The 288,358-nt window shown below is 34.4% G+C and overlaps 2 long non-coding RNA genes across 3 annotated transcripts, besides 7 other annotated features; both read right to left on the bottom strand.

Moving 5' to 3' along the window:
* Positions 6,561–7,062: an enhancer, noted in NCBI's record as "NANOG hESC enhancer chr4:135615182-135615683 (GRCh37/hg19 assembly coordinates)". NCBI's record gives its function as "activates a minimal SCP1, AML or CMV promoter by ChIP-STARR-seq in naive H9 embryonic stem cells {active_cell/tissue: H9 hESC(naive)}" and the evidence as "EXISTENCE:reporter gene assay evidence [ECO:0000049][PMID:30033119]".
* Positions 17,358–17,941: an enhancer, noted in NCBI's record as "OCT4-NANOG hESC enhancer chr4:135604303-135604886 (GRCh37/hg19 assembly coordinates)". NCBI's record gives its function as "activates a minimal SCP1, AML or CMV promoter by ChIP-STARR-seq in primed H9 embryonic stem cells {active_cell/tissue: H9 hESC(primed)}" and the evidence as "EXISTENCE:reporter gene assay evidence [ECO:0000049][PMID:30033119]".
* LOC105377436 (uncharacterized) lies at positions 60,515–121,100 on the bottom strand. 2 transcript variants are annotated; one of them, XR_939214.2, is made up of 4 exons: positions 120,803–121,100; positions 113,730–113,823; positions 61,355–61,509; positions 60,515–60,956 (listed from the first exon to the last, which is right to left on the bottom strand). It is a non-coding gene; the product is annotated as an uncharacterized LOC105377436 (long non-coding RNA). The 2 variants fall into 2 exon arrangements; XR_939211.3 differs by lacking the exons at positions 113,730–113,823; positions 120,803–121,100 and adding an exon at positions 73,427–73,474.
* Positions 73,403–73,903: an enhancer, noted in NCBI's record as "H3K4me1 hESC enhancer chr4:135548341-135548841 (GRCh37/hg19 assembly coordinates)". NCBI's record gives its function as "activates a minimal SCP1, AML or CMV promoter by ChIP-STARR-seq in naive H9 embryonic stem cells {active_cell/tissue: H9 hESC(naive)}" and the evidence as "EXISTENCE:reporter gene assay evidence [ECO:0000049][PMID:30033119]".
* Positions 73,904–74,404: an enhancer, noted in NCBI's record as "H3K4me1 hESC enhancer chr4:135547840-135548340 (GRCh37/hg19 assembly coordinates)". NCBI's record gives its function as "activates a minimal SCP1, AML or CMV promoter by ChIP-STARR-seq in naive H9 embryonic stem cells {active_cell/tissue: H9 hESC(naive)}" and the evidence as "EXISTENCE:reporter gene assay evidence [ECO:0000049][PMID:30033119]".
* Positions 76,269–77,007: an enhancer, noted in NCBI's record as "OCT4-NANOG-H3K27ac hESC enhancer chr4:135545237-135545975 (GRCh37/hg19 assembly coordinates)". NCBI's record gives its function as "activates a minimal SCP1, AML or CMV promoter by ChIP-STARR-seq in naive and primed H9 embryonic stem cells {active_cell/tissue: H9 hESC(naive and primed)}" and the evidence as "EXISTENCE:reporter gene assay evidence [ECO:0000049][PMID:30033119]".
* Positions 114,801–115,095: an enhancer, noted in NCBI's record as "tiled region #6313; HepG2 Activating non-DNase unmatched - State 24:Quies". NCBI's record gives its function as "activates a minimal TATA promoter and a strong SV40 promoter by Sharpr-MPRA in HepG2 cells {active_cell/tissue: HepG2}" and the evidence as "EXISTENCE:reporter gene assay evidence [ECO:0000049][PMID:27701403]".
* Positions 121,101–155,584: 34,484 nt separating the features above from the next.
* Positions 155,585–277,221, bottom strand: LINC02462 (long intergenic non-protein coding RNA 2462). The gene is made up of 4 exons (NR_147155.1): positions 277,133–277,221; positions 245,565–245,795; positions 243,237–243,345; positions 155,585–155,803 (listed from the first exon to the last, which is right to left on the bottom strand). It is a non-coding gene; the product is annotated as a long intergenic non-protein coding RNA 2462 (long non-coding RNA).
* Positions 171,241–171,535: a silencer, noted in NCBI's record as "tiled region #8780; HepG2 Repressive non-DNase unmatched - State 24:Quies". NCBI's record gives its function as "represses a minimal TATA promoter and a strong SV40 promoter by Sharpr-MPRA in HepG2 cells {active_cell/tissue: HepG2}" and the evidence as "EXISTENCE:reporter gene assay evidence [ECO:0000049][PMID:27701403]".
* Positions 277,222–288,358: the final 11,137 nt, after the last annotated feature.

Genomic DNA, 288,358 nt, shown 5'->3' with positions numbered 1-288,358 from the left:
ATCTGAATCTGAATCTAAATTTCTCTATATTGATATATTGATAATCTTATTTCAGTCTCCCAACTTCATTATGTCTTTTAATCGAAACTATATACAGTTTCTAAATACAATTTTACACAAACTTGCAGCATATAAATTTTAAAACATTAAAGTTTTAGAACCTTTATTTGTGAAACTGCATTGTATTTGTTCATACTTTTAAAAATTGTCTCAAAAGAGAGCCATTCAGTACATAATAAGGCCATATTTTTATAATTATGAGTTAGGCATTAAAGTTTAGAGTTGAATATTCAAATATTTTTACATAGTATTTATTTTAATTAAATACACATTAAGTTTTAAATGCCTATATATTGTAAACAAACTGCTTTTAATATATACTTAGTAACACAACTGGATGATGTGGTGATTATAGTTTCATAGGATGGAATACTTCAAATTATAAAGGGAAAATTCATATGCAATGTGTGAATATTTTACTTTTTTCATCATACAAACTTGATATGTTTGCATTAGAAATTGATTATCATCTAAAAATACGCATGTTTTCAATATTATTATAAAGGAAAATAAATCAGCTGAGCAGAACCGTGCAGAATTTGACAGATGAGAAATCTGTCTATATCTAGAAGTTGTGCAATAGTACATATTCTTGAGAGACGATGCAATCCATGTCATTAAATTTCAAGAAACACATGTTAAAATATGATAATTAATTGAAACATATTATTTGTATATTATCTTCAGTACACAACTACCTTTGTGAAAAGGACCAAAATAGTCCAATTAGGTTAATGCCGAAGATTTTTTTTATTATACAGTTTTTAGTTCATATATAAATTTCAAAAGTAAAAAAACACAATACAATGAGCGTAATATTCCTTTATGTGTTTTGGCATATTTGTTTAATTAAGCCTTATAAGTAGACATTTTGGTTATTTCCAATTTTTTGCCATTACCTATAATCCTATAGTGAAAATATACTTTTGGCATATGTATGTCCTTCTTGAATCAAAAAATAAGTCCATTTAAAATTGAGATAGATATTGCCAAGTTGCATTCCAGGAAGATTGTATTAATTTATATTTCTATCCACAGCATAAGATAGATAATCCCTAAAATACTACACTTGAAAACTGTAAGACAAATGATATTTCATTGCTGTTTTAATTTGTAGTTAAGTATAATTTCTATGTTTAATGTTAATTTTTATTTTTTCTGAAATTTACTTCATTTCTTTTGTATAATTTTAATTATTTCTGAAGTTTTTATGATTTTTTTAATCATAAGACTAGCAATTTATGGACACAGTTTGTTGATGCTCTTCTTTTTGGTCTCTACCTTTGTGTCACACTTGGAAGTCTTTTTTAAGCTTATAAAAATAGTGCCAATATTTCTGGTTCTGTGTTTTATAAGAACTTGATTTACAAGAAATTTATTTTGAATGCAGAAGATTCTTAAGGTAACAATAAGTCATAAGGAGGGAAAAAGTTTCTGAATCTTGACTTAAACTTATTTTTTCATGTTGAAATGAAAAATTATTTTTAATGCAAAACAAGCCTTTTTTCTTCCCTTCCTCTTTTCCTCCCTTCTTCTCTGGATTCCTTCCTTCCTTCCTTCCTTCTTCCCTTCCTTCCTTCCTTATTTCCTTCCTTCCTTATTTCCTTCCTTCCTTCTTCCTTCCTTCCTTATTTCCTTCCTTCCTTCTATCGGGGGAAACAGCCCCCAATATTTCAACGTGGGTTCTTTTCTATTTTCCGTAAGTGTTGGCCAGTCTCAGAAATAAAGGGAAAGAGTACAAAAGAGAGACATTTTAAAGCTGGGTGTCTGGGGGAGACATCATATGTCAGCAAGTTCCATGATGCCCCCTGAGCCATAAAACCAGCAAGTTTTTATTAGCAATTTTCAAAGAGGAGGGAGTGTACGAAAAGGGTGTGGGTCGCAGAGATCACATGCTTCAAAGGCAACAGAAGATCACAAGGCAGAAGGTCAGGGCAAGATCACAAGGTCAGGGTGAAACTAGAATTACTAATGAAGTTCCATGTCCCGCTGTGCAAGCATTGTCATTGATAAACATCTTAACAGGATTCAAGAGCAGAGAACCAGTCTGACTAGAATTCGCCAGGCTGGAATTTCCTAATCCTAGCAAGCCTGGGGGTGCTGCAGGAGGCCAGGGCATGTTACATCCCTTATCTACAACTGCATAAGGCAGACATCCCCAGAGTGGCCATTTTAGAGGCCCCTCTGGGAAAGCATTCTTTTCCCATGACTGTTAATTATTAATATTCCTCACTGGGGAAAGAATTCAGTGATATTTCTCTTACCCATTTTCGGCAATGAGAGAAATATGGCTCTGTCCTGCCTGGCTCCCAGGCAGTCAGACCTAATGGTTATCTCCCTTGTTCCCTGAACATTGCTGTTATCCTGTTCTTTTTTCAAGGTGCCCAGATTTCATATTGTTCAAACACACATGCTCTAGGAACAATTTGTGCAGTTAATGCAATCATCACAGGGACCTGAGGCGACATACATCCTCAGCTTATGAAGATGACAAGATTAAGAGATTAAAGTAAAGACAAGCATAGGAAATTATAAGAGTATTGATTGGGGAAGTGATAATGTCCATGAAATCTTCACAATTTATGTTCTTCTGTCACCCCTTCAGCAGGTCCCTCCGTTCAGGGTCCCTGACTTCCTACAACACCTTCCTTCCTTCATTTCCTTCCTTCCTTATTTCCATCCTTCCTTCTTTCTTCCAACAGATACATATTAATTGATTATCATATGCCAGAGCATATGTTAGCATAGTTTTTGTGTCTACTGCTTGAACAATATTTCAACAATTATACTTTCCTCCTAAACCCCACCACAAGTTTTGCTTTCTAAGTAACTAGAGAAAATGTTAGCAATTGTTAGGGATGTTGCTAAACAAGGGAGACTCCTGGAGGCATGTGATATATAGTGAGACCTGTCCCTACAACCTTGTCTTTCAATATCCCTCATTTCAAAAACTGAGCTTGTAACTTTTTTCAATAATAAATAGAAATATTACAAAGACATGAAAAATCTGTTTCTAAATTACAACATACAGTAAAAACTTTTTATTTCAGAATTAGTATTATAAAATTTGAAGGATAAAAGCATCAAATCCAAATTCAACATACTAATTAAGAAAATTTTCTCCTGACTTAGATTTGGTTCTGTTTTATAAGTACATGTTCAGCTGGGAAGCAAAAAAAAAAAAAAAGAAAATTCCTTTATTTTCATTTTAAATTTTAATAGCAGCCTAAATCTTATCGAAGTCAATTATTTAAGGTTGGTTTTAAAAGTCAAAAATTTCACAGTGTTTTTTCCTCCAATAGCTCATACAGTAGATTGATTAATTTTATACCCGTTATTAAAAATGATACTCCTAAATACAGAGGGAGTTGAAAATCAATAATGTCATGTCTCTTTGTACTCATTTTGTGTACTGGGTGCAGCCTAATTTTTGATGAATGCATGTAAATGAGCATGATCTTTAAAAAAAATTTCTAAAGTTTTAGAAGTAATATTAAAATAGAGCTCCTCTATGTCAAGTAAGAAAGCAAGGCTTTTTCTACTATTCCTAAATATTTGCAATCCTTATTTTTAACAGCTTTGAAAGTTTTCTAATTACAAACTCAGATGTAGGTCCAAATGTCATTCAAATATTTCAATGAAATCGTAAATCTTTATATTCTGAAACTTTGTATGGGAAATTGTGGACAGTATGCTATTTGCCTGATATTATTTTGTCTGCCTCTGTGCCTTATAACTGATCTGTGATTCCCAGCGACCTAGATATACTCAACAAGCTCATCACATGACTCTTAATGACTCAAATGTTTATCTGTTTTTAAGTCACTTAATCATTTTCACCTAGAGAAATGCATAAGTAAGACATATCTAATTTGGGAACTATTTTTACTCAGTGGAAGGAAAGAAAGAACAGAGAAAAGAAACATGTTTAGTGAAATTCTTTATGTATCATTCTTCAAGTGCATGCATTCTTTATGTATTATTAATTCTATTACACAAATAATGAGAATTTGGTGTCAGAAAGGTCAAATAATTTTCTCAAATTATAATGACTTCAAAAATTACTCATCATCAGAATTTTTTATAGTATTTGTAATTAGTAGCATGATGTAACTCTTTTGAAAATGATTTGGAATTTGCTTATAGAGTTATAAACATGTACACATCTAATACACCAATTCCACTTTTTTGTACTTTCCCAAAAGAATTGAAAACATAGGTACACATACAATTGAATAACAATATTTTTAACAACTTTACTCATAACGTTAACAACTTCAAAATTATTCTAACCACCAACAAGAGAATGGCTTAAAAACAGAGAATGTTTATACAAATATAATTCTACTCAGCAATAGAAAGAAACAAACTAATGATATATGCAATAATGTGGATTAATCTCAAGAATATTATGCTGAGTATAAGAAGTCGTACTGTATGAGTCCATTTGTACAAATTTCTAAATCATAGTTTATCTATATAGATAAAGTCTATAGAGTGAAATAAATTAAAACCGTGAGTGCCTCAGCAGCACAGGAAAAGGGAGAAGCCATGGCCTGGGAAGCAGCATAAACTTCAGAGGTGAGACAAATGATCTATATCTTAATCTAAGTAGTGGTTTTATGGTTGTGTACATAGGCTAATATTCATCACGCTGTCACACTTAATAGATGTGCATTTCACTCCATGTATACTATCCTGTGACTTTTAATATGCCTTGCTTAAAAAATGCTCTTTCAAAGCACAGCATATCAAACATGATTTTGCATCTAACACAGGCTAATATACTTTTGTTTGTGTACTTATTTGCACTTTACAAAATTTTTTATTTTACCTTTTCATTGTTTTTTGGAAAAGGTAGAGTATTCAAACCATGTAAAAGGTATCAGAGTACCATCATGTTTCTAGACTTGTCTCTGTCATCCAATCCACTTCCCAAAGACATCAATTGTTATTAACTTCTCCTGTACAGTTCAGGAGATAATTTTTGCATTTAGAGATATATGCATACATATGTTCCCTCCTTAAATATAAGGGGTGTTCTCCTACATCTATTATTTGTACTTCACTCTTTTAATATAGGTAGGAGAGACTTTCATTTCATTACATACAGCACATAACAATTAAAAATATCCCTTAAGCCTCGGCTGAGTTTGGTAGCTCAGTTGCAATACTTTCTGAAGTTAGTTCAGAAAAGGTCATTTATCTTTCAGCTGGATTACTTTTGGGAAAGCCAGGTGTCATAATCAGATGTCCCACTATGTTGAGAATACCATGCTAGAGAAGCACCTAATATTAGGACCTCCTGTCAACAGCCCAAATGAGCTCCACCTGATATCCAGCATCAATATGCCACTGTCCTTCTCAGGTGTCTAGCCCAGTGGAGCTTTCAGATGACTGCAGCCCTGCTGGCCACTAACTGCATTTGCATGAGGGACCTCAAGTAAGACTAGCCCCAACAAATCCCTTCCTGAATTCCTAAGCCTGAAAAACTGTGAGCAAAATATATTTGTTGTTTACAATATGCAGATTTGTGGTAGTCTATTAAACACCATATTGATGTCTGTTTAATATATGTACGCTGTATAGAGTCACCCCTCTGTACCTGTAAGGGACTGGTTTCAGGACTCCTGTGGTTATCAAAATCAGCAGATGCTCAAGTCCCTTACAGTCACCCTTCATATCTATCTGCAGTTGCAGAACCTCTGGACATGGAGGGTGTACTGTATATGTATAATGTATTGATAATATTTACACTGGCTTTTTGTGTGAAATAGAAAACACAAAAACACTGAGAAAGTATTTATCTATTCCTACTTTATTGAGGGTGTGTGTGTGTGTGTGTATGTGCTTGTGTGTGTGAGAGAGAGAGCCAGAGAGAGCATGCATGCATTCGTGTTGACTTAGGAATCTTCCCACCAGACCAAGAATTTTTTTAATTATATATTTCAAATGGTACCTTCATAGGCTCCCCATCTGTTCCAATCCTAAGGACCCTGTAATCAATTAGCTTCCTCCACAATTCTCTGCTGGTCTAATCACTCTGATTATTGATCTGTCCCTGTGGACTGGCTATGTTGATTTCATCCACCATTTATTCTACTGGGCTCTTAGAAGGTTAAGTGCTAACAACTGGCTTCTACTGCTCAAAATGCTTATTATTTCCATTGAAAGCAGGGATCCCAATTCCACTGAAACATCTTCCATAATCATTTCTTATTAGAAAGAATGAAAACCCAGAGATTCTCAGAAGTGCTGGTGTTCTTTCCTTTTCCCCATTACTTAACACATTTCTTAGTTTCTTCAGCATTTCTTAATGCTGAGGGGTATGGATTCCAGACCCTTCTGTGGAGTATGATCGAGTAAAGAATGCCTGACCACAAATTGGGCCTTCATTATTGAGTCAAACATCAATTATCTAGCATAGAGACTATTAATGTCACTCACAATTTTTTATCCAATGCATTAAATCAAATATCATTAAGACAAGGCTTTACTTCCTCTTTGTTAGTCTAATATCCCTAAAATCTACTATTCCACATGGAACCCCATCTCCTGCCAACAAAAATTGGTAAGAGTCTGCAACTCTTTCAATATATAGACACCTTCTGGGCCAGGTTGGTAGTTCTCTATCTGGGCTTTGAGAAACATTAATTTAAATAGTGGCTGGGAGACAATGAGTAGGTACTACAGAGAACTGTCATCCCTTTGTGAGACAACTGCTCTAGTCAAAGTCATTAGAATGCATTTATGCAAGGAAAAACTCAGATGTGAGACAGGCACTGCTCTTCTCCACAAGTAGTATTCAGGGATAATTGGGGATTCTCAGCCTTATCTGGGTCCACTCAAGTGTCTCATTTTTATTTTTCAAAGACCCATTACTTTTCAAATATGTAAGTATTCCAGTTACTAAATGACATTTTTAGGATCTATGTCCAAAATTACATCTGGCATAAAATATAGAATCATTGGATATTGAATAGGAAAACAAAGATGGAATACTCAAATAGACACGGATGAAATATTTACAAGGGTATGGGCAGGGTTTAGCAGAATTGACAAGAATAACTGAAGCAACCCAGGACTAGCAAGAGCACTTCTATGCCTGAAGAAAGAGGGGGCCTTGGAGGTATGGACTTCGTGGCAGAAGCTGCAGCTTTAACATATTGAAATTGCCACGCAATCTGTTAGGGAGCAGGGTGGGATAATAAATACTATAATGTCTTCCCATTCCTTCTATTAGATGCCCTACTATTCCCTGTCATTGGCCAAAACTTATCATAGAAGGCCCAGGTGTCCTGTTGATGCAGACCCAAAGTATCAGCCTCCCAAGAAACAAAGTTGGTGAGAAAGAGGGGAGGGGCCAAATGGAGAATATGTAGCATCGCTATAGGCTGTCTCCTTTGCCTCTCTGACAATGGGTCCAGGCAAGTCTTTGCCATTGATTGACACAACCACATTATTTTTTGGCTGCAAATGAGGAATTTACGATTTTTAGATCATAGTGTGCTGCTCATCCCTAATTAAAGTTATAATGGGTCTTCCATTATGAATTATTTTTGTGGATAATTTTTCTGTCTTTGCTTTCCTCTTTTCTGTATGCTTCATGATCTATCTCTGCCGCTTTTGGCAGCCATAACCCTCTTTGGGGGCTGCAATTTAGCTGGTTCCTAAATTTGTTTCTTATCTTTCTTGTTGCTATGAAGTAAAGAGAAAAACGCTAACTTTTTACCACTATATTCAGGCTGGATGTGCTCCCATTAAATGCTTTTGTAAACTTGAAAAACAATTGTAATCATGTAGGCTTTTGATCTACATTCTGTATATGAAGAAACTAAGAACCAGAGAGATTGAATAGGACTCAAGTTCATAAAATGGTCAGTTTAAGTCCAGTGTTTTTATTATGTGATCTCTTAACACATATTATTGTCACCTTCTTGCTGTAAATGCCCTACAGTACAAAACAGTTAGTTAATTTACCTAAGGTCACACCTAGTAAGTGACAGAGTAAAAATCAGAAAAAATAGCATTATATTTCTATAAATTAACCTAGTGCTAGTACTATTCATAGTACTTGTTTTCTAGATTTTTCTTTGTTGGATACTCTTTGGTCAAAATCATATATAGCAGTAATTTTCATTGTGATATAAATGAGATTTTGATGATTAAAAATTCTCATAATTTTCATTTTTGACTGCAAGTAAGAAAATTATGTTCCATCTATGCAAATTTTTTTATAATCAATAGTTTGAAAATATATACAAAATTAATGAAAAGGCCCACACAAAAGCAGTTCAAATATATGTTTAAATTGTCAAAATATTTAATAAAGCTACACAAACATGTAATCATATTTATATGTTGCATATTGCTGTGTTTATACATATGTTACAATTATATCATATTTAGACCCCTGTTGTGATGACAGTGGCAATTGTTTATGATATTTCATTTGGAACCACCAGACTTTGTCAAGATAAATTGTGCCAGGTACACCAATAAATAATCACTATATTAAGAGGAATAAATCTTGTATATTTCACATACAGGCATACTCACGGTTTTTAGTTCTGTCGTAAATATAAAGGAATTCTAATTAATTCCATTTGATTCCTATATAAAAGCATCACTGTATAGTGCACATATAGATGCATACACATATACAATGTTGCATTATCAAATATATTTCCAGACAACTTCACTGTTGATCATATGTCTTTGAGAACTTAATCCTGATGTTTAGAAGAATGTTTTTAACACACTAGTTTCCAGGACGGTACACTTTAATCAACCATTTCCATCTACTTCCAGTACCAAGTGACCACAATTCTTCCTAATGACTTCTTTCTCTGCCCTACTCTGTCATGACTTTACATGAGTCAGCGCAGTGGGTTTGCAGGAAGATCTCTGGAAGGCATTTCTAAATCAGGACAGTGAGCAATGACTATATACTTAAGTGACTATAAATTCTAGCTAAACATATCCACAACTCAACTTCTCCTTAGCTCAATCTAAAAATATATTTGCAGGCATTCCAATGCCACCCAACATGACAGGAAGCATGATAAAAAGGAAACTGTAGTAGAAAGAGACTATAGTTTTAATAGTATCTTACTACCCCCTAAAAATACGTGTCCATTTGAAAGTCTTGCTAGGGCAGTTCCTGGACCTATGAAGGGGCCCATACAATAAACATTTTAGAATTATAGACTTCATTAACTTCAAGGTAAACTATTTCTGGCACTTCGATCAATTAATACCCCTATAGAGTGATAGTCTAATGGAGGCCAGAGGTATTCATTCAAAACAGTTTTATATGACTTGGCTGCCAACCTTACCAGCAAAAATGATATTACCATACCTAAGTATATAACATATAATAATATAAAATGCATATCAATATGTATATACATATTTACCTGTTATTTTTCTTGAATTTTAGTTTGTATTAAACACAATTTATTAATTGCATTTAGTTTAAATCAAATATGGTGCATGTGAATATCCAGTCATGATATCACAATTATCTTTCTAGAAATTCATTTATTTTAATAGAAATACTGTATATAAAATTCATATTTGACTCTATCTTCTGAATGCTAGGGAAAAGTAGTGGTAAATTGTCTTCTAAGTAAATGTAAAGCCCGGCCATAAATACTACTTGTTCTTCATGCAGAAAGTATCTTGCATATTATTTTCCTCTCTAAATTACTTTCAGACTCCCATTTTACAATTCGTGGACCACATTACTCTGCTAACTAAAACTAAAAATATTTTGAGATATAGTCAAAATAAGATAAGAAAACAGTAATATATTGCATCAGATTTTTCAATATTCCTTCTGTTAACTATGTACCACATTAAAATGTCAGTAAATAAAACAGCCCAATGCAAGAATTCATATAAACTGGCAACAAAAAATACTTTCAAATCTGATAAATTTGTATTTAATTATTTATTTATAAGCTAGTTTCCTACATCAAAGTGTACACTCTTCAACAACCCAAATACCCCCAATGCATCAGTTAGTACTGTGCCCACTCTTGTCAAACTTTTCATTCTTTGCCATCCTTTTTTTCCTTTTCCTTCTAGTGTGCCTTAATTCATTCAAGCTATATTTAGTGGGTTACAACTATATGCTGAGCACACTTCTGGATTTCAATTGATGCTATGTACTGCCTACCATAGAGTAGCCCTTTATTTGTCAAGTCAATAAAAATTAAGATGTATAGTTTCTTTTTGCATAAGAACACACTGACCCAGTGTCCTCCTGATGGATAGTTTGCATGATGCTATCAGAATTATCCTCCTATTTATTGAATTATTTTTGTTTTGATGGGGAACCTGTGAATAATGTGAAACAATCCGCAGTCTGGCTTGTTTCCTGATTAAAAGCAATGGTTAAAAAAGCTTGGAAAAATAAAAAGAAAGTATTTCTCCAGGTCAGAACACACAAAAATGTGGAAAATGCCTGGCTGAGCCATGAATGCAGTGCTTAATCAAATCTCACCTTCATTCCACCTCACTTTTGAGATGGCCTAGTTTACCCTCATGTACATAATCATCAATGTACTATTTTTTTTATTTTACTATTAAGAAGATATTAGGAAAAATAAAAATCACTAATATTTGGAAGAAAATATGTCTCAGGACAAAAAAACAGATGCATTAATGAGTAAATAAGTAGAAGAAGAAAAATATTTAGGGCATTAGGAAGCCATTAAGACAGTACACATCCCAGAATTGGCAGATGAAAATAATCCTAGATATGTTACTCATTTCAAGATAAGGACATTTGTATTTCTATCTGCAAGCTTTTTAAATAGATAATTTTGCTAGAATTTTCTAATTCTTTCAGGGTCTAAGCAGCTAGAGTTATTCGTCTTTTCAATGACAGTGACCAAGAAAACCAATCTTTATTACTGAAATATTCATCATCATAAACATGGCATACTTTCTTTAGTGTGATAACGAGTCACAAAGCATACCAATAGGCAACTGATTTAATAGGAATGATTAATGTAGCATCTGGTTAAAGGATCTAAGAACATATTTCTAGCATACTGGAAAACAACCTTTAAAAATACGTGTATTCACTTCATTGGAATAAAGTTTACTCTGTATATGTCAGATTTCCCACTGTGAAACATGATTTAAAGTTAATTCAGATTATATAATCTTGTGAAAGTAAACTAAAATGTCATTAGTAATCTGGGAATTAATGATCAGACTTGATAAATGATCCATATGTCTCAGATTGAAGAAATGTTAACTAAAAAGAATAAACAAACTTTACATGTATGTAAGACATTTTTGTTGTATACAAATTCCTTTTCTACATAAGACCTCATGTCAAATCAGACTTAAGTATAACTTGATATTCCAGGTGATGAAACAGTTTTATCAAGACATTTTGCCTGCCTAAATTCCCACTGAGTGACAGAACTAGAATTCAAGCTTTTTTGATTTCCTATTAGGGTGTCGTTTCTTTGTTATTATGAAGGATATCATAAACTAATAAAATGAATGCCAGTGTTCTAGGATTGAACACAAGAAAAACAAAAACAAAATGAGTAAGTACAGTAATTTAAATGACTTTGGAAATTGTGATCCTGTAGTCGTAAAATCTTAAACAACAATAATAATTAGTTTTCATCTTAGCATCTAATATGACAGAATATATTTATACATATTGAGTAAAAAATGTAAAAATATATTCAAGTTTTTTAATAACTTGATTAAGAAATCGTAAATATCTTTGAGTATAATATAGAGACAAGGGTTATGCAACCATTTTTTTGTGTGTTCTTTTTATTTATTTATTTTTTGATGTTGTTTTAAAGAGTCATTGACATAAAATCTATAAGAAAGCCTTTCTGTGCCCGTCATGGTAACAGACAAGAAACCAATCACAGTTCTGAATAAAACGTAGGCTGGTCTTGAAAACCTGGCTGGTATAAATAGGAACCCTGATGATTTTGAAACCCATTGCTCTCTTAGTGAATAATCCATATCGAATACAGGTATATAAAAAGTAAATTTAGCAAAGTTTACATAAATCATACTCATAATATTGAAATTTTTGCAGTTATCGATATGTATGTATGTATGTATGTATGTATGTATGTATGTATTTGAGATGGAGTCTGGCTATGTCACTGCAGCTGGAGTGCAGTAGCATGACGTCGGCTCACTGCAACTTCCACCTCCCAGGTTGAAGCAATTCTCATGCCTCAGCCTCCTGTGCAGTAATTGATATTTAAAGTATTTGTAAAGTTTAAGAAAATTTAGAGATTCAAGATGGCTGACTACAGGCAGCCAGGAGGAACATCTGCCATCAAGAGACCAAGAAATCGGGAAGACTGGCACACTCTGAGCAGATCTTTGGAGGGAAGGCACTGAGGGTAGACAGAAGGAGGACACAGACCCAGGGCAAAGGGGGGAAGCTGGGGATCCTGCACTGGGCTATCACACACTGGTACTCTTTCCTGGCCTTCAGTATCTCCTGGGGAAGGGGTGAGCTGAACTGGTAAGGAGCAGCCTGCTCTTGCCACAGACCTCTGAGATTCTGGCAGCAGGAAACCACATGATCTCCATGGACACTTGAGCTGGCAAGGAGAGCTGTTTAGAGAGCTAGTAGGAGCAATACTTGAGCCTGTGCAAAGCCCAGAGGATTTGGTGCAAGAACATCTGCAGTGGAGAATGGCCAGGGAGGCTGTTTCCCAAAGGGTCATCCCCCAAGGCTAACCACGCTCCTCTAGGAGACTGTAGCTTTAGGGAGACTGTTGGACGTAGACAGAGTAAGGCAGTCTTGGGAAGGGGCCAATCCAATCTGAGCACTCCCACATCTGCTAGCTTCTCCTGGGGCCCCAGCCTGGCCTTGCCCACTTGTAGTGCAACCTCAGATACCCAAGTAGGGTCTTCCTGGGGCCCTTATCACGGCTCCTTTGCCAGCAGACTGCACCTGACCACCAAAGAGCTCCAGCAGAGCAGCCTGTGCTGATACACACCAGCCCACTTACACCTGACACCACAGCCCCCCCAACGCTGCTTTGCTGGCACACACTTCCTCATGACCACTCCTCCACTGCTTTACCAACATGTGCAGGCAGGTGAACCTCAGCCCCATCCCCCACTAGCAGGTATGTATGTGCACGCACACAGCCATACCACTGCAGGCAGTGTGAGTGCACTCCACACCCCACCCTATGCTGTCCTTGCCAGTGCAAACATGTGCTTGGTAGCCAGCAGTCCTTTGTCTACCAGTGCCCTGCCCCTGCCACCACCACCACCAGTGTAAGCACATGCAGGAGTGCAACACCACCACTCCCACTGTGACCCCACCTTAGCCAAGGAACATGCACCTTGCTATACCACCACTGCTTCTAGCACAAATAAACAAGCACAGATCCCACTGCCACCACTCCAAAGAAGTGCTTTGCCTGGCACCACCCATCAGTGTGCTGTGTCCAGCAGTCTAGAAAGACCTTCGACCCTCCAGTGCATCAGGTTCCTAACCTCAAGGGTCCAGAGAACAAAGCTAGTGGCCCGATACCAACTCCCCACAATGGAAGTACGAATCCCAGTGGTGTTGAGCTGAGACTTGGTCTCCTAAAATGTTTCATAAATGAAGCCAGTTGACTGAACCCATCTTATAAAACAATCAACCTCCTAAAGGTATCAAAGAAGATAAGAGAAAAAAAAAATCCAAAGACAGCAACTTAAAAGACTGAAAGAACATATACCCACACAGATGAAAAAGAACAAGCACAAGAACTCTGGCAACTCAAAAAGCCAGAGTATCTCCTTACTTCCAAATGGCCACCCTAGTTTCCCAGTGATGGTTCTCAACTAGGCTGAAATGACAGAAATAGAATCCAGAATATGAACAGAAACAAAGATCATTGAGATTCCAGAGAATGCCAAAACCCAATCCAAAGTCTCTAAGGAATACAATAAAATGATGCAGGACAAGAAAGGTGAAATGGCCATTTTAAGAAAGAATTGAACCGATCTTATAGAGAGGAAAAAAAAAATCACTTCATGAATTTCAGAATACAAGATCAAGCTGAGGAAAGAATCTTAGAGATCTAAGACTGGTTCTCTGAAATAACTTACACAAAAATAAAGAAAAAAAGACTAAAAAAGAATGACCAAAACCTCTGAGAAATATAGGATTAGGTAAAAAGACCAACTCTATCACTCATTGACATCCCTGAAAGAGACAGAGAGAAAGCAAGCTACTTGGAAAACATATTTCAGGATATTGTTCATGAAAATTTCCCCAACCTCACTAGACAGGCCAACTTTTAAATTCAGGAAATGCAAAGAACTCCTGCAAGATACTATACAAAATTATCATACTGAAGACTCGTAGTCATCAGGTTCTCCAAGCTCAAAAGGAAAGAGAAAACGTTAAAGACAGCTAGAGAGAAGGGGCAGGTCATCTACAAAGGAAACTCCACCAGGTTAACAGTGGACCTTTCACCAGAAACCCTGTAAGTCAGAAGAAACTGGGGGTCTATATTCAGCATTCATAAATGAATTAAATTTCAACCAAGAATTTCATGTCCAGACAAGCTAAGCTTCATAAATAAAGGAGAAATCAGATCTTTTTCAGATGAGAAAATGCTAAAGGAATTCTTTAGCACAAGACCTGCCTTATGAGAGGTTTTCAGGGAATGTAAAATATGGAAGGGGAAAAACTGTTACCAGCCACCACAAAAAACACATTTATGTACATAGACCATTGACACTATAAAGCAACCACAGTCTGCATAATAACCACCTAAAAAGCTGAAGACAGAATCAAATCCATATATATTAATATTATCTTGAATGTATTCAAGATAATAATACACCTTTTTAAATGCCCCAGTTAAAAGGCACAGAGTGGCAGGTTGGATAAAGAAGCAAAACACGACTTTATGCTGTGTTCAAGAGAACTATTCATGTGCGAGGACACACATAGGCACAAAGTAAAGCGATGGAGAAAAATCTACCAAGCAAATGGTAACAGAAAAAAGCAGGGTTGCCATTCTAATTTCAGACAAAACAAACTTTAAGCCAACAATTATCTAAAAGACAGAGAAATGCATTACATGATGGTAAAGTATTCAATTCAAGAAGAGGACATAATTATCCTAAATATATATACACCCAACACAGGACCACCCAGATTCCTAAAACAAGTTCATAGAGATCTACAAATAAACTCAGATGACTGCACAATAATAGTGGGAGATTTTAACAATCCACTGACAGTATTAGATAGATCATCTAGGGAGAAAACTAACAAAGATATTCAGGGAGAAAACTAACAAAGATATTCAGGGAGAAAACTGAACAAAGATTCAGGATCTGACCTCAACACTCGACCATATAGACCTAATAGACATCTACAGAACTCTCCACCTGAAACAACAGAATATACACTCTTCTTATTGCCCCATGGTATGTGCTCTACAATCGACCACACAATCAGCTATAAAACAATCCTCAGCAAATTGAAAGAAACCAAAATCATACCAACCACACTCTCAGATCACAGTGGAAAAAAAAATAGAAACCAATACTAACAAAATTTCTCAAAACCACACAATTACATGAAAATTAAGCTCCCTGCTCCTGAATGACTTTTGGGTAAACACAGAAATTAAGGCAGAAATCAAGAGAAAGTAATGACAAGAAAGATACGACAGAACCAGAATCTCTAGGACACAGCTGAAGCAGTATGGAGAGGGACATGTAAAACACTACATGCCCAAATAGAAAAGGAAGAAAGATCTCAAATTAACAACCTTAACATCACAATTAGTGGAACTAGAGAAGCAAGAACAAACCAACCCCAAAGCTAGTGGAAGACAAGAAACAACCAAAATCAGAGCTGAACTGAAGGACGTTGGGACACACAAAAACCATATAAAAGATCAAGTCCATGAGTTTGTTTTTTGAAAGAGTAAGTTAGATAAATAGGCTGCTAGCTAGACAAATATATAAAAGAAGAGAAGACCCAAATAAACACAATCAGAAATGACAAGAAGGAGGTTACCACAGACAGTGCAGAATTACAAAAACCCTCAGAGACAACTACAAACAACTTTATGAACATAAGCTAGAAAATCTAGAATAAATGGATAAATTCCTGGAAACATACAACCTGCCAAGATTGAACCAGGAAGAAACTGAATCCCTGAACAGACCAATAATGGCTTCCAAAATTGAATCAGGAATAAAAAGCCTACCAACCAGAAAAAGCTCAGGACCGGATGGATTAACTGAAACATTCTACCAGATATATATGAAGAAGAGCTGGTACCATTCCTTCTGAAATTTTCCCAAAATATTGAGAAGAGACTCCTCCCTATCCTTTCTAACTCATTCTTTGAAGCCAGCATCATCGTGGTACCAAAATCTGTCAGAGACCTACATAATAAAGAAAACTTCAGGCCAATATCCTTGATGAGCATAGATGCAAAAATTCTCAACAAAATATTAGCAAACCAAATACAGCAACACATCAAAAAGCTAATCTATCACGATCAAGTAGGCTTTATTTCTTGGCATCAAGTTTGGTTTAACCTACACAAACCAATAACGTAACTCATCACATAAACACAACTAAAAACAAGAACCACATGATCATTTCAATAAATGTCTAAAAAGCTTTAGATAAAATTCAACATTTCTTCAAGTTCAAAACCCTCAAAAACTGGCATTGAAGAAACATACTTCAAAATATTAACAGCCATTTATGACAAACTCACAGCCAACATAATACTGAATAGTCAAAAGCTGGAAGCATTCTCCTTGAGAACCAGAATATGACAAGAATGCTCACTGTCACCACTCCTATTCAACATAGTCCTGGAAGTCCTAGACAGAGCAATTAGGCAAGAGAAAGAAACAAAAAGTATTCAAGTAGGAGGAGAGAAATTCAAACTATTTCTATTTTCAGATAATATGATTTTATACCTAGAAAACCCCACAGTATCAGCCCAAAAGTTCTTTGATCTGATAAGCCACTCCAGCAAAGTTTTAAGATAAAATATTAATGTGCAAAAGTCAGTTGCATTTCTATACACCAACAACACCCAGGCTGAAAGCCAAATCAAGAACACAATGCTATTCCCAGTAGCCACAAAAGAAATAAAATACCTAGGAACACAGTGAATCATGAAGGGGAAAGATCTCTACAATGAGAATTACAAAACGTAAAACATTTCATGCTTATGGATAGGAAAAATCAATATTGTTAAAATAGCCATATGGCCCAAAGCAGTTTACCGATTCTATGCTATTCTTACCAAACTACCAAAGACATTCTTCACAGAATTAGAAAAGGCTATTTTAAAGTCCATATGGAACCAAAACAAACAAACAAACAAAAAGCCTGAATATTCAAGGCAATTCTAAGCAAAAAGAACTAGGCTGAAGGCATTATATTACCCTACATCAAACTATACCACACAGTTACTGTCAGGCCTCTGAGCCCAAGCTAAGCCATCATATCCCCTGTGACCTGCATGTACACATCCAGATGGCCGGTTCCTGCCTTAACTGATGACATTCCACCACAAAAGAAGTGCAAATGGCCTGTTCCTGCCTTAACTGATGACATTGTCTTGTGAAATTCCTTCTCCTGGCTCATCCTGGCTCAAAAGCTCCCCTACTGAGCATCTTGTGACCCCCGACTCTGCCCGCCAGAGAACAACCCCCCTTTGTAATTTTCCTTTACCTACCCAAATCCTATAAAACGGCCCCACCCCATCTCCCTTCCCTGACTCTCTTTTCGGACTCAGCCCGCCTGCACCCAGGTGAAATAAACAGCCATGTTGCTCACACAAAGCCTGTTTGGTGGTCTCTTCACACAGACGTGTATGAAATTTGGTGCCGTGACTTGGATTGGGGGACCTCCCTTGGGAGATCAATCCCCCGTCCTCCTGCTCTTTGCTCTGTGAGAAAGATCCACCTATGCCTCAGGTCCTCAGACTGACCAGCCCAAGAAACATCTCACCAATTTCAAATCGGGTAAGCCCCCTCTTCTTACTCTCTTCTGCAACCTCTCTCACTGTTTCTCAGCCTCTTTCTCCTTTCCACTCTTCAATCTCTCCCTTCTTTTAATTTCAATTCCTTTCATTTTCTGGTAGAGACAAAGGAGACACATTTTATTGGTGGACCCAGAACTCCGGCGCTGGTCATTGACTGGGAAGGCAGCCTTCCCTTGGTGTTTAATTATTGCAGGGATGCCTCTTTGATTATTCACCCAGGTTTCAGAGGTGTCAGACCACGCAGGGACGCCTGCCTTGGTCCTTCACCCTTAGTGGCAAGTCCCACTTTTCTGGGGAAGGGGCAAGTACCCCAACCCCTTCTCTCCGTGTCTCTACCCCTTCTCCACCTTTCTGGGGGGCAAGAAACCCCCAACCCCTTCTCCTTCACCCTTAGTGACAAGTCCCGCTTTTCTGGGGGAGGAGCAAATACCCCAACCTTGTATCTCTGCACCCCAATCCCTTATTTCCATGCCCCGACCTCTTATCTCGGTGCCCCAACCCCTTATTTCCACACCCCAACCCCTTTCCCGCTTTTGTGGAGGGCAAGAACCCCCCACCCCTTCTCCGTGTCTCTATTCTTTTCTCTGGGCTTGCCTCCCTCACTATGGGCAAGCTTCCACCTTCCATTCCTCCTTCTTCTCCCTTAGCCTGTGTTCTTAAGAACTTAAAACCTCTTCAACTATCACCTGACCTAAAATCTTAAGTGTCTTATTTTCTTCTGCAATGCCACTTGACCCCAATACAAACTCGATAGTAGTTCCAAATAGCCAGAAAATGGCACTTTCAATTTTTCCATCCTACAAGATCTAAATAATTCTTGTCATAAAATGGGCAAATGGTCTGAGGTGCCTGACGTCCAGGCATTCTTTTACACATCGGTCCCTTCCTAGTCTCTGTGCCCAATGCAACTCGTCCCAAATCTTCCTTCTTTCCCTCCCACCTGTCCCCTCAGTCCCAATCCCAAGCGTCACTGAGTCTTTCTAATCTTCCTTTTCTACAGACCTATCTGACCTCTCCCCTCCTGGCCAGGCCGAGCTAGGTCCCAATTCTTCCTCAGCCTCAGCTCCTCCACCCTATAATCCTTTTATCACCTCCCCTCCTCACACCCAGTCAGGCTTACAGTTTCCTTCCATGACTAGCCCTCCCCCACCTGCCCAGCAATTTACTCTTAAAAAGGTGGCTGGAGCTAAAGGCATAGTCAAGGTTAATGCTCCTTTTTCTTTATCCCAAATCAGATAGCATTTAGGCTCTTTTTCATCAAATATAAAAATCCAGCCCAGTTCATGACTTGTTTGGCAGCAACCCTGAGACACTTTACAGCTCTAGACCCTAAAATGTCAAAAGGCCGTCTTATTCTCAAAATACATTTTATTACCCAATCTGCTCCCGACATTAAATAAAACTCCAAAAATTAAATTCCGGCCCTCAAACCCCACAACAGGATTTAATTAGCCTCACCTTCAAGGTGTACAATAATAGAAAACAGTTGCAATTCCTTGCCTCCACTGTGAGACAAACCCCAGCCACATCTCCAGCACACAAGAACTTCCAAACACCTGAACCGCAGCAGCCAGGCATTCCTCCAGAACCTCCTCCCCCAGTAGCTTGCTACAAGTGCCAGAAATCTGGCCACCAGGCCAAGGAATACCTGCAGCCCAGGATTCCTCCTAAGCCACGTCCCATCTGTGCGGGACCCCACTGGAAATCGGACTGTCCAACTCACCTGGCAGCCACTCCCAGAGCCCCTGGAACTCTGGCCCAAGGCTCTGACTCCTTCCTGGGTCTTCTTGGCTTAGCAGCTGAAGACTGATGGTGGCTGATGGCCTCGGAAGCCCCCTAGACCATCACGGATGCCAAGCTTCCAGTAACTCTCACAGTGGAGGGTAAGTCTGTCCCCTTCTTAATCAATACGGAGGCTACCCACTCCACATTACCTTCTTTTCAAGGGCCTGTTTCCCTTGCCTCCATAACTGTTGTGGTTACTGACGGCCAGGCTTCTAAACCTCTTAAAACTCCCCAACTCTGGTGCCAACTTGGACAACACTCTTTTATGCACTCTTTTTTAGTTATCCCCACCTGCCCAGTTCCCTTATTAGGCCGAGACACTTTAACCAAATTATCTGCTTCCCTGACTATTCCTGGACTACAGCTGCATCTCATTGCCACCCTTCTCCCCAACCCAAAGCCTCCTTCGCGTCTTCCTCTCGTATCCCCCCACCTTAACACACAAGTATGGGACATCTCTACTCCTTCCCTGGCAAGGATCACATGCCCATTACCATCCCATTAAAACCTAATCACCCTTACCCCGCTCAATGCCAATATCCCATCCCACAGCACGCTTTAAAAGGATTAAAGCCCGTTATCACTCGCCTGCTACAGCATGGGCTTCTAAAACCTATAAACTCTCCTTACAATTCCCCCATTTTACCTGTCCAAAAACTGGACAAGTCTTACAGATTAGTTCAGGATCTGCGCCTTATCAACCAAATTGTTTTGCCTATCCATCCTGTGGTGCCCAACCCGTACACTCTTTTGTCCTCAATACCTTCCTCCACAACTCACTATTCCGTTCTCGATCTTAAAGATGCTTTTTTCACTATTCCCCTGCACCCCTCATCCCAGCCTCTCTTTGCTTTCACTTAGACTGACCCTGACACCCATCAGGCTCAGCAAATTACCTGGGCTGTACTGCCGCAAGGCTTCACAGACAGCCCCCATTACTTCAGTCAAGCCGAAATTTCATCCTCATCTGTTACCTATCTCGGCATAATTCTCATAAAAACACACGTGCTTTCCCTGCTGATCATGTCCGATTAATCTCCCAAACCTCAATCCCTTACAAAACAACAACTCCTTTCCTTCCTAGGCATGGTTAGTGCAGTCAGAATTCTTACACAAGAGCCAAGACTGCACCCTGTAGCCTTTCTGTCCAAACAACTTGACCTTACTGTTTTAGCCTAGCCTTCGTGTCTCCGTGCAGCAGCTGCTGCCACTCTAATACTTTCAGAGGCCCTCAAAATCACAAACTATGCTCAACTCACTCTCTACATTTCTCATAACTTCCAAAATCTATTTTCTTCCTCATACCTGACACATATACTTTCTGTTCCCTGGCTCCTTCAGCTGTACTCACTCTTTGTTAAGTCCCACAATTACCATTGTTCCTGGCCCAGACTTCAGTCCGGCCTCCCACATTATTCTGGATACCACACCTGACCCTCATGACTGTATCTCTCTGATCCACCTGACATTCACCCCATTTCCGCATATTTCCTTCTTTCCTGCTCCTCACCCTGATCACGCTTGATTTATTAATGGCAGTTCCACCAGGCCTAATCGCCACACACCAGCAAAGGCAGGCTATGCTATAGTACAAGTCACTAGCCCGCCTCTTAAAACCTCTCATTTCCTTTCCATCGTGGAAATCTATCCTCAAGGAAATAACTTCTCAGTGTTCCATCTGCTATTCTACTACTCCTCAAGGATTATTCAGGCCCCCCTCCCTTCCCTACACATCAAGCTCGAGGATTTGCCCCCACCCAGGACTTGCAAATTAGCTTTACTCAACATGCCCCGAGTCAGATAACTAAAATACCTCTTAGTCTAGGTAGACACTTTCACTGGATAGGTAGAGTCCTTTCCTACAGGGTCTGAGAAGGCCACTGCAGTCATTTCTTCCCTTCTGTCAGACATAATTCCTCAGTTTAGCCTTCCCACCTCTATACAGTCTGATAGCAGACCAGCCTTTATTAGTCAAATCAGCCAAGCATTTTTTCAGGCTCTTAGTATTCAGTGAAACCTTTATATCCCTTACAGTCCTCAGTCTTCAGGAAAAGTAGAACAGACTAATGGTCTTTTAAAAACACACCTCACCAAGCTCAGCCACCAACTTAAAAAGGACTAGACAATACTTTTACCACTTTCCCTTCTCAGAAGTCAGACCTGTCCTCAGAATGCTACAGTGTACAGCCCATTTGAGGTCCTGTATAGATGCTCCTTTTTATTAGGCCCCAGTCTCATTCCAGACACCAGACTAACTTAGACTGTGCCCCAAAAAAACTTGTCATCTCTACTATCTTCTGTCTAGTCATACTCCTATTCACCGTTCTGAACTACTCATACATGCTCTGCTCTTGTTTACACTGCCAGTTTACACTGTTTCTCCAAGCCATCACAGCTGATGTCTCCTGGTGCTATCCCCAAACTGCCACTCTTAACTCTTGAAGTAAATAAATAATCTTTGCTGGCAGGACTATGCTGAATTTCCTTAGGCACTCTCTAATTAGATGTCCTACGTCCTCCCAATTCTTAGACCTTTAATAGCTGTTTTTCTCCTTCTCTTATTCCGTTTAGTTTTTCAATTCATACAAAACTGTATCCAGGCCATTACCAATAATTCTAAATGACAAATATTTCTTCTAACAGTCCCACAATATCACCCCTTACCACAAAATCTTCCTTCAGCTTAATCTCTCCCACTCTAGGTTCCCATGCTGCCCCTAATCCCACTCAAAGCACCCTGAGAAACATCGCCCATTGTCTCTCCATACCACCCCCAAAAATTTTCACCGCCCCAACACTTTACCACTATTTCATTTTATTTTTCTTATTAATATAAGAAGACAGGAATGTCAGGCCTCGGAGCCCAAGCTAAGCCATCATATCCCCTGTGACCTGCATGTACACATCCAGATGGCCGGTTCCTGCCTTAACTGATGACATTCCACCACAAAAGAAGTGAAAATGGCCTGTTCCTGCCTTAACTGATGACATTGTCTTGTGAAATTCCTTCTCCTGGCTCATCCTGGCTCAAAAGCTCCCCTACTGAGCACCTTGTGACCCCCACTCTGCCCGCCAGAGAACAACCCCCCTTTGACTGTAATTTTCCTTTACCTACCCAAATCCTATAAAACGGCCCCACCCCATCTCCCTTCACTGACTCTCTTTTCGGACTCAGCCCGCCTGCACCCAGGTGAAATAAACAGCCATGTTGCTCACACAAAGCCTGTTTGGTGGTCTCTTCACACGGACGCGCATGAAAGTTACTGTAACCAAAACACCATGGTACTGATACAAAAACAGACACACAGAACAACAGGACAGAATAGAGAGCCCAGAAATAATGTTGCACACCTACAACTATCTGATGTTCAAAAAGCTAACAAAAAAAAAGCAAGGGGGAAAGGACTCCCCATTTAATAACTGGTTCTGAGATAACTGGATAGCAATATTGCAGAAAATTGAAACCAGATTGCTTCCTTATGAGATGCACAAAAATCAACACAAGATGAACTAAAGATTTAAATGTAAAACCTGAAACTATAAAAACCCTGGAAGATAACCTAGGAAATACCATTCTGGACATAGGTGCTGGCAAAACTTTGATGATGAAGATGCCAAAAGCAATTGCAACAAAAACAAATATTGATAAATGGGACCTAATTAAATTAAACTAAAAAGCTTCTGCACAGCAAAAGAAACTATCAACAGAATAAATAGACGACCCACAGATTGTGAGAAAATATTTACAAAGTGTGTATCCTGTAAAGGTTTCATACCAAGAACCTGTAAGGAACTTAAATTAACAAGCAAAATCAAGCAAACCAATTCAAAAGTGGGTAAAGGACATCAACAGTCACTTTTCAAAAGGAGACCATATATGTGTGGCCAATAAGCAAATAAAAAAGTTCTCAATACCACTAACCATTGAAGAAATGCAAATCAAAACCACAATGAGATACCATTGGAATAATCTATATTCCAAACCCCAGTGATGCACAATTACCTATATTACAAACCTGCATATATACTCCTGAAACTAAAATATAAGTTAAAAAAAAAGAGGAAGAGAATTTAGCCTATTGGAGAAAAATAAAATAAAATTAGTAATTCCAATTCAAAATACTTAGTTACATTTCAATTCAAAATGAATCACTTGATTTAAACTTTCAGTTGTTTCTTACTAAATATTTATACAATATTGAAATATTTCTAAAGATTACAGAGCATATATGTACAATTTTTTAAATGAGTATTTAAATATTTAGGAATATGTTAAAGTAGGCAATTGTAATACTTTAGGTGATAACCTGAAGGTATAAATTTACATATATAGTCTGAAAGGGCTTAATTAGCTAAGTGCATAATAAATTTGAAATTTAACTAAAGTCCCTAATGTTAAAACTGCTAAAATGTACTAGGCATAAATAAAATAATGTTTCTGAGAAAATCCTGCTATTGGAATTAACTATTTTTAAGATAAGTTAAATAGTAAATTATAAAACCATAGTGAACTTGGGTATGAAAGCCATTATCTGTAATCTTTAAATGAAGCTTTATGCAGAATAATGTTTGGGAAGTTAGAAGTCTCAAGATACCATTTTTTGGGGAAAAAAAAAGCAAATAATTAAATCGAGCCACTTATTTTTCTTTGTAAAATTACCCTTTTGATCCTTCTAATTTCAGCCTACGACATTATATTCCAGTGATTTTTATGTGTTTTCATGTTGAGACACAAAAAATTTTTATTTTTTACTTTAAAAATGTTAATTCTCTATAGAAGATAAAATTTTTGATGTACTTCTTTGTTCTTACACCTGAATTTAGACTCAGTAGAAGTAAAATGAGAACTTCTACACTTCCCTGCCAAAATATTTGAAATTCTAATCTACTGATGAATTATATTGCAAAAGTAAAAAAATAAATAAAAGGAAATACTTAGTATTAAAAGGAAAAATAATCAGAAAATACCAGGTAAATATTCACAGGAGGCTCCTTATAATCACTAGGCACAATCAAAATCTGTAAATGTTACCTCATTTTTTTTTTTCAGATATATAGACAAAATGTGTTAATGTTAACTCCGTGAAAGGAAAATAAAATCTTGGGACACCAAACTCACTATGCCAATGGGAACAGTTAAGCTTTGAAACTGAGTAACTCAAAAAAGCTAAAAACTGCCTTTCATTTTGTTTCTAAACAGATAGCTGCAAGATAGAAGGCACACATCCCCTCAGGTGGCCTCCCTCACATTGGCAATGTAAATTAACACCTTATCTTCACAGCAATGGTAGAAAGACAGATTAGAAATCATTTTTTCACCCACCCTAAGATGACAAAGCCATGCTTGACTTTTTCCTCTACTCTATGTTCATCTTATGTAAAATGCAGATTTGGTGAGCTCATGAGATGAAAGCATAATTGACTGCCACCTCCTTTCTCACGTAACATGTGGATTCAGGGAGTGCAAATCAAAGGCTCACAAGAATGTCACTGCTTATATCATTACGCACCATCTCTTTTTTTATTTTCTACTTCTCTTCCTGCCTCCTTTTTCCCCTTTTAATACTGAATTTCTCAAAAACCTCTTTGGAAAAGGAATGGATCACAGACACTACTGTAATTTGTGTTTTTTTCTCCCATGGGCACGTCCTCAAGCTTTGCAAAATAAACCTCTAATTCATTGAGACTTGCTTTAGTCATTTCCTTTAGTTTGCAACTCTTTTAATTGCATCATTACATCATTTTAAAAATCTTCATATTAACTTATTATTAGCACTCTTAACTTCTCTTTTGTTAAAGTAAACATTATTTTTAGGAGATTAATAAAGAATTTCCATATTAGTTATAGTGACTTCTCAAAATGTATGTAAGTGCTAATTTTAACTCTTCCTCAAGTTACACAATGATATATATATAGGCCTAATGTAAATCACACTCATCTTAAAAAATAATATTTTTGCTTTTATATTAAATTTTTATAAATTATTAAAAATACATTAGTAATTTATGAAAATATACATTTCTCTAAAAAAATACATTTTATTAAGTAAAATTGTCTGCAATTAGCTATGATTAAAGTGACTACTGTTAAAATAATATAACAGCATTTACATAAGTTACAGATTATTATATTATTCACATCATTATTGTTTTATTTAATATTTTACTTTGTATTAAAGTCTTTATAGTGCTCCTCTGATTAGCTAGATAACAAGAATAGTAGTCAAAGTAAACACTTTCAGTAATTATTTATTAATAGCTAATCCCATTAAGTTATTTTCAAAGACAGAACATTTGTAGTTTGTATGATTATAATTTCATAAATTCATCAGACATTGCTGAGGGTTGCAGAATATGTCACTTATATGGCATAAGGATTATACCGAGCTGAAAGTAAATGAGAAGAAGCAGATACAAGAAAAACTCCTTCTATTTGACTAAATGAACAACACAAATTTGTAAAGGTGTCCTTCATCCCTTCTCTACAAGAAAAAACAGCTTTAATCACAGAGAAAACCCTAGACTCTTAATAGCCCAAAGAGAGGACCAGAAGAATTTACATAGTAAACTTCACTAGCTAGCCTTATCTTCCATAAGTTTCTCCCATATATTTAACTTCCTGCAATTTGTAACCTTAGAAACTCCAAAGTCCTTCTCTCTAAGAATTTATTTTTCTTTCATTAAGATGCTGTATATGCCCAAGTTGTCATCAGCCCTTTGAGTTAGTCCTGAGTGCTTCCATATGAATGAGTAATGCAATGTTAATAAACTTGTTTGCTCCTCTCTTGTTACTCTGTCTTTCTGCACTGTAATTTGCATGACCCCAGCAGAAGAACCCAGGAGGGATAGAGGAAAATAACTTTTTTCTCTCCTATATAGCGTAATATTTTTTTTATCTATATACACATTTTCTTGTTTAAAAATATTAATTAGTTCAATTTATCATTTTATCTATTATTTATCTTTCCATTTACTTAATAAGTTAATTGAGTGTTTTTCAAAGTAAAAAATATCAACAGTAATTATTATAAAGTATTATATACGGCCATTTTCCAGTTTAGCAAATTAAGTTATAGGAGTCCTAAAAATTTGCATTTCAGATAAAAAAAGAACATTATTTTATTTAGTATAAGTGTGCCTCATGCAATATTTGGGTATACTTAATACTAAAAAACAATCTGAAACTCAGATTCAATTGTGCTTTTCTTGCTTATAAAACTTATATTTTCTATCTAGCCATTTTATTTTTGAGTGCATAGAAATATTCCTATACCTGAATAACGTGCTTTACAAATTCTCATATAAGACATTCTTACCTCATGACCTCCGTGTATTATACATAGATTTAAAGTATTAATCAAGACAAAGCTTTTTTTTAAGTACTCAAAGTATACTAGTACTACTGACTGCAGTAATAATCCTATTCTTCAAATAGCCAAATTATTTCCTGACACAATCTTTTCACTCAGCTCTCTTTTTTGATATCCAGGGGCCTAAGAACATCTACAATAATTTAAACAGCATGTCTGTGAGGTGTGCATAACTTCAAGAGATTTAATTTATACTTCTTTTACTATTGAAGAAAGGGTGAACATTCCCTCATTAAGCAAGCTGATGTTTTCAAACACTAAGTATCTAATCTAAGTCATAGAGCTATGCAGCCGATAGATTCTACAAGGATTGAGTGAAATACAAATAAATACATGAATAAACTATAAAAAGTAAATATAAACATTATTTGATTATAAATAAACATAAATAAAATCTGTTTACCAATTATCTTTACATTGAAAATAGCATTTTATACCTTATAAATGTTATTTGACAATGATGAAACAAAGATATCATGCTACAAAGGAACATAGCCTTAATTTTCAGTATTGAAAATGAAGTTATCCAAAAATAGTTTGAATGTCTTAATTTCAAGTAACTATTTCCACATTTTAAGACGTTATGTTTAAAGTTAACATATTTAACATGTAAATTATGTATTTTCCATTCAAACACATTTTTTATTATGTATAATATAAAAATAATCCTAGAATCTTCTGGAACAAGTACCTTGTAATTTATTATTGATTAAGTATCTATTATAGATCTATGCTATTCTAAGTTAAGATACTATTGCTTCTGGATTCTTATATTAACATTGATTTCATAGGCATTCTTCTTTTGAACTTCAGACATTCAAATACAAATTCTCAGCACAAACAGAGTGATGTAACCATTAACAAATTTTAAACAAGATGGATTTTTTCAAATTTAGAAAATCCATAAACATACGGCTTGTTCTGTTGTTATCACAAAGCACAAATTTTAGAGACATTTCACATTCTTGGGACAACTGTACGAGAGCAACTGCAAAAGCTTTTATTTTTTATATAGCTAATAGAGAAAAATACGAAATATTCTTAAAAAGTTTACCTGTTCTAATAAAAAATACATATATTTTATATTTTTGATAAGATCTTTACCTTAAGGAGTTAAAATTGTAAAAGCTCCAGTCCGGGCGCAGTGGCTCACGCTTGTAATCCCAACACTTTGGGAGGCCGAGGCGGGCGGATCATGAGGTCAGGAGATGGAGAGCATCCTGGCTCACATGGTGAAACCCCGTCTCTACCAAAAATACAAAAAAATTAGCCGGGCGTGGCGTCACGAGCCCGTGGTCCCAGCAACTCGGGAGAATCGCTTGAACCCGGGAGGCAGAGGTTGCAGTGAGCCGAGATCACACTACTGCACTCCAGCCTGGGCGACAGAACAAGACTCCAACTCAAAAAAAAAAAAAAAAAAATTATGCAAGCTCCATAAAAATATCTTTAGTTTTTTTTTTATGGATTGAAATTATACTATTTTAAAAATTATAATATAATATTAATTTAAGAAGACATATAGCTATAGAACCAATTTCGTGCAAAAATTCTATGCAAGATGTCATTACTATATCACAATGTCTGCTCCGCTATCTTAAAAATGTCAATAAATGAGCCACTTTTTGAAACTTATAACTCACTAGGAATACATCCATAATATATAAGAAGTGAATAATCTATTCTCCCACTAAGGCTCCATACAAACAAATTATGCCAGTCTAAACTGTGGAATATAGCGTAATAGATACCGAAATAGATTAAGCTAAACATCATTAAAAGAGACACACAACTTTCTTTTAAACTCACAGTAAATAAAAAACTAGAAAATGCCAGGAACACTTATATCAGGAAAATTGTCAATATTAAAATGGGCAATTAGGATATCAACATTCTATTGCATAAAATTACATGTACTTGAAACTATTTTTATAAATATCAAACAAGGTAGCATTTCTATTAAGAAATATGCTTTTATCTGCAGGCATATTTGAAACAGAAAATGTATGTTATCATCTGCTATATAAAGTGTTGATAACAGCCACAACTTATTACATGGTCACTTGATGCCAGGCAGTATGAAATGCTTACAAAATATGTAATTAGTCAGGGTATGCTAACTGCCATAACAACTATTTTAAAATATCGCTGGCTTAACATCACACATTTTATGGTTCACTCATATTATAGTGTAATGGGGTTGACAGGGGAGACAGCAAGGAATAAGCTTCTACCTCATATATTCATTCAGAGACCCATTTGCCTTCCACCTTATGATATGTAACCATTTTTTAACATGTTACCTCTAAGGTTTACATTTGTGGGAAGAGAAGAAAATGGAGAAAGCCTATCCTCTCCTAAATACCTGAGCCCAAAACTTCTGTACCTCATTTTTGCATTTTCCATGACAAGAACTAACCACATGACTCTACCTACATGTAAAGAATCAAATAATCATATTGTAAAAGTTTGTCCAAGAAGAGACTGTGTGTTCGGTGAGGACCTAGACAATCTCTGCCACATGCCTATTATCTCAAGTAATACCTTATAATATTCTTACGAACAATATTATAAATAGGAAGTAGATATTTTCCCCAAAAGCTGAAAAACATAACCAAAGATTGCCATGTTTGTAGATCTATGACAGAATTACATTTTGCAAGAATAACTTGGCCATAGGAAAAAATACCTAATAACAGAATAGCTGACTAGTTAGTTCAAAATGATTGAAAATATGAATGTTAACAAATGTTTGACTTGGTCTGAGGGTTTGTTTTAAAGAAAAATGTTTATGAGGTTTCATAAGAAGTTATCACTTTGGGGTTCTTGACCTAGCAAATTGAAAAAGACTATCTGGATGAATATTAAAGTTTTTTCAGTCCATTATAACAATATCTCAATGGTTCCTCATTCTCACAGACTCAATGCCCTTTTTGTATAATAGATATTTTGTACTGTGCCAACAGTTAATTAACAAATAATCTATACTATATATATACATGTATGCGTATTTTTTTAAAAGCCAATACAGTAACATAGTGAAAAAGAAAAATTAATGTATAATAAAATAATATGTAATTCAGTGTGTAAACTCTTGAACACAACTATAATAAAACAGCAAGTTGCTTGCACACACATATGGGAAAATGTTTGTATTTTTAAAATACACAAATCAACCTGCCAATACTTTCCCTTTCTATTTGGCATTTTCTGATAAATAAGAACTTTTTATAGTAACAAGAGTAGTGCTGCCATTTGTGATGGCTAATTTTATGTGTCACATGAATCGGTCACAGAGTGTTCAGATATTTCATCAAACATTATCTCTGTCTTTCTGTGAGGATGTTTTTGGATGACATTAATATCTAAATTGATGGACATTTTTTAGTAAAGCAAATTGCCCTCCTTATTGTGGGTGGGCCTCATCCGATCAGCTGAAGCTCTGAATAGAACAGAAAGCCAGCCACCTCTGAGCAGAAGGGAACTCTTCAGCAGATTGGCTTCAGGCTTCACGTGTAACATTGGTTCTTCCTGGGTCTACAGCAGACAACCTTCAGATTCAAACGTGAAAATTGGCTCTTCTGGATCTCCAGTCTGCTGGACTACTCTTGCCAGCTTCCATGGTCATTAGAGTCAATTCCATGTAATAGATCTCTCTCTCTCGCTCTCTCTCTCTCTATACACACACACACACACACACACACACACACATAATTAGTCTGTTCTTTGGAGGACCCTAATAAACTATTGGAGATCTAATTTTTCATAATGGTGAACTATTCTTTATGACACCTAAATAAAAAAAAATTAAATTATTTGCTCAATTTATATAAGAGTATTTCTGGCAAATTTGGAGTACTTTGAAAGTATGAAACAATACTGTGTCTGTAAAATGGAAATATATGATTGTTTCAGATAATTATAACACGTTTTTAACTATAGAAATTTTGGATGACATAGAAATTAGCATAGACCATGCGTTAATCATTTATTTTTGTTACACTGTCCTACACATTGAAATACCTCTAGCTTCCATGGCCCCATTCTTTTGAATGCCAGTGGTGCTAACCAATCAACCAAAACCAGCTCCCTAAATTTTAAAAATTCCCCTTACAAGACAGTAACTCATTGTTTGGGAATCACTGAAGAAGAAAAAAGGTGATCAACTTCTTTCAAGCAAATGAGAGGAGGCTATTTTCTGGTGGTTATGTTTAATAGATAAGAAAATATATGAGAAGTAACTGAATTAATGTTTAAATTATAGCAAAACTGGCTTGTAAATGGAAAATTGAGAGACCTTCTCTATTCCCAGTGACTTCAGCCTGAATTTTTTCCTATTTTACTGAGCAGGGAGGCCTCTTATACCTGTAGGAATTCATGTAATTACTAGAACACTATCATTGCTTCCTTAGGTTTTGCCCATGTCATTCTAGGTGCCTAGCTGAGCCTCTTCACAGGTTAACACACATACACATAACACACACACACACACACACACACACACATCCTGCAATGGGAAGGTACCGTAAGATGGCTGAAATCTTTACACAACTGTCTGTCTTCAGCCTCCCCAAACTTTCCTTAATTCATGCCCTATTTTCCTACTGTCATCACTCTTTGATGAAACAGAACAATTCCTTTCTTATACAGACTATTATCCACATTCAGTCCCCCTTGAGAGATATACCTGCTTCTCAACTACTTTCCCTAACCAAATTTTGCTTTTGCAAGAGCTACTTTTAAAATCCTAGCTCTGTGACTCAAAAACAATAATAATATTCAAATGTTTATGCTACTGATAACTTTAGGTAAGTAATCCAATCTCTCTGAACTTTAGGTAAGAAACATCACCTCTGTGAATCTTTCTCTTACATTTCATATGGGAGTGTTATAATCAGTGAAAACTGGACCACAAAAGGGAAACATCACCTCTGTGAATCTTTCTCTTACATTTCATATGGGAGTGTTATAATCAGTGAAAACTGGACCACAAAAGGGAATAGATAACCTGATGATAAAGTGAAATTTACAGTCCGATTTTTCTGTTTATATATCCTTTTCATAAACATTGTTACCCTTGTGAGGTTGTTTTGAGTAAAATCTCTATCTCAGCAGCTGAGAGGCTTAGACCTCGGGCAAAAGAGCACCAGCCAGGATGCCCTTGAATGAGTCTTCTCCGGGGTATCTCACTGCCAGGGGTGAGATTCCAGGAGGCCACACTGTGAGTGAGAGGTGGCCACTTTTAAGTTCATAGGCAAATGTCTGAATGGTCACTTTAAATACAGCTGCTGTGAGAAAGTGGGGAGTACAGCTTGCTAGGTGGGAGAGAAACCATTATGTTTTCTCTCTGGCCACAGTTAAAGCCATTCTGGCGGGTATAGCATTGGAAACTGTGCCAAGGGTGGCTGAGTCCTGAGTCTGGTATGAGGAAGTGAAACATATTTAAAAATGGATGCCGAGGCAACATAAAATTATAAGCATTCACTACAGGTTGATATAGTATTACATCTCATATTTGAATAAATCCTATACTAACCATTTTGGAAACTATGAATCTACCAAGATATGATTTTCTATTGGGTACATCAGAAGCTCAGAAATGCCCTATATATAAAGCTACTGAGCTAATGGAGGTAATATCCTCTAACACCTTTTTGATTACAGTTTATTATAAAAGCTTGGAAATATTTATACTCCATATACAGAAAACACTACTGAAGAAATGTAAAAAAGAAAACATATTTATTAAAAGTGTTGCCCAAAATCTGTGTGCAATTTTTAGTTAAATTTGACTTGTTACTTAAGAATATAATATTTATGGACTGTAATTTTCTAACCTCAATATTACACAATGACAGTTTTTAATGCATTTGGTTTTTGAAATTCTAACAGAATTTCTTAGTTATCACTTCAACTTTTGTTTTAGAAAGTATTAACAACTTTTGGAATGTTTAGGACAAGTAAAAATCAATTTTTTCATCATACCTAAGAGTAAAAGGTATTCACACTATGATATTCAGTACTTCCCATCATTCTTAAATGCGTACGGAAGAAAAGCACTTTCCGAAATTGATCAACTGATGAAAAGAGCTAAAAATGGGAGAAATATTGCTGATTTCATATAAAATAAAACTCAAGAATAGGTTTTACTCCATTTTCCTTTCAGTTACATTTAACACATAGCAAAGTAATACATATTTGTTAATATATATAGAAAACATTTTAAGGATATTTATAATACAATATTTTAGAGAGTGGTATGAGTAAAGCAAAAATTTCAAATAGCTTCAAATAATAAATATTAAATATTTTAAAGATAAACTCCAGATAAGAACCTGTTTCTCAGCAGCATGATGATTATACAAATTTTGTTTCTTGGCATCACTTTTTTTTACAATCCATACAGTAGTGTGGTCTAAGATGAAAATTTAAAAACGCAACACACATAATGGTGATTTTCTTTTGCAATCTTAAAATGCTACTTACCACTCTCATACAATAAAGTAATAGTAAAACTACTATTTGACATGGTCAAATAATTTTGTCAGACAACTTTATCAATTCATTGGTTGATATAAAGGCCAACACGTAATAATATACTTTGATTCCTGTTTTAAGCTAGTTAAGAAATGGTGATTTCGGTGTCAAAAAAAAATCATCCCCTAGGATTTTCCATTATTCAAAACATAATGTTACTATTTGTAAAACATATGCTAGCTTCACAATGAAAACTTGTTATATGTTCTTGCTGATAGTTTGATCATAAAAAAAAGAAAGGAAGGAGAGGCATTTTTTTCTGTATTTCCACATATCCATGTTGTTAATATTTATGGCAGTGGCAGCCCATTTGGAGCACTCACTGCTATGATACCAGCTGCAGTTTGGGAGGCATGGCCAGGGCTGCATGCTCCAAGAAGCCTACAGGAGCCAGAAACAGTCACATTCACTTCCAAGTTGGAAAGATGGGAGCCCCGCCCTCCTGGGCCCAGCTGCGGCTGCCCAGTTGCAGTGGCAGATTGGGCATCTCTGCACTCTTGGGGCCCTGGAAAACCCCCTGTACCAGCAGGCTCAGAAGTGCCTGTTCCCACTGCCTGGCCTCTCCTGGCTCCCAGTGCCTGCTCCAATTTCAGAGCAAAGTTGTCGTAGAGCCCAGGCACTGTCACAACCTAGCTGGGTGTGCACACGTTCGGGGCAGCACTGACACACCAGCCCCCTGCTGCCTTGGCCTCCTGCAGACTTTGGGAGCCAATGAGCATGGGTTGGAGGCTGAAGGGGGGCAAGTGCAGCTCGGTGCAGGGCTGCAGGCGCTCCTCAGCATGAACGGCCTGGGTGCCCAAGGCACCGTGAATGCAGGTGGATGGCAGGTTGTTTGTGGCAGAAGGCAGACAGGCTCCTGAGCAGAAAGGAGTGTGTCCCCATTGAAGCTCCACCTTCAGGCCAGAGAGGGCCTGAGTTCTGAAGGCTGAGCTGCTATTTCTTCTGACTGGAGTGAGAACTTAATGATGCCTTTTCTTGGCACCCCCATGGCCACCCATGGACCAATCAGCACACGCTTCCTCCCCTCTGAAGCCCATAAAAATCCCACACTCAGATAGATGATGGGACAACCTGCCTGCAGAGAGGAGACACGTACTGTGGATCTCCTCTCAGCTGAAAGCTGAGCAGACAGTGGGATGATCTGCCTGCAGAGAGGAGCTACTCACTGTGGGTCTCCTCTCTGCTGAGAGCTGAACACTCATGGGGACAACCTTCCTTTGGAGAGGAGCTACACACTGTGTGTCTCCTCTGAGCTTTTCTGTCACTTAATAAAGCACCTCTTCACCGTGCTGACCCTCCACTTGTCTGCATACCTCATTCTTCCTGGATAGGGGACAAGAAATTGGAAACCACCGAATGGCAGGGCTGAAAGAACAATAACACAAACTAAGCTGAAACATACCGCTTGCTTGCCATGTTGTGGGCAACAAGAAGGAGAAAGGAGAGAAGAAGAGAAAAGCTGTGGCTCTCCTAGCCAGACCTAGAAGCACCCCAAGCCAGGGCTGTTACATCCTTTTGGGGGCTCTGCAGTTCCTGGCATCTGAAAGCTTCTGGCTGCCACCATGTTCCCTGGTGCCTGCCATGGAAGCTGCTTGTGGCACACCTGGTCCAGCTACAGTCTCACAGGGAGCTGGCACCTGTGCTGGCACCTGGAGCTGCTCACCCTGCCATAATTGGCATGCCTGGCTATGCACAGTGGCCAGATCCCACACTTGAGATCCAAGCCAGTAGTGTGAGCCAAGTGCAGCCTGCCAGGCGGAGTGGGTGAAACGAGCTCAGCAGACCCAAGCAAAATGCAGGCAAAGGTGCCACTGGCCACAGATGTTTCCATCTGGAATAGCAACACCCCAAGGATCTTGTGACAACATTACTTATGAAAATACACAATTTAATTACATTTTTAGATTTCATGTAATCTTGATGTCATGTAGAAATGTCAAATGAGTGGAAGCCAGTGCCATTTATATAATAATACTGGATACAAAGTAATATTATGGTACCACCATTACCATAGTTCTGAGCTATTCTTTGCAAGGAAACTTATTCTTGTTAAATCATTAGATTGAAAAAAGATTAATAATGGTAAATCCATTTCTAGTTTGTATTTAAGGCAGAAAGTATCCTTTTTTTTAACTAAACAGGCTTATAATATTACTACTGAAGCCCATGAGAGTAAATATTCCAGAGAGTTTTTGAAATCAAGGCAAAATCAAATGTTAAGGCTACAATATCGTGGAGAGGAAGATTGTAGCATGAACCAAAATTCATGAAACTCAGCCATAATGTTATCAGCCAACATTGTGCAGACAGGAGGAAGAAAGTTAAATAGATACAAGTCCCTCAAGTAAAAAGGTAGCAATCTAATACAAGCAGTGCTAGACAAGATAGATTTGACATTTATAGAAGAGAATCTAGATCTGATTCAGTAAAGAGAAGCCCCTGAAACATCTCCTAATAAAGTTTATCAACATTCCTTAATGCAGAGGTACTACTCACTCATGACAGAACAGTCTGAGCTTTCTTTTAATTTTAACATTTAACATTTTAATATTCACTTAGACATTTCAGTATTTATGTATGCTTTATGGCGTGAGGTACGGTAATTTCCAAACTTTCCTTAAAAAATCCATTCCAAGAAAATGGCTTTTCGACTTTTGTTAGATATAGATTGTTGAAGTCTAAGGACCATCCTGACAAGTATAATCAAGATGCCATACCCTTCTGGTGAAACTACAAATGCCTTGGAGAGTTTAATAACAGATTTATTTAAATATTTATCAAAGATGTAGAATTATTATATTACTCAATGTTTATTCCTTTCAGACAAAAATCATGTAGACTAATCTGCATATACTCCAATACATCAATGACTTTTTTCAAAACGCAGGCAGTTGTGCACACTAAAATTTCTCTACATTATCTTTTAACGGATTCAAGTACATTTTTAAAATAATCTTTAGAACAACAGTTTTCTTGAGGAAACATGATAACTATGTCCTCCAAGAGACAAAAGGTAAAGCAATTTTCATTTTGCCATATATCTTAATTTTTGGTGGCATGAACCTGTAGTCTTAGTTACAGATGAGGCTGAGGTGGGAGGTTTGCTTGAGCCCAGATGATTGAGGCTGCTGTGAGCCATGGTCATGCCATCATGCCACTGCACTCTAACCTGGGTGACAAAGTGAGACCTTGACCCCAACAACAACAACAGCAACAATAACAAAAACAAAATCTTAAGTTTTTCCAAAAATTGTTTTTCATTCTTCGTGATATTTCTTTTACTTACCAAAGTTAGTTAGCATCTGTTGTATGTTAAGCACTGTGTTAAATTCTAAAAAAAATAGTAAAGTCATCACTTTCTTTTTGTCACACAATATTAGACACCAAAAATATGCCATATTGTCAGGGAAAAGTAGCCTGGCAAGATGGTTGAAAGGAAGCACTCTGGTCTTTTTTGATAAAAAGCACACAGAAGTAGTGATTCCTAAATGAAATTCAACAGCTAGAGAACAAGTCTAAATGAGAACAAACTAACTTAATCCCATATCTAGTGTACGCAGAGGTTCCAGAGCTCCTCTTTGGTGCCATGTCCCAGGGATAGAAATACTATGAGCAAAAACTTAGGCAGAAGGTGGAATGGGTATGTGATCTAGGTTTCCTATGAGGATATTCAAGGGGATTCCCCTAAGGATACCCCAGAAGTTTGTAAAGCTCTGTCTCAGCATTCTACTGCCTACAATAAAAAATATGTAATCTGTTCTTTCTGAAGAACTGCTCGGAATTCCATTCTCTATAAGAACTAGTTAATTAATTTTCTACCTCTACAATTATATAACACCTTCACTTGAATACAGGATCAAGAATATTGGAATAACCTCATGAAGAGTATGAATTAACAGTGCATGCACATAAGGAAGATGATTACTCCCAAATCTGATCGCACTCCCTAACATCCAGACTCCTAGCCCAACCTTTCAATTTACAGTTTTTCTGAGATACAAAAAAAAAAAAAAAAAAAAAGGAAAAGGTAAGCAGATGGAAGAAACATAAAGTACTGAAAGAATATGGAGGTAAATAGTACAAGCTAAACCTCTTGCCTTATTGAAATTGAAGGGAAAAATTAGAGAAAAAAGTCCTAAAGCAATAAAAAAATACTATTATGTCTAGCTACATATCTTAATATTTAAACCTTTGACACAAAGTACAATATTTACATTTAAAACATGCATATGAATAGTGTAAAAATGTAGTTTATAACTTGTAGCACTATGCAGCCTCAGCAGCAGGGCAGTGGTTGAGATTAGGGTCTTTGAACAAGGCTGTTTGGAGTTAAATTCTGGTTCTGAAGCAAGGTTTTAAATCTCTCTCTCTGTTGGTTTTCTTAATTCTAACTTGAGAATAGTAAGAGAACCTACATCATACAGTGGTTATGAAAATTTATACATGCAGATTTGTATAAATTGGTAAGTGGAAAGCATGATAAATAATAAGCATTGGGCCAGGCGTGGTGAATCACTCCTATAGTCCCAGCACTTTGAGAGGCCAAGATAGGCAGATCACGAGGTCAAGGGGTCGAGACCAAGCCGGGCCGGTGGCTCACGCCTGTAATCCCAGCACTTTGGGAGGCCGACGCGGGTGGATCATGAGGTCAGGAGATCGAGACCATCCTAGCTAACACGGTGAAACCCCATCTCCACTAAAAATACAAAAAATCATCCGGGCGTGGTGGCGGATTCTTGTAGTCCCAGCTACTCGGGAGGCTGAGGCAGGAGAATGGCGTGAACCCGGGAGGTGGAGCTTGCAGTGATCAGAGATTGAGCCACGGCACTCCAGCCTGGGTGAGAGACCGAGACTTCGTCTAAAAAAAAAAAAAAAAAAAAAAAAAAAAAAAAGAGGTCGAGACCACCCTGGCCAACATGGTGAAGCCCAGTCTCTACTAAAAATACAAAAATTAGCTGGGCGTGGTGGCGCATGCCTGTAGTCCCAGCTACTCAGGAAGCTGAGTCAGGACAATCACTTGAACCTGGGAGGTGGAGGTTGCAGTGAGCTGAGATCGCGCCACTGCACTGCAGTCTGGCAATGGAGCGAGACTCTGTCTCAATAATAATAATAATAATAATAATAATAATAATAATAAGCATCGAAGAAACACTACGTGTATTATATAGAAAACCTCATTAGGCATTATACTAGATAATACCTTTAATAAGTGGTGCGAAAATCTTAAAGATCATTCATGACATACGTTGGCTTACCATAAGAATAAAAAAAGAAAATAATTCATTGGAAAGTGATAGAATACTTCTCATATTTTAAAGAGCAAAATTCTAATTTTATTTAAAATATTTTAAAATTGATATATATAGTAGTTTAAAAATGGCAGTTGTTTATACACAAATCTCTTACACAGAATTTATGATTAATGCTCATTAATTCACTTACTTCTGAAGAAATAAATAAAAAAGAAGAGAGAAATTTTGAACCTCTTACTCTTGAGTAAGAAACTGTGCTCCTGAATGTTTCAATAAAATAGAAAAGTGAAAACAAAGTTTCAAGGAGAGATTTTTAAAATTTCAACTTTGTAGCTAATGTAAGGTCAAAAAGTTTCCTATTATTGGGTTCTGAGAGTGAATATAAACAAGATTATTACTGGAATTTTAAGAATCAAAAAAGGCGTATGTATAAGAAGTCATTTGTTTTTTCCTTCTGAGTTTCCTTCTACCAGATTTTTTTTTTTAATCCATTTCCAAACATTCTCCCCAGCATTTCTAAAATTTCCCAGGGGAAATAATATGAACTTAAATTAAAGGCATACAACAGTTATCATATCTAGTAAGTTTTTGGAGATCTCAGCAGAGAGGGTGATATGATATCACTGTAAAACGCCTTGGGAAAAGAAAATAGAAAAAATAAACCCAGGTTTCCTTTTTAACCATTAACATTCTAAGTAAAATCACACAATCTGTTGAAAGTTGCAATTGCGCACCAAGAATTTATCTACATTTATCCTTTCTTAACACCATTACCCCTTAGGCCCCAACAAAACACATCAGCACGTTTGCTGTTGCTTTAGAAGAAAGAAATATGCCTTCACATATTTCCATCTGAACAGAGTCTATGCTCTGTTTCAATAAAGAATTGCCCATCCATGTTAACAAACATTTGGGACCTTATGCAATTACTTATGTTCTAAACAGTATTCTGGAAAGATAAAAGAAGCACCATTTTAAAGTATCAATATATCTGCCCATCTTGTGTTTCTTTAGGAGATAGAGATGACATCACAGGAATATCTGAGCTCTACATCTGCAGATTTAAAATTCATTTGCCGAGAATCCAGAAGATGAAGAATCAATGTTATTATCTTTTTAATTCTCAAGTACATTCTAAACAATAATTCCCTGACCTTACAAATATTGTTGCAAACAAAGTTGTTCGATCAAGCTGCACAACGAAATTTATTTGCTCTCCCCTTCATTTATCAATGCCGGCATTAATTTATTCCCTTCATTTCTACTTCTTGGATCTCTAATTTGTCTAGACCTATTGCTACTCTTGGGCTAAAAAAATGAATAGAGAATTCTAAGTTAGTGCATATTTATGCAAGTTTTTTAAAAAGCATATTTTGATTTGTAACTAAAGCCACAGAAAGCATCTTTTAAAATCAAAAGATAAAGCAGCCTTTTCAATACATAGTCTATTTGAACGAATAGCTATATTGAACTTGTGGCTAAAATTGTTTCCTATAATACCTGATAAAAATGGACCAGAAACTGCTGCTGTCCCTAATTCACAAGTTTGTTGTGAGGATCCAAAATTGTAATATATATAAAAAGCACTTTAAAAATCATAAAACATTCTGCCTAGGGATGGCATAGCCATTACTATAAATAAACCTATGATCCACTTCTCTTGACTATCCAGTGAAAACAGGAGAAAAGCAAGGCTAAAATTAAATATAGCAAATATACATCTACCCTCCAGAATGGGCAATAATGTACTCTGCAGCCGGGCTCTATAAAAGGAAGAAAATTTTCCTTTCTCTGCTGATGGCACTTTCCTCTGCATGTCTTGCCATCAGTTCAGTTAGCATCATTTATGCATGCAATCATTTCCTCCCCATTTGGCTTATTCTACAAGACATTATTTTAGATAAATTAATGAATATAAAGACATCTGAGATACAGCTGAGGCTATCAAGGTGCTAAAATATATTAAGAACCAATAGGCCATAAGCACAAATAACACATTATAGAAAATATTTTATGTTAGTTTGTTTAGTTCATTTTCTTAGAGAAGATGGAGCATGAGCTAATCCTGAAAAGAAGGGAAACATTTTTTAAGGAGGAGGTGAAAGTAAAGAGCACTTAGGTGAAAGAAATGGTATAGAGGTAGGAAGAAGCAGGACCTATTTAAGAAGCAGTGAAATCTGTTCTTCCTGGGGCAAAGGTGTTATAAAGGGAATAATACTGGAAAAGCTTGCATGCACAGAGTAGTTTTAAGACATGAAGTTTGAATATCAAGCTGTGGACTATGTCACATGTACATGGACAAATTTTAGGTAACATGACCAATGTTAGCAATGTCACATCTCTAAAAGCATTTAAAGGGTATAGTGGCAGGCTTCTGTACTCTCAGTTGCTAGGGAGGCTGAGGTGGGAGCATCCCTTGAGCTTAGGAGTTCAAGGCTGCAGTGAGTCATGATTGCGCTACTGCACTCCAGCCTGGGTGACAGAACTAAACCTGGTCTCAAAACAAAACAAAACAAAACAAAAAAACCCAAAAGAATGAACCTAACTGTGTTGGTGTACTCCTGAGGACCTGAGGATGTTTCTCAGAGAATATTTATTCTTCCGTTACTAAAAGTAACAGCCTCATAAAATGAGTTAGGGAGAAGTCCCTCCTCCTCAATTTTTTGGAATAATTTTAGCAGGAATGGTACCAGTTCTTCTTGGTACATCTGGTAGAATTTAGCTGTGAATCCATCTGGTCCTGGGCTTTTTTTTTGTTTGTTTGTTTGGTAGGCTATTTATTACTAACTCAGGTTTAGAGTGTGTTATTGGTCTGTTCAGAGATTGAATTTCCTCCTGGTTCTGTCTTGGGAGGGTGCATTTATTGTATGTGTCCAGGAATTTAACTATTTCTTTTAGATTTTCTAGTTTATGTACATAGGTGTTCATAATATTCTCTGATGGTTGTTTGTATTTCTGTGGTGTCAGTGGTAATATCCCCAATGTCGTTTTTGATTGTGTTTATTTGAATCTTCTCTCTTTTCTTCTTTATTATTCTAACTAGTGGTCTATATATTTTATTAATTTTTACAAAAATAAACAGTTCATGGATGTGTTGATCTTTTGAATGGCTTTTTGTGCTCAGTCTCATTCAGTTCAGCTGGGCTTTTGGTTATTTCCTGTCTCCTAACTAGCTCTGGGATTTGTTTGCTCTTGGTTCTCTTCTTTTTTTTCTGTGATGTTAGGTTGTTAACTATCATCCTGATACTAAAGCCTGGCAGAGACACAACAAAAAAAGAAAACTTCAGGCCAATATCCTTGATGAACATCAATGCAAAAAATCCTCAACAAAATACTGGCAAACTGAATCCAGCAGCACATCTAAAAGATTATCCACCATGATCAAGTAGGCTTTATCCTGGGATGCCATGTTTGTTCAACATACCAAAATCAATAAATATGATTCATCATGTAAACAAAACCAAAGCCCCAAACTATATGATCATCTCAATAGATGCAAAAAGGGCTTTTGATAAAATTCAGCACTCCTTCACGTTAGAAACATTCAATAAACTAGGTATTTAAGGAATATACATCAAAACAATACAAGCAAACTATGACAAACACCCAGCCAAAATTATACTGAATAGGCAAAAGCTGGAGGCATTCCCCTTGAAAATTAGGACAAGACAAGGATGCCATCTCTCACTACTCCTATTCAACACAGTATTGGAAATTCTGGCCAGGGCAATTGGGCAAAATAAAGAAATAAAGGGCATCCAAATAGGATGAGAGAAAGTCAAACTATTCCTTTTGCAGATGACAGAATTCTATATATAGAAAACCCCACAGTCTCAGCCCAAAAGCTCCTTTAGCAGATAAACAACTTGAGCAAAATTTCAGGATACAAAAGTCAATGTTCAAAAATCACTAACATTCCTATACACAAACCACAGTCAAGCCAAGAGCAACAACATGCTCTAAAACTGACTTAATAATAAATAGCCTACCAACCAAATCAGGAACGCTATCTCATTCACAATTGCCACAAGGACGAATACAATAACTAGGAATACAGCTAACGAGGGAGGTGAAGGATCTCTACAGGAGAATGACAAAACACTGCTCAAATGAGTCATAAATGTCACAAACAAATGGAAAAACATTCCATGCTCATGGATAGGAAGAATCAATATTGTTAAAATGGCCATACTGCCAAAAGCATTTTATAGATTTGATGCTATTCCTATTAAACTACCATTGACATTCTTCACAGAATGAGAAAAAAAATTAAATTCATTTGTAACCAAAAAGAGCATGAATAGCCAGGGCAATCCTAAGCAAAAAGAATGAAGCTGGAGGCAGCATGCTACCTGACTTCAAACTATGCTACAGGGCTACAGTAACCAAAACAGCACAGTACTGGTACAAAAACAGACACATAGACCAATGGAATAGAGTAGAGAACCCAGAATAAGGTCACCAAACAAGCAATGGAAAAGAGATTTTCTACTCAATAAATGGTGCTGACATAACTAGCTCACCACATGCAGAAGATTGAAGCTGGACCCCTTCCTTACACCATATACACAAATCAACTCAAGATGGATTAAAGACTTAAATGTAAAATCCAAAACTATACACATCCTAGAAGAGAGCCTAGACAATACCATTCTGGATATAGGAATGGGCAAAGATTTATGACAAACATGCCAAAAGCAATTGCAACAAAAGCAGAAATTGAAAAATGGGATTTAATTAAGCTAAAGAGCTTCTACACTGCAAAGGAAGCTATCAGCAGAGTGAACAGACAACATATAATGGGAAAAAATTTTTCGAAACTATGCATTTGACAAAGGTCTAATATCCAGCATTTATAAGGAACTTAAACAAATTTATGAGAAAAAAAAACCCATATAAAAGCATTCAAAGGACATGAACAGACATTTCTCAAAAGAAGACATTCATGCAACCAAGAAACATATGAAAAAAAGCTCCACATCACTGATTATTAGAGAAATTCAAATAAAACCACAATGAGATATCATCTCATACCAGTCAGAATGGCGATTATTAAAAAGTCAAGAAACAACAGATGCTGGTGAGGTTGTGAAGAGAAAGGAACACTTATACACCGTAGGTGAGAGTGCAAATTAGCTTCAACCATTGTGGAAGACAGTGTGGCAATTCCTCAAAGACCTTAAAAATCGAAATACCATTTGACCCAGCAATCCCATGATTTGGTATTTGTAGATACCCAAAGGAATATGAATAGTTCTGTTATAAAGACATGCACACACATATGTTCATTGCAGTACTATTCACAATAGCGAAGACATGGAATCAACCTAAGTGCCCATCAGTGGTAGACTGAACAAGGAAAATGTGGTACATATGCACCATGGAATACTATGCAGCCGTAAAATTTAATGGAATCATGTCTTTTGCAGGGACATGGATGGAGCTGGAGGCCATTACCCTTAGAAAACTAGCAGAACAGAAAATCACATCTTCTCACTTCTAAACTAAAGGAACAGGAAATCACATCTTCTCACCTCTAAGTGGGAGCTAAATGATGGGAACACATGGACACAGAGAAGAACAACACACACTGGGGCCTATTCGAGGGTGCAGGGTGGGAGGAAGAGAGGAGCAGTATAAATAACTAATAGGTACTAAGCTTAATACATGGCTGATGAAATAATATGTTCAACAAGCCTCCACAACACGAATTTACCTATATAACAAACTTGCATATGTACCCCTGAACTTAGAATAAAAGTCAAATTTTAAAACTTGCTGCTAAATTTAATTTGTTGTAAATTTTCCTTTTAACACCATATTCTCTGTCTCTCTCTAGATAGACAGGTGATAGTTGGATGGCTAGATAGATATATAAATATTATATATACATACTTACCTATATATATTATATTGTTAAAGTGATAAATCTTTTGAAAAGTAACTACCAACTTCTAAAAGCAGCTTACAAAATGTAGCATAACTGGTAATGTGCTTACTTTTCTAAATGTGTTTTCCCCAACAGGAGAGAGATTCATAATAATATATGACCTATCACTTGGAAGGTTTTAAGATAATGTGATTCTGTTTATAACTAGGGATCTCCACCATTTTCATCTTGATGAAGGCTTAACTTCTAGAAAAGCAAAACATCGTAATTAGAATTATATCAATTTTCATTAATAAATGAAAAAATTGACTGTAAAGAACACACATATTAATTCTAAGTAAAAGTTCCCAGATAATGTCCTTGCTTTTCACATTTTTCTATTTAATTTTGTGACTTATTGTTATGAGGATCAGTTGTTATCACCATAAATGTATCAACTACGGTATTCATCTCAATACAAGTTTTGTTAGTGATAAAAACTAATATTATTAGTGATAAGTAAAAATGCCATTGAGGCTATTATTGATTCTTTTAAATTGATTCTATTACATATATGCTTTCCTTGGCTAATTTTTGCATCTACTATTTTTAGAGAAACACTTTAGCAATATTTTTGCCAGTAACTGTATATACTTATATGTTCCACTGGCTTCAGTTTTATTTTTACTATTTCAGTAAGTAATACTCACCATTCCTATAATACTTTAGAAATATAAAAAGAAGAGTCAAAATTTTAATGTTACAATGCTTTTGTTTGGGGAGCAGTAATCAGCTTTCTATTGTTAATGTTACATCACATTTTTGGTGGAAAAATAACAGTACATTTCTAGTATTATTTTACAAAGATTTCTGGAAATAGCAAAATGAGGGAAAAGCAATAAAACTTCTATGAATATATAAAAATAACTTAACATCACAAATCTCCAAAGATTTAAAACAGTGACTTAACCAACCTATAGCATCACTTGTGGATCATCAAAATGGAAGGACATAAAGGCTATGATTATGTGACAAATTCAATTTGTTTTTTTTTGAAAAAAAACAGTATTAATTTATATTTACGTTTTGTAAAGTGTAATGCTGTTAATTCATGCTTTTAAAATCAGGAAAGAAAGCAGGGAAAGCCTCTGTCACTATTATCTTTCAATTTTTTAATAAGAAGACATGAATATTCTTATAAACTTTGAAATAAAATAGCAAAACTTATTCATACTGTATACTATATGATCGAATACCTAGACAAGGCATGGTATTAGATGTATATATATTTGTATTTGAAATATTTATGTATTTATTTTTAAATATATGTTTATATTTATTTATATGTAACATATTTTACATAAACAATGCTATAATATACAATAGAATTTGGTACGACTACTTGAAACAAGAAAAAGTCCACAAAATCAGTAACTTATAGCTACCAAAATTATAAATGATATGGATAGCAGTGGAAATTAAAACATATATCTTGTACTTTAGCAATAGTCCTATATAGAGTAGTTTGTAGAGTACTAGCACAGAAATACATACACACATAAATACAGACATCAGACATTTATGTAAGTCTATAAGGAGTTTGAAAAATTACATAGATATCAAATATATACTGTAACTTAATCAAGGAAACATGGCATTTAAATTTATTGATAAAATAATAGCTGGTAAAAAAATCACAAGTGTAGAGCAATAAAACTATAAAACATAATTTGTTTTTTTAATATAGGATGAACATTCAAGGCAAAATCAGAAACAAAGAATCTATGCAATAAAACATAGTTATATTTCATGACATGTCTTAATTGGATAAAAGATATACTGCATAATGTATGCTTTAATTTCTTTTTTAATTAAACGTTAAGACAATAAAAACCAGGGAAAATATTTGTAGCATATATGACAGACAATAGGTCATATGTCTTATACCAGTAATTCTTACAAGTGTCCAATAAAATATTAAAGATTGGTAGGAAATTGAACCCAATTTATGAATGGTACACACATAAACCAAGCAATAAATCATTACTGAAAGAAAATGCAAATTAATTGATAAGTGATATGCTCTTTTCATATTAGACTAAGTAAAATTAAAAAGAATGAAAATACTTCATCAGGATTCCCATAGAAATGAAGGGGGAATGCACTCTATGTTTCTGTAGGAATTATGAATTCCTACAGTCTTTTGAGAATGCAATCTGTTAATACCTATATAAACGTAAACAATTCCCGAATTGAATATTTCCTCTTTCAGGAATCAAGCCAATGAAATTCAAAGCACTATTATCTAGGCTATATGCAAAACTATGTTTATTATCATAATTTTGTATTTGGGAAATATTGGAAACCACTTGAACATTTAAGACTACTAGAATATTTAAATAGGTTTTAGAATGTTGTGCAAATACTGCATAAAATGGGTTACATTTGTAGTTACTATCTACTAAAACATTGGTATTCACAATGTAATGTTATTTGGAGATGTTGAAGCAAAATCCTGAACATACATATATATTTAAATAAATATATTATGATATTTTCTTTTCTTTTTGGTAATGCACAAAGAAATCTATATAATTGGATGTGTTGTTTAACTGCATAAACATGGAAAAAGTTGTGAAGAAATACACAGTAACTGTTATTAATATAACTGGGGAATTATAGCAAGAGGAAATAGGTAGTTGACTAACACAAAACAAATCTGAAGAAAAGGTATAAATTATTATTTTGATTAATTGAAAAAAGAGAACCTAAAATCCCTATACAAAAAGTACATAATATATATGAAATTTAAATATGAACGTATATAAGAATTAACATATAGTATGGCCAACTGAAAATACAGATTCAATTACATTCAATTACATGATGAGAAATTGAATATTAAGGATTTTAGATTTTTGTCATTACTAAAAATACACACATAGGCAACTACCAATTTATAGTGTTTTATGACTTTTATTTTAAAGTAACACTGGATAGGACATTTCTACTCCCAATATCAATTTTCTTTTGTGATTGAAAGCATACAAATAACTATTTTTTACTCTATTTTATGTTTTGAAACACTTTTTTTTTTTTTTTTTTTTTGAGATAGAGTCTTGCTGTCACCCAGGCTAGAGTGCAGTGGTGTGATCTTGGCTCACTGCAACCTCCGCCTCCCAAATTCAAGCAATTCTCCTGCTTCAGCCCCCCGAGTAGCCAGGATTACAGGCACCCACCACCGCATCTGACTAATTTTTGTACTTTTAGTAGAGACGGGGTTTCACCATCTTGGCCAGGCTGGTCTTGAACTCCCGACCTCGTGATCCACCTGCCTCGGCCTCCCAAAGTGCTGGGATTACAGGCATAAGCCACCACGCCCAGGTTTTAAAATCCTTTCTAAACCACGTGTAAGAACTTGATATATTTTCCAAAAATAATTCTATATTCAAATATACAAAATACTTCAATAAGGAATATTTATAACGCTGTTTAAATGACACAAATATTGACTAATACATATTTTTTCAGAATACTTCTTTGAAGATTGTTTTCTCAGCGTAGCTAAAATTTACATGCAACGTTGGCATGCAGAAAGTTTAATGGCTAAAATAATTTAGTCATCACTTAGAATACATCTTAGCATGTATTTCTGGTAAGAATTACATATATTTTTGTGGATACTGTAGCTTTATGAGGGTATTCAAATTTATTGGGAAGTTCCCATTTTGAATTGGTGGAGGCTGAATTTATACAGAACAAAGCAAGTAAAATATGTAACTATCTAGTTTATAGATAGAAACAAATTGATAATATACAAGTCAGAATACTCATTCACGTCTCTGATGACCAAACTGCCGATATCATCACTAATCATCACTAATTCTCCTTTTCATTTTGTGGTGTTTATTTATTAATAGGAACACTTCCATTTTGAAACTTCCTTGAAGGAATTGATTCTCTTTAAAAGAAAAAAAAAAGAAAGAAAAGAAAACCTTAGAACTAGTATTTCCCTGGAGTATCCCATATCACTTTTCCTCTCACAGAGGAAACTCAACTCACAGAGTTTCTGATTAGAAAAAATTCTGTGAGATTTCCCTGTAGAGAAAGACCCTGCCTTGGGGAAAAGTCCCAAGTCAATGTGAGAAGCCACAAGGAAGAGAGCGTTCTCTCTAGAAATTTAAATCAGTCTTCAGGGGGAAAAAATGGAAAGGCTCACTCTATTTGACACAGAAATTTATAACAAAAGGGAAAGCTAATTCTTAAGAGACTTTGCATTTATATGTTCATTTCTAGCATTATTAAGGACATTTTTTTAAAAGAAGAAAGAACAATTATGAAATTTTAATTGCTGTTTTAAGAGATTGTGGCTAAAGATATAAAGAAAATATATTATGAGTTTATTCTTTCATTTTAAATAATTGAATTGAAAAACAATCAAATTATATAATAAAATCAGGGAATTCAGTTTTGTTAAATGAAAACATTATGGAATATATATTTTAAACAGAATATTCACTTTTATTTTAATATTTACTGCTATAATCCATGAACATAATTAATAATTTTGTTACTCTTAGGGTCTAGTGCCTTGATCTGGATAATGAATCATTTATAAAGAAGTAAACCCCAGGGAAGTATGTGTAAATCATTTCTCTACTCCATGCCTAAAGTGGTTTAGACATTTTACATTAGAATATATTCCTGGTGGGTTACATAAATTCCTGTGGGTATATTAGCCTCCAGGTAGACTTGACTGACCCTATGCCCTTTTTAATTGGAATGAGAAAATAAATTACAATAATTTTTAAATTCTAAAAATCAGGTCAGGTGCGGTGGCTCATGCCTGTAATCCCAGCGCTTCAGGAGGCCGAGGCAGGTGGATCACGTGAGGTCAGGAGTTCGAAACCAGCCTGACCCACATGGTAAAACGTCGTCTTTACTAAAAATACAAAAGTTAGCTGAGCATGGTGGCGGGCGCCTGTAATCCCAGCTATAGGGAGGCCGAGGCAGGAGAATCACTTGAACCAGGGAGGCAGAGGTTGCAGTGAGCTGAGACCACACCACTGCACTCCAGCCTGGGCAACAAGAGCAAAACTCCATCTCAGAATAAATGAATGAATGAAATTTTTAAAATCAAAAGACTAATGGGTACTTCAAAAGCATCCAGAAATCACATAATACTTATTTGTATAACCTTGATTTTCTCTTAATTTGACAAGAAAATAGAAAAATGAATCAGACTTTCCTCCAGCTTGTTTTTTTTTTTTTTTCCAGGAGGGTAAGAGGACAGTTCTATCATGGCTGGGATAGCCAAAATTTGCAAAGGCATTCTATGATTCCATTGTGCAAAAGCCAATACTAGAGCCAAAGTGTGTGGGCAATGGAATGATACCGTAAGTGACCATGTGAACCATGTAAATATCTCCCAAGTTCTCCGTACCAGAAATTTATCAAACTTTCCTTAATTTATAGCTGAAAATATTGGTAATCAATACAAGGCCATAAACACTAGGGAGTGCTGTTGGGATGGAAAGTTACAGTGGAAATAGATGAAAATCTTATGCATTTGGTATTAAAATCATCTTACTTTTGTAACTCTTACTGATAAAAAAAAAGGTAGCCATATAAGCATATTGCAAGGAAAGAACATTGAACCTTAATTTTTGTTAGCTTCAAAGTAATCTAGCTTATTACTGTAGCTATATTGATTAGAACATTTTGGAAAAATTCCTAAACACAGGCTGTCCTATAAACTGAATGATAGTTACAGAAAACAACTATCCTGGAAAATCTGGGATTGCCTTGGTTGACAAATAATTCTCCATATATCTCTCCGTGTACCTCTATATGCTTTACTATTTGTTATAACCTTAAATTTTTGTTTTGAAAAGTTTTGATTTGAAAATAAGTTCAGTACATGATAATTTCTATAATAAGCTATCAAATAAACAAAAAGAGTTGCTTTCAAATTTGGGTATCTTTTCAATTATTTCTCATACATATACAAGCTTATATAAAGATTAATGCATTATCAATATCAATAAATGTAAAGATACAGGAATTATGATAGATCCAAACTACATACAGCCATATTGGTAGCAATACAAATAGGGAATAAGTAAATTACAGTCATAATGTTTTAGAATCTTTCCTTTGTACTAAGTATCCTTATTTTAGACAGCAGTTTCTTTTCTGCCATTTTGGTTTTGTTGATGTAATCTTTTAGGTCACATTCTAAACATACCAAGAATACTGCCAGGTAATAATGGCAATTACAATGCCTAGAAATTTTACCCTACCAGTAGGTAGTGTTAAAAATCCTAATATATTTTTGAATAAGTGAATATATTTGATGGATTTTGTAGATTTAAGATCATTTTTAAGAGTCATCAAATTGATTTTATTAAAATTTCAATTCTCAGCATGGCTGGAGGTAATGGATTACTCAGAAATTTATCCTGCAATTACCTCAAGTTCAGGATAATGATATCCTTGCCAGATGCAAGACTCTTCCAAATTTTTTTTTTGATATGTTAACTTCTAATAATTTCCAATGATCTTTACCATATTATTTTAAAATTTAAGTATCAACAGTTTTCCCTAAATTGATTATACTACAAATATATCAAAACTATTTCAATAGTTCACAAATGCAATAAACTATAAAATAAAAAATACCCTTGTCATGACCATTTTAACTACCTAGAAGTAAATATTGTTATTTGTGTCCTGTTTATTCTGCTAGTTGTATTTCTCACACTTTGAAATTTAAAATAAATGAAACTATGTAAACTTTTTGACACTTTGATTTGTTTCACTTATATTAGAGATATTTTTATCTCAGTAATTTTGGTGATTTTTATAAGAACATGTATCCTGGCCGGGCATGATGTCTCATGCCTGTAATCCCAGCACTTTGGGAGGCAGAGGCAGGCGGATCAACTGAGGTCAGGAGTTCGAGACCAGTCTGACCAATATGATGAAATCCCATCTCTACTAAAAATACAAAAATTAGGCAGGCATGGTGGCATGAGCCTGTAATCCCAGCTACTCAGGAGGCTGAACCAGAAGAATCGCTTGTACTGAAGAGGTGGAGGTTGCAGTGAGTTAAGATCGCACCATTGCACTCCAGCCTGGGCAACAAGAGTGAAAATTCGTCTCAAATAATTAAAAAAGAAAATGTATCCCATTGTACAATGTAAAACAAGAAAAATGTATCCCATTGTACAATGTAAAACAAGAAAAATGTATCCCATTGTACAATGTAACATAGGAAAAAGTGTTTTCAATATTACACAGTATATTGCATCTTTCAAACCTACTCATTCATAAATAAGAATTTACTTTGCTGATTGCTATTTCCCATATTTGAGTATAATATCTGAAAGCACATTTGCTCTCTGCTTTTTAGTTTTCCTTCACTTTCTGCCATAAAATTTCCCCAGTCCAGTAATCTAGTAGTCTTCATAGAAAAACACAATAGCATTTCTTTATTTATAGATTTTCTTTAATTTATAAATGACCTTTTTAATTGAGGCACCTCTTTAGATCCCTTATATTTTGACATTGGAAGCTAGAGTCTCTCACAAAACTAGTAAATTGGCAATTTATGTTGTACTATTTAAAGGAAATAATTCACCAGTTCAGAAAAGTCAATATAAAAAGTTATTTTACATGGTATAAAATATTGATACCCTTGATGTGGTGTTGCTGTGTGACCCCCAGCCAAATCTCATCTCAAATTGTAATCCCCATGTGTTGAGGGAGAGACTTGGTGGGAGGTGATTGGATAATGATGGCAGTTTTCTCCATACTGTTCTCATGATTGTGAGTTTATTCTCAAGAGATCTGATGGATTAAAAGTCTGTGGCAGTTTCCCCCTCATTCTCTCTCTCTCATCTCCATGTAAGAAGTTGCTTGCTTCTCCATCACTTTGTGCCATAATTGTAAGTTTCCTGAGGCCTCCCCAGCCATACAGAACTGTAAGTCAATGAAACCTCTTTTGTTTATAAATTATCCAGTCTCAGATAGTTATTTATAGCAGTGTGAAATGAACTAATACAATCCCCATAATCAAAATGTGTCCAAGAATTTTCAGGTCGCACTTACACACATGAACATTAATTGAAAATTAAAAGTTTCATTACCTTTTTGAATATTTATCCCACATAAAACATGCAGTGATATGAGATTCAATTTCTCAAAGTCACAAATTTTGACTTAATTTGATCTAAGAATGAAGAAATAAATTTATAACTACTTCAAATTCCATTCTTAAACATAAATACTAATGTTTAAGTATTAGTACCAATATAGAATATATATAAAATATACCATACCAGACTTCATTATTATTTAGCTTCATGTTCTAGTTACATTTTCCATAAAGGAAGGAAACCTCCTATAGGATGGTATGATACAGTGGTTACCAATATGAATTTCATATCACACAAATTTATGTTTAAATTGCCAATTCAATACTTAAGTGTTTGCATCTATAAATAATACAATAATTTCAACTTATTATGGCCGCTAAGATTAAAAGAGATAATATATTATATAAAAGAAAGCACTCAATCCATGACAAATATTTTTAAATGGCTCAGGTTTATCTATAGATTTATTAAAAACTTTGTCATATTGTATAATCATGTAAATATTTGCCAATACAAATATTTAATTCTATCCCATTTGTATTCTTGCCTTGTTCTATACAGGTGTTAAAGGGCTTAATATTCAGAATACATGTACAGATGTGTAAATTAATGATTTGCTATTCAGAGAAAATACCTCTAGAACATTACAGTTTTTTATTTATTTTAATGCATTACAAATGAAATAACATCTATTATTTGAGAATCAATTATATATCATAGTATACTCCTTGGCAGGCTACCATCAGATTATTATTTAGGCCATAGAAGGTTACCAATCAATTCAACTGGTCCTCCAAAACCAAAATGTCTTTCCGTAAATTTTATCTTTTTTTTTTTTTTGGAAAAACAAATTTCCGCCTGTGCATGACTCAGTGTCTCATTACACCTAGCAGGATGATGAGTCCAAACTTTTCACAGATGCAGGAGGACATGCTGTGTTTTAGAAGAAATCCTACATTCTTTGTAACAATCTTGTATTATGTTTTAATTCTGTAAACTAAAAAAAAATGGTCTACAGTCAAAGCTCACTGTTAGGCATAAATTGTAATCCTTGGTACAGTGTTGGTTTAGGATGTTTGATTCTTCAAGTCACAAAACTTCAGTTGTATACACTCCAATGTGTAACTTATTAATATGTGCACACATAATATGCTATTATTCATTCATAAATATATTATTGGTTCACTTTTCTTAGAACATCCACTTTATTTTCCACTAGGAACAAGGCTGTCATACATTTTCCCCAAAACTATAACCAATAGCACATATCTGAAATATTACTTCAGATAAGCCATATGCTTAGGAGTTCATCATAAGCCCTTTTCATTTGCAAATTATTTTGACATATAAGGATATTACATGTTTAAATGAGGATTCCTACAGGCTATGTTCTAATAAACTTAAATTGTCATTTCAATTAGTTGAAATATTTCATTATAGCAGGCTCATTTTTCCCATGGTTGTATCATTGATATACTGTAGGGTCTCTTTCATTGAATATTCCTGGAAAAAAAAAGGTTAGTCTTGTTGAAATGACAGTTGGGATCATATAATAATAGAGTATTGTAGAAACATTCACATTTTGTGAAAGAAAAGCACTTAGGTTTTTAAGATTCAGCTACAGCTTGTAATGAAGATGCTGCAGTTGTAGTTGCATGTCCATTGCTCCTACTCATCATGACTAGCTGGTGTCATCAATAGCAGGAAGTACACCAGTAGCTTGAACAGAATAAGCACTAGAGTAAGGCACTAATTGTGGGCCCTTCAGAGGATAGGGACAGATACTGTCAATGGTCATAAGAAACCATTATACATATCCTACAAATATTCAATGGTCTCTATACAGGACAAAAGATGGCACTTTGATATCAATAGCAGTAAAATGTTATAAATTTAGGTCTTTGACTTTGAATGCTTCCTAATCTATTGGAGAGAGAAACAGTGCAAAGATCATGGACTATCTTTAGAAAATTTCATGCCAATGAAATTGTCCATTATTCATCAGTGACATACGCCAGAATCCGATAACTTTCCTCAGGAGCATAGCTTGAATGCAAAAGGATTTTCACCTTTTCATCTTTCCATATCTACATTTATCTATCATTTTCCAAGAAAACAAAATTACATCCAGAAAAATGTGCTTAGTTCAATTAAAAAGCACCTATTTGATGCCTAAAACATGACTTAAAGTGTTATAAATTTAGGTCTTTGACTTTGAATGCTTCCTAATCTATTGAAGAGAGAAACAGTACAGTGATCATTTTACTGTATTGTTGTAAGAGCAGGAGAACAGGCCTGGAGAGTGCTTAGATCAGCTTACAGAATCATGGAAGAGATCCCAAAGGGGATCCGAGAGCTCTTTGAAGTGAGGCTTGAATGATGCGTGAGAGTTAATAAGGCAAAGATGGGAATATGTGGGGTTTCTGATTTGTTTTAGTACAAATTTTATGTTTGATATGAATTTGATTAGAACTATTCTTATAAGTCCATCTACCAAGCAAAATCTATTGTGTTCATCATCTATATATTTATATATGTATATATACATATATATACACATTTATGTATATATACACACATATAAATACGTGTATATGTGCATATTTATATTTATAGTGTGTATATACATATATGTATGTGTATATACATATATGTGTATATACATATGTGTGTATATACATATATGTATATATGTGTATATACATATGTGTGTATATACATATATGTATATGTGTGTATATACATATATGTATATGTGTGTATATACATATGTGTGTGTATATACATGTATGTGTGTATATACATACATGTATGTGTGTGTATATACATACATGTATGTGTGTGTATATACATACATGTATGTGTGTGTATATACATACATGTATGTGTGTGTATATACATACATGTATGTGTGTGTATATACATACATGTATGTGTGTGTATATACATACATGTATGTGTGTGTATATACATACATGTATGTGTGTGTATATACATACATGTATGTGTGTGTATATACATACATGTATGTGTGTGTATATACATACATGTATAGATGTGTATGTATATATGTGTATATGTGTATAGACGTATATGTATATATGTGTATATGTGTATAGACGTATATGTATATATGTGTATATGTGTATAGACGTATATGTATATATGTGTATATGTGTATAGACGTATATGTATATATATGTGTATAGACGTATATGTATATGTGTATAGACGTATATGTATATATGTGTATATGTGTATAGACGTACATGTATATATGTGTATATGTGTATAGATGTATATGTATATATGTATATGTGTATAGATGTATGTGTATATATGTGTATATGTGTATAGACGTACGTGTATATATGTGTATATGTGTATAGACGTATATGTATATATGTATATGTGTATAGATGTATGTGTATATATGTGTATATGTGTATAGACGTACGTGTATATATGTGTGTATGTGTATATATACGTATATGTATATATGTGTATATGTGTATATATACATATATTTCAAAATTACGTAACTTTAAAATATATAACTAAATTATCTAGTATTTAGAAATTAAAGAGCCAGATAAGTATTATTTGCTGCATACTTATATATTTTAATCAGATTTTTAGCTAATATTCATGGGTTGGTATTTCTCAGAAAAGAAACATATTTGATACTGTCTTATTCCTAATTTTTAATCTTCATCAATGTTGCTTTTTATAGTTAATTAGATTATTGATATACTTAAATTACTTATCTGTAAAATATTTTCACATATACTGGTTTAATGTTGTCATTGAGAATAATGAATCTCTAGAAATCTTTTGCAAGACAAAATGTGTAAATATTTGGCCAAGTTTTCATTGTGCTTAATTTTTTCCTTTGCAATTTCGTGTTCCACTTCAATATAGAATATATGTATTTATGCAGTTAAAATAGAAATTCCATTTGAGGATTCATCCCATCATTTGACATTTCAAATTATAATTACATGATTTAAAATTAAAACTTCTAACCATATTTCAGTAGTCATCATCTAATTTTTCAGTGCCTGTCATGTGGTATATAAACCAAGCATGGAGGATGTCATGGATCAAAATGATGATTGCTGAGTTTAGGTTGTGGGAAACATGGAAGAGGTCTTTCTTTGGAAAATTTTATGTTAAAAACTTGAAATTAACTGAAGTCTTCAAAAGGCTAAGTTTTTAAAAACTTGGCCATTCTATTTATAAAATAATTTAATGAAAGATTTCCATTATTTTCTGAACAAATGCAAATACAATTTAATACATTCTTTATTTAAAATATGATGGGACACACCGAGTGATTTAATAAGTTTTTCAAAGACTCAAATGGAAACACATGTCATGTTCATGGATGGGTAGAATCAATATTGCAAAAATGCCAAATTCAATGCAATTCCCATTAAAATACCACCATCATTTTTCACAGAACTAGAAAAAGCAATCCTAAAATTCATATGGAACCAAAAAAAGAGTCCACATAGCTAAAGCAAGTCCAATCAAAAAAGAACAAATCTGAATGTGTCACATTACCTGACTTCAAACTATGCTATAAGGAAATAGTCACCGAAACAGCATGGTACTGGTATAAAAACAGGCACACAGATGAATGAAACAGAATAGAGAACCCAGAAATAAACCCAATACTTACAGCCAACTGTTGTTCAACAAAGCAAACAAAAACTTACAGCCAACTGATGTTCAACAAAGCAAACAAAAACATAAAGTGGCGAAAGGACATCCTATTCAACAAATGGTGCTGGGATAATTGGAAAGCCACATGTAGAAGAATGAAACTGTATCCTCACCTCTCACCTTATACAAAAATCAATTGAAGATGAATCAAGGGCTTAAATCTAAGACCTGAAACTATAAAAATTCCAGAAGATAACATCAGAAAAACCTTTCTAGACATTGGCATAGGCAAAGACATCATGACCAAGAACTCAAAAGCAAATGCAACAATAACAAAGATAAATGGGCGGGACTTAAACTAAAGAGCTTCTGCCCAGCAAGAGGAACAGTCAGCACAATAAACAGACAACCAACAGAGTGAGAGAAAATCTTTGCAATCTATACATCCAATAAAAGACTAATATCCAGAATCTACAAACAACTCAAACAAATTAAGAAGAAAAAAACAAATATCCCCATCAAAAAGTGGGCTAATGACATGAATAGACAATTATGAAAAGCAGATATATAAATGGCCAACAAACATATTTAAAAAGGCTCAGCATCACTAATCATCAGGGAAATGAAAATCAAAACCACAATGCGATACCAAACTACTCCTGCAACAATGGCCATAATCAAAAAATCCAAATAACGGATGTTGGCATGGATGTGGTAAAAAGGGAACACTTCTACACTACTGATGGTAATGTAAACTAGTACAACCACTATGGAAAACAGTGTGGAGATTCCTTAAAGAACTAAAAGTAGAACTACCATTTGATCCAGCAATCTCACTACTAGGTATCTACCCGGAGGAAAAGAAGTCATTAAACAAAAAAAGATACTTGCATACACACGTTAATAGCAGCACAATTTGCAATTGCAAAATATGGAACCAACACTAATGGCCATCAATCAGTGAGTGGATAAAGCATTTGTGAGATATATATATGTGTGTATATATATATGTATATGTATATATATGTATATGTATATATGTGTGTGTGTGTGTGTGTGTGTATATATACACACATATACACAATGGAACACTACTCAGCACTAAAAAGGAACAAATTAATGGCATTCACAGCAACCTGGATGGAACTGGAGATTATTATTCTAAGTGAAGTCACTCAGGAATGGAAAACCAAACATCATATGTTATTACTTATAAGGGGGAGGTAAACTATGAGGATACAAAGGCATAAGAATGTAGAACAGACTTTGGGGACTCAGGAAAAAGAGTGGGAGGGGGTGAGGAATAAAAAACTACAAATTGGGTTTGGGAGCTTGGGTGATGGGTGCACCAAAATCTCACATATCACCACTAAAAAACTTACTCATGTTACCAAACACTATTTGTTCCACAAAAACCTATGGAAATAATTTTTTTAAAGAAAAGTGGAAATTATGCAATCAACATTTTCAAATAAATAATTTTAAAAACTTAAAAAAATAATATTTATAATCATAAGCAAAGAGAAAAACCTTGTACTCCATAGTGAAGAATGAGGTTTTTTTTTAACTGTTTCACAAGTTTTATCATTCCATTACTATAATTATAATATGTACACACATACAAACATATTTAGATATGTTTACACAATTTATATATATGCCAATTAGTAGCATAACACAGGCTTTGGGGAGAACAATTATAAGTTATGTATGCACTACAAACAATGCCAATTATATTTCCACTCTCTGATAACTAAATTTATGTGTGAAATAATTTGGAGGGTGTACCGGGATGATATTAATACTTAAATAAGTGAACTCTGGGTAAAGCAGATTGACCTCTATAATGTGATTCAGCCTCATCCAATTAGATGAAGGCTTGAATAGAAAAAAAAAAAAAAAGACTGGCCTCTCCCAACAAGAGGAAATTCTTCAGCAGATTGCCTTTCAATTTAATCTGTACCATTGACACTTTGTGAGCATCAGCTTGCCAGTCTTCAGACTGTAACTGCACCATTGGCTTTCCTGGGTTTTGAGCCTGCTAGCCCACTGGATAGATTTGAACTTGCCAGACTCCATAATCATATAAGCCAATTACTTGCAATAAATCTCTCTCTCTCTCTCTCTCTCTCTCTATATATATATATATATATACACACACACACACATATGTATGTATATATATGCATATATACACATTACATATATATACATTTTATATATGTGTATATGAGATTCACTCTGTTTCTCTATAAAATCTGAAATCCTTAGCTTTCTAATTTAGTAGATCATTGTTTTATATCAAAAAAATTCTTCAAAAACTTTTTCTTTGTATTATTAATATAAATAAATTTCTATCTCAATATTATTATTTTAATTTAAAATAGCATTCAAAATATTTCCTTTTGGCAGGCTGAACTCAAAATTTGGTTTGTGTGGTAAGGCAGATAACACACATGCCAAAAGGATATGAAAAGATTTATTGCACATATAAGACTTTCTGGAGAGAATAGGAAAGGCTCCAAGCAGGTGTAAAAATGGTCTCAGCAAAGAGAGGGGTAGAGTGGCTCTGATTTTTACTGTGGTCAGAAAGGGGAGCTGAGATGTGTGAGGGGCAGTGCACTGACAGAGATCTGCATGCTTTGAACTTCCTCCTACTGTCAAAGGATGGAGGGAATGGGCTTTTTATCCCTTTGCCTACATGTGGAGCAAGAGAGGAAATGGGAGGGCTGAAACTTAAAAGCCAGCAGTAATCAGACATCAAAAATGGAGACAGAGTCTTTATTACATAGGTTGAATGAAATAATATCAACTGATATTGAAATTAACTTATTTTTTGCTTGCAAGATCTGATGGCATCAACAGAAAGCTGGCATCACTTAACTGTTTATAAAAATGTTTCTTCTGTGAATGAAGCCAACACATTAGAGCTACCCCTTACCTCTTCTCCCCTGTACAAGAAAACTTGGAATTAAAACAGGAAAAATTAATTTTGAAGAACAGCATTTTAATTTAAATGTCAAGTTATACTTCATAGACTGATGTGAAAATGCACATCCTTCTTCTAAATGTGTTTTACCATAATTTTCAAGCACAGTCTTCTTAAAAAGGTAACAACTAACTGTGAAGCATCTTTGGCAGATTTGTTCCTTCTCAGTATCACTGATGTGGAAGGTGATATCACGACTCTCACAATAGATGACAAATATCTGCAAACATGTTATGGAAATTATACGTTCACTATAAACTTCCTTAAGAGAGAAGCCCCATAATTTATGACGATCTTTCTTTTTTCTTTGTTTTTAGAGCTAATTCCTCTGAAATGATCTATTGAACAACAACCCCCCACCCACCCCCTGCCAAAAAAAGGTATCACTTATCAGGTAGTTAAAGGAAAAAAATATTATTAGATTTACACCATACAATGAATGACCAAATATTTGTGTTAAGAGTGTTCAAGCTATGCTTCCATTGATGGCAGACTGCTTAGCCTCTATATTCCACATATATTCTATGAATTTTCATCTTACAATGCCTCACATTTTCCTCTGACACCACAGTTTGGTGGTCTGGCACATGGCATATCACATACACTGAGAAAGGATACATAGTAACAACTGACTGGGACCCCAAGTGAATAGCAGGGGCAGCAGTATGGAATACTCAAGAAGAGATTCACTTCTAGTGGTTCCTGGATAAGCAGTTTGATGTTGGTCAACACCCAGCAAACTGTTCTTGAAAGACATGTGTAGTTGTCTGTATCTGGAAAGAGACATAGTTTATCACCTCACATTCTTCAGATAAAAATACTAGTTAACACGGTTCTCATATCCTAATAGAAAAGACTATATTGGAAACTGGAAGAAGTAAAGTTTGCCACATCCACCCTGGTTATTTTAATGCAACTATTAAGGTAAAAATTCATAAAAATTGTGAAGTGTCGTGTTCACACTAAGCTGAATGTCATGCTAAGACAACAGTGTAAACAGGGACTGTACCAAGAAATCCAAATGAAGGTCACTGGACTTATGAACCAGTTGATATTAGGTTGGTGCAAAAGTAATTGTGCTTTTGCCATTACTTTTGCACCAAACTAATACTATTATCATAGTATCCAGCAATGACTCTTTCATACGTAATTCAAACAGTAAATGCCAGAGCCTGTATTTTTACTCAGACATTTTGACATCAAAGCTTGAGCTCCTTGCCACTACATTATGACGCAGCTTGAAGATAGCTAGAGGAAAGCTAAGCAAATGCACTGAGGTGATTTAGAGAGAACTGAATAACAGATGGGAAGATGTACCAAAACAGGAGCCTGAAGATGTAGGTACCTAGTAATGGGTAACTTCTTTAAAGGATTGGAAAATACTGCAACATTTTTTGCCATCACTCATCAGATTTAGTGACCCAATATTAAGCAGTCTATGTCCACGTTCATTTATTCAAACATTTAATTAAGTAAGTAATTGAAATGAATACTGGTCGCTTGTCAAATTTTTCTAGCCTCTGTGGGTAAAGTTAATTGATGAAGCAGCCGTGGCCTCATGAAATGTATGAAACAGTGAAGTAGACAAGTGTTCAGTAAACACTACCATGGTCTCAAAAATTTTTGCATAAAATTTCCTTGTCAGTAAAAATGTTTAAGCATGCTTGAGAGAGGTTTTCACACATTTGGGGAAATGAGAAGGGAAATGAGAATCGCCAGAGAGAATGAGGGCAACGTGCTGAGAGATGATGCTGGAGAGGTAGGTAACAGAGTTCATTTCAAAATTGTCTTCTGAAGCCCACATTTCTGGATTCTAACCTTGAGGTAGTGAGCGTTTAGTGAAAGACTGTAATCAGGAACATGACTTAATAATGGCTGATTTTTAAAAGGTCAATTTGAATACCTTATTAATTTGTAAAAGTGCAAGACTAGATGTAAGAAACCAAATGGGAGGTCAAAGTATTAGTGAAAAATGTAAGAACTTGTTTTAGGGTAGTGGGAGAGCTAAGACAGAATAGTTTAAATGGCTAGACTGCCGAACAGTTCAAACTATTCAAAATTTATGTCAGAGCTACGATGGGCATTACATCTATACTAGTTTGCTAGAGCTGCAGTAACAAAGTCACAAACTGTATGGCATAAGCAAGATAAATTTATTGGCACACAGTTCTGGAGACTATAATTTTAAAATTGAGGTGTCGGCAGGTTCAGTTCCTTTTTCTTCCTTTTTTTCTTAATTTTATATTAAAATATTCCTTAGAAAAAAATTGGTTCCTTCCAAGGGCTGAGAGGAAGGAACCTGTTCCAGGCCATTCTCCTTGGCTTGCAGAAGGCCATCTTTTTGGATGTTTGTGTCTCTTCATATTGTCACCTCTCTATGGCTGTCTCTTTATCTTTGTATTTCTTTTTATAAGGACACCAGTCATATTGGATTGGGGGCTCATCCTACTCCACTATAACCTCATTCAAACTTAACTAATTATGTCTGCAATGACCAAATATTTTCAAGTAAGTTCAGATCCTAAGGTACTAGGGGTTAGGATTCCGACATAGGATTTTGGGGGAAAGCAATTCAACCCATAAGAATACCTATCCAGGGCCGGGCGCGGTGGCTCATGCCTGTAATCCCAGCACTTTGGGAGGCCGATGCAGGTAGATCACGAGGTCAGGAGTTCGAGGCCAACCTGGCCAAGATGGTGAAATCCCGTCTCTACTAAAAATACAAAAATTAGCCAGGCGCAGCGGCAGGCACCTGTAATCCCAGCTACTCAGGAAGCTGAGGCAGGAGAATCGCTTGAACCCAGGAAGCGGAGGTTGCAGTGAGCCGATATCGTGCTGCTGCACTCCAGCCTGGGTGACAGAGCAAGACTCCGTCTCAAAACACAAACAAAAACAAAAACCAAACCAAAACAAAAAAACAGAATACCTATCCAGAAAAATACGACTATTGTGTAATTAATTGTAGACATTGAGTATTCTGAGCCACAAGGTTATGAAAATCAGTTCAAAGGAAAGTGTGAGCTTGAAATTGGCCCAGGAGACTTTGCGTTTCTGTAATAAACAACAGTGGATGTGAGTGTGAATATGTGTGTAAGGACCAATATCATCACCATCAGTTAGTTTTCTAATTAAAAAAAGAAAAAATACTGAAACCCGTATTATTGGATTTCCTGATTTTCAGAAATATAAACTTCACCACAGGAAGTGTGTCACTCAGTTTCTCCCAACCAAGCTGAGAAAAAAAGTAAAATAAATAAATAAATAATAAATAAAAATGCCTTTTGGTGGCATCTATTTTCTCTTTGTGGTAGAAAGCAAATCATGGGCAGTAGATAAATGGGAAGTTAGCAAAAAGGGAAGTTTGAAGAGAGCGGAGACAATTTTAAGTGGTTATTGGAAAGGGTAGTTGCTTCTATATGCTGCTGTAAGATTCCTTCACTATCAACAGCTGCCTCCCCTACCCATGAAAAGATTTCTTTGTTCTTTCAGAACTTGATACTTGGCAGAAAAGAACTGCCCCTCCCTCTGCCCCATAGAGTTTTGTCATTCAGAACAGTACTTATAACAGCTATATTCTTGTCCACAAGGTTGCCCTGACTTGGACTTTTTTTCAGAGTTCGTACAAAATACAATTTATCTAGTTACAAAGGAAGGAAGCTTTGACATACGTTTATCATCACAACTTCAATTAAACATGCTCTTATTTTTTTTTCTGTCCTGCACAAACAAAATTTGACATTTCTATGCGGAGAGAAAAAAATTCCAGCAGCAGTAGCTCCCACGGTAACCAAACTTCTTGTCCATAAAATATCAGCTGATAGGCTCAGTGCCTATTCAAGGGCTGCTGGTTAACCAGTAATTCATCGCAATTTGCTATTGCAAGGTAGTATCAATGAACGTTATCATTTAAATTGGTGGATCCATAAAGAGTAGAAAAGCAAGAGTTAAAATCAGCAGTAGAGAGTTATGTAATGAATCAATCATATTAGCATGAGCTTAAAATAACTACCTTTTATACGTTTTGTTCCATCAAACAAAAGCAGCTGTTTAGCTATCTAAAATGAGTTAGATCTATTTGCATTTATCTCCTTTATAATAAATTAAAATTTACTACGCTAAGAATAAGGCTTTTTAAAAATATGTAGATCACAGGTGTTCAAGATATTGAGCTAGTTCCCTAAACTGCTTTGGTTCAAGTTTCTCTAGATTTAAAATACTGAAGATGATGCCAGCAGCTTTACCTAACTCTTAGACATAAACTAAATGCAACTACATCATCTCAGGAGGTAAGAAATCCTTATGATTTTAATATCTACCATTTTGTTTTTATATTTGTTTCTTATCTAATAAAATGCCATAATTAATGAAAAATCTCCAGCTGTTTAGGCAGTTTGGAAAACTGTATTTACTTCATTATTGCCTAAACAAATGAATTTGTGTGTATATTTGCTGGATGCTTCATTTTTTGAAACTAAATGCATTATATAGTTAACTGAGTACTTCCATGAATATAAAACTTGTTCCAAAGTTGATTGCATTCTTCTAGGACAAAGTAAAAGTACAAGTTTAGACATGTAGAAGATATGCAATAAACACTGCTTTTTCTAATGGTAGATATTTTAAAAATAATTTTTATAGTTAAGTCCCACAATTTAGTAAAGCAAGGAATGGAATGGGCAATACTATAATGTTTTCTACATAATATTTTCAACCAATTTAGATTGAAGAAATATATCTACAGTTATCTGATTCAATTCTTGTTAAAGTACCTGTGCATAAATATACAATCATTATTCATACATCCCATAAAAGCAAAATGCATTCACTAGCTAGACACAAAATGAAGTTTATAGGTGTATACAAGTTGATTTCAGCATAGTAAATTTATTTTCTTTTTATCTTATGTCACCAATGAAATGATCAACATAATTGAATTAAATTTGTTACCTGGTAACAAACAGAAGATGCATCTGTTTTATAACCAAATACAATCTCTGAAACCTTATATTTCTCTGCTATATCACCCTGACAATTAACATGCTATAAAATAAGATCTATACCCTGAATACCATATGGTACACCTTTCTGTTAGACCACAGTGTTAACTTTTTGATAATAAAATATGGATTTTTTTGTAACAGAATTTTCCTGCTTTGAAAAGATACGAATGATACTAAATCAAAGAGGAAGTAAGTTGAAATACTCAGCTATATGCTTCCTGCTGTGGATTGTTATTTCTAATATATGTGTATGCAATTATATATCACTAATAACAAATACATATTGAGTTGTTAGTACATGACAGACATTTTACAGAAAAAGTTTACATGTATAATCTCATTTATACTTACACTGACTCAGTGACATTAATGCAATCATTATTCCTATTTTGCAAGTGAGAGAAGTAAACCAGAGAGAGATTAAGAAAGAAGAAAAATATTGGCAGTCAGAAATGCAGAATTTGAGAGAAAGAGAGAATAATGACAAAACTTTTCCTCAAAGAAGATTCAGAAGTAAATATTTCTACCTCTTCTACTTTTAGGGGAGAAAAATAACAAAGCAATAGTGCAGCAGCATTTTCAAGAAGCTCAGGAAAGAATTCAGGAACCAAAAACATTATATCCAGCTAAGGTTTCTTTCAAGTCTCAAAGCCATAGATAATGTTGAAGAATGTTGAGGCTGGGTACGGTGGCCAATGCCTGTAATCCCAGCACTTTGGGAGGCCTAGATGGGTGGATCAGTGGAGGTCAGGAGTTCAAGATCAGCCTGGCCAAAATGGTGAAACCCCTTCTCTACTAAAAATACAAAACTAGCCGGGTGTGGTGGCACACGCCTGTAATCCAATTACTCAGGAGGCTGAGGCAGGAAAATCGCTTGAACCGGGGAGGCAGAGGTGGCAGTGAGCCAAGATTCCCGTCTGGGCAATAGAGCGAGACTCTGTCTCCAAAAAGAAAAAAAAAGAAAAAAAACCAGAAAACTTTTTTTTTTTTTTGTCTGAGAAATATATTAGAGGATGAATTTTATCCAACCAAAATATGACTAGGAAAATTTCAGCCAAAAATTGATATTGGCCATTTTATGTATTTAATTATTGAGCTAAGACTACCACAAGAGTGGGGTTTTGAGGTTGAAGAATTATATGTAAACATATGCACTCTGACAAAATAGAAAGGATGCAACGAAAAACTGGGAGAGAAAGAGTAGAATGATTGTTGCCTGTTTGATACGTAGTAGGTGCCAGACAAAAAATGCTGTATAAAATGAACACAAATGATAATAAAGTGTTAAATAAGAAAAATATTTTTAAAAATATTAAAACAAAGGTAATTACTAAAATGAAAATACAGACTTTCCTAAGTACTAAAATAACCTTTTAAAATGGTGCAAAGACACAGAAAATGATTTTTTTAAAACATAGTAAATATAACACTCAAAATAATAACAAGATAATATGACAGATTTGAGACCAAACAAAACAGTTATGTCAATAAATGTGATTAGGGCTTAACTCAGCTACAAACAAACAACATAAAGCAAACTCAACTTTATGCTCTAATCAAGACAACATTTTAAAACAGTCATTAAAAAAGGCAAAAACAAAGGAATGGGCAAGTCCTCACAATCCAACAAGAAACAGTGAGACAATAAGGGGTTGCAATCTTGATTCCAAAGTAGAATTTGAGGCATAAACCTTTTAACTGAGATTAAAAAAAAAAGTGAATGATCAAAGCTATAAAAATGAAACTATCATTTAAATATATATGTACCAAATAACACAGAAACTATAAAAAGCAAAAATACCGAGGATATCATAAGAAATTATAAAAACACAGTATTAATAAGAGATTTTAAGATATTCTCAGTTTGAAAGTAGTAAGGCAGACAAAATTTAAATTAAATTACATAAGTCTATAAAATATAAAATTGATAAGGTCAGTTTCTTAGATATTCATTCAACAATATACTCCAGTAATAGAACATAATTTATTTTCACTTGCATATGAAAAGACCAAAAATATTTACATTAAAACACAAAAAAATCAGTAAATTTTATAATGTATAAATAAGACAAAACAATCTGAAAAATAAAATTAAACTTCTCTTGCACATGGATATTAAGACTTCTTACATAATTACCTTTGAGGAAAAAAGGAAAATACACAGAAATTTTAGGATTTCTGAAAAAATGTGATAATGAAAAGCATTACCTATCAAAATCTATGGCATATACTTAAAGTAGTGATAAAAAGAAATTCTCCAGTCGAAGAGATGCTCATTAGTAAAAATGTAAGACTAACAATTTAAATGAATTTAATTCTCCCCTTCAAAATTTAAAGAAAAGTAACAACAAAATAATCCAAAGAAAATATAACGAAAAAATAATAAATATAAAAGCAAATTCTGTTAGAGAGAAAACATAATAACATCAACTTAATAAATCAAATTCCTGTTATTTTGAAAAAATTTACAAAATAGGTTAAGCACTGGTTATGGGAATAGAAGAAGAAAAGTGCTACAAAGGACATTGTTAAATTAACTGACAAAATTATAATATAAATGGTAGATTAGATATAAATATTGTATATATCCTAAATAGTGACTGATATACAGTTATAACTCAAAATGTCTATATTCTTAGAAAATATGCATTAAAGTTTTGGGGATAAAAGTTATGCTAGGTAAATGGCTCAAAATATTATTTTTCTCCCTCACCTTCTCCCTCTCTCTCAAGAGAAAAAGACAGAAAGCAAATGAGAGAAAAGTTTAACTATTAGTGAATCTGGGAAAAGGGTATATAGATGCACTGTACTTTTTATTTTTGGAATTTCCCTATTAGTTTTAATTTATTTCCAAGTGTAAAGTTAAACATTGTGAAAGCTTTCTATGCTCACGGTAATTTGTATTAGATAGTTTTTGAACCTGACATCCCTTCTAATTGCTCCCTCAGACTACATGCAGCCTAAAGTCTCTACTTCAAGAGCATAGCTCTCATATTTCTTCCTTGTGGCTTTTACAGAAGTCAGAAGTTAAGGAATTACACCTGGGCCTAGCAATGGGGAATGAGCCAATGGATAATTACCTCAGCCACATCTCTTTATATGGACAATTCTGGAAAATACTCCATGCTTCTTGGAAGGCCTGTAGGAGTCAAGTTTTGTGGTCAACAGAAAGGACCTTACTAATGCATGCTTTATTTTATTTTCTTGCCCCACCACCCCCGGTCTTACTTTCTTCACACATTTATTTGTGCTACTTGGAAACACTCCCAAATAAATTACCTCCATACAAGTCCTTGTCACAGGCTTTGCTTTCAATGAAGTTCTTACTAAAATACATTGCACGAACCAGTCCAACAGTGTTTGGGCTGGTTAAAGAAGAGAGTTAATCTGCCCTCTTGCCTTTTAGGAAAGGCACTGATAATAGCCTGATTTTCTCTGTCCTCAGAGATTCCTATACTACATATATAAACATATATACCATTTCCTTGGCCAAGCACAGTGGCTCACACCTGTAATCCCAGCACTTTGGGAGGCCAAGGTGGGAGAATCCTGCCCCCTTTTGAATAACTGGATTGAATTCGAAACAATTAAAAGGGAAAAGAAAAGAGGAGGTAGAAGAGGGAAAAGTGAAGGAGGAGAAGAAAAAAAAATCAAAAACTCCTCAATTACTCTTCAGTTCTTCATATTACATCCCTTAGGGCTTCTGCATTCACATATACCTGGAACTAAACTGGCATAAATACAACATCACCCATACCATCAGTACAACTGCCGAAAGTCTATTAAATAGCAGAGATCAGTTTTTCCAATTAAGTGACTGTGCACTACTCGTATTATCCAATATAGCTATTAAAAAACGAAAAAAGCATCTTGGACTTCACTGTAAAAGAGTTGGGATGCAATATAAACTTTTAAAACTAAAGTATGATCTGTTCATTATTATTTTTAAAGTCTAGTATTTAAAAAGTAGACACAAATAAATATAGTAATATTTTAGATACGGGGGCAGTGAAATAAAGGATAAAACCCCACTCATATTTCTGGTTTGAATAACTGGATTGAGATTTGATTTACTGAGAAGGGAAAATAAAAGAGGCAGAGGAAGAAAAATAAAAGGAGGAGAAGGAAAAAAATTACAACAGTTAACATCGTCAGGCACCATGATACCTATATTGATTTTCATTTTGCCATCATAGCTCAAGAGGTAGGTATAATTATGACTTCCATTCTGGACATATAAAAACTGAATTCAAGCCAGGCACAGTGGTTCCCTGTAATCCCAGCACTTTCAGAGGCTGAGGCGGGAGGATCACTTGAGGGCAAGAATTTGAGACCAGCCTGGCCAACATGGTGAAACCCCATCTCTACTAAAAATACAAAAAAAAAAAAAAAAAAAAAATTAGCCAGGCGTGGTGGTGCATGCCTGTAATCTCAGCTACTCGGGAGGCTGAGGCAGGAGAATAACTTGAAGCTGGGAGGCGGAGGTTGCAGTGAGCTGAGATCGCGCCACTGCACTCCAGCCTGGATGACGGATCAAGACTCCATCTCCAAAAAAAAAAAAAAAAAGAACTTGTACAAAGGCACATAGTTAGTAGATGATTTGTCAGTACTTCGGACAAGCTAGTAGGTAGTCTAAAACTAGAACCCATAACCACAACAAAACAATTTATAGAGGTGATGGTGCCACAGTCACCAACAAGTCAGATTTCCACTGGCTGATTAACACTGAGCTTTCCATTATCAATTTAAAACAAAATTTGTAAATAATGCAAAATTATTTCTCATTAAAAACATGAATGAATCTGTAATCCCAGCACTTCGGGAGGCTGAGGCGGGCGGATCACGAGGTCAGGAGATTGAGACCATCCTGGCCAACACGGTGAAACCCCGTCTCTACTAAAAATACAAAAATTAGCTGTGTGTAGTGGCGTGCGCCTGTAGTCCCAGCTACTCAGGAGGCTGAGGCAGGAGAATCCCTTGAACCCGGGAGGCGGAGGTTGCAGTGAGCTGAGATCGCACCACTGCACTCCATCCTGGCGACAGAGCAAGACTGTCTCCAAAAAATAAAATAAATAAAAATAAGGCAAAACATGAATGAAGAATACATGGTATATGTCAAAAACAGGAAATTCTGGATCTACTCATTATATCTGTTTTTCATATTATTTTTGAACTGTGAAGCATTATCCCACAAACTATATTTTAAAAATTAATTTAGCTGAAAAAATATATGTATTTCTTGAGAGAATAAAATCTCTCATTATGTTTAGCAAAAAAGAAAAAAAAAATTTTTCAGGCAGCACTGGGCTTGCATTCCCATCCAGCAAAAAGAGGAAGGAGCTGGGTACTCTCTGTCTCTCTCTAAAAGGAGCATGCACTCTGCTGTTTTTCCCTCTTCCCATTCCAGGTTTTTGTAATAGAACCAAGAAAAAAAAAAAAGAAACCATAAAACTTGAAGAAATTAATTTAATCCAAGAAACAAAAGTGTTTCAGGAATAAGAGAGTAAGTAGTTAATTGTGTACTAAATGATACTTTAAAGACAAGGTTAAATAAACCATGAACCAGATTTCTTGTAGAGACAATGGTCAAGTGAATAAGAGACATAGGAAAATAAACATTTATATAATTTGTGGCAAATAAAAAAATAAAGTTGTATAACATGCAGTGGAAATAACCCACAGTAACATGTACAAGGCTTACAGGAGCCACCGTTCTTAGAATAGTGGTGATTTTATTAATTTTTAAGATTTTTCTTTATTTTCTTAATTTCTATATTATTATATTCTTATTTCTATTATTGTATAATGATCAAATATGTTACTTCTAAAAAGTAATCTATTGAATTTAAAGTATCTCATAAATAGAATTTTCCAAGACTCTCAAATCTTTTGAAAAAAATTGTGTCCCTGGTATGCTGACTTTATCTGCAAAAAAAGAAAGCATCAAAGTCCCTAGACGTCCACCCAGCTGTTTCTAGCTTCTGTTATATTTACTCTGATTTATCTAGCATGGCATATAATTAGTTGTTTGGGTTATTGAATAAAGCCTGACTGTACTTGATTATGATTCACAACACATTATTTATATTGTCATTATAAAGGCAATTTTGGGCCAAGGTACATTTCAACTTCTTTTTATTGGGAAAAGCATGTCGAAAAGCTGGTACATAGCCTTCCTCCAAACACTATAAATTATTTTCTGTATGTGTTTAATGACAACATTATGTGTTTTTAATTAAAAATGAATGTGCCTAGAGAGTTCTCCAAAAATACCCATATCCTTGGCACAATATCTGTCTATAGAAATTTTTCACAGCAGTTGTCTAGCTCAAAGTCTATATTTATGAAAATTTTCCTCAGTTTAGTTAACAGAAATTAAATTAATTGATGTTTACACTCCCCATGGAACATTTTTCATGGTTACATCTCATGAAATAGTGGACACAACAAATATTTCCATAAGGGCAAAGGAAAGAATAATTCAATTGAGAATTGTATTCCTCCATTGAATATAAGCTTCTGAAGGCATAAAGTATAGCTGACACGGATTCGCTCCCCTTCCAGACTGGTATTTTTACATACGCCATCCCTTAAGACAGTGAGTAGTGTCACAAGAAATCTGAGATGATAGTTTGTTGATTGTTCTCTGCCTGTTTTCTAGACTCTTGTTAGAGGTCTGAAATGGCTGCTCTTTTTTTGTTTCTTTGTATTAATCTCTATTAACCCCACTCCATTCCAAAGTAAATAAAGTTAGTATTTTTTTTCTTTTTAAACTAGCAGTGGTACATACGAAAACCTACCTGGCACATAAATATATAAGAAATATTTTCATTTACAGTTACCACAAAAACCCAGGTTCAGTTTAATAATTTATGAAAGTTATAAACATGAGATCAAACTTTGCTTATACTTTTCCTTCCAGGTTTTCACTAAAAAGCCATAATATTGTTTAGGAGTCATAAAAGTCTTTAATTTATATATCACAGCCTGCTTTTATTTGGTCTAGGGATCTACATAACACACATGTTATGCATTCCCCAATTGCTGATGCCAACATGATGACAAGAATGCTGAGATTAATTACTTTAATGCTGGCCTAACTCAGCTATTCTAAAGGTCAGATGAAGGCTTGCTAAAAAGAAACCAAAACTCTATGGATCAGCTTAACTACTGCAAACTACTGTGATAAATTAGGATTTGTGCATAATTTATTCTTTTTTTAAAAAAAAGTCTACACTGTTAAAGAGTTTCAATTTATTAGACTAATTTGTGTACTTTGGAAGGAGACCAGCTCCCATCATCCTATTGGACATTTGATTTAGGATTTTTACCATCAGCACTATTCCTGCTATATGAAGAGGGTGTTACAGTAGGTAGCTAGTCAGGCATGAGCAGGGAAGGAGAGCACCTTGCCACCACACCGCTCACTGCTCTCCCACCAGGAATGTCAGGAAACCATCAGGTGATAGTTAGGCAGTTGTCACACTGCCTCTCTGAAATAATAATTGTGTTGCAGGACTTCTCCCTTAGTTGAGCTAAAGACAGGGTTCTTTGTCTCACTGCCACAAAAATTCAGGCAAGCAGACAATTTAAATGGTGAGTAAGATAGGTTTTTACTGGGTGAAAATGAAGAAAAGGGGAAAACAGGGACTCTCGCTAGGCCAGAGTGCCCTGCTAGAGTCCTTCCTACCTGCAGTTCAAATTCCAGGTTCCAATTCTAGGTTCCACATAGAAAGAGGCCGGGCCAGGCTCCTCCCTGCTTCAAAGGGCAGGAACTTCCTGAGACTCCACCTCAGTGTGCAGGCTGGTTGAAGTTTCTCCAGGGTCTCCCCTCCCACCTGGCTGTCTCAACTGGTTACAGCTGGTGTCAGGGAAAGGCAGTTTCCCGATAGATAGAAACACCTGAAACTGGTGTAGCTTCCCAGTAAGTAGCTTCCCAATAAGATCTCAGGAGTTGGGTAAGTAAGCTCAAGCATGTGCATTAAGAGGAAAAATGGTGGAATTTAGCTGGTATGTGACCTTCCAGGGACATTCCACCGCTAAGGGAAGAATGCCTCAAGTGAGCATGCATACAACATACAAAACCCCAAGTCGGCTGGGCGCGGTGGCTCATGCCTGTGATCCCAGAACTTTGGGAGGCTGAGGCGGGCGGATCACGAGGTCAGGAGATCGAGACCACCCTGGCTAACACAGTGAAACCCCGTCTCAACTAAAAATACAAAAAAAATTAGCTGGGCATGGTGGCACACGCCTGTGGTCCCAGCTACTCGGGAGGCTGAGGCAGGAGAGTGGTGTGAACCCAGGAGGCAGAGCTTGCAGTGAGCCGAGATCACGCCACTGCACTCCAGACTGGGCAACAGAGCAAGACTCCGTCTCAAAAACAAAACAAAACAAAACAAAAGAAAACAAAACAAAACAAAAACTAGTCAGAAGGTCAAACCAGGCACTTGACTCACTAAAATTGCCTGCTTTGCCCTCTTCCAAGTGTACTTTCCTTCCTTTTATTCCTGCTGTAATGGTTTTTAATAAACTTTCACTCCAACTCTTAAAACCTGCCTCAGTCTCTCCTTCTGCTTTATGCCCTTCAGTGGAATTCTTTCTTCTGAGGAGGCAAGAAGTGATGTTGCTGCAGACCGATACGGATTCACCATTGTAAACAAGGGCAGATATGGGTTTTCACTTATAAGAGTCTGATGCTGAAATCTCTAATATAATACTCTTGAGAGATTTAGCTGAAATAATTTTGGTATGACAAAAAGATTGGTCTATAAAGAAGGGCATTTTCTAAGTCCAAGATTAGCTATAAACTATTAACTATAAACTGAAGTTTATAGGTAAAAAAATAAGTTTATAGCTTAAGAACACAAAAATCACGAGTGACTAATTCTCCTACTCATAGAATGGGGTCATCAGCCATGTGTTACCTTTCTCTACCGAAATAACATGAGGGTCCTCTCCTCTCTTAGGATTTCTAAATTTACTGTAACAATGCTAGCATTTTTGTTGAAAGCAAATGAACTCATAACTTAACGTATAGTATAAGATAAACTTAATAGCTTGGGCATGATGCATATTAAGGTGGTATATGCTTCACTTCTATATTCCTACATTTCTGCCTAGTATTCCTAGCTAATATCTATTTTCTCAAAAGGTATCCCTGTAGTGAACAACCTAAGAGGTAAGCTCTGCGTTGGATTTTGCTTTTCCACATACCTGAATCTGTTCCTAAATTGAATGTTTTCTGTAAGAGATGTGTCAAGGTTTTAGTCTGTAAACTGATACTTAAGGCAATTACTTCCATCAATTAGGATGCATCCAAAATTAATTATTATATTAAACTCTCATGTGATACACAATATCTGCTGCCACAGATGCAGTGTCCCTTTGCCTGTCTGGGATTAGGCAAAGATAAAAAAAAAAAATCTGAAAATGGTGTTCAGACTCAGGAACACTGTTATGAATAGATTTCACCTCCACGATTAATTATTTAAAAATAAAACGACTGGAGATGGTAGAGCTGGATAAGAAAGCAAGGAAAAAAATGAGTGCATCTTTTATTCAGTAAGAATTATTAACAAACATCCAGAAAAGCTGAGATCCCAAGAAAAGTAAAATTATGCTCAGGAGAGTTCCTCAGATTCATTATTCTATATTCAAAAAACAGACTCCTCTGATGTAACTTTATGTTACTTTCATACAAATTGATTTCTTTGGTAAACCAAAAATAAAATTCTCAGCCCTTCAGCCAACTGAATGGATCCCTCCTCTTCACCAATGGCATTCTAAGTAAACCTGAAACACTAGTTCAGGCCATGATGGAAATGGGTGGTCAGACACGTCTCATCATATCTTCCTTCTTTTGGAATTCAGGCATGGCTGGCCTGCATTAACATTAAAACAGAGACGTTAAATCTTTAAGTCTGATTTATTTATTTTCTCTGAAGCCTGCTACCTGGAGGCTTCATCTGCATAATAAGAGCCTTGGTCTCCACAATCCCTTATTTATTTATTTATTTATTTATTTATTTATTTATTTATTTATTTATTATTTTTATTTTTATTTTTTTTGAGACAGAGTCTCGCTCTGTCGCCCAGGCTGGAGTGCAGTGGTGCGATCTCAGCTCACTGCAACCTCTGCCTCCCGCACAACCCCTTATTTTAACCCAGATACTTCTTTCTATTGATTACAGTTTGTTAGATAAACATTTTCAACCAATTGCCAATCAGAAAATCTTTGAATCCACCTATGCCCTGAAATCCATCCTGAACATTCCCCCACTTTTAGTCGACCTTCCTTTCCAGACTGAACCAATATACATCTTACATGTGTTAATTCATGTCTTATGCCTCTCTAAAATGTAAGAAATCAGGCCCTAGCCTGACCACCTTAGGCACATATCAGGACCTCCTGAGACTATGTCACAGGCATGTCCTTAACTTTTAGTCAAAATAAGCTTCCAACTTGATTGAGACTTAGATACTTTTTGGTTTACACTTTGAGCACACACACAAACACACACAAATTATATTTGTAGTGCAAATAAAGAAGTGATCCTCAAGACCTAAAGTTTCTTTTTCATTTTCCTTTTCTTCCCCCCAAAGCAAAGTTTCTATAGCCTCTTGCCCACGGAAAACAGCAAGACAAAGCATCTGCTGTCAAGACTGAGTGACAATTTGTAATAATTAGCATCAGGAACAATAGACCACTTTTTAAACTCCTACTCAGAGTGCTTAGCAAAGTATTCAAAGTCATTTAAAGTGTTTGAGAGCTAATAAGGACTAAAGAACTTGCAAGTGTTATGCACAGAGGCAATGAGCACTGCAGTCATTATACCACTGTAATTCCAACCAAAACAATCTCCCAAACAGTTGCACAGGAATTTAATGGTAACTCACTTTGAGGAGGAAGGTTCTTAAGTGTAGCCTTGAGCAGTAAACCTTTGGAAGGAAGATTAGTAGACAATTTTTGGCCTCATAGTCATAACCTTTATGGGTGATTCTACCTGAAATTTGGCTTCTGCCTAGCTGTATCTCAGATCCCTTGGAACACCTGTGTGCCTGAGATTTGCTGCAAGGGTGCTATTGCCATTTTCAGGAGAAGACTTATGCCAGCTGCTTTGCAATTGGTAAGGGATCTATTTGAGACAGAAAGAAGTCTAGGAAATAACTGAGAAGGAGAAAGCATATAAAGTAACTTAGGAGTCATGCTTTTCATGTCACATAGATGGGATTTTCTTTCCCTGGGTTGTCTTTTTGAATTCCTCCTTGAAATAGCAGCAATGCAGAATTCTGAGGAAACAACACCTGTTCCGACCCCAGGGCAGGCTTTTGGGCAGTAATCCTTTTGGATACCAATTTATTCAAGTCTGCTAAATAATTAGTGAGTCAACTTTCCTAGTTGATTTCCATTCCTATGGGCAATACTGAGTCTTTTCTAATTTGAATCATTTTATAAGATAATTCTAGAATATAGTTTCCAACAAATGAGATTCCACTTTACCTTAACTGAATAATGAAATTCTCTGTGTTAAAGTTTTAATAAATATTTTTAAAATTATTCTTTAATTAGAGAAAAATCCCCAAAATGTATGTATTTGTATTATGTGAGGCAAATTATTATTTTAAACATGGAAAACAAAAAAATATAATTTAAGTCCCTTCTGAAATCTAGCAGCATATTCTTTTTAGGACAATACTTACAATATTATTATTTATTTCACACGTTTTATTATTTTAATGTAAACATCTAGAAAGTAAAAATGACTCATAAATGACAGGTATTTGTAGATTTCCTGTGCATTAGTTCATCGAAAACAACCTTGGCACAAATGGTACAGTTAATAAACATGTTTCAGAGCTGTGTATAATTTAATTCTAGAATTAAGCAATTAGGTAACTTGCATGTATGAATATATAAAGATTAATATATACATATGTTATTTACAACTATGTGTGACTATTAAGTGTCATGTAAACTGAGTCCTTTTGAGGGGAGGTGCCAGCTGGGCTTCCTGGGTGGAGTAGGGGCTCAGAAACTCAGTCATTTCCTGCATCAGGACTTCCTTCTGTCCTGGATGAATAATATTGAAGATATATGCTTAAAATATTCCTAACACCAGGATTTGTGCATGTGTTTTCTTCCCCAAGAAAGCTATAAACAGCGAAAATTTTGCTGTAAGTTTCCCTGTTTCCTGTCTCCCTCTCTTCCCCCTCCCTGAAACTAAAGTAAAAGGAATGTTAACTGCCGGTTTTCTGTGACCAGCAGACCTTATCTATACCCCCAATTCCAATTCCTTGTAAACATACTTTGTAAAGTCCTGTAAGATCCTGTCTCCTTTGCCATGCCACTGCAAGGTCATAAAGTAGATAAAACCTAAGTTGCAATTCCGGTTTTCCTCAAAATCTAAGACATGTCACAAAATAATTTACTGCCTTCATTTCTTGCTCTGGTAACATCTTTCTGCCGCACGTATTTCCCGCCTTAAAGAGTTTAAAAGGCGATCACCCAAGTCCAGCAGTGGCTACCCCGTTCAGGACCCCTTTCACGCTGTGGAAGCTTTGTACTTTCACTCTGCTCAATAAAGCCTACAGCTTTTTCTCGCTCTTTGTTCGTGTCTCTATCACAGCCACCACACCAATTCTTTGGCGTGGCTAGGCAAGAACCTTAGGCATTACACTTTGGAAGTATCTGACATATAAACATTACATTGTTCCATATATTAGACACATACAAATAATTTAAAACTTTATTTCTTCTGTATTATATCTAAAAAAAATAATTATTAAATAAATGAGATCCCACAAAATAGGGCCTTGAGACAGGGCCTTGCCCTGTCACCCAAACTGGATGGCAGTAGTGCAATCACAGCTCATTGCAGCCTTGATTCCCATGCCCAAGAGATCCTCCCACCTGAGCCCCACAAGTAGCTGGGACCACATGCTCATATGACCATGCCTGGTTAATTTTTAGAAAAAAATTTTTGTAGAGATACTGTCTCCCTATGTTGCTCAGGCTGGTCTCAAATGCTTGAGCTGAAGTGATCCTTCCATCTCAGCCTCCCAAAATGCTGGGATTACAAATGTGGGCCATATCGCCCTGTAGCAGGACAAGCCGCAGACAAAACCTCTCAGATACCCAGTTGTAGAAGGAAGGGCTTTATTCAGCTGGGAGCATCGGCAAGCTACTGCCTTAAAATCCGAGCTCCCCGAGTGCACAATTTCTGTCCCTTTTAAGAGCTCGCAACACTAAAGATTTCACATGAAAGGGTCGTCATTGATTTGAGCAAGCAGGGGGTATGTGACAGGGGCTGCATGCACTGGTGGTCAGACCGAAACAGAACAGGGCAGGGAGTTTCACAGTGTTCTTCTATACAATGTCTGGAATCTATGAATAACATTGGTTTCTAAGTTATGAGTTGATTTTTAACTACTGGATTTAGTCCAGGCAGGCCCAGGCCTGGTTTCGGGCCTGGCGTCAGGCTGCCTGTCTTTGGTTTTACTTCCTTGTTGTTTTTTCTTAAAACAAGTACTGAGTATAAAACAATATAAAATAATATGAGAGGGTCTTTCTCTTCCTTCAGCCCAGCCTATATTTTATATTTTTACAGTGCTAAAATGCTGATATTTAATAATAATAATAAATGGTATTGCTATGTAGAAAGAAAATTAGATTTGGATGAGAATTAAACATTTTAAACATTTCACCTGAAATTATAATCTATTATTGGATGCCTTTTTTAACATACATAGTCTCAAATATACCTAATACTATTACATTGCAAAAATTAAAGTTCATGGAAATTGTTTTAATGTACATTTTAGTATAACCCTCATTGTATTATTATTATTATTTTTAAAGTGAGCATTCCTTTTAAAATAAAAAATATACATATACAAAATTAGCAATTAAACTTTTCTGACTGTTCAGACCATACATAACCAGTGAGTTTTCTCAGTCATGATCATATGTGAAAACAGCATTAACATAATAAACCAAAATACTATTCTGAAATGTACTTGCAAAAAACCATAATATTTTTTACTATAGTTAATGTTGAAGCTAGTCTGCTGTTTAATTTATTTTTAAACTAAGTTGTTTTGAGAATGACCTGGAGAGATATCTGGATAATTTAGTAATTTCTTGTATTATACAAAATAGTCATATTACGTATAACTTAACAATATGTCATCTAGTTGTAGAGATGATATTTCTGGAGTTCACACCTTGTATATTTTGTCTGACAATATACAGTAACTTGGCATTTGTTACAGTTTGAGTATGTCCCCTAAAAATTATGTGTTAAAAACACAATCCCAATGCAAGAGGGATGGGAGATAAGCCTAATGAGAGGCCTTTAGGTCATGAGCAATCCACCCTCATGAATGGATTACTGCTGATTATAAAAGGGCTTGAGGTTGCAATTTCAATCTCTTGTTCACTCTGTTCCTCTCTTGTCCTTTTGTCTTATGACACGGGATGACACACCACAAAGGCCTTCCCTGGTAGTACTTCATGAAGATGTGGACACCATGCTTTTGGACATCCCAGCCTCCAGAACAATGAGCCAAATAAATTTCTCTTCATTATAAATTACCCAGTCTGTAGTGTTCTGTTACAGCTTCACAAAACAAACTAAAACAGCATTGTTTTTTTTTTTTTTGAGTAATCTTAGCTAATTCTTACTAGGATAAAAGAAACAATGTTGTCCTAATTTCAAACATGGATATCATTGTTTGAGATAAAAAGCTTTTTTTATGAATTTAATTCCATCATAATCTTAGTAGTAGCTAAAAATTAGTAAAGTATGTGTATTTTGTCTGCATAATGCAACCTAAATGTATATTTAATATAACGTAAATGTTTAATGTAATGTAATGTAAAATAATATATTTTCTTCTAATTCACTACATAATGAAAAAATGGATAAATTTACAAACTATAATTGCCATACAATTTGATTTACAAGAATTTCTTTTATATCAAGACCTTATAATGGTAATGCCACTTACCTTTTGATCAACTCTCCATCATTATTTTTCATTCACTTAAGTGACTACATCCTTCAGTGATTTGGAGGCCTGCAGCCACTTGAAGTGTATTCTCAGAGGGTTCAAAATATAACATTAGATTTCTGTTTCACTTTGATATTTTATTTCATGGCAGCTATAACAAATAACCTAAGATGTTTCTTCTGTGATAAGGTAATATTAATTCCCAGCAACAGATGTGGATTTCTCAGTTTTTCTGCCAGGTACAATTTGGAAAATACAGTTGCTATATTTATTCACAATTTTACTTTTGCTCTTTTGACTCAACCTGGCTATATAACTAGAGATAGTATACACCGTTGACTAAAATTATTTTTGAATAAGACTGTTTAGAAGGCACTTTTAAATATTTGTTTTGTTTATTTGCTATTGTGTTTCACTTCCTAACATTCCTTTCATCAACAATATGATACGTTAGAAATATTTACATAAACACCTTTGAGAGTTGTGGTCAATTGCAAAGTTTAGAATAAACAGTCAACAAAAGACTGCCATTATGTCAGATATCAATTGAAAATTCACGGGACAAGGTACACAACACTACCCCTGTATTTGATTTCACTAGAAAGACTCACGGAACTCATTTAAAGCTGTTATACTTTTACTTGTGGTTACAGCTCATTACAGAAAAAGAATACGGATTAAAATCTGCCAGGAGATGAAGTATGATACCTAGGTCAGAATCCAGCAAAGGTACCAAACGTGAAGCTCCTATTGCCCTCAACCTGGGGGAGTGGCAAATTTATTAGCTTCTGGGCATTAATATGTAACCATATGCATGAAGTATTCTTAACTAGAAAAGCTTTCAAGTCTTTGATGTCCAGAATTTTCAATAGGGTTCAATCACTTACCACTGCTGTGGCTCACATTTAGTCTTCAGCCCTTTCTGGAGGTTGGACTGACATTTTTACTTTCCAGGCACTTTTGGAGGCAGAACTGAAAACTTGTGGCCCAAAGATTCCATCATAGAACACTTTTAGACTTGATAGTGGCCAAAGCTCCCAAGCAAAGACATTCCCATCAGGAAGGATATTCCAGTGGCCTAGAGATCACTAACCAAGAAACTAAAGATGAAGGCCAGACCTATCTATCATTTGGTAAAGTTAATTCTTCACTATGCAAAAGTTAAAATTACTAAACCTGAAACAGGCACATTGAATTCAGCAAATGTATGAAGCATTGAGTTTTTTTCATCTGTTTTTGAGACGGAATTTCATTCTTGTTGGCCATGGTGGAGTGCAATGGCACAATCTTGGCTCACTGCAACCTCTGCCTCCCAGGTTCAAGCAATCCTCCTGCCTCAGCCTCCCAAGTAGCTGGGATTACAGGCATGCACCACCACTCCTGGCTAATTTTTTGTATTTTTAGTAGAGATGGGTTTTCTCCATGTTGGTCAGGCTGGTCTCGAACTCCCAAACTCATGTGATCCACCCACCTTGGCCTCACAAAGTGCCGGGATTACAGGTGTGAGCCACTGCCCCCAGCCACCATTTTTTTTTTATTTTGCATTTCTAAAAATTTCTGTGGCTTAACACAGAACTATAGTAAAATCATGATATAATTCAGGGATGCTACCTTGCATATTATTCAAAACTTTCAGTATGAATTTAGAAAGTCCTGGTTTTGCATTTCAATTCAGTTATTAAGCATGAAACACAAGAAAATACAGAACAGAAAGTGTTTTCCATCCCTGTTTCCAAATCAGCCCCTTATATTAAAGTGAAATTCTCATGGGTGCATTGCTTCAGTATCACTTCATGAGGATACATATCTATGTATGTTAGACATAGGTAAGTGGTGTGTGTGTGTGTGTGTGTGTGTGTGTGTGTGTGTGTGTGTATTTCGCCCTCAACCAGATGCACAAGGAAGAGTAAAGCAAAAGCAGACTTTCTTCTCCAACTCTCTTCTCTCTATTTTCCCATTTGCCCTTTCTCTAAACAGAACCTCTTTCTTTTATATTTACTAGAGTAAATTGACTGGCAAATGAGAGCCTTATTCCCATTATCCACACAAAACTCATAATCAATAAATGAATAGCAAACAAATTTGAGTACATGATGATAAAAGTATATCATCTCAAACAAAAAGAACTCCTAAAATATAAGACAGAAATATTCTATAAAAATTTGGTAGACCGTTAATATAAAATTTACAAAAGAAGAAATACAAAAATGATAAAACAACATTTTCAGCTACACTAATAGGTAGAGAAATACAAATTGCAGTGACAATAATTTTATATTTTTGCAAAATAGATTTACAGGAACATCACTTTTTCTTTTTTTTTTTTTTTTTTTTGAGACACAGTCTCGCTCTGTCGCTGCAGTGGCACAATTGCTGCCACTGCAACCCCCGCCTCCTGGGTTCAAGAGATTCTCCGTCACAGCCTCCCGGGTGGCTGGGACTACAGATGCCCGCCACCATGCCCAGCTAATTTTTTTTGTATTTTACTAGAGATGGGGTTTCACCATGTTGGCCAGGCTGGTGTCGAACTCCTGACCTCAGGTGATCCACCTGCCTCTGCCTTCCAAAGTGCTGGGATTACAGGCATGAGCCACTGCTCACTGCCTCCAGGAACATTCTTAAGCACATTTATTGGGATGAGATCAGGGACCATATTTAAATCCCTTTTTGGTATATGCTCAATGGCTACCATGTTAGCTTGCAGGTAATAGACACTCAATGCATATTTATTCAATAGATTTTAGAGTATAATTCTAGATTGAATGTATTTTGCTTATAATTAAAACAAGTTCATAAGCTTTGATCATTGACTGAATGGAATGTAGTCTTGACAGTTTTTATTAAATTTGAAAAGCTCACTCTGGACATATTTCTGAATGTAAGTCCAGTTTATTTCTATGTTGTAGATTGTACTAAATTATCAAATAGGAGGAATGTAATTTGGACACCACAGCAGTAAAGCTGCTTTCAAAATCTTTCTATAGTAACTAATTCCTGACGTATATAAAATCATGTATGCACATGTGTGTATATAAGTATGTGTGTATGTATTTACTACCTATTTGTGATTCTCATAATTACATGGCAAAATTCTTAGAGTTGATTATGAATATATTATGAAAAAATTAAGAAAGCCTACTCTAAAACATTAAGTAATATAGTCAAGACTAGAAACATTTATTAAATATGGAGATGAAAATAAAATTCAGTCTTCTGACTCTCAGCCCATTACTCTCCTTCTACAGTACTAGACATCTTCTCTTTCTAATTGGACTCTTGGAAACCCTAAATTTATCTTCCTATGTACAAAGTAACATGGAGAAATATTATAATACTACAAACAAAGCAGAAAAAAACTATTTTTGCATATATAAATTTCTAACTCTTTTAAATCTAGTACTTGTAAACACTAATTTCATACCTAATGTAGAAGATGAAAAAGGGAAAAAACAACTCTTAAAAATGGTTTTCCTCTTTTTCTGGCTAGGTTGTTGCTTCTGTAGTTTAGTTCCCTTTCAGCACTATCAGTCTCTTTTAAAGTAGCAGCACATCTGTGTCTAATACATCCCTTTCAAGGACTGTTATTCTCTTTTGGATAATTGTTTTTCTAACATTATTAGGGCTTTCTAGGCTTTAAGTTTTCACAATATATACTACAAGATAATTTGAACTAAAAAGAGAATAGCATGTAGAAAATTGTTGTCTTCCCTCAGTTTTAAAACAGAATTAACCTTAAAACTGAAAGTTATTTATTTAAGCGTTAATTAAATAGCTAAATCAACTTAGCTTATACAAGGCTCAAAAATTTCTGTTGTCTGGAGAACGTTCATCTTTTCCAAAGTTTCACTCACTGTTCCACTAATGATTTAAATTTTAGATTCAAACGTATTAGAAACTATAGTTCTAATAAGTATGAAGGTCATCTCTGTTTCTCCTAAAAATAAAGGCTTACTAAGACCAAATAGCCTAGATTTATAAGTAGGCAAATGTGGGTACTTTTGTCTCTGTTTGTTACTTATCTATTAATAAGTTACCAAATAATTTATCATTATAAATATTACAATCTTATAATTATCATAATCATCACCATTATTCTATTACTTTCCCCAGTTTATTACATATATTAGATAGCGTATATGGTTTTATACTTTTAAAATTAGAATAATAAAATTCAATCTCCCCAAATCATATTTTAGAAGAATAAAAGTTTTGTATATTTTTTATTAATAACAGGTACACCTTTTCAAATTTTTGACACAGAATGACACATTTTGGCAAATACGTTCTGCTGCTTATTCCTAAGAACAAATAATATTTTTCTTGGTAAAATTTCACTGAGAATGCATGATCTCATAATATTCATTATTAAAAAGAACTATGAAGAATATTAAAAACTGAGACTATTTTTCTGACCTATATGTTTAATTTCATTTGCAGGTATTATGAAATAAAATATATTAATTCAATATTTGAGTTGCATTGTTTGATAACTTTAAGTCAACAAAATATTTTATAGTGAAATATTTTATAATTATACAATCACCAAAGTAAAATAATTATTTAAAAAATGTTAAGAAATTATCAAAGCACCTTGTTAAACATGTATTCTAATTTCAATTCACTTGAATTTATGTCCTACTATCTAAATTCCCTGTTGAACTCAGTCAATAGGGCTAGCAAAATGCAAAATTTTTACATCTTCATGCAAAATATGCACTGATTCTCAGCTTTTTCCTCAAGGCTAAGCATTCACAGACAGTCATTGACTACATTTCTCTCTACAGTGTAGTTATGTTGACAGTGATATAGATCAACAAATTATTTTTTATAATTCAAGATGTTCAGGGTAAATTCAATCTCTGTTGATTTCATAGAACTTGAACAACTTCCTCTCTCTCTCTCTCTCTCTCTCCTCTCCCTAAGACTGCATCTGTGTACTCAGATATGTGTGTGTTATCAACCCATGCTATTGATTTTCTCTTCTCTTCTTGATGTAGTTACTGTATCCTGATGACCTAATAAAAATTTGTTTAAGAAAACTATGTAAAATTAGTTCATTAAGACATTATATGAGGTCATAACATACATTATCCAGAATAAAAAGAGAGAGGAAGTCTACGCTGTAATCAGCTAGAGAGGATGTACACAGACACACAAACACACACACATGCATGTGCACGAGCCTAACAAGAATCTAAAATGCTATTGAAATAATCTATAATGACATTTAAATTTGAAGTAGGATACCAAATGACTTTTGTATTAAAGTAAAATATTGTTGTATCTCCCAATTTGACATTTATGTCTAAGCTATATCCCCTTAGACAAGTAGAAAAGATCTAATAAATAAAGTAATAAAGAAAATAGGAAAAGTAGTCTATATTCCTAACATCTTAAAGAGACATCACTCATTTTTTAAATTAATGGTAGCTAAAAAATAGTGATTATAAATCTCTTTCAAGGCTTGTTACAAGAATAGCAGTAAATATACTGTTAAAATCTACATTATTCTCTTTTTAAAAATAATCTGTTTCGAGATTATGTCAATTTTTTTAATATCATAAACAAACATTGTGTTATGAAAGTAATGAAACAATGTAATAATGGTTTTGTTTGATAGTGCACTTGAGGAAAGAGGCCGTTATCTATTGGAAACAAAATTAGTTTGTAAATTCATTCTGAGAATGAATTTGTGTTAACAGTTTATTGGTGACAGTTATTTGAAAGTAATGATTCAAACACAATGCAGATAAATTTTTTATCTTATAAAATTTTAATAAGAATACTTTTGTTGGAAGTTTAATAAAACTTTCATCAAAGATAAAAATATTCCCCTGAAAGCATTTCAGTCATTTTATACAAATTACAATTTGGTTAATCAAAATGAACAGCGAAAGAAATACTGTGTGTTATAATTTTTAGGATATAATGACTTTATTAGTATAAGCATGCCAAGTAATTCTATGAGTATATTAAAACTTTGTTAAATTTCCTAAATGATCTTAATTAGGTTTATTATCATTCTAAAACATAAAAAAGATATAGTGATAACTAAAAGTGTCAATAAATAAAGAAAAAGTTTGGAACGGTTACTGATTAATATTATGTTTGTGTTTTATTTTACAAAATTATAATTAGTGTGTAAACTAGATTTATGGATGTTTTGAAATAGATCAAAATGAGATGAGCAAAATTCTAAAAGAATTTAAAAACATTAAGGCAGTGTTTACATGTGTGATATTATTTGATGATTATGAGTAGAGAATTCTGTTAAGTTAAAAAAATAGAAGTTTCATTTAGATATTCAACCTTTGAGATAATAACCATAAGTAGTATATTAATAAATGTATTAAAATACTCAAACTTATTGTCATTTAATAATTAGTCAAATGTAAGGTAACTTTTAGTAGTTATAAAAATATACATTTTTCTTTTATTTATTTGTACTGTAGGATATTTTAAAATATTCATTTAAAAATGCTTATTCTTTAAAATAAAAATAGAAATTTAGCCATTCTGAATTTAAATGTTTAAGAAATAAAATATTATAAACATATCAAATGATTTAAGGATTAGAAATAAGCAAACATTATCTATACAAAAAAGGAACATTTAAAGAGCTTATAATTTACTAGCTCTATATTCAATAGATTATAAGATTCCAGTGTATGCAGTTACTTACACAATTACAGACATAAAATAAAGCATTGAAATATTTTCCTTAAAAAAGTAATAAATTATGCTGGTTTTAGTCTGTATAATTTATAAAACAACCTTTGCTAACCAGTGGTCAAGTATGTTCCAAATATTATAGCTATTGACATTACTATCTATTGTTATTATCATTGTTAATTAGAAAACAGCAATCAATGTCTATTATACTAGAAAGTAGTTATTCTATTTACTTGATAAATAAGAATGTTAATATAGTTCATCAAATAAGTGCTTTTTCTTTAATTATCTTTATATATAATTTTTAACTTATGTAAATCTCATTTGAAGCCATGATATAATATGTTGAAATGTTCTAAAATGAAAAGTAACACAATTTCAAAATATAAGTAAAAAGATAGTTTACAGTTACATAAAATTTCTAAGAATTACATTATATATTTATTAATAAATGTATATATAAATAACATTGCAAATAATCCATCTAAATGTGAATAAGAATTTCTCTACTGTAGAAATATAATTTTAAAAATCATACATATATCTATTTTCAACAACTAACAGAGTAAGTTACTTACTAACCTCTTCTAGATTTTTTTTGTAAAAATAGAGAATAGGTAGAATCAGGCATTCTGTGATTTTTTCATCTCGTGTGGCTCATCAATGTATAACCGCAATGGTCTTGTTTTGTTTGGTGCTTTATAAGCATCTGGATGGATCTGAGGAAAATACTACAACTTTCACAGGCACATACTTAAGTTGAGCCAATAGTGCTACTGACCTTTTAAAGCTGTGAGTAACTTCACAGCCAAAATAATAATCATAAAAGTATTAGATGCTTTCCATTAAGCATGGTCCTAATGAAGAATTGTGCTTTCAAAAATTAGTTTATACATAATCTAACATAGTACTTAGTTCCCAAAAGCAAACATAAAAGCTAAAACATAAAATGTAAGCCTTTTTATCAATGTGAGGCTAATGCTAAGTAACCTCCTATTCATTCTTCTAATGGGATGTAGCGTACTCGAAGAAAAAACTGGTTTTTTATAAACTTATATTCTTTCAGTAGTACACCTTGGAAAATACATCAACAACTTTACTCTGCAAATAAAGTTCAGTGCATAATTGTTTTAATTTATGTATATTTCATATTTTAAAAATTAATTTAGTTAATTCCTATTGGCTTTTTTAAAAAGAGTAAGAACATACAATATCTCTCTCTTTTTTTTTTTTCCTCTATCAACAGTTTGTCTCTATAGCTAGGACACAAAATATAAAAACTTTCATTATTGCTGGCTGAAATGTCAAACAGATCCATTTTTAAATCATATGTGATATATGCTTCTAAGGCTTTCTTAAGCAAGATAATGGTTCATCCACACATCAAAAGGAAAAAATTCACTAATTAGAAGAGTATCTGTTTGGCTTTTGCTTTTTTAAATATAACTTTTAACCATTTTAAAAACTGTCTGTTTTTAGAGAGAGATTCTTATACTGGCATGCACTTAGAATGATTAAGTACATGAATCCAGGTAGAGTAAGATAGCTTTATTTCTTCTATCTTCTCTTATTATGTTAGAATGAATAGTTTATATCCAAGTGAATTACCCTTGGTATTCATCTCTGTCACTTGCCCCTTTTCTTTGTGTCAGTCTTTATCTATTTCTATCACTCACTGTGCAATGTGAGTCTTAGATTGGGTATTCACTACAACTGTTGATTACCAGTGCCTGATCTGAAAATCAAATATGAGAGAGAATTCAAGAGGAGAGAAATTCTAAATATCCATTCAGAGAATCTCTTCTATGCTTAAGACTTTATTCTAACTGTATTGAATATTTAAATATTAAATCGGTCTGCAGGATTATAAATTTATTATGACCCATAACTGGCAGCCTGTGTAAACCTTTCTTATATTCCAATAAAAGAAATATAATTCAAATAAAAATATGAAATTTTCATATGATGTCTTTGAAAAGAACTAGTAAACAATTAATTTCCAGTGTCTGGAAAAGATTTTCCATAATTAGACTGAAAAATAAACAACTAAAATCCTGTATTCTATGCCAATGAAAAGTAAGAAGAGCAGCCTGTTTTAGTCTGTTTGGACTACTAAAAACAACGATACCATTAACAGTGGGTTAAACTGCAAACAGTTATTTCTTACAGTTCTGGATGCAAGGAAGTTCACAATGAGGGCTACAGAAGATTCGGTGTCTGGGGAGGGACTGCTTCCCTGTCTTTAGATGATCATCTTCTTTCTCTGTCCTCACTTGGCAGAAAGAGAATAAGGAGCTCTCTGGGGTCCCCTGAGTAAGAGCACTAGTCTTATTTATGAAGGCTCTGTCCTTATCACTTAGTCACCTCTCAAAGGCTCCAACTTCTAATGCCATCACATTGGGGAATACAACTTCAACATGTACATTTTTTCTTTTGTTTTGAGACAGGGTCTTGCTCTGTCACCCAGGATAGAGTGCAGTGGCACCATCCCAGCTCACTGAAGCCTCACACACTTCTGGGCTCAAGCCATCGTTCCACTCAGCCTCCAGAGTAGATGTGACCCCAGGCATAAGCCACCACACCCAGCTACATTTTTAACTTTTTGTGGATACAAGGTCTCACTATGGTAACCAGACAGGTCTGTAACCCCTGGGTTCAAGCTATCCTCCCACCTGGGCCTCCCAAAGTGCAAGGATCACATGTATGAGTCATTGCATCTGGCCACATCTAAATCTTGTAGGGACGCAAACATTCATTTCTTCACACTGTGCCATAGAGATTAGGTAAAATGATCCTCTCTTATTTTTATTACCTCAAATGCCATACCTTTATTCTATCTGTCATCTGAGTAGAAGACTGTGAACTCTTAACTTTAAACTCTAAAAAAAAAATTGTCCCCAAAACTTTCAAGATGTAATAACTAAATTCCTAGGGTAAAACAAGTCAAATGAGGACACAGGAAAGGCTACATTACAAATTGGATTTATTGTGATTTTCAAAAATTTAAAGTAATTCAAGAAAACCAAAATGATTTATATATACTTTTTATGTGTATGATGTGTTTTTCATTGAGACAGAGAGAGCAACTAGGATTAAACTTTGTCTCACAATGAAGAAGCTACATAAACGAGATGTTTGCTAGATGTTAAGAAAGAAAAGTTATACACATCAGCCTGCTTTTGTGTGAGCATCTCAAATGATTATTAATCTAGCACAAATGTGGATAAGAGATAAGACCTTGGCAACACAGACATCCTATATGATGATAAGCAATTTCTCAAGGTTGAAATGTCCTTGTTTTATGATGACTAAGGGTGAAAATAAACCACTCACAAATAATATTGAGAAAGTAAAACAACAAGCAAATGAAAAGATTTCCTTGAAGGGTCAGAGTAAAAAATAGGTCTATGCACTACAGTAAATTCAATATGTTTTATAATAGTATGACATGCTTCTATACAAAAGTTAAAAAGTTATAAATAGAAAAATTGAGATTAAAAGCACAAATATAAACCAATAAGAGAATGACATTTAACAGAAATAGATCTACTATGTTACCTGACACATTCGAGCTGACCAAATAGTATTTATGTAATGGAGCAAAGATTGCATTAAAAGTGATTGTAAACACCTTCCAGCCCCCCAAAAAGTAATACCAAAATTAAAAAGCACATTGGAGGTAATTGGTTGTCATTGCTATAATGGCACATTATTAATTGTTACTATACATCGGTATTCAGCAATTTTGTTAAAGTGATTTACAAATTATGTTGAAGTTTCTATATATTTGCATTACCTAGAAACAACCACAATTTTGAATCTCCTTTTAAATCTATACGACACTTAAGTCTGTCTGTTGCCTAACTTCAGTGACTAAGACATTCAATATAATATTGAATAGCATAAATAGCAATGTACATACTCATATTGTTTCTGATGTTAGTTGAGAGGCTTGTGAATTTCAGTATAAAGTATAATGTCTAGTAAAAGACATTTTGTAGGTTCCTAAGAATAAATATAATCCAATTTGTGCAAGACCATTATATAAAACTTAACAAAGTATTATTAAAAACAAAAGAACATCTATCATTAGGGGAAATAAAAAATGTAAAGATGGCCATTTTCTTATAGTTAATATATGACTCCAGTGCCAATCTCATTAACAAATGAACAATAGCTTTTTTAGAAATTGAAAAAGGATTCAATTTTTTAATTTCTAAAAAGAGTTAGGCAATTTTAAAAAAAGCAAAAATAGAACATATCTAACCAGGGAGAGAAACTTATTATAGAACTGAGAATATATTTTTGACAAAGGGATACTCTATAAATCAGTGAGAGAAAGAAGAGGCCAGATATAGATACATAAATACATACAGTAATTTGCCATATGTCACATATTATATACATATATATGATAGAAAATGAATTACAAATCAGTAAATTGTGATGTATGGTGAATATCTATTCATCTATCACATATAAATACATATGTATACACACCCATAGATAGCATATATAAATACATATATACACAATTAGATTCCTACACCATATCATATCATAAAAAATTTCAGATGTATTTACACATAAATAAGAAAAATTTTAAATTTTTGTATGAAAATACAGGAAAAATATCTCAGTGATTCATCATGGGGAAAAAATCAGAAAATAACACATCAACAACAGAAAGTCTAAAGAAAACTATTCATTTATGAATTTATTCAACAATTATTGATGCAAGTTTCATATGCCAGGAATTTTTCCAGATTCTAAGACTATAACAGTTAATAATACAAAGTTCCCTGCATACATGAAATTTAAAATGTAGTTAATAATAATTTGGCTCCATTCAAAATGAGATAACAATGCAGAATGAGAGGAGACATTTGAAATATATCACACAAGATGTTTCTATGCTTTTTTTTTTTTTGAGACAAGATATTACTCTGTCACCCAGGCTGAATGGCAGTGGCGTGATCTTGACTCACTGCAACCTCTGCCTACTGGGCTCAAGTGATCCTGTCACTTCAGCCCCTGGAGTAGCTGGGACTACAGGCACGTGCCACCAGGCCATGCTATTTTTGTATTTTTTGTAGAGATGGGGTTTCTTCATGTGGCCCGGGCTGGTCTTGAGCTCCTGGGCTCAAGCAATCTGCCCACCTCAGCCTCCTAAAATGCTGGGATTACAGACATGAGCCACCCATGCCTGGCCAATTATTTTTTAATTAAGAAAAAGAAAGACCAAACAAAAAAAAGATAAAAACCAAGAGATGACAGAATATTTTTCATTTGCTTTTTTCTGTCCATTTTCCGTACTTTTCTAGCATTCTCCATAACCTGGAAGACTGTACTTTGTAGACTGCATCAAGGTCCCCCTTGCCTTCTACATTCATGTTTGGGCTTGGCCATTGAGAGCAAATCAGTAGGTGATCAGAAGATGTGAAAAGAGGAAGGCAAGGCATTTATTTTCCTGGCTACCTACCTCTTTCCACACCCTGTATTAACTGCATTCCTATACAAAAGTTACAGTTTCTGTAAGGTAGCTATCTACAATGGCTCTGTATTTCATGTCCTAGGCATTACTTTCTTCTTCAGGTCTGCTGGTATTAATAGCTCCTTGAGGATTTTAGTCCCAGGGTGCTTCAACACTTGGTTTGCCTTAACATGGCCCATATCTGTATAAAGTGTCCCTTTTGTAAGTTCTTCTTAGTTACCTCATTTAAGTTTACTGTCTGTTTCCTGTTGGAGCCCTGAGTAATATAATAGCCAATAAAAATAAAAAGGAAATTACAGAAAAGTAAACCTGAATTGTCAATATACTTCTACAATATCAAATTAAGATAGATAGGAATTAGAAATACAGCACAAAACCATCAAGATTTGACATTTTCAACCCACTGAAAGAGGGAACAATTTGAAAGGTCTAACAATATCAAGTGCTGGCAAAGATATGGGGATGCTTATTGATAAAAGTGTAAGTTATTTAATTGCTTTTAGAAGGCAATTTGGGCATATAAAACAAAGTGATGCATATATGTAAATATTTATATATGAGAAAAGAAGCAATTTTATATATGTATGTGTGTATACACACACAAGTATATGGCAAGAGTGAGAGAGGATATATATATATATATATATATATATATATATATATATCTAGAACTAGAAAAATGTTGCTTATATATAGAACATTTATCTCAACTTCATTTTTTACAGGAAACTTTGCTTAAAAAAATAATTGCTCAGGCTGGGCACAGTAGCTCACGCCTGTAATCCTAGCAATTTGGAAGGCTGAGCTGGCCAAATTGCTTGAGCCCAGGAGTTTGAGAACAAACTGGGCAACATAGTGAACCCCCACTCTACAAGAAATATAAAAATTAGCCTGGCATGGTGGCACATCCCTGTGGTCCTAGCTACTTGGGAGGCTGAGGTGAGAAGATCACCTGAGCCTGGGGAGGTCAAGGCTGCAGTGAGCCGATATCATGCCACTGTGCTGCAGCCTGGGCAAGAGAGTGAGACCTTGCCTCAAAAAAAAAAAAATTGTTCATCAGATGGGAAATGAAAATATAAATCTTATAATGCTTATGAAATAGAATATGCAGTTCAAGTATTTCAGATTTCTAAGAAAAAACTAACACCCCATTAAAAAGGGACAAATACTAAAATTAGGATGATTAAAAATGTCATAAGTGATCTGTATTTTAAAATATTCTATATACATAACCAAGGATTTTGTAAACAATGAGTTTTTCATCTACTTCATGTGTATATTTTTCTTGCTGTACTTGCCTAAGATATTTAGAATCATGTTATAAATACAATAGCATGCATTCATTCAAAATCACACATTAAGTGTGATGATGGCTGAGCTGATTTAATGAAGCTGGCTTCTATTCTTGGACTGTCTTTTTCTTATTCTTTGTTTTTCTTTTTCATTTTAGTCTTTGAATTTTATTACTTTTTTTACATTAGTTGACATAAACATATTATTGTTCTCATTATTCTGTTGGTCTCATTGGTATTTAATATTGCTTGCTAATTCTTCATTTTGAATTATTTGAATCTATGTTTAAAAAATGAGGTTGGGGCCAGGTGCAGTGGCCCACGCCTGTAATCCCAGCACTTTGAGAGGCCAAGGCGGGCAAATCAGGTGTGATCAGTAGTTTGAGACCAGCATGGCCAACATAGTGAAACCCCATCTCTACTAAAAATACAAAAATTAGCTGGTTATGGTGGCACATACTTGTAATCCCAGCTACTCGGGAGGCTGAGGCAGGAGAATTGCTTGAACTCAGGAGGCAGAGGTTGCAGTGAGCCAAGATTGTGCCACTGCACTCCAGCCTGGGCGACAGAGTGAGACTCTATCTAAAAAAAAAAAAAAAAGAGATTGGGTAAGTTTAAAATTTCCCAGTGTTCTCAATAGATTTTGTTTTCAAGGTAGCGCAGGTCTTAAACATAAAGCTGAAAAGTGTTCAATATTTTTCTGTTATTTGGAAACATTTTGTAGAATATTGCTGTTGTTTTTTCCTTAAGTATTGATGAAATTCATAAATGGGCCTTCTAGGTTTCTATGAGTTTTTCCTGTGCAAAGTCTATTAATATGAAAGTCAATTTATTTACTGTAACAAAAATTATTCAGCTTATAGTTTTTGTGCTAATGTTAAACGTTTAGCTATTTTTGGAATAGGTCTATTTTATTTACATTTTCGTACTTGCTAGGAAAAACATGCAAAATATATTTAGTAGTTTTTAATAATATTTGGATTGTTTTAATATCATTTTGTATTTCTATTAAATCTCATGAGGGATTTAATTAATAGTTTTAGTCTTTTCAAATAATCATTGCTATGCTTTATTGAATATGTTTACTGTCTTTTTTACTTCTGTATTATTATTTTTTTTCTGCCCAGTTACTCTTTCCTTTACTTTATTGGAGTGGTTTGTGTTTTTTTCATAACTTTTTGGAACAGATGCTTAAATGATGGAATTTCTACTATTCTCTAATACATGCAATTAATGTTATAAATACTTTCTAAGTACAGTGTTGTCATCGTTTAAAATGTTTACTTTGTACTATTTTTATTAAGTTCAAATATTTTCTCATTTGCTTTATTTCTCTTTTGACTCAAAGGTTATTGAGAAATGCATTATGTCATTTCAAAGTATAGAGGAATATTTTTAGCTTTCTTGTTTTTAAATATTAGCCCATAAAATATGCAATAAATGATTTAAATTAATTTTAATGTTTAATACTTCCTTTGGGTCCCAGAAATTGATTATTATAGAAAATACTCTGTGTGCCCTTGAAAATAAACATACAAGAATTTAATTTATTTTTCCCTAATGTTTGTCATATAATTACTAAACTTTATTGTATGCTTTTTATATTATTTACTGAAAGAGGTGATCATTTCTGGCAAATTTCTGGATTTTTCTATTTCTCCTTTAAGTTCATTAAATTTTGCTTTTTATAGTTAGAAGCTATGTTATTAGTTGCATACAGATTTCAAATTATTTTCTCTCCTATTTAACTCACATTTTTATCAGACCATAACCCTATTAATCCAAAATAATTTGTATGGCTTCAACAGTATATTAACAATATAAAATGCAAGTTTTCTTTTTATTAGTGTTTCTAATCCAATCTCTTCATTTTAAATTCTGCGTATCCACCTATTTAATTTGTTCATTGAAATATATAGTTATTTTAAATTAATCCTTGATTTTTATATTTCTATTACACTATTTAGTCTATATAAATATATCTCTATATACCCCATACCTATGCATATATAATGTATTTTGTGCATATGCACACATCACATATTTAATATATACAGATATATTCTCTATTTTTTCTTTTCTCCAGCTTTCTTGTATTATTTTTAAATGTTATTTTATATTCCTCACCATTAACTTGTTAATTAAATATTATTTTACTCTTATATGTGTTTACCTGAGAGATTTCAATAGGCTTTGCTGATTTATTAAAATATTATATAAAATGGCACTTCACTTTATGAACAATGCATAGATTAATTAACATATTGCCAGTATATGTTGCTATTTTATGTATTAATTTCATATATAATTTGGCCTCTCAATATGGCATCTTTGTATACAGTCAGTTATCAGTAAGATATTCTACCATGTTTACCACTCTCCTCATTTTACCTTTTCTTATAATTTCTTCCCGGATCATAAGCCTTCTAAATGGAATCATTTCTTTAGTTTGAAGAATTGCTTATAACTACTGTTGAATACATTCTCACTGTTTAATTTTTTTCTAGAAAGGTCTCCTTTTTTGAAATACATTGTAACTGGATATTGATTCTATATTTGCAGTTACTTCCTTAGAAGATTTTCATATGATATGGCATTTTTTGTTGGCTTCCATTTCTCCCATTGACAAGTTAGCTGCTATTTTAATTTTTATTTCTTTGCACATAATGACTCCTTTTTGCTGTGGCTGCTTTAAAAATTCCTATCTTTATTTGAGTTTAAAAAGTATGATATAACTTTGTGTGTGTGTGTGTGTGTGTGTGTGTGTGTTTTAATGCTCCTAAATTTTATAGTGGTTCTTTAAATACTTGTCTATATATTTTATTCATTTTAAAATGTTCTTATTTGTTATTTTTTCAAATTTACTCCTGCCTACATTCCGTCTTCTCCTTTGGGAACTCTAATTGCATTAATATTAGACATTTTAAACATTTTATATTTCTTAGTTCTTTATCCAAATATTTCATCATTTCTTCTTTCCAAACTTCAGTGGAGATATTTTCCTTTGACTTCTCATACAGTTTACTAACTTTCTCCCTAGTTGGGTTTAATCTACTATTAAAACCACTCATAAAGCTCTTAATTTTAGATTTTTCAGTTTTGTAATTTATATTGGAATTATTTTAAGTGGCCATTTATTTACCCCAATTTTCTTTAAGAGAAATATAATTTCTGAAATATTTAAATTGCATTGAAATTAGATTTTTTTTACAATTAAAGTTATATTTATTTCCTGTGAGTATCTTTCTTTGCATTGTCTATTTTGGTTATTGCTTTTTGGAAACATTGTTTTTCTTTGTGCCTTGTTATTTTTTATTATGTTCAAGATATTGTGTTCTCTTTGTGAATGTAGTTTTCTGAAGAATTTACATGTATTATTTTTTACATATTTGTTATTATTTTCTGGCTGTTCTTAACAGGATGTTTAAATATATAAAGCAGGATATCTCTCAGATATATAGGTTTTTAAATATTTAAATAACTATGTAATTATCATTGCTTTGAGATACTTTAGCTTTCTCAGCATTTGAAGCAGTATAATATAAAATTCAGAATGTCATTATGCAAATAATGTTCTGTATTAGTAAGTATTAATTAGTGAGTTGCAGTGAAAGAGAAGGTTATAGAAGAGAACATTTGAAAATATTGGGGCAGGCAAACTGAAACGAACTTACTTTGTTATTTATTTTCTGTGAGCTATTAACATAGAAATGACTTTTTGAATCTCCAAGAAAGGTATAAGTTATCAGACATTGTTAACTTATTTGCTAACAAAACTTTATACTAATAGAAAACCTTACAAGATGAAATTCTATGCCATACACTTTGAGTATTAGACTTAGATGAACTTGAGATAACTTCCATCACTTCCATTATGTGAATTGAAATAATTAAATTTAAGATCAAATAAAGGGTCTTGTTAGCAACTGTCTTCTAGTGTATGAACAGTGTTTCAAAGGAAGATACTGACCATCTGTTCTCTTGTTCCACTGAGAATAAAACAAAAGCACGTGAAACTTATGTTTGAGAAAGGGAGATTCAGGCTAGATGTAAGAAACAACTTATTGACATTAAGGGTTGTTCAAACACAAAAAATTCACTACCAAGGGAATGTATATATATTTTTTCTCTGAACATCAGTAAGAATAAGGCAGACAACCATCTGTCGTAGTGGCTGAGTTCGTAGTCCTACCTGAAAGCACAGCACTGAATTATAAAGCCTCTGGAGATAACTTCCATTTTATAAAGATGTACACAACTTGGAAATGACAGAGATTAAAAACTATAATTTAAAAGGATATACTCTAAGAAGAGCCCTGGCACCAAAAAGAAATAAAAATAAATGTTTAATGAAGTTTTAATTAAGATTTATGTTAATAGATTTAAAATTAAAATGGTAAATTTCTCTCTTGTGTTCTGTAGACTTACTGTGTTTTAATCCCTTTGTATTGTCTATTTTTAGCTTTTTTATATTCAGTCTCCTTTGTTTTACTGCTTTATTTATTTTATTCTAAATAAGCTTTATTAACATATAATTCTCATGCAGAAAAGGCATATATTTTAAGCCTATCATTCAAAGATTTTCAGAAACTAGTAACACATGTAACTAGTATCTAAAACATAGCAAGCATTTTATGAAGAAACCCTGGGAAGTTTTTTTCTCACAGTCTTATTAACCACTAACCTCCAGGCAGCTAACAATCTGATTTAGATCACTATATCTTTATTTGACTATCCATTAATCTATTGATGGGAATGTGGGTTATTTTCTGTTCTTGTCTATCACAGGTAAATCAACTCTAAATATATTTATTGTAGAAATAATTTTGCACATATTTTGTCTTGACTTAATCTGATGTCTAGGAGTGGAACTGCCATTGAATTCAGTTTGCTAGTGTTTTTTGGGAATTTTTGCACCTGTGTTTATCAGGGATATTGATTTGTAGTTTTTTGTGTTTTTTTTAGTTATGTCCTCATCTGGTTTTGGCATCTGGGTAATTCTGGCCTCATATAATAAGTTAGTAAGAATTCTCTCACTTCCAATATTTTGGAATAGTCTTCTTTAAAGTCTGGTAGAATTCAGCACTAACGCCATTCAGTCCTGGGTTTTTATGATGTTGTTCTTTTTATTACTAATTAAATCTTGTTACTGGTTATTGGTCTGTTTGGGTTTTTTAAATTTTTTCTTGGTTTAATTTTGGTAGGTTGTATGTGTCCAGTAATTTGTCCATTTCTTTTGTTTTCCAATTTTGGGGCATACAGTTGTCTATAGCTACTCTCCTGTAGCAAGAATGGTAGGCTTCTGTGGTAGGAATGTGAACTGCTGAAGATCTCCAGCCTACCTGTTTCCCACAATGTGGAGTCCCTCTTAATTCAGAGCCGATCTTAGCCAGGTCCTTTGTTTCCCTCTCTATGCTGTAATCCAGAGTCTGTGTGCCTCAGAGGGTCTCCATCAATTCTTTGCTGAATTTGAGTGTTCTCCCCTAGATATTTTATGTGATGTGTGGCTATCTATTTGTGGTTTTGGTCTTCCTTTGTGGTGGAGTCAATAGTTGGGTAAGTTCACAGTCCTTAACATTCTTTAACTGTAGCAATTTCCATGAGAGATTGAGGGTGAAGGTGAATAGGAGTGAAGGTGGATAATAGATTTATATCAATAATAGATTCAGTAGAAGAGGCCATACCAATGAAGGTTTGTAGAAGCCTGAAGGGAAACACTCATTGCCAGGCATGGGTAAGGGTATTGGTTGTGGCACCCTCAGACCCAAAACTAGAGCAATTTTTGTTTCCTCTTTATCCTGGTGTCAAGGATTGTGAGGATAATTCATTGTGAAGATAAAATAACCAAGTCTCTAGGGTATCTCCTGACTCTTGGGCAAAGCAATTTCAAAAGGTGCCATATTCATCTCATTAAAGACACAAGTCTCAGTGACTTTCTGTGTCACAGGCTGCCATTAGTATGAGGGACCTGCAAAAAGCCAACAGTAGTCATTGGGGGCAACTCAACTTACAAGGTCTTTAACAATTTTGGGTTTTGTTGCTGGAACCATAACCAGTAGGTATAATGTTGCTTCCCTAGCTTTCTTAGGACTTGTTTGATGTCTAATTTGACACAATAGATAAGCTCAGCTGAGGAGTCATGGGCTAAAGAGAAGGATCAATGGTCCTCATAAAAACTGAGCAGCTATGTAAACTGTCTCTTAACATTCTCCAAGTGTGCCCCATTATGTTCACTAGCACTTCTCAAGGCCCATTAGCAGGGTTAATGAAGTGCATTGTGGGGCCCTCAGCCTCTTGAAAATGATTCTCTAACACCTCTCAGAGAATGCTCCTTGAATTCAGGTAGCACCTCTCAAAAGTGTCCTGTGGCATCTTCAGGTTTTTTGCTTCTCCAGAAAATTATTGTGCTGAATTTACCCACCCTGCTCACTCTGCAAATCTGTTAGATTGCTGCCATGTGTGAAGGTCATTTATTAGGTCAAGTCAACTGAAAGTAACTGTGAAGTCTTTATTCACTTGCTGTAATAGTGTAAACAAGGGACCAAAAAAAAAAAAAAAGTGGTGACAACTCTTCCAATGTTCCATTTTCCCCATGCAATGGCACAGATCAAGGGTAAGATAGGTCCAAGAAGCTCGTGCAGGGAGTAGGAATTTTCTCACTGTTGAGGGAGCCCAACAGTTTCTGCTATGTTATGGTGAGAGCTCAATAGTTTCTGCCATTTTATGGAGGCAGTGATGGGAAAATGTGGGGGAAGGGTACAACTAAGAAGATAAAAGTACTGAATCAGGTAAAGAAAGTGTCTTCAAGGCTCATGAAGAGAAGGCCTTGGAATGAAAGGTGCCTAGCTTAGAAATACAGGTGGGCACATAAGCATGGCTGGGTCAGAAAGGAGTGTTGGGGCTGAGTTCTTGTGTGCAAATCCTTCCAGAAACTGCATTGCACTGCCTGTTGGAATCATACAATGTAGATTTTTCACAAGATTTTTGGTTGATTCATTGGGATTTTTTACATAGACAATCATGTAATATATTAAATAAAATTTTATTTCTTCCTTTTCAATGTGTATACCTTTTAAAAACGTGTATACCATTTATTACACTTTCTCATTGCATTAGCTAAGACTTCCAGTATGATGTTAAACGGGAGTGGTGAGAAGAGACATCTTTGCCTTGAACTTAAAAAGAAAGCATCAAATTTTTCACCATTAAGTTTGGCATCTGTAATTACTTTTGGGAAATTCTCATCCATTATTGCTTCAAATATTTCTTCTGCTCTTTTCACACTATTCTTTTTCTGATATTCTGATTATACGTATGTTATGCTGTATTTAATTGGCCTATATTTATTGGATATTAAGTGGTTTTTTAATTCTGTTTTACTTTGCATTTCTGTGTGTAAAGTTTTTCTTGCTATACTTTCAATCTCACTGATTCTTTCCTTAGCTGTAAGGAAAGATGAGCTTACAGTAAACTGATGAGCTCATCAAAGGCATTCTTCAATTCTGATAACACTGTTTTAGATTTCCTTTTGATTCTTTCTCAGAATTTCTTTCTCTTTGCCTTCATTACCAATCTGTTCTTGTATGTTATCTATTTCTTCCTTAAGAATCTTTAATACATTATTCATAGTTATTTTACATTTTCTATTTGATAATTTTAAAATCTATATCTTATCCGAGTATAGTTCTAATGCTTACTTTATCTTTAAAAAAGTCATTTTTCTTACTTGTTGGCATGCTTTGCAATATTTTAAAGAAACTTTTGATACATAATGGTTGTACATATTTATGAAGTATATGTAATATTTTGATACATGCATACAATGTGTAATGATTGATGGGATAATTGGTATATCTTTAACCTCAGACATTTATCATTTGTTTGTGATAGGAACATGAAAACTGGATATGTAATTTGGTAAAGGAATTGAAGTAAGCAAGTCTTTTCTTTGAATTCTTATTAATGTTTGTTGAAAAGTAGGCTGTGTTTCAGAGGCTTTATCTTCCTCTATGTATTCTTTTTAAATTTTTTAAATTTTTTTATTTTAATAGGTTTATGGGGAACAGGTGGTGTTTGGTTACATGAATAAGTTTTTCAGTGGTGATTTCTGAGATTTTGGTGCAACCATTACCCAAGCAGCTTACACTGTATTCAAAGTGAACTCTTTTGTCCCTCACCATCCCCACCCTTTTCCCTGAGTCCCCAAAGTCCAATGTACCATTGTTATGCCTATGTGTCCTCACAGCTTACCTCCCACATATGAGTGAGAACAAACCATGTTTGCTTTCCATTCCTGAGTTACTTTATTTAGAATAATTTTCATCCAGGTTGCTGCAAATGCCATTATTTTGTTCCTTTTTATGCCTGAGTAGTATTCCTTTGTGTATATATATATATATATACCACATTTTCATTATCCACTTGTTGATTGATGGGCATTTGGGCTGGTTCCATATTTTTGCAATTGCAAATTGTGTTACTATAAACATGCTTGTGCAAGTATGTTTTTTATATAATGACTTCTTTTCCTATGGGTAGATGCCTAGTAGCAGGATTGCTGGATCAAATGGTAGATCTGCTTTCAGTTCTTTAAGGAATTTCCACACTATTTGTCATAGTGGTTGTACTAGATAACATTTCCACCAGCAGTGTAGAATTGTTTCCTTTTCACTGCATTCATGGCAGCATCTATTATTTTTTGATTTTTCAATTATAGCCATTGCATTAGTCCATTTTCACACTGCTGATAAAGTCATACCTGAGACTGGGCAACTTACAAAGGAAAGAGGATAGAACTCACAGTTAATGGAGAACTCACAGTTCTGCGTGGCTGGGGAAGCCTCATAATAGTAGTGGAAGGCAAGGAGGAGCAAGTCACATCTTAGGTGGATGGCAGCAGGCAAAAAGAGAGCTTGTGCAGAAAAACTCCCAATTTTAAAACCATCAGATTTGGTGAGACTTATTCACTATCATGAGAGCAGCAAGGGCAAGACTTGCCCCCATGATTCAATTACCCACCACCGGGTCCCTACCACAGCTCATGCAAATTCAAGATGAGATTGGGGTGGGGACACAGCCAAACCATATTAGCCATTGTTGCAGGAATTAAGTGGTATCAAATTGTGGTTTTAATTTGCATTTCCTGAAAATTCATGATGTTCAGCATTTTTCCACGTGCTTGTCCATTTGTATATCTTCCATTGAGAGTTTGTCTATTCATGTCCTTAGCCCACTTTTTGATGGGATTGCTTGTTTTTTTTCTTGTTGATTTGTTTGAGTTCTTTGTAGATTCTGGATATTAGTTCTTTGTCAGATTACAGATTGTGAAGATTTTCTCCATCTCTGTGGATGGTCTGTTAACTCTACCGATTATTTATGTTGCCAGGCAGAAGCTTTTTAGTTTAACCAAGTCCCATCTATTTATCTTTGTTTGTGTTGCATTTGCTTTGGGTTTTTGATCATGAAGCCTTTGCTTAGCCAATGTCTAGAAGGATTTTTTTCTAATTTTATCTTCTAGAATCTTTATGGTTTCAGATATTAGATTTAAGTCTTTGATCTATCTCGAGTTGATTTTTTATATAGGGTAAGAGATGAGGATCCAGTTTCATTCTTCTACATGTGGCTTGCCAATTATCCCAGCCCAATTTGCTGAATAGGGTATATTTCCCCTACTTTATGTTTTTGTTTACTTTGTCAAAAATTAATTGGCTGTTAAGTGTTTGGCTTCATTTCTAGGTTCCCTATTCTGTTCCATTGGTCTATGGGCCTATTTTGATACCAGTACCATGCTGTTTTGGTGACTATGGACTTTTAGTATAGTTTGAAGTCAGGTAATTGGGTAATGTGATGCCTTCAGATTTGCTGCATTTTGCTTATTCTTGCTTTGGCTATGTGGATTCTTTCTCGGTTCCATATGAATTTTATGATTTTTTTTCTAGTGCTGTAAATAATGATGTTGGTATTTTGATGGGAATTGCATTCAATTTATAGATTGTTTTGGCTATATGGTCATTTTCACAATATTGATTCTACCCATCCGTGAGCATGGCATGCGTTTCCATTTATTTGTGTTGTCTATGATTTCTTTCAGCAGTGTATTGTAGTTTTTCTTACAGAGGTCTATCACATTCTTGGTTAGGTATAATTCTAAGTATTTAATTTTTTGGCTGCTATTGTGCAAGAGGTTGAGTTCTTGATTTGATTCTCAGCTTGGTCACTGTTGTTATATAGGAGAGCTACTAGTTTGTGTACATTAATTTTGTATCCTGGAACTTTGCTGAATTCATTTAACAGTTTTAGGAGCTTTTTGGGTGAGTTTGTAGGGTTTTCTAGATATAAAATCATATCATCAGCAAACAGCAATGGCATGGCTTCCTCTTTACTGATTTAGATACTCTTTATTTCTTTCTCTTGTCTGATTACTCTGGCTAGGACTTCCAGTAGTATGTTGAATAAAAGTGGTGAAAGTGGGCATCCTTGTCTTGTTCCAGATCTCAGGGGGAATGTTTTCAACTTTTCCCTGTTCAGTATGATTTCATCTGTGAGTTTGTCATAGATGGATTTTATTACTTTAAGTTATGTTCCTTCTATGCCAATTTTGCTGAGGGTTTTAATCATAAAGGGATGATGGATTTTGTCAAATGTTTTTTCTGCATCTATTGAGATGATCTGTGATTTCTGTTTTTCATTTTGTTTATGCATTTTATCACATTTATTGACTTACATATGTTAAACCATCCCTATATCCCTGGTATGCAACCCATTTGATCCTGGTTGACTATGTTTTTGATATGCTGTTGGATTTGGTTCACTATTATTTTATTGAGGATTTTTGCATTTTGTTCATAAGGGATATCAGTCTGTAGTTTTCTTTTTTTGTTATGTTTTTTCCTGATTTTGGTATTGGGGTGATACTAGCTTCAGAGAGTGATTTAAGGAGGATTCCCTCTTTTTCTATAATGTGAAATAGTGTCAATAGTATTAGTACCAATTTCGCTTTGAATGTTTAATAGGATTCAGTGTTTTCTGCTGGTTTACATTTCTATATAACTGGGCCTCACACAGAAAAGAAGCAGTAAACACTTCCATAAATAATGTGAACCTAAAATCACTTCTTCACAATATTCAATTCTATATTTGAATTTACAACTAGCTATTTACCTATATATGAATTCTTGAAATCATTTAGCCAAATATCTAGATCCTTTACTAAGCTTACTGGATATTTTTATCAAGATAGATATAATTACTTGTTTAAGAAAAACACCTATACCCTATGAGGAAGGTAAGGAAAAGTATAATCTTCCTCTATAAATATAGATTATTATTGTCCCTAGGGTTAATAAGAGAATCAATTCTACTCATAAGCATCTGTTCTTATAATGTATTCATGAAAAAAATTGTAATGTCTAAGGATATTTAAATTATGAAATCTCATATGTAATTCAACCAATACAACATTACATATCTTTGGTTTGGCTATTTTAATTATGAAATCTCATATGTAATTCAACCAATACAACATTACATATCTTTGGTTTGGCTATTTTTTTTCTTGTTCTGGATGTTTAAAAAGGGCCATGATTTAAAACATCCAGATATTTATTTTGTATTTCTTAAGAATGAATTCTCTGTAAACTTTAAGAGTAAAAAGTGAATATAATAAAATATAGAACACATTTATATTTTACAGTATTCAAGGTAGGGAGATTTAGTAGCTCATACCATTTTCTCTCACAAAATGCACATTTGCAGTATATCAAGTTTTTAATTGTTTAGGGAGACTAAATAAGGGATAAGCTAACAGTTTTAAATGGGTATAAAATGCTATGTAGATACCAACTTTAAAAATGAAGCTTTGATGTGTGTCTTCTTTTCATTTTTGCAATTAATTTTAGCTTTTGAAGCTATTTGGAATTCAATTTAAGCCCACAGAGTATAAAATTATGCATTAACTTGAAGATAGACCCATATTTAGCAAAAACAAGGTTGGAAGATCAACAGGATTCAAGACAAATGTTAATTTCAAATGTATAAACTCAACTTTACCAGGGCTTTTAAACCAACTAGCACATTTGTCCCTAATCAAAGGCTTTAATTTAATCATCAGAGACTGTAAGACACCTTTTAATTCTGCCTCTCATATAGGGCCGACTAGCATTTATTGTTATACCGTTTTAGCAAATACCCACAGATGAATCTAAAATTGAAATACAAAGACACTAAAGAGGTTTTATGTAAAATTTCCCTCTTTGAAGTTAATTGCGTTAGGAGTTGGGAAAAAGAAGTTAAAACAAAAGTTTTATACTTAGCATTTTTCTGCAATAAGAGGGAAGGGAGTTTCCAATGTGAAAATCCTCTATGTGCACCCAGTGTTAATATGATGTTCTAGATGCATATTCAAAATGAGCAATACCTTGCACAGATTAGTGACAAAGTGAAGTAAAACTGGATCCCTTATCCTTAGGTTTGTTTCCAATAGTGATCTTCCCTGCTACATTCTAACACATAAATTCTCATAGGCTGTGAAGTAGCAAAAAGACATCTTTGCATTGTCAATCTATTTGGTTAGTTTCATTATTGAATTAGATTGCCATATCTTTTATCTATCTATCCAAATATTAGATAATTAGTTATTTATTAGGCTATCCAATTATTAGACAATTAATTAAATTTGCAGTTGTAATCTGTGGAACCAATTTTACTCTCATCATATTGATTAGAATAAAGTCTTCAGTTTTATCAAAATATTGGAGAGTAAAATGCTAGTCAAAATTGTTTTACAAACATTCTTATTAATCATCAAATCATTAATATGAATATGTATTATATTTCCTATTATAAGGAAGGATATTTGTTCAACATGAGGCAGCTTCAAATGGTTGGCAATCAATGTTCTTGATTGCTGATGCACTGAATTTCTATAAGTGCAATCATTAGTGCTCCCATGAACTCTTACTAGTTTCCTCATCTTCTAACTCTACTGACATTTCCCTTGCTTTCCTATAAATTTTAGAATTGTTGAAGGTACCTTCAGAAACACCTTGAATCCAGTAGTGTTTTCAAGTGGGACAATGCTTTTATTGTATAAATCTATTTTAGAATTCTCCTTAAGGAACAAAGATTATTACCACACACACAAAAATAATGTTTTACATGAAGTATAATATCTAATGTATTTCAACAGGACTTGTATCTTGATTGATATAAAGATACTTTAGAATAGCATTACAAAAAGAAACCTCCAAGAACATGCTTCACTTAGCAGCTACAGTTTCAATTTCCTTTTCAACTATTTACATTTATGAATCTTGTAGAAAACAATAATTCTGCTCACATTTGCAGTGAGCTCTTTTATTCTTTAGTTACATTGGGTGAACAATGTTTTATGATTTCATCAGCCACTTGCATTTCCCGAATAAATGGAAAAGAGTACAAATGAGCAAACAGATAAAGAAAACGTAAACAGCACCAGAGGAAGTCATATGTTAAAGAATAAGCATGGATAAATAACATGAAAAATTCTTCAGGCTGCTCAATGCATTTACCTGAGGATGTTAGTAAATAGTTAACATATAATTCAATCACTTTTATGTTCGTGATGATAAAAACACATTTTGAAAAGTAAGATTATGCTTTGATTTTTTTGCCTTTAGTTTTATATAATTATGCTTTGGGGGACTTTTATTATTTGTGATATAAAAATATATATCTTTTTAATCTTAGTGTTTTATTTTACCATTTTATTTACTTGATGCTTATAAAATTTTTCCACTTATTAATCAAAAATTACTGTTTATTATATTGATTCTTTTTTAGACAATATTCTTCAGAGAAATACTTGATTATTCTTAGATTTATTCTAAATTATAAATGACTAATTTTTTACATTGTTTTAGAAGATAAATATGTATCATATTTAATATAAGCTACTGAAACTAATTATGTATATTTATAGCAAAATATTAACTCTAGAATTCAATTTTTAAAGTCAAAAGCATTAATTGAGAACATATTGTCTCACTGAAATAAGCAGTAAGGCCTAGACCATGAATGACAAATAAGAGAAATTCAATAAAATAATACATAGAAGTGTATTACATGAACTGCAAGAATGAAATATTAAGTAAAATTCCATTGTCATTTTATGTATTATTTGGTAAGTTTGCTTCCCAATGTATCTGAATAAATATTACCTATAGTATTTCCATTCTCTGTTTAACTAAGGTTGAAGTATAAATGTGACTTATTGGGTTCTGGTTAGGGAGCCCAGAAGCACTGCGCCCAGATTCTTAACAGATCTACTTTAGTTAGGACCCTTTTGGAAAACAGGACTATAAATAAAATTTTCTATATAATACATTGTTTTTGAATTTCTGGTTTACAAGTTGAGTTGCCTAATTTTGTTTATCTAGTCATGTTTCTTATTTTCAAGCCACAGACTTCCTTTTAACACACACTGCAATAAAACTGACTAAAGAATTCCAAAGAGTTAATGTTGTTCAAAAAATATTCTGAAGGCTTTCTTGGTATATTTATATCCTCAATATATAAATATACGAGAATTAACATAAAATAGTCTCTAACTTGCAATACAAACTGCTAAAAATAAAAATGGAATGTACAATGTATAATGATATAAGTTCCAGCATGTATTATTAGTTTGATTTACTACTAAACCTCATCCTTTCTGCTCTTATTAATATTGTGTATAATATCCACTACATCTATTTAATACAAGATGAAACTTTAAATTCATGAATTTCAAATTAGAACTCATTTAAATCTCGTAGAATTACAAAAGAATGAGCCATAAGCCCAAGTCTTTCTAACTGGCCCACGAATAGCATTATCGTCGTTAATGGTCAGTCCACATAAGGTATGGAAATTTAATTATTCCCTTGAGTTCTTTATAGTTCAGGCATCCAGATGATAGGCTATAAAATAGACCATATTTGCTCTTTGCTGCAGATCTTTCTTCATTGTGATAGAGTTGGCCAAGAGTACCTATAGATATACTATTTTTCAAATCCAGATATTGTACAGTAAGTTTGCATACAAAAATATATATAATGTATCCTATCATAATTTTGAAAGACTTAAAATCCAGCACACCCTGATAAAAATAGAAATAGGTGAAATGCAAAAGGTGCTTTAGGAAGATAATAATTTATTCTAGTTGAGAATTACCCAAAGAATTTGCATAGCAAGCACAGAATGTTGTGAAAATTAAGTCAGTTTTATAGGCTACATAATTATTATTAGCATGCTATTATAGAGAACATTTCAGTACTTACTCAGTTGATTCTGTTTATTGTCTATTCCCACTGATACTGCAGCCATCTATGAAAGAGACTAAATCATTCAATATGGCTCTGGTCCTGCCACAGAAAATAGTTGCTGCCCAACAACACCCTTTTACAGAGGAGCTGGAAGAATTCTAAATGAGAAAGGTTTTTTTTTTGTTTTGTTTTGTTTTGGCAGCCTTTGCATTTGGCATAAAATAGGTGAATACCTTACAGTGGCTGATGCCTTGACGACCAGTCTTACAAATATCACACAGAACAATCTCTCTGGACAGAAAAAGGGCATGTAAATTAGCACCTCTATGGAAAACTGTATGGAGATTTCTTGATTTCTCAAAGAACTAAAAATAGAACTACCATTTAATCTAGCAATTCAACTATTGGGTATCCACCCAAAGGAAAAGAAATCAATATACAAAAAAGCCACCTGCACTTGTTTGTTTATCTCAGCACTATTCATAATAGCAAAGTCATGAAATCAACCTAAATATCTATCGATGGATAACTGGATACAGAAAATGGGATATGTATATACACACACATATATATACACACACATATACATATATATGTGTATATATAATATAGATACACACATATACATATGTATGTGTATATATAATATAGATACACACATATACATATGTATGTGTATATATAATATAGATACACACATATACATATGTATGTGTATATATAATATAGATACACACATATACATATGTATGTGTATATATAATATAGATACACACATATACATATGTATGTGTATATATAATATAGATACACACATATACATATGTATGTGTATATATAATATAGATACACACATATACATATGTATGTGTATATATAATATAGATACACACATATACATATGTATGTGTATATATAATATAGATACACACATATACATATGTATGTGTATATATAATATAGATACACACATATACATATGTATGTGTATATATAATATAGATACACACATATACATATGTATGTGTATATATAATATAGATACACACATATACATATGTATGTGTATATATAATATAGATACACACATATACATATGTATGTGTATATATAATATAGATACACACATATACATATGTATGTGTATATATAATATAGATACACACATATACATATGTATGTGTATATATAATATAGATACACACATATACATATGTATGTGTATATATAATATAGATACACACATATACATATGTATGTGTATATATAATATAGATACACACATATACATATGTATGTGTATATATAATATAGATACACACACATATACATATGTATGTGTATATATAATATAGATACACACACATATACATATGTATGTGTATATATAATATAGATACACACACATATACATATGTATGTGTATATATTATATAGATACACACACATATACATATGTATGTGTATATATTATATAGATACACACATATACATATGTATGTGTATATATAATATAGATACACACATATACATATGTATGTGTATATATAATATAGATACACACATATACATATGTATGTGTATATATAATATAGATACACACATATACATATGTATGTGTATATATAATATAGATACACACATATACATATGTATGTGTATATATAATATAGATACACACATATACATATGTATGTGTATATATAATATAGATACACACACATATACATATGTATGTGTATATATAATATAGATACACACACATATACATATGTATGTGTATATATAATATAGATACACACACATATACATATGTATGTGTATATATTATATAGATACACACACATATACATATGTATGTGTATATATTATATAGATACACACATATACATATGTATGTGTATATATAATATATACACACACATATACATATGTATGTGTATATATAATATATACACACACATATACATATGTATGTGTATATATAATATATACACACACATATACATATGTATGTGTATATATAATATATACACACATATACATATATATGTGTGTATATATTATATATACACACATATACATATATATGTGTATATATAATATATATACACACACATATACACATATACATATATTCTTAGATATATATGTATATGTGTGCATATATATGTATATATGTGTATATATACACATATATACATATATAGTTAGATATATATGTATATTCTTATATATGTATATATATCTTAGATATATGTGTATATATATATACATATATGTATATGTATATATGTATATATGTGTGTGTGTATGTATATATATATATATGGAGAGAATACTATGAAGCAATAAAAAATAATAAAATCGTAGCTTTTGCAGCACTATGGATGGAGCTCGAGGCCACTATTCTAGTGAAATAATTCAGAAACAAAAAGTCAAATGCTACATGTTCTCTCTCATAAGTAGAACATAAACAATGAGTCCAGATGGACATACAGAGTGGAATAACATACATGAGAGGCTCCAAAACCTGTGAGGGTGGGAGGAGAAAAGTTTGAAAAATTACCTTTTGGGTACAATGTTTATTATTCCCATGATGGATACACTGGAAACCCAGACTTCACTACTAGGCAATATTGCCATGTAACAAAACTCCATTTACTCCCCTTAAACTTTTTTTTATTTTTTTAAGTGTAGAGAAATGCTGTCAATACAAACTCACCCCAGGGGAGACAAGGCCCCAAACTTTAATTGTCATGTGGAAATATTGTTGTTCAGATAGCTGGGTATAACAATACACAAATATTGCTTCCACTTAAATTTTGTTTAACTGACAGAATATTTTAGTTGAAGTTGAATTAAATCGCATTAAAGAAAACATTATATACAAACTAAACATCTTTACCAATAATATAACCAGAAAACTGCCAATAATATTTGCTGCAATTCTGTTTTTAATACCCAAATTTTCATTACCACAGAAGTGGATAAAATTTTGCCAAGTATAATTTCACGAACTGCTTCTTTTTGGGTCCTTTAGAGTATCCCCCCCCCTCTCTCTTTTACATTCCCTTGATCCTTAATCATCTTCTTTTCCTTTTACTAAAATAAAACAAACAAACAAACAAAAATATCCATTAAACCAAAAAAAAAATCTTTTTTTACAAAATAATTTATACTTATTTTTGTGAAATCAGAAAGTTTGTAAAACAATGAAGAAAAACTAAAGAAAAAAGGATATATATATATATATGCACACACACACATACGCACACACACACATATATATGTGATCCTTGAACAACATGAGTTTCAACTGTGTGAGTTCACTTATAAGTGTTTTTTTTTTCCCAACAAATACAGGCCACTCTCTGTATCTGGGGTTCCTCCTCCACAAGCAAAGGCAGATAGAAAATACAGTACTCGTCGGCTTTTCATTCTGCAAATATAGAGGGTTGACTTTTCCATAAGTGGGTTCTGCAAGGCTGACTTCAGAGTGGGCTTGATTATGTACAGATTTTGGTAATCTGGTGGAGTCCTGGAACCAATACCTCTCAAATACAGAGGCACCACTCTGTGTGTGTGTGTGTGTGTGTGTGTGTGTGTGTGTGTGTGTGTGTGTATCAGTATGCAGAGATAAGAATTATCAAGTTGTGAATACCTTATAAACTTAAAATTATGCCTATTTGCAAATCTGTTATGTGACTCTCATTAGTGCACATATTTTGTTCCTTGCATTTGCAGAGATGCTTTGTTCTATACTTTTGCAGAGATAGTATTTTGGAAATACTATGATGTTTAGTCGCTTTCATTATCTATTATAGATAGCAATATAGTTATTGCCATCTATAACAGAAAATAATCAAACTTGGACAATCTATCTATTGGGTGCAATGTAAAATATTTGGGTGATGGGTACACTAAAAGCCCAGACTTCACCACTACATGATATATCCATGTTACAAAACTGCATTTGTACTCTTTAATCTATGAAAATGGCTTTAAAAAAGAAAGCACAAGAAAATGTTCTGGGTGATAACTTTATCCTATTACTGTTTTATGTGGGTTACGGGGCCATAATATTTTCCAAAACATGTTCTCTTCTACATTTGATATTATTACATGTTTCTGTTGTTAAATAAAACCTCATTAAAGTTTTTTAAAAAATTATAGCGCGTAAGACAGCGAACTGTCTTTTAGTTACACTTTAAAAAATACCCACTGCCATTGCTTTTCTACCTTGATATTCTCCATCTGTGTAATCAGTCCTTTACACTGGTTCCCGTCTCTGTACTGAAATGGCACGGTTCAATGAGTTTATAGTCAACTTCACCTGTTGGCAGGAAAATAATAAATTTAGACTGAGTGTAGCCTGAAAAAAAGCTCCCAGCCATGCTGAAGCCATTGATTTAGTGATACTTCATATGTCACATTACACATAATCAAACATCCCTGCTGGCTATAGCAGCCCATGACTCTGCCACTCAAGAATTCCTTATGTGTTGTGTAAAAACATCATGAATTATTTGCAGTAATTTTGTCCTATCTATGCTTCTGCCATTGCTATCCCAAAATGATTAATGTTGCTTCTATTGAGGGTATGGTCTGAAACTTCAGTCTAGGATTGCCATTTGAGTCTGAGGAAAAAAAAAAGTGTTTTTTTTTTTATGTTTTAAATATTATGTTATCCAATTGCTTAGGTAATGTTTAACTAAGTTAATTAGATTTTGGAGAATATTAGAATAAATTGGACATTGGTGGTTCATAGACAATAGACACCATGAATACAAAATCACCAGTGTTAAAAATGTAAATTGTGGGAGAGGTGTATATTTTTCTACTTTTGAGTATCACCTAAGTTGCAAAGTTGACAATACTTGAATGATACTGTGTTTTTATGATGATATAAATTCCACCAGATACTTTTTACTATTAACCTTAGAGCACAACTGGAGTCTTCAAGTTGAAAAAGTAACTCACTGAGCCATAGGGCTCTGGGAACTGGTTGGTCATAAGAAAGAGCATGGATAGTGTATGGATGAATTCAAAAGAGAGGAGTCATACATACTCTGTGCAACACTCTGGACCACTTTGTTTATTCACCAAAAAGGCTATTCAAGTCTGTGATTTCTGTCATGGGTAGCAACTATCTGGGGCCAGTGTCATAGGCAGTAATGGAATTTACCAAGACAGTTGTAGGTAAAGAAAGACATATTTATTAAAGAAGGTATGAAAATGCATTGCAGGACTGCAATGGGGAGCACAGCAGAGAAGGGGATGTCTACAAAAAGAGAACGGCTGGAAGGAAGTTTACAGGGTTGTGTGGGTGGCAGCTACGTGCAGAATGAGGTCTTGCTGCTGGGGCCATGCATGGAAGGATGTCATTTTGCCCACGGGTTGTTTGTGATTAGTCATCTTTCAGAACAATTGTTCATTGTTCTTCTCACTTGGGGTCACCCCCAACCTGGGACCCTTCCTTGTTGTTGCCTACTTATCTTAATTGCCAGGACTCCAAAACTTCCTTTTCATTTCCGCCACTACTGTGCTGTGTACGCTCTTATGCTCTCAGTTCTGGTCTTCTGGAATATGTTATTAAGGTATGTTCTTGCCCTCAAAGTCTCTATTACTTACTTATTCTAACTAAAGCCATTCTACATACAATAACAAAAATTATCTTCTAAAGCAGACTTCAATCTATTTTCTAGTTCAGAACAGTCCCCAGAAGTTTACAAGAGCTTGGATTCCTCATGAAAATGATGACATTTTAAAATCTGTTAATTTCCTATCTGTGAAGCATTATCTCAACTATTCCTTTCATCAAACCTCCCTCACACTGGGAAGTCTGTCTTTCCCTGCACAATATATGCAGTTTCACGACACTTTTAGGAAACTCTGTTTTTTTTTTTTATTTCATTTTTCCCATTCATCAAGTGCTCAACAACAAATGTGTCCTATTCTTCATAACTTTATTTTCTCAACCTGAAGTAATCTCATTCTCATTTTAATTTTCTCATAGCATTTCTCTTTGAACAAATCTGAATCTATTACATTAAATTTTTTGGATTTGCTTTGGTTTAGTTCACGTATTTTAACAACTCACTGAGAGCAAGCACCACGCATGTTCATCTTTGAATCTTTGAAGTCTGTTGTTATACCCTGAACCTCTTTGCTCAATTAATTTTTGTTGACTTGGAAATGAATGGTATTTTACCATATTAATAATTTGATTAATCCTAAAGATTTCCAGATATAAAGATACGTTTCATAAGATTCTGTAGTAAAACTTATATTTTTATTGCCATTTTGTAATGTAGTTTATTTGCAAGCTAAAAATAAGTATTTCGAAAGAAAAAAGATGGCCAATTCTGAGTGTACGGTATAATGAAATATATGAAGTGATATAAAGCTTTTAAGTGTATAAAATTTAATACTTTAATAAAACATTATTATAGACTTCATTTTAAGTAATGCAATTTAAAATATATTTTCTAAGTTTTTTTTCATTGTTTTAAAAATAAATGCCAAATATCTGTTAGCTTTTTTTATAGCTCACTGTTTTATTCTCTACTTTTTCTGGGTGTCAGGATGTCTATCAGCTTGCTTGTTAAAATTCACCACATGACTAACTTTCCTTATCTAATACACAGTCTGCATATGGTGATGATATTTGTGGGAAATGCCTGAAACATATTCCACCTCGCCCTCCCACCCTTATGTTACTGAGTCCTTCAAATAACATGATAGCCAGAGCTGAAGAACAATGCAACAGATGCTCCCCCTCAGAAACTAACTAAAAGGAAAAGATTCTAAAATACCGTCAGTGATACAATCTCAATTTATATTCAAATTAATCACAATTTATGTCCAAAATAATCATCATACTAATTAATAATTACATCATATGAAAATGGTGCAAATAGAGAAACAACAAGCAATTTCTCATTTTAGATGGAGATCCATGCATTTTGCAGTCCCAGGACTTAAGTCGGAATTGTGATAGCTGGCAGTTTAGTGCAAAATTCCGGGCAGAGAGAATAGGAGCAAAATTTAGAGAACTGCCTCAAAAGATTGTGCTAAAAACTAATATACTTGGAAGAAAGTGAAATGGAAATACTATGATCAAAAGCACACATTTTAAGCAGAAACATGGAATAAGTTATTTAAGGTAAGTAATATATATTAGAATATTATTTTATTCATTCCATCTTTAGTTTATTCACTTAACAAACGTTTACTGATTATCATATTCTAAGCACCATGCCAGTTGCCAGCATAACTAATGCGAAAGAGATGTGTCAGTACCTCTTTGAATCTCATAGTTGAATGTAAAATATAAATATAATAAAAATACAGGAAATTTTGGTACAAAATGTTTAGAATGAAATATAAACACACAGAGTGAAGAAGGGGAGAGAGAGAGACAGAGAGAGGAAGGAGAATGATGAAGAGGGGAGGGAAGGAAAGAGGAGGGCTGGAGAGTACAAGAGAGAAGAGGAGAGGAGAGAATAATTAGAATATTATCTTGAGGGTGGCCAAAGGTATAAAATCTACAGAACTTTAAAGAATTGAAATATTGAAAATATTTGCCTACAGATGAGGAAGAGAGGAATCAGTGGACAGATTCAAGAAATATGCAGCACTTACTTGTCTCTTGAATGATAGATATGAGCTTGCCAATTGGATAAGGGAAGATGAACATTTCAGACAAAACATACTGCACATTCTTGACATTATCACAGAGTTCGAATGTAGAAAAGTGCATATATAATTTGTTCATATGTGCAAAAATGTGCTACATTTGTATCACCATCTTATGCTTATTAAAATATTTAATTTCTATTGAACAATTTATTTATCTAGCATCTCTCAGTTACCTGCTCTTGTTTCTGTGTACTGATTTTACTATGCTAGGCAGGGCTAGCAAGTTGCAAATTGCATTTCTCAGGCTTCTTTGCCAAATGGCTTCTATTTAAAAGAAGTACACTATTGAAAACAAAGAAACTAATGATGCAAGCAAAAGGACATGTAATCTCAAAGCATTATCTTAAATGAAAAACATCAGACTCAAAGTTTACATACTACATGATTCTAGTCATGACATTCTGGAAAAGGCAAAAAGTGGTGGTGGGATGGGGATGGAATGAAGAGAAGATTAGTGATTGCCAGAGACTTGGTGTAAGGTTAGGCTTGAACTAAAACAAGGAGCAGCGTAAAGAGATTTTGGATCCAAGAGAATTGTCCTCTAAGATGAATTTGTTGGTGGTAGCACTATTTTAGGCATGTGTCAAAATTTACAATATTGGGCAACAAAAGAGTAAATTTTCTTTCATCTAAATTTTTTAAAAAGCTAAATAAAATTAAAACGATCAGTGTATACTTGTTCATTGTAAAGGCTGGTTCAACTTGGAATATGTTTAAATTTGTGTAATCATGTAATGAAATGTTTAGAATGAAATATACTCAGAGTCTAGAAGGGGAGAGAGAGATGGAGAGAGGAAGGAGAATGAGGAGGAGTGGAGGGAAGAAACTGGAGGCCTGGAAAGTACAAGAGAGAAGAGGAGAGGAGAGGAGAGAATGATTAGAATATTATCTTGAGGGTGGCCAAAGGTATAAAATCTACAGAATTTTAAAGAATTGGGTGATGCTATAGTTGCAGAACAGCTTGCTTATTCTGTTTCCATTTTTTTCTATATTTACTGCATTTGAGAAGTTATATCTGTGGCTCATGATGAGATATTCTACCCAGATTTCCCATTAAGTCCTCAGTGAAATTGATGTTACTTAACAGGAATTGCTTCTCCCAGGGCCCCTTCTCTTTACCAAGTTCAACTCATCCAATGGCTTCTTAACATAATATGAATGTCTAGTCTCCTCATCCCAACTTGAGATAATTCTGAATGGCCATCCTAGTTTCAGAGGAAGAAGCTGAGGTCTTCATTGAGATTACAGCATCATCCAGTTTCTTGCTCTGTCTAGTGCTGACTCCTTCCTTTTCTATTCCTTCTAAAGAAGGGAAGTACAGTAGCACTCCTTAATAAACTTCACACATACTAATCTAATCTCCATCTCAGATTCTACTTTCCTGCTAATCCAGTCTATGATAATTCCCAATCAAGAAAAATAAAGCTACTTCCCTTATAGTGAACTGAATAATTAAAAATATAGAGTTACTCTAAAAACAGTAAGAAGCAGAAGTTGGAGAATATCCCAAACTATATTTAAACAGCCACCCTTTTTAATAAATATTGTAAAAAAAAAAGTTAGCTTAATTTCATCCTCAAAAATTATCTTAGTTAATTCTCAAAATTTATTTCAATTATAAAATTATTCTTTTATTTATTTGTTTATTTATTTACATTTTGAGACAGAGTCTTGCTCTGTCACCCAGGCTAGAATACAGTGGCTCGATCTCAGCTCACTTTAACCTCTGCCTCCCCAGTTTAAGCAATTTTCCTGCCTCAGCCTCCCAAGTAGCTGGGATTACAGGCATGTGCTACCACACCCAGCTAATTTTTGTATTTTTAGTAGAGACAGGGTTTCACCATGTTGGCCAGGCTGGCCTTGAACTCCTGACCTCAAGTCATGTGCCCCTCTCGGCCTCCTAAAGTGCTGGGATTACAGGTGTGAGCCACGGTGCCTGGCCTGAAAAAAAAAATTATTCTTAATTGCAATTATGACTTTATTATAATTTTTTCCATAAGACTTTTTTTAAACAACAAAATATTATAGAATCAATTTCAGTGGATTGCAGCCTTAAATTTATTTCCTAAGAATACTCACAAAACATTGAATTTTTGCTCTAAGATATTACTATTGAAAACTTGTTTAAATTGCAATTTAAAATTTATTATTACTGCATAAAAATATTATGAAAAAATGTGAATAAATAATGTAAGTTACCTCAGCAAAATTTACAAGTATTAATTTTTTCTGTTAAGAAGAAAAAGTTAATGCCCTTAATATTTGGAGATTGGTTTATTGTAGTTGCAATATGAATGTTTATAAGCAAAGATTCTCAGTCTTAAAGAATGTATTATTTGAAGAGTTAAGACAGAAGAAAATGTCTGATTGTTCTGAATATTCACGATAAATAATTGAAATGTTAAAAAATGTTTACATAAAAATATCAATATATTGGATTATGAGTGGGGTAGGGCAGGGATAAGGAAAGAGACTAAAATAAATTACCCGGGCAAAGAAGAAACAAATTCATAAAGAGAGGTGGTAACACATTGTCAGGAGATAGCTTGAGGCAAAATAGGTGAAAATCACAAAGAGGCAAGAAGCACAGAAAGGGAAACAAAATTGCAGAGGAATAACAAAAGCAAAGACTTAATAGTTATTCTGCGTGGGACATGTTGACAGCATGCCAAAAGAATTAGGATCTCATCAGTCTGGAGGCCTAAAGACTGTAGAGTAGGAAAAAACAGATAAATGGAGTCTATAAAGAAAGTCAAGAGAACAAACTGATTTTGAAGGGAATATTATGTTCCTGCCAAAATCCCTTGACTCAAAAAAGAAAAGACAGATGATCCCTCCTGTTACATGACAGTTGGGTCATAATCTCTGTTTTATTCAGAGATAAGAATGAAAGTATTTTTAAGTCAATCCATAGAAGATCTAGGACACCATCTATCCATCAAGAGAAAGGTTGACCCTTTACTGAAAAAGAAGTCTTGAAACAGTAATCATGGACTATTTCTTTAGAATTAAAAAAAGTGAGAATAATGAAATAGTCCTGATAAATATTTATTTTATTTATGATTTAAGCAGTGCGTCTAAGCATTTGAATTATTGACTTGACCTCTTACATTTTCAAACGCAATAAAAGCTCTCTTAGCCGACTTTTATTTAACTGACTTACCTGATGAACTGACACTTTCCCTTAATACAGCTGACACCCATAACTCACCTATTCTCAAATAAATACATACATTTCTGCTCCCACCATTTTATGTTTACCAACTTTAGTTGTGTTTGTTCTCCAATTTATTTATCACACTAGTACCTAAAATTGTAACCACACAATATTGTATAATTGTGGTACTGTAAATATATACTAAGCTGAATAGAAAGAAAAGGATGTAAAGAATTGTTTTATGATTAAGTACATCAGTCCTAGACTGCAGTACCTTATGAGGATCATTCGCACTAAAGTCCATTAAAATGATGTGAAAACAGTATTATTATTATTACTCTCAAAATTTATATGAAAAGTAAAATAAACTTTCTTAAAAACTCACTTGTATCTAGTAAAAACATATTCAGTTCTCCTAGTTGCTAAGCTTTGTTACTTGGGCAGGTTACTTTACCTCTCTGAGTCTCTGTTCCCACAATATTTAATGAGAAGTGTTTTGCTCCAGTATGACTACAACTTTCATCTCCCTTCCTACATGCTCTTCTTACATTATTACTTAATCTTGCCCCTATGAAGCAGTGATTAAATATCCTGTTTCCTGGATCCTGAGTATGTCTTTGTGATTGCCACAGATACATAGAATGGTGAATGTGACCACTTGTGACTTCTAGGCTAGATCATAAAAGCCTCCAGCTGGTTCTTTTGGGAATCTTTCCTCCTGAAATCCAAAACATGTTGTGTGGAAGCCAACGCTAGCCCTGGCAAAAAAAAAAAAAAAAAAAAAGGAAAAAGAAAAAAAACAGTTAGGTCCATGTAAAGGGGAAATAAGCCCCTTGCTTTCAGCAGTGGCTGAACACTTAGCCAACAGTGAGCACCAATTGAGACAGCCATGTGTATGAGGTATCTGGGAATTAAATTCTTCAGTCCCCAGGCAAACTGTCCCAGTTGATGTTATATGAAGCAGAAATTAGCCTTCCATACCTATCTCTATTCAAACTGCAATTTCATGGAGCTTATAAATTATTGTTTTTATAGGTCACTATATTTCCAGATTTGTAATGCAAGAAAACTAAACTGAAGCCAAGAAAATAATCTTACATGCTCTTTAAGGTTGTTAATAATATTGATTATAATAATAAATGTTAAATTCACAGCACAGTGCCAATTACATTGTAAATACAGCACAGAGTGTTTCTTTACCCTTTTTATAGCTCTTGTTATGATAAACTCTAAACTTTATTCAATGGTGAGTATATTCATCTAGAACTTGGTTACTTTGCTAAATGGTTGTACAGATATTTGACTGACAGCTAACAGGATTTTAAAAAATTATCTCAAGGATCAGCATTATTCTGATAGCAAAATCTGAAAAAGATGATAAGAAAACTCATGGTCTCTTTACATGCAACGGCGGGTTATTTTGGCCAGAAAGGTTCACCTAGAAATAGACAATTTGCAACAATGACAATATGGGAGAAAGTTATTGCTCATTTAGTTATCAAATTTGCTAGCAAATAACAAATAAATTTAATTTTGGCTAATATACAAAATTCCAAAAAATTAATCATACATTTTTCTATTTAAAAAACTCATTAATAGTGTTATAAAAATCAAAAGAACACAATTAAATATGTGAGATATTATTGCATCAATTTAAATTACGTATTTTGAACCTACCTGTAAAGCTATGTTTTGTTGTATTTGAAGTTAGCTTTTGGGGCACAAAACCTTTTCACTTTCTTTTGTTTTAAAGATTAATATTTCATTTACTGAAATAAATTTTAAACAATGTTTTTAATTTTTAAATTAAATTTAAGTAACCTTATTATTCCCTATAAAACTCATAAATCTTTATATAACTTTGAGGAGTTTGCACTTGGGTAAATAAGTTTCCTTAAAAAATTTAAATTTAATTAAAATTATACATCATATATTCAATTTTCTTCTTCAATCTAGCAAATGTATAATTTAAATACTAGCACAGAATGTTTCTAAGACCCAACACAAGAACAGTGATGCTTTGTGTTTGAATCAAATTATTCATCATCATCATCATCATCTTCAATTCTTTTTTTTTTTTTTTTGAGACAGAGTTTCACTCTTTTTCCCCAGGCTGGAGTACAATGGCGTGATCTCGGCTCACTGCAACCTCTGCCTCCCGGGTTCAATAATTCTCCTGCCTCAGCCTCCCAAGTAGCTGGGATTACAGGCATGCACCACGACTCCTGGCCAATTTTTTTTTTGTATTTTTAGTAGAGATGGAATTTCACCATGTTGACCAGGCTGGTTTCGAACTCCTGACCTCAGGAGATCCACCTGCCTTAGCCTCCCAAAGTGCTGTGATTACAGGTGTGAGCCACTGCGCCCAGCCTGAACTTCAATTCTAAGCACCCAAATTTAAAGATGTCCACTAAGAAAATGGAAGTCACCATCCCAAAATTTTGTGGGATGATTTCTCTGTGGGCTGAAGTTGTTATTAGCCAAGATGGCATATCTAGAGAGAAACATTCAGCACAATTTTTATCTTTTTGTTTAAGTAGTATGCTGAAGAGACAAGAGTAGATAATTAAGATCTGCTAACCTCCACATAGGTTATTTTATCATTTCAATAGATTCAATTAATCTTCTTAATAGAGGACTATTTTGAATTCTATGTATATCTTTCCTGTAATGTTAGATCTTAACTTTTACAGACTTTAAAAATACACATAATTTAGGAATCTTTCACATTTTTGTCTGGTTTTACACTAAATATTTCTAATGCAACTTCATAGTACTCATTCAAACATCCTTGAAGCATTTAAAAAGGGAATACCTCAACTTACTTAAGAAAACTATTACAGCTATTAGGACTTAATAACTCTAATAGCTGTAAAAGCCTGTACACACAGAAACACACACACACACTCATGCACACACACACAGAGGAATGATCATGGTAGAAATATTCTCGACTCTTTTTGTATCATTTATGTGCGTGAGGCTGCTAGAAATAAAACAATAAATTGTCTAGGTATCCTACTTAAAGTTGTTGAATTGTTCAATATTTGAACTATGAATTGGGAAAAAAATCTCATAATTTATAAATTTTTAAATTAAATGAAACTCTCTTACTATGCTATAATATTGCTTCATTAAATGTATTCCCACTTACTGTTGGGATTTCTGCAAAGTCTTGTTGTTATAATATTTCAGTAAAGCATAAACAAATCTAATTTGGCAAATCATTTCTGTGCTATGGTAAGGCCTATCAGAGGAACTGCTAATTTATATTACCTACTGTACTAGCCAGGGTTTCCTACAGAGTCAGAACCAGTAGGATGGATATATGTATCCCATAGACAGATAGATAAATAGATGAGATGGAATTTATTAGTGGAACTGGCTCACATGATTACAGAGGCTGAGAAGTCTCACAATAGCCCATCTACATGCTGGAGAACCAGGGAAGCCGATAGCCTGTTTCAAAGTCCCCAAACCTCAAACCAGATGGCATAACTCTCAATCTAAGGCTAAGGGCCCAATAGCCCAGGGGGCTACAGGTGCAAATCCTACAGTCCAAAAGCCAGAGCATCTGGAGTTCCGACATCCAAAGGCAAGAAACAATGAGTGGCCGAGCTCCAGAAGACAGCAAAAATTTGCCCTTCCCCTGCCTTTTTGTGCTAGTCAGGCCCCCAGTCGATTGCCTAGTGCCTAGCCATATGGAGGGCAGATCTTCCCTACTCAGTCTACCAACTCAAATGCCAACATCCTCTGGAAGCACCCCTCACAGACACACTCAGAAATAATGCTTTCCAGTTATTGAATTATCCCTTAATCCAGTCAAGTTGACATGTAAAAATTAACTAGCACAGCTACCTAACATCCAGGGACTACACAAAATCTCTTTCTTAATAAGTAAGAAAGTTATTCTCTGTTTTGCTTAAATCATTCTTCTCTATTAGTATACTTTAAAATAGAAACTAGCAGTTTTATCAAAAGATTAATTAAAAAGTGCTGATAAGCGTGTATAAGTAATTCCTCAACAAAATTTACATATGAAAATTTCTTGATAAACAAATAATGATTACTCTTTCCTTGGAAAATAACATTATGCCAGCGAAAATCTATTTTACAGTGCATTTAGTTTTTACATTTAATTGTAAATTATTTAATTAAGTTCCTTATTATGAACACTTGAATATTTGGAGAATTTAATATTTTCTTTTGAAAATTCAACAAAATGTATTTTGGGAGTAAATAATCATATAAATATTTAAAATTTAAAGTATATAGCAGTATGATTATAATCATCATAGAAAACATAATTCTTTTATAATTTATTTTATGAGAAATGTATTGCCTTGAACATGACAGTCATTCTCTGAGGCAAAAATCCTTTGTCACATGTGAAATACTTAAAGCAAATAACCTGAATTATCTTCAACAAATGTCTTAAAAAGTGTTGTCTGCCCTTGGAGGTTAAATAAAACAGACAAAAACTGAATAAATGAGAGTTCATGCTGTTTCTTTACAATGTTACACATACTTCAAAATGATACATGATTTTGAAAAATAAAAACGTTAATGAACAGTTTTTGTTTTTACCTATATGTGTGTATGTCATTTATATAAAATAGCTGGTAGTATCATGTTATATGCAATATTCTATTTTTTCTCACTTAATGATACACAATGGTTCAAATTCTTAATTCACAACATCAAATATATTACCAAATAACTCACAAAAGGAAAAATAACTTAAGATATATGTTTAAATATATTCATACTTCTTACTTAACATCTTCTGTTCATTTGTTTATTCATTCAATTAACAAAATCTTTTTCCTTGTTAAATATCAAGGACATAATGGTGACAATATATGAATTTTAATAATGACTTTTGGGACGAATATATTTTTGAGCAAGCTTCCTTGCATTTCTATCCCAGCTCTACAATACTATATGTCATTGAAAAAACTATAGATCTTTGCTAAGCATATTATTTATCCTATATAATATGACATAAGTAATAGCATAGTCAGTTCTCCTATAATGCAATCTATGCATTTGGAAGAATTATAACAAAATGCAAAATCATGTGGTAATAACCATAAATGTTTGGAGAAAATTGGAACTAAGACATAACAGTTAAACACTTTTTTAGTGACACACAGAAATAAAAATAAAGAAAGCTACTAAAATATTAGCACAGTTTTACTCTTCTTAAGTTACTAAGATGCTACAGTAAATGTAGGACAGTATCTTGGGGGAAAAACAAGTTTGCTTGTGAAAGTGGAAGTTGGAATCATTACAGCTTAAGGTTGTACTTATCAGCAACTGAGAATTGGTAGAAGGAGGATTATCTGAAGGAGAGTTATTGATGTATTTCAAATGTAGAGAAGAACATTAGAAAATCTGTAGACATCAACCATACCTAGATATTCAAGAAATTCAATACAATATTTCAAAATTGGAGTTGAACAAGAGAAAATGGAAAGCCACTAAACAGTGAAATCACAAGGTTTCATTTTAACTTTAGAAAGACTACTAGATGTACAGTGAGAAAATTATATTGGTGTTAGAAATCATTATGATAGGAAGTCATATAAGAGAGATTATACAGGACTAAGCGAGATCATAAAACATTTAAATAAAGACAGCAACTGGGTGATAGATATCAGTGGAGGTATTTAAATAATGTTTAGAAAATATAAGAGTAGTTTTGATGGATGCTTTGATATAGCCTTGGGATAAAAAGATAGGATCAACAAAGAGGCAGAGTTTTTTTTGGCAACTGGGCATATAGTGGCCTCAAAGCAGACACAATAACTGATTTATTGAGAGTGGGATGGCATCATTTTTAAGTTCCCTGTGGGTCATCCATATAGAGTCTTCAAGGATACAATTGAATTAAAAAATACTAATCAGGAGAGTGGTGTGACAACAGTCAAGGTATGAAAAGCTGAGAAAGAATAACTAAGTTGCTTCTAATAGAGCAATTAGAAAAATGACTGAGGAGTTCACACTTAACTAGTAATACTGAAATCATTTTCAATTCTTGCAAAAATAATTTAAATTTGGGCGGCAGCACAGATCATAGAATATACGGAGTTGTGTAATAAGGTGAGGCAACAAGAAATGTAAAAGCTTTTTGAGTAATTATGATTGTTAGTATGAAGAGACATTATAGTTGGAGATAATTTGTTTTGTTGTCATTGCTGTTTTTGTTTATTTGTGTAATGGATTGATGTGTATCTCTTTATGTGTTAAAGGGAAGATGCCCCTAATGAGAAATAATTGATTATATATGAGAAAGTTTTGTCAGTGGTGTTCCAGAGTGGGGAAAAACAGTCCCAAAACACAAATAAAAAAATTACCTTTGACCTAAAAAGATATATGTCTTTTATTATAATTGGAGAAAGAGTGGAGAAAAGACACAATTATTTCACTGTTACAGTAGTATGAGATTGAAAGTAGTCTTTTCTGATTGCCTCACTTAAGAAAGGAGACTATATTAGCCCTTTGTCAGATGGATAGACTGCAAAAATTTTCTCCCATTCTGTAGGTTGCCTGTTAACTCTGATGATACTTTCTTTTGCTGTGAAGAAGTTCTTTAGTTTAATTAGATCCCATTTTTCAATTTTGGCTTTTGTTACCATTGCTTTTGCTGTTTCCGTCATGAAGTCTTTGCCCATGCCTATGTCCTGAATGGTATTGCCTAGGTTTTCTTCTAGGGTTTTTATGGTCTTATGTTTAAGTCTTTAATTGATCTTGAGTTAATTTTTGTAGAAGGTGTAAGGAAGGGATCCAGCTTCAGATTTCTGCATATGGCTAGCTAGTTTTCCCAACACCATTTATTAAATAGGGAATTCTTTCCCCATTGCTTGTTTTTGTTAGGTTTGTCAAAGATCAGATGGTTGTAGACGTGTGGTGTTATTTCTGAGGCCTCTGTTCTGTTCCATTGGTCTATATATCTGTTTTGGTACCAGTACCATGCTGTTTTGTTACTGTAGCCCTGTAGTATAGTTTGAAGTCAGGTAGCGTGATGCCTCCAGCTTTGTGCTTTTTACTTAGCATTGTCTTGGCTATGCGGGCTCTTTTTTGGTTCCAAGTGAAATTTAAAGTAGTTTTTTCCAATTCTGTGAATAAAGCCAATGATAGCTTGATGGGGATATCATTGAATCTATAAAATTACTTTGGGCAGTATGGCCATTTTTACGATATTGATTCTTTCTATCCATGAGCATGGAATGTTTTTCCATTTGTTTGTGTCCTCTCTTATTGCCTTGAGCAGTGGTTTGTAGTTCTCCTTGAAGAGGTCCTTCACTTCCCTTGTAAGTTGGATTCCTAGGCATTTTATTCTCTTTGTAGCAATTGTGAATGGGAGTTCACTTATGATTTGGCTCTCTGTTTGTCTGGTTTTGGTGTATAGGAATGTTTCTGATTTTTGCACATTGATTTGTATCCTGAGACTTTGCTGAAGTTTCTTATCAGTTTAAGGAGATTGTGGGTTGAGATGATGGGGTTTTCTAAATATACAATCATGTCATCTGGAAACAGAGACAATTTGACTTACCCTTTCCTAATCAAATACACTTTATTTCTTTCTCTTGTCTGTTTCTCCTGGCCAGAACTTCCAATACTATATTGAATAGGAGTGGTGAGAGAGAGCATCCTTGTCTTGTGCTGGTTTTCAAAGGGAATGCTTCCAGTTTTCGCCCATTCAGTATGATATTGGCTGTGGGTTTGTCATAAATAGCTCTTATTATTTTGAGATACGTTCCATCGATACTTAGTTTACTGACAGTTTTCAGCAGGAAGGGCTGTTGAATTTTGTCGAAGGCCTTTTCTGCATCTGTTGACATAATCATGGGATTTTTGTCATTGGTTCTATTTATGTGATGGATTACGCTTATTGATTTCCATATGTTGAACCAGCCTTGCATCCCAGGGATGAAACTGACTTGATCCTGGTGGATAAGCTTTTTGTTGTGCTGCTGGATTCGGTTTGCCAGTATTTTATTGAGGATTTTCACATTGATGTTCGTCAGGGATATTGGCCTAAAATTTCCTTTTTTGTTGTTGTGCCTCTGCCAGGTTTTGGTATCAGGATGATGCTTGCCTCATAAAATGAGTTAGGGAGGATTCCCTCTTTTTCTATTGATTGGAATAGTTTCAGAAAGAATGGTACCGGTTCCTCTTTGTACCTCTGGTACAATTTGGCTGAGAATTCCTCTGGTCCTGGGATTTTTTCAGTTGGTAGGCTATTAATTACTGCCTCAATTTAAGAACTTGTTATTGGTCTATTCAAGGATTCGACTTCTTCATGGTTTAGTCTTGGAAGGGTGTATGTGTCCAGGAATTTATTCATTTCTTCTAGATTTTCTAGTTTATTTGCACAGTGGTGTTAATAGTATTCTCTGATAGTAGTTTGTATTGCTGTGGGATCTGTGGTGCTATCCACTTTATCATTTTTTACTGTGTCTATTTGATTTTTATCTCTTTTCTTCTTTATTAGTCTGGCTAGCTGTCTATCTATTTGCTGATCTTTTCAATAATCTAATTCCTGGATTCATTGATTTTTTGAAGGTTTTTCATGTCTATCGCCTTCAGTTCTGCTCTGATCTTAGTTATTTCTTGTCTTCTGCTAGCTTTTGAATTTGTTTGCTCTTGCTTCTCTAGTTCTTTTAATTGTGATTTTAGAGTGTTGATTTTAGAACTTTCCTGCTTTCTCTTGTGGGCATTTAGTGCTATAAATTTCCCTCTACACACTGCTTTAAATGTGTCCCAGAGATTCTGGTACATTGTGTGTTTGTTCTCATTCGTTTCAAAGAACATATTTATTTCTGCCTTCATTTCATTATTTACCTAGTAGTCTTTCAGGAGCAGGTTGCTCAGTTTCCATGCAGTCGTGTAGTATTGAGTGAGTTTCTTAATCCTGAATTCTGATTTGATTACACTGTGTTCTGAGAGACTTCGTTATGATTTCCATTATTTTGCATTTGCTGAAGAGTGTTTTACTTCAAAGAACTTAAACAAATTTACAAGAAAAAAAACAACTCCATCAAAAAATGGGCAAAGAATATGAACAGACACTTTTTAAAAGAAGACATTTAGGCAGCCAACAAACATGAAAAAAGTGCTCATCATCACTGGTCATTAGAGAAATGGAAATCAAAACCACAATGAGATACCATCTCACAGTAGTTAGAATGGTGATCACTGAAAGGTCAGGAAACAACAGATGCTGGAGAGGATGTGGAGAAATAGAAATGGTTTTACACAGTTGGTGAGAATGTAAATTACTTCAATCATTGTGGAAGACAATGTGGTGATTCCTCAAGGATTTAGAACTAGGAATATCATCTGACCCAGCAATCCCATTACAGGGTATACACCCAAAGGATCATAAATTATTCTACTATAAAGACACATGCACACGTATGTTTATTGTGTCACCATTCACAACAGCAAAGACTTGGAACCAACCCAGATGCCCATCAATGATAGATTGGATAAAGAAAATGTGGCACATATACCCCATGGAATAGTATGCAGCCATAAAAAGGACAAGTTCATGTCCTTTGCAGGGACATGGATGAAGCTGGAAACCATAATTCTCAACAAACTAACACAAGAACAGAAAACCAAACACCACATGTTCACACTCATAAGTGGGAGTTGAACAATGAGTATACGTGGACATAGGGAGGGGAACATCACACACCGGGGCCTGTCGGCAGTTGGGGGGCTAGGGGAGAGATAGTATTAGGAGAAATACCCAATGTAGATGATGGATTGATGGGTGCTGCAAACCACCATGGCACATGTATACCTATGTAACAAACATTCACATTCTGCACATGTACCCCAGAACTTTAAGCATAGTAAAAAAAATGCACTTCCATTTTCTCATCAATCAAATTACCAAAAATTTAGAGAGAGGAATCAGTCCAGGAAAACATGGGGAAACAAGCCCTCTCCTAGATTGGTCCTATGTGTCTAATGATCTTTTTGAAAAAGTGTATGTACACACACGCACACGCACACATACCTTTTGAATCAGCATTTTACTATGTGGAATATATTATAAGAAAATAACTGAATAGCTATGTAAAGTATATGTAAAGGAATGTTTATCACTGCTTATTTGAAAACAATTAATAACCTAAATGTTCAGCAATAGCAGATGGCTAACTGAATTATTTTATTTATATGATAGAATAACATTCATTAAAATGACCTATGTCTATTTTGACATGGAAGTACATTTATGAGATATTGTCAAGTAAGTTATAATATGGTCCAAATTTATAAAAAAAGTATATTCATAAATTATCGTAAGAGAAATTTTACATATATCCATAAGAATATAAAGTATTCATTTCTACTTGTGAATATTGTCCAACTTTTCTGAAAAGAACACTTATTAAATGTGGGAGCAAAATGGGAGAAACTTGCCCTCACCCCTGATAGCTGCCGTGCTTGCTTGCTTCTGTCCCTGCCCTCAGTAAACATTGAGCACGCTGAAGACCATTTGGAAAAAAAAAAAAAAAAAGAGAATATATTGTTTGACAGTATATGGGGAACAGATTTTAAACAGATTGGGACACTCATATACAATACTCACAATGTCATGCATTTTTTGGATTGCGTTCTAAATTACCTTATGTGTTTTCTAAGAGTGTGCAGAATATTTTATTTCCACCTCTTTGTAATAGATAGAGTTTAGAACAGATGTAAATTCTTAAATAGCCCATCTTTTCTTTAGAGTGGTTAAGGAGCATTAAACATATTCTGAAAAAAAGCAGTACATTAACTTAAAACTCTATAATGATAAAGAGACAAAAATCATAAATCAATATTAAAATAATAAATATGTGTAAAAATATCAGTGGCTTAAGAAAATGTTGCTTTATCTTCTAATTAATGCAAAGATTTTTTATTTCTGTAAATATTTTCATTCAATTTGAAACCAATCAAAAGGATATTATAATGTCTAAAAAATATTTAATAAGTGAATAGAACCCAGTTGATAGTAGTGCAACAAAAAAAAAGTAAAAAATGGAATCTGAAGCTGCTGTTAGCAATTTGTAAATGTGTCAAAAATATGTGACAGAGGAGAAACAATTTCTTCTGCCTAAATTGTCATCCTTGGCCTATTATGCCAGGTACATGTATTTAGACACTTTCAATGAGTTATCAAGGGATCATATTCCAAAGTCATGTGTTGTTTGGGAATTCAAGCTGAGTGGCCTGATGTACTAAATATTCTGGTATGGCTAATGAGCGAAATCTCAGGAAGAAAATCTAACCTGTCAGCTTCTTGATTTTGAGTACTGTGACCTAAACTCACATATGCCAAGGTCTCTGCAATGCCAGGAGGCAGTTTGGGGGATTTAATGCCATAGATACAGTTATAATTAATTTGATTTAATCTCATTAAATCTTTTCAGTGATCTGTGGCACATTTACCTTTGTTAGAACAAACTAGTTTAGATATTTTGTCTCCATGTGGGTGAATGTATACACACACAGAAGTACACATACATATTTTCAAAAGCTTTTAGCTTTAATCTTTGCTAATGTTGTAAGCATAAATAAAAACCAAGAAAATTCTACAGCAAAACAAATAATAGTATAATTGTTCTGTATAATTTGGCTCATTTTTGAGATTTGATATTCAATTTCGAGTGTGCCGTAAGTCCTTAGATACTTTACAGATAGTACATAACTGATGCCTTAGTCAATCTTGATAGGTATTACCTGCAGGCTTTACATGTGTTCATATTTGTGTAGTAACAGTAATACTACTACAGATGTTCCTCAACTTACAATGCAGTTACACCCAGATAAACCCACCTTGAGTTGAAAATATTGTAAGTGGAGAATATGTTTAATACAACTAACATACCCAGCATCATAGCTACGCCTAGGCTACCTTAAATGTTCCCAAGACACTTATGTTAGCTTAAAATTGGGCAAATTTTCTAACACAAAGCCTATTTTATAATAAAGTATCAGATATCATATGGTTGTTTATCTTTGTGATCACCTGCTGACTGGGAGCTGTGGCCTACTGCTACTGCCCATTATCCTGAGAGAGAATCATACCACATATTGCTAGCCTGGAAAAAGAGCAAAATTCAAAATTTGAAGTAGAATTTCTACCAAATGCATGTTGCTTTTGCATCACCATAAGGCTGAAAAATTGTCAGGTAAACCATTGTAAGTTGGGACTGTCTGTATTCCTACTCCTCTTTCTGGATACTCTGCTATAAAGCTTTAATATATTACCTGATTTCCATTGTACAGAGAATTTAAAATACAGAATATAATTTAACATTTCAAAGTTTAATCTTTACCACTAAGTAAATAATAGAAAATTAATCTTACAGTGACATCAACTGATACAATTCTATTGTTTTTCTATTATTAAATATATATAAACAGGCCAGGAGCAGTGGCTCACACCTGTAATCCCAGCATTTTGGGAGGCTGAGGTGGGCCGATTGCCTGAGCTCAGGAGTTCGCTACCAGCCTGGCCAACATGGTGAAACCCTGTCTCTACTAAAAATACAAAAAAGTAGCAAGGCGTGGCAGCATGCACCTGTAGTCCCAGCTACTTGGAAGACAGAAGCAGGAGAATTGCTTGAACCCCAGACATGGAGGTTTCAGTGAGCCAAAATCACGCCACTGCACTCCAGTCTGGATGACAGAGCAAGACTCCGTCTCAAAAAAATTATATATATATATATATAAATATATAATATATAATATATATAATATATAATATATAATATATATAATATATAATATATAATATATATAATATATATAACATATATTATATATTATATATAATATATTATATAATATATAATATATGTTATATATATTATATATATAAAATTTTATATATATAAAATATATACTATATATACATATATATAGTACTCGTTTTATAAAATTAAGCATTCAATGTCATTATTGTATTTGTTCTACTATCCTATTTTATTTATTTTGCCATAGAAACACCTCACCCTTTGCTTGTAAGTCTTAGTTATGCAACATGGCTTTTCAGCCAAACAGCATATTTCCCAGCCTGACTTGCAACTACATATGGCCATGTGGCTAAGTTCTTATGGGTGGAATGTGAGTAGAAGAAAAGCAAGCAACTCTGAGATAATTTTCCCTTGGCCCTCACTGTCTTTCTTCTTTCTTGGAGGCTGAAATATTTTTGTGATAGTGACAACAGCTTTGACTATGTAGATAAGGGCACCACTCTGAGGAAGGTGGAGTGACAGGCTTCAAAGTTGGAAACACTTAATGAGCTCATGAAGCTACAGCTTCACTTTTTCTGGACTGCTAAGTATTAATAATTAAAAAGATAAGTCTTTTCTTATTTGAGCCATGTATATTTTGAGATTCTTTGTCAAGACAAGTTAAGCTGTACTGTAAACAATATGTTTGGTTTCAACAAAAATATGGAAATACAGGTTACCTCAAATAATTTCCAGGGTTCTCCAAGAAATCTGAAAAGAGAAGTTATTCATAGTGTTGCATACTGATAGTTTAACTACTTTTCATGTGTTAACAATGTTTCTAATTTTCTTTATATATCAGAGAAGCATATCTGAAAAGCATGCAGGTATCATATTGCTTTTACTTGGATGTTTTTACAAGTGATGAGTCAGGGTAATTAAAGTTTATTCTTTGAAGGTGGAAAGAATGTCACTTTTTATATGATAAGTTTTCTATAATATTTAATCTTTTAATAAATTATAATTTTTATTATATTACTAAAATGTTTTTAATACCTAAAAATTACTTCTATTCAAAAAGAAGTATAGATAATAAGTCTATTGAAATGATAAAATGGAATCATACAAAAATGCTCAATTTATACAAAAGGCAGAAAAAGAGAAAAACAAGAACCTAGAGATAAAGTCATAATTATTGATAAGAAACTTGATGCTATTCCAAGAAGATCAATAGCAAAGCAAAAATGTCCCCTCTCACCACTACTGTTTAGCATCATTCTACAAATCCTAGCTAATGCAAAAGGATAAGAAAAGGAAACAAAAGGAATGCAGATAAGGGAGGAAGAAATAAAATTGTCTTTGTTCACACATGACAGATATATTTGCTGACAGATGACAGATTTTCTGGATTTGTCTAACTAGAAAATCTCAAATAATATACAAATTTGAGAAGTGTCTAGAACTAATAAAAGATTACAGCAAGATTGTGGGATAAAAGGTTAATGTATTTGGCAGTTAAAAACACAACAACACTTACATATGCACCAAAGTAAAGAAAATACTTAGTTATAAATCTAACAAAATATGTACAAAGAAATACATACAAAATCAATGATCTAAATAGATATTCCATGTTCATGGATAGGAAGAGTCAATATTTTTATATTGTCAGTTTTTCCTAATTGATTAACAGATTTAATGCAGACCCAATAAAAACACCAAAAAGTTACTTTGTAAGTTTTAAAGTTTATATGAAATAGTAAAATAAATAGATTGGCAACACAATACCAAATACATAAATGTCAGAGGACTGGCACTACTACCTGACTTAAGGACTTACTATAAAGTTACTTACTAGCAAACAAAATAGTATTTGTGAAAGTATAGACAAATAGATGAATGGAATAAAATAGAGAGGCCAGAAATAGTTCCACAAATATATTGTCAACTAGTCTTTGACAATGAAGCAAAATTAATTCAACAGATAAAGGACAGCTCTTTCAACAAATGTTTCTGGAACAACTAGAAATCCATGTGCAAAAAAAAAATAAATCTAGGCTCAGAACTTACACCTTTTATACAAAATAACAAAGTAAATCATAGATCTAAATGTAAAATACCAAACTCTAGCAGGTCTAGAAGATAGTTTAGGAGTACATATGGATCACTTTGGATTTACCAATTACTTTTTGGATATAACACCAAAAACACAATACCTGGAAGAAAGAATGAAATGTTAGAGTTGACTAAAATTAAAAACTTCTGCTTTGTGAAGATGCTGTTAAGATAATGAAGAGACAAGCAACAGATAGGGACATCTTTGTGAAACATATCCAATAAAAAACTACTATCCAAAATATACAAATAACTCTTAAAACTCAACAATAAGACAATAAACAACTGAATTTTAAAATGAGTAAAAATCAGGACACTTCATCAAAGAAAACATACAGATAACAAATAAATATATATAAAAGATATTCAATATAATTTATCATTCAGGAATTGCAAATTGAAACAATGAGTTACCACCACACATATGTTAGAATGGCTAAAATCCAAAACATTGACAGTACCAAGTGCTGACAAGTATGTGAAGCAGTGAAGGGGAACTCTCATTCATTGCTGGTGGGAGTGGAAAATAAAACAGCCATTTTGAAAGACAGTTTTGTGGTTTCTTACAAAGCTAACCATAGTCTTACCATATGATCCAGCCAGAGAAACCAGATATTTACTCAATTTGATTAAAATTTATGTTTATACAAAAAGCCTACACACAAATGTAGTTTTACTCATAATTGCCAAAAATTAAAAGTAACCAAAGTGTTCTTTAATAGGTAAATAGAAAAACAAACTATGGTACATTCATTCAATAGAAAAAGAAGCATTGACATAAAGAAATGGCCTAATAAACTATTAAAAGACTTGGAGGAATCTTAAATGCATATTGCTAAGTGAAAGAAGACAGTCTGAAAATACTACATATTGCATAATTCCAATTATATGACAACTTGGGAAGAAAAATCTGTAGAGAGAGTAAAAAGATAAGTGATGTCCAGGGCTTTGGGGTTGGGGGAAGGGATAAATAGGAGAAGCATAGAGGATTTTAGGGTGGTAAAACTATTCTGTGTGACACTGTAATGTTGGATTCATAATGATGCTTTTGTAAAGCTCATGGAGGTATACAAGACAAAGATTGAACCCAAATATTAACTATGTTCCATAGTTAATAATAATATATTAATATTGATTCATCATTTAATACAAATGTTCTATACAAATGCAAGATGTTAATAAAAATAAGACTTTGTGTGGTTGGTGGTAAAGAAGGTAGCTGGAAACTCTTCATACTCTGTGAAACTGCTTTGTAAAACTAAAAACTTTCTAATAAATAAAGTCCATTAAAATATGCTATCTGATTGGTTAAATACTAAAATGTTCAAAATATTTTAAAATTTATTCCCTCATTTGATAATTTTAGTGTTTATGTGCATCCATAAAATAAGAAATTGTTAACATTTTTATTTCACTCTGCTTAGAAAATGTAATGATTCTTAATTCTCACCCTCATATGGTGTGCTAAAACATTTATCTTCAATTATTTTTTGCTTCCCCCAATATTAAGGAAAAAAAATACTAAGGCCATAAAACAGCCATTTCTGAGGTCTTTAAAAATGTGTAAAAGCATACTTTTAAAAAGTTAAATAACAGAAGATTCAACTACAAAATGAAATAACTCCTGGGTAAGAGTTTGAGGCAAAATACTTAAATAAAATGAAAAATAGAAGTCTAGGTATAATACCTTATTCTAGATCAAAGATAATCTCCAGGAATGAACACCTGATTTTTAAAATAGTTTTTAAAAGATTCAAGATTTTTCATTTTGAAAACTGGCATGCACATGTAAAACCTCAAATATAAGTATCTTCTCTAGCACTGTTAATGCCTCTCTATGTCTGTTCAATTGTTCTCATCTGCTTTTGCTACCACTTTGCCTATGTCTTGCTATTATCCTGTGATTTTTATTATTATTATTTTTTACTACTTTCAGAGTCACATTTCTTACTGGCTTTTTTTAAAAATTATTTTTGTAAAAGATTCTAAGGCCTTTGTATATGTTAGGGCACTTTTTTTCTTTTCCTTCTTTTTATTTTATTGTATTTATTTATTTATTTATTTACTTTTTGAGACAGAGTCTTGCTCTGTCGCCCAGGCTAGGGTGCAGTGGCATGATCTCAGCTCACTGCACCTTGGCCTCCCAAGTTCAAAGGATTCTCCTGCCTCAGCCTCCCAAGTAGCTGGCACCACAGTCACGTGCTACCATGCCCAGCTAATTTTTGTATTTTTAGTAGAGACAGGGTTTCACCATTTTGGCCAGGCTCCTCTCAAACTCCTGACCTCAGGTGATCCACCCACTGTGGCCTCCCAAAATGCTAGGATTACAGGCCTCCCAAAGTGCTAGGATACAGGCACTGCCTTTCTTTTCTTTTTTCTTTCTTTCTTTCTTTTTTTTTTTTTTTTGATACCATAACATTTTATATGATGCTTTTTAAAATATCTTTTATTTGAATGTTTTGGGAAAGTGAAACAGGAAAAGAGAGTCTGCAACAATTAGGTCGCACCACAAGTGCAAAGGGAATGCTAAGGACCTGTAGCTGAAAATATCTGTACACAAGAGACATCAAATATTATTTTCCATGGCTGGGCGTGGTGGCTCACGCCTGTAATCCCAGCACTTTGGGAGATCGAGGCAGCCTGATCACTTGAAATCAGGAGTTCGAGACCAGCTTGGCCAACATGGTGAAACCCCGTCTCTTCTAAAAATACAAGAATTAGCCAGGCGCTGTGGTGAGCATTGTAATCCCAGCTACTCAGGAGACTAAAGCCCAAGAATTGCATAAGCCCATGAGGCGGAAGTTGCAGTGAGCTGAGATGGTGCCACTGCACTCCAGCCTGGGTGACAGAGCAAGAATCCCTCAAAAAAAAAAAAAAATTTCCACTGGGTGCAGGCTTAAGGAATGAACATTTAGCCCAGGAACGTTTGTCGCTGAAGAGGGATCTTGTGCCTTGAGCTTAAATCCCTGTGTATAAGAACTATGTGCAGTTTCCTTTTAACCCTTCCTAACACTACATTTTACATCTAGATGAATATTTAGCTTTCCATTTTCTAACTGGACATTTGTATATACAGAGAACACTGGCATATAAACATTAAATCTGTTCCATTCTCTATGAACCCTTTTTCTTGTTCCTCAAATCATAATGTAAGTTCTTAGTCATCCTTGTTAGAAAGCCAGCATTTATTGATGATCTCTAAAAACTGTCCTGCTTCTAAGTCTAAATCTCATAGCAGATCAACAAGTTTACTAAATTCTCTATTCAAAATGTGCATTTAAAAATTACTTGCAAGTGGACTCAGGGGCAGTGACTCTTTCTCATGAAGAATTAGTATGTTGTTTTCTTTAATACCTGCTTGTAAGCTACATTTGGGCAGGAGCCATATAGTTTTTGTTTACAGTTGAATGCCCAACACAATGCCTGATGTATTGTTCACATGTTAAATTTTCTTGAATGAATTTTCAAATGATTATTTTAACAATAATCTCCATCCCCAACCTGAACTCTTATGATTGATCTGGGTGGTAGATATAGAAATCCCTCCAAAGCTCATCACATTAAAAAATTAGCAATGTCTGTAAATGGCAAAGAAATTTCCTACTGATTGTAAAGATCTACTACAGATAGACTTTTAAAGTTAAGAACTTTAAAAAGCATTTAGATTTTGAAAGACCTATCTGAGGTCCAGTTTGGGAAGAGGAATAGGGAGGAGTGCTAAACTGCCATGCATAAAGTGATCAAGAAATGAGGGGCTGGAGGCTGACCAACAAGGAGAAAAAGATTAAGAAGACCTCTTTTGAAAGAAGTCCAGAATTTAAGGGAGAATGTCCTAAGAAAATCTCCCCATAATAAGTAATAACCAATTGGAAGACTGAGGATTCTAAGGTATGTTCTATATAGTAATATCATTATAATCCCCAAATTCTATCTTGTATGTCAGTCTTGTGTAAACTGTGTTCTAGGTAAATGAGGGCGATTTCTAGCATCCAAAACCCACATCCCGATTACCTTATAAATGTTCTATATCCAATATAATTTAAATTAAACATTTGCTTGTCCTCTTGATTTATAACACAGGAATTTTACTTAAGTCAGGAAAAAGAAAAACTCTCTAGAAAATAAAAGTTTCATATTTATTAAATTTATATTTATAAAATTTCAGGCAAAAAACCTAATTTTATTTAAATCTCTTCTGTACAATTTATTCATATTAAAAACAGATAATGCCCTATCAATTCATAGAGAAAGATCAACTGATATTATCAATTTAGTTTTCAAATGAATCTTTTGACTATTGTAAAACAGCTCAGATAAATTACAAAATTCTTCATCTGATACTATTTTATAAATTCTGTTTAATTATGTGAAGTTTTGAATTTCATATATATATTTATTGAGAATTCAGGTGATAACTAATGTTATAATAATTTTAAAGAAATCTCCAACAAATTCAGTTTCCATTTTAAATATTGCTATTTAAATTTAAGTGTTTTTTTTAGAAAACAATCACACACGAGCCTTACCTAATAAGTACTGTGTAAATTACAATCAAGTAATGTAAGTGTTCTTTTAGAAAATAATCACACATATGAGCCTTACCTAATAAATAGTTTGTAAATTATAATCAAGAAAATTATTTTTTAAAATTTACTTGGTAAATTAAATCTATTAATTCCCCAAGGTGTTGTAAAACCAATTATGGCATTATCCATCTCTCTCATTACCTAAACATAATGCTAGCTGCCTAAAGAGGTACTCCTAGAAACACAGTAAGTGTAAAGGTAGATCAAATAATATTGTAGAAAAAACTGCAGAGAAACAGAGAAATCCTAAAACTGGAGGAACTTATTAAAAGTTATGAGAGAGAGAACAAAACGAACCAGAGAGAAAGAAAGTGAGGGCTATATATAGCTTTACAATTGGCCACTTACCCGCCTCTGCAGCATGTGTAATGATTAATTCTGATTGAAGAACAAAGACTACTGGTTTGATGTGCTTAACTAGCTGAATTCCTAAGAGGAAAATGAACTGACAAGTAAAAAGAGACAGACGATTTTAATTTTGAATAATCTGAAGTATAACTAAATTTTGATAGGGGCAAAACTATTAAAAAGTGTATTTAATTTAACTTGAGTCTAATAGTCATGTTTCCTGGCCTCTCTAAAAGACCAACACATGTTCATAAGTCTAAACATAAAATTTCTTTTTTAAATTCACATTTTGGAGATTCTAATATTACAATGTGACTTGTAATTAATGTCAAAAGACATTCTGTAGCTACTAGGCTGGGGGGTACATTGTGATTACAGACTGTTGTCATTCTGTGTAAGTGACCAAACTTAGCCATTCAAATGGGTCAACTCACCTAACTGTCAACATTGTGAATCATTTTTATCTGAGGCACGACGAGCAGTCTGACTTCAACCCCGATCCCTCTTTTAACTTAAAATGTCTCCGATTCTGTTCCATTGTCCTAATTTGGTCTTGAGATCTCTCACAGGAGGGTGGCTATAAACTCAAGCCCTACGTAGGCTGGACTCTAGATTTTGTCAATGTGCCTTTTGTGGGATACTTTTTTACCCTGGCAACTGCCTAATGCTTAAGTGTTGACCCATGACCAGGTGTCCCTCTCACAGGAAACTTGTTTATACTGGCAGAGACTTTTGTGGCTCCTGTATGACCTGTGTCCAGTTTATTCCTGCCAGGATAACCACTCTATAGGAGAGGCTTGACCAGGGATAAAGTTAGATCCAAGTGTGTCAGTCCAGTGAGACACAGAGGCATCAACGCAACAAAAATGCATAAAATAACAGAAGCAGTCTATTACTCACAGATCTACAAGAGAAGAGGAGTGCCAGCAAAGGCCAATAGGAAGATGGCAGGAGCAATGCACTCAGCCAGCAGGTGGGGAGCCAAAGAGCGATGGACCTATGGACCTGGGCCTTTATTGGGGGCTGGGGCATTATCCAAGCAGATTTCCTGCAGAGAATTCTAACTGGTGGGTTTGAAGCAGGCAAATTTTAAGTCATGTTGGGTCATGCTGTGACTGATCATGATTACTGTGGCTTACCTTCACAGACCATGTGGGATGCAGGGTCGGCGGAAAAAGTCAAATAGTTTGTATCTGCATGTCCTGGAGGAAACGGTTACAAGGAAATAGCTGTATGTCAGACAGATATATGGATTAAGCACATTGGGAAACTGGGAGGAGGCAGAGAACTGGAGACTGTGTGAAGGGTGACTAAGTCTTGGTATTAGAAAGTTAAACCTGTATTCAAAATGGATGGTAAGGCAAATTAAAATTATAGAAATCTGCTGTAGAACATAATTTTGTAAAATTCAGTATTGACACAAAAATTTTTGATAGGTGTTCTTCACCTTTAGAGTATAGGCAATATCAATGGTCCAATTGTTGGGGTCAACAAACTTGAAGCTATTCTTGATTTCCTCCTTTCATATTCCACCATATTTAATTAACAAATGCATAATCAAAGCACTTATTATTTTCATTGCTATCACTTGGATCCAGTATACTATACTGGATTAATATACTGAGTATAGCGTAATTAATCACCAATATTATTCCATAGCCTCTTTATTAGTTTCTATTCTTGACTCTTTCTCTCCTTTATTTTATTCTAACAAAACAGCAAGCTATTCTTTAAACAGAGTAATTATCTTAAATGGCCTTTACCATCTCATCTCATTCAAAACAAAACCAAAAATCTTTAAAATTTCTAAGTTATTATGTAATTTGGATGATGACTTCTGGTTTAACTTCATCTTTTATGTCTCTCCCATTCCTTCTGGCATACTAGAATATTGTAATTCATCCAATGAGTCAAGCATTTTCCTTTTTCAAAGGCTTTACATTTGTCATTTCCTCTTTCTAGAAATGTCGTCCCTCAGATACATGCATAGATTACTTTCTCACTTCAGGTGAGAAATCAAATATCATTAGACTTCTTTCAACACCCTATAGAAAACCATAACCCTGAACTTCAACCAGGAAATTCTCTATGTACCCTGCCCAGCTGTAATTTTCTTTATAACACTTAAAACCATATGACATGTTAGGCATTGACTTGACTGTTTCTTTATTTTCTGTGTCTTCCCATTAGACTAAGTTCTGTGAGTTAAGAATTCTTTTGTTTTGTTTCCTAGGGTTATAGCTTTAATATCTAAGATAATGTCTGACACATATTAGGCAGTCAACAAATATTTGTTTAATAACTGAATAAATGAATAGAAAAGTGAAATAAAAATATAAAAAGCCTAGCAGTCAAACAAAACAAAAATATATAAGGTTGTTTTGAATAAAACTGTATGACTTTACTGCTAAGATTTTTAAAAGAGCTGCAAGTTTGGAGAGGTATATCATGTTTATTATATTGTAAATACTTTAAATCTCTCTAAATTAATGTATAAATTTAGTGTAAGCCCAATCAAAATTTCAAAGTGATTATTCATGGAAGCCAACATGTTGATTATAAAATTCATGTATAAAATTTTAATGTGCAATTCTAGAAGGGAAAAAATAGAAATAAAGATGGGAAATTATCATACCAAATCTCAAGACATATTGATATATCTAGTAATTTAAACAGTGTGATTTGGCAGAGCAAAAGACATATAGATCAAAATCCAGAAGGAGGTTCATGGACATGTGAGTATTTGTCTTTTTGCAGATGTGGCAGCTTAAAAAGGGGCACACCAAGGATAGACTTGCCCATAAACAGTGCTGTGAAAATAAAATAAAATTCTAATCTCAAAACATACAGGCAAAAATTTCTAGATGGCTCAAAAGCACATATTTAAAACAAGCTTAAAATTATTGCAGAAAATATTAAAGAGTATATATATATATATACATATATATATACATATATATATGTATATATATATATACATATATATATATACATATATATATGTATATATATATATATATAAACTTGTAGTGGGAAAATCTGTTTAAGGCAAGAGAATTCATCAAGAAAACTGTTGAGTTTTATTGCATCAAAGTTAAAATTTTCTTCAAATGTTCTTTATTTCAAGATACACTGTAACAAAGTTAAAATGCAAATGACAGACTAAAAGAAAATATTTGCAACATTTCTAACAAAGTTCTATATAAAACCGAAAATATATTTAGCTACAAGTATCTATATAAACAAAGTATAATAATAGTTTTTATACTTAGCAGAAAAATGGTCCATGAGTATAGAGAGGCAGTCCACAGAACGGAAAATCAAAATGCTGATTAAACATATAAGTAAATGTGTGACAATCTGATTATCTTTGCCTGTACTCAGGAAAATGTCCTATCAGCAAGAAGAACAGTAATGGTAATAGCATGAGTTGGCAAGATTTGTGGAGAATTCACGTTTACAACAGGTGAATGGGTAAATTGGTGCATCCAGTTTCGTGGGCAATTAAAATTTCTTAAAACCAAAAGTGGAAGATGCCACTGACTCTCTTCATGAAAGCACTTACAGTCATGTTACACAAGAAAACACAGCTATGGAAATGTTGCTTACAAAAACAAAAATCAGAAAAAGACATAAATAGTCTTTCAATGTGTAGTTAGGAAATACATATGTAAGTTGTGGTGTAAATAAATAGCAATGAAACAGTAAACTAGATCTGTACACAACTTGGAGATTTTAAAAATATATTAAGTTAAAAGCATATACATGAATCTATATGCATACTATATCCGCTATATCTGCATGACTTAAATTTTCCTTTAAAATGTCATCATGCAAAACAAAGGCATTTTATGTAGATGTAACATTTTATATTTTTTAAAAGCTTGGGTTTGTAAATATTTATGAATCAAAATAATAGTAATAATTGCCAGTTAGGCAAAGAACAGTAACATAGGTTTGTCCCAATTTAGTATTCTTTGTTATGACCTATATTTTTAAGCATTCAATTCATGAATTAAAAATTATACTTACATGCTTAAAATTAATTTTCAAATCAGTGATGTATGTGAGTTCATTAAAAAGACATATGTCTTAATTTTTAATGTAGTGTTCCTCATTTTACCCCAAAAGTGTTATTAAATTAATGATGTGTTTTACTTAGAGTTAATGACTTAATAAATTTAATGAAATATGAGATTTTTTGCTTCTAAATAATGCAAAATGGGAGGGATTATATCAGAGACCTCTAAAGAAAAACTGAAGCAACCAAGTATTTGTGGATCAAGATTTCTAAATATTCAATCACTAGTGTATATGCTCATGTTACTGCCTTTGGAAAGTTTGGCTTTAAAGTAAGTATGCAAACATAACATATTGTTCACATTTACTCCTGAAAAAATCCTTGTAAGAGCAATATATTGGAAATAAAATTCTCACCATAAGCCCATGCTGCATTATTTTTTCCCAGTGCTGAAAGAAAGAGCTCCTTCTTTTTTCTTTTTTCTCTTTCTTTCCCTCCCTTCCTTCTTTTCTTTCTTTCACTCTTTTTGTTTTCCTATTAGGCATAAAAGACTTGCTAAAAAAGGAAGAAAAAAATACTCCTTACTCATTTAAATACTGGAATTTTGCTCATTCCATTTAGATGTTTGTACTGAGAGGGTCAGAAAGAAGAAACCACAAATTCAAATCTTTGATCTCATGTTTACTCCGGAGAATGAATTTACTGAGTAAAATCAATTTATTTAAGTTACTATTTATTATTTTGTTTTATTTTTCTTTGTTATTGGGTTGATTTCTCAGATAAAGATGTATTTGCTGAAGCCAAATGCACTTAGGACAGGAAATTGTTGACCCCAGACATTAAGAAAAATAAAGAATGAGGCCCTAATCACGGTCTTCAAGAAGCTTATCACTTAATTGAGAAGGAAATACACCTACACAGCTTGGGAAAGCAATAATTGGCACAAAAATATTAGTTGTTCATTCTTTTACTACTTCTTTAGAGCTCAAACCTCTTGCATTCTGTTAGGAGATGAAAATAGCAGCAAAAAGAGCAGTTACGGCATAGTTTTCACAATCTTAAAGAGTATCTCAAAGAATGAAGTTCTGATTTTTTTCAGGCCTGAGTTCCTTCCAGAAGCTATGTTACCTACACATGGGTAGGCAATGTGGAATCATTAACATTTAGTTTCTTTACCGTAAAGTAGGCGGCATGAGTAGGAGAGGCATTATATCTTCAGTACCCAAGAAATGATCAACAAATAGACTCAGTGTGATTCCTTTTATTTATATCTCAAGTTTGTCCTCCCATGATCCTTATTTTGTTTCATGCAAAGCTCTCTACCAGATTTCTCCCCTGACTTTTCCTAAGGTGAACTGTGTGTTCCATGTGTTATGTTCCTAAGTATAGTTTATTTCAATTACATAGGACTTTTATCATGAACATGAAGAACCCCTCTCCAGGACAACTTGGACCACTCTATTCAATTAAATTTTAGCCCACCTTCTATTTTAATGGTTCTTGGTTCAACTCAGTCCTGTGGTCACAAGAAAGTAAACATTTTGCAGCATCTTTGTTTCATCGGTATCTTCACATATATCATAACCAAGTCCGCATTCTTGAATCCAGTCCTTTTACAAATTTTCTTTGTACTTCTCCCATAAAGGATATGCCCAAGTATACATAATTGTGCAATTATAATTTTGCAAACTCTTCTACCAAGTATCTCTTAGGTATTTATTATAAAACCTAATACATCTCCCTCGAGTTACATGCATCCTCTTCTGATCAAAGAAACTCAGCACTCCCGACCTGATAGATAGTTTCCTAATTCTCAGCTACCTACAAGAAGAAGCTCATTAGGCATTTCCTCATACCTTTGCTTCATATAACTCCGACACTTAATACTTATCAGCAATCATAATTATAGGAGAACACATACAAGCATTTTATTCAACTTTAATCATGTCCTTCTTAAGTGTTCACCATAACATGGGTCATAATGAGCACTGTGGTGGATTTATCAATGTAGAGTATCTCTCATTAATAAAAGAAGAAACACCGCACTAGCATAGGTGTAGGATATGTTTTGTTTCCGTGCCCTTTTCAATGGCATTACTTAGATGTGTGTCATTCAAGCTGGTGAAATTCAGGAGTGAGGTGATATTACTGTATCGACTTGTTAGCTGTAAGTGAGATTTCAGCTGGCTAGAAGTGCAATGGATTTAGATATGTAGAGGGAGAGGAAATATATTCTAGACACAAAAGATAAGATGAGTAAAGAGAACAAAGACATAGCTAAGAACCAGCATCAGTGCCCACACTCCACCACTCTCCTATTAGCCAGGAGGGACATCCTTTGCTCCCAAATAAGGGAGTTTTTTATATTCCACTAGAGGACATGGTTCCAAAAACTGTCTTTTCTTTTCTGAATCACCAACTTTTTTATTCTTTTTAGTATATTTCACACTACATACAAACATTCTCTTATGTCTTTAATGTTAAACAACAACAAAAACAACAACTACAACTCACCCCAGCTGTCATTTCTACCATCAGTTATCACTCTAGCATTCCCTCCTTTCTATGCCCTTTAAGACAAAGTTTCTTGAGCCAGGCACAGTACTTCACATCTGTAATCTCAATGATTTGGGAGGCTGAGGAGAGAGGATGGTGCAAACGATGTAAAAGGCTTGCTAAAAAAGAAAAAAAGGAAAAGAAATCACTCCTTATTCATTTAAGCACTGAAATCTTGTTCATTTCATTTAGATGTTCATATTCTGAGAGGGATAGGAGAAAGACACCACACATTCAAATTTTTTATCTCATGTTTACTCTGGAGCACGGGTTTACTGAGTGAAATAAATTTACTTAAATTACTGTTTTTCATTTTGTTTTATGTTCATTTGTTATATTGTTGACTTTTCTCAGGTCAACTAAAGATGTACTTGAGAGATCAAAGACATAGCCAAGAACCAGCCTAAGTGCCCACACTCCACTGCTCTCCTATTAGCCAGGATGAATTCCTGTGCTCCTAAACAAGGGAGCTTTTTATATTGTTAGAGAACATGGCTCCAAAACCTGTCTTCTATTTGCTGAATTACCAACTTTTTAATTATTTTTAATATTATTCACTCTTGACACATGGCCAGGAGTCTGAAGACAGCTTAGGCATCATAATGAGACCCTGTCTCTGAAAAAAATAAAAATAAAAATATTACTAACTAGCTGGGCCATGGTAGTATGTGAATGTAAACCCAGCTACTCAGTAGTCTGAGAAGGTTGAGGGTACAGTGTATCATAATTGTACCACTAGTGAGAATCTGACTCAAAAAAATAAAAAAAGACAAAGTTTCTTGAAAATTGCATATATTCTCTGATACTAATCTCTCCCATTCTTTCTTGAACCACATTTTCCCCATCATGACTCCAGTAAAGTAGTTCTTGTTAGGGTTGTTTATTCCAATGACAGCTCTCAGTCCACATCTCGCTTGACCCTTCAGCAATAGCTGACATAATCAATTTACCTCCTTCAAACACTTACTTTATCTGCTCCAATGACACTTGTGCTAATCTCCTGTGCTTATTTTCCCCAATTATCTTTCCTTGTTTTTCTTTTTCTTTTTTTTTTTTCCCTGTTATCTTCTGTGTTACACAAAATCCAAATCTCTGTAGGTTGTCTTTCCCGGGCACCTGACTTTCAGCTTAGTTCAGCCAGCTGGAGACCCTGGTTTGAGACCAGAAGTTGGAGCAAAGGAGAAGTCAGAATATTATTCCCTATCTCCCTTTCCTTCTGGTGTTAAACTTGGCATTGACTCTAACACTTATGTGACTCCAAGTAGGTAGGAAATAACAGGTACTTAGATTTTTCAGTGTTCCTATGGAAAGTCTTAATTCCTGAGACATAGAAAAGAATGGAATATAAAGACTTGTAATACTTGCTTTCATGTCTCTCTGAAACATTTTACTCTTGTTATACCATGAGAATTAGATTTATAACCATTAGTCTAGCTAATTGCTCTGATTTCAGAGGGCCAAAGGGGCCCAGATGAGGTCCGTAGGTTAAGCCCTAAGGTGCCAAGAATACTGAAGGATTTTCTCCCGAGGTATTTACATTTCAGATGGTATAAAGCCCAGAGGTTGGAGAAATCTCTAGGTCATAAGTGCCAGAGACACCCAGAGTTTATCTGACTCTTGGAAAGATATTAATACATTTATATTCCAAAAGGTTAAGGTAAGAATTCAGGATATTTTTCATAGTGTCTCAAGGGAGAAAAGTTGTTTCTTGCCCCTTTCATTTCAGAAGGGAATGAGGAAAGCTGTCTCTCTCCTATATAAAAATGGAAAAAAACACATTATTTTACATTTCTTGTCTATGATACACAGTTTATATGAAGAAGACATTTGGCTTGGATTCATTACACTGCTCTAGGGGTAAGACTTACGGTGTGAAGAAACATGTGGTCATTGTTTGCTTTGTTTGTGAATAATGATAATCTGCCTCAGCTCAGGAACACTCCATGTTTGCATGCAAGTTAAAATTAATGAAGAGACACATTACAAACTCAACAGCCACCTAATAGATGGGACCTCCATTATTCCAAATTCCACCAGCTGACCCCAAGCTCTAACTACCTAGAATGTTGCCCTCTCCCTTTCTCATTCAAGGCTAGGGCTGGTTTAGCATCTTTCTGATTCTAATCTCATCTCCTGGATGGCCGTTTAACAAATTTTATCACCTGAATAGCCACTTGCTGTGTCAAATTAATCTCTTTTAAATATTCTTTTCTATGCTTGACTCTTGAATGATACAGCATATCCCTTTCTGATATTATTTTTACTCCTATAATTACTCTTGTCTTCTTTTATAGTTATTCTGAAGGTCACCAGATATGGTTGTGTCAGATATAATCTGCACAATTGTAGTGGGTGCCATTTACATCATAGTCTATTTGCCCAAGTTCTAAATGCCAGAGTACTCCAGTGATCAGGGCGTGAGTATCATACATCCTTGATGACATGATCTACTTTAATGTTTTTCAATTTCATTTATATGCCAATGACACAAAAATTATATCTCCTAACTAAACAACTTCAGATTTATATGCTATTACTCTCCCCTTGCTAATGTCATCCCAGCCATACCACTCTTTTTATGATTAATTGAAATTATCTGATATACTCCTGAACTGGCTGTTCCCTCTGCATGGTTTGTTCTTCTCTATGATCTTGTATCATCAATCAGTATCTATGAAACTGTAGTGGGCGAATTTGTTAGCTAGCAAGTGGGACAAAATTTCAAACCCTTCATGGCTCTTGATAGTTTTGTTAATAAGAAGGGGATGCTGACAGAGACATGGCTTTCTGGAAGAGAATGGATGAAGGTCCCGATGAGCCAGGTTAGAGCACATGAAAGGACTCCCCAGGATCTGGTAGTAAAGGCTCTAATTGAAATGTCAAAGAGAATTAGTTAACCCAAAGAGAATTAGTTAACCCCACTATACTACCAGTTGTTTGTAGGCTGAGCAACAAGAGGATTTTTAAAAATATGTTCAAATGATGTTTGAATGTGGCTTACTCTCCTCTATGTAAGAGGAGGAAGGGATGTTATTGTGGCAATGGGTCAGTAAGTCTTGTGGTCTCAGCCAAAAGGCAATGTAGCTGCTGCTGCTGAGTCAATAATTCCCCAAAACTGGAAAAAAATATTGTCAGCAATAAGAAGACTGAGTTTTGGACGGACTGAAAACATTAGAATTGTGTTTGGTTGAGCTATGCAGATAGCTACCCAAACCCCAAAGTAAATGCCTAATCATGTGTATATACTGGCATGAAGCTACTGCTACTTTCCGTGTTTTGTGATCCCTAATTTCTCCTCTCCCCAACCTCAGCTATTTTAAGAATAAAACATTTTGGCATAACACCAAAGTATTCCAATCCCTAAGGGGAACCCATGCTCACAGACACACATCTGAATACCCTGGGGTATACTGGGGAGAAAGAGAATCTAAATTTGGGCATCTGCTGTATATAAATATCCAGGTCACCACCCTACCTGCTAACAGGAGTAAAAGAGTGCCTGAACTCAACAAGTGGGTTTAGGCAAGATGCACAGTGGGGAAGGGAAACTATCACAACCTGGTGTGTCTCCCTTGGGGTTGATTAAATGTAATATTGTTGTGAATTCCACTGATTAATGTATGTTTGGTGTTGATGTTATACATGCCCATATTGTGAATGTTTATAAATACTAGACTATACTACTGCACCTAGAAAGAGCAACGTATAGAAAAGTGCTAATTCCAGCCAGGCATGGTGGCTCACACCTGTAATCCCAGCACTTTGAGAGGCCGAGGAGGGCAGATCACAACTTCAGGAGTACAAGACTAGCCTGATGAATATGGTGAAACCCTGTCTCTACTAAAAATACAAAAATTAGTTGGTCGAGGTGGCACGTGGCTGTAGTCCCAGCTACTTGGGAGACTGAGGCAGGAGAATCGCTTGAACCCCCAGGCAGAGGTTGCAGTGAGCCAAGATTGCACCACTGCACTCCAGCCTGGGTGACAGAGTGAGACTCTGTCTCCAAAAAAATATAATAATAATAAAAAAAAGAAAAGTGTTAATACCTTTGAGACCTCATACCCTAAAATATTTCTGAGCAAAAAAAAAATCCCAATGACTAATTAATTTGCCAATTAGAGCCTTTGTTAAAAAGAGGCAGCTTTTATCCAGTGCTTTTGGTATTACATTGAAAAAATCATTGCAGTGATTTATTAAGCTATGTTTTCTTTCAGGAGTTTTACCATTTCAGATATTACATTATGAATCTTTAATCCATTTTTAGTTTATTTTAGTGCATGGTTTAAGTAAGGATCCAATATTATTCTTTTGCATGTGAATATACACTTTTCCCAGCACTATTTACTGAAAGAAGTGGTTTTTTTTTTTTTCCAAGTTTGCTTTGAATGTGTGGTCTCTCATAGTTCCATATGAACTTCAGAATGTTTTTGTTCTATACCTATTAAAAATGCTGCAAGGGACTGAACATTTGTGTCTCCCCAAAATTTAAATGTTGAAATCAAATTCCCAATGTGTAATGGTATGTAAAGTTGGGTCTTTTGGGAGATAATTAGGAATGAGGGTGTAGCCTTCATCACCAGGATTAGTGCCCCTGTGAGAAGAAGCCAGATAGCTAGTTCTTTCTCTATTTCTACAATGTTAGGATAAAACAAGAAGTCAAGAGACTGGTACTCAGAAAAGTACCCCCAGCAGAACCAGGTCATATTGTTAACCCTGATCTTAGATTTCTAACCTCCAGAATTGTAAGATATAAATATTGTTGTTTAATCCGCCTAGACTATGGCAATTTGTTACAGCAGCCCATGATAAGACAAATGTCAATCGAATTTTGATAGAGATTGCATTGAATTTGTCGATTGCTTTGGGGAGTAAGGGCATTTTAATAATGTCAAGTGTTCCAACTTATGGGCACTGATGTTTTATTTGTCTATTTAATTTCTTTTATCAAGAATTCATAGTTTTCAGTGTACACGTTTTTTACTTCCTTGGTTAAGATTATTTCTAAGTATTTGATCCTTGATGTTACTGTAAAAGAGATTTTTTTTCTTTTGTGTGTGTATGTGTTTTTTTTGTTTTGTTTTGTTTTAGGTGGAGTTTTGCTCCTATTGCCCAGGCTGGAGTGCAGTGGTGAAATCTTGGCTCACCGCAACCTCTGCCTCCCGGGTTCAAGCAATTCTCCTGCCTCCACCTTCCTGAGTAGCTGGGATTACAGGCATGCGCCACCACTCCCAGCTAATTTTGTATTTTTAGTAGAGACGGGGTTTCTCCATGTTGGTCAGGCTGGTCTCAAACTCCCGACTTCAGGTGATCTTCCTGCCTCGGCCTCCCAAAATGCTGGGATTACAGGCATGAGCCACCACACCTGGCCAAGATTTTTTTCTTAATATCCTTTTCAGATAGTTCATTGTTATTGTATAGAAATACAACTGATTTTTGTGTGTTGATTTAGTTTCTTGCAACTTTATTGAATTTATTAGTTCTAGCAATTTCTTTTAATGTGAATTCTTTAGGGTTAGCAACATATAGCCTTCTGATTTAGATGGCTTTTATTTCTTTTCTTGCCAGTTTAGCTATGACTAAAACATACAGTATTATGTTTAATATAAATGGCCAGAGTAGGTATTCTTGCATTGTTCCTGATCTTAGAGGAAAAAAGTGTTTTTCTTTTTTTTTTACCTTTGAGTATAATGTTACTGCAGGCTTTTTTCATATATGCCCTTCATTTTGTGAAGAAGGTAAATTCTCTCTATACTTAGTTTGTTAAGAGTTTTTATCATAAGAGTGTCAGATTTTGCCAAATGCTTTTCCTGCATCTATGGAGATGATTATGTGATTTTTTTCCTTCATTATATTGGTGTTATATCAAATCAATTGATTTGTGTATGTCAAACCATCCTTGAATCCCAGGGATAAATTTCATTTGATCATGGTGAATAATCCTTTAATGTGCTATTGAATTTTGTTTCTACTTTGTTTCTAAAGAATAGTTTTGCTGGGTATACTATTCCAGTCTACAGCTTTTTTTTTTTCTTTCAGCTCTTTGAATATATCATTTCTCTCTCCATTGACCTGAAATGTTTCTGTTGATAAATTCACTGAAGACTTATGGAGGTTCCCTTGTATGTGACAAGCTATTTTTATCTTGCTGCTTTCATATTCTTTTTCTTTGACTTTTAACTATTTGATTATAATTTGTCTTTATGTAGACTTCATATAAATCTGTAGATTCATATTACTTGAGGCCTTCTGAGTGTTATAAATCTAGATGTCCATGTCTCTCTTTAGATTTGGAAAGCATTCATCCATTATTTCTTTAAATACATTTTCTTTTCCTTTCTCTTCCTCTTTTCCTTATGGGACTCCCATAATGTATATGTTTGTTCATTTGATAGTGTTCTATAATCCACTCAAGGTTCCTGTGCACTTTCCTTGTTTTTTTCTTTTTTTGCTTCTCTGACAAGATAATTTCAAATGAGGTACCTTTGAGTTTGCCAATTCTTCCTTCTGCTTGATCAAGTCTGAAGTTGAGGCCCTCTAGTGAATTATTAATTTCAGTTCTTATATTCTTTAGCTCTAGAATTTCTATGTACTTTTTTAGAGTTACTACTTTATTTCATGTATAATTTTTATCATTTGTAATTGTTATTGTCTGTGTTTCTTGTATCTCTCTGAGATTCTTTAAAATGATTATTTTAAATTCTTTGTCAGGCAATTTATAGATCTCCATTGTTTCAGTTCACTCTTTTGATTGTGTTATGTTTTTCTGATTCTTTTTTTTTTCTTTGTAGCTTGCATTGGTATCTGTGCAATAATAGCCACTTCCCAATTTTTCAAACTGACTTTGACTGAGATAAGTCTTAACCAATGAGCCTAGCTAGAGATTCTAGATTCTTGTTCCTAGCTGCATCATGTGTCCAGTCTTTCTTTTGTTTTGGATTTTTGTTTTTCCCAAAAGTCTAAAGTTTGGACCTCCCTTTGATGTTGATTATTATCATCCCCTCAGTGTGCTATGTGAGGTGACACAGAAACCATCCCCTCAAATGGCACTCTGAACAGGCAGGGATGTTGAAGCCAGATTCCACATCTTTCTACTTTCTGGAGGAGAAGTCTCAATTATGTATTCTCCATATTTCTCAGAGTCAGGCCAAGCCATGGAAGATGTCCATGCTTTTTAACTTTGTTTCTAGCGGTCCCAAGTATCCATACTATGCTTTATTCTGGTCCAATTTTGAATTAAATTTAGTCTTAAGAAGCAAAGTCTAATTTATACCAGTGATAAGATGTAACTGAAAGTCAATAGCTAAAGAGAAAACTGTTAATTGAGATAAAAAATTAATTAGAGCCACCAATTTATAATTCTCCTAATTGACTAAAAACAAAATTTTCAGAGTCAAATTAGTATTACTCCTTTAAATTATTCTGTAGCTATTTATAGAAGATTTTCAGAGTGATAGTGTTTCCCTTTCTTCTTCTTCTTATTATTATTATTTTAAACATGGCCAAGCTACTTTCCAGCCAGTGTGGTGGTGACTGGTAGCCCAAATGATTGTTATTTTCTCTTAATTAGGTTGAAATCTATTGCTTACAGAATCTCTGAGTAAAACCATTTTTTTAATAATGTGCAATTTTAATTTACATTTCCCTGATTGTTACTGATGTTAAGCTAATGTTAAGTGATGATGCTAATTAGTTACTTATATCCTTGTTGACCATTTTTATAACTCCCCACGCCTCCGGGCTGGGGCCAACTGATCTGGAAACATGCCTGAGCTGCGGAAGGTGGAACTGAAAGAGCCTATTAATACATAAACACCTACTCTGGGACTTCGGGGTCACAGGCAGCCCTGCCAGGGTGTTGCTGCGTTCCTCTCAATGTGACACGCCTGGTCTGGTCGTGGGCCGCACAGAGCTGACTCATGTGTGGGCGCCTGGAGCGTCTGGCGGGATCCCACATTCACCCTCTCATGTGCTCCCTCCTGCAAGGGGCTGACTGCAGCGGGCCGAGTAGATGGGGAACCCCTGCTTCAAGTTCGGCAAAGTGGCCGAGAAAAATCCTGCTTCAGTTGGCCAGCAGCTGCAACATTACAATTAGATAGGAGGAATAAATTCTAGTGTTCTGATGCACAATAGTTTGACTACAGTTAGCAGTAATGTAATGTATATTAAAGATAGCTAGAAGATAGGCTTTTGAATGTTCTCAACACAAATAAAATGATAAATGTATGAGGAGATATATATGCCAACTACATTGCTTTGATCATTATACAATCCATATGAATTAGAACATCACATTGTACTCCATAAATATGTGCAATTACAATGTGTCTTTTTTTTTTTTTGAGACGGAGTCTCGCTCTGTCACCCAGGCTGGAGTGCAGTGGCGGGATCTCGGCTCACTGCAAGCTCCGCCTCCCGGGTTCACGCCATTCTCCTGCCTCAGCCTCCCAAGTAGCTGGGACTACAGGCGCCCGCCACTACGCCCGGCTAATTTTTTGTATTTTTAGTAGAGACGGGGTTTCACCGTTTTAGCCGGGATGGTCTCGATCTCCTGACCTCGTGATCCGCCCGCCTCGGCCTCCCAAAGTGCTGGGATTACAGGCGTGAGCCACCGCGCCCGGCCAATGTGTCTTTTTTTTAAAACAAAATCATTTCAACCAGTTAGTGTTAGGGATTATTGTTTTACCAATAAAAATGAAAACATTATAAAGTAACAGGTGAAATTAATTTTAATAACATTTTATTTACTGCAACATATCCAAAATATTTTTATTTCCACTTGTAATCAACATAAAAATTATTAGTGAGATATATTAAATCCATTTTTCTTAAGTCTTCAAAATCAGCTGTGTACATTATAATACATCTCAAGTAAGATAGAACATTGTCAACAGTGGAAGTGAACTGTAATCCCACCAAAATAATAAACTTATATTTAACAGAAAAGTATATAACACTTCAGTTTTTTAATTAAAATAAATTAGAATTAAAAATTTATTACCTTTGTTACACTAGCCCCATCCCAAGTATTCAATAGTCACTTGTGGCTGGTGGCTAACTCTTGAGCATCTCAGCTCTATAAAACACTGTGGGAATAGAAATTGGAAGGAAATAAATAAAACACCTAAAGAAAGAATATATGTCTGCTTAGGTTTACAATTTTTCCAGATGTACATAAGTTGAATTTTATTTAAGTACATCAGAAAAAGGTAATGTATAATCTGAGGACAATCATTTAATAATCTGAATTACTTTCATTACTTTTGAATTTAAAAATCCGTCCCTAATTTGTATATTTAAAAGAATTTTTATGGTATAAAGCTAACATTTTTATCCCTTATTAAATAAAAGTTATATCATAGTGTGATCATAGTCTTGATATATAATTATGAAGACTCAACAATAACTTTTTTAAATGAATAACTCAGTCATAAATATAAGAAAATGCAGTTGTAATTTCTCATTAGATTGACTGTAACATAACCATAAATTAATCATTTAATCTTGTTTTAAATGTAAGTACATTACAACATATACTAATATATTTAAGCCAAAGAAAGGTTATATGAGTTTAGGAGGCAAAAATGTGATACAAGTGATACATATCCTAAGAAACGTAATAGCAGTATTGTGTAACTAATTAGAATTGCTTTTACAGAGAAACTGTATTTTTAAATACCTTGCAGATGATGCATTCTGCAATTTTTATTGCCATCAGCTGCTGCAAATGGTGAAAAAATGAAGTCCCACAGTCTTGTCTAGTTCTCAACTGCCACATTGTAACTCCACCATAAATCACATTCTCCTGGCCTCTTGAAACTTCTCCATTTTCTCTCTGAGCTATTGTCTTTCAGAGAATGGAGTTCAGTTACTACATCTGGCTCCTTGCCCTGGATGCTGACCAGTTTGCTTCTGTGACATTAACCTGGTGCCTGAAAGTCTGAGTGTCGAGCAGGTTGACTCATTTACAGTTTTCCATTATGTAGCTCTAACATTTTATGTTGTTTCCTAAATAATAGATGTAGTATAGCTAGCCTAGTCATGGTAAAAAATACTGCTAGTATCACTCAGTGGCTGTGTAATAGTGTTCCTCACCTTGAGTAACCTGATATATGTTCATATGTTTTCTTTCTTTCAGTATTTTCTGTTTAATCATTCGTATGCCTTAGAAGAAGACTAGATTTCCTATATTTGGATGGGTCACTCCTTTTTGTCTCATTCTATCATTATTTGAGCATGTGAACAAGAAGTTATTCTACTGCTATATTATCATATATTGCAATTTATGTGAATTAATTCCAGTAAATAAGATTATTACCATATTAAATAGAAAGCTATAAAAAGATCAGTTATTCTATGAACATAATTGATATTCTTTTCTTTCTATAGTGCATTAGTAAATAAAGGTTTTAGACAAGAATTTTAACTAAGCATTATCTCAGAGATTACCACCTAGAAGCTTATGTGTTTAGGTGTGTTTTTGTCTGTGTCAGATGACTTTTAATTAGTCCAAAGCAAAATAAAAATCAACAAAACAACAACAACATTAAGAATACATTATGGAAGCAAATAGCCAATTTTTAATTTTTTTAATTCATTTTAACGATGAAAATAATCACATTCAGACAACTGATTTGAAGATGCCTGCATGTGTATTCTCTAAGTTGAACTCCATTTTATTTAATTACTTTTGAAAGCAAGGCATATAAGTGTAAAAAAAAAAAACAAACTTGATTCGGCAAGAGAATATATTTAATTGTTTTTCCTACGGTAGTCAGCAAGAAAAGGATTAAAAACTCAAAAAATACCTCATTTTAAATCTAACTTAAAAAATGTTAATACTTAATCTGTTGGCCAATCACTATATATGTACATACATATGTTTACCTATAATATATGAATGCATACACATATTTAAACATATATATGCAAGTAAACATGAGTGTGTATGTACACACATACATATACTTAGGAGAAATAGGCTACTATATTCCTTTAGCAAAAATGTAATAGTACTGTGTTGATTATGATATTTAAAACTCTTCAGAGAATGTGACACATGTGGACAAAATGTTACAGTAAGTCTTCTTTGGTAATTCAACTAGGAGTTGACATATCTCTAAGTATGCTCCCCTTTAGTCGCTCCTTCTTGTCATCATTCGAAAATTAGTCTGAATACAGAAGGCTATTTTTCAAGAAGACATTCATCAACACTTATTCTATTGTAATTTAAGTTCCTTTTTCTTTTAAGGAAATTGCTATTGAGTTATAGTTCCAAGCCATCCTTAACAGCACAGTTACTAAAACTGATTTTTCATACATATTCATAGGCTAAAACCTTAAAGACCATTGCAGATTTCAAAATGATACATCAATCAATGTCATAGATTCCTGCTTAGCAAACTAAAAAAAAAGTATAGCCTAATATTTTCTTTACAAAACTATTACTGTCCACCTTTATGCAAAACATTATCAAAACAACAATTTGTCATATATATAACAAACACACACAGGGTTGTGAGATAAGCAAACTACTAAAAGAAATAACTCTTTATTCAGCTTCCTGCTCTTCAAAGTCAATATACCTTGAGGCAAGTAACAGAGTTCTGAAAGCACAAAGTAATGTAGCCCTAACTTAGGATATTGTTGAACTTGATTTGGCCCAAAATAGTAGGTAGCAATGTAATTTTGCAGTGTTTCATATCTTCTCATGATCCCTTGATAACACATTTTTCTTACCTATCAACACCAGGACATGAACTTAACATAGGAAATTGTCGATCAAAGAGTTTTGTGTTGAAACACTATGGAATAAATTGTTTTATACAAACTTGTTTACTATTCTTTTCTAGTTAGAGAAAAAAATGAACTGAAAATCCAACATAATAGCAACAATAAAGAGAGATACAGCAGTATGATAAGGAAAAGGATACAAGTGTTTAACGACTGAACTTAAATCTTATTAACAGCAATATAATGAAACAGCTATTGAAATAACCTGATTGTCTTATTAAATAATGCATAGAAAAGTCTTAATTTTGATAACAGCACTATGGAATGCAGCTTTTTATTAGATTTTCCTTCTACCTGGAGAATGCTCAAGGCTCAAGAATTCCTGAAGTCTCATTCTAAATATAACCTTATCTCATACTTGCTTATATTTTTTATAAAGAATGTTCAAACTAATTATAGAGTGTTACAAATTTATGTCTAGCTCATCTTTATATTCCCAATGTCTCACATATATTCACAATGTCTTCTAATTAAATCAATAAGCATCAGAGTTGGCAAGAGTGTTAGAAATTATCTCACGTTCATTTTATATGTATTTTAAAAGATCTGAAAATGAAGTGTATTTCCCAAAGTCATACAGTGAATTAGGTTGAATTGGAATTGAAACTCATGTTTTCTTGGTCTCTGGCAAGTGCAGGATCTTTTTTTCATAACGTAATTTTACTTTCTTCTGGATGTTGAATGACATATCCTAGATCATAGCACAAATTACGACATAATAAACATTTGTCATAATATCCTATAAACTTGTTTGTTAGCCAAGTATCATATAGTAGAGGATGTTTGTGGAGGCAAAGATAGCCCTTCCAAGACCCTTTACCTTAAGCCCAATGTGGAAAATCTGTCAACAAAATGCTCAATCTTTTCTTTGCTATCATGACATATCTCTGAATTTTAAGCGCAAATTAGATTTCCTTCTACCAAATTATATCAAAAGATGTGTTAAACACTTTTAAAAGTGAAAAGGAATCTGATTAGCAAAGCTATATCATCATTTTGTTGTATTTCCAATACTTTATTCAAAATTATTTTGAAGATGTTTTCCATATAAAAATGGCATTTAATTCACTGCTGGAGAAGATAAATTTCTTATGGCATAACTTCAATAAAACTGGTTTCTGCAATATTCTAGTTATTATTCTGCCAAAGACATTTGGGAAACTGGAGGGAAGACCTAGACTCTATAGATATGAAGTTTCCTGATAATGTTAGCTAGTAACATGTATTGATTAAAAAGAGTAATGACGATTTTTATCAGGTAAAGTCTATTTATTAACTAGTATATGTGTTTACAGATCAAATCCATTTAAAATGCAGCCATCTATCTGCTGTAATATCTAACTGCAGATTTGTGTATACCTGTATAGGAAAGTACATATATACAATTCACGTATACATAAATACCAAATCCTGACCAGTATTACTAGATGTTTTTCTGCTTTGTTTTTCTCCTGAGAAATTTCAACTAAACGGACTCTGAGATGAATATATTTTATATATCTTGCCCTTTCCTCATATACAACATTTAGTAGGTTTAGGTAAAATGAGTGTTGAAGTAAAAACATCCCAGATGAATTAAACTCACCCTTGAAGGAATCCCTGTAGAGTTGGGTAAAGGCCAAAATTTGAAAGAAATGATTCATTTTGACTAGGAGACCATAGCGTCCAAATATAAAGCATATTTATAAGAGTTCTCAGATTTGTGCCAGGCTCCTTAATTGAATACTGCAGTTCTAATACGCAATGGCTAACAATTGTGAGGATCTTTATATGAATTTATAAGTGAATAAAATGTCATTTGCTTTTTGAATTTATTTTATAAGCCATTATACCCACAAAACATTTTTGTTTTATTGTGCTCCATTTACTTATTTCCATATTTGTAACTCAGCCAAACTACTTATTGAATTTAATATTTTCCATTATGATGGCCATTTTAAACATTCCAAGTTTCTTTTGACAGAGGATTAAAAATCTGTCTTTCTCTTCCTCTAAGGACACATAATTGTATTTTCCTCCAATTGTCAGTAGTAAATACAAGTTGAGTACTAAGAGTACATGGACTTATTTTGTAGTATTGCAAGAAGCTAGTATGCAAGAAGCTAGTGTTGTTTCATGTCTCTACACCTCTTCAAAATTACTTGGAAGTAAGTTAGAAAAAAAAGTTCCTCAAGAATTACAAATACATGACGAACTTATGTGCGATCAAATGCAGAAACAAATAGAAAGTAACCTAATTTCTATCTGTTAAGAACTGAGCAGCATCTGAGAATTTATTCTACTTACGAGGTAATAAGCTAGTTTGCTATAGTTTCATGGATATTAGGAGACAATATAAGACTCCTGGATTAGAGATAAAGGACTTTATAAATTACAGCAAAAACAGTAGCTGGAACTTCCTAATGATATGTGTTAGGTTCCCCATGTTTTCCAAGTACCAAAGAGGTGATCCAAAAGGTCCATCAAGGATGCATGCCCATGCAGTAGATTTTATTACAGGAGAAATATGAGCTTGCTTTTACAGTAAGCAGAAGCAAGCCTGGTCTTTGTCTAGTCTGAGGGTGACAGATAATGTAAGCTTACCTCATCTCTCAAGTTTAGTTTTTGCAAAAACAACCATGGGTAAAGAGTGGTCAGGGTCTCAAATTCTTCGTATGTCAGCAAAAACATGAAGAAATGCTCAAGGTCCATGTCAGTTGCCTCTCTCAACCCTTCCTTAGTAATTTTTATTAGCTTTTAATAAAGTTTAAAGTCTTCAAATTCTTATATTTCATAGTCCATGAAACTCAAGATACATATAGGTCTTTTAACTAGCATGAAAGAGGTTAACAAAATTTAAGGAATTGAGAATGCAAACTATTTTAGAGATTATTCAACGCTATGGGGGTTACTAAGGATTAGCCATAATTTTAAACATAAATTCAAATAGAAAAATACTAAGGAAGGCCTGAGAGGTCATTATCAGGAATATCTTGGTTGGTACCATTACGAACACAAGAAGAGAAATGTTCTCAATATGCCTAGAACCTGTCTGACACATGGTGCTGTAGAAGGTGGTCAGAAGATAATTAAAGCTGTAGCCTCTTAAATAATTTTAATAATTGCTATAAAAATCCAAGATATAAATAAATATTTTTACATGCTTTCCCTTTAGAAAGGTAAGGGAATAAAGAAATGTTTATTTTAAATAATCTATTATTGCACTCTAATTTATTAAAAATATAGGAGAGAGAATATATGTGTGTATACACACCTGTATTTTTTTTTAAAGTAATACTGTTTTTATTCCCTTACTGAAGAATTTAAACAGGTGAACATTACCTTAAGGCAGCACTGTTTTCTTATGCCATTTTCTACCAAGACACTAAAGCAGAGAAAACTAACTTTATTCAACACTTGTGTATTTTAAAAGGATAATGATTTCATCTAGTTAAAGCTGTCCTGGCCTACTTAGTTTATTTTGGGGAAGAAATTGCCTGCTCTCTCATGATAACATAATTTGTCACCTTGGAAATTAAATTACCCATCCTTGTTTACCTTGAGGAGTTGTGCTATGTAATACCTACTTGCTCTATTACTACCTTTATATCAGTATGTGCTCAATTTTATGAGAACATGTGTTGAATAATCAAACCCTGCTGGGAGGCTTAAATAGCACACAAGTCCTGTTCCCTAATCTAAGTTGAACTTGATAGATATATTTGGGGAGTTTAATGAATCTAAAAATAATTATCCATTTGATATTAGGATCTCATATGGTAACACATGCATCTCTAAGAAAAAAAAAAAGTTTATTCCATAGCATACTGACTGAACTCTAGCTTAAAATAGGTTGCATTTTCTAAATATTTATTATTGGCTTTTTGTGACATTCAATTAAAAAGATACAGCTATAGCAATTGTTTTGTTGAATGAACGTATTGGAGATCTAGCTGTAAATACCTTCAATTAGAAGTAATGCTTCTTATTTCTCTCTGTCCTTTTGTAAAATGTTGAAAACCTTAATTATTCCTCATTTCCTTAGAATTTAAACATTAAAACCCTTATAATTGCTTGTACTCTGTCTTTAATTTTATTTTAGAAGGCATGGTAATAGTCTTTCATAGACGGAATAGCTCTCAAAATTTATTGCATGAATAGATTTACAGAGAGCTTTTTAACTGAAATGATTTTTCAAATAAAAAAATAGTTGAAGGTGTTTAATGGCCTAAATAAGCAGTAATCAACAAATGAGGAATTAAGAGAGTCATTTTCTTCTTTTTTCTATGAATAAAAATATTCTAAAGAGTGTAGTTAGAAAAATCTCTCTGTGATTGCCAGCGAATAAGAGCCAGGAAGTATTTACTGACTAAAGGACTAAGTGTGAGCTGTAAGACCTTTTTCTTTTTTTTTTTTAGACAGAGTCTCTCTCTGTCTCCCCAAGATCACTTTTTTTATAATGTAGCATTCTGGGCTAGATTATGCCTCTCCAAAATTTATAGATTGAATTACTAATCCCAGTAATTTAGAATGTTCAGATTAGGTCATACTGGAGTAGGGTAGACTCCTAATTCAGTATGACTGATTCCTTATAAAAAGGGGAAATTTGGACACAGACACCTACACAGGGAGAAGGCCATATGAACACCAAGGCAGAAATGTGCTTAACAAGCCAAGGAATGCCAAAGATTGCCAACAAACCACCAGAAACTTGGAGACAGGCATAGAACAGATTATCCATTACAGTCCTCAGAAAGAATTAACTCTGCCATGCTCTACTGGAACTTCTATTGTCCAGGACTGTGACATAATCAATTTCTGTCATTAAAGCTAACTCAGTCTGTGGTACATGATTTTGCTATAGCAGCCCTAGAAAACTAATTCCTTTCTCTTTTGAAAAAAAAAAGTTATAATTCTATATTATTTTTGGGTTGTATAGTGCTTTCCATACATTGTTACAGGCAATCCTCCGAATAATCTTTTGAGATGTTCAGGCTGGGTATTCCAGTTTTTTTTGAGGGAGTTTCACTCTTGTCACCCAGAATGGAATGCAATGGCACGATCTCAGCTCACTGCAACCTCCACCACCCCAGTTCAAGCAATTCTCCTCCCTCAGCCTCCTGAGTAGCTGGAATGACAGGTGCGCACCACCACGCCTGGCTATTTTTTTGTATTTTTGGCAGAGATGGGGTTTCACTATGTTGGCCAGGCTGGTCTTCAACTCCTGGCCTCAGCCTCCCAAAGTGCTGGGATTACAGGTGTGAGCCACTGCACCCCGCCCAGGCTGGGTATTCTTATCCTTATTCTACACGTAATTAAATTGCTCCTCTGGCAATTTAAGAGAACTGGCAAAGTAGCGGAGCTAATAAAAAGTTCAAGAAAGATTGACACTAAGCTGTCAACACAAATTCTATGCTATTTGTTAAATCAAACGGTAACGTGTATTTTTTAGTATAACTGTTATTTATGTTTTATTGATTGATTGATTGATTGATTGCCTCCGTCAGAGAGAAACCTCATTGTATATATAGTGTTCCCAGAAGAGGATAGCTAATAGAACAGGAAAGAATAAGGTGATTGCTGGATGTAGATGCTTAATCGTCTTGGCGAATATCTTTCTCTATTTAGATTAAAACCCAGCATTCTAGTTAAAAGTAATTTCTAATAAATCTCATATTCTGAGAAAGGAAAAACTAAAGATTAAGGGGGTTTGAGTGAAGTTTTTCCTTAGCTGTTATATTTCTCTTCCTAATTGATGTAGTACAGACATGTAAACAGCAGACATGAGTTTTGTGTGAAGAAAAAACTACTCTCACAGGCTGGAAAATCAGACTTCAAAGATACAAGGCTGAGTCAACGTATTGTTTGTGGCAAACTGAGAAGAAGAATTACCCCGGTATCCTGCATAAATATTTCTAAACATTATTTAAAAATATTTTGCGTGTAAGAATTCCAAGAATCCATCATGGTGATCTTCATGGTTATGTAATGGAAGGAGAAAGAAGTAGCTTTAAGAAATGGAGTGTTGAGATATTAAGTTAAGATGAGAATTGAGAAATGCCCGTTGGGTTTAGTAATGTGGTGATCACTGATAAACAAAACTAGCAGCCATGACCTGATCAGAAACGGAAGAACAAGAGAAAACAAAGAAATGACTTTTTTTTTTTTTTGAGATGGAATATCACTCTGTTGTCCAACCTGGAGTGCAGTTGTGTGATCATAGCTCACTGCAGCTTCAAACTCTCCGGCTCAAGCAATTCTCCTGCCTCAGCCTTTTGAGTAGTTAGGACTACATGCTCAGCTAATTTTTCATATTTTTTAGAGATGGAGGTCTCACTGTGTTGTCCAGGGTGGTGTCAAACTCCTGGCTTCAAGTGATTCTCTCATCTCAGCCTCCTGAGCAGCTGGGACTATAGGCCTGAGCAACCATGTTCAGTTCCATGAACTCCTTTTTAGTTTGAATAGCTGGAACGGGACTTACAGTTACTGCTACTGACATCTTATTTTTGAGTGGTGGAGTCAAAGCAGCAGTTTCCTTGTCAACTGGGCATAACTATTTGAAGACTCTTTGAAAGTACAGTGGTATATAGTATGTGAGATTAATTCATATTTTGCATCTGTGTAGAAAAACTATGGGAGGGTTATGATCTAGAGGATAATTTAGTTAACTATTTCTTTACGCTAATCCTGATTTCCACAATTCTTTTTAAACAGGAAGAAACAAAAAGTCTCAGAAAGGGCAAATATTGGCTTCAGGGTCACACAATTAACTCAGATCACAGTCTGTAATAGAGTGCAAAATTTTTTCATGATTAAAAAGGCCAAACTTGCCTCAATGTTTTCATAGTTGCTGGGTTAGAATTAAATGGTACAGTACATTTTCACTAACCATCATTTCTAAGATACTTTGTTAACAATAGTTGTCAAGGTCTTTTATGTAAGGTTAGGTGATATATTCCTCACTGATGTTATGTTAAGAAAAAAATTATCTCTGCAAGTATTTGCAGGATATTATTTTTAAATTAATTTGAAGATCATATTTTCTTTTCTCTTAGTTTTCAGAGAATCTTAAGCATGTTTCTAGCACAAGATTTTCTTTGTTTTGTGTTGTTTTGCTTTTTATTGCATTCAAATGCCTTAAAAGCATATGTTCCGCTTCCTTCAGACAAATAATTTCATTGTTTGAGTTTACTTTTTAATTATTTAGTTTTATATTTCCTAATTTTTTTTTTTTCATCTCTGAGTCTTTTTAAAAAAGGTATAGATCAGGCTCACACCTGAAATCCATCATGGTGGTCTTCATGGTTATGTAATAGGAGAAAGAAGTATCTCTAAGAAATAGAGTGTTGAGATGTTAAGCAAGATGGAAATTGAGAAATGCTTGTTGGGTTTAGTAATGAGGTGATCACTGATAAACAAAACTAGTGGCCACGACCTGATCAGAATTTGGGAGGCCAAGGCCAGAGGATAGCTTGAGCTCACAAGTTCAAGACCAGCCTAGGAAACATGGAGAAACGTCCATCTCTACAAAAAATACAAAAATTAACCAGGCATGGTGGTGCATGCCTGTGGTCCCAGCTACTCAGGAGGCTGAGGTGGGAGGATGGTTTGGGCCCTGTAGGCGGAGGTTTAAATGAACTGCTCCGCCTGAACAACTGAAGGAGACCCCTGTCTCAAAGAAAAAAAAAAAAAAGAAAAAGGCATAGTAATCATCTTAAATAAATGTAACAGCTGTGTATTTTTATTCTACATCTTCCCTCTTCTAGAAACTAATGGAAATTATTCTACAACATATGCCTTTAACTGTAACTTATTTTTTTTCCCTACCTTGGAATGAAAAACCTGACTCTTGCTGTTTATTTGAACAGATTTTTTTACTGAGAGCATTATATTCCAAACTTCTTCAATAATATCAATATCTTAAATGCTTGAAAATAACCACACTATTAAATGAAAAAGGTGGAAGTGTGGGAAAGTAAAAAAAGTGGAAATTATATGATGCTTGCATAATTTTGTTACATGGATTTATTGCATAATGGTGAAGAAAATTTATATACATAAAATAAAAACAAATACACAAATAAATAACTATCTTGTATACTTTCAAAAACTTCAGGATACTTCTAAATCACCTCAATTTATGAATATAAATATTAATAAAAACTTTCATAAATGGTTGCACTTCTGCATGCCTTTGTGTCTGGTGATAATTACTATCACTGGGATACTCAATGATCAAAACTTTTATGACTTTGAAAAATTCTGTCGTGTTTTTTGTCTAAGCATTAATCACTTTCAAGGAAATCTTTAGCAAATGGGTATATCCACCTCTGGAGAGCTTTTCGGTATCTAGTCATTATATTTTATTTAATTTTTAAGAAAATTAACCAAAAGATTTCTAAAATACTGTAAGCTTTGTGCTATTTTTTGAGAGTAAAAATAACCCCCATTTTAGCTTATCTGCTTTAAGATATGTTCTAAAAGCACAATTTATTTGAGATGATTGAATATAGAAATTCAGTCCATATATATGAAGCATGAAATCTAACATATAATCTTTCATTTTGTAAAATGAAATGTTTTTTATATTTTGACATGATTTATTATTTGGAAGCTGCTAAGCTATCCAGCTGTATGTGCTCAATCTAAGATTTCATTTGTTAATGAAGTTTTATTTTGTCTTGTTAAAAGTTCCATTTTCAATATTATTTTAATAGAATTTTTAAAAAGTCCTTTCAAATCTCCTCAAAGAGCAACTTTTCCTGGAAAAAATAAAAATCGAAAGCTGTTGTTAAAGTACAAATGACATAAGGTTACAATTACATTCTATTATTATAATCCACTCCTTATCTCTACAGGCTAAACGTGAGTACATTTTAGAAAAAAGTAGCAAGAAATAATTTAGCTATTATTTCCTAGATTTGTAAATAGTAAAACAAACAAAACAATTAATTATCTTCTAGAATTTAATGTAAGAATGACAGCCCCAATTTTTTAAGCATTTTCCAAACACTTCCATAACTTTTCTGCACATCTTAATATCATTCCTTCTTCTATATATTAAAAATTGGTCAGAAAGACATTATATAGGTTCTGTGTGGATTTGTAGTTTTTTCATTAGTAATGTTAAATCATACTATAATCTGGCCTGAGAAAGACTTTGTACTCTCATACTCGAGTTCTTACTTATGAACTACAATCTTACTTAGCAGGTTAACAAACAAAAATTCTAACTTAGGAGTATGCTTTTGCAGCAATAGTTGAGCCTCAGCCAATCACAGCAGCCACACTTCAACCACTCAAAGGCAACCAGCTGTTCAAACCATGTTCGAATAAGGAAATGCTTAGCTGTAACATATCCAGCTGTCTCTGCACCTCACTTCCACTTTTTGTACATCACTTTCTTTTTTCGGTTCATAAATGTCTGTCCATGCAGCACCCCTAGAGTCTCTCTAAATCTGTTCTGAGTCTGAGGGCTGCCTGATTTGTTCATCTTTTTTTCTCAAACTCTGTTGAGTTTCATCTGTCTAAAGTTTTACTTTAACAGATCTGGTGTCTGAAGTAAGGATCAGAAGTAAAACTCCAGTGATCCCCAGATCACCAGGCAGCCAGGCAAGATACCCATGGCGACAGTGTGCTTATGCCTCTCTTGCTTGTAACTGGAGGTCTTGGGTGAATTTTCTCTCAGATTCAGAGCTTTACTCTTCTGTTCTCAGCTCTCTGAGTTTATTTTAGCAATATTTATACTAGACTAGGTCCAGGATCACACTGGATGCTGTAATGAACTTCATTGAATTAAGTTAGAGGGCTCAGACCTTGGATAAATACTCTTTTTTGGGTATGGGATCTTGCTCTGTTGCCCAGACTGAAGTGCAATGACTAGTCATAAGTGTAATTATATTGTACTACTGCCTCAAACTCCTGGGGTCCAGAAACTCTCTTGTCTCAAGCCTCCCAAGAAGCTGGGACTCCAGTCATGTACCACCCTGTCTGATATGGTACCATTTTGATAATGGGTTTGTCTTAATCCATTGAGAAAGTGGGATGCCAACTTCTGGGACTCTAGCTAATAATATATAAAACAGTCCAGGAGTGGTGGCTCACGCATGTAATCCCAGCATTTTGGGAGGCTGAAGTGGGTGGATCACCTGCGATCAGGAGTTCGAGACCAGCCTGATCAATAAGGTGAAACCCTGTCCCTACTAAAAGTGCAGAAGTTAGCTGGGCATGATGGCACATGCCTGTAGTCTCAGCGACTTGGGAGGCTGAAACAGGAGAACTGCTTGAACCCAGGAGGTGGAGGCTGAAGTGAGCTGAGATCGCCCCACTGCACTCCAGCCTGGGTGACAGAGCAAGACTCTTCTCGAAACAAACAAACAGACAAACAAAAAACATATACAGGCCCAGAACATGTGCATGTTTAGAAAAATGGGTTAACTTTACTCGAGACAACGTAGAATTAAGATGGCCACAAATCGTGATGTGTTAATTCAGATGAAATTGTTTATTTGAGATAAATGTAAAAAAAAAATGGAGATAAAAACCCTAGCAAAAACAATAGAATGTATTCTTAAATTAATATGCAGAGGCATCTCAAAGACTGAATGAATAAAAAAGTGCCTCCTTAGAAGATTCTTTGCAAAAAGCAAATGAAAAGCTTAAGCAACAGACTAAAGACATGATGGAGGACAGTACTCTGACTGAGCTCTGACTGAGCACTGACTGTTCCTTCTCTTTTTCTGTCTCTACCTATGTACTCCAAGTCTACTAACCATTCTTCTAAATTATCCTTCCATTCTGAAGATTATGAACAAAGAAAAATTAGACAAATGCCTTACACAGTAAGACCTTCTGATCAGCCAGTTCTTCCTGACACAGCCTCTTTTACTCCATGATCTAAACTGAGCTTAGAACCATTGTAAAGTATTTCCCTGATCCAAAGGAAAGCCTCAAAACCTTATGGTAGGATTTAAAATCTTCATAAGAGCTTATGATCCTGGACTCCATGACCTTTACCAATTTACTCACATGATTTAGGGGCTTGGGAAAGCTTGAAACTGGATGGCAGCAGAGGTATAGGTCAAACCCAAGGAGGTTATTAAAGGTTCCTCCAAAACCTCATGAAAAGTGTCAAAATGAGCTAGAAAAATTGCTGAAAACCTTTTAGATTCAATTCCAAAATTTTTCCACAAAGAATTGATTGGTCCATTATACAGTCATGTAAACCAAAACCAAAACAAAACAAAAGATAAGCCAATTTTATATTATAAAACTTGCTTAGAATCACTTCAAAACATTCTGGGCTCCAAGAATAGCAAGGAGTATTTCCTGAAGGGACTGAAATGGCATTAACTGCTCTATTTATGACTCTGTCGTGAACTTAGCAGTTCAATTAAAAAAACATAAACTTGGATGGGAAGTTCCAGATATGACTGAATTGCTGACCTTAGCTGAACATTTGAAAGGACTCTAGAGTGTAAAAACAAAAAACAAAAAACAAAAACCCAAAAGTCTAACCAGCTTATGTCTCTCCAATTACAAGAGTTAAGGGGCCAAGACCAAAGGGACCTTCTCATCCTTATTTTAAATCACAACCAAGAGGTCCTAGAATAAGAAATTTTTTACCCTGAGATGTCTTCCTTTATTGCAAACAACCACAACACAGAAAAACAGATTGTCCATTTTTATATAAGTCCACCAATAAGCCTCCCTTTAGGCCAGATGGTGTCACCACTAGAGGAAGCCCAAGATATTTAAGCTCTCATGATAGTCGTGAACATTGATGAGGATTGGAGGGTTTTGTCAGTAAATTGGTCCACAGAGTATCCTTAACTAAACATAACAAAACAAAGATTAAAATAAATGAGGTATCCTGCACAATCATATTAGATACCAAGCCACTTTGTTTACCATGAACTCCACTTTAATAAACCAACAAATCCCTTAGAGTAAAAAGGTCATTTCTGTGGTGAGAGTTTTGAATTAAATTCAAGAGTTTCCTATATCTCAGCCAGTCTAATTGACTTTGGGGCCATTTCCAAGAAAACACCTCTTTTTATTATGTTATACTGCTCTAGTAAACTTGCTAGTGTAAGACTGACTTTCAAGCCTGAAAGGGCATATAAAATTCTCCTCAGAAGGAAAAATAATCTTAGAGTTTTCTGATTTTCCTGAACCGGAACTGTTATGCTCTCTACAGGCAGAAATGGGCATCGCCAAAACTCAGCCTGTAATACCCCTGACCCTTCTAAAGTACCTGAATGTTTATGGGCTTCTTCCTCAACTGATACAGAAATAATTAATAGTGTGGAACCTATACAATTCATAATAGATTATTCTAAACATTTGTCTAAGTTAACCTAATATTTACGAAATCTAAAGCAATTCAAAGGCTGTCACCAAATGTAGAAGATTTAATTAAATAAGGACTTAAAATTCCACGAAGCAATCCTTGTAACACTTCAATCCTACCAGTTGAAAAACCAAATGGTCGACGTTGGAGATTCCTTTAAGATGGACAGGCAATTACAATTAATAAAATTGTAATACCAAAGTTTCCTGTAGTCCAAATCCTAATATATTATTACCTAATGGATCCACTGATTCGAAGTGGTTCATGGTAATAACCTCTGCTAAGTCTTCTTAGCATTCCAGTTCATAAACAGAGTCAATGCTTGTTTGCTTTTACTTGGAAAAATCAGCAGCACACCTGGACTGTAGTGCCACAGGGGTGTACTGAAGCCACTTTGCATTTTTCTCAGGCATTGCATCAGTACTTAATAGCCCCACTGTTTTCTTGAAATTCTATTCTTATTCAGTATGTAGATCACCTGTTGTTATGCTCCCCCACTAAAGAAGACTCAGAAATTGACTCCATTTGCCTTTTACAGCAACTCACACATAAGGGTCACAAAGCTTCAATAGAAAAACTTCAGTTTTCAAGAAGAAGGTCCACTAATTGAGACATGACTTGACTGCTGAAGGTATTTCACTTTCGCCTAAGAGAATAAAAACTGTTTAAAGCATTTCTCAGCCTGCAACCAAAAAACAAGAGGTTCTCTTGGACTTACTGGATATTACAGATCATAGGTTCCAAAATTGTCCTAAATGACCTCATCATTGTATGAACCCACTAGAAATGCTGTACCAGAGCCATTACCTTAAGAAGACAGTCATGAGCAGGTTTTTAACCAAACGTAATTGGTCTTACAATAGCCCCTAGCTTTAAGACTAGCAAATTATACTAAACCTTTTATTTTATTCATTTATGAATGTAACAATCAGGCATTAGGAGTTCTTATGCAAGAATATGGAGAAAAACAGGGCCATTACATATTTTAGACTTCAGCTAGACCGTGTAGCTGAGGCATAATCCCAATAATTTAAAAGCAGTAGCAGCAGCAAAGTTGGTAGAATCTTCATCTGAGCAGGTTTTAGGAAATGAACTTGATTTGCAAGTCCCACATGCTGTGGAAAGTCTATTAAATTCCAATGAAACTCAGCATTTTTTCAGCAAGATCTTACAAAATGTTTCTCCTGTCTTCTTCTAATCTCTATCTAAAATACTGCAATCTACTTAACTACTATTCTATTACCTCTGCCTAATGATAGTGAAAACCACAATTGTGTAAATGTAATGTCAGAAATAGTGACCCCTCAGGTTGACTTACAAGATATTCTATTGGGTAATCCTGAGTCACTACATTTTCTTGATGGGTCCTGTGCTAAAATCTCAAAAGGAAAATGTCAGGCAGGGTACGCTTTTACCACCTAAAATGAGTTAATAGAAAAGGGAACTCTTCCTCAATATAAGTCAGCTCAACCCATGGACCTTTTTGCTCTCACCTGAGCTTGTTATGCAGCAAAGGACAAATAAAATATTTTATACTGATAGTAGATATGATTTTGCAGGAGTACATAACTCTGGCATGCTATGGAAACAAAGAATTCTCATTTCCAGTGCGTCCCTCATCAAAATTGGACTCCAAGCTGATGAACTTCTCTGTGCAATCCTGTTACCATCACAGATTGGCATTATTAAGATTGACTGTCATACCTGTAGAACTAAACCTGGCTATTAAGGGAATGCTTTAGTAGATTTTTCTGCTAAATCAGCTACTGCAGAAATGGTTAGGATATACAACCTAAATGAACTCCATAACATTTGTTCAAGTCAACACCCTTATGATGACCTATTTAATAAACAGTACAATGCACCTGATTTAGAAAAGCAACATTATCTAAAAGAGTGTAAATTAAGTGTGGACTCAAAGTCTCAAATGGTGTCCTGGTCCTCCCTGAGTTTTTTAAGCTTCCATTGTCAAAAGCTTTGTACTCCAAACTCATCATGAAACAGAAAATAATGCAAATTATAAAAAACTACTAATGGGGTGACTGTTCCAAAATTTCTAAGAGTTCATAATCGATGTATGGTTTATCAAACTCATAATCCTAGGAAAGAATAAAAACTTTAAGTGGTGTATTTCTGCCACCTGATGGACCATTTGTCATTCGTGTGATATTACATTTACAGATGGACTTCATTCAGTTGCCACGCTCAATGGGATATCAGTGTGTTCTTGTAATAGTCTGTATGTTTTCTGGTTAGGTAGACACTTTCCCATGCAAGAAAGTCAATGCTGTGACAGTAGTTAAGAAATGATTAGAAAATATATTTCCATCATTTGTCATTCCTGGAGAAATGCTCAGTGATAAGAAAACTCATTTTACTAGTAAAATTATACAGCAGTTAAATAAGGTGTTATGGATGCAATGGTGCTACCATTGTCCCTATAACCTTCAGTCTTCTGAAAGGGTTGAAAGGAAAAAAAATGGCATCTTAAAACTGAAACTGGCAAAGTTCACTGAATCAATTGGGTTGCCTTGGCCAAAGGTTCTGCTGCTGGTTTTAATGGCAATCAGTTGGCACTTAAGACCTTACACACTCAAGAATTCAAGAAAGTCATGGGAAGACCTATTACCCTAATAAAAGAAACTCATGCATCCCCTGTTCTCCTAAACTGATATGACTAAATACTACAAGACACTAAATTGTTGTACCAAAATATACTTTTACCAGGTAAAGGAAGCTTTTTGTGATCCACCAAATGATGATAAGAAAACTGTTCATGATATAGAATCTGGAGATTGGGTCTTCTGAAAATGATGTGAGAGAAAGATTGCCCTTGGACCCTGTTGGAAGGGACCATACCAAACTTTTCTCACCACTCACACTGCAGTAAAGCTTCAGGGCTTCAAACCTTGAGCTCATATCTCATAGTTAAAAATAATCTTTAAAGAGTCTTAGAACTTTATACCTATTGGAGACTTTAAGGTAAAGCTGACCAGAGAAATTTCTCCCCAGAAGCATACAGTATCCTAGATGTGGTCAGCTTTCCCAAAATCACAAATGAAGACTTCTCTGCCACCAAAAAAAAAAAAAAAAAAAGCCTATGCCTTTTTTTTCCCCTTTTGTCCTCATTTCCTGCTGTCCTAATGCTTTCTTTTACACTAAAGTACATTCCATGGGACCATGTTAAGTGGATGGCTTTTGCTCAAGTTTATTTCTTAGCATAAACCATAGTAATTGTTGTCTGGGCTAATGCCCGAAAATTAGAAAACAATTTTATTGATATCAGGGCCTATTCACATTCCCAATGAGAGTCACTCTGAATCTCCAAAGGAAGAGTGGAATGTTATACTTTATATTCTAAATATCACTGCTACTTGCTTCCTGTCACTCACTTGAATACTCTAACTTTTCCAATTAACAGCCTAATTGTCATCAAAATAGAAAAACCTTTCTGAATGAATCCTACAAAAGGCATATGTGTTTTTAGGCATCATAAACTCAAGACCTGGGGATGACCTATGGGAGCACAAATTTCTTGTACAATGTCACTGTATTAAATTCATTCTTTTTTTTTTTAACAAATGTGGTTATATACTCTTACAGCTTGCTTTAAGGGGGACACAAAAAAGTAAATTTCCCAAGGACCTTCTTCAAGAGCTATAAAAATTTATGGATGAACAAATTTAACTGACCCCTGCTCAAATGCAACTAGATGGACCTTTTTTTTAACCCCTAAAGGCCTATATTAGGTTTACAGAGAATGTGCTTATTTTGTTCTGTCTCCTTGCTGGTGCAGATATTTCTATTTGGTCTTGCTTATTGCTGCTTTTAAATAGCTTTCCTTGAAATTTTTCGTAATAGCATCTATGATCAAAGGCCAAAACAGTTAATAACCAAAATTAACACCAAATTTGAAGTAGACATAGATAAGCTATTTCCACTGAGGAAAGTTTCTAGTGGAGTTTCTGGAGACCCACTCTTGGTGGTAATGGGATACTGATTGTATGGGGTTTAAAGTTAATCTGTAAATTGGGGAAAAATCTTGGATTTTGTAACCAATCAGACCTACCAGGTCTTCAGACAAGTAGAAGCGTCTCTTCAAAAGGTGTATAATAACATACACATTCAACAAAAACTCTTGATGGACCATCATGCAACTTTAGATCTCATTTTTGCTTAAGTTGGGGGCTTGTGTTTTGTATTGAACAAAACTGGATACTGTACATTTATTTCCCACAATTTTCTTACTGCAAAAATCTTAATTGAAAAGATGGCTGATGCTGCTATTTTCTTAGACACTGCCCCCAAAGACATTGAGGAAATCTCTCAAGAGAAAGGAACACATGATGTGTTTATAGGAGAACCTTGCCACTTATTTTTCAGGTATCCTAAATGGTGAATAGCAATCTTGGGTTTTCCAAGGATTTCCTAATTTTTATATTTCTCCAGGTTTTTATAATTTGTGTTATGAGGCTAACTACAAAAATGAACACCTCTTTAGGTCAGGTAATTTTACACTAAACTATAGTCCTTAACTGCCATTACACCCTGAACAAGGACTATGACCAATTAGGCTCAAATGATGTTTAATTGTCTATATTGCCTGAATGTTGACTTCTTTGATTTCATTTGGTTTGTTTCATAAGAACTGTTGTTATGGAGTATATTTTGGTCATTTGATATCTTCTTGATAGCCATCATAGTCAATCATAGTTTCCCTGGTGTAAGTATCCTGTTGAGCTTTAAGTGTTAAGTGTTGAATTGTCTCATTTCAAATAGGTCAGTAAAAACATAAGGAATTCTTCAAGTGGTGTGAAGTCATGACTTTTAAGTTCTGTACTAAGACCACAGACTTCTGAACTCCATGCTGATACCAAATAAGTCATTTAAGATGGTGACAGAGAGTAGTGTAAATGTCTAAAGTTTTGATGAATCTCTCAAAATTAAGAGGCTGACCAAAAGAGGGGAATTGTTAAGTCAAACTAAAATTAGGCCTGAGAAAACATCCATACTTGCATACTTAAGTTCTTGCTTATGAACTGCAACCTTACCTAGTAGGTAAGCAAATTGAAAACCTAACTTAGGAAAATGCTTCTATAAGAATAGGTGAGTCACAGCCAATCACACAAGCCATAGTTCAGCCACTCATAGGTGACCAACTGTTCAAATTGTGTTCAAATAAGAAAAATGCTCAGCTCCAACCAACCTGGCTGTCTGTGTACGTCACTTCAATTTTCTGTATATCACTTTCCTGTCTCTGCTTATAAATCTTCTTTGACCATGCAGTATCTCCAGAGTCTCTCTGAATCTGTTCCAGTTCTGAGAGCCGCCCAATTTGTGAATCTTTTTTTTTCTCTCAATTACTATCTGTTAACTTTAATTTTCCCAAAGCTTTTGTTTTAACAGTACTAAGTCATTAATTCTTTCAGAACCAAAAGGGAAATTTCAACTATAATTTACCACTTTTTGAATTTTTTCAATGTTGTTTCTATATCCAAATATTCTGATACTCTTGATGCTACCAAAAATTAAAAGAAAAACAAACTTTAAGCTCAAACCTCATCTAATATAAAATTATTAGGAAATAATTAATATATGTTATTTGAGTATATTTCATTATTATGTTCAGCACCTACCTATGCAACTCTACATAATAAGATATTTCTTGAACTAGTTTGGGGAAAAATTTTTTGGATATTCACATATCTTATAAAAATGTTATTTTATTATTATTATTATTTAGTCTTTTTGAGACAGGATCTCAATTTGTCACCCAAGCTGGAGTTCAGTGGTGTGATCTTGGCTCACTGCAGCCTCAACTTCCCAGGTTCAAGTGATCCTCCCACCTCAGCCCCCCAAGTAGCTGGGACTACAGGCACGTGCTATCACACACAGCTAATATACTTTTTTTTTTTTTTGTAGAGACAGGGTTTTGCCGTGTTGCCCAGACTAGTCTTGAACTCCTGAGCTCATGCAATCCACCTTTCTCTGCCTCCCAAAGTGCTAGGACTATAGGCATGACTGTTGCACCTGGCCTATTTTATTGTTTTAAAATATATATGGAAACTACAAAAAGTTCTAGGAAAAACAAAGAAGTAGAATAATTTTTAATTAATTTCTCAATTTTCTATAATAAAGCACATATTTCAATCTTTGAATACTAGAAAAATATTTATTTTCAAATTGTTTTAGACAGACACCTATATAGCTATATATTTAGTATAAAACTATTTTCTTCTAAGAATTTATTTTTTACAGCAGTTTTAGGTTAACAGCAAAATAGCAAAATTAAGAGGAAGGTACAGAGACTTTCCTTACACTTCCTGTTCCCACAGTTGCACAACTTCTCCCACTATAGACATCCTTCACCAGAGTACATTTGTTACAACTGATGAGCCTATAATGACAGATCATGAATCAAAGTTCATTGGTTACATTATGTTTTACTCTTGGTGTTATATAATCTCTGGAGTTGTTTACAAATGTATAATGATATTTTGCCACCATTATATTATTTTATAAAATACTTTACTTCCCTGACAAATCCTCTGTGCTCCACTTATTTATCCCTCCTCAGCACATCATTCCCTGGAAAACTAATCTTTTTACTATCTCCATAGTTTTGCATTTTCTCAGAGTGTTGTATAATTGGAATCCATAGTATGTTGTCTTTCAGACTGATTTCTTTCATTTAGTAATATGCGTTTGAGTTTCTTTTATATCTTTTCAATGGTTTGATAGCTTATTTCTTTTTAGAGCTAAATAATGTCTCATTAAATGGATGTAGCCCAGTTTATGTTTCCATTCACCTACTGAAGGACATCTTTGCTTCAAAGTTTTGGCAATTGTAAATAAAGCTGCTATAAACACCCATGTGCAATTTTTTTGTGTGGATGTAAGTTTTCATCTCCTTTGGATAAATATCAAGAAAGATGACTGCTAGAGCATGTATTAAGAGTAAGTTTAGCTTTATAAGAAAATGCCTGTCTTTGAAAGTAGTTGTGCAATTTTCCGTTCCCACCAGCAATGAATGAGACTTCTTGCTATGCCACATTCTCACCAGCATTTAATTTGTCAATGTTCTGAATTTTGGTCATTTTAGTATGAGTGTACTTATTATTATTTTAATTTACATTTATCTGATGACATATGGGATGACATTTGTCATTATTTAGCATCTGCATATCTTTGGTGATGTATCTGTTAGGATCTTTGGCCCATTTTATAATGAGGTTGCTCGTTTTCTTATGTTGAGTTTTAAGAGCTTTTTATATATTTTGGTTAGCAATCTTTTATCAAATATGTTTTTTGCAAATACTTTCTCCTAATCTGTGGCTTGTCTTTTTATTTTATTGACATTGTGTTTCACAAGCCTCAGTTTTGAATTTTAAGAAACTCCAGTTTAAGTATTACTTTCATAAAACTTAGTTTTGTATCTAAAAAGTCATCACCATACCCAAAGTCACGTAAGTTTTCTCCTAGGCTATCTTTTAGGAGTTTTGCAGTTTTGCATTTTATATTTAGGTCTATGATCCATTTTGAATTAATTTTTGTGAAGGGTTTAAGGTCTGTGTCTACATTCATTTCTTTTTTTCATGTGGAGGTCCAGGTTTTCCAGCACCATTTGCTCCATTGTATTCATTGTATTGCCTTTGTTTTATTTTTCTTCTTTTTTTTTTCTTTTTTGAGACAGAGTCTCTGTCATCCAGGCTGGAGTGCAATGGTGTGATCTTGGCTCACTGCAACCTCTGTCTTCCAGGTTTAAATGATTCTCCTGCTTCAGCCTCCTGAGTAGCTGGGATTACAGGCACTCACCACCACCCCCAGCTAATTTTTGTGTTTTTGTAGAGACGGTGTTTCACCATGTTGGCCAGGTTGTTCTCGAACTCCTGACCTCAGGCGATCTGCCTGCCTTAGCCTCCCAAAGTGCTGGGATTACAGGCGTAAGCCACTGTGCCCGGCCCTTTGTTTCTTTTTTTAAAGATTGTTTAACTATATTTGTATGGTTGAGAATATTTTTAAAGTATAAATTTGATTTGAAAATTTACACTTTATCCACAGGAAAAACGTACCTTTAAGATTTCCCTCAATCAACATTATCACACATTTCTTACAGTGCTGCTGTAACTCATGGGGTTATGTTAATAAGCAGAATCTAAATGTAATTGCATTTGAATGTATTTCTTCACTTTCAACTATAGCATGTTCATACTTTAAAACTTTGGGGTATTGATTTTTTTATTATTTCTATAGTAATTTTGAGAAAACTTTTAAAAAAGTCATAGAATTATAAACTGTTAATACTAAATGTATAAAAATTTGAACATATAAGTGTATACATTCTTATGATTTTCAAAAACGTGCACTAATTACAATACTTCTTCAAAGTTAGCAATTTGGCAAATTTCTTGTATCAATAAACTGTTTATTAGATTATGATTAACATAAAAATTCTGGTTACTTTATATGGCTTTATATGCTAGATGATTAATAAAAAGAAACTAAAATGAGGTATTTAGTTAGTCCTTAAGAGCTAACAATTTAAATTATATAATTAAAATGTCTAATTTTTATTAAATGTTTACCATTGCCAAGCACTATTTAAAAAGTTTTATATCAATTATTTTATTTAATACTCATAACAACTCTGTGAATCATTTTACAGATGAGGAAATCATAGCAACTATAGTTAAAATTACTTATCAAAACTGGCCGGTGCAGTGGTTCATGGCTGTAATCCCAGCACTTTGGGAGGCTGAGGTGGGTGGATCACTTGAGGTCAGGAGCTTGAGACCAGCCTGGCCAACATGGCGAAACCCCGTCTCTACTAAAAATACAAAAATTAGCCAGGTGTAATAGTGGCGGGTGCCTGTAATCCTAGCTACTTGGGAGGTTGAGGCAGGGAGAATTGCTTGAAGCAGGGAGGTGACAGCTGCAGTGAGCCACGATTGGGCCACTGCACTCAAGCCTGGGTGACAGAGCTAGACTCTGTCTCAAAAAAAAAAAAAAAAGAAAAATTACTTACCAAAATTTACACTATTAAACTGGAACCAGGATTTTAATATTTGTACACCGATTATATAGCCTTTCTTATAACCACAAACATGAATGCAAATATAAGCCAAGCCTTAATTTGAACACAGCTGAAAAATATTTTAATCAAATAACCATTGAAAACAGTAGTTTTTTTTTCTTGCAGATTGTCACATATAAGCTTTTCCTTGAGAAGGATTTGAGAGGAAGATGAATAGTAACAGAAAGTATAATTTAAAATAACAGGTTAATACATGAATGGCATGTTACTGCTAATTGCTTTTTGTAACTAGAACATACAGTTTGAAAAGGGTAGAAGTAGAAATAAAGGCCATTAAATATTGGTTGTATTCTGCTAAAATAGATAGAAAAGAGAATGGAGTTTATTATAAATAAAATAAGAAACCATTAAATACTTATTTTTTATAAACGAATGATTTTATATTTATTATATTGCATAAGCCAAAAAATTAAAAAGGCACAAATTTGAAATATAAAAACAATTGAGCATCTTAGTGATGGGATTCATTTGGACCCATAGATATGGTGTTTTTATTTTACTATAAGATCTGGGATACATGTGCAGAATGTGCAGGTTTGTTACATAGGCCTACATGTGCCATAGTGGTTTGCTGAAAGATATGGTATTATTTTAAACTGAAAATATGTGAACCAACATGAACTGGAGAGGTGGAGAGAAACCCTTATCTGAACTTCTTTTGTTCATTTAAACAAAGCTTCCAGAAAATACAGCCACCATAAATTCCCCCTCTGGGAGGTTCACAGCCAGGAAGGAAATAGACCACTCTGACCTGGATAAGAAATCATATAAACAAAACCTTCTGTAATGTCCACTTATTTTCTCCACTTGTTTCTTGTTAATTTCCTGCTCTCTGTTCAATTCCTAACCTTTCTTTTTAAAACCATATATAAACCCCTAATTCTAATTCTATTAGGAGCCACTTCTTTCTGCACCCTCCCATATATGAATAAACTTTATCTTTTCTTCTGTTTATCTTTTGTCAGTTATTTCATGAGCTTCCAATGGCTGAAGCTAAGTTGGTAGAGAAAAAGTTTTTTTTTTCTCCAAACATCCGATATATGGAAATAGAGTGACAAATATTAAGTAAAACACATTGATTCTTATTTTTCCACAATAGCACATTTCTTAGACATAGCAAAAGGAAAAGTTTCTTCCTTCTGAGAAAAATGCTCTTTGTGACAAATACACAAATACATACACACCCATAAATACATACAGGCTCCTTATCTTTGGAAACCGTGTTTCTAAAATGAAGTTATTTTTCTTCATGTTCACAATCTATAAGAATAAATAGATCAAATTATAGAAGCCCAATATCTCATCTATTAGGAAATTTATATCGAGCTACCTGGATTCTCCCCTTCTTCACATCTAACATATCTTTCTGAGGGATCCCTCCACTAGTCAGCTCTCACTCCTCAACTGCCTATCACTCCATCACTCCTCCACCCACTGCAGTCTGAGCTTTGCTTCCAAATAACCATTAAACCTGAGATTGCCAAGATTAAGAAAAAAAAAATACTCTACCTTCCAAGTTCAATTAATCTTTCTGGTCCATTTGTTGACCTTTTCTACTTTTTAATTTAAAAAGTGATAAATGCATTCTATAAGTATTTTTAATACAGAATTAAACAAAATTAAAGGTGAGCCATCCATATCCACTCTTCTTTTGATATTTTTAGAATTTTAAATATTTTATTGTTCAATAATAATCTTTTGAAATAATTATTAAAAATAGAGTATCAACATTTATCAACTTAGAAACAATTAACATGATTTATTTTAAATAAAATGTGTGGTATTTAATATGTCAGAGAGAAACGTACCAAAATATCAGTATTATGAATAATATTAAACTGTAGCAAAAATTAAAAATGCTATTATTGCAATGGCAGATTGGAAATTATCTTAAAATTCATAATTTAATACAATAATACATTTTCAATTGTTACTAATTTAGAGCATTTTTAGTAAAACTATGTGTCTGTTTATTAAGGCTTTTGATTTTTTTAACATAACTTTTTGTGTTGTTTTGAAGAAGCTGCCTTCTTGAACCAAAAAATGGGTGCTGCCAATTTTTTAAGTGTTGTTTTCATAGCCCAGTGGGTTCTTCCTGCCTGCTGTTCCCCACAAAACCAAGGAGAACAGCAGGTGTGGTGGTAAAGAATGAGCTTAATAAACACAGGGCTGGCTAAGAAAAGAGAACAGGAGAAATTTCTCAAATTTGTCTCACCAAGAATTCAGAAGCTAGGAATTTTTAAGGGCACTTTGGTGGGCACGGGGCTGGGGAACTGGAACAATTGATTGGCTGGAGATGAAATCACAGGGGCGTCAAAAACTGTCTTCCTGCAGCTTAGTCAGTTTCCAGGAGGAAGGTGGTTCTTAGGACTAAGTGACATCTCTTCGTCTATTGAAATGCTCAATCTGAAAAGTATCTCAAAGATCAATTCTTTAGGCTTCACAATAGTGATGTTATCTACAGGAGTAGTTGGGGAAGTTATATATCTTGCAACCTCAGGTTATGTAACTGTGTGGCAGCAACTGACTTATAGGAAAACACACTAAGCAATGGCAGCTCATGTTTGATTGTGCTTATTCTTTAGCAAAGTTCAAGCCCTTAGTGTAATTCTAACCTTGTCACATGAATGCAGCTTCAATCTCCAAACTAGGCCGGGTAGGGAGGGCAGCTTACCTTGCCTCAAAGTCTACCTATAAACTAAATTTCCCTCATAGTTATCTTGGCTTCCAGACTAGAATGGGCAAAACAAAAACCAACCAACCAAACAAACAAACAAAAAACAATTTAGCTTAACCTGTGAGGTTAGAAGCAAGATGGAATCAGTCATGTTAGATTTCTTTTTATTTATTTGTTTATTTATTTTTGAGAAGGAGTTTTGCTCTTGTTGCCCAGGCTGGAGTGCAGTGGCACAATCTTGGCTCACTGCAACCTCTGCCTCCCAGGTTCAAGCAATTCTCCTGTCTTAGCCTCCCCAAGTAGCTGGGATTACAGGCACGTACCACCACACCTGGCTTATTTTTGTATTTTTAGTAGAGGCAGGGTTTCTCCATGCTGGCCAGGCTAGTCTCGAACTCCTGACCTCAGGTGATCCACCTGCCTTGGCCTCCCAAAGTGCTGGAATTACAGGTGTGAGCGACAGCCCTTGGCCTTTCTTATTATTTATAATTCTGCAAAGAAAGTTGAATTATTCTGTTTTATACATTTGCAGAAGGATACAGAATTTTGGAATATTTTGAATTAAAGTTTTCTTTCCCTTTGTACACATTTATTTTTCTATACAGACTCATTTTTGCCAACAGCTAGCCTATTCGGTTTCATTGTGGTGCTAGGCTTCATCTACTTAAATGCTGGCTCTATTTCTACATCAAAGCTACTGTGTGAGAACATTTTCATGTACACACAAACCTTTAATTATCAGTATTCAACAAGAATTAATATGAGTTGTGAGAATATGGGCAACTTGCTCACCTCTAAGTGAGCTTCCCCATCTATAAATTGATGATAACAGTATTATCAAACTCCTAAATTTGTTGTGAGAAGTGAATGTTAATTCAATGAGTTGGTGGTCTGGCACCTGATAGGCACTTCGTTGGTGACTACAAACTATTAGAGTGTTTCTACTTTACAGAGTGTATATCCTTGTTCTCTGATAATTTGAACTAATAATAAAGATGATCCCAAACATATTTTGCTAACAGCCCTTATCATTTTACTTTGGGACAAAATATTCAAAGAACTTGAGAACCCATTATGTGTGATTCCTTCTTCCTGACCTTTACCATTCAGGATCTTAAAATACTGGAACAATGGAGATAAGTAGCTGTGTACTCCCTTAACAGAAGTTTAATTTTCAGTTAGTGTTACTCCTTGTACATTAATCTGTGATTGCAAATACACAAAACAGAAATGCTCTTTTTTAATCCTTCTTCTGCCAACAGATTAGTTTGTTTCTGTTTTATGTGTGTGGCCAACTCCTTCCTTATAGTAAATGAAAATTCTTTGAAAATTCTGACATATCGCCAATCTTAGTCTGGGTCATATTAGTGTCTGTTTTGGTATACTTAGGGAAAAGCTTAATAAATATATATCACAGAAGGAGCTGCAAGCCAAATGCCATTTTATTTTATTTTATTTACTTATTTTTTTGAGACAGTCTTGCTTGGTCGCCCAGGCTGGAGTGCAGTGGTGGGATCTCAGCTTACTGCTACCTCTGCCTCCCAGGTTCAAGCAATTCTTGTGTCCAAGTAGCTGGGACTATAGGCATGCACCACCACACTTGACTTTTTTTTTTTTTTTTTTTTTTTGTATTTTTAGTAGAGACGGGGTTTCATCTTGTTGGCCAGGCTGGTCTCGAACTCCTGACCTTAAGTGATCTGCCTGCCTCAGCCTCTCATAGTGCTGGGATTATAGGCACAAACCACTCAGCCCAGCCCAAATGCCATTTTAAACTGGTAGTTTAGTTGATTTTGTTTTTCCCGTGGTACAATAATATTACCTGTGTTTTTAAGCTCCCAATGCTATAATGAGTTGCAATGATATCACTTAAACCACATCATGTAACTTTTCACAGGGATATGTTTATAACATTTTATTTTCAGTATGGTTAAACTGCATTTTGTTTCTCATGCTTTCACATCACTGGAAATTAAGCATCTATAAAGAGCATCCTCATGCAACAACCTTCTATTTCTGGAAAATAGGTTATTTCATTTCTTAAGATCCCAAGATGAGATTTCCCTCTCTCACGCCATCTGGCAAGATAATAAGATAACATCTAAAATCAATAATTTAATATGATCCTGGCTAAAACCTAGCTTCAATGAGAATTAATGGCATATGGCTGAAGCTTAAGAGGGAAAAAAAAAAAGAAATAATGTTACTTTAAAAAAAGTACGTTCAAGAAAAATTTTGTTTTTACAAAAAGGGAAATAAAGTATAAAAAGACTGTGACATTTTCAACTCGGAAAACTGCTGATTGTATGTCCTGAAAATACTTTTATAGAAATCTCTTCAAAAATAAAATAGTTTGTGTTTAGTTGGCAAAGCTTCAATTTTTAAAATTGAATAATAAAGCAATATTTTAATTAATTAAAATTAATTTAAAGGTAAAATGAGACAAGTTTGTATAATAAATACATGGCTTTGAGTGAGCAAGGTAGTTTAAATGGAAAATATATTATGAAGACAAAGAAAATAAGAGCAAGTATGATAGAAATAAGTAACACAGATTCTGTATTTTTATTTCTATTTGACTTGTGCATATATTTTAAATCGAAATGAGAAAGGGGCATGTTTAAATGAATTTCTCAAGATGGATCCTAATCTCTAAACATTGTGTGTATTCATTGGGGGCAGGGGTGTGAGTGGGACTGATATTATACTTAATCATATTGTAGTTGAAAATAACATCTTTACGATTTCAATCCCTTGACATTGATTGAGGTTGCTTGTTTCTTAAAATTTAATTTAACTTAATTTATTAAAATGGACAAATACTAATTGCATACATTCATGGGTTATGTAGCAATGTTTTAAGACATATAATATTTAGTGATTAGATCAGAGTAATTAGCATACCCATCTTCTCAAATATTTATCTTTTTTATGTTGGGGATGAATATTCAATATCCTCCTTCTAAAGCTATTTGACACTATAAAAATACGTTTTTAACTATAGTTATCCTACAGTGGCATACAACACTAGAACTTATTCTTCCTTTGTAGCTATAATTTTGTCTCCTTTGATCCAGTATATTGTCAATATTTCAGAATGCTCTGTTTATGAAAACAGTGTCTTCTGCAGCTGTTCAGTGTGCAAGTTACATGTGTAGGTTAGGTCAAGCTTGTTATTTCTGTTACTTAAATTATGTATATCCTTATTGATTTTTTAAATCTGCTTTACCAATAACCTTAACAGTATGCTTGAATTTTTCACAAGAATTGTGGTTTTGTCTAAATATGCCTGTATTTGTTAATTTTCCTTTATACATGTCAATCTGTATTATTAGTTCATACAAGATTGGAATTGTCTTAGCTTTATGTTAGTAAAAGCTTTTGCCTTTTTCTTATATACTAATTCTCACCTATAGGAATTATGTTGCCTTAACCTTTCTAGGGTTAATATTTGTATGGCATATTTTTTCTGTAATTTTCCTTTCACACTTTCAGAAACCTCAAATTCTACATGTGTTTCTTAATAGTATAAAGCTATTTCTGTTTGCTTGTTTTGATTTTATCCATTGAAAAATTCTGTTTTTAACCGTAACATCCCATTTATGTCTATCATAATGACACAGATTTGGATTTAACCATAAAATGCTATCCTGTATTTCCTATTTGCTCCACTTGTTATGTTTTCTATTACATTATTTAAAAATCTTATTTACCAATTTTTGGTCCTGAAAATATTAGTATTCATACTTGTCTTTTTATCTCCGTAAAATCATGGTGAATTTATGTGTTGTCTTTCAATGCAAGGATCTAAGAATATTTTAACAAAAAACAAGATCTTTTAAAAATTAGATGCTATTCTTTTCAAATATTTAAATTTTCTTTCTGCTATATTTAGGTATAATTGACAAATTAAAGTAATACATGTACTGTACAATGTGATGGTTTGATATATGTATACATCATGAAACAATTACCATAAACTAGCTAGTTAACCTAACATCTGACTTTTACTACATTTCATGAAACATTTTTATTATTTTATAAAATGAGTGTTTGAGATATTTAGCTTTGTATTTGTAACCTTCTTTGGTCTTCATTTCTTTCTGTATCTCAGATTTTTCAGCCAATATGAGATTCTGCCAGGGGCGAATAGTTTTCCTTTCCTCAAACTGTATTTTGTCTGTTATAGATTCTATGTTTTCCAACTTCTTGCCTCTCTCTGCTACATTCTATTATTTTTTAGTTCTATCATCTAAGTTCCTCTCTTCTTTTTGATTGTGTCTAACTTGAAATTAAATACTAATTGTTTTATTTTTATATTTTTAATTTTTAGAAATGGTACTTATTTTTTGTAAATTTGTTTGCTTTTAAATTATATATATTATTATATTCTTTTATTTCTTGATATACAATGGAGTTTGATACTTTAATAATTAATATATTTTAGTTATTTTGAGTTATAATTCTGCTTCCTATGTTCCTGCTGATTCTTGCCTGTTGTACTTTTGTTTCTTACTTAGTGATTTTTAAAAAATGTTTTTCTATTCATTTTTCTTAATATTGTTTCTATTTAAATTTTTGAGACCTGGGATAATAGTTTTTTAAGAAATTTGGAAGAACTGTTTTCTGTAACTACTTTACAGTAAACTCTTCACATGTGTAATGATAATATAAATTAAGGCTGCAAACTTGTATAAGAGGCACAATAAGACTTCTCAGAAAGTGCTTTTTTCTCTTTTCCATAAAGTATCCTATGTGCTCTCTGCTACATGATCGGAGGTTTCTCCATTACTCTTAGGTATACTCTGGACTTGGTCTTATTTTTACCCTAGGCTCATAAGGCCACAAAACTTGATATTCAAGTCTATTCGGGGTCCAAGAGTAGAATGTTCTTGTTTTGAAAAAATTTAAAGTATGCATGTGTTGTTATCATAAAAATATATCTGTATTCTAATATCAAATTTAAACCAAGTTATAATATGCAAACTCTTCTATTAAATATAAGGGTTTTCCAATTGATGACAAAAAAAGGATAATTTAACTTTTTATTTCCAAAACCTATTTGTGTTTCCATGCATTATTGCAATAATAGCAATGGAGTGTACCAGCTCTGATGATTATAGAGGGTTCTTTATGCTAAGAGTCCTTAGTTTAGTGGTATGATTTAATAGTCATGTTGGAAAAATCGTGTCAGCTGCAGTGTAACATTAATTGAAAATGATGCAGTAATAGCAGTATTAGTTGAATGCCTCTGGCTAAATAGTTATAGTCCACAAGAAGCTCTCACACTATTGAGCATAAGAGTGTCACCCGAAGACCTAGTAAATCTGCCATTGCTGGATTCTAATTGGATAGGTCTAAGGAGGGATCCTCAAGTTTGCATTTTAAATAAGTCTCTAAGTGCTACTGGTCACTGTCTTAGAATACAGTAAGTAACTTGTAAGAAACTGATCTTAACCTACCCTTTCATAAGAAATATTAAAGAATGTGACTACTCATATCTACTGTCAAGTGGATGCACTGTCAGGGGCAACCACAGGAGGTACTGATAAAGAATTATATAAAAACGAACAGCAAAGTAAGGTTAACACACCTACTGATGCGAATCGAATAGCTGTTGATGGTTTACTGAGAGTATATAGTAATACTAGACTTAATTCTAGATTAAAATACTGAAAATCAGCTATAGCTTTGGAGTCACATGTGAGCTACCTGCATACATGCTCTTGGATTTATTTTGTTAATAATAAGCTTAACTATTTATATATTTATGAATAGGCATGTTTTCTCGGTTTTTGATTCATCTTTCCCCTGAAAACTCTGCAGAGTATTACATAAGCGAAGAGATTATCTCACCTCTCTTGGTTTGTTCTCCCTGCCTGTGTCTCCCCTGTCTGTTTCTGGTTCTTTTCTGTCTCCTGTGTTCTTTTCGGTCTCAACACAACAGATCAGCTCTTGCATTGGCTCTAACTACTTCATGGAGAGGTGAAGACAGTGACCTTAATGCTTCATACAAGCGAGTCAAGAAAAACCACAATGTCTTGCACAGACCTGTCTCAAGGGAGGATAGAAAGCCATTCCTTAGTTCTCCAAAGCCCAGGTTACATATTTATTACAAAACTTTATTTAACACTCAGTGATAAAAGGCTGGAAGAGCACCACAAAGAGAAAACTTAACATTTGAACCTAGAAGGTAATTATACTAACCTTCAGAGCTCAGGGGCAAAATCTTCTGCAGTAATCTCTCGCTTCTATTTCCCAGTCCATTCCAGGGTACTGTGCTGCCTCACGTTTTGCTTTTTATAATATTCCCAGCAGAATATCTCCAGTTTTCTGCCCATAGGTACATTAATCTTTACTTTTCATTTTTTTATATGTACATGGATCCTCTTTAACAGAAGGGCTTGATGGGTGTAGGAAAGAAAAGCAAAATTTAAGATGACTGTTGGTCAGAGATATATTGACTCTAAAAGTAATAGAGTTTGGCCTCTAGGCTCGTCCCTTATTATGCATGTTCCAAGGTTTTGGGAAGAATTCTAGCTCATGTCTATAAGTTTATGTAAAAATTAAAAAAATAAAATATTTTACCAGTAATTGGTTAAATCCACTGTTACTTTCCACTCTGTATTTTTTTTCCCTCCACCAGATCTCCTCTTATTTTTGGCACCATTGAAATCACCAGACTTGTGTGTGTATGTTTAGAAGGAATCCAGCCTGCAGCCTGGGCAAAATTGAGTAGGAGATGTATTTAGTTTGGACATAGTCTAACGTCACTTACATGCATATTTACCACTGGCTGTCCTCAGTTAGAAAATATTTCTAGGAATATTCCATCTGCCATTTTGCCACGAAGGTACTTAGAGACTTGAACTTGTAAGGGAGAAGCAGATTTTGAGATGAACAGTGTCAGAAGGCAGTCAGTGGAAAATTATTTCAATCATCAAAAAAATATGAAGATGTAAAATCAGAGGATATAGTTCTTAATGACGAATAGCCAAACCTGCCAGGAATAAACTTGGAATTGCAATGACGGGATTTAAGATTCAGTGTACATTATTTTCCTTTTTCTTTAACTAGGATCACATGAAATTAAATTATTTAGAAATCCTAGTTTTAGTTTTTGTTTTATGGAAAAAACTGGTAGTGATACTATGGAAATAAACCCAGCCCCCAGAACAAGCATGGGCTTTTATTGAGACCTTACTACAGCAAGGGAATAAGCCATTATCAATTGTGTTTGTCAGGCTCAAAGACAGACAGAAAAGAGGGAAGATTTTAAGCAAACAAAAGAGTGGGAAGAAAAGGAAAGGCCTTAGTGATGCCTCGACTGTGGTCTGTCTGCATGGAGAAGCTGTAGGCAGGATAAATAGAAGCAGGACATTCATTCTACATGAATGGTTAGGGGTGCATGCTTGGGTTTCCTTGGTTGGTTCTAAATTGGAAAAATGGGCAAAAATTATCTCTCAGTTATTAATCAGATCCTAGCCATTTGGGGTTCTTGTTTTGTTCTTGAACTGCTGCTAGAGATAGTGGGTCTGACTCCCTGGACTGGTTACAGTAGACAGTAGTTTGTCTTCCTGGTCAAGTTGCTACAAATTATAGATTAGAGTTCTATTTTATATGTATAGTCTGGCTATTGTTCATTTGTATTTTTAATCTCTCAGTACTATAAAGACTGTTTATGACTGACTACAAAGTCATCTTTTCTGCAGAGCCAAAAATATTAGAATATGTCTTCTGTATCTTATATATCTTGCACTAATGGCATCTGGCATTTTGGAATGCGTGTGGTGTTTGTCAACTTCTTTAAATTTATAATTTATTGTGATTACTTTCTCATTGCAAATACCATTTTAAACTAAAATGTGTATTCATAATTTTATATTTCTTGAGGAGCCCAATCCCTAGACTTAAAAGCTTCGAATCCAAATTTTTAGATCTGCTTCTGAAAGATTTTGGCTTGTGCAACTGGTCCATTTGGTGCTATTTATCTTTATGCAAATGACTGGTAGAAAAGAAGTTGAAGATCCTAATTTTCAATTTTTACTTTGACATTTTCATATTTAGCCTTGTATTAGACACTTAAATGAAGATGTCAGGTACTTTTTTAACTTAAGAGTCTGAATATTATGAAAGCATGGTATTGAACTAGATCACATTAGGAGCTAGAACAGATAGAAAGGTGAAAATAGCCTAGGACCAAGATTTGAAGCCTGTCAACATCTAGAAGTTTGATAGAAGGAAAAAAATTCATTTTAAAAAGAGAGAAGTTGGTAGAAAAGCACTGAAATTTTTCTGTATTGCTTGGATTCACCTTTAGAGTTAAGAGACCCTTTGTTTGAATCAAATATTTCAATGGGTCTTCTCTGTTCAAAGTTAAAATCAAGATCCCATTTAGGTATGTTCAATAGGGTGCTAACTGCTGTGCACGATAATATAAAAGGATTTCTTTATTGTGTGCCTGATAATAGGTAACATCTTTCAACTGTGATTGCCTTCAGGAGCTTTTTCTCCTTTATATAGATTTGTACTTTGCTGCCTGTGTAAATTGTTATTGGAAGCAATTGTATTGTCTCCAGGAGATTAGGAATAGATCCATAGGAAACAGGGCTTATCTTAAACTTGTATTATACGGGCACAGTGGAGTTGACCAGACTGATAATGTCAAACCATTCTGGACATTTTTACCATATTTTTTATATGATAGCAATCCAGATTGAATAACCCAAGCTTTGCAAATTGCACTATTGTCAGCATTCTTTTAGTGTTTTTTTTCCCTTCCTGAAAGAAATGATTATTTTACCTAGAAATTAAAAGGGATATTTACAATTCAGGATTACGATGGCTTGATGGGAGAGTCATTTGGTAATGAAGCAGGACCAATGAGGGTAGAAGCATTTGGGAAGGAAGCGGCACATAGGAGGGGACTGCAAACAGGATGAGGGGTTTGAGGAAGCTTTCCCAAATAAACTGACTTCCAAACTGAGAGCTTAATTAGAAAAAAAAAAGAGGGGGAATCACAAGCACGTGGGTGATATTTCTAGCAGAGGAAATAAACATAGAAATTCTACACAAAAGTGTGATTATAAGACTGTGTGAAAACGAGGAAAGGTAAGAAAAATAAAGCTGGATCATAGAATTACAAAACACACTACCCAAAATAATGCAGCTGCCGAGGTGACAGGGTTAATATCAGGTAATCTCTGTAGGGATATAGCATACAAAGTGTAAGAATTTAAATTTTTCATTAAAATTTTCTTTATTCTATTTTTAGTAATAATGATTAAATTACCTTGAAACATGAAACAACACAATGGAGAATGTGGAAATTCTGTTTGTCAAAAAATGTAATAAAATTGTTAAATTACATAATAATAATAAATAATAATAGCAATAATAAAATTGTTAATTGAAAAACAAATCTCAACATAAATAAGGAAAGACTTTATTCAAAGAGATTATTTCACAAAGCAGGGAAGTATAGTTGTAATAGGAACAATGCAAGGGCCAAGAGATCTGAAAGGATGTCAAAGGTAAGGCAAAAAGGTTTTTTCGTTGTTGTTTTGTTTTGTTTTTTAAATAGGGAGGAGTGAACAAGGTTAGAGGAAGTGGGTTAGGGGAAGTGGAATGGAAGGGTCCTATGATTAGACAGTTGATCAGGGAATGTGTTTTCTTGAAGTCAGCCCATTCTCTGGAGGGGCTATTAAGGAGGAATTGAATATGAGCTCAGGCTAAGGGCTGAGGGGTGTCAAAGTTCAGGAAGCTGGAGGAAGGAGAAAAGCTTAATTAAATTTGGTTGAGTCAAGGTAGCAGGTATTTTGTCCAGATCGTTCAGTGTGCCCAAATAGTACAATTAATCATTTATGAGGCAAAGAATGGTAATTTGCGGTGGGGAGTCAGGGGGTTCTGTGTTTGGCTATCTCATAGGTAAACAATGGGATCATCCTTGAGTTTTACTTAAGTAACATGGAGAAGGCTAGTTCCTTGCTTTAAGCCATTTCTGGAATACAAATAGGTGGGGAGAGTTTTTTGAATGTCACTGATTTCCAGAATGACAGGGCTCAAGTAAAGTTCAATTTGTCATTCAGGGAAAAAAAAGACAGACAAATGTGAACAATATAAATAGAGTTTTACAAAGGCCAAAATTCCTATGCTTAGGAAGTCCTAAACTCCTATGTTTAGGTGACAGACCAAAGCTATGAATCTGAGAAACGGATGTGTTAAAAGAATAAATATCTCATCACAATCAAAGGACAAATGTACTTTTAGCATGGGATTCTACAAAAATAAATAAAAAATGGTTAGTGAAAGTATAGATGAATTTTAAGATTTCAGAAGTAAAACAAATACGGTTTATAAAACGGAGCAGTGTAGAGTCATGAGAATGGTTTTCTGAATGAAGACCAGTTTGTTGAATGGATTTCTAATTAGATGTCAAGTATGTCTGTCAGGATAGCCTAGGATAAACCAAGGTCACCAACAGCCCCTGTATCTCAGTGACATAAAATAACGAAGCTTATTTCTTGCCCATGGTTTGTGTCTATTATGGTTCAGCAGAGAAGCTCCATTCATTCATATGTCCACTCAGGTACACAGGCTAACGAAGCAGGAGTCAACAACATAATTGTTGGTTACTGGATAAGAGAGGATTGTTTCAGCCCAGAAGTGATACAAATCTCTTCAGTTTATAAATCACAGGTTTTCAAACGGTCCCACCCCACATAAGAGATCCAATAGCACAATTCTTCAAAGAAAAAAGAAAGCTGGAAATATTTGGTGAACAGCTTTAATGGCTACTACAGTGCCCCACATATTCAGCTAACTTTCTTTCCTGTAGTTAGAAAATAAGGAGATACTTTCCAAGTGAGAGAAGCCGGCTCTCTCTGGTCAGGGCATCTAGCTCAAAGCCCAGGATTGTTTTATGATGTATGATTGTTTCTGTCTCAGGGGTTATGCTCAGCAGTCTCTAACTTGAGTCTGAATATAGCTTATTTTGCTCTGTACACCAAAATAAGTATTCTGACTGCATCCATCTGATATATGGGGAGAGAGCAGGGAGGGAATATCAGTAATACACACTGAGAGAGGAGAGTAATGGAAGACACAGCAACCAACAAATGTTCTGTATTTGTCTCCTAGGCAGAAATTATGAGTGCCCACTCCTTGGGGATGAGGATTATCCCCTCTTGAGAGGAGCTCCATGGTCCATTGCTTTCATGGCTCTCAAGCTGCTCTCTGGAGAAGACTTTTTTTTCCCCCCATTCTTTTACTTTGCCATATTTAAACAGGTAAAGTAGATAATATGGCTTCCTGGAGGTTGGGCATCTGGTTGTCTCAGCTTGTTTCAAGCCTGCTCAAGTATAGGAGTGCGAGGATGATTTAAAGTCCCAAATTGTCACAACTGTTTTTCAGTCCAGTCAGTACAATCTGCTAAAACATAATGCAGACCACTTAAGCCATTTAAAAATATTCCATTAAAAATTTTTAAAAAATAAGCAGGTAAAATTCATTTTCCTAATCTACGTTATTTAACCCAAATGTGTAAAATGTTATATTTTACAGTCAATATAAAATGATCATGAATGAGATATTTTACTTTTTTTTTTTAATAAGTCTGAAAGTGCAGGGTATATTTTACATGTACAGATATCTCAATTATGATGCTACATTTTCAGTGGAAACAGGTTTTCCAAAAAATAAAATTGTGTTTAACAAAAAAATTTAACATGCTTCAGGATTTTAATTTAAATTAATCAAAATAAAATTTAAAAATTTAATTTCTTTCATCACATTAGCCACGTCACACTCAATAGCTCCATGTGGCTGGTGGCTACCACCTTGGAGAGCACATATCCAGGACCATGGTTTTTTTTAGTAGTACAAATTTCTCAGAGCTATTCTTTTTGAGGTGCTGATACTCATACTCACAGTCCATTGATAAACATGCCTTTCTTCTATGTCTCTTTCTTGACATAATCTGCCTCTGTTACCTAAGAAATTATACTTCTAATTTCTTTTCACTTGGCCATTTTGTCTAAGGGAGAAGTGTGCCGGATGGTACCTAAATTCTTTCACATGTCTTACCAGCTGTTGTGGCAGCCATAACATTCATTTGAATCTTACAGCAAGGATGTATTCTAATCAGCCCTTACACTTAAAGGCCTTCTTAGTTTTGTATTTTATAAGTTGGTGATAAGAAACAGCTACATCTTTCAATCCTACAAGTCTCTGAATTTCTGGATTATTTTTATTCTTCCTTCTGCTTTCAATCATGCAAATATTTTCTGAGCTCATCCCTTTTTTATAGCAATTTGTCAACTATAGCCAAAACACACTGCTAGAATTTTGTTCTTCGATCTCTTTTCTAGTTCTGTTAAGTTCATAAAATATATTTTGTCTTATAGTGGTGAGAATTTAACTATTTTGCCACTGTGTAATAAGGATTGTCATACTTTCACTTTATGATAACAGTTTCCAACCACAAGCAGCCCACCCATTAGCCAATAACACATATGTTAATTCAATTTTATTACAACATATAAGTTACTCAGTGGCAGAGTAGGCTAATTCATGCTACATTATCAACACATCCATATCTCAGTGGGTTAAAACAAATGTGTATATTTCACTCATGCTGCTAGCCCCTCACTAGTCTGCTTAAGCATTCTATTTTTCTTACCTATTTAGGGATCTTGGCTGAAGCAGTAAACACTATCAACAAGTATTACTTCTTGTCATGCCAGAGGAAAAAAGTACTCTGGAGCATCTCAAACCAGCAATTAAACTATCTGGCTAGAAAGTAACATAGAACATTTCTGCTCACAATGCTTTTGTCAAAACAGAGGAGTCTCACATGTGATCCTAACACGTCAAAAAGAAAGTGGTAAGTCAGATATACTTGGTGATTAATGTTAATGAGTTATAACAATTAGGGTAACAGAATTCAAGAAAAAAAAACAGTAAGACAGATGTCTATGACTTCAATTATTATGGAAAATAATTCGAATAGACATTAATAGAATAAACTAGTCTAGATGGAATGAGCTTCAAAAACATTGTGGCCTTGTACATAAGAAGATGGAGGTCAAAGGTTTGGAAGTGACACAAAGTAACAAAAGTAATGCTGACTCTTTCCTTCTCCTCAATAAAACTCCTGACCTGGGAATTCCAAATGACATGGTGAACAAGTATTCTCCACCAAAGAGGGTTTAGGGGATTTCTAGTACTCAATTAGGAAAGAACAGAGAGATATTTTCTGTTACAAGCTTTTATAAGGAAATTATTTGCAATAGAAAGGGAGTTTCAAAATGCATGCTGAGGTGATTTTGGATGGAAAGCATAAGAGTAATTATATAAGATATAGAAAGAAGAACAGAACGGCCACTGAATTTTGTTTATTGTCTACAGATAAGAAACATGGGTGATATTAGTTGATTCCAGGATTCCACATAATAGTAAGAAATAAAGTAAACTTTAAAGTTATAATGTTCACAAAAATTATAAAAAAGTTCTTGTCTATAATTTCTGATGCCTTTGAGGAGATTAAGCTACAAGCTCCTAGTATTGATCTGTTTTATTATTTTTAGGGTGGAGATAACTCAAACTCTTTCTCTTTGTAAACCCACTAAAGGCAAATGTCTCATTGACCTTATCCACTAGTTAGGCACCAAAATTCAATCAACAGTACATGACAACTCTAGTGTAACTTCTGTCAGAAAGCTTTCCTGACTTAGGCTGACAATCATGACCTCCGAGCTCTTGCAGCTGTATGGGCCTACATCACTTACCTCTCCTTCTCCTTGAACTGCTCAGTTGTCTTTCAACGTAGCAGCCATTTAAAAACAGACATTAGTTTGCACCACATCTTTACTTAAAACTCTATCATGGGTTCCAGTTTAATCTCAGGAGATGCAATGCCAAAGGCCTCGCAATTGCTCACTAGTTTTTACATGATCTCATCTCCTTTTTTCCCCCTTGTTCATTCTGCTCCTATTACCCTGACCTCTACATTTTTGATTACATTCATTAGGTGCACACTTGCCTTAGGGATTTTGCACTGGCCTTTTCTTTGCCTGGAATACTCTCTCCTGAGATATCTATGTAGCTAACTACCTCATGCTTTTCAAGTCTTGCTAAAATCATCTCTTTTCAAATAAATCTTACCAACACAGTTTAAATTGCAGTGTTTATAAACTGGAACACCTTTATTCCATTCTATTTTTTCCCTATTGTAATTTTCAATTTCTCACATGCAATTTAATAATCTTATATTATTGTGTTATTCTCTTTTTTTTCTTTTTTCTTTTTTGAGACAGAGTCTCGCTCTGTCACCCGGGCTGGAGTGCAGATCTAGGCTCACTACAAGCTCCACCACCCGAGTTCACACCATTTTCCCATCTCAGCCTCCCAAGTAGCTGGGACTACAGGCACCTGCCACCACGCCCGGCTAACATTTTGTTTTTGTATTTTTAGTAGAAACGGGGTTTCACCGTGTTAGCCAGGATGGTCTCGATCTCCTCACCTCGTGATTCGCCCACCTTGGCCTCCCAAAGTGCTGGGATTACAGGTATGAGCCACTGCATCTGGCCTGGCCTATTGTGTTATTCTTGTATGGTCTGTTTTCCTTATTATAAAACAACGTTTATAAGAACCGTTTTTTTTGTATTTTTGCCTTGTTTCTTTTTTTTTTTTTTTCCAGGAATGGGTAAGAGGACTAGTTACTTAATAATTATTTGTGGAATGAATGATAGTAGCTTAACATTGATTTACTCCTCTATCTTCCCAACAAGACTTGGTCCAGGAACAAAATAAAACCTTATTTACCTTGTTTTTCAACTGGGTTTGAACAAAGAGACAAAGGTCAGAAACAAATTATTCCAAAAAGACCTAAGATGGTGTATAAAGTATATGACATACTTCTCTTTTGTGCTTTTAAAAAGAGATTTTTATAAAGTGTAATATTTTTAAAGTAATGCACTCATTACTAGCTTTAAGTAAAATTGAAATTTAACACATTTTTGTAACATTAGAGGTGTGATTTACGTTTTATTTAAAATAGAGATATTAAGAGACAATACAATTTGACCGTCCAATTTACCTTTAGTTATCCATATGTGCAAGATATGAGTATAAAAATAATCTACTGAGTATAAAATAATCTACACTAAACTTGTTTTTGGAAAAATTCTAGTGGAGATACATAATCACATGTACTGTCTAAAAATGAACACTGATCTTTTCATTTTTTCTTTTCTTTTTCTTCCTTCCTCTATTTCACCCTTCCTTCCTTCCTTCTTTCTTCCTCTCTACTCCTTTCCATCCATAAACATTGACAACTGATTTTTCACAGACAAAAGTAATTCAATAAAGAAAGTATAGTATTTTCAAGCAATTACCCTGGAATAGTTGGACTTTCATAGGCAAAAAATTAAGCTTAATTGATACTTTAAACCTTGTATAAAATTAATTCAAATAAGATTATACACCTAATATTAGAATGGAAAATTATGAAACTTTTAGTGGAAAATGTAGTAAAAATTATTTGTGGCATGCTGTGTCCAGAATTGGCGGGTTCTTGGTCTCACTGACTTCAAGAATGAAGCCGCGGACCCTCGCTGTGAGTGTTACAGTTCTTAAAGATGGTGTGTCCGCAGTTTGTTCCTTCTGATGTTTGGATGTGTTCAGAGTTTCTTCCTTCTGGTGGGTTCGTAGTCTCACTGACTTCAAGAGTGAAGCTGCAGACCTTCGCGGTGAGCGTTAGAGCTCTTAAGGCGGTGCGTCTGGAGTTGTTTGTTCCTCCCATCCGGAGTTGTTTATTCGTCCCGATGGGTTCATGGTCTTGCTGGCCTCAGGAGTGAAGCTGCAGACCTTCGCGGTATTACAGTTAATAAAGGCAGTGCAGACCCACAGAGTGAGCAGCAGCAAGACTCACTGCAAAGAACGAAAGAACAAAGCTCCCACCATATGGAAAGACACCCTAGCAGGTTGCCGTTGCTGGCTGGAAGCCTGCGTTTATTCCCTTATCTGACCCCACCCACATTCTGCTGATTGGTCCATTTTACAGAGAGCTGATTGGTCCGTTTTACAGAGAGCTGATTGGTCCGTTTTGACAGGGTGCTGAATGGTGCATTTACAAACCTTGATCTAGACACAGAGTGGTGATTGGTGCATTTGCAAGACTTGAGCTAGACACAAAAGTTCTCCAAGTCCCCACCTGACTCAAGAGCCCAGCTGGCTTCCCCTAGTGGATCCTGCGCCAGGGCCACGGGTGGAGCTGCCCGCCAGTCCCATGCAGATGTCTGCACTCCTCAGCCCTTGGGCAGTCCATGGGACTGGGCGCTGCAGAGCAGGGGGCGGTGCCCGTCAGGGAAGCTCGGGCTGCATTGGAGCCCACGGGGGGAGGGGAAGGGGGGGAAAAGGGGGAGGAAGGCAGGGGAGGGGAAGGGGGTGGGAGAAGGTGGGGGCAGGGGGAAGGGGGGCAGATGGGGGGAAAGGGGGCAGGCGGGGGGGAAGGGGGGCAGGCGGGGGGCTGGGCGGGGGTGGGGGGAGCCTCGGGCCAGGTGGGCTGCAGGTCAGGAGCCCTGCCCTGCGGGGAGGTGGCTGAGGCCTGGGGAGAATTCCAGTGTGATTCGGGCAGGCTGGCAGTGCTGGGGCACCTGGCACACCCTCCGCAGCTGCTGGCCTGGGTGCTAAGCCCCTCACTGCCCAGGCCAGCAGTGCCGGCTGGCTGCTCTGAGTGCGGGGCCATGGAGCTGGCACCCACCTGGAACTTTGGCCTGCATGCAGCCTCGGTTCCCGCCTGTGCCTCTCCCTCCACACCTCCCCACAAGCAGAGGGAGCTGGCTCCGGCCTCAGCTAGCCCAGAGAGGGGCTCCCACGGTGCAGTGGTGGGCTGAAGGGCTCCTCAAGCATGGCCAGAGTAGGCGCCCAGGCCAGGGAGGTGCCGAGTGACCCACAGCTGCCAGCACGCTGTCACCTCTCAATGCTATATATAAAATAAGAACGAACTAAGCATCATCAAAATTGGTTCTATGAAACACTCTGTTAAGAGGATTAAAATATAAAAACATGAGAAGAAATATTTGAAAGTTACATAGCTAATAACTTCTATCTGTAAATATAAAGAACTCTCAAAACTCAACAATAAGAGAATGAAATAACCAAACATAATAATTGTCAGAAGATTTGATCAGACAGTTCATCAGAGAAAATGGCTAATGAGCATATCAACAGATGCTTAATATCATTAATCATTTGGGAAATCAAAATTGCAACCATACTGAAATACCACTACACAGTCATTAGAATTAGTAGGAAAAACCTGACAATACTTAGTGCTAAGTGTTCGAAAAGAATTCAGAACAGCTGGAACTGTCATATATCACTGATCAACATAGAAAAACAGTACAGCTACTATGAAAAAGGCTATGGCAGTTTTTATACAGTTAAACATTCACTCACTGCATTACAGCAGTCCACTCCTATGTACTTTCCAAGGGAAATGAAATCTATGTTCACACAGATAGCTGTAAGTACATAATATCTTTATTCATAGCTATCTACAACTCGAAACTCCCAAGTGTCTCTCACTTGAGGAATGAATAAACAAATGATGGTGCATCTGTAATGAAATTATACTCAGCAACAGAAAGGAATAAAATATTGATATACAAAATAAATTGCTCATAGTTATAGATTGTCCGTGTTTTTCTGAAAAGATAAAGATGTCTTTTGATTTTCTTTGTGGGGTTAAGTATACTTGGTAAGATCATGATCTCCTGAAAATAAAATTATGTAACTTCAATTAATAAACAAAAAGAATCATAACATACTAAATTCTGCACAACTTTGGTGAGGTGGCAGTTTTTTAATCCTTGATTTAAAAAATAGAAATTCTGAAACTTTTGGAATTCTCCGAAACAGAGGATGCTGTGTGCTATGTATGTAATGAATGGCAGTTGCTTAGGGAGAGCTCACAAATTAACTGTAGCTTAATCAGCACATTCATGTTAATTTGGCAACCTAGGTGAAGCTGAGAGTATTTCTCAGTTTTGAGGGGAAAATCAGCAGCTTACTTAAAACCAGTCTCTTATTTATTTGGGTAATGTAAGTGGATACCTCAAATTTAATCATATCTGTCTATATTAAATAATAGTGTAGTAAACATGTAAATGAAGGACCTTACCCATGTCACACTTCAGAAGTGGTTGATGCCAATTATTAGGATTTTCAGTTACCATCCAGATTATGATCAACAATCATGATAGGAATAGAATTCACTGTTAAAAGCACCTAAGCCTCTTTTTCTTAGATATAGAGTCACTCACTTGTATTCTCATCCATTGAAGGGGAGAAGGAAACCTCCAGTGTATACTATGCAGCAGGTTCTATGTCAGAGGTATTGACGTTACCTAATGCAATATACATATATACATATATACATATAACATTTTATGCAGCAAATTGATTCTCTATTTCTAAAATGTGGAAGTTGAGTGTCAGAGGGATCATCTTATCCAAAATCACATAGTCCGTGAGTGTTGCAGCTTAAAATGTGTACTTTTTTTTTTTTTGAATCTTGGAAATGCCCACCTCAATTTGAAGACTGAAAAATATCTGCACAGGGTCTCAGCAAGTCAATTTAGTCAAATTTATGTAGCCTAGAAGGCAATGGTAGTAGAGTGGGGTGGTAGAACTTTCTGACAGCCTAGGTATTGATATATAATGAGAAATGCTCTTCAGCACCTTTTAGCTAAATTGTATTGATAAAATTTAGGGACAGCCTATCTAATCTACATATAACATATATATACACACACGTTCATCTACATACATATATGTTTTCAAAATATAACTCTTTTAAACACAAATTTTAAGCCAGACAATATACTCATTGGATGAATTTTAAGGAAAAGTTTGAGTAATTATTAGTAATTAACACTAAGATTATTTAGAGAGTATTGTATTTTTTGTCTGATTTTATCACGTACTGCTGATGTCTGTCCCTTTTTCATAGTGAGAGACTGAACTGTCTGCCAAGACAAAGAAGAGAGATTACAAAAAGAAAAAAAAAAGAGTCTTTATAGTCTTATAAATAGCATTTATAAGCCCGAGTTTTAACATTAGTATGAAGCAATTACCTAATGGAAAGGAGTAATAAAATATGTCAAGTGATAACTCTAAGCTATTACATCTCCTTTTGAGAGTTTATATAATCTGGCTAAGCTAGTTAAATTTTTTATGTAACTATTCAAAATTGAAGGGTAAATTAGCCTCTTCTTACAAACTCCAGGCTATTTAAGAAGGTTGTTTAGAATTGAGGCATGGTAAGACACCTAATATCTTTAGATCTACCACACATAGTTGAGATATTTTCTTTTACTATGCTTACATTTAGCCTTTTTCTTGACTGACAAAAGTGGCAGGGGAGATTACAGCATGGATATGAATGATCTCATCTTCACAAGAGTCAAATACATACTAATAACCGTTAATGAGAACTATGTACCAAGAGCTGTAAAAATTGTGCTAAATATATTACCTTATTTCATATTTACACCAACTTTCTAGGCATGTGCTATTTTTTGTTGTTGTTTTTGTTCTTTGTTTTTGAGACAGGGTCCTGCTCTGTCACCCAGTCTGGAGTGCACTGGTGCAATCACGGCTCATCACAGCCTCAACTTCCCGGGCTCCAGTAATCCTCCCACCTTAGCCTCCCCAGTAGCTGGGATCACAGGCACATGCCGCCATGCCCGGCTCTTTTTTTTTTTCTTTTTTAGTAGAGACAGGGTTTCATGTTGCCCAAACTGGTCTTGAACTCCTGAGCTCAATTGATCTGTCCTCCTCGGCCTCCCAAAGTTGTGGGATTATAGGTGTAAGCCACAGCGCCTTGTTGGTGTGTGCTATTTCAATCTAGTTTGTTTGTAAGGAAACTGAGTATTATGAGGTTAAACCATTTACGTGTTCAAACTTAAATGTAAACTTGAGATCTGCTTGACTCTATTAATTGCATTCCTTGACTTTTCTATCCTCAAATACAGTCCATGTCATCTACAGACAATATTTAACATAAGGATTTCAAAATTGTCTTCAAATGCCTCCTTTCTATTTAGCCAAGTTTTTGAAATGTATAAGGCTCTGATTTCACAGATACCGGTTATTTTAAAGATTCACAAAAGCTCAACAAATAATTGTTACTTGGATGAATCTCTCTTCCTATCCTGTCATTTTAATCATGAAGCAATTTGTGGCTATAAAGAAATTAAAAGTGTATTCCACATTCACACAGTAAATTATGGAGCCAAGTTTTGAAACCATAATTTCTTGCTTCAACTGCCCTACTTCAGTTAACTTTATTAATGATCAAGAAAGACACCACAAATACACATGAATATAATAAAGCATATTGCTCAATTTAGTGGAAAAAATGTTAAGATAAATAGAAATCAAGAGGTGAGTGGCACATCTCTGACTTAGAACAGTGCTTCATAGATTATGACATCAAAAGAGACATAGAAAATGACATTTCTGTGGCCCAGTGAGGTGACTTGACCTAGGCTGTTTGTGGCTAGAGGAGAATGGCCCCATCGTCCTAGCCAAATGAGGCAACTGGTTACTCAGTTTCCACTTGACCAGCCCAAGCGCTGTAAGGCCAGTATCTCAGCACACCTGTAAATAGGCTGATACACATTCAGCCTGATTTTTTAAAGGCACTTAGTTTATTAAAATATTAAAATACTCCTGTTTCTTTTGGTCAGTAGCTAGTTCACCCAGTCCCCCAAATACCCCTACTCACAGGTCTTTCCATTGTCCTAAAACAGAGGGGGGAAATACCAGCACCAGGATGCCTCCGGGACTCCTCTTCCTTTTCGGCCCTCTACCTGTGACCCAGCAGTCTGTTCTGACACACTAGTTAGAAATTGCAGTCTTAGAAAATTTACTTTAATGGTTAAGTGTTGGATTATTTTCCTGGGAATTTATGATTAATTAGTTATTTAAAATCCTGTTTAGGCACTCTAAAATAATTAAATGCTATTTGAAGTCATTACCTAACCATTGAGCATCTCTTAATACCACCATACAGTTATAAAATATAATCCATTTTTTTAAAAAATCTACTGCTATAATAGAATTACTATATGTATAATCAATGGTGAGATTATTACCACATTGCTGGTAGAAATGTAAAATGGTATAGCCATTCTGAAAAACCATTTGACAGTATCATGTAAAACTAAACATACAAACCAGCAATTGCACTGTTGGTCATCAATGCCAGATAAATGAAAACTTCTTTCACTCAAAAACCTGTATAACAGTTCTCATAGTAGCTTTAGTTTTAATAGGCCAAAAACTGGAACTAATCCTTCAACAGGTAAATGCCTAAACAAACAGTGATACATCCATAGTATGGAATATGGAATACTACTTAGCAATTAAAAAATATAGACTATTGATACACTCAAAACCTGAGATGAATATTCAGAGAATTATGCCATGCGTAAAAGGTTACAAAATTTATGATTACACTTATGTAACACTTTTGAAATGACAAAATTATAGAAATGGAGATCACATTAAAGATTGCCAGGGGTCAGGGATAGGGAGAGAGGGGTAGAGTAAGAGAGAGATAGGAGTGATTATAAAAGGACAATGTTAGGTATCCTTGTAATGGAGCTGCTCAATATCTTAACTGTATTAATGTCAATATCTCGGCTGTGATACTGTATTGTAGTTTTTCAACATCTTATCATTGGTGGAAATTAGGTATCAAGTACATAGAAACTATTTGTATTGTTTCTTTTTTAATACATATGTTATATATTATGGGGTACTTGTGAGTGTTTCATGTATAAAATATGTAATGACCAAGTTAGGATGTGTGAGGTATATATCACCTTGAATATGTATCATATCTTTAAGTTGGTGTCATCTGAGGACCTCTCTTCTAGTTATGTTGAAATATAAAAAATATATATATATAGTTGCTTAGTCACCACAGTCTGCTATTAAACATCACAACTTATTACTTCTATATTATTGTATGTTTGTATCCATTAATGAATCTTTCTTCATCTCAGCTTCCCAGTCTCTGGTATCTATCATTCTATTCTCCATGTTTGTGTGATCAAGGTTTTTATCTGCCACATATGAGTGAGAACATGCCCTATGTTTTTCTGTGCCTGGCTTATTTCACTTAGCATAATGGCCTTCAGTATAATCCATGTTGTTGCAAATGACATGATTTTATTCTTTTTTATGTCTGAATAGTATTTCATGGGACATATACCACATTATTTTTTATTCATTTGTTCATTGACATACACTTAGGCTGATTCCATATCCTTGCTATTGTGTATTGTGAATAGTGCCACAATAAACATGCAAGTGCATGTTGCAGATATCACTTTGATATATGGATTTCTTTACATTTGAGTAAATAACTAGTAGTAGGATTTTTGGATCATATGGTTGTTCTATTTTAAGTTGTTTGAGTAATCTTCATTCTGTTTTCAAGTGGTTATGCTAATTTACATTTTCACCAATAGTGTATGAGTTCTCTTTTCTCTACATCCTCTCCAATATCTGTTATGCTTTGTCTTTTTTTTTTTTTTTTTTTTTTGAGACAGAGACTCACTCTGTCACCCAGGCTGGAGTGCAGTGGCACAATATCGGCTCACTGCAAGCTCCATCTCCCGGGTTCAAGCGATTCTCCTGTCTCAGCCTCCACAGTAGCTGGGACTACAGTCACATGCTACCATGCCCAGCTAATTTTTATATTTTTAGTAGAGATGGGGTTTCACCATGCTGATCAGGCTGGTCTCGAACTCCTGACCTCAGATGATCCACCTGCCTCGGCCTCCGAAAGTGCTGAGATTACAGATGTGAGCCACTGCGCCTGGCCATTGCTTTGTCCTTTTAATAATAGCCATCCTAACTGGGATGAGATGATATCTCACTGTGGTTTTGACTTGCATTTTTCTGAGGATTAGTGATAACAAACATTTTTTCACATACCTGTTGGCCGTTTGTATGTCTTCTTTTGAGAAATGTTTATTCATGTCCTTTGCCTATTTTTAATGGGATTATTTATTTTTTACTATTGAGTTGTTTGAGTTCCTCATGTATTCTGGACATTAGTCCCCTGTTGGATGAGTAGTTTGCAAATATTTTCTCCCATTCTATATGTTGTCTCTTCACTCTGGTGATTATTTTGTTGTGCAGAATATAAATTTTCACTTGTTTATTTTTTATTTTGATGCCTATGCTTGTGAGGTCTTAGCCATAAAATATTGCCTGGCCCAGTGGTCTGAAGAGTATTATCTATGTTTTCTTCTATTAGTTTTATAGTTTTGGAACTTACATTTAAGTCTTTAATCCATTTTGAGTTGACTTTTGAATATGGTGAGCAATATGAGTCCAGTTTCATTCTTCTGTATGTGGTTATCCAGTTTTCCCAGCACCATTTATTGAAGAGGGCGTTCTTTTCCCAATGGGTGTTCTTGTCTGCTTTGTCAAATATCAGTTGGCTGTTGGCTGTGAATATGTGGCTTTATTTCTGGGTTCTCTACTCTGTTCCATTTGTCTGTTTGTTTTTATACCAATATCATGGTATTTGGTTACTGTAGCATTGTAGTATGTTTTGAAGTCAAGGTGATGCTCAGGATTGTTTTCACTATTCTGGTCCTTCTTGGTTCTATACAAATTTAAAGATTGTTTTTCTATTTTTGTCAAAAATAGCATCAATATTTTAATAGAGATTGCATTAAATGTGTAGATTTCTTTCTTTTAGACATATTTTAGACATATTTAGTCATATTAATTCTTCCAATCCATGAGGATGAAATGTGTATTTCATTTGCTTACATCATCTTCAGTTTTTTTCATCGATGTTGCAGTTTTTCTTCTAAAGATCATTTACTTCCTTGGTTAAATTTAATTCTAGCTTTTTTAAAATTTTTATTTTTGTAGCTATTGTAAATGGGATTGCTGCCTTGATTTTTTTCCAGCAATTACACTATTGGCATTTAGAAATACTACTGATTTTGGTTTGTTGATTTTGTATCTTGCAACTTTACTGAATTTATTAGTTCTAAGAGGTTTTGGTGAAGTATTTTGTTTTTTCTAAATATAAGATAACATTGTTTACAAAGAGGGATGTTTTGACTTTCTCTTATTTAATGTGGATGCTTTTTATTTCTTTCTCTTGGCTAATTACTCTGCATAGGACTTCCAGTACTATGTTGAAGAGGAGTCGTGAAAGTGGGCGTTCCTCTCTTGCTTCAGGTAAGGAAATGCTTTCAACTTTTCTTCATTCAGTATGATGCTGGCTGTGATTTGTCATAAATGATCTTTATTATTTTGAGATATGTTCCTTCTGTGCTTAGTTTGTTGACAATTTTTATTATGAAGGGGTGTAGAATTTTATGAAATGCTTTCTTGGTATCCATGGAGATGATGATATGGTTTTTGTCCTTCATTCTGTTGATTTAATGTTCCATATTTATGATTTGCATATGTTAAGCCATCCCTGCATCCTTGATATTAATCACAATTTATCATTGTGTATTATCTGTCTGATACACTGTTGGATTTCATTTGCTGGTATTTTTGAACATTTTTGCATCTGTTTATCAGGGATATTGGCCTTCAACTTTCTTCTTTTGTTGTTGTGTCTTTTTCTGGTTTTGGTATCAGTAATGCTTTATTTATTTTTTTTTTAGGGTGGGAATTCTTTGTTTTATTTTCCTTTTTTTTCATTTTTTTATATTTTAAGTTTTAGGGTACATGTGCACAATGTGCAGGTTTGTTACATACGTATGCATGTGCCATGTTGGTGTGCTGCACCCATTAACTCGTCATTTAACATTAGGTATATCTCCTAATGCTATCCCTCCCCACTCCCCCTACCCCACAACAGGCCCCAGTGTGTGATGTTCCCCTTCCTGTGTCCATGTGTTCTCATTGTTCAATTCCCACCTGTGAGTGAGAATATGTGATGTCTGGGTTTTTCTCCTTGCGATAGTTTGCTGAGAATGATGGTTTCCAGCTTCATCCATGTCCCTACAAAGGACATGAACTCATCATTTTTTATGGCTGCGTAGTATTCCATGGTGTATATGTGCCACATTTTCTTAATCCAGTCTATCATTGTTGGACATTTGGGTTGGTTCCAAGTCTTTGCTTTTGTGAATAGTGCCACAATAAACATACGTGTGCATGTGTCTTTATAGCAGCATGATTTATAATTCTTTGGGTATATACCCAGTAATGGGATGGCTGGGTCAAATAGTATTTCTAGTTCTAGATCCCTGACGAATCGCCACACTGACTTCCACAATGGTTGAACTAGTTTACAGTCCCACCAACAGTGTAAAAGTGTTCCTATTTCTCCACATCCTCTCCAGCACCTGTTGTTTCCTGAGTTTTTAATGATCGCCATTCTAACTGGCATGAGATGGTATCTCATTGTGGTTTTGATTTGCATGTCTCTGATGGCCAGTGATGATGAGCATTTTTTCATGTGTCTTTTGGCTGCATAAATGTCTTCTTTTGAGAAGTGTCTGTTCATATCCTTTGCCCACTTGTTGATGGGGTTGTTTGTTTTTTTCTTGTAAATTTGTCTGAGTTCTTTGTAGATTCTGGATATTAGCCCTTTGTCAGATGAGTAGATTGCAAAAATTTTCTCCCTTTCTGTAGGTTGCCTGTTCACTCTGATGGTAGTTTCTTTTGCTGTGCAGAAGGTCTTTCGTTTAATTAGATCCCATTTGTCAATTTTGTCTTTTGTTGCCATTGCTTTTGGTGTTTTAGACATGAAGTCCTTGCCCATGCCTATGTCCTCAATGGTATTGCCTAGGTTTTCTTCTAGGGTTTTTATGGTTTTAGGGCTAACATTTAAGTCTTTAGTCCATCTTGAATTAATTTTTGTATAAGGTGTAAGGAAGGGATCCAGTTTCAGCTTTCTACATATGGCAAGTTTCTTCATAGAATGAATTAGGGAGAATTCCCTCCTCTGATTTTTTGAAATAGTTTGAGGAAGATTTGCATTAGTTTTTTATATCTGTAGTAGAATTTCCTAGTGAATCCATCCAGTCCTGGGCTTTTCTTTGTAGGGAGATTTTTTTATTACTAATTCAATCTCACTACTTGTTATTGGTCTGCTCAGATTTTCTGTTTCTTCTGATTCAATGTTGGTTGCACATTTCCAGGAATTTATCGATTTCCTCTAGGTTTTCTGTTTTGTTAGCACATAATTGTTCATCATAGTCTCTGATGATCACTAATGATGTATCTTCGTTCATTTCTTATTTTGCTTATATAGATCTTCTCTCTTTTTGGTTAGCCTACCTGGTAGTTTATCAATTTTATTCATATTTTCAAAAAAACAACTTTTCTTTTTATTAATCCTTTTTTTTGGTTTCTATTTTGTTTAGTTCTTATTGCATCTTTATTATATCTTTTTTATGCTGATTTTGGATATGGTTTGTTCTGGCTTTTCTAGTTCTTGAGGTGCATGATTAGATAGTTTATTTGATTTTTTTTCCTGTTTCTTTGATGTAGGCGTTTATTGTTATAAACTTCCCTCTTAGCACTGCTTTTGCTGCATCCCACAGGTTTTAATAAATTGTGTTTCCATTGTTATTTGTTTCAGGACTTTTCTTGTTTTCCATCTTAATTTCTTCATTGGTCCAGTGGTTTTTCAGGACTATGCTGTTTGGATAGTTTCCAAAGTTTCTTTTGTTTTTTGATTTCTAGCTTTTTCCATTGTTGTCTGAGAAGATTCTTGACATAATTTTGCTTTTCACAATTTTGTTGACACTTGTTATGTAGCCTAACATGCCGTCTACCCTGGAGAATGTTCCATGTGCTGATGGAAAGAATGTATATTCTGTAGTCATTGGATAGAATGTTCAGTAAATATCTGTTATGTTCATTTGGTCCTAAGGTCCAGTTTATATCTCATGTTTTCTTGTTGATTTTCTGTCTAGGTGATATGTCTAATGCTGTAAGTGGGGGTGTTGTGGTCCCCCACTATTATTGTATTAGAGTCTTTCTCGCTCTTTCGATCTAGCAATATTTTCTTTATGAATCTGTGTGCACCAGTGTTAGGTGCATATATATTTCTAATTGTTGTATCCTCTTGTTAGATTGATCCCCTTATTTTCATATAATGACCTTCTTTGTCTTGTTTCACTATTTTTGACTTAAAGCCTGTTTAATCTGATATAAGTATAGTTACTCCAGCTTGCTTTTGGTTTCTGTTTCTATGGAGTATTTTTTCCCACCTCTTTAATTTCAGCCTATATTTGTCTTTATAGTGCATTTCATGTGCAAGCCTGAGCATAGAGGCTACACTGTCAGTGGGGGTGTGGTTACGACTCAGCTCCAGACAGGCAGCCCCCTAAATGCAGCAACAGCAGCTGCAGCTGTGGTGGTGTGCAGAGTGGGGTAAAGGGTCATACTCTCTATGTGTCAGCCTGAGCATAGAGGCCACTCTGCCAGTGGGGGAAGGGTCAATGCCTTCAGCCCCAGACTGTGAGCTCTGAGGCTTGCCTACCTGATATCTTAATGGCAGCAACTGCTGTAGCAGTGTGCATGAGGGAGGAGGAGATTCTACATTTCTGCTGGAGCCACAGATTGTGCTATTCCTGGGGAGTAGGTCACTTCTCAGAGTCCCAGACAGGGAGCTCTCATACTCTATTAAGCACACACTTTGGGTTTCTTTGTCCTGGGGGCTGCCTCCTTGGTATGCTGCACCATCTTTTCCATGGGAAATAGTACTCCATGAAAGTTAGGGTACTAGGGACATTGCAGTAACTTTGGGTCCAGCCCTTGCTGTGCCACTGTAGCCCCCTGGGTGGGCACTGTGATATGTCAGTGGGGTATCCTGGGGTGTGGAGATATGGGGGCTGTGATTTCCAGGATAGAATGCAGTTCAGTGATGGCTGTGTTCTCATGATGGCACTGTGCTGCAGCTGCTTTGGTCTCCAGGGCGTATGTGTCTTAGCATGAGTTCCTGATTGGGTGCAATGCCCTTGCAGGGAATCCACATCACTGCACATGCTAGTGTCAGGATTCATGTGGGTAGCAGAGTTCTTCCATGGTTAGGCTTACAGCAGTCGTTGGTGAGGATGTGGACTGCTTAGGGTCTCTTACTCTCCAGGCTCTCAGCCAATCTTTGCTGTGCTGGCCACTCATTTCCTTCCCTTTCTGTGTCTCAGGTGTTTCGTGTGACTTCTCTGGTGAACTCCAGTGCTCTCTCCTAAATGTTCTCTTCACAGCGTAATTATCTAATCATAATTTCGGTTCTTCTTTCTGGAGAGGGCAAATGTTGGATATCTCTAGTCAGGCATGTTGAACCTATCCTTTTCTGTATTATTTCTTAAAACTGCATATGAACCTATAATTATTTCATAATAAAAGTTTAATTAAAAATGAAACATTGATGCCCTTGTACCAGACCACAGATCTTTAAACTATAATCACATTCCACTTTCTATTCTCAAAGGAAAAAGACATTTTCTTCTCTTGAAGCCTTAACAATTATCTTTCATTTACATTGGTTCTGAATGGTTTTTCTTTGTCAATTCCTGGACCAGTTATTGCTTCTGGGAGAATGGAATATTCTGATTAGGTTAAGCCAGTCAGGGCCTACTATTCAAGAGGAAGTGGAGCCCATTACTTATAAATCATAATGGTAAGAAAGAAGGAGAGATGGTTTCCAGGAGAACTAATTTTTAAAGTAAACAAACAAACAGTAAGTGCCCACTGCCATCCTAATCTATTTAAATAATGCTCTGTATTTGAACCTTTAAATGATTTCTAATATTGCTTTATTTTAAATAATGTCATTATAAACACAATTATGTACACTTTTCTGATAGTAAGGATTGTATATTTTGGAAAGTATCCTAGAATTGATAATACTATGCCAAATATTCCACTTTTCATGAATTTTCATTGATTGATTGATTGATTCATTCATTCATTCATCAAATGTAATTGTACTGCAGACACCAAAGTGAGCAAAATTTCAAGAATAAGAGGTAGGTACCATCTGCCCATTTGTGATGAAGGTTGCAGTAATAGGATAATTATAGGTTTCTAAGCCAATAGACTAGAAGATAACTGGTTGTGATGATGGAGGAAGTGATTGATATTAAAACTATGTTTTATATTTGAATGCTTAAATGTTAATCGGGCTACAGGAAGCATGTTCTACAGCAAGAACAAATGGGCTCACATGAAGATGTAAGAAAGAACCTGGGAAAATAGAAGGTAGAGCTGCCTGGAACTTAGATTTGAGGGCCGTGGAATAGGAGATGGAGTTAAGGGAAAATTAACTTAATGAGTAATTGAACAGTAACAGAAAAGTAACTAAAGGATTTTGAAAACATTTTAAGCAGTTTGACCTTAAGTGAGAGCAAGAGGATATTATTACAATAGTTTTAAGCAAAGAAGTGACATGATCAAAATTACTTTGTGGCTTAATGAATGTAGCAAGTGGAATAAGAATGGATGCTGAAGGACAAACATAAGATAATTGTGGGAATTCAGATAGCTATGATGTTACCCTAAGTTGAAGTGATGTGTGTGGACAATGGAGGAGAATGGAGATTGGAATAATACTTGATAAGGCAGAATGAATTACACTTAGCCACTGGAAGAGAAAGCCTAGGGAAAGAGAATAGAAAAAAAGTAATTCTTAAAATTTTAGATGCTTTCCAAAAGAATGTTGTCTTATCATTAACAACATGTGGGATTTTTGTTTTAAAAAGCATTTTAAATGACATTTCATTGTTGACTTAATTTGCATTTTTTTGTTCTGGCACTAAAACAGAACATTTCCAATATGTCTGTCAGCTGTTTTTTACTCCTTTATAATATGAAATATATTGTAACGTTCTCAGGGAATGTCTGAGAGAGGAGGAAGGTTTACATAATTTTTCATTTTTAGGATATCTAGTTTCTATTAAATTATCTATGAGTGTTTACTCAATACTACAATTTCCCATCTAAATTTATATTTCCTTTTGATCTAATTTCCCTCAGAAATCAAGTTAATCTTTTATTTCAGATATTTTCTAACATATCTAACTGGAGAAAGATTTCCAAATTTTAATTTGTATTTACTTCATTCAGACATTAAATCAGCAAATATTTGTTGAGTGCCCATTGTGTGCCTGAAACTGTTCCAGTCCTTTAGACTATTTACTGTCAATTAAGGAATCTCTATGCACAATCAAAGCACCTTACCATTTGTCTATTATGAAACTTTAGCACTGTCTTCATCTTGACATGTTGTGTGTTCAATTAAAATAATCACTTTACTCTTCCAAGTACTTCTTCAGGTAAATTGAGAGTTAGTAGTAAAAAAGTTTTTACTAATTTAATGACTGTAATTCTAACACTATGCATGCTTATTTCAATATTTTAAGCTGTTTTTAATGCTGATCATCAGAAATTTTTCCAACACAATGACCCTTATCAGTCATATCAAATTTTTATTTCTCTCTCTATGAAATAGAAAATAACTTTCAGTGAGACTTGTGTACCTGAGAATTATTTTGCCCTTATAAATGTTTGACAAACTACTTGGTAGAATTTTTTATTTAAAATTTCTAAACTCAAATTGCTGTGGATGTTGCTCTAATTTGGTATTACTTTAGGTTCTTTGGTTGCAAAAATAAAATCAATTTAAAAAGATTAAGATTCTGCTAACTTATACATTATTCAAACAAACAAAAGGATTTCTATAAAGGATAGGAAGTGTCTAAAGGTAAACACTGAAGTTTAGGAAAAGAGATAAAGGCAACAGAAACATTTTACCAGGGTGCAGCCTCATAATAATGTAATTTAATAATTTCTTACTTCTCCATTATAGATTAATATTCACAGAGGAGATCAACTGAGTATCAGGGACTTGAGATGTTTTGATCAAACCAGTCTGTATCACATACTGTCTCTCTTTGTTGCCATAGAGATTGGAATCTGCTCCCAGAAGAAGGGGTAATAGGCAAGCAAAGAGAATCGAAATCACTGTGCATGCCCTACCTGACCAAAGTCATAGGTTAAGTACTAACCTCCCACTCAGTTTTCAATTCCTAAAATGCTCCTGTTTCACATCATGTGTTTACCTCACATACAATCAAAAATTATCTTATTACATTTAATTAGGAAAACCAAAAGCGATTGTTGGCTACTGCTCCTAAAGACGATTGACACCAGCATGCTCCGTGCCATGGTTTGAATGTGTTCCCCACAGTTCATGTTTAGGAAACTTAATCTCTAAAGATATATGTTGATAGTATTTGGAGGTGGGTATATGATGTCTTTCCATGTGATGCCTTCCTCCTTGTTATGAAGCAAAGAAGGCCCTCACTGGATGTCGCTGCTTGATGTTGAAATTTTCAGCCTCTAGAACTGTGAGAAATATTTTTTTTAAATAAATTATCCATGTTTGGTATTCTCTTATAGCAACACAAAATTAACTCAGACAAAAAACTTGTACAAAGAATGGGGCTGTTACTGCAAACCACAACGTAACTGAGACAGGTCTCAATCAATTTAGAAGTTTATTTTTCTAAGGTTAAGGACATGCTGCGGAAGGAGGTCTGTGCCTTTCTCCAAATATGATTTTAAAGGCTTCCGTATTTAAAGAAGAAGAGTGGGCTGGATGGGAAAGAGGAAAGGTATGGTAATCCATATGTTGCAAAAGAAAAGAAGCAGATAGGGGAATAGTCAATTAAGTATTCCTCTAGGGTCAGAAAATTGGCACTTTACATAAGATAGGGTGAACATAGAGTAGTTACCTGTGGAGATACTTAACCTTTTCCCTATAGCTATCTGCTTAGGAACGAAAGGGAAGGCAGTTTCTGGCATGACCCAGCTTTCAGCTTAATTGTTTCCTTTTGGCATAGTGAATTATGATCCCAAATTTTTATTTTCTTTTCACATTGCTATAACAATTACCCAAAGATGTGAAAGTGGCTTTAGAACTGGGTAATGGGCAGAGACTTGGAAGAATTTCAAGGAACAGGCTAAAAAAAAAAAAAAAAAAAGACTGTATTTCCCTGAGCAGAGCATTAAGGGCTACTCTGGTGAGGGCTCAGAAGAGCGCTGTAGGCAAATTAACATATGTAACCACCATAAATATTAGTTGGTGTTGTTGTTGTTATTATTATTATTATTATAGCTTAAGACTCTATCAACAATCCAGTGGAAGCATATGACATCCTATGGGACAGTGAATCATATAAATTTGCTGAAAACTTTATATAGCACAGAACTAGAAGGGAGATATATCCCAGAGTAAAAGATACATCACAAAGGCAGTTCCTGCCAGCAAGCTTCTCTTTTACCCTGTGTTCAATTGAAATGTAATTGCTACATCGGTAAAAACATACCTATTGCCAAAGCACATATTCACATGAACATCTGGATAGCAGACACAGTCATACTTATTAAGTGATAAGTTTACAGTAATTGATTATTACTTCTTTTCTAATAACCAAAGTAGTCAAATGAATAGGTATATACTATGAATCACAGGGCTAGGATTTTTCCAGTTTTTGAAGTTTACACCAATTTTCATATTCCTCAGGGATGAAAAATAGCAACAATGTGTTGTTTTTATTATTCGTTGGATGAATGTGTTTATCCTATCATAATTTGAGCAGGCTCCAAAAGTCAAGTAATCAAAGTGAGAATGATGCTATATAACAAACACCCATTCCTCTTACATATTCAAGAACTGATGGGAAAAAAAGTAACTTGGATTCAGGAACTCACTGCAATTAACATGAGGCAAATTTTGTTAGAATTTTAGTGATCACCTACTCCCACAACGCCCATTCTGTAAATTAGAATTTATGGTGGACTTCATGTAAACTCTAATTCCTCAGGAAGTAGTATTAGCTTGAAGCTTATGTCCAATTACCCTGTAAATATTTTCTTTTCCAATTACATGGAGTAAAAGCCCCCAGTTTTTTGGAGAATTTCAGAAGAAATGCTAAAGGAGAATATGCATGTGTGTTGTCCTAAAATTTTTATTTTCAATTCCTATTTTTTTAAAATTTGTCTTTCTTAAAGCTTTATGACTTCCATTTACTTGGCAAATTTTCATTGATTAATTGTTAGCGTCTAAAGATTTGGTTATAGTGACTATTATGAATACTCAAATTAGGCCTTTGTAATATTTGAGCAAAAATCTGAATAAGTGAGTAAGCTTCATGGCTAACTATGGACAGAGCCATTGAATAGAGGAGACTGCTTATGAAAAGGGCCTGAGGCATGTTCTAAGAATCAGTAATAAGACCAAGTTGGCTTTAGCAGATTAAAAAAACAAAACAAAACAAAACAAAAAAACAGGATAACAAGAGATAAGGTCAGAGATGTAACAAAGGTACATATTGCATAGGACCTGTAAGCCTTTATACAGTCTTTTATGCTAAGTGATAGAAGAAACTAAACAGGATTCAGAAAATAGCTTTAATAGGATCAAACATATTTTAATTGGATAAAACTAGCTATTGTGTGTAGAATAAACTATGGAGTGAAATAAGAGGAATTAGTTAAAAGGATTTTGCCTGCAATTCATTCTTGAAGTAGGTAAGTCCCACTTGGTTTTAAGCAACATAATTAAACTTAATCAAATACAAATTTGGAGTAACTTAAATTAGTTTAAAATATAATACATTCAACAGATATATAAATAATTGTATAAGGTTTATGAGCAATGTACTGGAGTAGCTCAAAAAACTATTTAAAGACATTATCTAAAGAAACATTGCAAAAGACAGATATCAATACAGCTTTGGAGACCTCTGCAACAGGGGTTTTTAAATCTTCGCTTTCTGGTGCACTGTGAAATAAAGAGCATTTCAATCCTGAGTCTCCATTCATAAATCAAATTGTAGAAAGTGAAAAGCAGTGGTTCAGCTTGGGTCAGGAATGCTCCACAAGTCTATTACTGTGTATGAAAATGTGAGTAACATTCATTTGCCCAGCCTCGATTACATGTCACCACTTTGGCAAGGCAAATGGGGCTTGATTCCTAAGGAAGAGACAGAAATTATGGCAGGCAGGCAAAACAAAATATAGTATTAATATAACATACAGTTGTGTACTGCATAACATTTCTGTGAACCTTGAACACATATAAGATGGTGGTCCCATAAGATTATAATGAAGCTGAAAAATTCCTATTGCCTAGCTGTTGTAATGTATTAACCTTTTCTATGTTTAGATATAAAAATATTTACTACTGTGTTATAATTGCCTACAGTATTCAGTACAGTAACATGCTGTATAGGTTTGTAGCCTGGAAGCAATAGGCTATACCATCTAGGTTTGTATACATGTACTCTATGGTGATCACACAATGATGAAATCACATAACAACACATTTCCTTTTTTTTTTCAAATTATACTTTAAGTTCTAGGGTACATGTGCACAACGTGCAGGTTTGTTACATATGTATACATGTGCCATGTTGGTGTGCTGCACCCATTAACTCGTCATTTACATTAGGTATATCTCCTAATGCTTTCCCTCCCCCAGTCCCCCATCCCACAACAGGCCCCAGTGTGTGATGTTCCCCTTCGTGTGTCCAAGTGTTCTCATTGTTCAATTCCCACCTATGAGTGAGTACATGCATTGTTTGTTTTTTTGTTCTTGCGATAGTTTGCTGAGAATGATGGTTTCCAGCTTCATCCATGTCCCTACAAAGGACATGAACTCATCCTTTTTTATGGCTGCATAGTACTCCATAGTATGTATGTACCACATTTTCTTAATCCAGTCTATCATTATTGGACATTTGGGTTGGTTCCAAGTCTTTGCTATTGTGAATAGTGCCGCAATAAAATAACAACACATTTCTTAGAACATATTCCCTTCATTAAGTAACACATCATTATAAGATAATATAAAATAATAGATTGTAATATATCTTATAGAGGAGGAAGTTAACAACAAAGCTATGTTTATTTTTAAACTGATGCATACAAAATTATATATGTAATTATCATATTTATACAGGAATCTTTTAAATTAATTTCTTATTTAAAAGAAGTAAATCAAAATATTGACCAAAAAACTTTCACAATAATTTTTTGTTTGTTAATCTATAGTGTTTACTCTGTTTTAGTTTTGAGAACACCATTATTTTTTGGCTTGATGTGTATTAAACACCTTCCTTATATTTTAATATTGTTTTTAATCACTTCATTTTTTTATAGTGTTGGTGTTTCTTAAGTTTTATGTTCCTACACACTGATGTAATATTGCAAAGGGCTGCATCTCTTTACTATCTCTGAAAAATATAGATTCAACTATAGGCTGATATTTTTTCATCATAAATATATTCTATGACAGGGAAATAGGTAAATATTATTTTAGGTTATTTTTCTATCCTATAATAGATATATTTATATACCTAGAGGGAACAACAATAATATCAAACTTTAATACATGATCCTCAAATAATAATTTTTGTTTATTCATACTTGTATAAAAATACATCTATCTGGTACTAGAGAACAAATGTGATATCCAAATTGCTCTATGTTCACTAATAATCAATATTGATGTCAAAAGAATCCAGCAGATATTTATAAATCACTAGCTTGCTTTCTAGAAAACCTGCCTCTGGAGACAATAGAGCATGTTTTTGTCACTAAAAGACTTTCTTCTTCTAGTACTATTAGTGTTAGCTTATTGGTATATTCTCTACATTCTTTTGAAGTTCAGTTTTTAAACTCTGGTCTCAGGAATGATAGAAATTTATTTTTTTCTATTTATGAGATTTTATGAGAATTATAAAGGTAAGTTTATAGAATAGGTTTTAAACACTGACCCATAAATTATCTTTCTTTTAAAGGAGTTTTCTCTTATACTATGGAAAGAAAATGAGATTGTAAAATCTGTTCAATATGTTGGTTGAACGGTGTAGTAAATGTTCTACAGACCTATGAGGCAAAACCACTGGCTTATTCCCTAGAAACAGGTAATAGGTCATTTTACCTTCAAGGCACAAGTAGAAAAACACAAAAAAGTAAACTATGAGCATATGTTATAAAGCATAAAGAATTCAAGCAAGTCAGTCAGGACTTGAGGAGTCCCAAGAGTAAAGAAACGTATTGAGGTCAGGTTAAACTTCTGTGGCAATTTCCTTCTGGAGGCTTGTCAACTAAAAGTGGTAAGGAATTGGGTGGTGGAAAAATTAAGCAGGAAATAGAAGATAAGTGATTGAGAAACTTAAGTGAATCTTCAGCAACCTCACAGGAATGAGACGAAATTAAATCTTCATGGCTACTACAGCAGTTAAAACATGAAAGGCCATGATCAATAAATGTGATTCATCACATAAACAGAACTAAAGACAAAAACCATATGATTATCTCAATAGATACAGAAAAGGCCTTTGCTAAAATTCAACATCCTTCATGTTAAAAACTCTCAATAAACTAGGTATTTAAGGAGCATACCTAAAAGTAACAAGAGGCATTTATGACAAACCCACAGCCAATATCATACTGAATGGGCAAAAGCTGGAAGTTTTTCCCTTGAAAACTGGCACAAGAGAAGGATGCCCTCGCTCACCATCCTTATTCAACATAATATTGGGAGTTCTGGCCAGGGCAATCAGGCAAGAGAAAGAAATAAAGCATATTCAAACAGGAGAGGAAGTCAAATTGTCTTTGTTTGCAGATGGTATGATCCTTTATCTAGGAAACCCCATTATCTCAGCCCAAAAGCTTCTTAAGCTGATAAGCAACTTCAGCAAAGTCTCAAGATACAAAATCAATGTGCAAGAATTACAAGCATTCCTATACACCAACAACAGACAATCAGAGAGCCAAACCATGAATGAACTTCTATTCACAATTGCTACAAAAAGAACAAAATATCTAGGAATACAGCTAACAAGGGGAGTGAAGGACCTCTTCAAGGAGAACTACAAACCCCTGCTCAAGGAAATCAGAGAGGAAAAAAACAGAGAAAAAAAAATTCCATGCTCATGGATAGGTAGAATCAATGTTGTGAAAATGGCCATACTGCCCAAAGTAATGTATAGATTCGATGCTATTCCCATTAAACTACCACTGACATTCTTCACAGAATTAGAAAAAAAAACTATTTTAAATTTCATATGGAACCAAAAAAGAGCCTGCATAGCCAAGACAATCCTAAGCAAAAAGAACAAAGCTGAAAGTGTCATGCTACCCAACTTCAAGCTATACTACAAAGCTACAGTAACCAAAAGAGCATGGTACTGATACAAAAACAGGCACATAGACCAAGGGAACAGAATAAATAACTCAGAAATAAGACTGTACATCTACAACCAACTGATCTGCAAAGAACCTGTCAAAAACAAGAAATGGGGAAAAGATTCTCTATTAATAAATGGTGCCGGGATAACTGGCCAGCCATATGCAGAAAACTGAAACTGGACCCTTTCCTTACACTTTATACAAAAATTAACTCAGAACGAATTAAAGACTTAAATGTAAAACCCAAAACTAGAAAACCCCTGGAAGACAGTCTAGGGAATATCATTCAGGACATAGGTATAGGCAAAGATTTCAGGATGAAAACATCAAAAGCAATTGTAACAAAAGCAAAAATTGATAAACGGCATCTAATTAAACCAAAGAGCTTCTGCACAGCAAAAGAAACTATCATCCACGTGAACAGACAACCTACAGAATGGAGAAAATTTTTGCAATCTCTCCCTCTGACAAAGGTCTAATATCCGATATCTACAAGGAACTTAAACAAATTTACAAGAAAAAAAAAAACAAGCAACCTCATCAAAAAGTGGGCAAAGGACATGAACAGACAATTCTCAAAAGAAGACATTTATGTGGCCAACAAACATATGAGAAAAAGCTCAAAATCACTGATAGTAGAGAAATACAAATCAAAACCCAATGATATACCATCTCATGCCAGTCACAATGGAAATTATTAAAAAGTCAAGGAACAACAGATGCTGGAGAGACTGTGGAGAAATAGGAACACTTTTACATTGTTGGTGGGAATGTAGATTAGTTCAACCAATGTGGAAAATAGTGTGGCAATTCCTCAAAGACCTAGAACCAGAAATACCATTTGACCCAGCAATCCCATTACGGGGTATATTTTCAAAGGAATATAAATCTTTCTATAATAAAGATACATGCACATGTATGTTCGACACAGCACTATTCACAATACCAAAGACATGGAATCAACCCAAATGCCCATCAATGATAGACTGGATAAAGAAAATGTGGTACATATACACCATAAAATAAAATACTACACAGCCATAAAATGTAACAACATGGAGGGAGCTGGAGGCCATTATGCTCAGCAAACGAACACAATAACAGAAAACCAAACACTGCATGTTCTCACTTAAAAGTAGGAGTTGAACAATGTGAACAATGTAAACGCATAGTCAGAGGGAGTGGAACAACACACACAGGGAGAGGGCTGGGGAAGGGAAAGCATCAGGAAAAATACCTAATACATGCTGGGCTTAATACATAGGTGATGGTATGGTAGTTGCAGCAAATCATTATGGCACACATTTACCTATGTAACAAAGCTGCACATCCTGCATATGTACCCTGGCACTTAAAAAAAAAAAAAGAAATTTCAGTTTTGTGCACCAACTTCTTCCTCAAGTCATTATCCAATTCATAAGCATACAGGAATTCAGCAGAGTTTCAAATTAGTTATATAACTTTTTAATAGACAATGTCCAGCCAAAAATATAACTTTGAGGAATTCTAGGAGATGGGACTAAATTTATAAAACACAAAAGAAATAACTGTAGACTTGTAGGTACTTCCAATGTTGGAGTTATCAGGCACTTATTTTAAAATAACTGTGATTAATACTGAAAAATAAATGTCAAGATATAATATTTCATGACAGAAGTCTAAAAAAAGGAAACAATAGTTCAAAAACTAAAAAAAAATAGTACCTGTAATTGAAAATTGAAGAAAAGACTTAATAACAGATGAGAAGTGTTAGAATAGAGGATTACAGCACTAAAAAGTGTGTGGATGGAAAATCTACAGATAGAGGCATGGATGGAAAATACGAAACAGGCCAAGTGCAGTGGCTCACATCTGTAATCCCAGCACTTTAGGAGGCTGAGGCAGGAGGATCTCTTGAGCTCAGTTGTTTGAGACCAGCCTGGGCAAAATAGTGAAACCTCATCTCTACTAAAAATAAAATTGTAAAAAATTAGCTCAGCATGTTGGTGCACGTCTGTAGTCCCAGCTACTCAGGAGGCCAAGTGGGAGGGTCACTTGAGCCCAGGAATTCATGGCTGCAGTGATCTGAGATCATGTCACTGCACTCCAGCCTGGGGGACAGAGTAAGACTCTGTCTCAAAAAAAAAAAAAAAAGAGAGAGAGACAGAGAAGAAAATACAAAACAAAATGAAAGACATTGACTATGAGACACACAAAGTAATGACACTAATTATTTGGAAACCCATAAAGACAGGGGCAAATATATGGGTATATATGGGTTGCTGTCAGTATGGGATGAGAAACTGCTCTGAATATTCTGAGAGTGAGGAAAGACAGTAAGCCACAGATTGAAAAACATAACAAATCTGAAGTTCAATAATACAAAGAAAGTATGCCTAGGTATATTAGAATATAACTGCAAAAATTCCAAGACACAGAAACTATCTTCAAGCAGCCACATTAAGAAAAGACACATTACCCTTAATAGAGCAACAATGAAACTAAAAAGTACTAATTCAGCAGAATGTTTGAAGAATGTAAACAAAACAAAGTAGACTTATTTAAAGAAATAGACAACAATCGCTCAAGTGATAATCTACTTTCTGAAGTGAAAATTTAAAAAAAAAATTGAAACAATAACTGTCAGCAGATCTCCCCTTAAAAATTGCCAAAGTGCGTATTTCAGACAAAAGCATAATAAACTGAAGAGAAAGCAGAGACATTCAGAAGGTAATAAAAAGCAAAGAAAAGCACAGTGAGTATGTTTTAAATAATACAAACTGTATTACAGAAAATTAACCATGCCTGTGGTGTGTAAATTCTATGTAGAATTAAACTATATTTAAAAAGCTGAAGGAGTAAACTGAGTTAAGGGTTCTCATGAACTTGCACTGTTTGGAAAGTAATAACTGTACTAATTTATGTTAGATTTCTCTAAAATTTTTGTTAAAATTTCTAGGGTAACTACTCAAAGAAGAGTAAAATAACACTAACAAGCTAAAAGAAGAAAAATATCAAATGGTAAAATACTTTAATAACACAAAAGAAGGAATTAAAGGAAGGAAAATAAACATAGACTGGGTGGTACAAATACACAAAAAAAAAAATAAGGTGGTAATTTCAAACCCATACGTGAATATATCATTATTTCCATTAAATGTAAAACCAGTAAATACTCCAGTTGCAATATAGTGGTAATAAACATTAAAATTAAATTATTGTCAAAATGTACTTTACAAATGAAGTCCAACCATATGCTGCTTAGAAAATAATATAAAAATAGAAATACAGAAAGATTAAAAGTAAAAGGATACAAAAAATCCAGCATGTAAATATTAACTAAAAGGAGCTTTAGCTATATATCAATATCAAACCAGAACAACATAAGGCAAGCAGGATTAGTAAAGATGAACAGAAATCACTTCTAATTGTAAAAGAATCAACCCAGGAGAAAGACTTAAGTCTAATTTTTCAAAAAATGTTTTTTTAGAGACAGGTTCTCTCTCTGTTGCCCAGGGTGCAGGGGGTATGGTGCAATCATCTCTCAAGGAAGCCTCAAACTCCCAAGCTCAAGGGATCCTCTTGCCTCGGGCTCCAAAAGTGCTGGGATTACAGGCATAAGCCACCACATTGGGCCTAAAGTTTTTTTTGTTTTTTTTGTTTTTAATATATCTAAATAAGATAGTCTTAAATTTTATGAAGCAAAATTTCACAAAATGAAAAGAGAAATGGATATATCAAAAATCATAACATATTTAAATGAGTTTGTCCATTACCTTAGAATAATCAGGCAGACAAAAACAGGAAAGGATATAGAGCTGGGTTTGCCAAACTATGGCCCATGGGTCGAATCTGGACCACTCACCTGTTTTTGTATGACCCATAAATTAAAACAGGTTTTTATATTTTAAGAGGTTAAAAAAAGTAAAAAGGACAACAATATTCTGTGAAACATGAAAATTATATGAAATTCAAATAGAACTCTCTGTAAATAAAGTTGGGAGATTTATACTACTGCATAGCAAGTCTTTTTTTAAAGCCACAGTAATTAGGACAGAGTGTCTTGGTACAGGCTTGAAAAAATAAAGACATGGAAAAAAAAGAGTCCAGAGATAGCTCCTCTCAGATACAGACATTTGATTTAAGACAAACTTCAGAAAACTGGAAAAAGAATGATCTCAAAAAATGATTGAATATATACATAGGGAAAGAAAAAAATCTAAGCACAACATAAAATTTGGTTTTGGGAGGCTGAGGTGGGCGGATCACGAGGTCAGGAGTTCGAGACCAGCTGTACCAACATGGTGAAACCCCGTCTCAACTAAAAATACAAAAATTAGCCGGGCGTGGTGGCACGAGCCTGTAAACCGATCTACTCAGGAGCTTGAGGCGGGAGAATCGCTTGAACCCGGGAGGCGGAGATTGCAGTGAGCCGAAATCGTGCCACTGCACTCCAGCCTGGGTGACAGAGTGAGATTGTCCCGAAAAAAACAAAAAATAAAATAAAATAAATCTTCATGTAAAAGGTGGAAATGCAAAAATTAGAATAGGATTGCTCAACAGCAATATTATTTACATTTTACATGGAATAATTCTTTAGAGAGGGAGTTGCCCTTTGCATTGTAAGCTATTCAGTGTCATTCCTGAACTGTACTCATTAGATGTCTCTAACATGAATCCCCACTTGTGACAGTCAAACACATTTCCAGCACAGCTGAATATGTGTATATTTAAGTGTGTATGTGAAATCGTCCCTGGTTGAGAACCACTGTTTTAGAAGTTATGGGAATACAATGACTTTTGAGTAGGTAAAATTTTCCTATACTATACAGGAAAAAAAAAAAAAAAAAGTAAATGATAATCAAATATATTGTTAGAGTACATTAAATTAAAACCTGTTCTTCCAACAACCCCATTAAGTGAGTATGCAAACTACAAAAATCAAAGATATTGACAACATATATAAAACAAAGTATGTATTCAAGATTACACAAAGAATTTGTACAAATAAATTGAGTAAAGAAAGATAACACAACACTCTTATTTCTCACACATATACACATTCATATATACACACAAAAGCAAGTGCCCAATAAATTACAAATTATATGAAAGTGTTTCAAAGTCATTAGTAATCAAGGAAATGTAAATTAAAACCAAAGTAAGATATCACTAATATTATTATCACTACACACACACCAAGAATGGCCACAATTAAAGACTGACACCACCAATTGTTGCCAAGAGTTTGAATCAAATGTTGTCATACAGTGCTGGTGGGGATGCAAATTAAAACTAAGACTTTGAAAATCTTTTTGAAATTATCTACTCAAGCTGACCTTGTAGCAGCAATTTTACTCCTAGTTATATACTCAACAGAAAGAAGGCTTACAAGTGAGTGCGTAAATTCACGTATAAGAATCTTCATAGCAGCATTATTTTTAATAGCTAGAAACTAGGAAGAGCAGAATTGCTCATCAACAATAGAATAGATGTGCATTATATAATGAAGTATGCATCATCAGTTAAAAAAATTAAATTCTAATAAATTCAATAATATGATTAAACCTCAAAAACAATGCTAGTCAAAAGACACAAATGTGGAACACGTCTGTATAAAACCTGAAAACCAAGCTGCCAGTTCCCGATAGAGTCCCTGACTGGAGTAATAACTTTTATCCCCATCTTATCTACTCTCACTCGATTGGTTCCTTTGGAATGATGCCTTTTAACCAACCCAATGGTGCTTTTTCCAAGACCACCCATAGACCAATCAGCACACACTCCCCCATTCTAAGCTCAGATAAAGCCCGGACTCAACCTCATAGACAGCTACCAACTTCAGGGTCCCCTCTCAGAGCTGCCGGCTTTCTTTTTGTTGCTCAGTAAAATTCTACCCTGTCTTACTCACTCTCTGGTATCCACGTACCTTATTTTTCTTGGTTGCAGACCAAGAACCCAGAACTCGCCAAACTGCAGGAGCGAAAGAGTTATAACGCTCCTGCTCACCAATCTGCAGGCAGCAGGAATAAAAGAGCTGTCCCGCTTGTCTAACAGTGAGAGAGAAGCCACTGGGCACCGCTCCCCCGGCTTGCTGAACTACGGAGTGAAAAAGCTGCAACAATTCTAAACATTCAACATTATTTAAATTTTAACATAATTATAAATAAGCATTTTTTGTTCTCAGTTCAGAATCAGCTATTGTGCTAAAATTACATATCTTAAGTTCAAAATTATAGAATTGTTGTCAAAGGAGAATATTCCTTACATAAAATATAAATGGCGTTCTCATTTTATTATAATGCATCAACTGCTCAAAAGCCATGTCATATTTTATTTGCTTTATATTTGGACCATAACTAGATAGTAAATATATAATATGTATTTTTTCAGTGGCATTCCACTTGACTTGCTTTTTCCCTATTGGGAAATGAAACTTATGCCTTTTTCACCATAGTATGAAGATCTTCCAAGATCTGACTTTAGTCTATTCAATAAAATTTATTTTATTGTACTTTTTTTTTTTAACGGAATTCTCAGTCTGTTTTAGTCTAGTTCTAATTTAGACTAATTAGGTTAAGGATGATATCAGAATTTTCATCCTGGGATTTCTTTTTATTGTATTCTTTGCTCAGGTTCTCTATTTTTTGGAGCTCACATATTCTATATTCTAGTATGGATTTCTCCTGTTATGAAGAGTCCTTTAGAAATTAATTACTTGAGTCCTTACATGTCTGGTGATATCTTCAGTTTTCACATGTCTAATAGATAGTTTTGCTGGGTATCAATGTTTAAGTTCAAAATAATTTTCTTTTACACTTTAGCTCATTGTTTTTATGGCACTTAGTATTCCTGGTAACAGATCTGATGCCACTCAGATTCTTTTTCTCTTTGAATACATTTTTTCCCTATCTTTGAGGGACACAGGGATTTTCTTAGTCATTGATTTACTGAAATTAAACCAATATGTAAAAAAGTCAGTCTGTTTTAATTTATCCTTCTTGATACAGCATGTCTTTTCCCCTAAAGATTCAAGTCTTTCTATATTCTTAGAAAATATTCTTAGAAAAATTCTTAAAAAATATTCTTCTATTATTTGTTTGATTATTTTTTTAAACTACACTTACCATTTCTTTCTGGAACTCCTTTTAAGTGTATGTTAGCTATCATAGTTTTATTCTATATGTATTTTATATCTTTTCTGTTGTGCCATTTATTTTAGGTTTTTCTCAACATTCTGAGAAAAATCTAAATCTTCTAAAAACGCTGAGAAGATAATCTTTCCTCAACATTCTGAGCAAGAACCTAATCTTTCAGGTTTTTTGCTGCTACTTTTATTTCTGTATGTATTTTTAAATTATGTTACTTATAAAACTTGTCACTTATTACTTAAAAGATAAATAGCATTTAAAATGCCCTCTTCAAATATTTCAATTGAAAATAATAATTAAAAAATTGACTTGCAATACTCTTCAAATTTTAAGTTATGTTTCACAGATGATAAATGACATATTCTAACATTTTTCAGAAATAACTTATATTTTAACATTTTTGATTGTAATCCATAGAAAAACTATATGTGAGATCTTAAAAAGGTATTCCATGAAAAAGGGTCTTGTGGGAAAAAGTTTTTCAGACATGTTACATCAGACATGTTTTTCAGACATGAATGTCTATATAGTCTTATTTTTTTTGTGAAATATTTATTAATATTTTACGAACATATTTTATGCTGGGTCATTTTTTGATGCTTATTAATGTTTTCTGATATACTGGATAGAACAGTTCGAATAATGTTTCCCTAATATAGTAAGTGTAGAAAAGTGAGTAAAAATCCAAGTGAAATTGCTTTGCAAAAGTATAGTTGTGATAATATGAAAAGAAAATAATAGGCCAGGCACAGTGGCTCACACCTATAACACCAGCACTTTGGGAGGTTGAGGCAGGTGGATCATTTGAGGTCAGGAGTTCGAGACCAGCCTGGCCAACATGGTGAGACCCCCATCTCTACTAAAATTACAAACATTAGCTAGGTGTGGTGGTGCATGCTTATAATTCCAGCTACTGGAGAGGCTGAGGCAGGAGAATCACTTGAACCTGGGAGAAGGAGGTGGCAGTGAGCCGAGATCATGCCACTGTACTCCATCCTGGGAAACAGAGTGAGACTCTGTCTAAAAATAAAGAAAATAATAAAAGAGATGTATTCTGATATTAAATAGTGTGTTCTTTAAAGTGTTTATTGAGCTTTGTCATACTGTCTGAAAGCATTTAGGAAAGAAATCTTTTCTCATATTTTAAGAGAGAGAGTTTTTTTGGCAATGGAATATATTTAACATATTTAACAATAAGCAATAAAATAGAACCTTTTTGACAGAGATATTAAACGTTAAGTTTGAGTCACTTTGTGTCATTGAACACTTAATTAAGAAGAGAGCTCAGGCCAGCTATTCTTGGAAAGTTGTAGGTGTGACTCATGAAGCAGAGTTAAGGATGAAAGGAAGCCATTTCTTTTAAAAAAAGTTGATGTTTGTAACAGTTTAAAAATTTTCTTTGTTTCTTTTATCTCTCTCTCTTTCTCTTTTTCTTTCTTTCTTTCCTTCTTTCCTTCTTTCTTTCTTTCTCCTTTCTTTCTTTCTTTCTTTCTTTCTTTCTTTCTTTCTTTCTTTCTTTCTTTCTTTCTTTCTTTCTTTCTTTCTTCTTTCCCTTCCGTCCTTCTCTCTCTTTCTCTTTCCCTTCCTTCCTTCCTTCTCTCTCTTTCTTTCTTTCTGTCTTCCTTCCTTCCTTCCTTCCTTTCCTTCCTTCTTCCCTTTCTTTCTTTCCTCTTTCTTCTCTCACCTTCCCTCTTTTTTAAAAAAACATTTTAACAGTTCTTAATTTTCTAAATTTGAGACAAGTACTATTGATAAAATACAGCAATTACTGTTTTTCAAGTAGCCGTTGCGAAAAACTTGAAATTGACTATACATATATGAAAATTAGTCCTAATATTTTCATACTGTTTTACTTTAGTTAATTTATGTCAGTTTTTATCACTTATTTTTGAATTTCATTGCTGTTCACAGTTTCATAGAAAATGATGCTATGACTTCTCAGTCAAATACATGATTATTGAATATATGTAGAGGCACAGAAATAAAGTAACAGAATGTAATTTGATGTATCAGTAAAGAAAATACCTGCCAAGGAAGAAGAGCTACAATTCCATATTTACTTGCAAAACAGCAATGTGTTTCACAAGACTTACAAAGAGAGGTGCTGAGAAGTAGCTGAAGCTCTGGTATGTTTTGTTACTGAGATAACTGTAAGTGGATTGGCTAGAACAGTGAGGCAATGAAACTGGAGGCAGAAAGATAGAAAAACTCCCTGGAAACTTTAGAAAGAAATTTCAAAGCAACAATATGCTGGAGTGAGGGATCTTGTGAAAGCATCACTAAGACATTGTGTTATTGCTTAGTTGGCAATATTAGAATTATTTTGTGGTGGTACCTATGAGAGTGAGTCATCTCTTAATTGGGGGCAGCTTAGATTTGATTAAGTATATAATAGTAATTATTATACATTGCATTTTTAAAAGTCTCTATTTCTTGCGTCCATATTTTGAATATTTTTGGTATAATAAATCTGTACCTGTAACATTGATTCAATACTCTAATTAACTTTGTCTTTCCTTCAAATCACTAATCACCTAAACTGAAGTACCATATCTTTCTCTTTATATTTTATAAAGGGAACAATTTTAACCATATGTATAAAGATAAAATTAATTAGGGTATATGTAATAGACATTAATATAATCTATCTTCCATTTTATTTGGTATGTGCAGAAATATGAACTGAGGAAGAGCTTTATACTTAACTTTTTCCCTGTATCTAAATGGTAGCAGTCGGTTCAAATGACCAATGGACATGTCTGAGTTTTTTAGATGGTATGGTAAATTATTATTTTAGTACATTTTATTTGAAAATCATTTTCGTCAAAATTATATTGAATAAGCTATCAGCAATGATTAAGTGAAAGGAATATTGGCAGTAAAAGGAAAGAAAGTTCAGGCACATTTTAGAGAAACAATATATGTTAGATTTAATAGAGTATAGGGAATTGTGTGATTTTTGAGTTTATGAAATACTTATTATATTTTATTTAAAACCTAAAATAAGGTTCCACCATCTATATGTTTCTGCTTTAGATGTTTAACAAACACAGGAAATGAACAGCAATGAACACCTTTTCTGTTGGTTAACTGAAACAATGGCTGGATTTAGAATCAGAGTGCTTGGGTGTTAGTTTTTCTTTGTCATGTTTGATTTTGCCTCTCTTACTACCCTGAGATCTCAACTCTGATGTGGATTTAATAAGGAAAACAGTACTGACCTCATAAGGCTATTGTCAAGATCAGAATAGGGCAACGTGTGCAAAGGGGCTTTGTGAACTTTATCAAACAATTACAAGAGAGATGTTGACCTGTGACAACCATGAAGTCGTTAATGTAGTTGTTGTTGCTGCCACCAAGTGGCTGGAGGGTAAGGAAGAGGAAAGGATAAGGGACAGACAAGATTCAGAAATGTTGAGCCTTATGTGCTATCCTAAATAATTTGGATTTTATCCATAGGACAAGGAAAAGCTACCAAAAAGTTTTAAGTGGAGGATTAATATAGTGTGATTTGCTTAAAAAAAACAAAAACTTTACATGACTTACTGATGTTATTGGGATATTTGCAACTACCCGTCTGAACTGGATTTCTCTAATACAAAATAAAGGTAGAAAAGTTTAGTGTCAGCAAAGAACAATTGAGAACAGCTCTGCCAGTGAAATAAAGATTCGGATTTATCAAAGGAAACTCAAACTAATTTTTTAAATGTGCCCAATTGTATACATGGAACACTACCTATTTGCATTATCCTAATTTTAAACTAGGAGATTTTTAGAAATCAATGAGTGTATCTAATAAACAAGATTTAGAAAAGCAGTTACATCTTTATTTTCATATCTATATACGTATTTATTTTTATCACAGAAATAAGTTTAAATTTTATTGCCTTTTGTTGGTAAATGACTAAGTTAAATGGCCATGTTACAATATCCTAAAGATGCTTCAAACTATGCTCTATGGGGTAACTTATAAAAGGCCCAGGGCTATCTCTAGCATTTGGAAATATCTTGAAATGTTTATTAATGGCCTCATAAACCATGTTCATCCTGTTTTTCTGCTGAATTCTTGGCAATTGGAAAAAAGACACTCATTTCATTGCTAGATGTGATCACAGAGGATTCTAAAAGCATATACCTTGCTAAATTCTGATACATACATATGAATTATGAATTTTTAAATCATCAACAAAGATCAGTGTACAGAATTGACTATAAATCACTCTCTCTGGGATTGAGAATACATAATTTTTATGTCCACAGGTAAAGGAAATTTTAAAATGAAATCAGTGGCAATGTTTGAATATGTTGTCAGCATTTGTTTATTTAGAAATTGAAAATCAAATTTATATAATCATCATCTCTTCTAATGAGATGAAAGGCTGTTTTTACATTTTACTGAAACTAAAAAACATAGACATGTGTAGATAGAAAGAATATTGATACTTTATTCCTATTCTAGTTGCATGGATAGCTACATCACATATAGGCAATTAATTAAGTAATTAAATAATTATTCACTTTATTTTTAACAACTATTTTTGGCTATGGAGCGAGATACTATGGATGCAACATTGAGCAAAAGTAGACATGGTCCCACCAGTATCACGACAAGGTCTACACTTAATGGCGCAGCAAATTTGGAGAACATTTTTGAAAATTTTTTCAATCGTTTATGAATTACTACACAAATGACAGATGTGGTTAGAATCTCAGAAGACTAGAAACATCATAAGCATAGTGATGCGTTAATTAGAGTTCTCATATGTAAATAATAGTATTTCAGTTTCTAGGGAGAAAATAGTAATTTTTATGAAGACTGCATTCAGTCTATAGATCAATTTTGGGAAAATTGACATCTGAACAATATAGTCTCATGCAATGTATTGACATGATATATTTATATATTTCTCCATTTATTTAGGTGTTTTTAATTTCTCTCAACTATGTTTGGTACTGTTAATTTTACAGGTGTTATACTTATTTTGTTAAAATTACTACAAATTATTCCATGTTTAATGATGGTATTACTTTTAAATTTTATTTACGCACTCTTTTTTTTTGCTAATATATAGAAATTCAATTGCTTTTGCATATCAATCTGGTATCCAATAATCTTTCCAAACTCACTGGCTATTTCTAGGATATTTTTGTAATTTTAAGGATTTTTAAAAATAGATGATTAAGATATTTGTGCATGTAAATATTACTCAATCATTTCTAGTTTGTATATTTTATTTATTTTTCTTGAATCACTTCTCTACCCCAGCAACTTCATTTTAATCCTTTCTTTTCCCTAATATTTTCCCAATATTCTTGCCTTCCCCAATAGAGAGGAAAAGAATTCAGTCTTTCAACTATGTATTTTGTTTACTCTTGGATTTTAGTAGATGTTTTATATAAGATTTCATGTGGCAGAAATCCAAGATTTCCAGGATGATCTCCACACCTTAATGTTATAACCAATACAATCTTTTTTTTTTTTTTTTTTTTTGAGCATAGGCAGGACTTGTGGCTTGCCTCTAATTAATGGAATATGGCATAGATGATGGGATATCACAACCATGATTGGGTTATAATGTATTAGTCCCTCTTACTTATAAATGGTAGAAGCTTTCCAATGGACCTTGCAAAGGCAAGGTGCTATGACAGACAGACAGGGCCACATGTCAGGCAAGCAAGAGTGACCTGTAGGATCTGACAGCCTCAGTCCCAGACTGTAAGAAACTGAAATCTGCCATAACAACATGAATTTGAAAGAGAACCCTGAGCTCCAGAATACACAACTGAAACCTTGATTGAAGCTTTATGAGATACTGAGCAGGGGACTCAACTAAGTTGTGTACAGACATCTGACCCATAGACACTTTGATATAATAATTGGTGTTCTTTTAAGCTGCTAAGCTTGTGATAATTTCCCACACAGCAATAGAAACTAAATATACAGATAAAATATTTTTTCTTGTATTCTCTTTTTAAAAATTAATTTTGGAGATTATTTTCAATTTTCTGAAATATTTTGTATGGGATTATATTATTTATTGTTTAAATATTTGAAATGAATAACCAGTAATGCCTCTGGGTCTAGATTTTTCTTTGTTGGAAGGTTTTCTGCTACTAATACAATTAAAATCTAGAAAAATCAGCATTTTAATTAATGGTGTTGGTAATTTGTGTTCTTACTCTTTTTTCTTTTATTGCAATAGCTAGATAATGAACAATTTGGCTGATGTGTTCAAAGAATTTGCTTTTGGTTTTATCAAATTTTTCCCCATTATTGTCACTTTTCTGTCATCAATGTCTGCTCTTTTTTTATTATTACCTTACTTTTACTCACTTTGGGCTTAATTACTACTTGTTTTTCTAGATTCTTAAAATGGAAGATTAGACCAAATAATTAAGACCTTTCTTCTCTTTACCATAAACATTGAAAGCTGTAAACTTCCAACTCAGTATTGGGTTAGCCACAGAACAGTTTTTAAGATGTTTCATTATGTATTATTTCATATTTTTACATTTCCCTTTGATGTTTTTCTTGGACTTCAAGTTATCAACCAGTGTATTTTTTAATTTTACATATTTAGGGGTAACCTAGTTATCTGTCTATTTTTGATTACTAATTTAATCCCATTATAGTCAGATAATTGTTATTTTATGCTATTTGTTTTATGACCCAGCATATGGCATATATTTTAAAATATTTTACAAACTTAAAAATTATGCATAGACTACTGTTGCAGCATAGCGTATAATACAAATTAAGTCAACATAATTGGTGTTATCACTCAAATTTTCTATGTATTTATTGATTTTGGATCTACATAGTCTATCAATAATTGAGAAAAGACAGACAAAATTTCCAACTGTAATTCTAAAATGTGTCCTCTTTTCTTTCTGATTCTAACAATTTTTTTACTTTTAAAAGTATTGTTGTTAGTGCATACTCATTTAGGATGTGTTTATGTCTCTTGATAAATTAACTTTCTTATAATTACATGTCCTTCTTTATCCATGTTATTATTTTTAAGTTTCTCATTACCTAATATTGGTATTCCCACTTACATTCTTGATTATTAGACTTTGCATGGTATATTGACTATACCCATCCTTTCTTTTAACATGACTATACCTCAATATTTAAAATAATTTTCATATAGACAGCATATAATTGGCTCTTACTTTCTTATATAGACCTACAACTGGAATGTGCATATCACTTATATTTTGTATAATTTTCAATATATTTGGGCTATGCATACAATTGTATTTGCATTCTATTTGTCTTCCTTTTTCTCTGTCCTTTTTTTCTTTCAAAGTAATTATTTTTCTCCTCAATTATGTATCTAGTATTGACTTAGCCATATTCTTTTGTTTTATTTTTAGGGTCACTGTTATATAATTTTAAAATGCTTTATCTTATCATATTTGTCCAATATTTATAGTTCACTGCTTGATGTATAATACAATAATATGTATAACATATATGTTTAATACGTATAACATGAATTTTACAACTTCCATTTCTGCCCTTGTTCTTTGTGTTATTTTTACCATACATTTAATAGATGTCTTGAGAGGCCTACAATACAGTTACTATGTTTTGGTTTTAATAGTCATCTTTTAATGAACTAAAAGATGGGGAAAAAGTCTTTAATATTTATTTACCGCACACTCAGAAATAGCATTCTTCATGGTCTACTGTAGTTCTGTGTTTCCACCTGGTATGTTTTCTTCAGCCAGGGAAGAACTTTCCTTAATATTCCTTCTAGTGTATGTCTGCTGGCTCTGAATTCCCTTAGGTCTTGTTCGCTTGAGAAATATTTCACTTTTAGTTTGGAAAGATATTTTCCTATATATAAATTAAGGTTTGGTAATTTTTGTCAGCAACTTAATTAGTTTGTTTCACTCCTTGTTTTCTTCATTTCTAATGAAATGTCTATAACCATTCTTATTTTTGTTCTCAAATGTTTAGTGTGGCTGCTTTAACATTTTTCTTTTTTAGCATTGTATATCAACAGTTTGATTTAGATTTTTCTTAGTGTAACTCTATGTTTATTCTGCTAGAGACTTTCTGAGATTCTCAACACAGGGGATATAGCGTTCACTAAATTTGGTATAGTTTGGGCACCGTTTTTCAAATACTTTTTTGACTTTCTACTTTGCTCTCCTCTTCTTCTGGAATACAAATTACATATAAATTAGAATACTTGCTACAGGCCACTGAGGCTTGGATTAATTTATTTGTCTATTTAAAAAAATATATCTTTGTGCTTCAGTTTAGATATTGCTAGGGACTGAATTTTATCTCCTCAAAATTCACTTGTTCAAGCCCTAACTTCCAATGTGACTGTATTTGGAGATAGGGTTGAAAAGGAGGTCATGAGGGTGGGGGCTGGATACAATAATGTCAGTGTCTTTCTGGGAAAAGACACCAGAGAGCTCCATCTCTCCACACATGCATGCAGAAAAGAAAGGCCATAGGAGGACACAATGAGCAGACAGCTGCTGCAAGCCAGGGAGAGGGTCCTCACCAGAAACTGGCCAGGCTGGCTCTCTAATCTTGAACTTCCAACCTCTAAAACTGTGGGGAAATACATTTCTCTTATTCAAGCCACCCAGCCTGTGCTGTTTTGTTATGGCAGCCTGAGCTGGCTAATATAGGTATTCTCTATTGCTTTTTATTTGAATTTATTGGTGATTTGACCTACTGTGATATAGCTGCTAAAGTTACCCAGTGGATATTTTAATTTTGATATTATAAATTTTATCTCTAGAAGTTCCATTTGGTTCTTATTTAAATATTTTTATGTATCTTTTGCATTATGTTCTTCTATAATAGTTCGAATATTGCAGTGGCTTAGTGATGTGCCTGTGCCGCTGAGCTAAACTACATTTCTCAGAATTCCTTTCCTGCATTTTCCAGTTAGAATAGGCAACAAGAAAGTTTCCTGTGGGGAATTGAAAGGTAGAAGTGAAGTGGCAGTCTTTTTGCAGCTCGTACGCATCATTGCTTATCCACTGCCTCACCTCCTTTGTGGAGAGAAGTGGTCAGGTTTGCAACTGCCCCAACTTCTCTGTCATTCTCCTAAAGCTTCTTTGACTCCTGGGCCAGAATTGTGTATGGTTAGATCTGTGGTAAAGGGTCCCAGCTTTTTCAGGACATTTACCACTTAAGGTCAGAGTCACTAAGAATTGATGACAGTTTTAGTCCATCTCATTCATTTCTTGACTTCCTGCTCTGTGGACTACATACAGCATCAGACCTGAAGACAACAGTCAGACAGAGACTGCTTAGACAGCTCCCACTATTGCATACGTCAATCCCTAAAATAAATAAGTATATAAGTAAACTTATATATACTTATGTGTGTGTACACTTGTTATATGAAACAAATATTTAAACATTTCTAATAGTTCTATTTAAGTTCTTGTATGGTAAATCTATCCTTTTTTTAATTTCCTTATTTTACTTTATTTTTAATGATTTTTCTCATGTGGCTCACAGGTCTGTTTTTTTACCTAGCTAGTGATTATTTTACTAGATCCCAGATATTGTACATTATTTTTTGTCAAGTGTTTAGATTTTGTTGACTTCTTTTAAAGACTATTGAAGTTTGCTTTGGGAGGTAGATAAGTTTTAAAAGGAGGCTTTTGTGGTTTTTTTATTGTTTATTTTTATTTTTTGGATCTGAAGTGGAATTTACTCAAGGGCCAATATAGCTCTGTTAGCCAGTTGTGAAACGTCTGAGGCTTCTATTAATTATCTCAAGTATTCAACAAGATTTTTTTACTCTCTCTGGACACTGACTGTCTTCCATCCTTGTGTGTGGCCTGGGAATTAATATTCTTACAATTTGTTTGCAGTCGATATTGCTTGACTTTGTGGAGTTTCACCCTGTGCACATGCAGATTAATATTCAGTCAAGAAAAACGGGAACCACTATATGTATTTTTGAGTTCCCTCCTTACTGTTGCTTTACCCCGCAAATTGCAGCATTCCCAGTCTTCCCAAACTACAGTCTGTCTCTTCAAGACAAGACTGTATTGCTTGCTTTGCTTCTCTTCTCGCTCTGTAATCCAGAACTTACCTTCAGACAAAAAGACAGAGCAATTCAGTGTGGATCTGTCTCTCAGGAAGCATAATGCTGTAATTCATATCATTCCAATGAGTGAAAACATTGTTTCAGACCTTTAGTCCAGATTTCTAGTTGTTTACATTGGGAGAAAATCTGTATACCAGTTACTCCTTTATAAAATTTGTAATAAGCGTTGATTAGGGAAAAATAAAAACGCAAAGAACATTTATTTCTGTATTTTTTTTTTGCTCTGATTCAGAAATAGTATTAATGCGGGATGAAATTGAGAAAACAGGCATGAACATGAAAGAAAAAATTTTCTAAGAAGCAAAGGAGTTTTGCCCATCTAAGAGGTGGTCAGTTAAATATTTTAAAATAACAAAATAGGGATTAAAAAACAGGTGGCTTATGCACAGACATTAACCACTTTTTCTCTCAACATCCCACAAAAATTATGGTACAGAAATATAGAAAATACAAGAGTTTATAGGAAAGGACATGAAAGCAGATGAAAAATTTGGCGATTTTTTTTGAATTATACAGTGCAGTAGAATCATAAACTAATTTAACTAATAATTTTTTTACTGTAAATGTATTTTGAGAGAGATAAACAACCAAGCTTATTTGTCCTATTGTACTTCTGAAAACCTTAGCGCTTTAAGAAGCATTTCAGTGGTGATAGTTTGGGGACAATGAGGTCAATTTTTTGTTGGTTTATTAGCTTTTGCTATAAGAAAGACATTTAAATGCATTTGGGCAAATTCTTTAAATATAAACAGAATATTTTGTTTCTGAATCTACGTGAAAAATTGTCATTTGTACAAAAAAATTTGACACTCAACATTGCTAGAACTGGTCCACATATTTTCATTTTTCCTCAAACTGAGCCTGTATATACAAACTAAGAGATAATTCATATAACTATAGCTATGTTTAAAGATGTGTGGGTGAGTACCAAAATGTCTTCTGACTACTTTCTTTAACATTTCCAAATTAATATTTACTTGTTCTCTTTTTATAGCATGCACAATTTCTTTCAATAAGCAGTATTTATAAGCAATAGCAAGATTTTATGAATTAATTACTTTAGACTGATTCAGACTTTGTAATAGCCTGACTATAGGTTTTTAAAACTATTTGGCTTCCAAGTTGAGCCACCAAAAAGGAAATATAAAGCAATGGTTGTTAACTTGAAAACCTAGGTCTCAATTTTCTTTTCGGATATAGTTAAGAACATTGATCTGAGGAACTATCCCATAGTTTGAGAAAATATATTCTTACATCTTTCAGTTTATAGCTATAACTACCAGAGTCAACTCTCCCTCCTTCCCCACTGGAATGGAACTGCAAAATATATTTCTGTAGCTGCTATAAAATTATTCACTTATAAGAACAAGAGAGCTTTAATATAATGCTGTTCTCAGAATCCTGATGGGCAGTACAGTGCAATGAAGGGAACTTCTGGTGTTTGTGGTAATCAAATCCCTTGGAGAGGGTCCAAAGTCCATTTGCCTAATGCTGAATTGTGTTCAAAATGCTGTTATACTGAAATTTTAGTCTATTCCACAAGAACAGATGCCTGCTGTTTTGATTTTTCAGGTTTTCATAGGAGATTGGCTATATCTACTCATTAAATGGCAGGACAAGTCAGAAAATACCATAGGCCATAAATTCTTCATTTAAATTGATTAAAAGCAAACTCAATATAGTAACATAATCAGAAATATGTATAATTCCAGTCTTTACAAATTGTTTTGGCAGATTGATGAAGACTCTGAATCTGAATTTGACTGTAAGTCAAAACCAGAACAAATTTTATAGTATTTTATGAAACCATGCATGCCAACACAAATGAATTCATTATTTTTCAATTATATTGAGAAATAGATATTAAAATTTGCCATCTAGAATGCCACCTTTATATTTAAATCTATATTATGACTGTGTTTCAATATATCAATATTAAAATAATATTTTTGTATAACTATGATAGTAATAATTTCTGATTCAAATACCAAAAAAAGATAGTTCATTTTTATTTAGTGATTAGTGATAGATTGATAGATAAGTATGATAGGTAGATAGAAAATTTCTGCTAGTAACTTGAGATTTTCTTTCTGATCAAAAAGAAAGGCATGGATCTTTTGGAAACAACAATAGCCCATGTTGATACTACATTTTTGCTGAAAGAAGTTGAAAAACAGTGCAAAAGTGATCATTACATATTCAATTCTGTTCAATTGTTCTCTTGCTGATGTTTATCAGGCGATAATTAATTTGCTTTTGATTCCTTAGCTAATTCACCACATGGGATTTTCTTTGTATCCTTTTCAATGTCCTAAACTGATAATCACTTTGCCTTTTATGCAGTTTAAACTAGTAGAAAGACCATAAAGTTTGGTTTCAGAAAATCAGGATTTTAATTAAGATTTTTTCATTCATTAGCTGTGTTGTTTGTTTAAGTCACAGCCCTATGTCTCTCTGGTTTAATCTGTAAATAATAATAGTGCTAACAGTATTAGTCTGTTTTCACACTGCTGTGAAGAAATACCCAAGATTGGGTAATTTGTAAAGGAAAGATATTTAATTGGCTCACAGTTCTGCAGAACTAGGGAGGCCTCTGGAAACTTACCATCATGGCAGGAGGAGAAGCAAACACCTCTTTCTTCACATGGTGGCAGGAAGGTGAAGAATGAAAGCCGAGTGAAGGGGGAAGCTCCTTATACAACCATCAGATCTCTTGAGAACACACTCAATATATCAAAAGTAGCATGGGGGAAACAGCCCACATGATTCAATTAACTCCCCCTGGGTTCCTCCCACTACACATGGGGATTATGGGAAATACAACTCAAGATGAGAATTGTGTGGGGACACTGCCAAACCATATCATTCTGCCCCTAACCCTTCCAAGGTCTTATGTCCTCACATTGCAAAACACAATCATGTCTTTCCAACATTCCCCCAAAGTCGAAGCCCATTCCAGCATTAACCCAAAGTCTAAGTCCAAAGTCTCATCTGAGGCAAGGCAATCCCTTCCACCTATGAGCCTCTAAAATCAAAAGCAAGTTAGTTACTTCCTAGATACAATGGAAGTACAGGCATTGGGTAAATACACCCATTCCAAATGGGAAAAATTGGCCAAAATGAAGGGGCTACAGGCCCAACCCAAGTCCAAAACCCAACATGAGGTAATTACATCTTAAAGCTCCAAAATAATCTTCTTTGTCTCCATGTGACACATCCAAGTTATGCTGATGCAAGAGGTGGGCTCCCACAGCCTTGGGCAGCTCCGTCCCTGTGGCTTTGCAGGGTACAGCTCCACTCCTGGCTGCTTTCATGGGGTAGTGGTGAGTGTCTGTGGCTTTTCCAGGTGCACAGTGCAAGCTGTGGGTGGATTTACCATTTTGGGGTCTGGAGTATGGTGGCCTTCTTTTCACAGCTCCACTAAGCAGTTCCCCAGTGGGAACTCTGTACTGGGGCTTCAACCCCGTAATTCCCTACCACACTGCCCTAGCAGACATTTTCCATGAGGGCTCTGCCCCTGCAGCAAACTTCTGCCTGGACCTCCAGGCATTTCCATACATCATCTGAAAGCTAGGTGGAGATTCCCAAACCTCAATTATTAACTTCAGTGCACCCACAGACCCAATACCACATGTAAGCCACCAAGGCTTAGGGATTGCATCCTTTAAAGCAACAGCCTAAGCTGTATGTTGGCCCCTTTTAGCCACAGCTGGAGCTGAAGCAGCTAGGATGCAAGGCACCATATCTTGATGCTTCATAGAGCAGGGGGGGCCTTAGGCCTGGCTCACAAAACCATTTTTCCCTTCTAGGCCTCCTGACTTATCAAGGGAGGTGCTACTCTGAAGGGACATGCCCTGGAGACATTTTCCCCATTCTTTTGGTGATTAATATTCAGTTCCTTATTACTTACGCGAATTTCTACAGTGGGCTTGCATTTCTCCCTAGAAAATGGTTTTTCTTTTCTATTGTATCATCAGCCTGCCAATTTTCCAAACTTTCATGCTCTGCTTCCTCTCGAAATCTTTGCCACTTAGGAGTTTCTTCTGCCAGATACCCTAAATTATCTCTCTCAAGATCAATGTTGTACACATCTCTTGGGTAAGGGCAAAATGCTGCCAGTCTCTTTGTATAGCAAGAATGACCTTTATTCTGTTTCCCAAAAGTTCCTCATCTCCATCTGAGACCACCTCAGCCTGGACTTCATTGTCCACATCACTATCAACATTTTGGTCAAAGTCATTCAAGAAGCTCCAGAAAGCTCCAAACTTTCCCACACTTTCCAATCTTTTTCTGAGCCCGCCAAACTGTTTTAACCTTTGCCTGTTACCCGTTCCAAAGTCACTTTTATATTTTGTTTTTTTAAAAAAATATTATTATTATTTTTGAGATGAAGTCTTGCTCTGTCACCCAGGCTGGAGTGTATTGGCACGATCTTGGCTCAATGCAACCTCCACCTCCTTGGTTCAAGCGATTCTTCTGCCTCAGCCTCCTGAGTATCTGGGACTACAGGCACACGCCACCACATGTGCCTAATTTTTGCATTTTTAGTAGAGACGGGATTTCACCATATTGGTCAGGCTGGTCTAGAACTTCTGACCTTGGGTTATCCACCTACCTCAGCCTCACAAAGTGCTGGATTTACAGGCATGAGCCACCATGCCTGGCCCATTTTTGGGTATCTTCACAGCAGTGCTCCACTACCTCAGTACCAATTGATTGTATTAGGTCATTCTCATACTGCTATGAAGAAGTACCCCAAACTGGATAATTTGTAAAGAAAAGAGGATTAATTGACTCACAGTTCACAGGGATGGGGAGGCCTCAGTAAACTTACAATCATGGTGGAAGAGGAAGCAAACATGTCCTTCTTCACTTGGCCACAGAAAGGAGAAGAATGAAGGCTGAGCAAAGGGGGAAGCCCCTTATATAACCATCAGATCTCATAAGAACTTACTCTCATGACAATAGCTTGGGGGAAACTGCCCCCATTATTCAATTGTGTTCCTCTTGGTCCCTCCCACCACAAGTGGTGGTTATGGGAACTACAATTCAAGGTGAGATTTGGGTGTGGACAATAACCAAACTGTATCACTATCTCTCAGGAATAATGTGAAAAGAAAATGTGAGCATTTATGTTGAAGCCTGGGGTGAATAAATCATTGTGTGAAACAGTGGTTCTCATTAGATTCACTGGAAACTTGTTAGAAACGTGAAGCAGTCAAACGCCATCCCAAACCTACTAAATCAGAATTTCTAGGTATGGGGCCTTGTAATCTGTGTTTGAACAAGCCCTGCAGATGATTTGTGTGCTTAGTAAAGTCTGAGAACTACTGGTGTAAGGAATGTCACCTCTTTGTGTTTCAACACAAGGCACTAGAATCTTCTCTGCTATAGTTCTTTGACAATTCCTTGTCCTTTATATTCAAGGATTTTTCAAGGGGTCATGGGTAAAGATACTAATTTTTCACACATGGTTTTATGACATGAATTAACTATTTGATAAGTAATGAAATCATCTCTACACATAATTTTAAAAATAATTACAAATAACACTATAACTTAGGTAAAGGTCAAATTTGTTACTAGTTTTAAATTTCATCTATCTATGGAATTGAAGACATTATATTGTGTTTGGATCTAGGAAATACTGCTGCTTTGGTCTAATTCAGAATTCTCTTCTTATATTGCTCAAATTCTAGTTACTTTTTTCCTTCCTTCCTTCCTTTCTTCCTTCCTTCCTTCCTTCTTACCCTCTCTTCCCACCCCTTTCTCCCTTCTTCCTTTCTTCCTATTTTTCTTCTTTTCTTCCTTCAATGTCTTATATCATCATGTTTGTTATCTATCATGTCATGTTTGCTCACTTTAAATAATGTCATTGGTACTATTAGTACTGCTCAAAATTTATTCATGCATTTTTTTATTCACTTTAGATAAAAAATCTGTTAGAATAACATAGAAGACAATGGAAGGGAAGAGGAGGAGAGGAGAGGAGACCATCTCATAAAGGTATTGTTTCATAAAGTTTTTGTTGATTTTTGTGCATTCATATTTTTAGTTGCAATGTGGAATATTTTCTTACTGTCAGTTGAATGGAAAAAAATGCTTTGCATAATGCTTACCTTTAGTTCCCTCATTCTCTCTCTCTCTCTTTATGTCTTATTCTTCCACGTTCCTGTCTTCTTCCAACACTGCTTTCATGTTAATGGTTTCATGTTTTATGCTTCATTTCTTTGGACAAAAAGAGTAAACCCAAATTGTTTACAAGCTAAAAAATGGAATCCTTGTTACAAAGAAATAATCTTTATTAAAGATCTCTAGCTGAAGTTGTTCAGGGCTTTCCTATCAACTATTCCTATTTCACTGGTGGTTTGCAAAAATATTCTCACTGTATAAAATGGTATGTATTTTTTTGCAATTCTGATTTCTTAATCTCCTATTTTAATGGTACTTTTGATAGGAATATAATAACTTATTGTAAGTATGTTATTTATAAAATTATGCACCAGGCAAAAGCTCCACGTGCTTTAATTCATTTAACATTAATTATAACTTTATAAAGTAAGAACTATCATTATCCCCACTTTATAGAAGAGTAAACTGAAGAAAAGAGAGTTTAAGTGACATGTTCAGGATCACAGATTAATAAGTGGAAAAGCAGAGATTTAAGTGATGGTAGTCTTGTTACAGAACCCTTTGTCTTGACCTGCTACAAGATAACACTGAACACATGACTTAAGAGTAGCGGTTATCCTCAATTCCACTTCAAAAATCTCAACCTGTTTTTTCTATTTAGCAGTGCTAAGAGAAAGTGCAGATATTATCCTTCTCTAGGATTTTACCCAGTTTGGAATTTTAAATTTTGAATGTTTGAGGGAGATGGATACACGAGACTCTGAATTGTCAAGTTATTACTATTTCTGAAGAAGAAAAAGCTACTTTTCATGAAGCGCTTTAGGAAAAAATAAAGCAGGAGTTGGTTTACTTCTCTTTTACTCCCCAACCCCAACTTCCAGGCATTCAAGAATCTTCAGTGCTCAGAATTCACAACGGAAAAGTACCTGAACTCAGAGGTATCTGCTAGGAATGCAAGAGAATGCCCTATTACATTAGTTTCAGTTGAGGATATATTTGACTTACTCTTACCTTTTAAAACATTCATATCCTTGGAGAATTTTATTTTACATTATTTTACTAGATTAAAAAATAGTTCATGTTTAAATTCTTACCACATTTTATCTTCTTTCTCTTTTTTCCCTGCTTTTTGATTTTACTTATTTGGCTTTCTCTTGTTTCCCTATTTCTTTTTGTTTTCTTTTCTTTTCCAAATCTGATGTTTTCCAGAGTAGGTAGGGAATAGGCTGAGGCCAGTAAGGCATTTTCTTTTGAGGCAACATTTAACAGGGCACTGAAACACAGTTTATCTATCTATCTATCTATCTATCTATCTATCTATCTATCTATCGATATAATATTTTCATGCACTATTTTAAAAAAATCCTCGGCAAATCACGGCACATGGATTAACTTGTTGTAAATAAATTTTTATTGGAACAAACACCAGGATTAGAGTGAGGTAAGTGAGGAAGATTTGTACAATTATAGGATCAAATCCTGTCTTTATTTTAAGATGTTCTATTTTGTATTTTACATTTGACATTAAAACATTGCAGTAAATATGTTTATATTGATTATGTAGTTGTTTTGTACCTCGTTGATTTTTCCAACCTGATGCAGCTATCTCACTCACCTTACTCTAGTTCCAAACTTGGAATTCATAAGATTAAAAAAAATCCTAGAATCCACTCCCATACTACAATTATTGTTTATCTCATGAGATCCACAACTAAAAATTTTCCAAAAAGGAAATGCTTCTCTTCTTATAGATCACACATAAGGATTAATGGACTTTAGTAAGTATTCAATATATACCATACTACATAAAATATGACTGGATACTAAAATTTTGAGCACAAGTTCCACATATCTATTTTAGTTTTCAAGTAAAATAAAATAAATGTTTGACATTTCAAACTGGGATGTATCCCAGTATCTAACTCTTGGTATGCTCTTCAGATTTCCTAAAACTATAGAAGCTTATGCAATCCATAATGGTGGTCTGAATGACTTTCACACTTAAACTATTAAGAGTTCATCTAAGAATAAATACCACTAAACTTCTCTTTTTTGCCTTTACTCTTTGGTGTTACACAGTGGCTTTGTTGAACTCCAGTCCTCCACAGAACAAACACTGATGGTCAACTTCATAATATTTTCTTGGAGTAGGACCTAGTACAAACTGCCATAATCCTACAAAGGAAAGGGATCTTAGTCCCTCTTAGGTCAAGCACAATTAACTTTCCTCAAGCTGGCCTCAGTTGTCAGTCTATATCTATTATGAAGTGAATGTTTATATCATCCCAAATTCATATATTGAAATAAATTCTAACCTTCAATATGATGATATTAGGAGATGGAGCCTTTGGGAGATAATTAGGTCATAAGAGTGGAGCTCACATGACTGTGATTAGCACCCTTATAGGAAGTGACAGGAAAACATCCTCTTTTCTTGCTCTCCAACAAGTGAGATTAAGTCAGGGAGGCATCTGCTCATCAGGAAGCTGACTCTTACCAGACGTTGATCTGCTGATGCCTTGATCATGGACTTTTAGTTTCCAGAACTGTGAGAAATAAATGTTTATTGTTTAAGCCACCTAGTCTATGGTAATTTTTTATAGCACCATTAACTGACAAAGACATATACTTATGCTCAGACTTTATTTTGAGAACTCTAGCAATCCACTAAGTCTTCTGAAAAAGCTTCTGATATCAGCCTCTTGCAAGGCAGGTAATAGTTGTCTTCCACAGAACCGGTACTCCTCTCCTTGATATTAGTTCAGTAGCCTAGATGCCACTGCCTTCAGGTAACATAGCATCAGTACTTTTGCTCTTGCACTATTATGCTCTGAGCCAATTTGCCCATTCATACATTTCTCCTAACTTTAACTACCAATGATCAGGTATAGACTTGTTTCTGTCCTTCCTGAAGGTACTCAGATTCTTATGTATATTAGATCCCCTTCCTCTCTTATGATTTGTTTTATATTTCAGCAAAGCCAAGTGATGGGTACTTTTATAGTCATAATGCCACATTTATTCTAAAATAGTAGTTTTCAGTAAAGATTTACAGGGCCAAGAAGGCAAATTTTTTCAAAAAGAATAAGTGAATGAATAAATAAATGAATGAAAAATGGTTTTTCCCTGTGGTGGGGCAATACTATTTTTTTCTTCCTTCTATTGTTTACTTACCTTAATCCATAGAGAAGAAAACTTCCTACATTCTGTCTTCTTGAAGATATTATTTTTCCTGAGGTAGTCAGAGCATTCAAGTTGACAAAGGGCCTGACATTGAGCCATATTTTCCAGAGGAAGGCAGTCACAATGTAAAAATTTCTTCTACTACATACCTTGACTTCTACTGCTGTCCTTTCCTTGAGAAACAGTAGACTCCCACTAATGGCTCTTTCTTTTTATCATTCTTTTTTTATATATATACTTTAAGTTCAGGGCTACATGTGCAGAATGTGCAGGTTTGTTATGTAAGCATACACGTGCCATGGTGGTTTGCTGCACCCATCAACTTGTCTTCTACATTAGGTATTTCTCCTAATGCTATCCCCCCATCCCCCCACCCCATGACAGGCCACAGTGTGTGATGTTCCCCTCCCTGTGTCCATGTGTTCTCATTGTTCAACTCCCACTTATAATTGAGAACGTGCGGTGTTTGCTTTTCTGTTCTTGTGTTAGTTTGCTGAGAATGATGGTTTCCAGCTTCATCCATGTCCCTGCAAAGGACATGAACTCATCCTTTTTTACAACTGTATAGTATTCCATGGTGTACATTTGCCACATTTTCTTTATCCAGTCTATCATTGATGGGCACTTGGGTTGGTTTCAAATCTTTGCTATTGTGAACAGTGCTGCAATAAACATACGTGTGCATGTGTCTTTATAGTAGAATGATTTATAATCCTTTGGGTATATACCCAGTAATGGGATTGCTGGGTCAAATGGTATTTCTAGTTCTAGATCCTTGAGGAATCACCACACTGTTTTCCACAATGGTTGGACTAACTTACAGTCCCACCAACAGGGTACATTTCCCTACATCCTGTCCTGCATCTGTTGTTTCCTGACTTTTAAATGATCACCATTCTAACTGGCATAAAATGGTATCTCATTGTGGTTTTGATTTGCATTTCTCTAATGACCAGTGATGATGAGCTTTTTTAAATATGTTTGTTGGTTGCATAAATGTCTTCTTTTGAGAAGTGTCTGTTCATATCCTTGGCCCACTTTTTGATGGGGTTGTTTTTTTTCTTGTAAATTTGTTTAAGTTCTTTGTAGATGACTGATATTAGCCCTTTGTCAGATGGATAGACTGAAAAATTTTTCTCCCATTCTGTAGGTTGCCTGTTCACTCTAATGATAGTTTCTTTTGCTGTGCAGATTCTTAATGTGTTTGGCATTTTCTCCCAGTCTCTACCCTTTCACCTCATACTAATCTCTCTTTTTCTTCCTAGATTGTAGAAGACCTTCAGTCCTGCATCCACAAAGTCAAAATTACATAAATCGATAGTTCCAGGATGTGCGTACAGGTATAATATCTTGGGTCCAGCTACAGATCTCTTAATCTCCATGTAGCAATGGTGTACATCATCTTCTCAGAGGTTCTGCAGGTTCTCTGACACTTTTGTATCCTGTTACATTACTTTACATAGCATTTTACCCCCAACATAAGATCTAAGTTTGGTCACATCAAAAGTGGATACGTGTATACCTATGTTTTAGAATTGAGGACTGAAGATCTTTTCCTTTTCTTTTCTTCTCATCTCATATACCAAAAAAAGTCAAATGAATAGAATGGTATATGTTAAAAAGATCATATACAGTTATATATTTCTCCCATATGGTGGTAATATTTTACAAATCCAATGAGAAAGTGATCAATTTTTTACAACAGTTGATTTAAGAATTGTGTAAAAATATACCATTTTTACCCAATACAAAGGAAGAAACAGAATACTCCAAAAGAATCAGGAGATAGTCATTCACATTTAGGAAAAAGAGCTCCTTTAAGCAATAAATTTGTTTAAACTTTATTTAATTATTTTGTGTGTAAAATTCTTAGGTCAGGTAGAAGCAGCCAAAAATAATACTCACTTGTTGAAAAGCTATGCCAGTACTCTGTTACAATAGCTGTCAAAGACATAATCTTTTCCTAAGGAATAATTAAAAATAGCACATTCTCTGGCACAATCAAGATGGAATTTAGCCAGTCTGTGCCACAATCTATAGGTTTCAGTATGACAATATCTGGGTGACAATACTTGAAAATTGCTTCAAAAAGTCATGAATTTAATTTGATTTCCAATCAAAGATGTGAGAACATATAATTGGTCTAAACAAACAACAACAACAACAACAACAAAGATGCAACTAAAAGGGCTAAATTCTGACTGTGGTCACTATCTTGCTTTGCAGATGATATTAACCCTGTTTCCCAGTAGAACAAAGAACATTCTTCCAGTTTGGGTTTTTCTTTTTACCTCTCCTACAAATAAAAGTTTTTAAAAAGGCAACAACCATAAAACCATGTTGGAAAGTAAAGGATGTGATCCATTAATTTATAAATACCTTCTGAAGGTTTTCCTTCTTAACAAATTAAGCATGTCAAGGTAAGTACGCCACTGGCAAAAAAATACTGCCGTGCATCTTCATACCCCTAGTCATTAATTTGTACTGAATTCTACTTCTGTATTTGAAAAATTACATTACTCTGTTTCTCTTTGTTTCTGAAAACAATTTGCTAACCACTGTCATCAAGAAGTTTGTTTTTCTCTTCATGCATCTTGCAAAATCAGTAGTTTGTGCTGGTTTCCCAAGGTCTACAAATATTTTGGTACTGCTGCAGTTCTGGCATATATTAACACTGTTTCAATGTGTAATGATGTATGACTGCATACTGAGACAGACACCACTATTATCATCAGAATAAAGCCAAATATATGTACCTGGGGGGGGCAATAAAATATTGTTTCCACATTTTTTTGACTTCGTCATTCTGAAAAGAGCTCTAACCCTTATGAAAAAGAATCATTGATGTTTTAAAATTTTATCAAAAATACAAATTTTGCAAAAGACTTTTAGTCTTTTATCTACCAAGTAAGCAATGATAATATAACTCAAAAATATATATACCTGAGATATGCATATATTTTTTAAAATACAGGCTGGGCATGGTGTCTCACGCCTGTAATCCTAGCACTTTGGGAGGCCCAGGCAGGTGGATCACTTGAGGCCAGGAGTTCATGACCAGCCTAGGCAACATAGCAAAACCTCATCTCTATTAAATATACAAAAAAATTACCTGAGCATGGTGGCACACGCCTGTAATCCCAGCTACTAGGGAGGCTGAGGCACAAGAATTGCTTGAACCTGGGAGGCGAAGGTTGCAGTGAGCAGAGATCGCACCACTGCACTCCAGCCTGGGTGACACAGTGAGGTTCTGACTCAAACATTTTTTTTAAAAAGTAAATTAATTTGGAAAAAAAAAATAATTAAAAAATGCATTCAATGAAATTTGATGTTTTTTAATAGACAAAGAGCCACTCTTTTTAAAACTTAGGGCTTAGTTCCAACTAACCAAAAATGACCTATGCAGGGTCAGTAAACTGAAGTCTACAGGCAAAAACCAGCCCATCAGCTGTTTTATATGGCCAATGATCTAAGAAGGTATTTTGCATTTTTAAGGCCTTGAAAAAAAAGCATAAGAATATTTCATGACATATTAAAGTTATGCAACATTCAATTTAGTGTCCATAAATAAAATTTTATTAGAACACAGCTATGCTCACTTGTTTACATGCTGTCTATTGCTGCTTTTGTGCTACAACACAATTGAGAATTGCTACAGAATCTGTATGACCTACAAAGGCTAAAATGTTCGCTGTCTTACCCTTTATAGAAAATGTTTGCCTACCTCTGCTCTATATGAATGGAGGTAAGTGATGAACTTTTCTAGGGAGTCTGCTTCATACATTAAATGGAAACAAATCCCCTTATTTAATTGAAGTAGGTGGTCATTGTAAAATGTTTTCTTGTGGTTTGATGTGGGTTGTAGTATTCGTGAAACTAGAAGTGGCCATCCAACATTTACCTTAATATCTCATTTTATACTAGAGAATTGAAGTTTATAATGATTACCTAAATTTACTAAGGTTGATAGTAGTTGTGAAATATTGGAAACCATATTATAATACTAATAGTTGTCAGTTTCATATGCTTTCTGCCTGTTCGTCCTTATCCCAAACTTTTATATACATTTTATAATTATCTTCACAAATTTGCATGACAGATATTATTATTATTATTATTTTACAGCTTAATTAACTGAGTTAAGTAATTGCCTCATTGCTAAAAGTCTATAAGAGTCAGAGACATAATTCTAACTTGGGTGTCTCTGACTGCTAGAATTTTATATTTAATTATAAATGAATGCCTTTCTTCCTTAAGCAAAAGTCTTTATTCTCCTTTACCAAAGTTATAAGAAAATACATATTGTGTAAGTGAAATTAATATGGCCCACAAATGACAAATATTAGGAAATACTGACTAGTTTTTCCTAATATTTGTTTCCCTTCATACTGAAGAAAACAATTTATTAATGCATGAGAGGAAAATGTCTCAACTCTACATGCAGTGGCATTATTGGTATAATTGTTGGGTTAATAACCCTGAAAGAGCACTGAACAGGAACAGATAAAGCAGCTGGAAATAGGCATGTTAAACCCAGTATCAAAGTATTTTTCGAGATCAACCTCTTTGTACCTTCATTAAAAAGCAAATTAAGATTATCTTATATGACTTCGATGTTTTTTATTTTTTGATAAAGATTTTCATATATATTTTGTTGTAGTTTTGAATCAGAGAGTTGGACATTTTTATTCTTTATTTACAAATAAGAAAATGAGAGAGAAAAGTTTATTAATTTCCAAAGATTAATGGGCAGAGGTAGGGCCAAATATTTGCTCAAGTACTATTTCTAGGCTTGTTACTATGTCACTGACAGGAGGCTACTAGTATCACTGCCACCTCTCCCTTAAGTAGTCAGGAAAAAAAGATAACTGCTTGTGCTTGAGGGAAAACGAGGCAACAGGAATTAGTTTCCTTGTCCATATTAATAGATAAACTTCATTAATGTCCTTTAAGATGAGAGGAGTGGGGTACAACTCAACATTATTTAAGACAAATTTACTATCTTGTTTATGTTTTTATGTTTTGTTTTATTGTTGAAGTGCTTTTTTTCAATTTGGTATTTAGTGAATAATTCCACTGTTATCACTTTTTTTCACTTTCTGAAATACACACAAAGAAGAGATGGAATCACAACTGACAGAAGTATTTTCCCTCCATTAATTGAATAGCATGGTTTATTCAAATATATAGGCAATGGACATTTTTATGAGTATTTACTTTTCATGCTAGTCATGAGCTATTCTTATTAAGGTATGAGGGTTTCAATTGCAAAACAAGTATCTTTGATTGGCCAAGTGAATTTTATAGAAAGTATTTGGTAGAACAGGCCATGTCATTTTGTGTTGTTAGGAAGATCTGATGAACTCCATTGTTCCTTTTATCCAAGAATTGGCTGGCATTCCCCAGTACAAAGAAGCTATGTGTGCAGCTATATTTTTTTTAAGTTTACAGATTGTAACCATCCTATTATACTATCCAATATATTATATTCAAATAGTCCTCCTTGCATATTTTTTCTACCAAGAATAAGAAAAAAATACTTCTCTGAATGAATCCAAATTATACTGAAATCACACAAATGTGGAATTAGTTAACAATGTATAATATAAAGCAACTAGGAGTTGTAGCCTATTTTAACTCTGTATTAAAACAAGAATCTTTGGGCTACTAGTCAGCATTTTAGAAGTTTTATACTTGAGAGCTCTTGTTACATTTGTAATCTTGTTCCTTACATAGATGCTAAGGTATATGCTAAGAAAACTAACATAAGGAAATTACAAAATGATTCTTCTTTTTTATGTTATGTCTTTTCTACTTATTTTTTGGTTAAAAATCAGAATAAAACTGGTTTTAGTTAAACCAGTTAAGCCATTCCATAGTCATAAAATTCCTATGTCAGAGGTTTAAAAAGTACTGGAGAAATGTTTAATTGAAGAAAATAAATATTGTCCACAAGGGAATAGGATTTGAAAAAAAAAAATATATTCTAGTGGAGTGATCTTGGAGATGTCATAGTATTTTTCCTCAAAAGAATGCTCTGCTGAGTGAAATTCACATTCCACATTTAAAATGAAAGCAATGACAACAATAACAATAAAACTATGGTTATCAGGGTATAAACATATTGAGGTCTCTGAAAGTCAGGAATATTTATCAAAATACACCATAACTGGCAGTTAAGATTTGGGTGAATGGCATGTCATAATATAATTTTTTTTGGTATATTTTCTCTCTGAAGTAGGAATTAAAGCAATCTCTTGAGAGTAAAGTGGGGAGAGCAGGATTAGCAGGTTTAGGAGAAGAGAAAAAGTTTAAAACAATTATTGCATTATACACATGCTCTGCACACAGTGAATGCTGTCGATTGACTTGAAATTATAGGTAGCATTTGCAGAGCCTAAGACTGTTTGTGGTCCTGCCATTTCAACTGAATTGTTGAATCAATTTTGTCAAGCATCATGTTAATAAGGTCAAAAAGCCAGTGAAACTGGTTGTCTGGCTTGAATGATTGTGTGATGGAAGTGATTAGTAGAAACAGCCTTAAACTCACATTCATCCCCAAACCTGGTATCCGGATGAGCTGTCCTGCTTTCCATGCTAGGCTCTTCCTGTTTTTTATTTTTTTATTTTTTTCCCCCATGAAATCATTCTGTCTGTACTAATGCTCCTCAACATTTTAGATCCCACATTTCCAACTGAAAGCATATTTCATATGCCTGCTTTTAAAGTTTCTTCAAATAAAAAAAAACTAAATGTCAGAAACATGAGGGGTTTTCAATTAGTTTAGAAATAAATACCTTTATATTGATGGCATCAAATGTGTACTTTTTAAGGCATTTTCAGTTTAGCAGTGGCTTTGAAACTGCACCTTGTTCCATTACCTCCATATGTTCTCTAGGGGAATCATGTGCTAGTAAATTTCTTTTAATAATAAAAATTTTCATATTTTCCAAAATCTAATTATTGATAACTTTTCATTGGTACTTGTTTTTAAGTATTGAACCTCAATGAGTATTAATTTTACATTTTGAGAAAAATATCTAAAACAACTATCATTGGTGTGGAAATTAGGTTACAGCTTTTATCAATCTTTACTTGACTCAGTGAAGTCTCACTTATGGCTTCCCATTGTCTACATATTAAAAATTAAATTTTTATCAAGAAGATAGGATTAATTAAACCCAGATCTAAAATCTGACTCGTTTGTTGTTTTAGGAGTATCATAGCAGGGCACATAGGATCTGTTAGTACTTTAAATTCTAAGATTTATTTTAGTTCTAGATATTCTTTCAGTGGGACCCTAGAAGGATTAAGTCCTAGTTTTCCACTGTGGCAACCCAGTAACTAATACACATTTTCTTGTTTTTTATTCCTTCTTCATTTCACATTGTCATTATCTCACACTTCTTCCTGACCTTAGCTTCCAAATACACTTGCAGTCATGTTTTTATGTCAGTTACTGCTTCTGGGGAGCCACACATAAGATAACTTTATTTTTTAAATTACGGGTTGACTTCACACAGAATTTGTTAAGATATGGGAAAAAAATGCAGACAATCCAAGTCTACACTTTTACATTATTTCTTTTATTTTTTCTTAAAATAAAGAAAACTAGAATCATATAGTTATTTTCTCCAAACTTTTATCTTGCTACATCATTATACATGAAACCTCTATTAAAATAAATTGTAATATTTGTTATGGTTTTATTTCATTTTTATTTTATTTTAATAATATTTTATTTCAAATATTTTATTCTTATTTTATTTTTAAGATTTGCTCTAAATTCAACTTCTATTTAACTGTTTTACCAAACATAGATTGTCAAAGATAATGCAAACATCCAAGATATTTCAAATAGAAGAGGGTTTAATACTGGGGGCAGGCTAAAGGAGCAGAAATTGGTGATAATGAAAGTAGTTTGGAATTGATACCTCTGCCATATTCTTGATAGTCTAAATGTTGCTATTTACATGCAAACTCAGAAATCTGTACGAAACCACTACCAACGTCCCTGCTTCATGTGATGGCAGGGAAATATGAAGATCACTGCAAAGCCCCTTTTAGCAAAGTCATATTTTAGCTGCTGTTCTTAGACACATAAGATCATGGCTTCTGACTAATTTTCTACCTTCCAAGTTTTGAGTAACTGCATTTCACAGAAGGTAATCATATCCAGAACCCTTAAACAAGAGTCTAATATATTCAATTCCCAGGCTTCTCATGCCTAAAATTGCGTGCAAACAGTAGAAAGAAAAAAAATGATGATAGAACAGCAACAAAAGCAATAACAAAATATTGCTGAACAGTGAATGTTAACATAAGTCACAGAATTTTATTGGACTTGAACTTCACATTTACTCAGTAAATTTAAAATCTTCTCTATTTCCATATACATAAACACACACATATATATGTATGTATATATATATATATACATACATGTGTGCCTGTGTGTGTGTATGTGTATGCACAAAGACAGAAATGTACTTTGTTTAGCACACTATTAAGTTACAGTTGGGCTCTGCATAGATACTAAGATACTATATTCATGATAAAAATTCTTTTAAATAAGTTTAAAACAAAGCATGTAGCAATTTCCTGTCATTATCACAAGTTAGTGACTTTCACTTAATTATTGTATCATTTTTATCTTCTATGTGTCTTGTTCATGTTCATAATTTATAAGTAACATATTACAGTAAAATTTTGACAATTACATGCTCCATATCTCATTCCTTTTTCTAACATATGTGCCATTTATCTACTGCTGCATTAGTTTCCCAAGACTGCTATAACAAATTGCAACAAACTTGACTTAAAACAACAGAAATTTATCCTCTCTTAGTTCTGGAGTTCAGAACTGCAAAATCAAGGCATCTGCACCTTCTGGAGGCTCTGAAGAAAATCTGTTTCATGCCTCTCTCCTAGTTTCTGGTTGCAGGCAATTCTTGGGTTTCCTTTGCTGGTAGACACATCACTCAAATCTCTGCCTCCATCTTTACATCCTCTTCATCTTTGTATGTTTATGTGTCTTCCTTTCTTATTATAAAGAGCCCTGTTATTGGATTTATGCCCCAACATAACCTAAGATAATCTCATTTTAAGATTCTTACCTTAATTATACCTGCAAACATCTTATTCCAAATGAAGTAACATTATGAGATTCCTGGTGGACATATCCTTTAAGGGACTACTCTCTGCCCTACTATACTGTGTAAAAAATTACTCCAGAATTTGTCAGTTTAAAAGGGCAAACATTATTATATCACAATTTCTATGAGTTGAGGAACCTAAGCATGGCTTAACCAGGTACACAGGCTCTGGGCATTTCACAAACTACAATCCATTTGTAGGCTAGGACTACTACCTTCATCTAAGATTCTTTGGGGAGGACACATTTCCAATCTCTTCATATGACTATTGACAGATTTAGGTCCCTACTGGATGATGGTTGAAGACATCACACTTTGCCACTGGGGATCTCCAAAAGGCAGTTTTCCACATGGTACCTGGCTTCCTACAACAAGTGAAAGAGAACAAGAGAAGGTGCCCACGACAAAAAATTGCCTGCAACCAGGATGCTTTTTGAAACCTAATGTCAAAGGTGAAATCGCACCAATTTTGTTATATTCTATTTGTCAAAAGCAAGTCATTAGATAAGCCCATGCTCAAGGGAATGGCATTACAAATGAGAATAAATATCTGGAGGAGATAGTCACTGAGAGCCATCTTAGAAACTGCCTAATACAAATTATTTCTCTATCTTTTGTTCAGTTTCATCAAATCAATACTTTTCAGTGACGACATGCATTCTCTAAAGTGCATTTCATTAAGGAAGAAGAAAGGAAAGAGCAAAAGAGAGGTAAGTATCATTAAAACATGAATAAAAGTGTCTGAGTGTAGTCAAAAAATAAAATAAAACAAAACATTTTGGAAAGAAATACTTCCAATAGTCAGACAAGAAATTATTATGCTTAATCATATTTTAGAAAACTTATTTTCTACTAGAGAGACAAACATGAAGTGGTCTCTAGTTAATATATATTTTTTATTTATTTTTTATTTCATTATCCGGTTTTGTTAATATTTTAGTCTTTAAAATTTAATGCTTTTGGTTTTGTGTCATGTATTACATACTGTTTTTCCTATTACACTTTCCTTTAAAAAGATCCTTATTTCATTTTACTTAAGACAATCTTTTCCTAATGGAAATAAAATGAATGTTACTTTTATAATTATGCCCCTTGGTCTTTAGGTAAACAAGTAAAATGATTTCTAGATTACTTTAATAAGCAAAATTAGATGTAATTGAAAAAATTAGATTTTTGTAAAAATCTGAGCTACTTGTGTATGCTTCATGAGTTTTAGCTGTCTAAATGGACAAATGGATTTTTAAATTATTTATATTTTTCAGTTTGGGAATTTTATAGGTTTCTTAACTTTTTTTAAGTGCTAAAAGCCTGTGCTTATAAGCATTTTGAATAAATTTAATTTTCAATCTAATAGTTTCAGGTATTTCAAGCTGAATATTTAAAATATAATTCAGTATGCTAGATAGATTAACTAATGGCAAATAATTGGTAGAATTATTTGAAGCATTTACTTGGAAAGTTTTGAATGTATATTAATTACAGCATAGCTAAACTTAGAACATGTATTGGTTATGATGACTGGATACATTTTATCTAGCCAAGAAAAAGCCAGATTTGTCACCTATTGCTTCTCCTACACATTTCTCCATTGCACCATGTATGAACAAAATCCATAAAGTAGAAAATAGTCATTGAAAGCAGAAATAACTTAGTGTATATTAAAATACAAATAGTTCAGAATAGTCAAAACAATTTTGAAAAAGGCAAATAAAAGTGTAGTATTTATACTGATCAATTTTAAGAAAAAAACAGTAATAAGGAAAGTGTGATATTTGTGTAGGATGGACATGCATGTGATTAGAACAGAGTAGGAAACAAAGAAATATGCTACCTCATACATGCTCAACTGATTTTCAATAAAGGTGTGAAAATGTAGAATATAGAATAGACATTCTTTTGACAGATGTCTCTAAAATAAATGAATATCCATTTGGAAAAAAATGAATATATATCCTTACCTCACATCAAGGGTTGAAATTAACTTACAGTGGATCATGGAGCAAAACAGAAGATAAGAAATGTATTCAAGAAAATATGGAAGAAAATCTTTTGTTTTCAAGCATAGAAAAAGATTTCCTAGGATGCAAAAAGCACAAACCATGGAAAAAATCATAAGCTTCATCAAACTTGAAATATTTTGGTCTCTGAAAGACACTAGTCACTATCACATACTTGAAAAAGATAAATTACAAAGTGGAAGAAAATATAAGCAAGGGAGTGCTTCCAAGATGGCCTAGTCGGAACAGCTCCAGTCTGCAGCTCCCAGCGAGATGGACACAGAAGACGGGTGATTTCTGCATTTCCAACAGAGGTACCTGGTTCATCTCACTGGGACTGGTTGGACAGTGGGTGCAGCCCATGGACGGCGAGCCAAAGCAGGGCAGGGCATCACCTCACCTGGGAAGTGCAAGGCGTCAGGGGATTTCCCTTTCCTAGCCAAGGGAAACCGTGACTGACTGTACCTGGAAAAACAGTACACTCCTGACAAAATACTGTGCCTTTTGATGGTCTTAGCAACTGCAGACCAAGAGATACTCTCCTGTGCCTGGCTCAGCAGGTCCCATGCCCACAGAGGCTTGCTCACTACGAGCGCAGCAGTCTGAGATCCACCTGTGAGGCTGCAGCCTGGCAGGGGGAGGGATGTCTGCCATTGTTGAGGCTTGAGTAGGTAAACAAAGTGGCCGGGAAGCTCTAAATGGGTGGAGCCCACTGCAACTCAGCAAGGCCTACTGCCTCTATAGACTCTACCTCTGTGGGCAGGGCATAGCTGAACAAAAGGCAGCAGACAACTTCTGCAGACTTAAACATCCCTGTCTGACAGCCCTGAAGAGAGCAATGGTTCTCCAGCACAGCGTTCAAGCTCCGAGAATGGATAGACTGCCTCCTCAAGTGTGTCCCTGACCCCCATGTAGCCTGAATGGGAGGCACCTCCCAATAGGGGCCGACAGACACCTCATACAGGTGGGTGCCCCTCTGGGATGAGGCTTCCAGAGGAAGGATCAGGCAGCAATATTTGCTGTTCTGCAGCCTCTGCTGGTGATACCCAGGCAAACAGTGTCTGGAGTGGACCTCCAGCAAACTCCAACAGACCTTCAGCTGAGGGGCCTGACTGTTAGAAGGAAAACTAACAAACAGAAAAGAATAGCATCAACATCAACAAAAAGGACATCCACACCAAAACCCCATCTGTAGGTCACCAACATCAAAGACCAAAGGTAGATAAAACCACAAAGATGAGAAGAAACCAGAGCAGAAAAGCTGAAAATTCCCAAAACTAGAGTGCCTCTTCTCCTCCAAAGGATCGCAACTCCTCACCAGGAACAGAACAAAACTGAACAGAGAATGACTTTGACGAGCTGACAGAAGTAGGCTTCAGAAGGTCGGTAATAACAAACTTCTCCGAGCTAAAGGAGCATGTTCTAACCCATCGTGAGCAATCTAAAAACCTTGAAAAAAGGTTAGACAAATGGCTAACTAGAATAAACAGTGTAGTGAAGACCTTAAATGACTTGATGGAGCTGAAAAACACAGCACGAGAACTTCGTGATGTATGCACAAGCTTCAATAGGCGATTCAATCAAGTGGAAGAAAGGAGATCAGTGATTGAAGATCAAATTAATGAAATAAAGTGAGAAGACAAGATTAGAGAAAATAGAGTAAAAAGAAATGAACAAAGCCTCCAAGAAATATGGGACTATGTGAAAAGACCAAATCTACGTTTGATTGGTGTTCCTGAAAGTGATGGGGAGAATGGAACCAAGTTAGAAAACACTCTTCAGGATATTATCCAGGAGAACTTCCCCAATGTAGCAAGGCAGGCCAACATTCAAATTCAAGAAATACAGAGAACACCACAAAGATACTCCTCGAGAAGAGCAACCCCAAGACACATAATTGTCAGATTCACCAAGGTTGAAATGAAGGAAAAAATATTAAAGGCAGCCACGGAGCAAGGTCGAGTTACCCACAAAGAGAAGCCCATCAGATTAACAGAGGATCTCTCGGCAGAAACCCTACAAGCCTCAAGAGAGTCGGAGCCAATATTCAACATTCTTAAAGAAAAGAATTTTCAACTCAGAATTTCATATCCAGCCAAACTAAGCTTCATAAATGAAGGAGAAATAAAATTCTTTACAGACAAGCAAATGCTGAGAGATTTTGTCACCACCAGGCCTGCCATATAAGAGTTCCTGAAGGAAGCACTAAACATGGAAAGGAACAACCAGTATAAGCCACTGCAAAAACATGCCAAAGTGTAAAGACCATCGATATGAAGAAATGACATCAATTAATGGGCAAAGTAACCAGCTAGCATCATAATGACAGGCTCAAATTCACACATAACAATATCAACTTCAAATGTAAATGGGCTAAATGCCCCAATTAAAAGACATAGACTGGCAAATTGGATAAAGAGTCAAGATCCATCAGTGTGCTGTATTCAGAAGACTTATCTCACGTGAAGAGACACACATTGGCTCAACATAAAAGGATGGAGGAAGATCTACCAAGCAAATGGAAAACTAAAAAAAGCAGAGGTTGCAATCCTAGTCTCCGATAAAACAGACTTTAAACCAACAAAGATCAAAAGAGACAAAGAAGGCCTTTACATAATGGTAAAGGGATCAATTCAACAAGAAGAGCTAACTATCCTAAATATATATGCACTCAATAAAGGAGCACCCAGATTCATAAAGCAAGTCCTTAGAGACCTACAAAGAGACTTAGACTCCCACACAATAATAATGGGGGATTTTAACACCCCACTGTCAATATTAGAAAGATCAATGAGACAGAAGGTTAACAAGGATATCCAGGATTTGAACTCGGCTCTGCACCAAGTGGACCTAATAGAATTCTACAAAACTCTCCACCCCAAATCGACAGAATATACATTCTTCTCAGCATCACATTGCACTTATTCTATAATTGACCACATAATTGGAAGTAAAACACTCCTCAGCAAATGTAAACGAACAGAAATCACAACAATCTGTTTCTCAGACCACAGTGCAATCAAATTAGAACTTAGGATTAAGAAATTTACTCAAAATTGCACAACTACATGGAAACTGAACAACCTGCTCCTGAATGACGACTGGTTAAATAACGAAATGAAGGCAGAAATAAAGATGTTGTTTGAAACGAATGAGAACAAAGACACAATGTACCAGAATATCTGGGACACATTTAAAGCAGCGTGTAGAGGGAAATTTATAGCACTAAATGCCCACAAGAGAAAGCAAGAAAGATCTAAAATCGACACCCTAACATCATGATTAAAAGAACCAGAGAAGCAAGAGCAAACAAATTCAAAAGCTAGCAGAAGGCAAGAAATAACTAAGATCAGAGCACAACTGAAGGAGATAGAGACATAAAAAATCCTTCAAAAAATCAATGAATCCAGGAGCTGGTTTTTTGAAAGGATAAACCAAATAGACTTCTAGCAAGATTAATAAAGAAGAAAAGAGAGAAGAATCAAATAGATGCAATAAAAAATGATAAAGGGGATATCACCACCGATCCCACAGAAATACAAACTATCATCGGAGAATACTATAAACATCTCTAGGCAAATAAACTAGAAGATCTAGAAGAAATGGATAAATTCCTGGAAACATACACCCTCCAAAGACTAAACCAGGAAGAAGTTGAATCTCTGAATAGACCAATAACAGGTTCTGAAATTGAGGCAATAATTAATAGCCTACCAACCAAAAAAAGTCCAGGACCAGACGAACTAACAGCCGACTTCTGCCAGGGGTACAAAGAGGAGCTCATACCATTTCTTCTGAAACTATACCAATCAATAGAAAAAGAGGGAATCCTCCCTAACTCATTCTATGAGGCCAGCATCATTCTGATACCAAAGCCTGGCAGAGACACAACAAAAAAAGAGAATTTTAGGCCAATATCCCTGATGACCATTGATGTGAAAATCCTCAATAAAATACTGGCAAACCGAATCCAGCAGCACATCAAAAAGCTTATCCACCAGGATCAAGTTGGTTCATCCCTGAGATGCAGGGCTGGTTCAACATATGGCAATCAATAAACGTAATCCATCACATAAACAGAACCAATGACAAAAACCACATGATTATCTCGATAGATGCAGAAAATACCTTTGATAAAATTCAACAGCCCTTCATGCTAAAAACTCTCAATAAACTAAGCATTGATGGAACGTATTTCAAAATAATAAGAGCTATGTATGACAAACCCACAACCAATATCATACTGCATGGGCAAAAGCTGGAAGCATTCCATTTGAAAACCGGCACAACACAAGGATGCCCTCTGTCACCACTCCTACTCAACATAGTGTTGGAAGTTCTGGCTAGGGCAATCAGGCAAGAGAAAGAAATAAAGCGTATTCAATTAGGAAAATAGGAAGTCAAATTTTCCCTATTTGCAGATGACATGATTGTGTATTTAGAAAACCCCATTGTCTCAGCCCAAAATGGCTTTCAGCTGATAAGCAACTTCAGCAAAGTCTCAGGATACAAAACCAATGTGCAAAAATCACAAGCATTCCTATACACCAATAACAGACAAACAGAGGGCCAAATCATGAGTGAACTCCCATTCACAATTGCTACAAAGAGAATAAAATACCTAGGAATCCAACTTACAAGGGAGGTGAAGGACCTCTTCAAGGAGAAATACAAACCACTGCTCAAAGAAATAAAAGAGGACACAAACAAATGGAAGAATATTCCATGCTTATGGATAAAAAGAATCAATATCATGAAAATGGCCATACTGTCCAAGGTAATTTATAGATTCAATGCCATCTCCATCAAGCTCCCCATGACTGTTTTCACAGAATTGGAAAAAACTACTCTCAAGTTCATATGGAACCAAAAAAGAGCCCTCATAGCCAAGACAATCCTAAGCAAAAAGAACAAAGCTGGAGGCATCACACTACCTGACTTCAAACTACACTACAATGCTACAGTAACCAAAACAGCATGGTACTGATACCAAAACAGATACATAGACCAATGGAACAGAACAGAGGCCTCAGAAATAATACCACACATCTACAACCATCTGATCTTTGACAAACCTGACAAAAACAAGCAATGGGGAAAGGATTCCCTATTTAATAAATGGTACTGGGAAAACTGGCTAGCCATATGTAGAAAGCTGAAACTGGATTCCTTTCTTATACCTTATACAAAAATTATCTCAAGATGGATTAAATACTTAAATGTAAGACCTAAAACTATAAAAACCCTAGAAAAAAACCTAGGCAATACCATTCAGGACATAGGCATGGGCAAAGACTTCATGACTAAAACACCAAAAGCAATGGCAACAAAAGTCAAAATAGACAAATGGAATCTAATTAAACTAAAGAGCTTCTGCACAGCAAAATAAACTATCATCAGAGTGAACAGGCAACCTACAGAATGGAGAAAATTTTTGCAATCTACACATCTGACAAAGGGCTAATAACCAGAATCTACAAAGAACATAAACAAATTTTCAAGAAAACAACAACCCCATCAAAAAGTGGGCAAAGTATTTGAACAGACACTTCTCAAAAGAAGACATTTATGGAGCCAACAGACACATGAAAAAATGCTCATCATCACTGGTCACCAGAGAAATGCAAATCAAAACCACCATGAGATACTATCTCATGCCAGTTAGAATGGTGATCATTAAAAAGTCAGGAAACAACAGATGCTGGAGAGGATGTGCAGAAATAGGAACTATTTTACACTGTTGGTGGGAGTGTAAATTAGTTCAACCATTGTGGAAGACAGTTTGGCGATTCCTCAGGGATCTAGAATGAGAAATACCATTTGACCCAGTGATCACATTCCTGGGTATACACCCAAACGATTATAAATCATGCTACTATAAAGACACATGCACACGTATGTTTATTGCAGCACTATTCACAATAGCAAAGACTTGGAACCAACCCAAATGTCCATTAATGATAGGCTGGATTAAGAAAATGTGGCACATATACACCATAGAATACTATGCAGTTGTAAAAAAGGATGAGTTCATGTCCTTTGCAGGAACATGGATGAAGCTGGAAACCATCATTCTCAGCAAACTATCACAAGATAAAACCAAAGAAAACCAAACACCACATGTTCTCACTCATAGGTGGGAATTGAACAATAAGAACACATGGACACAGGAAGGGGAACATCACATACCGGGGCCTATCAGGGGGTGGGGGGTTGGAGGAGGGATAGCATTTGGAGAAATCCGTAATGTAAATGATGAGTTGATTGGGTACAGCAAGCCAACATGGCACATGTATACTTATGTAACAAACCTGCACATTGTGCGCATGTACTCTAGAATTTAAAGTATAATTTAAAAAATTTAAAAAGAAAATATTAGCAACATATACTTATATCCAAAGTATATACAGAAACTAACTCCATTAAGAAAATGGACAAATGATTTCAGCAGACACTTCACAAACCAAGATATCAAATGATCAATCAGCACCTCCCAAAGTGATCAGCATCTTTTGTCATTATGGATTAGCACTGTAAACCCATTAGAATGGCTTAAAATTTTAATGACTGACCATACCAAGAGATACCAAGGATGTGGAGCAAATAGAGTTTTTATTTGCTGTTCTTAGTTATGGTACAACCAATTTGGAATACAGATTGTCCATTTCTTATAACTTTAAACATGTCCTTACTTTTATATCCCAGCCATATCACTCCTAGGTAGTTACTCAGGGAAAACGAAAATGTGAATCCACAAAAAGACTTTTGCAAAAATGCTCATAACAGATTTATTAAAAGAGCCTAAAATTGGATAAAACACAGATGTTCAACAGCAGGTGAACAGATAAACAAATTGTGATATATTCGTATAATGAAATATTGTTCAACCTTAGAGGAGAATAAACTATTGTTACACACAGCATAAAGGAATCTTGAAAAATGGTATGCTGAGCAAAAGAAGACAGAACAAAATATGTATTGGGTATATAATTCCATATATAGTCTATAAAAATTCTATATATAATTCTATATTAGGCAGCATTAATTCGGAATGACAGGAAACCTATTAGTGGTTGCCTGGAACTTGAAGAGGTGGGTGACTGCAGAGATACCCAACAGAACATTCTGGAGTAATGGAAATTTTCTGTATTTGAATACAGTGATAGTGACATGCCTTCATACTTTGGTCATCTAATAGAACTATACTCTTAGCATAATGCATTTTAGTATATATAAATTATATCAGAATAAGGTTAAATTTCAGTATGTATGTATCAATTTTTGAAAATATTTCTGAAGCTACTATTTGTTTTCAATTTATCAAAAAATTAATGTGATTGAAGAACAGTTTAATTTTTAAGCATGTAAATAAAATGGATAGCTGCATAAAGCAGAGATTAGCTGCCCAATAACCACTAATCACAAGTGGCTATCAAGCCCTTGAAATGTGGCTATGCTGGATTGAGATGTGCTGTAAATGTGAAAATAAACACTACATTTTGAAAACATAGTTTGAAAAATGATTTTAAATATCTCAATACTTTATATTGATTGCACATCGAAATATTTTTGATATATTAGGTAAAATAAAATATATTATGCTCAGAATAGTAATACATAATCAATATGTCATATACAACTTACTACATGTTTTAAGTATAGTATGTCATCTATTTCCTTTAAGATTGCAATTTTATTTTATTTTTATTTTTATACATTTAGGGGATACAAGTGCATTTTTTTACATAGATCTACTGTGTAATGAAGTCTGGGCTTTTAATGTAAATGTAACCTAAATATTGTACATTATACCCAATACAATAATAAATAAATATAATGATAATATATTTAAAATATACCCAATAGTATATTATACCAATATAATGATACATATCCAATAATATACCCAAAAATAATATAGCCAATGATAATATACCCAATATAATAATAAATATTCCCAATAAAGGGATGAGTTAATCTCTCTTCCCTTACCCCTCTCCCACCCTTTCACTTTTTGGAGTCTTCAAAGTCTATTATTACACTCTGTAGGTCCATGTGTATCTATTGTTTAGCTTCCACTTATAAGTGAGAACATACAATATTTGGCTTTCTGTTTCTGAGTTACTTCACTTAAGATTATAGCCTTCAGTTCCATCCACATTGTAGCAAAAGACGTGATTTTCTTCTTTTTTATGACTGAGTAGTATTCCATTGTGTGTATGTGCCACTTTTTAAAATCTGATCATTCTTTGGTGGACTATTAGGTTGATATTACAACTTTGCTATTGTGAATAACGCTATGACAAACATACGAGAGTGCAGGTGACTTTTTTTATATAATAATTTCTTTTCCTTTGGGTAGATACCCAGTAGTGGGATTGCTAAATCAAATGGTAAGTCTATCTTTAGTTGTTTGAGAGATCTCCATACTGTTTTCCGTAGAGGTTGTGCTAATTTACATTCCAATCAACAGTATGTAAGTGTTTCCTTTTCTCCACATCTTGGCCAATATCTGTTGTTTTTTTGACTTTTTAATGATAGTCCCTGAGACTGATGTAAGATGGTATCTCATTGTGGTTTTGACTTTCATTACTCTGATAAAAAGTGATATTGAATATTTTCTCATATGTTTGCTGGCCACTTTTATGTCTTCTATTGAAAAATGTCTGTTCTCGTCCTTTGCTCACTTTACAATGGAATTATTTGTTGTTGTTGAGTTCCTTGTAGATTCTGGATATTACCCCTTGGTCAGATGCATGGTATGCAAATATTTTTTCCCATTTGGTAGATTGTCTGTTTACTGTATTCATTATTTCTTTTGTGGTGCAAAAGCTTTTAAGTTTAATTAAGTCTCATTTGTCTATTTTTTGTTTTTGTTTTTGATGCCCTTGTTTTGAGATCTTCAATTCTTTGCCTAGTCCAATAACCAGAAGAGTTTTTCTTAGGTTTTCCTCTAGGATTTTTATAGTTTCAGGTCTTACATTTAAGTCTTCTATCCATTTTGAGTTAATTTTTGTATATGATGAGAGATAGGTGTCCAGTTATATTATGCTGCCTATGGCTATCCAATTTTTCCCAGCACCATTTATTGAAAATGGTGTCCTTTTCCCAAGGCATATTTGTGTCAACTTTGTTGAAGATTGGTTGATTGTGGGAGGTGGCTTTATTTCTGGGTTATCTGTTCTGTTCCATTGATCTAGATATCTATTTTTATATCAGTACCATGCTATTTTGGTTACCATAGCCTTGTCATAAAATTTGAAGTCAGGTAATGTGATGGCTCTAGCTTTCTACTTTGTGCTTAGGATTGCTTTGGCTGTTTCTTGGTTCCATATGAACTTTAGAATTATTTTCTTGAATTCTGGGAAAAATTACATTGCTAGTTTGATAGGGACTGCATGAAGTCTGCAGATTGCTTTGGGCAAGATGGTCATTTTAATGATATTGATTCTTTTGTTCCATAACATGAGATGTTTTTCCATTCATTTGTGTTATCTACAAATACACTCATGGGTATTTTGCAATTCTCCCTCTAGAGATTTTTCACCTTGATTAAATGTATTATTAGGTATTTAATTTTTTTGAAGCTATTGTAAATAGGGTTGAATTCTTGATTTGCTTCTCATTATTGGTGTATAGAAATGCTACTGATTTTTGTACATTGATTTTGAGTCCTAAAAGTTTACTGAAGTCATTTAGCAAATCTAGAAGTCTTTTGGAGGAGTCTTTAGGGCTTTATAGGTATAAGATCATATCACCAGTGAACAGAGATAACTTGACTTTTTCTTTTTCAATATGGGTGTCTTTTATTACTTTCTCTTGCCTGATTGTTCTGGATAGGACTTGCAGTATCATTTTGAATAGGAGTGGTAAAAGTGGGCATCTTTGTCTTATTCCAGTTATTAGGGGGAAGGCTTTTAACTTTTCTCATTCATTACGATGTTGACTGTTGATTTGTCTGTCATATGTGGTTTTTATTATTTTGAGGTATGCTCCTTCAATGTTTAATTAGTTGAGGGTTTTTTATATTGAATGCTTTTTATGCATCACTTGAGATGATCATATAGATTTCTTTTGAATTCTCTTTATGTGATGAATCACATTTATTTATTTGCATATGTTGAACCATCCTTGTATCCCTGGAATAAAGCCCACTTGATCATGGCGTCTTATCTTTTTGATGTGCTGTTTAATGTAGCTTGTTAGTTAGTATTTTTGTTGAGGATTTTTGCATCTATGTTCCTCAGGGATATCGGCCTTTAGTTTTCTTTTTATGTTGTGCCCTTACTCAACTTTGGTATTCAGGCAATACTGTCCTTGTAGAATGAGTCAAGAAGGATTCTCTCCTCTTTAACTTTTTGAAACCATTTCATTAGGATTGATACCAGTTCTTCTTTGTACACATGGTAGGATTTGGCTGTAAATTTGGTCCTGAGCTTTTTTCTGTTGGGAGACTTCTTTACTATTATTACTAATTCAATTTAAGTTACTGGTCTCTTTAGGAGTTCTGCTTACTCCTTGTTCAATCTTGAGAGTGTCTATGTTTCCAGGAGTTTATCCATTTCCTCTAGATTTTCTAGTTTGTGCATTTAGAGAAGCTCATAGTTTTCTCCGATAATCTTTTTTATTTCTGTGGTATCAGTTGTAATGTCACCTCTATTGTTTCTGATTGTGCTTATTTGAATCTTCTTTGTTTCTTGGTTAATCTAGCTAGTGGCCTATCAATTTTATATATCTTTTTCTTGATCCTTTGTATTGCTTTTTGATCTCAATGTTACTTACTTTTGATTTGATCTTTGTTATTTCCATTCTTCTTCTAGCTTTGGGTTTTGTTTGTTCTTACTATTCCAGTTCCTTCAGGTGCAATGTTTCATTGTTAACTTGAGATCTTTTTCTACTTTTTTGATGTACTCATTTAACCTTATAAACTTTCCTCATACTGCTTTTCCATATACCAAAGGCTGTATCTCTATTTTTATCTGGGTTTATCCAAAGATTATTTAGGGACAAATTTTACAATTCCGTAGTTTTGAGAGTTCCTCCTAATATTCATTTCTAGTTTTATTCCACTGTTATGCAAGAAGATGTTTGATATGATTTTGACTTTTAAAAATTTATTGAAACTTGCCTTGTAGACTTTCATAGGGTACATTTATAAGAATATTTTATCTGCTGATGAGAAAAATACATATTCTGTGGTTGTAGGTTAGAATGTTACGTAAATGCTGTTAGGTCTACTTAGTCTAGAGTCCAATTTAAGTCCAGAGTTTCTTTGTTGCTTTTCTGCCTTGATGATCTGTCTGGTGCTGTCAGTTGAGTGCTGAAGTCTCCTGCTCTTACTGCATTGCCAGGATTGTTATGCTGGTTTATTCTCATCTAGAGAAGCTGTCACTTATTTTTGAATTTACTTTCATTTGGATGAAAATTTTTCCTGAGGTTGTGACTATAATATATGACAAATGGGGTCATTGGAGTTTGCTTTTACATGCTTTCTGGGGCCATGACTTTGTTAAATTCCTTGGTTATAGACAGCCTTCGTTTGGTGCTTTCCTCAAATGTTAGTTACAGTAGCAGAGCACTAGGCTGGTGCAGAAGCTCTCAGCTTACTTCAGGGATGGGGAGGTGGAGGTCTCAACAAGCTTATCTTCCTCCCAAGCATTATACACTGGCCTCAGCAATTTTGTTTTTTTTTTTGTTTGTTTTTTTGACAGAATCTCGCTCTGTTGCCAGGCTGGAGTGCAGTGGCGTGATCTTGGCTCACTGCAACCTCTGCCTCCTGGGTACAAGTGATTCTCCTGCCTCAGCCTCCTGAGTAGCTGGGACTATAGGCACGTGCCACCATGCCCAGCTAATTTTTGTATTTTTTAGTAGAGACGGGGTTTCACTATGTTGGCCAGGATGGTCTCAATCTCTTGACCTCGTGATCCACCCGCCTGGGCCTCCCAAAGTGCTGGGTTTACAGGCGTGAGCCACCACGCCTGGCTGCAAATTTTGTATTGGGTAATGCAGTTCTACTGCAGGCCAGTAGGTGGTGATTGCAGGTGACAGACAGCTGTGGAAGAGGATGATGGGTATAAACCTGATCTTTGTTTACTTGGGGGAGCTCTCTGTTGCCTCATGCCATAGGCTTGTCTGTGGAATGCCCTGTGTCCTGAGTTCTCTGCTCACCCTCAGGATGGGAGATGAAGCTTGGTTATACATCAGTGAGGAGCATAAGCACCATCCCTGTGGAGGGTGGCAGGGGGAGTTCCTGGTGAAATGAGCTGAGGTCTCTGTTTGGGGGGACATGGCTATACCAACTCCACGTCATGGGAAGGCAGGAACGCCATTGGCTTCCCTATCACACCCCTGTCCTGGGGCTCGCATCTTTCAGTTCAGACAGACACTGCAGTATATCTCTAGGACACAATGTACCTGAGAGCCACAGAACACACCTGTCCCGAAGCTGTGTCAAAATGGCTTCAAGATGGAGTCTCTTCCCTCAGCCCCAAAGACAGCTCTGTGGCTCACTTGTTCTATGCTGCAGAGACGCTGCTGCTCCATGTAGAGAGGAGAAAGGCCCCTACTTTTCTGCAAAAATAGGCCTGGTAGGCCCATTGCCAAAAGGGGTGCTGCCACCCACCTAATAGCCCTGGAATGGCCCTCTTCAGAGACACAAGTCTGCCCACCCTGTGTAAGCAGCCACAGCTGTGTTATCTTCAGTGTGCATGGAGAAGGGAGGAGTCTCCCTCTCCACTACTGTGCCTGAGCACTGGTGCCACCTGGCCCCTTGGGTGAAACCACACTTCTCCACTCATATCTCTGCTGGAAGGAGTACAATCACATCCAGTCCACAGTGGGGAACTCTCAGGCACAAGAGAGCAGGTGCTCTGATTTCCTTTGAACCAAGGGGCACTTCCTTTGCACCCTGCAGTCTATCTTCCAATAGGAGCATCACACCACAAGGGCCAGACCACCAGTAGTTTCACAGCTCCCCTGGGTCCAGTGACCCCGTGTGGTTGCTGGAATACAAATGGGCACTGGAGAGTATCTCAGGGATTTGGTAATGTGGACACACAAGGGCTGAGATTCCCTGGGCAAGACAACTTTCCACAATGTGTGTGCACCCAGTATGATGCCTACTGCTGCAGCTCGGATGTAGGGGAAGGGTGGATGATCCTGTGAGAGCTGGTTGTGTAGTGCATTGCCCTCCAAAAATTTCCCAAATTACCTCCTACACCAGTGCCTGGGCTCACAGGGGTAAAGGAGACTTTTGACAGTTTGGAGACCAGCAGTCTGCCACAGGGGTGAGGGGGAGTCAAGGACACTGCTATCTAGCCTTTCCACAGCACGCTAGGTGCCTCGGGATTCAATCTCTGTCACACCCTTGCTTCCTTCTTTTTTCTGTGTCCTGTTTTATTCCTGTGAGCACTCTCCCCTTAATCTATTTCAGTTGTAATTATTCACCTGTAACTTTGGTTCTTTCTAAAGAGAACTGGCCTCTGATGTCTCCAGTCAGCCATCTTGAAAAAAGGGGGTTGCATTTTTATATTTTATTTAGATTGCATTTTTAACCCAGGAACTATTTATACATTTAGAAAAAGGCAAATAATCTCACTAAGAATACAGCTGCGTCATTTCTAAATGCACTTTCTTTGAGTAGCTTCTGAAATATTTGTGGAAATTATTTTCTAAAGTAGTGCTTCCTAAAGAGTTTGGAAATGATCAAGGCCTTGAGAGATTTTGCGTAGAATGTAAAATTGTTAGAAAATGTGTTTAGGAAATGTTGGATTAAACAGCACTTAACAGATTTCTAAACAACATGTATTTCAGCAATTTTATCAAGCTAATGTGCGTTATAAATCTTCAGAGAAGGGTTCTTAAAATATTCTTATTTCCCCTTGACATAATCAAAAGAGTCATACTCAAGATTTTGTGCAATATGATGTCTCTACAAAAAAGAAAAGCCACCTTTGAGCTATTTCGGAATAGATGCCTCATACATATATGCTGAAATGCAAACTCAGAAGGTCTAGCACTACTTTTATAATGACTTGGGTGAATATTATCCATTGACTTGATTACAATCCTATGCTTTTTTTCCTGCTTAGGTTTTTCTCCAAATGTCAAAACAGCTTTGTAAGAAATAAGAGGAATGGAGAATTTCAAGTTTATTGTGTGCCTTCTGATTTCAGATGTTTGCTTCTACCCAGACGCAGTTTTTAATTTCTGAAAGAGATTAGATATTATCTCTGAATAAGAATTCTAAATATCATTTTTACATTTACTCAATTTATAAATTACACAAGAAAATTAACTTTTTCTAAATAATGATGTTTCCATTTATGTCAGATATTTCTATGAACTGTCGATGAGAAATTAATTTCTAAATAACCTTACAATTAAGGTATATCCTTAGAAGAGAGTTTGAAAAACATGTTTCCATGATACTAATGTATTGCTAGTAAAATTGCATTACTATGTAAGTAGAATTATAACTAATAAAAACATAAGTAATATACATAAATTATGATTTGAAAATAGGCCGGGCGCGGTGGCTCATTCCTGTAATCCCAGCACTTTGGGAGGCTGAGGCGGGCGGATCACGAGGTCAGGAGATTGAGACCATCCTGGCTAACAGGGTGAAACCTTGTCTCTACTAAAAATACAAAAAATTAGCCCGGTGTGGTGGCAGACGCCTGTAGTCCCAGCTACTCGGGAGGCTGAGGCAGGAGAATTCCGTGAACATGGGAGGCAGAGCTTGCAGTGAGCCGAGATCAGGCCACTGCACTCCAACCTGGGTGACAGAGCGGGACACTCTCTCACAAAAAAAAAAAAAAAAAAAAAAAAAGAAAATAATCATGCTCAATACACATGCAACTAGAATTATTTACATATAATAATTCAAACATAAGAATGTCATAGATTTTATCAGAATTAGGCAATCTGTAGAGCTCAAAAAAAGAATACAATTGCTAACCTTATTATGCATTAATTTAATTCCAAACTACCATTCAACTGATTAGATCATAAAGTAGCATAGGCCTCCTGCTGTGTGGGTGTTTGCAAAAACACAGCAATCCCAAATATCTAGTAATGGGAATGGTGCTGAGTGTAAATTGTTGATAATTTTGTTATGACACTAACTAGTTGAGAGCTATTGATGACTTGGAAATCTCTTTATATTGGCAAAATTTTACTCTATCTTGAAATGTACATAAGACAACATTCATCTATGATTTGTCTCTAGAATGGCTAGTGATGAGCTAGTTTCATCATAGAGAGTGTAAGTAATTTACAATTCCAGAAAGTATACTTGATAAACTCCAAGAGGAAGTATTTAACTTAATAATTCTAGGTTTCCAGTCAAATGAATCCTTTTTGAACTAATGCTTTGTTCTTTTATTTCATATTTGCCCTACTCCCTTTTCAAAACATGCCTCTTAATAATAAATTTGCTTAAGAAATAACTTCAAACTTTTAATAACATATGATATAAGGGACTACATAGCTTCTCTAGAGACTTTTTTCCTGATTTCAACATTAAGAAGTTATGTTTTTATCTATTTTTCTGAGTGCACTTATTAATGTGTGAAAGTCCTTTAAATTCTGTTTCTGATTATTTCACTTTAGAAGGAAAGGAATGCAAATAACTATCTAGGTATAAAATATTTTTTATTATCATTTCAGTTTGGAAATGAGACACAGACTAAATATTGAGATATCAATATGTCTTGGTAATGTGTTATATAGTTAGAATTAATTTAATACTGGGTAGAATTTCCTGTTTACAATAATGTTTTGCTATTTAAGATTCCTGAATTTATCTTTAAGTCTTCTAAGAAATTTAACTAATAATTTAGTTTGCACAGACATACAGATACACACAGTTTGCTCCTCTGAGTGTGCTTTCAGAGTAAAGAAGCCAAAGGGAAGTCTGTCTCTACCCCTGCTGTCTTAACAGCGTTGAAGACATGAATTAATGGGGCAGTGCCTTACCATGACAGGAGAGGCACAGCACTCCAAAAGAGCTAAGCTCTGGTTTGGGGGATGGAGTGGCTATCGTATGCAAGATGTAAATGTTTATGGTGAAAAGCAATCCAACTTAATCACTGCAAAGCCAGATTTGAAAATGAGGTTCCAGAAGAGGAGAAGTCATACACCAAGACATGCCATCAACATAATATTGCTAATATATTGCTTTCCACAGGTCACAATTCTAAGGAACATTACAATCAATTTTGATTACCTGTTGTCTTGAGGTCAAGTGAGCAAGAATAAAACAGACAGAAGTGTGTTCATACTTTTATCATTTCCTTCTGTACCCAACTGTGCACTAATGTTTGTTAAGAGTTTAGCATTGAGAGCTCAATTTGATTGGCCTACAACACAGGTTGAAGAAGAGGGCAATAAACTGATTCACCTGGTCCCATTTCTGTAATCAGTGCATGAGCCTTCTAGAGTAATTTATTTATTCAGTTAAAGATTCTGTCATCTCCTGCCAAATAAGTTCACATATTTGTTTACCTGTCAGTACTTCCTGAGTGTTCGATTGTTTGCTTGATATTTATGTTGGTATGTGCCTTTGTTTGAGTAAAAATTTCATAAAATTTTTCTGGTTAGCTCTCTGGGTCTGGTATTTCAATGGAGTGTATTATATTATATTCTCCTGGGAGCTGATATTTATAAGATCTGAAGCCTAGGTAGAAATAAGTTTTTGTAGAAGAACCCTGAAATATGGGGTCCCCCTTTAACACCTGTTGAAGAACTTAAATTTATACATTCATTTGTTTTATTTTTAAAGAAACAGTAGCTGCATATGTTTTTCCAAGCAATAAAGTACACCTTGTACATTTTTGTACAGCAGGTTTAAGTATGCAGAATGAAATATTATCAATAACATACATAAAATATATATAATTTGTGTATCTACATTAGTGCAGCAAAATTATGTAGTCACACAATACTTCCAAAATTGCTAATTTTATTTCAATGTCATTTGATATTATCATATAACAATCAAAACAGCTATTAGGTTGGTGCAAAACTTATTGTAGTTTTTGCCATTAAAAGTAATTTTCCTTTATTCTCTTTTGTGCTTACATTACTGTCTTTTCTTAGACTTCAATACTTTAAACAGATATATAACTTTTATTCAAATACAATTTCTTTGTTATAACTTTAACAAAAGTTATAAGTAGGCAAATTAACATTTGGCTTGACCTCCAACTATTACTACTTCAAGTTTCCCTCTTGCTGGTTAGTATTGCTTAAGATAAATCATGACACTTAAAGGATTCTGAAAAGTTTTCCTTATTGAGAGTTAAATTAGTCATAATTACAAATATAGAGAAAATTCTATAGAAAATCTATTGTATAATGAGGGGCTGAGATTAATGGTTAAAACTACAGTTAATGACATTTACCCTAGGATTTTTAGCGTAACATAAAAGCAATCTAAGAGAACGTGTTGCTATTTTAAAATGTGAACCGGCATATGGAGAGATTCAATCTGGGTTAAAAGGAAAATAAATAGATTGAAAGAGAAAAACTGAGGTAGAGGAGAGTTATTGCACATTCAGTATTTGATTTAATCCCATATTGAGTTCCATATGTTCACTTGAGAGGCACAGAGAGCCAAGAATATAAAATATCTTTTTTTCCCACTAATTACATAGGCATGGTTTTCAAAGCAGAAGCTCTTTTGCCCACCAATTTTAATCAGAATATTGACATTTTTTTTTGGAAATTTCCATCATCTTCTAAGAACTGAATATTTAGAGTATAACATTTTGTTCCAACCAGTGAAGCTATTAGAAAAATTTTATGAAACCCTTCAACCTCAAAGAACTTGCAATTTCAATAAATAATTGACTCATTTTATATATTTAAAGCAAGGTGAGTACTGCCGTTTATAGAAAACTGTAAAAGTGATTTAAGTCAACATTTTAGTGCTCGATGGGTATAAAATAATTGTTATACAGATGCTAATAAAAGTGAGTAGGAATAAATTCCCTTTTTTTTCTTTTCTTTCTTTCTTTTTTTTTTTTTTTCTGATAGAGTCTCGCTCTGTCGCCCAGGCTGGAGTGCGGTGGTGCAATCTCCACTCACCGCAAGCTCCGCCTCCCGGGTTCAAGCCATTCTCCTGTCTCAGCCTCCCGAGCAGCTTGGACTACAGGTGCCCACCACCACGCCGGGCTAATTTTTTGTATTTTTAGTAGAGATGGGATTTCACTGTGTTAGCCAGGATGGTTTCGATCTCCTGACCTCGTGATCTGCCAGCCTCGGCCTCCCAAAGTGTTGGGATTATAGGCATGAGCCACCGCGCCCAGCCCCTTTTACTTAATTATGCTGATTTCAATTAAACATTTTCTATTATAAGAAGGTTCTTTGAAAAGCAACAGGGCAGCCCACATATTGAGGACTTAAAAGAAACAGCAGAAGCTTATATATAAGGATCAAGCAGGGGAGCTAATAAAAACTTCAATATATTTGCCTTAGTTCATTTGTTTACTGTTTTAGAAAAGAATAATATAGAAATAATTCTGGACACGTTATTTACAGAGACATGTATTTTTACTGGAGAAAAATAAAAAAACTGTATTTCCCAAAAATGCATATAATATCACAATGCTAGGCAGAATTCCTATATTTTTTTCTTTCTGGCGTGATTGCCTTCTTCCCACCCACTCCTGATACTCCTGTTTTTGAGGATAGTTCCATTGTTCTATTTCCTCAAGAATCCAAAGGCACAATCTTAGCATTATTTTATGTACCATTAGCTTAATACTTACTAGAAAATAGTAAATGGGCACGTGTATTGCAAGCTATGCAGGACACTATAGAGGTTCCAGACATAGAATAGGTTCCCGGTGTTGTGAGACTGATAAATCAAGAAAAAGGGACAAGGCTAAAAACTGATTCAAGGCCAATAATTAGAAAAATAACAGTTTTTCTAACTCAGGGTTTTCCTAATTATTCACTTAGATTTCATGGCTTGACCTTTTTTTCATTTTTAAAAAGAGTTGGTCATACAGTGTGTCTTCTGACTTCAGAATGAAGTGATGGCATATATTTTAAAATAAGTAAAGCATAAAAAACCAGTATTTCCTGAATGTTTGTGCAAAGAAGTGAATATCTCAGTTGATCATGGAGACATAAACTAGTATTTGAGTGCCTTCTATGTGTCAAGCATCAGCTAGATATTTTCAATTACATTATCTCATGAGGGACCCATAGGAATCCTAGGAGAAAGTGTTTTAATAACCTTGTAAAAAGTAATGGATAATGCCTTTTTCTGAGTGAAGTCTACATGGGTTATTTTTTAAAGAATGATATAAAAATTTCTGTTCCTGAAGAGATCTTTCAAGAGGTTATTTTGGAATTCCGTTTTTTCTACCTGAGATAATATGTAAAAATATTCAAATATTATCTTTAGCCTTCTACTGAAGATATTTTTCTTTTTTATTCCAAATGTTCAGAACCCATGAGTGCTTTTCATAGCCAAACTTCATGAGGATTACTTCGGGTTTCTTAAAAGCAAGGAGGTGATATTATCTTTTTCATTACCTTGTCTTGGGGAGAAAGACTGGGTCAGGGTGATAAACAGTAGGCAATTCTTCATCTCATTGAGACATCTAGGATTCTTCTTGTTTCCCCTATTGTTTAATAAAAATAATAAAATTGTAAGCAAGTACAAGTATTGCACAAAGCTGTCACAGGCATTCAAAATGATGACATGTTGAAAAGGAACAGAAAGAATCTTATTGTATACTGCTTGGGAAACAATAGTTAAAAGTTACTAGTTCCACAATTTTCAAGGAACAGAATTGATTGTAAGATGCGAAATATTTCTGAAGCCCTAATTTGTAAAGGGGTATTTTATTTTTTATACAGGTAGTTATTAATATTCCTACACACCACCCAACTTAATTAAGGCTTAGTCACATCATGAAGTATGACTGAGGTGACAAGTTGGAATCAAATTAAGACATATAACAATTTCATTTTTCTTTTTTACTGTAAGACTGACACCCATGAGTAAGAATTAATTACACGAAAAAGAAAGGAGAAGGAAATACAAAAGGAAAAACATATATGTAAGCTTCTATAAAGTCTGTAAACAATATAAAATACTTATATGTAGAAATCTGGATTAATCTACTTAAGAATTCTCTTTTCCTTGTTTTAAAGAGAAGGAAGCCAAAAAAATACAAGAGCAAATTTTATAAAATTTTAAAAATTTAAAAAGTCTTTCTTTGTTATTACATAGGTTTAAAAAGTGGTTAATAAGTATTCAAAGTCTTACTTAAGTTGAATATGTATAACCATTTATGCTGATTTAACTCCAGTGCTCATTTTGCCCAACTCCACAAGCCTCAGCAATGTTACAAGACAAAGCACTTCCCCTCTTTATGGCAGCTTCCTGGCTGCCTCCTCTCCTCTTTAGAATGGTAGCATCATTCAAATGAGAGGACTTTGCCAATATTCGATGATAATTGGAATGAATGTTTCATACACTTAAAATTGAACTTTCAAAGTCTAATTGCTAGAAAGCACATACACTTAAATTTGATACTGTAATTAGATTACTTCAGCTGCAATTATAGGATGAAATGTGTGTCTGTGTTTGTGTGTGTGATTTTAATAGTCAAACTGTAAGTTATTTATGTAGAGATAATATTAAAAACTAATAGGAGAGAGATTAAAAGATATTTATCATTGGTTTTCTGTGTATTTACCATAAATTTACAAGTAAAGGCTGTATATATTATTAAAAAAATAAACTAGAATTAGCTTTAAAAATTCTTTAAAATTATCTCCTCAATAAATTAAAGTTTGGAAGGCAGAGAAATGTTTAAAAAGTATCATATTTTCAACAATAGCAAAAGTTACTTCACTGTAAATTGGGATGGGAGATACTCACCCTGAATGTTTATTCTGAATGTTTTGTCTAATTACATAATCTATACATATAAATGTTAGATAATGCCTTCACCTTGGCATTGAATTAAAATTTTGATATGAAAGAATAATATTTTTGTTAAACATATACACTTTGGCAAGGAAAATATTTTAGGTGAAGGGATAAAATATATTTGGCGACATTTGGTTATAGAAATACCAGAGTAATTTATAGAAATTGTGTATCACAATAAAAAATGCTTTAATAATGATGTAAACTCCTGCACTTGAGACTAACAGCTTTAAAACCATATCAGTTTCAAAGACTAGTTGGAAGTCTTTAAATTCTACTACTACAAAGAATGAAAAATTTAAGAAACAAATATTCCACGGAAGACGAGAGACTTATGAAATGCTCCTTTATGTTAAATCTTTTCTCCCTAAGGATAGGTTCTTTGCTTGCTTCAAAGTAAGACTTAGTGGTTACACTAAGCCAGCTGGAAATAGATTAATATATTGTTCTGTCCCTTCATCCCTGAAATTTTACTTTAATTTTCTAGTCTCTTTCCATTTATAACGATCAGAGAGGAGAAGGTACACATGGCTCTTTTGCAGACAGCCACTTGGATAAATGTTGTTGTAATTATTACCTGTGGCACAGCAATGTGGCCTGGACATTCCACGAACATGTGGTCACTATTTGGAAAGAGGCCTGCACTTCATCAATTGAAAGCCAGTGTCATATTAAGGACTTAACGAATAATGAATAAAGACCAGCATTCACATGAGTTAAATTAAAAGTTGTTTTTTTTTTCTTCTTACCATAGAGAGCCTCTGCTTTGACTCAATATTTAATTAAATAAAGACTAGAATGATTGCTATAATAAAACACATTGTTAAAGCACATTGTAAAATATGAAAAAAAGTTTAACATTTCATACATTTCTATTTTCATAATTTATATACCCATGAAAGTTACTCAGATTTCTCTCTGTATAGACTTTTTTTGTCAGTGACTAACATTTTGTAGTCAGCCGCATACTAAATTGCTGTTGACTGCATGAAATAAATTGTTAGTTGTATCAATTTTTTAACCATGAAGTTTGGTTATATTTTTAATTTTACACAACACGACATTTTTATTATTATTTTATTTAGCTTTCAATGTATTTGTTTTATTGTGCCAATTATTGAGAAGTTGAATCATTGCATGTCATAATACATTTTCTTTAAATATATCAGTAAATAATGGTGGACGACTTTGGTAGAAAACAATTAAATATAATCATCTGAAACACTTCTATTGATTGTAGCAATTGTAAAACCCCATGGTAGAAGAAATACAAGCATTGTGTAAGGGAAGTCAAAAGAAACTTTCATAAAAATTACTTCGTGTATGTTTGTGTGTGGGCTGTGTGTGTACACGTTGAGTGTGTGCACATGTGTATTTATTTTTAATGCCTGTCTTTAAAAAGCCTGGAAAATTATCTAGAGTTGTGAAAGGTTACTTAAATTAATACTGGTTTCAGTTATGGCATTCTTTCTACATTCTAAGTAAAATACTAAAATAGCAATATAAGTAATTTTTGTAAAACCATTTACAGCTACAATTTTTCAAATTTGTGGAAGCCTAAGAGTATTAATTAACTAATACTATAAGAGAAACAGTAAAGTGGCCATATTCTCAAAGGAAAATGCAATAACAATAGAAAAAATAGGTAAAATTTAACTTTAAATTTTGCAAAAGTAAGGAGTAATGGATGGCTTTAAAGGTAAATAATAAGAGCTAGAAATGAGTATCAGGGGAAAATCCAAATGCAGATAACAATGAATGAATTCAGGTAGAATCAGATCTTCCCAAAAGAGTTTGAGAATAGTATTTTGGGAAGAAGATTTTTCTTTGAATCAATTTTAATGATCTAATCCAAAGGATAATAAAGAAGTGTGCGTGTGTGTATACACACACATATATAAACATATATGTTTATAAAAGATTGTGATGAATGCTATGAAGCAAATCTACACAAAGAAGATGGGATAGGACATGCTAATGAAGGTTGGGGGAGAGTTACTTAGTCTGTTCAAGAATAACGTCATTTATGTAACAACACTGGAGCAGATAACTAAAGAAGATGTTCCTTGTATCATATCTGGGAGAAAGTTCTAGTTCAAGGAAACTGCAAGTAAAACAAACCTGAGGTAAGCACAAGCTTCCATGACTGAGAATTGGCAACCAGAGCAGAGTGTCTGGAATGGAATAAAAAGACAGGAAATAGTAAGAGATGAGGTCAGAAAATTAAGAGATGGATGTTTTTATGAGACACAGAAAAAAGTATTCTAGGCCATTGTATTGCTGTGTAGGGAAGGAAAGCCATAGGACAATTTCAAGCAGAAAATTCCCCTGATTTGACTGAATTTTCAAAGGGTCATTTTGGCTGCTAAGTTGAGGATTTCCTTTGAAGGGACAGGGGTGAAAGCAAAAGAGCCACCCAGAAAAAATGCTATAGTAATCCGAATAAGATATAATGGTGACTTGGATCTTGATGCTATCAGTAAAGGTATTCAGAAGTGACTAGACATTGGATATATTTCGAAGGTAGAATCAACAGGATTACTTAGTGACATAATAGTTTGACATGGCACTTGTGAGAAAGAGCCTAAAAGAAGAGCAAAGAGAAAAGCATAGGATAACTCCAAGTTTGCGGTTCTGAGAAACTTAGAAAATAACATTAGTCTTTACAAATGGAGAAGCAGGAGGAAGTAAATTTAGTTTTTGAATGCGTTATGTGTGAGATGTAGAGTAGATATGAGGGGGGAACACACAAAATAAACTTTTGGATAATATGTCTGGAGTTCAAAAGTGAAATGTAAAAAAGATTTTCAAACTTTTGAAATGTTGCTATATAGGGAATATCAAAGGTATAATTTCACTTGAGATTGCATGCATACATACATGCAAGCAAAATAATAGAAGCTTTCCAAACAGAGAGCTCCAGGTCAGTTTATATTAAGAGGGCAGTCGGTGAAAAATGGACTAAAAAAGAGCAACCAATGAGTTTGGAAGAGAAACTAAGTGAAGACAGTGTTTAAAGGAGGACAATCTTATCAACTATGTCCAATGCACCTAATAAACCCAAGAAGATATAGACTAATGAGTGAATATTGAAGAAAACGATATCACCGGTGCCCTAGACATGAAGAGAAATGGTGGGAATGCAAGGTAAGAACATAGCCTGATGTACAGAATTCAAGCTACAATAGCAAGAAAGGAATTAGAGACACCTTTAGGCAATTCTTTCTAGTTGTGTTTTAGAAGAGAGCAAAGGAATAGAGTGATAGCTCGAGGGTAAGTATGATAAGGGGTGGACTTGTTAAAGATGGGAAATGCTACAGCAAGTTTAATGCTAAAGGAAATAATCTGGTGGAGAAAAGAAAAATGATACATGAAGTACAATAATCAGAGGAGACAATTGTTCAAGTGTCATCCTGAATAAGTAGAAGAGAATAAATGGGCTCATGAGCATGAGTGGAGGAGTTGGTGTCAGATTAGAACACAAATGATTCATTCAAAATGAATCCATTCATTTTTTCAACACACTTACTAGGTACTATTATTTTTTGCCATTATTGTGCTAGAAAGTAAAAATACAAAAATGAATAAAACAGGACCTGTATCATGAGCATTAAAATCTGGAGGAGAAAGGATTGATATAAATCTATTTTAATACATTTTTTATTTAAAAGGAGTGCTCCACTAGAGGTTCAAAATACGTTGCTCTCATTAAAGACAAAATGTGTAAGTTCCAAGAGAATGGGTAAACATTCATGAATGAAGTTTTCAAAAAGACCTCACAGAGAGTGATAAACATTCATCCCAAGTTTAAATGATGGAGAGACCATTGTAATCATAAAACATAGTAATCTCAAAGGCAGAGAGGTGTCACAGGTTTAATGGGTCTGTAAATAATGTGGATGGCTTAGGGTGCATTTACTGTAGCTTAGCAGGAGAGGCCAATGGTGGCCACATTCAGGGTTTTCTGTGTCTTGCTGAAAATGAAATTCCTCATGTGTGTTTTGGGCTGAAATATAGGAGGGATTAAGGAAGCCTGTCACATTTCTTAGTTGGGTGACTAACTGGGTGAAAATTCAATTACCAGAATAAAAGTTTAGAGTATAGATATAAATTCAAATTGCATACTCTGAGTTTGGGATGCCTGTGTGAATCCTCCCTGTTGGAAAGTATATCTAGGTGGTAATATGTAAAGGCACTCACAGGTGTACATTTAAGACTCAGATATGGTCAGGTGCATAGCATCATGAGCAGGGGCTGATGCAAGTTTTACAGCACCAGAAGGAAGCCTGTACAATTTGGAGGCCCCTTAATAATCTATACATTCTAAAATACAATATTAAGTATAATTCCTAAAAATAAGCCCTATATAAATGAGGTTTTCTGAAGCTTATACTTTATTAGTACATTAGTAAATCTTTTCATGAGCAGGAGCTGTTGTAGGGAAACATAAAGCTATGGACCTGGAAGGGAATACCTAGGTTAAAGAGAGGAGGGAGAAGAAAAGAACACGAACATCTTGAGAATAGATTTTAAGTGTCCTCACCACATAAACACATAATGGCAACTAATGGTAGTGATGATGTATTAATTAATTTGATTGTGGTAACAATTCCACAATGACTTTTTGTGGAGAATCATCATGTTGGGCACCCCAAATGTACACAATTTCTATTTTCAGTCATACCTAAAGAAAACTGAATAAAAAGAGTAATCAGTGTAAAAGGAACTGAGGTAAAATACTGAGAAAGAGCAGTCAAGGAGGAAATAACATAAAGAATTCAAGGAAGGAGAGGATTCCCATAGGAATATAGGTTCATAATGTATTAAATATTATGGAGTCTTACGGGTACAAGTAATTATTTTGTTATTAAGTGATTTATTAAATGAATTATTTTATATAATTTGTAAGTAGATGAGATGAAAAATAGTTATTAAAAATGCTGTCTGACAGATAACTATTATTTTGGGACAAGACTTAACAAATTTTCTAGGCAAAGAATCACAAAAGGTAACACATTTGAAACATACTGTCACTGCATCCTAAATTCATATCTAAATAATGAGTGATTTTTATAGACCTGGACACCAAAACTTCAGCAAATATATTATTTTAAATAAACCTTGAGTCACATGTACATAAGTAGGCTTCCAATGATAATTGGTTGTTTTTACTTCAGTGCAGTAAAAATATTAGTGCAACGTAGATAAAACTTTTAAAATACTACATTCATAGCATCTCATTATACTTAAAATAAAACTATCGACTCTCTTGAATATTTCAAAATGGATGTCAAATATTAAAATCATATAATCATCATAAAATAACTTTTTATTCAAAAGTTTCATTTTCATTCTGTCAATGTATCTGTCATCAATTGATAGACCAAAGTGTGCTTGAACAGAATGTAAAACAGGATAAAAATTATTCTCACCTTTTAAAGTTTGTGTGTGTGTGTGTGCGTGCACGTGCATGCACGTGAATCTGTGTGATTATGCAAAAGATAAAAGGTTTTCTTGAAAGTATTGAGGCAGCTGCACTCTTTTCAGACTGATTCCTTTTTCATGAATACAAAAGTAGCATTTAACTTATCATTGTACTCAAGGGCTTATTTTATAAGCAATATAAAAGCAGCTGGGAAAATGATTTTGTTACTTTTAGCATGGCTAGGTAATTAAAATTTTCTGGATTAAAGGTATTTGAGTGTTGTCTATGTTGCTGATGATAGCTCTTACTAATGATATTAGTGCAGTAATTTTCCAATTTCAAATGTTAAGTATTTTTGTGTGGTTAAATGATTTTGTTGAATCATATGGATAGATTAAGTATGAAATTGAAGCCATGTACATTTTCAGGAAATTTTGCTCTTGTACTTCAAGCTGCACAACACTTCCATAGCATCTCTCCCACACATTTTTTTCTGTTGCTTTTTTTTTTTTTTGGCAAAGGGAATGCAGGGGAAGGAGAAAGGATCACTAAGTGGTACCTTCTTCTTGTCACCATAGTAACAGGAAAATGTAATTATGCAAAAAAGAAGAAATATTGCAAGGTAATAGAAGAGAAACACAATTGGATCAAGAAACTGATGTTAAGGCTGAAAGGCACACTGAGAGGTCAAATATCTAATTCCTTCATGGTCAAGAAATAGTTCATTCAAGTCTTTCATAGAAAACAGAAGTTAAAAAATACTACTTTAACTTCTGATGATTTCCAGAAATGAAAATTCAACCTCGCTGTCTATAATCATTTATTCAAATGTGCAGTTACATTATTAATGCAGATTATTCATATTTATTAGTAGTCAAAGTTACCTTGAATATTTGTAACATTTTCAAATGTACCCTAAAAATAGCAGTTGTCCTGATAATCTCCATTTTTCTGAACAAAATAAAGAGTTGTTTCTTTGCATTCATACATAGAAGTTAATTTTTCCTTTTGTTTTGTTACTTTTTCTTTGAATCCATTTTATTCGTAGACTAAAATTAGAATAGTGATCCCAAGTTTTGTTTATTTCAAATTAAAATTAATAACTTAAATCACAGTGATGTTCAGCCAAGGTTAATTCGACACAATTTTTGTGTATATGTGGTATCAATCTCACTTGGAGGAAGAAATAATAGTATTGCATTAAGAGGGAGTTTCAACGTTCTTTGGAACTATGAAAGTTGACAATTAACTTCCTCCACACTTTCTAAAAAAAAAAAAATTCAAACTAAAATAACCACATACGGATCAAAAGAGAAAACAAGTAAAATCAATCTGCCTATAGTCTATGCCCTAACATTTAAACAAGGCAGGTAATTCAAGTTTCAAAGTGCAAGTTTTAAACTGCAAGTTTTAATTTCCATGTATGTTGGGAAATACAAATCTCTGACCATCAGAGTTACCAGGGAAGTCCAAATCAGAGTAAAGCAGGGAAGAGGCAGAATAGAGGAAATTGCACAGAGTCCTGATGGTGAAGAGAAACAGAAAATATTAATCAGGATTATTCTAAGAAAGAGACGTTTTCACATGAGTGTGAAATTATTAAAAACAGGTCAGAGATCTGGTGGATCAAAGAACAGAGCACGGGAATTGTCTGACAGGTACTGTAGGAAGTTAAGTTGGAGAACACGGTGTTCCTTAGAGGCATGATATTAATAGTAAAATAAGAGTGCCACCAAAGTACAATAACATCAAAGACTGAGAATAAATCTGATAAGCCAAGAAGCATGTATTCATGGAACACACATAGAGGTGAAAAGCGAATTGAACATACCAAAACTAAGAATCACATTGGTTACTGAAAGCCTTCTACACCTCCCCTCCCAGCTCAGACTGAACTGATTATTGTTTTAAGAAAATCCAATGCAAATAACTATGAATTGAAAAAACATAGCTCTCATTTTAAAAACAGTGCATGAAGAAAAAATAATAAAAACTTTTCAGTAGATAAATATATTCCCGCTCTAACACATGCACATACACTGAAACATGATGGAAAGAAAAACTGGATCTTCATACCTATTTGAATACAAGTAATTTAACCAACACTGAGGAAAAGAGAGAACATTAAAATAAGAAATTCACAAGGTCAAAACACGCATTACAAGACAGAAAGATAGGAAATGATAGCTGATAAAACTCAGAAAAGAGATGAAAGAAAAAGACAAAATTCTCTCCAAAACGAGATCTGAATTACATTGTGTCCAATGAAGAGAGATGAGTGAACTTACAGTAAGGAATACACAAAATAGAACCAAAGTACAATTCCCTTTACCTCATTCTTTAATAAATCCTCTCCGATAAGGCTGTGCCCCTGTGCTTTCCCACTGAACAATTTTTTTCAAGAGCATCAATCACCCACACACTGGTAATTCCACTGGATAGTCTCTTTCCTTGTGGGAAATCAGCAGCATTTAACACAAGTGATCACTGTCTTCTCATTAATATTCTTATATTTGCACTTTGGCTATAAGAGTGCCACACTTTGTTGGTTTTCCCCCTACCTCTCTATTTATTCTCAGTCTTATTTCTGGTTCCTTCTCTTCTTGACCTGCAAACCTTGGGTAACCCCAGAGCTCAGTCCCTAGGTGTCACAATTTATTTGCACACAATTCATTTGTTGATCTCAATAGTCTTGTGATTTTCATTAATATTTATTCACTGACAAGTATTAAATGCGTATGCCCAATCTTGTAGTTTTCCCTGAACTGCAGTCATTAAAGGTGTCTCTGAGCAAGGTGTAAACATTTTATATTCCCCATGGAAGATAAAAATTTAATATCCTCCACTGTGGCGGAAGTTTATGTCGACTATCATGGTTTTATTTTTCTCTATTAAACTTCATCACCATTTTACATTGTATGTGTTTAATTATTTATTTCTTCACTGTCTGTCTTCACTAATGTAAACTCCATATGCCTAGTGCCTACAGTTGTGTTTCATACATACTATGAGTTCAAAAAACAGTTTTTGAATAGCAAATGAATGAGTGATTAATAAATCACTATCACTCAACTGCGAGTTAAAATCCTATATTTCTTCAATAGGTATATTATTAATGCACTTAATTTACCACCATATAAAGATTAATTGACTATTTAAAATATTATTTGTGAAGGTGATAGTTTAATTATTTTCTGTGAGATACTTTGGAAAAAGATTAATATTAAAATATTCTGAGTTTAGATTCATGTTTCTAGTAAGGTGTACATGATTATATGTTTGGCTAATCTACCCTGGATGTTTTAATTTTAGATTGATGAGGCTGTGTTTAGTTTTATTAAGGAAAAAAAAATCACTTTTTTCTTCGGGTGACTAATTTTGAAAAGAACCATGTGTCTTACTTCTAGATTCACCTATTGCTTTCCTACACTGCCTGTATGATCCACCGATTTTTAGCAAGTCACATGTCACATTCCACTAATTGTATACTCAGAATTTTGCATTACATTCTAAAAGGTAATATTATTTTCTATGTAACAGTTATTATGATTGGTATAAACACAGGTAGAAATACTTTATAACTTAAAAAAATTTCCCATTTATTATAAGGCTAAAAGGCTAAAGTTAACGTTTGCAATTATTTTTGTGTGTTTTGTTTCACTGATTGGTGAGGGCTTTAATTATCCTGTCCTTGGTCATGAGGGAATATTTCATACATGCTGTTATATTTCAAAGACGTGTGTGTGTGTGTGTGTGTGTGTGTGTGTGTGTGTGTGTGTGTATGCAAAAGGAACACAGAAATGTATAAGTTGTTCCTAAACTCATCCAGTTCATTGATTCACAATAAATAAACAGATTGAAAGCCTTTGTCAATGCTATCAGTACCCTGCCTATAGCCTCTTAATTATGCCTCAATGCACAGCAGCTAGACTTCCAAATGCCAACAAGTGCAGTTATTTGCCCATAGGCTTTCTCTAGCCACTAGCCCTGCTTTGCTTCACCACGTGTCGATCCAGAAGTGCCAGGAAACTAACAATGTAAGAATCAACCTTAAATAGATGACTGATGAGAGTCGAGATTCTACATACCTTAAGGGGAAGCAGAGTAGAAAATCCAGAGGTGTATATTTTGCACTGCTCTTAGATGTATCTGAAGGAAGCAAGCTCCAGATACACAGCGATACTTTAATTGATAGAGACATTGATTTTTTTCCCTTTTCCTACCTTGCTTCCCCCACCTACTTAATGTGCTATCTGGGATTGCTTCCTTGATTCATTTCTTCTTGCTGCTGTAATACATTACCACAAATATAGTGCTTAAAACAATGCAAATGTATTATCTTACAGTTCAGGAGGTCATAAACCCCAAATCAATTCTACTGGATCAAATTCAA

This window comes from Homo sapiens, chromosome 4 (genome assembly GCF_000001405.40).
Source record: "Homo sapiens chromosome 4, GRCh38.p14 Primary Assembly".
NCBI classification, from domain to species: domain Eukaryota; kingdom Metazoa; phylum Chordata; class Mammalia; order Primates; family Hominidae; genus Homo; species Homo sapiens.
The sequence above is the reverse complement of the archived record's forward strand: the minus strand, read 5'-3'. Positions and strand labels throughout refer to the sequence as shown.